General features: G+C 39.7%; 13 protein-coding genes across 21 annotated transcripts; 5 read left to right on the forward strand and 8 right to left on the reverse strand.

Moving 5' to 3' along the window:
- The first annotated feature begins 15,176 nt into the window (after nucleotides 1-15,176).
- LOC113161692 (sphingosine kinase 1) lies at nucleotides 15,177-41,979 on the forward strand. The gene is made up of 5 exons (XM_026359466.1): nucleotides 15,177-16,478; nucleotides 27,085-27,234; nucleotides 33,978-34,072; nucleotides 34,837-34,952; nucleotides 38,456-41,979. Exons 1-5 carry the CDS (start codon nucleotides 16,058-16,060, stop codon nucleotides 39,342-39,344), a joined length of 1,671 nt encoding a protein of 556 aa, XP_026215251.1. The 5' UTR covers nucleotides 15,177-16,057; the 3' UTR covers nucleotides 39,345-41,979.
- A 425-nt stretch (nucleotides 41,980-42,404) lies between these two features.
- Nucleotides 42,405-76,006, reverse strand: ube2o (ubiquitin-conjugating enzyme E2O). Its single transcript, XM_026359449.1, has 23 exons — nucleotides 75,460-76,006; nucleotides 58,181-58,240; nucleotides 57,654-57,764; nucleotides 56,899-56,996; nucleotides 56,680-56,743; nucleotides 55,867-56,010; nucleotides 55,376-55,485; nucleotides 55,004-55,154; nucleotides 54,675-54,732; nucleotides 53,874-54,036; nucleotides 52,830-52,985; nucleotides 51,705-51,859; nucleotides 51,251-51,363; nucleotides 50,874-51,002; nucleotides 50,266-50,355; nucleotides 49,846-50,176; nucleotides 48,758-49,125; nucleotides 48,406-48,586; nucleotides 47,811-47,947; nucleotides 47,426-47,629; nucleotides 46,860-46,917; nucleotides 45,409-46,246; nucleotides 42,405-45,034 (listed from the first exon to the last, which is right to left on the reverse strand). The coding sequence occupies exons 1-23, from the start codon at nucleotides 75,877-75,879 to the stop codon at nucleotides 45,007-45,009; spliced, it is 4,167 nt and encodes a 1,388-aa protein (XP_026215234.1). The 5' UTR covers nucleotides 75,880-76,006; the 3' UTR covers nucleotides 42,405-45,006.
- Nucleotides 76,007-77,138: 1,132 nt separating this feature from the next.
- On the forward strand, nucleotides 77,139-78,350 carry aanat1 (arylalkylamine N-acetyltransferase 1). Its single transcript, XM_026359510.1, has 3 exons — nucleotides 77,139-77,507; nucleotides 77,748-77,902; nucleotides 78,014-78,350. The coding sequence occupies exons 1-3, from the start codon at nucleotides 77,354-77,356 to the stop codon at nucleotides 78,317-78,319; spliced, it is 615 nt and encodes a 204-aa protein (XP_026215295.1). The 5' UTR covers nucleotides 77,139-77,353; the 3' UTR covers nucleotides 78,320-78,350.
- A 1,063-nt stretch (nucleotides 78,351-79,413) lies between these two features.
- On the reverse strand, nucleotides 79,414-118,102 carry LOC113161681 (inactive rhomboid protein 2). The gene is made up of 18 exons (XM_026359452.1): nucleotides 117,955-118,102; nucleotides 104,433-104,579; nucleotides 102,911-103,062; nucleotides 102,306-102,489; nucleotides 101,843-102,064; nucleotides 90,909-91,037; nucleotides 90,445-90,554; nucleotides 89,791-90,009; nucleotides 89,471-89,582; nucleotides 89,064-89,138; nucleotides 87,779-87,940; nucleotides 87,407-87,492; nucleotides 87,187-87,250; nucleotides 86,934-87,028; nucleotides 86,737-86,812; nucleotides 86,557-86,657; nucleotides 85,752-85,905; nucleotides 79,414-81,751 (listed from the first exon to the last, which is right to left on the reverse strand). The coding sequence occupies exons 2-18, from the start codon at nucleotides 104,565-104,567 to the stop codon at nucleotides 81,320-81,322; spliced, it is 2,508 nt and encodes an 835-aa protein (XP_026215237.1). The 5' UTR covers nucleotides 104,568-104,579; nucleotides 117,955-118,102; the 3' UTR covers nucleotides 79,414-81,319.
- Nucleotides 118,103-119,465: 1,363 nt separating this feature from the next.
- acox1 (acyl-CoA oxidase 1, palmitoyl) lies at nucleotides 119,466-133,192 on the reverse strand. Of its 2 annotated transcripts, none has more exons than XM_026359459.1 (14): nucleotides 132,968-133,192; nucleotides 131,897-132,056; nucleotides 128,440-128,600; nucleotides 127,308-127,415; nucleotides 127,031-127,150; nucleotides 126,791-126,906; nucleotides 126,529-126,698; nucleotides 125,912-126,074; nucleotides 124,588-124,778; nucleotides 123,655-123,834; nucleotides 122,996-123,101; nucleotides 122,562-122,705; nucleotides 122,023-122,229; nucleotides 119,466-121,591 (listed from the first exon to the last, which is right to left on the reverse strand). In XM_026359459.1, exons 1-14 carry the CDS (start codon nucleotides 133,074-133,076, stop codon nucleotides 121,541-121,543), a joined length of 1,986 nt encoding a protein of 661 aa, XP_026215244.1. In that variant the 5' UTR covers nucleotides 133,077-133,192; the 3' UTR covers nucleotides 119,466-121,540. The 2 variants fall into 2 exon arrangements, with proteins under 2 accessions (XP_026215244.1, XP_026215245.1); XM_026359460.1 differs by lacking the exon at nucleotides 128,440-128,600 and adding an exon at nucleotides 130,453-130,613.
- Nucleotides 133,193-133,236: 44 nt separating this feature from the next.
- ten1 (TEN1 subunit of CST complex) lies at nucleotides 133,237-135,554 on the forward strand. The gene is made up of 3 exons (XM_026359513.1): nucleotides 133,237-133,406; nucleotides 134,072-134,229; nucleotides 134,628-135,554. The coding sequence occupies exons 1-3, from the start codon at nucleotides 133,318-133,320 to the stop codon at nucleotides 134,777-134,779; spliced, it is 399 nt and encodes a 132-aa protein (XP_026215298.1). The 5' UTR covers nucleotides 133,237-133,317; the 3' UTR covers nucleotides 134,780-135,554.
- Nucleotides 135,335-148,170, reverse strand: evpla (envoplakin a). Its single transcript, XM_026359441.1, has 22 exons — nucleotides 147,880-148,170; nucleotides 144,657-144,762; nucleotides 144,401-144,555; nucleotides 143,723-143,846; nucleotides 143,468-143,599; nucleotides 143,262-143,303; nucleotides 143,000-143,161; nucleotides 142,798-142,905; nucleotides 142,563-142,658; nucleotides 142,330-142,440; nucleotides 142,015-142,161; nucleotides 141,747-141,901; nucleotides 141,548-141,645; nucleotides 141,285-141,457; nucleotides 140,821-140,996; nucleotides 140,586-140,724; nucleotides 140,283-140,476; nucleotides 139,925-140,075; nucleotides 139,710-139,793; nucleotides 139,446-139,553; nucleotides 139,244-139,336; nucleotides 135,335-139,121 (listed from the first exon to the last, which is right to left on the reverse strand). Exons 1-22 carry the CDS (start codon nucleotides 147,936-147,938, stop codon nucleotides 135,735-135,737), a joined length of 6,000 nt encoding a protein of 1,999 aa, XP_026215226.1. The 5' UTR covers nucleotides 147,939-148,170; the 3' UTR covers nucleotides 135,335-135,734.
- Nucleotides 148,171-151,317: 3,147 nt separating this feature from the next.
- srp68 (signal recognition particle 68) lies at nucleotides 151,318-159,924 on the reverse strand. The gene is given in 17 exon segments (XM_026359462.1): nucleotides 151,318-152,658; nucleotides 152,660-152,743; nucleotides 153,096-153,148; nucleotides 153,439-153,514; nucleotides 153,607-153,736; nucleotides 153,994-154,088; nucleotides 154,317-154,470; nucleotides 154,753-154,817; nucleotides 154,981-155,079; nucleotides 157,189-157,329; nucleotides 157,497-157,576; nucleotides 157,688-157,797; nucleotides 157,919-158,001; nucleotides 158,266-158,461; nucleotides 158,843-158,956; nucleotides 159,277-159,343; nucleotides 159,799-159,924. Coding segments are annotated over 17 exon segments (1,779 nt in total). The 5' UTR covers nucleotides 159,887-159,924; the 3' UTR covers nucleotides 151,318-152,514.
- Nucleotides 159,925-160,258: 334 nt separating this feature from the next.
- polg2 (polymerase (DNA directed), gamma 2, accessory subunit) lies at nucleotides 160,259-164,372 on the reverse strand. Its single transcript, XM_026359475.1, has 8 exons — nucleotides 163,473-164,372; nucleotides 162,767-162,872; nucleotides 162,219-162,324; nucleotides 161,366-161,551; nucleotides 161,016-161,153; nucleotides 160,856-160,936; nucleotides 160,601-160,701; nucleotides 160,259-160,494 (listed from the first exon to the last, which is right to left on the reverse strand). Exons 1-8 carry the CDS (start codon nucleotides 163,960-163,962, stop codon nucleotides 160,329-160,331), a joined length of 1,374 nt encoding a protein of 457 aa, XP_026215260.1. The 5' UTR covers nucleotides 163,963-164,372; the 3' UTR covers nucleotides 160,259-160,328.
- Nucleotides 164,373-164,956: 584 nt separating this feature from the next.
- On the reverse strand, nucleotides 164,957-172,108 carry LOC113161687 (probable ATP-dependent RNA helicase DDX5). The gene is made up of 13 exons (XM_026359461.1): nucleotides 171,927-172,108; nucleotides 170,877-171,057; nucleotides 170,694-170,790; nucleotides 170,414-170,547; nucleotides 170,140-170,205; nucleotides 169,585-169,726; nucleotides 169,216-169,376; nucleotides 168,793-168,965; nucleotides 168,593-168,703; nucleotides 168,339-168,400; nucleotides 168,196-168,255; nucleotides 166,533-166,754; nucleotides 164,957-165,781 (listed from the first exon to the last, which is right to left on the reverse strand). Exons 1-13 carry the CDS (start codon nucleotides 171,965-171,967, stop codon nucleotides 165,324-165,326), a joined length of 1,908 nt encoding a protein of 635 aa, XP_026215246.1. The 5' UTR covers nucleotides 171,968-172,108; the 3' UTR covers nucleotides 164,957-165,323.
- A 1,508-nt stretch (nucleotides 172,109-173,616) lies between these two features.
- Nucleotides 173,617-186,191, forward strand: LOC113161689 (C-type lectin domain family 4 member M-like). Of its 2 annotated transcripts, XM_026359463.1 has the most exons (6): nucleotides 173,617-173,789; nucleotides 175,258-175,377; nucleotides 175,456-176,520; nucleotides 177,299-177,438; nucleotides 177,799-177,899; nucleotides 178,183-178,675. In XM_026359463.1, exons 1-6 carry the CDS (start codon nucleotides 173,639-173,641, stop codon nucleotides 178,316-178,318), a joined length of 1,713 nt encoding a protein of 570 aa, XP_026215248.1. In that variant the 5' UTR covers nucleotides 173,617-173,638; the 3' UTR covers nucleotides 178,319-178,675. The 2 variants fall into 2 exon arrangements, with proteins under 2 accessions (XP_026215248.1, XP_026215249.1); XM_026359464.1 differs by lacking the exons at nucleotides 177,799-177,899; nucleotides 178,183-178,675 and adding an exon at nucleotides 185,888-186,191.
- LOC113161694 (C-type lectin domain family 4 member M-like) lies at nucleotides 182,162-194,431 on the forward strand. 7 transcript variants are annotated; one of them, XM_026359474.1, is made up of 8 exons: nucleotides 182,162-182,375; nucleotides 183,947-184,066; nucleotides 184,145-184,868; nucleotides 189,635-189,650; nucleotides 192,570-192,810; nucleotides 193,161-193,300; nucleotides 193,521-193,621; nucleotides 193,893-194,431. In XM_026359474.1, exons 1-8 carry the CDS (start codon nucleotides 182,225-182,227, stop codon nucleotides 194,035-194,037), a joined length of 1,638 nt encoding a protein of 545 aa, XP_026215259.1. In that variant the 5' UTR covers nucleotides 182,162-182,224; the 3' UTR covers nucleotides 194,038-194,431. The 7 variants fall into 7 exon arrangements, 5 of the variants coding, with proteins under 5 accessions (XP_026215259.1, XP_026215256.1, XP_026215258.1 ...); XR_003298768.1 differs by lacking the exons at nucleotides 189,635-189,650; nucleotides 192,570-192,810; nucleotides 193,161-193,300; nucleotides 193,521-193,621; nucleotides 193,893-194,431 and adding exons at nucleotides 185,748-185,887; nucleotides 186,198-186,298; nucleotides 186,560-186,594; nucleotides 187,630-187,718; nucleotides 187,885-188,877 and having other exon boundaries at nucleotides 182,166-182,375; nucleotides 184,145-184,915; XR_003298769.1 differs by lacking the exons at nucleotides 189,635-189,650; nucleotides 192,570-192,810; nucleotides 193,161-193,300; nucleotides 193,521-193,621; nucleotides 193,893-194,431 and adding exons at nucleotides 185,748-185,887; nucleotides 186,198-186,298; nucleotides 186,560-186,594; nucleotides 187,645-187,718; nucleotides 187,885-188,877 and having other exon boundaries at nucleotides 182,166-182,375; nucleotides 184,145-184,915.
- Nucleotides 194,432-220,839: 26,408 nt separating this feature from the next.
- On the reverse strand, nucleotides 220,840-223,419 carry LOC113161710 (CD209 antigen-like protein C). Its single transcript, XM_026359496.1, has 6 exons — nucleotides 223,210-223,419; nucleotides 222,919-223,008; nucleotides 222,691-222,810; nucleotides 222,312-222,457; nucleotides 221,724-221,824; nucleotides 220,840-221,223 (listed from the first exon to the last, which is right to left on the reverse strand). The coding sequence occupies exons 1-6, from the start codon at nucleotides 223,361-223,363 to the stop codon at nucleotides 221,079-221,081; spliced, it is 756 nt and encodes a 251-aa protein (XP_026215281.1). The 5' UTR covers nucleotides 223,364-223,419; the 3' UTR covers nucleotides 220,840-221,078.
- Nucleotides 223,420-234,343: the final 10,924 nt, after the last annotated feature.

Raw genomic sequence — 234,343 nt, forward strand, 5'->3', positions numbered from 1 at the left:
GTTTGTAAGTTTTGCTCGTCCAGCTCAGTTCTCGTGTGTTTTGGTTGATTCTACTTCTGTTTTCACCCCATCAGCATTTCTTCCTTATCCAGATTTCCCCACATCCTCCCTTTTGCTTCTCAAACTCTCCCGCCTGCTGATATTTGTTTTGCTTACCCGCTTTCACCACCCGGCCTTCCCCCCTTCTACACCCACAATAACCTGATGGTTCAAATCAGCTTAATCACGCAGTCATCATAAAAATCAGCATCCAGCACTCGCTCCCTTTGTGAGTTGGCTCACAAACGGTACTGAGCAGTTCCTCTATGGATGAATAAAGTTCCTCTTTCCTGTTGGTTGCTGCTCTGCTTGGGTTTATCTGTCACCATGTGAAGAGACATTGCGAAGTTTGTGTTAAACTATTCTCCTGCCTCACGTACGCATGTTGTCTGAACGTGGTGACATTTACCTGGATTTATGTTGTTTTGTTGTGGTCCTGCATTTGAGTCTCCTAATCCCTCTCAGCCATTAAATTTAACTTATGCTAAACAACAGACTTGGCTGAAATGTGGTGCTTTCAATCACTTTTGTATAATAAGCACCAAATTGATAAATACTGAAGCGTGAAACCTGTGTTGAGTGGACAGTAGACAGTCCACAGATCTGTGGGCTGACTGGTGTGTGTTAGTGAGGAAATAGGATGAATGGCAAAAACATTATTTGTAATAATAACTCAAGTGGTGCTTTTAAGTCTGTAGGCAGCAGCAGTTCATTATCATGCTGCATAATCTCTATCATCATAGAGATTATGCAGCAAATACCTGAATCATACACAGTAAATGCACACACATCACAACATAGCTTAGACGTGCAGCAGTGCATGTCATCTTCTCTAATCTGGGATTGACTAATCCTCCTCTGTTCCTGATCTGGAGAGGCAGAGACAATACCTGGTCACTGACGGAGGTCTCCTCGGCTGTGGTGAGCAGATTCCCTATGGTAGGTTCACGCTGACCCTGTCTCTTTCGCTGCAGGACGCTGGGCTCTGAGGACCATGTGCACCACCATCATGTTTCTATCCACTGTTGCTCTCCTGCTGCGCCATCATCTCTTCAGCCCAGCGAAGACGTAAGTTGTTGGTTAAAACCTTTATCTGACCAGGACGGGTGTTCATGTTCGAACACTTCACTTTTAACCAAAGTTTTTCTGTATATTGTATTTTTATACATTTAATGTGACAGTTAAATTGTTTTCATGTTTTTTAATCCTACAAACAGGGAATCGTGTAGAATATATAGATGCAAACTCCTCGTTGTATGATTCTTAAAATCCACAACCTTGATGTGCAGGCACATGTTTTTCAGTTTGAAGACTTTTCTTATTTGTGTAACACAAATTCACAGTGAAACCTTTTCCATTCAGAACTTCTCTCATCCATCTGACACACAAACAAACAAACAAACAGATGCACACACGGTTATCATCACAGTTTGGCCTTTCTGTGATCCATTCCAGATTTTAATGAGCACCCTCAGGCCAGCGCTGTGTGTATATGCTCTAACTAATTAGGATGTAATGTAATACATGATTCAAATGAATGTTCTTTTATTCTGGAGTGATCAGACGGGTCTCAGGGAACAGATTTCTGATTAAATATAGACACTTTCTACAGAAAATAAAAATGTTATAGCAGAATCTCTTTAACTCTTATAGCTCTACATTCATTCTGGCCTTTGGCAGCGTAATAACTTTAAAAACATCCTTTCACCTTCAGTCTAGTCCAGTTTCAGGACTGTACAGAGGAAAGGTGAACTGGTTTCGCGTTCTTCTGGTGCTTTACATTTGCAGGGACATTCATATTTGAGAATACATTGCTTCAGAGGTCATCATCCTCAGGTCACATATATTAGTCTTTCCACATAATTATGTGTAGTGAGGCACCTCTGTTGGCGATCCGTGTCCAATGCCAGCCCATGACAAAGCAGAGATCACTACGTGAGTCATTTTCCAGGAGCACTGTCTAACTTCACAAGCTCAACCTCCAGGCAGGGTCTGTCCTTTAGCTCATTACAATGTTCGACATCTACAGACGGAGAAACCAATTACGTGGTGTGAATAACACCGTGGTTTGGGGCTTGAATTGATTCCAAGGTGACTGTGTGCTGGGAAACTAGCCCTGATTACTGTGAAATGTTTTTGTTTCTCTGTGCCTGTTTAGTCACTGAAGGGAATCTCCGAGAACTGGATGCTATTCTGAGCTGACTCCAAACTGGTAAATACCGACTGCAAATGCCAAGATGATGCTGAGAGCAGCGGTTACACTAACAGCTAAATAAAAGGCTGATGCTGGGTTAAAATGTTCTTTGTGAAGGTTGTTTTACATAAATGCAAGAACAAACACTGTGGTACAGCAGATGTTAGTGGCTATAATATCAATACTGTGGTATCAGAAAGAAAACGTCACAAATATACCACAAGACTGTGGTGCTTAATAAAGCTCAATGATACATTTAGACATCGTTTTTTTCAGGAACTCTCAGAAACTAATACTTTATTTTACAGGTAAATCTACTAATAGCTTTTCTTCTGTTTTGCCAATTAAGCAAAGAGGTAACTAAAGAGATAATTGCTGTTTATTGTTTTCAGCTACAGAAAAACAGAGAAATGGAAAAGATCCGTAAGGAAACAGATTTAATCTCTAATGGAGTCTTTACATACTCTAAACTAAAATGTAAAACTAAATTAATTGCACTTGGAGGCAGCTTCTGTACTTTGACAAATACATTTCTGTCCAGACAATTTTTCACAATAAACACCTTCAAAATGTTTGTTCCACACGGATATTCATCAGCAGCGATGACAAATCACATTGACAGATCCTGTCTCTTACACTGTTGAACCACTGTGAGATGTATTTTTGTGGTTTTGAGCTCATGTCGACTACTGAATTTCTTGCTATGAGTTTGCTACATGCTTCCCTCAGCATAGAGTTTATTACATTTATTTGTCACAGTCAATATACAAAAACATCAATGTCACAAGAAAGAGAAAAGGGATGTTGCAGATTCAGCTGTTAGCTGATTTCCATCTTCTGTCCCAGTGTAGCATCTACAACTAATTCACTCAACTGGCAACAGGTCAATACCACTTTTTTACTTGTGTTAAAGGTAAAGAAGTGGAATGAAAACATCTGTTCATCTATTAAATTGAATTATAAAAACTTTCTGTTCTGCAAAAACAGAAAGTGTTCCTTTGACTCATCTTAAGAGTTTTTTAAGAACATACTATCAAACATTTAATATAGGTTGCAGCAAAACATGAATAATTCCTCCCTTCCTGTAGTTTCTGCAGCCTTTGGAGATTACTGTATCTTCTTCAGTACATCACTCAGTGGGAAAGATGCCTTATCATTTTCTTAGAAAGTGAAGATAGATTTCCAACACAGTGATCGCTCAGGTTCTTCTGAAAACTTGTTTCCTTGCTCTGAAGACTCTCAGCCAAGCCGATGTGAGGGTGGCTCCTGCTCCAGCGCTCATCCTAAGAGCTCTCATACTCAGGAGTGTCGTGAAGTGAGACAGGAACATCGCTCTCTTCAGGGCTGCTGTCGGTTTCTTCTTTCATTTTTAATGTTTTTCCTCTTAATTTTTCATTTTTTCTTCGACTGGCTGCTTTTCAGGTGTAACAGTCAGTTTTCTTGTCCTCACAAGTTTTCACTTTGCATCCTGGGCGTCTAGGAGTTGATGTATTTCAGTTTGGAACAAAGTGGTGGATCAACCGACTGATTTACTTCTACATTATGATAACCTCAAACTTGTGTCTGCTCATAAAGTGGAAACAAAACATTCAGCAGCTTATGCAGAATAATATTTTTACATAGTTTCCTCTCTTAATGTGATTAGGACCTTATAACGAGTTCCTATTTGCTTTGTGTTCACTCAGCAATTGTACCAACTAACTACAGTTTGTTAATAACTGAAGTAACAACATGACTCTGTGTGGAAACAGTCACAATGCAGAATAAACAGCTTGTTTTGACACACGCACAGACTCCAATTCTTCTGTGTTTCGGCACGTGTGGTAATACAGGCAATAACATCAGTAACAGTGATATTGATTGCAGCATCACCCTCACCGCCGTCTCTTCCTCCTCTCAGCTTTCCAAAACACTCAAGGGAGAAGGAGGCGTCTTGTGTGCAGAGCAGCAGAGACTGTGAGAAGTGAGGCTCAGTGTGTTGTCAGACACACACCTCAGGTAAACAATGATAAATATTCTGGTTTTGTTGTCACCACTCCCTTTTTCAGATCAACCCCATAATCTGCAATTCAGATTTTTTCAGTCTCAGTCAGTCGTCTTGATTGAGCAGCGCCACAAGAATCACAAACTACAATCTTAAATTAAATTAAATGCATGAATTCCAAAAAGTTTGGTGTTTATCTACTAATAACAATGGTTTACATAGAATTATTATATAAGATACAGTGGCAAGACAAAGTATGTGATCTGATCTTCATGTAAAGACTATTAACAAATGCAATGTGCCTAAAAAAAGTATGTGAACACTTAAATAAACTGATCAACACATGTTTATAACCTGTACGTTTATTTATAAAATTTCTCTGGGTGATACAAAGATGTTTTTTATTTTAAAACTCTTTGACATGTTCAGGGATTAAACATCTAAAACACTGAGTTAATTAGGTATTTCATAAAATACTAAACCAATACTAATAAACATAACTGGTGAAATCCAGCTCATACAACACTGACGCCTCATTTAGACTAAAACATTTACTGTGTTTCTCCACAGATCCTGCAGCAGAGACGTGCAAGAGACAGATGCTCCGGAGGATGTTCAGCAGGTGAGACCTGCATCATTCTGCCCACCACATATAAACACACTTGCACACAGGTGCACGGTCAACATGGCACAAAAAAAGCTCAGTGTAATCCAGATTTTAAAGACGTGGGTTCTGACAGCTTTTATTGGACAGATAATGGAAACTGTAGCGTGGACACATCCACTCTGCTAACCTATAGTTTATCCTAACCACAAAACGACATAGTTACCACCCACAGTCCAGGGCTTTGTGTGCGAGTATCAGTTTCTAGAGTCCAGTTACACTATAGGAAACTGTGTCGGACAGCGAGGGGGCTGATGTGGTCCCAGCAGAGACCCACCACACAGTCAGAGGAGGGGACATCATGGCTAGGAGGGGAGACAGCCAGACAACTAACTCAAGTTTGCCAGAGCACTGGAGGGATATGCGAGAGTGGAGCATAGAGAAGAGACAAAGCCACAGAGTAAGATCCTCTTATCACACAGTGACCTTGATCTAGATCTAATAACTCGTACACATTTAAGTGTGGACAGACTGAACTCACAGGACTCAATAAGCTCTGATCATCAGAAGCAGCACGTGGTGCTGCAGTACAGAACATTTAATGTGTTTGCTTTACAGTATATTTATTGTATCACACTTCATATATATTCATTTAGGACTAAATGTGTTTGTCCTTCATATGAACACAATCATTAAAGACAAAAACAGTTTTAGAGGACAAGATTTTCCTGTATCTCTTTATCTCCTAAATGGCTGAAATGTGCACTAATTGATGTGTTAATTAGTTTACTTAATGAGCTCATTGTATCACAGTTATAATGAGGCAGCACTGCACCATGCTGTGCACAGTGAATATTACAAAAGGAGGATAAATTGGTTCATCAGCACACACTTGTCTCCAGCTGTGTGTAAAAATGTGTCCGTTCTATTATTATTTTTTCTGCTTTTGATAGATCTAGTTGTGGGCTGACAGTAAACACGCCGTATACCAAATTACATTAAAACACAGATTAGACATCATGACTCGTGTGAGTGTTAGAGCTGTACCCGTGAGACTCCACTGTTTAGCTTTGTTTTTAAGGATGTGAAACTTGTTGCTAAGATAATATAAACTTTTCATCACTAGTACAAAAAGCAATTCCAGTAAATTGTTGCCAAACTCTGTGGTGCGTTTAAATTCCTGACACATAACCACACAAACAAATCCAGAAATCTCTCACGTAACCTGATGAAGTTTTGTCACATTACTGGAAATAGTGTCGGGCCTCGTCACACATAGGAGCTGGCTGAGTGTTCAATCCACCTTCAGTGGATTAAACTAAACTACCTGACTGTTAGATGTAAGCGGAGGAACGTCCTGGTGCTTGTTAAATATTTGATCACCTAAAACCACACTGACTCCGCTGTGATCAAAAGCAGCATGAGCCAATTCCACTTTGCAACATCTCTCTCTAAATGATGAAATATTTCATTTGCCATTTTCCTTTTGCTCCTGTTATCTGCTGTCCGCCCTTCCTCTCTCTCCTCCACACAGATGTGGGTCTCAGATGTGAAGGCGGTTCTCAGGTCCATGGAAAGACAGCTGGTAAGTCCGGGACAGTCCTTTAGAGCTTTTTGTTGTTTGGTATTGGTAGTGGTGAAATCACCCTGTGAGGGCGGTGATGTGATAAAATACAGTCAGTTAGGTCAATCTGGGGGACAGTGCCTCTTCTGTTTATAGATGTTGTGACGTTGGAATTGAAAGGTTCTGTCTAAGGGTTTTTTAAATGCTGTATTTAAAATTAAAACTCTGCTGATCGTTATAAAGCTCTACCTTAACATTAGAACAACAAAGACAACATAAAACCAACGAGGTTTAGGCCGTGGTGTTTTTTTTTAATGCTGTTCTTCTTTTCACTAAATTTCTGGTCTCTGTCTTCTCCCAGATTTGCCTCCGCGTCTGCTTGGACAAGCTAGAGTTATCACAGTAAGAGTCCGAGCTTTGAGCGTAACCACTGTCATCATGTCTGCACAAGTACACAAGATACAGACTGAACAAACACAAAGGAGTTATCTATAAGGATCAGTAAAAGGTTTAGCAGCAAAACAACGGATTATATCTACGATTTCTAAATATTAAAACACCCAACATGTTTCTTGACATCATAATTATCATTAATTCTTCCTAACAGATGTTAGCAGGAGCAGTGTGGGTGACAGGAGCGAACTGTCTTTCTTGGATGATGACTAATGTTAAGTCAGCTTCAAGGATAAGAAATTATTTTTCAGCTGAGTCGACATCAGCGTCTGTGATAAAATCATAAGTTGTGAGGTTTCAAAACATCAGATTTTACTTTCCAGTTCCATTTGTTTTGACCGTAACACCTGACAGGACCTTATAATTCTAACCTCACAAAATGTCTGTGAATGCACTTTCTTGCTAACTGTGGGCAGTGAAGCATCAAACTCATCTTCTCTCATCCCCAGAATGCTTCTTTGGAGAAATATCCTCCCTGTGAAATTGGAAACGGACCAGACCTCCCTCGACCTTCATCATCTTTTATTCCAGCAAACAGAGATGCTACCAAAGATTAGGCGCCTCCACATAATCACAAGCATTTTTTAAATATTATGGGCAACTTGATTTTCTTCTCTTAAGCTTCTGTGTGACATTGAGTTGAGGAAAGTAATTTCACACCTGAGTGTATCATTACTCAACCTTCACATGTGGACTGAAAAGTAGTTTCATGTTGGAGGTTCCCAGGAATGACCTGCTAAATAAACAGCGATGTCCGTGGCCTTTTGTGTCTTTATTTGAAGGGAAACCCACAACACTAGCACAATACGCACACACAACAAGCTGCTGGGTTGATCTTTAGTATCATTTGACTTACATTTGGTTTACTCTGTGCATATAGATAACACAGTTTTAATAACCTTCATTTTCAAGCATGGAATGAATTGAAATAAGCAGCACGGGCATATACAGTGATAATTTAGCCCCTATGTACAGCATCTCTGCAATTCACACTGCTTTTATGGGCTGGATCATTTCCTTTGCTGACAAAATGAGATCTTGTTATTTCCTCCTTATTGCAGGATTGATTGAATCCTTGTTGATATTAAGGTTGTTTTCCTGTTTGTTGTCCCCAGGACACCAGTATGCATTACATTTATGGCCCACTGGGATCTCCAGACCACAGAGTCATTTTTGTAAAGGGACCGAAACACTGCTGTGACGGGACTATGGCCGAGTGTTGTGCATTTACTCTATTAGGAACTCTATTACAGTAAATGTTTCTGTTTGTCACAGTGACAACTGTGTATCAAATCCCTCCAGCTGTAGTACACTACTGGCAGAAACTGAGGGAACTAATGTGCCTAATATGTCCCCAGGAACATCGGGTCTGCCAAACACACACTCTGAATCTGCCTGTGTAATCAAGGCAGGACACAAATGTCTGCAGATAGTGGCGGTATCACTTCCATACAGCTCGCTGTTGCCTGCTGCCTTGATGAGCCTGTGTGACTCAAATTACAAGGTGAATGCCAGGCTTTTGTGCACTCTGTAAAGTAGAGCAGCTGGGGTAATGAGTATGGTCTTCCTGCACACTAAGGCAGAGCATGGGAGTTAATCTAATGAAGGGGAGAGAGCCATGGCTTCTAATGGGAAGGTCGGGACTGATGAAGACTAATACAGAGCCCTCGTTCTTCCCCAATCACTGGGGCAACACTTGTGCTGCAGACTTAATCATGTGTCCACTAGACTTTTTAGATTCAATATAGAGAAAAGCTGGAGTGAGGACAGGCAGCAATCAAAGGAGCAGAAAACAACCAAGTGGCTCCTGAGAGGCTGATTTTGTGTTGACTGTTGTCTGAGGTAGAAGGACACAGGACATATACTTATCAAGGCATCAGTGTGACCTGTTTTAAAGCTATCTGACAGGAATCATAGGAGCCTACAGGCCCAGTTTAATGTACTGTATGTGATCATGTTATTTAACCATAAAGCAGGGGTCATATTAGCTCGTTATCATTTGCTAATGTGGTGTCAAAGTGTTCGAACTATGTCTACACGCAGCCACGTGAGGAGGTCGATACCATCCCAGTAGATTTGGATTCACTCTCTGTGAACCATGAATGTCTCTATTAAATTTCGTTCCAGTCCATCCAGCAGTTGTTGAGCTGTCTCCGTTTAGTGGTGGACTGACTGACCAACAGAAGAATGACTCCTGGAAAATAGTTGATAGTAACCTAAAGTTCAGCTTTTCTCTAAACTTCCCTTGTCTTTGTAACACGGAAACTACATCGTGCAGTAAATAAATCATCCTGAACTGTGCAGGAGCTGTGTTTTACTCAAGGATACACAGTAATACCTGCATGTGTTTTTTTACTTGATGCGTGGGCATTCAATGTTGTACTTTTTAATATAATGTTCATGTGACACCCACATGATCACTGTGTGAACCATAATTAAGTGACTGCTAACATAAACGCACATGTATGTTAACAGTAATTTTAGTTCATCTAAAAATATTGTTAAGAAGGTTTTAATGCCCACGTAGAATTAAATCTATGCATGAGATGGTCACATGTGGGTATTTTTTCATGTTATTCTCCATGTAACACCTCTCCTGTCGTCTGTTTCTCGAAATGCCTGCAAATAAACACGATTCAAGGTAATTCACACAGCGATTAGAGCACCTCCTAATCAGCAGCAGGTTGATACACAAAGCCACAGCCTCCTGCAGCGAGAGCAGAAGTCTGATAAGATGCCACTCAAAGGCAATTAACATGCACCAGCAACAATAATGGTCCTCCAAACTCTCTAGCAACCCCCTCAGACAAACACAGTTAGAATCGCCTACGCTTTCTCTCCCTCTATTCCTCCACAGCTTTATAGGCTGTGGTTTCGTCAGGGGGCTTGAGTGGGCTGGAGAGGTTGTGAGAATAACAAGGTGTCCACTGAAGCGGCATGATATGTTTGTTCTCTTCTCTCGGCACCACCAGGCTGCCACTTCAGGAAATGAGCAGCAATATACCGAGGAGATACTTGTAATAGGTCACGTATGAGCATCATGAGAGCAGACCCTGTGGTTGACACTGTGATGGAGGAAATGAAATCATGCAGAACCACGTTAGGGAGCAGCCTGATAAATGTATGGTTGTAGTAACTGCCGCAAATAGACAAGCCTAGACAGAAAGTCTTCAATTGCTTGGCCGCAAGTATGTGGAAATGCAAATGTAAGTCAACATCCCGTTCTAAAATGATCATTTTAAAAGTGTAATTTAACATTACACTACATCCAGCGGGTGTTGGGATGGGGCTGAGGTCAGGACTGAAGGTTGGTCCATCTGGTGGTTGCAGAAATATAGGAACATGTCTGCAGGTTAACTGTCCAGATACAGTTTGATTTAATTGTGCGTTTACGTGCAGACATTTGACTGCTACCTGTCAGCCATGTCCAGCAAACATCACTACATCTCACACCCACAGTGTCAGGGAGGCCCACTGAGCACAATATCCAGTGTACTTCCAAAACATGCATTTCAAGACTTACACGAACTCCCTGTAATCGGGTCAGGCAAATTGGTTCAGTCATTTAGCAACAGAGTGCACAACACCCCCTGTGACACATATCAGTGCTCATACATCATGCTTATTCAGCTGCCTCTGTTCGAATCCCCCACAGTCAAGCTCTAACAACCAAGCCATGAGAATCGAGGTGACCCAATAAAGCACGTCCACATTTAATGAAGAGTGATTCTCCCCACTGCAGAGAGAGGGAGAGAGAGAGGTCTGGGCTTTCCCCCCGTCTGTTCCTCTTGGCTTCTCTTCAGTTCAGCGAGTGACTCAGCCCTCTGGATGCCCCATGGCTGCTGGGTGGCAGCTGAGAGACGGCTGAATTAAAGATGGCCTGGTCTGTTCTCCAAGCTGTTTCTCTTTTGGTGTTTTCAGGATGCTGGAATTTGGTGCTGGTTGTTTTGCAGGTATACGAAACCATTTAACTGTCCAATTACTGCACCGCACACTCACGCACTAATTAACACCTATGACTCACGCATTAAGGGATAAAAACATCATTGCCATAGACATATCTGGACCTGTACAGTATGATGAATTGTAAAAACTTATAATAAATAAACACCGTCATCAGGTCAAAATATGAATTTCCACTATTTAGGTTTGAGACTAACAAAATCAGCCTGAACTTTAGGCTAGACTTTCTATTTATTGCTAATTGACAAATGTTAGCAAACTAAGATGCTAAACTAATATGGTGAACATGATAAACAAACCTGTTTGCATTGCCACTGAGAGCACGTGGGCATGCTCATGTTATCTGGCTCAAAGCTCGGCTGTGTCTAATGCAGCGGCACACAGCAGTCAGCATGGCTTCAGACTTTCTAGACCAAGTCAGCCTCCACAGGACCTAATCTACAGAAGATTGAGAATGATTTTGCATGAAATTACAGAAAATCATTTGATTCTCCATGCAGCACCCTGGCAGCAACAGTGTTATTAGTTTTAAATGATAGATTTCACAGTTGAGGCTGCATATTTCAAATGTTTATCACAATTAAACCTATCATTTCACAGCTTAACATGTTTCATTGTTTGCATAACTCTTATGTAATTACGGCAACGCCTTGACAAAACCGGTGGGCATCTGAAGAATCAGAGCAGAATTAAGGGGCAACTGAAGTCGAGCCAGGCAGACAGGCGAAACCTTTCTGCAAGCTCTCAGTGCTAAGCGACCCTGACGGGGAATCTGTCATGTTGGATGCCAATGCTAACTAAATGCTGAGGTATATGACATTTCTTCCACCCACTCAGTCATCTACCAAATGTGTGTGTGTGTGTGTGTGAAGGGCGTGGGGTGGTGACAGGGCAGAGGCAGGCTCAGTGAGTTGTATGTTATATAAGCAATAATGAGGTTAATGTATCGACTGTATTGATATGCACTGAGTTGACATCTGCGCTGCATTGCTCTCACAACAAATAATGGCTGCTTATCAGTTAATGTTAATGTTGTGTCAGTGGTGTCATGTTCAGGAGATGAAACCAGATGGCAATTAGAGCAAACTGGGGCGTGTGAGCAGAAAGTACGCAGTGAAAACATGGTTGTTTTTGTTGCTCTTTTGAGATGAAACCTCTCAAAACTATACACTCAAGCACATACGGGAGTGACAGCACTGTCTCTTAAATCTGATGAAAAACACCATATGCAGGGACGGCCCTCTTCCCCCCCTTCAAGGCCAGGCAGCAATACAGATCACAGCTGGAGAACGGTGGAAGTGAGAATCTACTGTCTCCATTGATGCCTCCTCTCCCGCTCCTCAGCTGTGCCATTTTCAATCAATAGCTTTTAGGAAATCAGCATCTACCCTGCAGTTTGAAATGAAAGGGCTCCTTTGTTGTGAAGCCCATAGTGTGTATAATGATCTCACTCTGAGGAAACATGCATGTTTTTCAGAGGCATTTTCTACCATTGCAGCAAATTACATAATATGTTCATGTTCAAAGTAAAGCCTTCGCGGCTTTGAGGAAAAGCTGCATTCAGCAAAGTAGGAATTAAGGTGATGCCTACCTATCTTCTGGTGTGCAGTCGATGAAAAGCAGTGTGTTTTAGCTGCACACGACTTGCATGTGAATAAGATCAGTTTCCCCTCTGGCTCCAGGTGTTTATTGGCACTACTACATCCCATCTGCCTATACCCTTACCTCCTCCTCCTACTCCTCCCACTTCCCTTCTCCTCTCTGTGGATCATGTGCCAGGACCTGGAGCAGAACAAGAATGCAAAAATGACTTTGATTTGACTGTGGAGTAGTTAGACAACTTCTTTATTATCCCCTCAGAGCACTACACTCCTCAGATACATCACTATAGTAGTGATGGAGATCTGTTGTGTTGCCCATAATTGATGTTTTAGACAAAGCACTGCATCCCTTTGTTGTATTATACTGTGCGGAATTATGCAAAGTACACAATATAATGAAAACTGTACTTAAAACTCGTTTTAGATGAATTGTTCTGATTAACTTTCCACTGCTTTGAGTAAAAACCATTAAACTGATATTAATTTGTACACTACAGCTTAGTCTGCAGTAAGATTTTTTAAAATATCCAGATCTCAAACTGATTACATTATGGTGCGGCGTTTCACACCAGCTTTTTCTTGCATCTAACATCGCCATCTGTCTGTTGAGAAAAGCCACTGCTCCATTCATAGGCAGCAGTGTAGATGTGGAGATCTGCACAATGTTAAATATTTTAAGCAAACAGTAGTCTGTTTGCTTAAAATATTTAAATTCATATTTACATTTTTACGTTTTATTATTTATATTAACATTTTGTCCAACTAAACACAACTGTTACTTTTGTAATTAAATTTCTGAAATGAAAATAATTTTGCTTCTGCTCTTCACCAACAGAAAAAGAGAAACAGATCCTAATCTGACAGTTTAGAAATGTTTAGAAAGCACAACATAAAATTACATAAATATATATATAGTATAAAATGAAATTAAACTGCACTCGTGCTGCATTGTCACTCTTAAATAAATCCTTAATGTATTCCAGTCTACTACTAAGTGCAGGTACAGCAACAATAACACATTTTAGAGGTATACAGATACACAAATATACATTTTAAGTAAGTAACAACATGGTATTTCCTTGGAGGATAAAGTAAAACTGTAAAAGAAAACATGTACTAAGTCTGTTCAAAGTTTATTTAGCTCATCAGGATTGTTTTATCAACTGATTTTGACATAGACCTACATAAAATGAAAAATAGCTTAAATCACTTCAACTTGAAATAATTGATGTAATTCCTGTTCTCTGGGCAAAGTCACATTTTTTAAGTTGGTTCTAATCATTTTAAAAGAGTAGGTACAACACATCAACTTTTTGCTGAAGTAAATGTTTGTAAGCTGTTATTAATTAATTAGTATTTTAATTAATTTGAAAACAGAAGCCCTTCCTGACACAACCTCTGTACAATCTCACTAATTGGGGTTTTGTGGACATGCTACACCTTTATAACCACAACAACCTACAAATGCTGAATTTATATCCTTATTATCTAACATCGACTTGATCAAGACAAAAAATATTCTTCTGATCAAGGGCTGAAATCAAAAAGGTCAATTACAACAATAACTTTGTGAGCTAAAAGTGTGTGGTAGAGTTAATTCTTAAAAATAAATCCAGTGTTTTCTTTGGAAAATCTCCTTGATCCACTTTGGCTGCAAACAACGCAGTAGTCATCATCCTCGTCTGAGGGAATGAAGATGTGTTGAACTGAGATCATCTGAACTATAATTAAGTTGTGAATCTCTATAAATCATCTTCTGACAAATTAATCAACGCTGCTCCACTTGGAGGCCTCCTTATGTGAAAGTCTGTGTAGGCTGTAGATGTGTTCTGTGATGTATTCAAGGACATTAAGACAATGAAACACTCAGTCGTTTTCCCCATCAGAACTTTTAATTAACACTAATCATCGTTTTATGATTTGTATTAATGTGGGAAAACTAATTAAATGTTGAGCCACACTCTCTGCTTTTATTAATCTCCAGTCAACAATCAGTGCAGGGCAAATCCACTGTGGAACAGAGGGGGTACTGTGTTTTATTATTAGTATTATTACCTGTTCAGACAGGATTAGCTGGAAATCTTCATTATTTATTATAGTATTTGTGCTTTATTTAACATCGTAAGTGGGTTTTCTTACTTTTTACTGAATTAAACACTATGACTCAAAGAACTGACCATGTCTGAAATATGTTGGACGGTGAGTGACTTCACATTGTCACTGTGTGGGACGACGCACTGATCTTTGACACAGACAAATTGTTATGTCCGGACAACTGAGAGCAACTCAGAAGACTTTTACAGTCAATCAGCTTCTAATGCTTTGACACCAAAGGGCTCTGTGTCATCTGTGGCTTCCTGATATTAGTTTTTCTACAGTGGGATGTCTGATAATATGTTAACTTTCAAACACAAGATACTTACCGTGTGCAATACTCAAATTGGATTCTGGATCCATGTAAAACTGTATTTTCTACCATCAAAAACTGATAGGATCATAACGCCATTTGATTGTATATTATTGCCTCATTAAAATCACATAGCTGGATGAGAAATGCTCCATGTAACGTAATAGAAAAAATTGATGACGTGACTGGATTTTTGTAAATTGCAGCACTGATTTTAATCTGTTTGATCATTTACGTTGTGCTAATCTCCCCTTATGAATCAACAAAATGTAATTGGTTGCATTATTTTGAAACAGATGATACATAGGTAAAATAAGCTGAAGTACTAATAGCAGTAAATATAGATCATGAAAAATGAATATGAGACAATTTCAAAAATGTCAGTTTTTACTTTCTATTGTATACATTGACATGTTAAACAAGAGAAGACAGCACCCTGTGTATGAGATGACACAAGTTTGACGTGAGGAAAAGTGTCTCATTGTCACTGACTTGTGTTTCTTGCCTGTGAGAACGATTTTCAAAGAATAGCTAGTTAGTAACTAGGTTTTAGCTTAGTTTCCTCCTGACAGCATCACAACCCACCATTTGAACAACCTTTTATGGCTCAGTGATGAGTTATTGTTGGAAGTAATACCTGTGAACGTGTCAAAATAACAGTGTATTTAAGTAATTTCAAGGAGTTTAACTCATTACACTACAATCTCTTTGTAGTCTTTCTGTTTTTAAAATACAAGGTGTGGGTTTACAATAAGTTCTCTGGGGTGTTTGCCTTATTTTACCACAGTGGGGCAGCATGTCCCCTCTTTTGGATGAGCAGCAGGTCTGAACTGCAGCGCTGTAGAAATCAAGTGCGCCGAAGACACCCACATCATCAGCGGAAACTGAGCACCTTCAGCAATAACAGCATGAGTTGTCATTGGTGAGTTATTCTCAGTGAATTATGACAGTCCATGTTTGGGTAAAAAAAGTTGGTGACAAATGTACTTTTCAATTAAAATAGCCTTTTTTTTGTCGTCAGTAAAAAAAGAAATCGTGTTCAGGACTCTTATTTTGAAAGACGAGGCGGACGTGGTGCGTTTGATTTCGTTCCTCTTGACACCGGTCCGAGCAGCGGCGGGGTCTCAGTCGCTCTCCGCGCTTCACTTCGCTCGCATCACTCAGGCGGGTTAGCGATGTGACAGTGTGGCTGCTGCTGTGTCCCGGACCTCCCCCGTCCCGGTCTCTCTACCCCGGCGTCCGCTCAGGATGGATGAGAGGAGAGCTGAACCGGACAGTACCGGTAGGAGCCCGGTCGCGCTGTACGGGGAATTCACCCTCGCCGGGAACAGAAAAGTGAGGTGCGCCGTGAGCCTGACGGAGACGGAGCTCACCGTCCAGAGACTCACCTCCGCACCTGCCGAGCGAAACAAGGCGGTGCTCCGCCTGAGGGACTGCGTCGGCTGCCGGGCTTACCGGGAACACGCCAGCGCGGAGCCGGCAGCCTACTTGTCGGTCTACTTCTACCCGCTCAGGCGGCGCTGGGTGAGCTCCGGGGCGGCGCGGCAGCGGGTGGAGCAGAGCTTCCGGCTCACCGCGCTCCAGGACCCGGGCGCGAACCTGGAGGAGGCGGAGAAGTGGGCTCGTGCTGTCCGGGAGCGCAGCGCCCAGCAACAGTATCTTAGAGACGGTGAGTGCTCGTTAGCAACCAGAGGTCACGCTTCCGGTAAAGTTAGGGTCAGAGGTGAGGTTCAAGAACAACAGCACGGGTCATCTGACCTCTGATCGACTCCCCGTTTAAAATCAAACAATACAAGTTACAATTAGAGTTAATGGATTAATTTAAAGCTGCAGCAGTGTTTGGAAACCCACGTTTTTATTTATTAAATCAATAACAAAGACATTTCACAGTTTTCTCTCTTTCTATTACAAACAGATGTGGAAGTATAAAAACAGGACTCAGTCTCAGTGTCTAAAACAGTATCAGACCAAGATTTGATGGTTCATGTATGAAAACTCACTAGATAACTTCTACAAGATACCTCAGCATCATGCAGACAGGATGCAGGTGTTGTCTTAAAGCCTCTGTTTTCACTGTGCATAGCATTTGCACATAGAGATATTAACCCCACGATTAATTAGTGAAACTGATGATTTCAGACTAATTAGTTTTAATGTAATTTTTAATGTAGTTTTAATTAATGTTTTAATGAGCATGTTATTTTCTAAATTAATTTAATATACTGTGTACACATGTTGGTCTATAAAGTTAAAGTAGCCATAAATGTTTTTGCTTGGTTTCAGTTTTATTTACAGTGTTATGCAATTATATATCATGTATATATCATCTGTCATCCTGCCAAATCTGTTTCAGTTCAGTTGGTTCTACAGTTTTTGTAAAATGATAACTAGAGTGTATGAAATGCAGCATTTAAGATGTATATTCATATCTCTTAATGGCCCTGTCCCATCACAGGATGCTTTCATCTAATCCACGGGTTTATAAAGCAGCAGGATGGCTGTGGTACGGAGACTCACATTTCAGTAACTCCAGTCTCTAAACAAACATTTTAACATAAAAGCCACCTGAGAACCAGAAGGTAGTGTTACTGCTATTGAGTCATGTAATGACAATTACTCCAGTGGGTACCTTTCTGTAAATGAACATTTCTGAAGACATGTTATCTCCTTATGTGTCGTCCTCACCAAGCTGTACTCGCTTAATGTTCATTTTGTGCCACACAAAGCTTTTCCTCTGCACATCCTTGGTATCACTGTGACCCAGATAGCATTTCCCCATTTGCACAAACGTATTTTTAACGAGACAAAATATGCTGCAGTTCTGTACTTTCTGTCATTGTCACAAAAGAGGAGACTTTTAGTAACTCAATACTGTATCATTTGTATTGAAGCACACAGTATCCAGCTGCCTGTAGCTCAACCTGAGACTGTGACCTAACAAGTCTTCTACAGGACACCTTTCTTTCCACCTGTCTCCATGGCTTCACCTGCTCTCGAATTACCTTTACCTCCACCCAGTTTACTCAGACTTAAACCTACTTCTTTGCTTTGCTTTTCATTGGAAACTTGAGCCGGAGACAGTAGACCCTTTTGTTAAGCTCTGTCTGTTAGTTACCATTTCTGTGCGATATACTTTCTGTTCTCAGATAAAACATAAGAGGTTTCATTCAAACCTTTGAATATGACAACTAACTAATGAATTTACACATTTCTAATGAGTAATTTGTGAACAAGTGTTGGCTGGAGCAGAAAACCCTCCAGGACAGAGCTGCTAATGTTACCCTAAACTCTGATATGTTATCATCTTGTGCAGTGAAACCTGAACTAGATCTGCTGAGGAAAGTTACAGCGGGGCTCTTGAGCTTTACAATGGATGATTTCTCTGTTGTCTGGTTAATTGATAAAGTAATTGAAAGTTTATTAATAGTTTAAAAACAATAATTAGTTGCATCCCTACAGAAAACCAGTATGTAAGGTTCAAACTGTTTTTGCTGAGCAGAAATAGGGGCTGATTATTTTTATATTTCAAGTGAGCATTGATGTTAATTTCAATCCTCATTCAGGCTGCACAGGTCGGTGTTATCTCTGGAATGTAGGGGCTATGATTTCAGTCTAAAACACAGTCTACAATAAGTTATGTATTATGCCAGAGGCCTTGTGAACCGTACTAAATCATGTTCAGGAGCTTGGTATCAAAACCATTAGTCTAAATGGAGTCAGTGCTGCCTGTCTGACTTCGCCATCAATACTGGTGTCATTGGCTTGACGGCCAGTGTAGCCTCAGTGTTATTCATAAAGTGCATGGTTTCTCTAGATTTGTTTTCCTCTGACAGATAGATGCTTGCTAACTGTACTGAGCTGTATGTTCAGGTTGTCCAGTGTGGCCAAACTGTGTGATGAAGGCAGCTTTCCAGTTCATGGTCCCAATAGTCGGCATGATACTAATCATTTATAAGACTCAACAAAACCATCGCTTAGCTCTGGTTCATCACTGATCTGTTAAGAGCACGGCTGTTAGCAGTATGTAGGGAATAACTGCTGATGGTCTACACACATGTTGCATGTTCTAGATCGAGGCCTGACCAAACCAATCAAAGACCTGAACATGCTGGTGCATAGTGTGGAAACATACTACTGTACTATCAGTCTTTATTCTGAGCAGACTGTTCTCACTGATAGTGGTGTGACAACATGAGTTGATTCTTCAATGAATTACTTCTAGTCATTTCCTCTCAGAAAGAAGAAGCACAGAATAAGATGTGTGCTGTGGTCAGCGGGTTGCTAGCTGTGATGTTTGTTTGGGGCTCCAGTGCAACTTTGACAGAGGATGTAGTGACAGGAGGTTACACTTCAGTAAGTCTGTGCTGGAACCTGCTCCTGACCAGACAGTGTCTAAATATATTTCAACAGGTGAGATCATTTTGTATTTAGACTCTAGGTTCCAACAGTTTATGACAAAAAGAGTGATGAGATCAGTGGGTTAGGACGGGAGAGGTAAAAACCAGTTCCCACTTGTCACTACTACAAGTCTGCATTAGTTTGAATCTGAATTCATTTTCACAGCTGTTTGGGCATTGACTGAAGTTCCACTTTAAATGTCCTCCCTGCTCTGACGATTTCATTTGACAGTTCAGATTCATTGCAGAGTCTTTTCATAATGGTATTGATCCAAGGCTTTCAATAAATAGATTCAATCCAGCGTTGGTCACCATTATCATTATCATGAGACAGGTGACGCCGGCGGGCAGAACAGACGATTAAATCGGGCACTGTGGGTCATCATCTGGGGTGAGCCTTTGGCTGCCACTGTCCCATAATGATGAATTACATCATATCTCCATCTGATGAGAAGCGGTTAATTGGGGTTACCAAGAATAAATCTGATTAGTCACAAAACACATGATAGATACAGGCTCACTGGTAATGTGGGAAAACATCGACACTATCTGGGTCAAAGGGAATACATTCAGCCTAATTAGGTGCCGCTTTTATAGTTACAGGGTGAGAGGCTTTGCAGTCATTGAGCCGGACTGAAGTTATGGTCCTTACCAGCAGACCAAGAGCATATGGCTGATATTATTCATAGCAGAGCATCTGCTCTGGTCCTAACACTCCCTCTCTTCATATTTCTTATCATTATATTGTTGGCTCTATGTGAACAAGCCTAGCGAACAGTGCTAAATATTTTAAAGAAGATTTTTTTCTATGTTGATCTATATTACAAATGACAAGTTTGCTTTAAGGTGCTTCACAATTTGTACAGCATAGAACATCCTCTGTGCTGAGACCCTGGATTTAGATCAGGGAAAACTATTAACAGAGAGACATGGTGCAAAGGTTTCATTAATTTCCCACCGTATGTGCAGCATTAGATTTAGATTATTATTCTCTTTTAATGTTATTAGGCTGTGCCTTCGTGGTACTCATACTCATACTCTAGTTTTAATGTTTGTTCTAAATAGATCGTGAGTGATGCTAATGCTCTGTAATTGGATAAGGCTGTTAGCAAAAGTGTGAAACCTTGCAAATGACACTGATAGAAAGTCAGACAAGAAGCACCTTATTCGACGCTCTCGGGGGAGCCGGCGTTTCTCCTTTTAGCAGCGAAATCCAGGCCTCTCGCAGTCAGTCAATGCTGTTACTAGTACATCACCTCTGGCTGGGACAGAAGCTGGAACAGTAGCTTGTATGTTCTGTTAGACTCAGAGAAAGGAACATTTCAACACGTATTTAAGGTTAAATAACTTAAATAATAATAAGGTTACTAACTTTCATACCTTTTTATAGTCCCTTCACAAAGATTTAAGATATTTTAATCATTTCTTTTTAATGGTGCAAAGTAACTACCGTCAGACTCAAGATCTCGAACTAGATCACGTTATGATCTAGTCACGTGTGTCCAGTCAGACCCATCGAAGCCTGCTACTGTATGTTTGCTGCAGAAAAGCTGGAAACATCCTGGATGAAGCCCTGGTGAAATTCTTAGCTGAATGCCTGGTGGCTCTGATGCTGTTATTATGGGAAATGGTTGCTTTAGTGGAATTTGACATTTAAAAATAGTTTTCAGAGTTAGCTTGATTTATTTTAGTATCCTTTCTACTGCCCATGTAAATCGCATTAGTAATGAACATCTATTACAGGCACTGTAATAACACAGTGACATATCGCAGACGGATGACTTCATTCTTTTTGCTCATTACTTCATTTTATTTGTGTACTGGTGTACATGTCAACATGCTCACTACAGCATATTTTTTCCTACACGGTATATTTTGATAAGACACTTCAGTGAGAGGTAGCAGTGTGAAGGTGATAAGCATTTGTCTGTGTGGGTGAGTGCACACACCAAATAACGAGCTGATAATGACGATGACACATTTGAGAAGAAAAAAAAAGAACTTATAAACCATTCATCTGTTCGCGTAAAGGCTCAGGCCCATGTGATTAATTAGTCTTGAACAGACCAGAATGATGGAACTTCCTGATTCTCTTGCAAAAGAAACCACACATTTCGTTCATAGTAGATTGTTCCTCATGTTACGAGTAAAGGCAACAAAGATCACAGTTGTGTGTTCTCTCTGTGTATTAGAGGCGCATGTGTGTGTGTGTGTGTGTGTGTGTGTCTGTGTGTGTGTGTGTGTGTGTGTGTGTGTGAGACAAATAGGACTTTCCCTCAGGATTCCTCTTCATTGGCCGTACGCTGGGATAGAGCTTGACGTGCTGTCCAGACCTCTGATTCAGCCCCTCAAGCTTTCCCTGGCTCTGGGGGCTGAGAACAGCTTTGTGTCCTGTCTCTTGTCCAGTGAACATCTTTACGTTATATTGCCAAACATAAAAAGCATTCAGTGCTCACCCCGTTTTCTATTCTCAGAACTGGTCTCTCAAGTCATTCTGTGATACACCGACAACAATAATAACTACTAATTGACCGTTCAGCCTGCAGAGCAGCTGGTTAACCACAGAGCGCGTCCACACATGCCTGGTAAATGCATATGTGGTTGTGTGTTTTGTTTTTTTTTTATGGAGGGAAGTCCATTTCCTTCATGCGCTGGCCCTCTGCACATTTTTATGTACATAGCATTTTTAAACTGTTTGCTCCCATATGTGTTTTTTATTTAAAACAGACAAATAGTTACAAGAAGCAAACATGGAGTTGAACATCGTTCCCTTTGGGCTGATGTTTTTTTTGGACATTTTATTAGGAAGATTTTAAGCTGCAGTTTCTATTAAAAATACTAAACATTAAATTAGTGTATGTTAGTGGCTGACTTGCTGAAAGTTTTTGCTTTGGAGTTTGTTTTCATGCACCAACCTCACCTCCCCTCCCTAATCTGACCATGAAACCTAAAATACCCATATGGGACACACATCGTTCCACAGAGAGACAGGCGGTGGTTACATCCTCTACACTCCCTCCCCTCTCTGGTTTAGCGTGCCTTAAAGCAAAAAGCTCAGGATAACTTAGGGACAAATACATAACAAATGGTGCAGGGTGATTTTAATAAAAACCTCAATGCTGTAAACTCTCTGCCTTTCTTAATATAGGTCTACAGCAGGCTAACCACCAGCACCTCCTCCTCCTCTCCTCCTTCCACACCCTTTGTGGTTCTGGCTCACCAGAATCTGCTTGTGTGTCTGAGCAGCTTCCACGGTTTGATTTACAGACGGCTTCACGGACACGTTATCTCCTCACTGCACCTAAACGTAAATGCAGTTAGTTGGCGTGAGGCGAGATGAGGTTTTGTTAAAGTCTGTCCAGCTTTAACAAAACAGTCACACCTTTAACACAACAAGTCCCACCACCAAAAATCTAATAACAGGAGTGAATAGTAATAATATCATCATCAAAATAATTGACTTTTAAGAGAAAAGTTAATATTTTATTAAGCTAGGAAAGATTCACATAAGTAAACTAAGACAGCAAATCCAACTCTTCAATTATATTTAAATACACCTGCTAATGAAATAGTACAAAGTGGTTTAAAGCGTAACTACTATGTTAATCATAATAGTGTAAATACATAAAGTATTTATATCAAACTGATGAATGTTCTTTGAAAACAAAGTAGAGGGTAACACTTTAAATCTTCCTATACTGATGTTTTTATCTTATAGGTTTTGCTCTGTTTTAGTGCTGTAAATGTTTTTTGGGTGGGGATAAACATTAATTAAAACTACACACGCTTAAATACTGTACATACTAGGCATGTACTCACGTGTGGGCATTTCACACACTATAATACACAGTGATTTGCAGTTGGTTAAGATCTGAGCTGAGAAGCTCCAAATAAAGCTTGTGACTCTGAATGATATGACATTTCAGTGTAAGATCATCCAGAACTGAACCTCTAATCATGATGGACACACCCCAGACATTGCGTTGTGCGTCCAGATTGCTATCACGAGGTCACAGTTGGTATGTAGTTAACTACAGTATGATCACAAACCTCCACTTAGAGGCAAAACGTTCTGCTGCTGCAAATGGTAATCTCATATCTGCTAAAGGTTTAAGGAATATAGTACAGCTGGCTGAATCTAGCAGCTGGAGCTGAAAGATGCTGTGGACGCAGTGTGGGAAAACACATCAACACAGAATACATGCTTCATACATCAGATTACAGATAGTGTTACAGTTCTATAGCATTTTATCAAATCTGAATCCTTTTAAATCTCTTATTGAAACTGTTTAAGTGCTTTGTTACTGGAACTAACACCTAATTGTGTAGTCCGAGACAATTTTACACCTATTGCTTCTGTGACTTCTGCAAGCTTAGTCACACCAACAGCTTTTCATATTGCATTGTTTTCTACCTTTGAGACGCACACGTCGCTTGGAAACCCATCAATGCATCATCAGTGGTTTTGATTTGTTGATGTCTGTAGTGTCAGAGAGTCTAAAGAGACTAAACAGAGTGTGAATGAAAGATTTTCACTACACGAGACAGAGAAAATGTAAGTACCATTAATCCCATTAATGTGGAAACTGGATTCCTCGCTAATAGGTGTGTGTCAAAGCTTAGCTCCAACAACCAGCACTAATGTAAGAGCAGTATTTATCTGTCAGTGGGTGAGTGTGTGGGCTCCTGTGTCACTGTGCTAAATAGTAAACGTTTAATAACCTCAACAAAACTGACTTGAGGGAGGATAATGGTGTGAAACCACAGTATATGTGCTAAATACTGAATACATATATGGTATACAGTATATACTACATACTGTAAAAACCCAGTAGCACACACGTGTGCACAAATACCTCTGCTGACCTAAACGTATGCAGCCTGGTTGGTTTGCGCCCAATATGAAGTGAACGTTGCATAAAAGTAACATCTTTTATTAAACTGAAATGAAGCACAAAGTAAAATGTGTCCTAGTGTCGCGTTTCTGCCTTTAATTCCCTAATGACACCAAATCTGAACAGAGTGGTTCTGGTCCCGTCTGAGTTGAAAATTTATGCTGGCTGAGTGGTGTCCCCTGGCCTCAGCTAAGCGTGATGAAAGCTTTGCACTTCTGCAGTTTTTCTCAAGATTATGACTCGGTTCCTTAATCACAGATGGCAAGTGCTTTGTCATGCTTTGCTGGTGATGTGGAGCTGATATTGAAGGAAGTTGAGTGAGACACCAGAATGACAGACTCGTGTAAGGCCCAGGTCTGTCTTCACGATGACTCAGGATGAGTTGTTGAGGCGTGTTGGCGCTTTACAAAGAATGACTATGTAAGGTCATGTGATGTGTTTAAAAAATGAGGATGCAGCATGCTGAGTAACAGTTTCATTTCTAATAATTAAAGCTACTACAGCAACATAAAGAGTGTGTGTGAAGGTTACAGTTAGTCTTCAGCTGCACAGTTGTCAGACACAGCAAAGAAAGTTGTCTCGGACTATATGCACACAGATAGCTATTATAAACCAGAAAATGTGTTTTTTCCGGCTCCAGGGTTTTCCCCCCTTCATTTAGGATGTCATTTCCTATGGTGAATACCTCAGTAGTGATTATTGCATTAAGATCTGGGAGAGTTCCCATGCTCTGCAAACAAAGCAGCTGTCACAACCCAATTTGTGACTGATTAAAAAAATCCAGTGTGCAGCATGATGGAACGTCTAGTTAAAAGTAGAATAGATTGTTTCTGTTGGTTTTAGCCCCTCCTGTTAGATACTGCAGCCCAGCTAGTGATGAAGGAGGAAAAGCAGAGGACGGACAGAAGGAGATGAACAGATAGATGGTGCTCCCTGGAATGTTTTGAGAAGGGGGGCGCGGCACACAGGAAGTGGCATGTGGTTGGATTTAGCTAACAGGGTCTGTTTGTGTTGGTGTTGGGACACATGCACAGAAAGGTCAATGCCCTCAGTGCCAGCTGATTCATGAGGAGACTTCTCTATTTCCCTGAAGTTCCCAGTTCGTACCGTACAGTTTCCGCGGACACAGAATTTTCTGGTGTGGCTGTAGAATGAATAAAATTGTGTCAAATAGACAGTAGTCCCTGATGAAGCTCTGAGACGACTTGAAAAAACATTCCTAAGTGATAAACAGTAAAAAATAGACACCTTCCTAACTCGTGCCACTCAAAATTCAGAACTTTTAAGCCTTGAAAACACTGTCTGTCCACAGCACATAACCACTCAACCTCTCTTTGCTACCTCATGTAAAAGATCTGCCACATAAACGTATATGTAAATCATTCAAATCGGGCCGCTGTTGATGTCACACTGATTTCAGGATTACCGGAGAACAAAAAGCTTGAAACGACTGAAGAGTTCAGCTCAGGTCCTGCTCGAGAGGCAGACTCAGCCAGAGGTTTAGGTGCGTTGCTGTGAACATTTTTCCGACCTGATTCACTGCATTCCAGCAGTATCACTTTGACTGGAACAACAGTATCCATTAAAATGAAGCCTGCCAATTAGGTTTTGAACTACGTAGATCTCTGGAGCATTTACGCTTCAGTTGTTCCCACCTGTCATTACTCATTTACCAGCTTTCAAACTTGTTTGGATGGTTCAGACTGTAGCACTGAATAAGATCACTCTCCAGAAGGAAATATCGCTGCAGGGTTTTGGTCTTTCAGGATGAAACAACTAGCTGTGTGTGTGTGTGTGTGTGTGTGTGTGTGTGTGTGTGTGTGTGTGTGTGTGTGTGTGTGTGTGTGTGTGTGTGTGTGTGTGTAATGACAAGGCATGTCATAGAAGATGATCTTACTGCTTGAACAGCACAGACTTTGTGTACCTACCTGTAAAATCATCCCTCAGCTGCAGTGTGTCACATTTTGTTTTTCTTTTTGATTTGACTTTTTCCCACTTGAGCTGCTAGAAAAACATTTTTTTTACGAAAGAGGAAAAAGATATTTTGCTCCAATTTCTCTCTCCAACATGTGAGAAATCCTCCCCTTCAGAACTGTGAGTTTGCCCATTACAGCAGAAGGATGCTCTGACTTCATATATATATCACATACAGTATATCTATATTTCTATTTAGTTGCTCTGTCTCATTTCAGATCTGCATTAATAATCTAATATTGTAGCAAAACATGTTCTCGCACTTGCTGTTTCTCATTAATGTACGAGAGACGCTGTGAGACGCTTCCTCTCTTCTTTGGCTCTGTGTAGCGCTTCTGAGAGGCCGTAATCTTCAGAGTGTTTTAAAAAGATTTGTTTGATCCCCAAAATATTTGGACTATCATTTTTAGTTAAAAATTACCAGAGACACTACTGCTCTACTGCTCTGCTCATCTATCTTTAGATTCAAGCAGGAGAATTAGTTTAGCGTGTGATGGGTGATGTACAGGCCTAACTGATGATTGACCTTTGTTTCTGCTTGTATCCACAAATCTGTCGATTCCATGCACAAAGACAGAAAGGATTTTCAAAATCCATACAGTACTGCAGATATTGGCTGAAATGGAAATGCAGGTGGTTTCCTGCAACAGCAAATACGTTTATAACAATAACAGAAGATTGTGCAACATATCATTTAATGCATTTACGACAAAACATCATATGTAATGAAAAAATCAATGAACACAGCATGAAATGCTATTTTATATACATAATTTAACTGGTTGTCATTGTCTTTCCTGCCCAGTCTCTCTCTTATTCACAGCAAATGTTGTGTTAAACTAATATGGTTCATGTGTCAGGCAGAAGCGACATTTTTAACCAGCTGCATGTATAATTTGGGTTTTAACAAACATAAAACATACAGGATGTTAGATATGACTGCTCTGGTGTATGAGAATATATTAAGGTGACTCCGCCTCTCATGTTTTGTCCCTGTTCTCCTCTGTAGGGTTGTTGATGAGTGAATTGTGTCGTCCTTTCCGGATGATGCTGCTGGTGAATCCACAGAGCGGTAAAGGACAGGCGCTCGCCCTGTACAACAACCACATTCAACGGATGCTCAATGAGGCCGGTGTCCCGCATACGCTGGTTATCACCGGTAAGTCAAGAGCACAACTACACCACAGGTGTTTCCCACCTGTAATGTCTTAGGCAGCGAATGATCACACGCAGCCTAGCACACCGGCACCCGGCCACAGTAACAACAACATTAACACCTCCCTTCATGTTGCTACTTGTCTCTCTCTCCTCTCATTTAAATCCTCTTCGTGTTTTCATGCTGTCGCCATCATTACCCTGATCCACTGCCTCTGACCCATATGCCTGCAGAGCTCTTACATAATAAATATGTGCACAGTCACACGTACACGCATGCAGATAAAGACATTTCCATGATGAACACACACTCCCACAAAATCCTCTTTTGCCGTAATTTGTTTTGATATAATCTTGCAGGGTCACATATTGATGTAGACGTCAGGACAGATAGGTTTAATGTGTTTTAGGTTTACAGTAGTGAAGATTTGCATATTTACTGAAACTATTTTACTCCTACCGCAGCATGCAGTGATTATTTTCACTTTATGTAAAATAACAGGTTCAGCTTTTAGTTTTAAAACATCACTCGTGTGTTTAAAGGAATCTGTGGCTGACGTTATCTCTTCTCTCTGTACCGGCCTTCAGGATCCTCTCACCCTGATCTTATCGGTTTCCTTCTTGTGTTCTGAGTTCGACACTTTGTCTGGGTTTGTTCACAAATCAGTTTTTGTGTCATCGCAGTGAGAAGTGCACAGAGACCGAGAACAGAGAGCAGACTGAGGGCCTCACAGTGAGGAAGACAGGCAGAGACGCAGGAGAAATCCTCTTACTGGCACTGTGCCTAAAATGTTTCTGTGATTTCTGACATGTACTTTTTGACGAGTTAATCCTGGAGGATATATAAGAATAGATTAAATCCCTAAATCTACGTCTATGAAAGAACATGATCATTGAAAAGCAAATCTGGATGACACAGCAAGAGACAATATCACTGACTGATAAACTTCTTCTGTTTTAAGCCCTGAATGAAGCCTCGGTAGAGGAGTATTCAACATTTTTGGTTTTAAGGAAGCTTAGTAATTCCTCCACAGTTTTGTGAAACTATGTATCTCAAGAAAACTCCCTGTTTCCAGCAAAGAGCTGCTACCTAGTCTTAGTCCTAAACATTTTAATAACAAAGACAGCGGCGGATATGCTAACTCGCTTAGGATCAGACCTGTAGGTTTTTCAGGAGGAATTTTAGCCCATTCTTCCTGCAGAACTGTTTTAGCTCTGTCATGTTCTTTGGACGTCTCTTGAGTGGCTTTCTTCAAGTCGTTCCATAGCATCTTTATTGGGTTGAGTTCTGTGCTCTGATTTGGCCACCCCAAAAGACAGATTGTATTCTTCTGAGGCCCAATCACTGCAAACTGCCCAGGCCCTGTTGTAGCAAAGCAGGCCCAAATCATGATGTTTCCTCCACTATGCAAATGCACTATGCCCACAATACTAGCCGTCAGTGTTCTCTTCGGCAAACTTCAGGCGTTCAGCATTGTTTCCTCCTTCCATAGACACCCTGCTAGTTCAATGTTTTTGACCTACTGTTGACTCATGAACACAGATGTTAGCCAGTTCCAATTATGCCTTCAAATCTTCACTCAGGGTTGTTTCTTTACCTCATTGATGAATGTTTGTTGTGCTCTTGGCCGCCCACTTCTTGGTAGAGTAGCCACAGTCCCAAAGTGTCTCCATTTTGTAGATTGTTTTCCAACTGTAGGCTCGTGAATTTCTAAAGTCTTTGACATCACTTTGTAAACCTTACTGCTTTATGTAAATCAACATTTAGAAAGACCATAAAAAATCTAAACAACCTTCTTCTTCGTCTTTGGCTACAGAGAATTTCTCATTTTCTAAGCTATGATATTTGACAGTAGCTGTTTGGGGGTTTTAGCCAACAGTCTGCTGGGACTCGCTCAACATTACAAGTGAAAAATGTGTTTTGTAATTACACCGTATGTCTGACTATTACGCTTACTAAACAGCATGTTTAGCTGTACTTGTGTATCATTGGCATCTGTGCCAGGCGTACAGGCTGGAAGTCTCTTGCATGCAGATGCTAACAGAAGTGGACAGACTCATTATTGGATCCTGGGCTGTGTGGCAGCTGTGGGCACTGCCAGGGGTGGAGATGGATGAACGATGACTGCACTGCTGAGGGCGCCCGATGCAGAGAGTGTGTTTGTCTCAGTGTGTCTTTTGGGTTTTTCTATGTGTCAGCAAACATGGCACGCTGATTCCTCCCAGGCAGTCTCCCTCGCTGCTCAGGCATCCTAAGATGTCTGTCAGATGGCATTAATCAAATGACATCAACATGCTCGTCTTCCTCTTGTGCTCGGACTCATCTGCTCAATACAAATTACAAATATTTACAAAAAGAGACATGATAAAATTCTCTCCAGTCATTTCTGAGATACAGCAGTGACGTTGAGGGGTCAAAACTCAAGGTCACAGTGACCTTTTTTTGATCACCAAAATTTACTTTACCAAGTTGATCTTTGTGCCAGTTTCCTGAGATATTGTATTTACCAGACAGATGGACAAACCAGAAACATTATGCCTCGGGCACGGGTCATTTAACAAAGTACACACTGTGCTGGAGCTCCTCTCGTGTTATGGCTCGTGAGGATGTTAAGACAACTATAAGTCCAGAGAGCAAGAATCCTACAAAAAGGAAAAGGAGCCAGTTATAAATTGACCGAAGCTTCCTGTTAAAGAAGGAAATCTCCCTGGAGCAGTGCAGTAAAGCAGCGTAAGACTACAGACAACATGCCGACTGCTGCACACAACTTTGCCGAGTGGTGTTGTAAAACAACACAGCATCACACTCAGGCGCAAACATGGCTGCCTTTGCTCATCACAGTGTTGATACGATGACCTGATCCTGTGGTTATGGAGGTTGAAAGATGTGGCCATTAACCAGGCTGTAAGAGTCCAAGAAAATCTGTTTGCATTAAGGAAATTTCAGGTTCAAAGTTTTCGGTGTTTTGCTCAAAAGGCTCAAACGTTTTTCACAGTATGATCTCTTCAAACAATATTTCCACGATGCTTGTTTATGTGGTTGTTACTGCTTCCTATAATTGCTTGTTGTAAATAAACGTTGTGATGTTGCGTCTCGATTGGGTCACTCACTTTTTCCACTGGAAAACCACAAACCTTTAAAAAGACGTTTAAACTCTTGTTGTGATTCTTCCACAGTTCAGGCTGCCCTCAGTTTTGGCAGAACAGGATGTGTCCATCAGCTCCCGTAGCCCTGCACACAACCCATTTGAGCCTCTCTGGGCCTGTGATGGGGCGTATTTCTCCTTTGGTGGTGATTTTTACAGTGTGCTGACAATTTAGACATAATAAAACTGCATTTGTGTGCTGTCATGCAGATATGACCAGCTGGTGCACACCGCAGCCGCGAACGACACAGACGACACTTTGTTTTGCTGAAAACAGGTTGAAGACACCGGATGTTCACTTTAAATGTCTCTAGAATAATTTCAACTCTGGGAAGTCTCTAGCTGTAGACTACAGCTAGAGGTGGAGGTACACAGCAGGGGAAAGTAGAGTCACAAATCAAGTACATGGTGTGTGTGTGTGTGTGTGTGTGTGTGTGTGTGTGTGTGTGTGTGTGTGTGTGTGTGTGTGTGTGTGTGTGTGTGTGGGCTACTCTGTCGCAGTGTTGATGGTGTTTCCTACACACTCAAAAGCCTCTGCTGTTCAAGTGTCCACACCTGCTGTGTGACGTCTGCAGCTATTAGACGGTGCTGCAGTCAGGATGTGTGTGACAGCAGGGTGGAGATTCACCTGTGGCACAAGGACAGAGCTTGTTACCTTGAATGCACTTGAACCGTTATGATGCAAGCAAGTGAAATCTGAAGATGTAACTCAGTAGAAACAAGTAAAGGGTTTAATGTGTTTTAGGTTTACAGTAGTGAAGATTTGCATATTTACTGAAACTATTTTACTCCTACCTCAACCTGCAGTGATTATTTTCACTGTATGTGAAATAACAGGTTCAGCTTTTAGTTTTAAAACACCACTCGTGTGTTTAAAGGAATCTGTGGCTGACGTTATCTCTTCTCTCTGTACCGGCCTTCAGGATCCTTTATGAATTTCTTTCTTTGTGTTGCCATCTCTCCACTGTGGCTCAGGAATAACGAATAATAATCAACATCCTCAATATGCAAATAAACACATGAGCAGTGGTGCTAGGATCAGGAGGAAACGTGTGGTGAACATCAGACTGAACAAACAGGGAAATGGGGAAAGAGGCTGTGCAGGGCTGCAACAATGATTATTTTCATTATTGGACAGACCGCCTTACTATTTTATCCTTATTGTTTGCTTATTAAATATAAAGTATAATTTCTCACAAACCAAGTTGACATTGTGGTTTATCAGAAATTAGAGAAGAAAATTTAACTTTACCATCAACTATTGATGTATTTGATCATTTTATTATAACAGTAACTGTCAATAAAATCGCTGTCGATTGATAAACGACCTGTTGTTGTTGCTGCTATAAATAAGAGCAGCAGCTAATGATTTGTTATGTTTCTTGTATTTTTTCCAGGCCCAAGTTAAGATTGAGATACAAGTTTGGATCATTTCTATTGTTGCACTTCCCAAAATCAGAAGATTCTTAACAAAATAGTGAAAATGACTTTTACAGTTTTTGTCAGAGCCAGTTAAAACTATTCTGCAACAGTCTGGGTGAATGTTGCAAAACACAGTCATTGAAGACGTTACCGTGGCCAATTTAAAACATTTAATAAATTAATCGAGAAAATCATTGGCAGATTAATCAGTAATAATAATAATTGATGCTGCAGCTCAGACTGACTTGTTTTGAACCAGTTTCTTCTGCTGTAAATTCAACATTAACAAAACACTGTAAAAAGAAAAAGAAATAAATCAGCAAAACACCGTCTTTACTGTTTTACTTATTATTTGTTGGAAGTTTCATTTTGCATCCTTCTGGGGACATTTTGACTACTAGCCTAATAAAACCACTCTCAGCTCTCCTCCCGCACTGCTGCAGCGTTCCTGCTTTGTTTCTGATCGGGGTTCTTTTATTGTAGAGCCTCTGCATAGATAAGGAAATGTGATGTGACTGGACTGATAAGTAGGAATCGATTTATTTTGGGAAGGTAAGGGGAGAGGCTGAGGAATCAGATCCCTCTCCAGGGGACTATGTCTTTTTGTGTGTGTGTGTGTGTGTGTGTGAATTGCCGTTCTTCTTCTGTTTGGTTGAGACGTTCACACAATGGTGACATTTAAGCACAAAAGCAGAACTTTTGTATCCCCAGAGGTTTTTTAATAAACAACAAAAATATATTAGTTGTCGGCTAAGGTATAAAATTAATTTACATTTAGTCATTTGTCAAACGACTGGGGTTCGTTCGAGGCTACAAATTCAAGTGTGGAATAAGAAATAAAGTTTCTAAAGGTTTGAAATGGACATTTATCCTCAACAGGTTTAATTTTACTCATTCCTTACAAATTAAATAAGACACACCTGTAAATTAGTGAGATTACAATTGTTTAGGTTTGGACTTTGTCACCTCTCAACAGACTCAGGCAAAGACAGAGTTGTCCACCGCCTCTAAACTATCTGGCTGCTGGTCGTAGGTTTATATTTGGTGTGTACAGAAACAGAAGCGGCCTCAACCTTCTGATCTAACGCTTGCCAAGAAAGTGAAGAAGGGTATTTTCCAAACTGTTCCTTTAATTAATCTGCAGAAGTAGTGACAGTGTGTTGCACTTCAGAGCACCTTTCACTTTCAGACTGAGGACACAGAAACTGAGAAAGAGACAAAAAATAGAATAGAAATACAGCACGTCCCTCTATGAACAAACTGAACAGACAAAAAAAAAACATGTTTGAATTATGATAAGTTGTTACGGCTCACTTCAAAACATCAAATGGAGGAAGACGTTACACAGATAACTGTCTAGATACTGAAGTACAAACACACAGCTGCAGTCTCATATTAGATTCATGTGTGTTCAGCTGCTGCTTCCAACTAGAAGACTCCAAGGTTTCATATACACTTAATTAGAATTTATTAATTAAAGTGCCTCTGATTTAATTTAAGTTATTTCCAGGAAACATATGAAATTAGACAGCTAATAAAGTAGCCATGATGAAATCCAGTCCTGGGACTGCAGCTTTGTTTTCTTCTACTTTCATATTTACTTTAATTTATTGCCTTTTATTTTCCATATTTAATTAATTTAACTGCCGTCCCTGTGCTCACCGAGCGCGATACGATCAGCACTGACTCTAAAAGTTTCTCTTGTGGTTCTGTCCCCAACTACGTACTTGAGATTCATTTGACGAAGTGCTGCTGGCTAATTCAGCTGCCCTGATTTAATTGGCTGTGTGGCTCACGCTTCATTTAAGACCAGATATCAACTTTCCCTCCCGTGGTGATACTTTAATTTGGGAACTTAAGAGGAAAAGAGAAAGAAAATTAAAAGTGAGGGCGACTAAGAAACTACTGTTACCTGAGATTATAGTGTCTCTGTTTTCATCAACGTATTCGAGTCATGTGTCAGCTCTGCGATATGTGACCGTGACCTCTGACCTCTCCGAGCAGGAAGGAAGCTGACAGGACAGATTTCACTGTCAGGTCAGTTCGAGACAGGAAAGACACACCTGCAGAGACACTTAATATTCCTCTGTGTGTGTGTGTGTGTGTGTGTGTGTGTGTGTGTGTGTGTGTGTGTGTGTGTGTGTGTGTGTGTGTGTGTGTGTGTGTGTGTGTTTTGCAGAGCGACAGAACCACGCCCGAGAGCTGGTGAGAGAGGCCGACCTGTCGCAGTGGGACGCGTTAGTCATCATGTCGGGAGATGGACTTCTATATGAGGTAGATATTACAGATATTACAGACGCCGTAAACGTAAAACGCTTCCAAATAAAGACCAGAGACTAATTCACCTCATGAATTCTCATCATCCGAGATTCATTTAAAATTCTTAAATAAACAGTAAACAGTAAAACACAGTACATGTACTGTGTTGTACTGTGATGTACATGTACTGTGATGTACAGCACATAACTACGTGTGTCTTTTATTAGCAAATCTGGTCAGATACAGCTGTTTTTTTAAGCCTAGTATTTATTAACCAGCCGTTAATATGAGGTGTTGTTTGCTAAAGCTGTATTACCCAACAGTGTGAGGTGCATTCATAATGTGTGCCTTTGTGTACCTGTCATTAAGGTGTGGTTTGATTTACACTAGTGCGACTCCACACCTCATGTGATATCTAAATATGAGAAATTCTATGTGGTTCAGACATTTTAGCTGGTCCTTGTGAGTCCAAAGAGCATTTTTGGTGTCAAGACAAGTCTCGGGGTTAAGGTTAGAATTTGGGTGAGGATACATTTTATGGTGAGGATATTTGGGTTAGTTAATTCTGGTCCTTGCTGGTTTCTGATTGGCTGAACACACCTGGTGACGTGTGTTTTAATACAAAAACATTTTTAATGTTGTGTAAAGATAAACAGCAACAAAAACAGAAATAAACAAATGAAATACTAATAATCTCATCAAAATGATTATTTCTCTTTCTTCAGTCTAACTAGTTCACAAATGTTTCTGAGTTGAAGCTGTATTTCTGTGTCTGTCAGGTGATCAATGGTCTGCTGGAGAGACCAGACTGGGAGGACGCCATCCGGACCCCACTGGGCGTCCTTCCTGGTGGATCGGGCAATGCCCTGGCTGCATCCATACATCACTACTCAGGGTGAGAACCGTCAGCAGTCGAGTTGATCTGCCAGACGCTGTAGCGACACTTCACGCTGAGCTTCACCCTCATCTTTGAGTTTAGTGTTTATTTCCTAAACTCTAAACTACGTACGTCGTGCCTGTAAACACGAGGGGTGACCTCAGCTCTGCTATGACAAACAGTTGATTTACTGCAGTGAAGCTTCAGTCATTTATCAATTAATTGATTAGTTGATCACAGAAAACTACAACTTCAGTATTTTGTGGACGTCTCGTTGTGCTGCAGACCTGATGATGAACAGGATCAGTTAAGAAAATAATCTGCAGTGAAAATAATCAGTAGTTGCTGTTGATAAGAACTCATTATGTTTATGTATTTATTGGACAGTCTCCACATCATTACAGCTGTTACGTAATGACTAAGCCTCTTTGTACAGCTCCACAGAAACCAGTCAAACCAGCTGGACGACATACTCACTCATTCCAGCCTCAGTGCTGTGACTCATTTATTTGCGTGTGTAAAGTTTTTACATACTCCAGTTGAAATGGGTTTAAATCTGATTATGCCGAGATTCAGTCACGCGACAGTCAAAAAAAAAAAAAAAAAAAAGGCAGAATAAGTCAGAAAAAGCTGTCATGTGCAATAAGACTATGTTGTCCATGGTTTACATATACACTACTGTACATATACAGTACATGTACAATATGTAATGGCTGTAATCCCCTGAGGCCTGCTCGTGTCTCCAAGTGTCTGTTCCTGTAAAATGCACTCATCTCATTTGAATTAATTATTAATGATTTGCTCATTTGAGTGATTGTTTGTAGTTAATTCAGAGCTGAGAGGAGAAACTGAAGGACAGACAGGAAAGATGGAATAATGGATGAACTACGATATCACAACAATATGACGATAGAGAGGTGGAGATACTGTGGTGACTTAAAATACTGACTGAACTATGAACTAATATTAGCTAACACCACATGAGCTGCTGCGTTGAAGAGAAGCTCCAGGTGCCGACCACATAGGACAACGATGTCACAAATATCAATATCACTGTCCAGTAAAGACCAGGACTAAACCAGTTAAAGCTTCTGACGGTGTATTTGGGCTCCTGAATCTTTGTGCTGCAGTTTTTGTATTTGTTGGTTCTCACTGGGACTCCCAATAAATAAAAAGCTAAATTAAAGTAACAAAGAGACAGTAGCTAAAACACCTCACGTTGATGCTTGTGTCTTCTCCAAAGAGCCACATTCATTGATCCCAGATCATCAAACAATGGTCCTTCAGCCAGAGCAGCAGCAACAATGAGAGGAAGGGACCAGACTCTGCATTGTTTGCTCTCCTCATCCAGAAAACATCTCTCTCTTTCTCTCTGCTTGCTGCCGGCCGTCCTGCAGTGGCCCTGGCCAGAGTTTATATGGTATTATTCCCAGCTGAATGTAGGGTTCACCGAGGCTGCGTGGATCAAACGAGCCAACGCTAGAATGTATCTGGTATTATGCGATGCAGTGAACAGGTTCGCTGAGTGAGGGTTTAATACACAAACATAATGACCACGAGCTGGAACGTCATCGGTGAGGCCGAACGCTGACGGTTCCTGAAGGGTCAGGTGGGACCCTTTGATGTGAGGGAGAGTCTCCCTCCCCTGGTGGTTCACAGACACTGCATAAAAGGTTCAAATACACTCACAGGAGATATGGAGATGAATGGAGCCTGGGAGCAAAATAGTTGCTATACATTACATTTTCAATTTCTTTCTTTTTCAGTGCCTCTAAATATTTCACTGACTGATTGATAAAAGTACCAATACGACAGTGAGTCCTGCGTTTAAAAGCCTAAATAAGTAAAAGTCTAGAAGCAGAAATCAGTAGTGTGAACTTAAAGTAGTAAAAGTATTGGTTCTGCAGGAACATCTCCTGTGTGAATGAATTATCTGACATCTCACTACTGTAATATACAGTGTCTGTATCACATATCTGCAGGTTGATGCACAGATAGTTTTCTGGTTCAGAGTCTGAGCTGAACACAAACTGTGGAGCAAAAAGAGGGAACATATACTACACTCCAACACTGTAATTAAGCTCAGTAACTGCAGAAATATACTTTACTTTCCACCAGTAAACCTCAGCTGCAGTAAAAAGGGACGAAACTGTGCGAATCCCTTTTATTGCTCGACCTTCGGAGAAGGCGGCGATTACAAAGGAACAGAGCTGTTGAAATGTAGATGAGGTTATTTTCATATTCAGGATGGTGAGTGTGGAGATATCTGCAGGGCCACAGCCTGTGAACTCCTCTGAGACGTCCAGTCATCGCTGTAATTGACTGTGGTTGGTGACAGAAGGCAAATCTGTGTGTGTGTATGTGTGTGTGTGTGCGCTGTCCTGACCTTCCACCCTGGCTTCGTTCTCCCAGATGGGGTTGTCTTTGTTGTCGCACTGCTCTGTCATGTCTGAAGAGCCCATGAGCTGATTCTGTCCCACCTCTAGATTGGTCCCCGAGTCTCCTGGTTTACTGAACCCCCACCCCCGACTCACCCGCCCCTCTCCCTGCGTCCTTCATGGCTCCACGGAGCTCCACCCTGCTCGTCTACCTCCTCTCTCCTGACTGTGTTTTCCCATCACACAGTAAGGTCACAGTTATCCTGGTGTTGTGTAACACTCCTCTTTTAACTCACTCCCCAAAAATATTAAGTGCCCCTTCCTGTTCCTTATTTTGAGTCTGGATCTTACTTCTGAAGCAGCAATTTTAAACTCTCACCTCTTGAAGAACTGTTGTACAGCTCAAATCTTCAGTTAATTGTTTTTAAAGAAAGATTTTTATCTATAAAAATATAAAGCGAACGCTTATTTAAAGGTGTCACTGTTTTCTCTACATTTTTATTTATGCTTAAGTCTATTTTGAATCTAATTCAAAATAAAATCAAGCATTCGTTTCAGCCTTTTGCGGCTTTTTATCTAGAGTGGAGCTGCGATACTGAGAATAGAGGCTGTAAACGCGACCTGTTACAGAGTCCACTGCATTTGGTTGGAAACATTCACTAAGTGGACCGTGATGAAGCCGGTAGTATTTTATAGGGGTAGTATTTTAAAAATAAAGCTTCGTGTACAGAATAAACACAAGCGTGTTGACTAGAGAAACAAGAAAATAATCTCAGCACAAGGTTCAATCGGGACACATTGAACGTTTCTGATCACAGCTAACTCCATTTGCTGATGAAGTGATATCGACCTCTCCACAGCAGCTGATTTTCTATTTATCAAAATCAAAGCACTCGAGCATCAGTGTTGTAAGATGAAGTCTCTAAATATAAAATACAACATTTGATAAATAGATTGAATTAAAAGATTAACTTTGATTAATGATTCACTTTATTCAAATCCCCTTTACATGGAATTTATCTGAGCACAACCTCTAGTAACAATATTTCACATAGCACTTGAAGGCACCATAAGATTCTGAGGGGCCTTCAGGACGCTCAGTTTTGTCTGTTGTGACCGACTCTTGTGTCCTCTCGTCTTCAGAGCTTCTCCGGTCTCCGGTGAGGAGCTCCTGGTCAGCTGTGGTTTCCTGCTCTGCAAAGGACTGGTCTCCCGTATGGACCTGGTCTCCATCCATCTGTCCTCCAGCCCTCGCCTCTTCTCCTTCCTGTCGCTGGCCTGGGGTTTCATAGCGGACGTCGACATAGAGAGTGAGAAGTACCGTCACATCGGCGCTGTCCGGTTCACCATCGGGACACTGGTGAGACTGGCTTCTCTGCGCGTCTACAGGGGCAAGCTGTCCTACCTACCCGCTGCAGAGGACAGCACCAACAAGGGGGATCTGAGAAACAACATGATGCTGCGCTGCAACAATCAGGCGTCCCCCTCGGGTCCGGCCTCTCTGCCATGCCGCCCGTCCAGAGACTTTTCCCACCAGAACACCTCCTACAACTCCTGCCACTCTAACAACTCCCTCAATGTGAGGAGGACGGAGTGCACGTCCTCCAGAAGCGCCACCAATGCTCTGCCTGGCCCAACCGACTCCCTGCTGCTGCCGCTGGACCAGCCGCTGCCCAGTGACTGGGTGGTGGGACAGGAGGAGGACTTTGTCCTCATGCTGGCCATGTACCAGTCCCACCTGGCAGAGGACCTGCTGGCAGCGCCGGACGCCACCTTGGACGACGGCATCATCCACCTTTTCTACATCAAAGCTGGGATATCACGCATCGCGCTGCTCAGGCTGTTGCTAGCTATGGAGAAAGGGGCACATCTGGCCACTAACTGTCAACATCTGGTGCACACGAAGGTGCGGGCTCTCAGGCTGGAGCCGTGTTCACCCAAAGGGATCATAACAGTAGACGGAGAAGTGGTGCAATACGGGCCGGTGCAGGCAGAGGTGCACAGAGGTCTGGCGAGATTAATAAGTGGATGAACCGAACAGACAACACCTGCGTTCACCTCTGCTGGTGTTTAGTAAACAAAACTCTAGAATCTCAAATCACAAATGTAATGGATGTAAGACAAAGTGCCATGTACAGAGTGTTCAAAATTAAATAAATACATAAGAGTTACTTAAATAAGTACCGGCAGAACAGTTGAACTTTCACAATAAGAGCGTGTATTGCACACAACTGAAATAAACTAATCACTGACTTATATAAAATATATTTAACTAATAAAACTGGAGGAAAAGTAGAAATGACCTGCAGTCGACTCAACAGTGAGCAGTGACTCTGCCTCTCTTTATTTAATATTGAACACTCTGAGGTCTCCATCGAATGCTTCGCCATCGTTAGCGTCCAGTATCTCATCCCGTTTATCGAAGAGGGCGTTTCTCTCTCTGTGCTGAAGCTGACATGTCAGCCTGAGTTACGACAGCTTACGCAACAGACAAGTATTTATGCCTTTGCAGCTCCTCTGCAGCACGATGGAGCCAGAGTGAGTGTGTGTGTGTGTGTGTGTGTGTGTGTAGTGAATGTGAGGTAGTGGGGATGGCATGGTGGAGCTGCTCCAGATTGAATGACGATGATCAGGCGTCATTTATTACACCCAGAAAACCTTAAAGCACTTGATGGGGCAGTAAATTGAGTCGGGGACGTTTCTTATTGCACACCTGCTTTCTGATCAGAACCTGTGCTGTTGTTTCACACTGAGGTAGCAGGGACGTCACTGTGGAACCAACCAACAGATTCATGTCCGTTTCTGTCTTCTATCTTTTATAATTGGATTCTATTCTCAACATCCTATTGTACTGTAGCTGGCACAAATCTTATTAGGTTTAAATTTGCAATAATAAACAACAGTAACAAAAACTTTTTTAACAATTTTATCAATTTAAACATTTTCCCTGTTTTTGTGAGCTGTCATTTGGGCGAACTGACCCTTTAATATAGCTAATCATCACACCCGAGGACAGTGAACACAGCAGAAAAGTTAATAACATGATCAAACTTAAATAATAAAACAACAATCAGGAGCGTGACCGTGTTGATCTGCTCGGTGCTGCACGGCAACACACTTCCTCCTCTCCTGCCTTCATCCATCTGCTGCTTTATGTACTGCAGTGCTCTGCAGAGCAGTCCCAGACCTGTGCGTCTCTGGCCACAGCTGCTTTTCTCACACACACACAGAATTTCCCTGTGGGAGATTTATAAATGATCATCACCTAGTGTCCTTACCATTGAGCTTTAACTCACACAGAGGAAATAATGACCAGATTTTGAAATGTTGAGATAAAGGAGGACCGTTTTTATTCAATCCACAAAAAGAATCAGCTTTTCTGTGTGAAACCAGCCCGAGTCAATGTGAAACGAACACTGAGCAGCCTTAAACTGTGGGTTTTGGGGGTTGACTCTGGTTAAAACTGCACATTTGGTGAGTGCATTGGGACCAGGAGGGGGAGGGGGAGATATCGACTTGTTAAATGCTGCATGAGGCAGGCGGCGTTGTGTTCCTGACAGGGCGCCCTCATTCTTCCTCCGCGCCACAAGAAATCATCTGGGAGCTTTAGCAAACTGTCCTGACGCTGTAAGAAAGATGCTTCAGAGCAGGTGAACACACAGTTACACAGAACCGTCGTCTGCTCGTAGTGTTGCACCAGTGTCATATTAAACCCCGGATGTGTCTTCGAATCTCATTAATTTGCCACAATCACGTTTGTCACTGTAAAGAAATGAATTATTATTATTTCTTCTAAATATATTTTGATTATGTTTTTTGCACAATGCCTGTTAGAAACCTTCATGGGACACCGAGGTCAGTTTTTTTTATTATTATTATTTCGTTAGTTTAAATCATGTTTAAACATGAATGATTCTGCAACAGAGGATCAACAAGCACATGAGATGGACACAGTACTTGAAAACATGCTTGTTAAATGTTGCTTTTGTTGCTGTTTTAGGGGAAATGTGGTCTGTCCTGCAGAGAAAAAATAGTTAAGGGGCCTTAAGATCTCTGAACAGGAAAATGCATGAATTAGAAAAAGAAATAAAGTAGCACATATGCTTTTTCCTTTCAGTTGTTTTCTTCATGTTTGGAGCCACAGTTCGAACATATAAATCACAGTAAGCTGTTTTTTTATGCTACAGACCACTTTCATCTTTATTTTCTATGCAAAGTCAGACTGGTCTCATCAATGCAGCTTTTACTGTGGATGTGCCTTGATTGTGCTGCCCCCTGCTGGTCTGAACACGGTGGTTCATTCCCTCCTTTAAATCATTTCCCGCATTTTGAAAATAATTTAATTTTCACTGTTTTTCGGAACCCCATGTTTGGAAGAAGCAATACAGCTGAAGATTGTGTCAAAAGAAATAAAACATCCGTCAGAAACACGAACCCTCAGCTGATGAAGAACCTGATCTATCTGCTGCTTCTGATCTGTCGTCTTGTGTTGAAATGTTTATGGTGAAGGGAAAATACGTTATTGTTTGAATTATTGCACACTGAATGATTGATCCTTTATTCAAAGAAATCTATTTTTCCATTTAGACAAATGTCTGTAATTTTTTATGATCGAATCAGTGTGAATCGCGTGTTTTTGACTGAATAAATAAGAAAATGAAAGACGACAAGCTGTCTCTCAGTTTATGAAACAAAAAGTAAGTAAAAAAGTATTTACTATGTGATGCTGGTTCAAAACGCACCGAACTCGATCATCTTCACTGGAGGAACTCCCTGTGAGCAAACTTATTTTGCTCAAGTGCAAAAGTTAGTTTGAAGCCAATAAAAACACTAACAGAGCCCGATTTTTAAAAAATAAAGCCACCATGTTTCTGTGGTACTGCTCGCAAAGTTTAATACATCACTATACAGTTGTCTGTACGCAACAAAATGAAACCATTAAAAAATGAAATCATAAGTACAATACACATTCAGCACTTTGTACATATATGCCCCAAGCATCCACGTGACTTGTTAGAACTCAGGTTTGTGTTAAATATATCCTGTATGTAGTTATATATTTCATTATAGTCATGACAGCTGTACAGAGAGATTCAGGCTACAAATCATAACTTTATTAGTTTTTTTTTTTTTTTTAGTTTTTTTTAATATATCAATAACAGGCCACTGTGGAAATGTAGACATCGTACAGTCAAGTCTTGTGTGTCGCCCATCCAAAAGGCTTAAAGCAACATGTTACATGCTTTGGCTGTAAAACAAACATCTCGCAATAATAATAATAATAATCATGGTTTAATCTTAATAATATACACACATACACAGAAAATTGTACACAGCATCATGTGCTTGATATCCTGTCGGATTTCTGCTTCAAGATCTAGCTTCACATTTTCTGTTTCTGTGGCTGTTGATAGAAAGAATTGAAAAATGGAGCAAAAATCGTCACCTCCCGATTCCTGGCCGAGCTGTGTTCGTCGTTTTCTGAACACTGTAACCACAGCTTCTTACTTCTTATGTCTAACCACTCAACAACACTTCTCCAAGAACTGTGTCGGTGACATTTTGCAAACAGCAGCATGTGGGGAAAGGAAACAATAAAGCAAACAAAGCTGCAGCTACTGCAGCCAGTGAAGAAGACAACACATCCTCCTCAGTAGCATTAAAGGCAGCGACAAGATGATGGGGATGTAAAATCCAGGGAGAGGGGAGCTTTAGTTAGCTTTAAGATTCTTGGGGAGAAAAATAACCAAAGACAAAGCAAAACAGAAGAACCCTCATTTAGGACCTTTGCTAATCTTTAGTCTCTTTAAAATGCAGCAACTCTTGGCTCATGTTTTGAATCCTCTCCCATCACACATACGGCACAGTGTGCCCTCTCATTCAGAAACACTCGTCAGCATCGAGGCTCTTTGTTCAAGTAAAACACCAGACAGCCAACGCGCTCTTGTTCATTTCACAGATTATGGCAAGCACAGCGGGTTTGTCTGACCTGTATTATAATCATAACAATAAATACAATAAGAAATATCTGAACACTATGTTAGAGGTGCGATGGAGTTATTTTAAAAGATGTAAACAAAGACTGCTCTGATTTCCCAAGGAAGCATGATTGGACCCGAAGATGAGTTGAGTTACTTTTGCCGACTGCAAAATTGCAGCACAATCTGTGGCAAAGCAAGAGTTTTGTGTGTTAAGTCTGTAAATGAAATAAAGTGAGTAAATGCAATAAAGAGAAAAAACACAAGATCCCAGGCAAACACATGGATCAGCGTAAGTTTATCTTGATAATTTAATTTGTGTATTTTTCTCTCTCGTCTGTGGGTTCAGCAGCTGACTTTGTAGAATAAGACGCAGAAAAAACTCAAGATTCGTTATAATATGAACAAACTTTCAGCATCACTCTTACTAGTTTGTAGTTTGTAGTTTGTATTCTGATTATATTAAACTCTGCAGGTGCACTTTGGGGAGGAGTCAAAGTGTTTAAGTACTGATAAAAAGGGGTTTGAGATCTGCACTAATAGGAAGGAAACAGTGGAGCGGGGCTTTAGTGGTTTGTTCGTGTTCATGTCTAAAGCGTGACACAAGCAGCTCTGTACACGATGATGTGAGATTATTAAGAACAATTCAAGTAAGGCAACATGTTGACATGAGATGATGGAATGGATGCTGTAAGTTGGGGTTTGTTTTTACATCTATTCTTTGTGTCATTTGCAGTGATGTGAGTTCACCTCCGTCACAGAGAAGTGGAGCACTGTAGGTGAAGCTCCACCCTGAAAGCTACGCTTCAGGAGTGTAACAGCGGTTTCTATTGTAGCGATCGCCTTTGCTAAACTCTACGGAAAGTGAATGGACATTTTGTACGGAGAGGCGGCGGCAGCGTTAAACTCCCTCACATACAGCCACGTAACAGTCGCCCTGTGCCTGGCTGGCTTCTCTACACGTCAAACGCTACAGCGGTCGGACCTCAGAAGGTGATTCCTATGTAAACTTTGCCACTCGATGTTTGCTGTGTGGTTCAGTGCGAGTGATTGGCGAAGGAAAATACCAGCAAGAACAGTGGAAAAGTAGTGACGCTGTTGTGGTTGGCAGTTTTACTGACATTCAGTACGTTCTACTTTAGCATTTGTGTGTGTGTGTGTGTGTGTGTGTTTGTGTGTGTGCGCGTGTGTGTGTGTGTGCGCACTGTGTGAATAGAGAATTTGGCAGCAAGCGTACAACCAGTGAATTCTACTGTAAAAGAATCGTCCTGGTCGGTGGATTTCTTCATACGGTGTCACCTCTCACAGACCAGATTGTCCATTTGTTTGTTATAGTGCAGGATGGTACAGCGAGAATATCAGTAGTGCTACAGATAGCTGCAGTTAGTCAAACAGCCCGGAGAGCTGGTCTCTGCAGTTTTTCAGTGGAACCCAGCCGATCGCGAGTCCTTCAGGCTGATTGCTATCCGGCAAGCCCCCAGCCATATGGTGGAGGCCGCTGGAGGTTAGGTGGAAGAGGATTCATGGCACTGATTTTTCATCTCATTCAGTCGTTTTATGCATCCACACCGCCACCACTGAAGTCAAAGTCCGGCTGAGGCCAGGAGAGAAACAGCCTCAAGTAAAATCTCCATATTTTTACCTGTGTCCATGAAAAGATGAGGGTTCCTACTCGACAGGGCACCTCCCAAAGCTGTGAGCGAGGTCCACCCCTGTTTACACATCCCACTGGTGTGAAGCGACGCTGAAGGAAAACGAGGACATAGTGAAGTTGCATCGAAACAAGAACCTTCTCACTGTCCCGATCAAAGGTGCTGTTCTCCTGCAGTCATGGTTTGAGCGAGAGGAATTATGGAGAAAACAAGGCAGAGAGTTGTGGAGTTTGGGCAGCAGAAGCGGATAAGACTGAGAAATGGAGGTTAAGGACATAAATCTGGGCAGTGCTGGGGGCACAGTGCATCTCTGGACAGGGATACAGACCACTGAACATTGTAGCCCCACCAGACAAGTAACGGATCCTCCTCTACAGCTTGAGGCAGATGAACAGATAGAAGAGAAGAAGAAAGAGAGCAGGGAGCAGTGCAGAGGTGTGTCGGGGAACGGTGAGGAGGCACTTACTTGTCCTCTGTGCGCTCAGGGATGCCAGCGGTGGCCAACGCAGCTCTATACTGCAGCAGCACACCTCGGACACTCTTCACAAACCCCTTAGAGAGCGGGAACAGTGGAAAGCCGATGTCTGGGTAGCCGCTGCCCTCTGGAAGGAAACTCCGGTAGCTCTTTCTTCGTTTCTTTGGTCGCACCACTGGCTGACTTCCTGTGGAGGCCACCCCTCCTGCACTGACCACGGCAGAACCAGATTCTGACGTCCCACCGCGGCCCCCGGAGCCTGGGGCTGTTGAGCCAGCTCTGTTTTCCCCACTGTGAGACGCACCCCCCTGGGTGCTGTCGCAGTCTGAGTTCTGGCTCAGTTCCTGCTGAGGAGCTGCTGTAGTGGAGGGACTCAGCCCTGAATCCTCCAGCTCCTCCTCCATAATACTGGTAACTGCTGCTCCTGTGACCCCCTCTACCACAGGCTTGCTGGGGCTGCTGTGGGCCACAGCCACAGGTCCCGATCCCACGGATAGCTGCTCGTCCAGAGGCTCCACAGATGAGGACCGGTCTTTGGAGTGAGTGGCCCTGGAGGACATGCGCGCTGCCTGACCTCTCTCTGCAGCATCGTGCAGCTCCAGCCACACCTCCAGTCGGTGAACGAGCCGCCAGCCGTTAGAAACAAAGTGTTCCTGGATCTCCTGTTTGAAGACCTCCAAAGGATTCTGCAGAAGCTGCGTCATAGACTGGACCATCTTGATCAGGGCCATCTCATTATAACAGCGACTGTTCTCATATCCTTCCTGCAGGCCTCTGTCACTGTCGAAGCCCGCCTCGTTGTAGTAAGGCTCGTTGACGAGGATAAGGCCTGAAGCAGAAATACACATGTACATGCAACAGTTGAGAGCCAGGCTGGTAATCAGCCATCAGCGGAGGCACTATGTATAAATACTGCTGGAATTTCTAGTTGGTAAAACTGAAATACATTAAAATAAAATCTGAGAATGCAACCTTTTTTTTTTAGCTTTCAAAATGCGGGTATGGAGACAAACACATTAATAATTTGTCCCAAATATCATTGAGGGAGCTGTAGCTCATAAATTCATACTATAACATTATTAAAATCTAAATCACATCTAAAACTGTTAAAGCCACAACAATGCTACATTTTAGATATTCTGGAGATACCAAACCAAAAGAACCAAAAGATAGAAAATGTGTACTGTACATTAAAGGCACATTTTGATGTGTTAACAATGACGGTAAAAGTGAAATAAAATCTGGACTCAATTTGCCTGACGGGTCGGACTGCAGGTCAGTTTTATAGAAGTGGTATAATGTCTGTGTGTGAGGTAATAAGATTTGGTTGAACACTGTATGACACTGCACTTGGAGCCTTTCTGAGCAAATGAACAAATAAATATAACATTTCTGTGCTGCAGAAACGAGAAGGGGCATAACAACGGTGCGTACACACAAACCTTGTATGGAGATAAGAACTTGCAGCAGACTGGACTTGCTGGTCCATCTCTCAGTGCCCTGTGAATCACAACACAAAATGTAGTTTTATAAAAACGACACACTGAGAACAAAAGCTTAATTTCACTTAATTTTGACAGTATCACTGAATTGCTCACATCTACTAAACATGTTACAGACGTTGTAGGATAGTTACAGAAGAAGCAAAGAACGCTCCAGTCAAATCACATGGTCGCTTGTGCAAAATCATGACAGAGAAATGGTAACGTCAAAATACCCTGAGTGGTTTATTTATGTCCATTCACACTGTGTAACTGCAAATCTATTCAAAATCATTACTGAGGAAAAAAGGTACAGGATGGACGACACAGTTCTGAATTAGTTAGTTTTGAACTGCTGATAATGATCCCTGTCATTACTGATGAATATTGAATTTCATATTATATTTAAATGTTTATTTCATTTACCCTACTTTTGGTTATAAAATTTTATTATAAAACTTTTTTTTAAGGTGACATATTCATGACCAACACCTATCATGTCACCTGTAATTTCAAAACAGACTCACCTTGCCAATCCAGGTGCCCAGCAGACTGACGCAGACCTTGCCGTTGTCATAGAGGTTGGGATTGAGGCGGCCACTGCACTGCGACAGGTAGCGAAACAGAGGTGGCACAGCTGGGTAGATGTTGGGCAGCTGGATGTCAAACAGGAACAGACCGTCCTCATATGGGGTACGAGTTGGTCCTTTGATGAGAGCTGAGAACAAGTCCTGTGTTGGAGAAACCAAAGCAACTTTGACGCAGTTTTTGATGTGTGTCACTGAGGTTAACGTAGGACAATGTGATGAGAGAATAAACATAGAGAACAACAAAGAAGTAAAGCTGAGTTGAAGAGAGGCATGGAGGACTTTGTGCCATGTATTACAATGATATGTTTGACTAAACACCCACCATGCGATCTTCAAATGTTTTGACCATGATGCCGTCAGGCAGCGACGTCGCCAGCAGAGCCATCTCTTTCCTCACTGTGCTGAAGAACTTCTTTGCCTCCGCTGGCTGAAACTCCATTTTCTTGAATGAGTGAGTGTCTATAAAAACAGAGAGGAAGGGCAGAAGAATGGTTGAAGAGCAGCACAGAAAGAAAGCAAAAAGAAAAGAAAAAAAAAAAAGGTACAAATGCAACTTCGCTTGTGTGGGAAGAGAATTCATCAAATTAATGGATGCATGCGTCTGTGACTGAGGAGCTCGATTACAGAATGAAAATGGGAGGCAGCTGCTGTCGCTCATAATAATGAAGAAATGTACTCGCTAAGACTCCACAAAACATGAGTCTAACATGAACACTCTACAACACAGCTTTGATTCTTCCCAGCTCATACAACACACAGCAGGACATCTGGGGCCTTAACTGTATTTTTCACATGACTTCTATCCATTTTATTTTCTAGTAAAATAAAATGGATATATAGGAAAAGAGAGAAAGAGAGGAAGACAAATGACAGCAGACACGGAAAGCAGTTATATTTTAGATTTCCTCATTTCTCACCTGGTGCCCACTCCAGCACAGAGAACACCTCTCCCCTGGCACTGGTAAAGGTGACACCAGGCTTGCCGCCACTCTGTTGGCACAATACCGGTGTGTCACTGAGGAACTCACTGGGCCACTCTTGTACACCGACGGGTGTCTGAGGCTCCTGCTGAGGCTTTTCCTCTCCACTTCTCTCTGCCTGAACGTTGACACAGCAGCGGGTGAACACAACAAAACTAACCCCAGAAACTTATTTACAGCTTCTTTATTTTTATGTTATTCGACAAAATAAATAAGCTCCTAAGATGTAAATGAGAAAAGAAATTAACAGGTGTGAAAACAATTATTTGTACATGTATTGTACACTTACGTCTGTGCCTGCTCCTCCACTCCCCCCTGCCTCCACCACAGCCTCCATCTTCTCCTCCTCCACAATGGCCACGTTGTCTAGTGTCTTCCTGAGGTTCTCCTGCAGCTTCCTAATGTCATCCAGGAAGCGTTTCTCCTTGGTTGGTTTCTCGGGCGCCGCTGACGTCACCGAAGTTGCTACATTAGTTGTGGAAGTGGGCTCAGCTGATGTTGGGGAGGTTGGAGAGCCACCGGCCCACAGCTGCTCCACAGTCATGTTCTTCAGGCTTTCCAGTATCTTCAAGGCCTCTTTCAACTCCCTGAAACTCAGAGAGGCACCATCTTTACTGGGCTTCTCCGCTCCATTTACTGCTCCCCCTGGAGTGGTCCCTAAGCAGGCAGAATTAATAAATATATGTCAAATGACATTAATTAAGTAAAATTACAGACATGTGAACTGATGTTTGGACCTCACTTAACTGGTAACAGTTGGCAGTCTGACAACTGATTCATTTATTACTACCAAAGACAAAGAACCAGGTCATGAACAAGTGCAGCACAAACTATTAAAGCAACATCCACAGCCAAACATACAGTTTTGCTACAGCTTAAATGTTATCAGGTATATTTCTGACCTGCTGAGTGAACATATTCGAGTCAGACCTGTCAAGTCATTAGAGGATTTCTAGCTGCACCCAGAATAAGAATCTGGAAAATGTGCATTTTTTTTTTTTTTATTTGTCCTGCTTTCGGAAACAAACCTCCTAACGACTCAGAGACCTGTCAAATGCACATTCAAAAGAAAAATAAAAACTTTTTTTCTCCTAAAGTTACTGTATGTGACTGTTTTGGGACGTGTTCACATTTTAAAGCCCTTTTATTTTTACATTTGAATAGATTGTATTCATTCTCTTGTCCTGTGCCTTAGTTGTATTGTGTGCAGTTAAATATAAAGCATAACATAAAGTTTGTGTAAGAAATGTATTTGAAATGTACTGTATGAATGGTTCCAGTCTTACAGATGGTCCACAGTTGTATACATGGAGACCAATTCTTACTTTACACTGTGGAAGTGAAAACCAACATATATTCAGACATAAAGCTCCCCACCTCCTCCAGAAGCAGGACTGGCCACAGCCACAGATGCTTCCCCCTCCTCTCCTGGGACTCCTTTAGAGGGGCTGGTGACCCCAGCTTTGCTGCCCTCCTGTGGTGGAATGATGAATGTGGTGGAGCTAGTGGGAGTGGGTGTGGGGGTGGGGGTGGCTTTGTCTGTGGCATCTGCATTGTTGATGTGGCTGTCGTCCTCTGTGGTGAGACCATTGTCCGTCTCCCAGCTGTCGCTCTCGTCTTCCCACTCTTCAGTGGACAAGACACTGCTCGTCTCTTCCACTGAGTCATAGTCGGTCTCCTCGATCTCAGACTCCACATTATAGAGGTGCTGTGTTTGTGATTATGAGAAGACTATCAGCAACAAACATCCCACCACTAACGTCAAAATGTTCGGTTTCATTAAGCATAAACATTTACCTGGGGCAGAACGATGGTCTTTGAGTTGTCCGCCCACACCACCTCCACTTTGCTGCTCACATCCACCCTGGACACTTGGCCGACTGACGTCTGCAAGGAGGTGAATTTAGAAATAAAACCATTATTTACAGCAAACAACACACAACACAGTACAACATGAAAATAAGACAAAATGTCCTCATGAATTTGAAAAAAGTCAAATTTCTTAGAAAACAAAGACTCACTAGTGCACAGAACAGGCAGCAGTGTTTACACCAAATCTCTGAACTGTGTTACTGTTCTCTTTGATTTATGAGAACAGTCTACACCTGTGGGGACATAAATAATATCTTGCCGCAGCAGAACATTCACTGTGTCCTAATCTAAAGGGTTTTCTTCAACGTGTTCCCCATTTTACCAGATAATACATTTCCCAAACAAAGTTCTCACTCAGTTTATTAGGTACACCTAACCTAACTAAAACGTATGCACAGGACACAATTTATGATGCTCCTGAATAAAATAGATAGATGTAATATAACATCTCATTGTGCTATAATTAGGTTTTATATTTTGCCGTGCCCCTCCACATCCATGAGGACGGAACAGAGGCTTTTCCCTGTTCTCACCTCATTTTCACAGTCGTTCTGTCCGTTCTCCGAGTTCCATATCCTGATAACGATGTCGGTGGTACGAAAGTGGAAATCTGGGTGATCTGCAATGTCGTACACACTGACATCCTCCTCCACACCGATAACCTGGATTAAACAAAGATTAATTTTAGACTATAAACATGAAGAGGTGTGCGCTGCACATATATTGAGACATAACACCACCTGCTACGTTATATGAAGTTGCTATAGTAACCTGCATATTCACCCCCCTCTGCCTCACCTTACTTATCCCTCCGTCTCCCACACACTCGGACACACAAACACTAAAACATGAAGCATTCTCACCGTCTTTAAGACACAGTTCTAACGTTCGTGTGGTTCTCCTCACTGACCTCTACATCGTCACCGGTGGAGTTAAGTTTGATCCACTTCACAACACATGTTCTGCCCTTGTGATCACCAGACTGAATCACGCCGTACACTCCCGGGTCCTGCAGCGCTTGAGCTGAAGAGAGCACAAAGACAGACATCTTCAAGTTTAGAGAGCAAAACATAGTGAGCAAAATACAAACAAAAACTAGAAACTGTGTCTATAACATCGCAGCCTTTAAGTAAAATCCTGCTGTTTCAAAACAATTTCACAGACAAATTCCGCACAGTTTGACTAATGACCTACATACTGTATATGTTGTACTGTAGGTACTAGGTGGCAAGTGGCCTATATACAAAAGGTGTCACTGCAGTCCACAGGGACAGAAATGACACATTCTGGTCCAAAAGAAAAAGGACAAGACAAGAACACAACAACATAAAAAAAAAAATTCTAATCTAATTAATGATCCTTACGCCTTTTGTCTACCACAAAATCCCCAGGACAAAACTCGTGGCTATCGAGGTGCTGGATGGGAATGAGGTCATTTGATCGGATCCCCTTTTCCACACGCCCATCCTTCCACATTACATCGGCTGTGGTCTTCGTGGATACAACTTCCACTGCCACTCTGCAAACAAAAGAAAAGACATGAACGGGTCAGATTTGCATGTCTACAGTCAACAAGTTGGATCAGTTTGATTTCTAGTGTTATGAATAACAAAATGACTGACAGAATGCTTGGAGTTAAGGTAAATGTGAATTATTTAAGAACTTGTCTCTTCCCTTGTGTTATACTCTCTTGTGGTTACTTTTTAGTCATCACAAAAGGAATATTGAATTCCACACTTACGATTCAAAAACTGTGACTGAAAATACCACTATAGAGCAAAGAGGGTTCAGAAACTGAAGGGTCCTGCCCTAGACTAGAGGTCATCAAACTTAGAGACCGACACTTTTTGTTTTGAAGATCTAGAATTTCACTGGTAACTGACAAACTTCAGAAAGTCTGCAGAGTTGTGGTGGGTTTTGTAAGAATAACAGTAAGACAGAGTGTGTGTTTAGTAAGCCAGGTATCTATGCGACATTGGGTAGTTGAGGAAATGACACAATCAGTAGTCTGCACTGAAACACTTGCTATGTGTGGGCACTGCCAGGCAGACAGATCGAGACATTAGTCTTTTGACAAGCAGGAGAGAGACTGGACAGACGATCAGAGAGTGCTAGTATTATTATTATTTCCAGGAAAGGCAGTTGCTGGGTGCCTTAACAGCTGGCAACACATGTCATCAATTTTCCAATAGTGCAGCAAGAGAGGTCACTAAATGTGAGGGAAGCTCAGTCAAACCTATCGCTCCTATAGATCTGTGAAATGTCAAAACACTTAAGTCTTAAAAAAAGGTAATTGATCAATGACTGGTTACTGTTGAGAAATGCAGGCACCACTAAAACACCACTGTAGGATTGGATGGATGAGTGTACAAAAAAAAAAAAAAAAAAAAAAAAAAAAACAACAACAAAAAGTAGCACAAGTACAGTAATGGTAACAAAACAAAAGAAAGAAATATTTTGCACTTGTTTATCCCCTGCTGTTCACCCACCGATCTCCAGGCTTGAACTCGCGGGAGAACTTGGTCCTCTTCTTCTTGTGCTTCCTCTTCAGGTTGCGGATGGAGAGTGGGATGCTCTTCTTACGGTTTGTTCCCAGACCTCCGCTCTGAGAGGAGGCTGTGGAGCTTGCTGATGACGTCAGAGAGCTGAGAGGCAGTTACAGTCAGATGTTAATTTACTTTACTACACACACAGAATGATTTTGCATTTGAGTTATTTTTTTCATTATATTTACACAACAGTTATTTCCATTATTTGTAATCTGCTAAAGATTTTATTGACTAACTGTTTGCAGGTGAGTAAAAACAAACTAGGCTCAGTGTTGAGCTAGCTGAAGATCTCTTGTTCTGTTGTATATAGCACAAAATGTTGTGGCTGTTTTAGAGAAGATAATTTAACACTCCCTAAACAGTTCAGACAAACTTTTAATAATTTTCACCATACACATGATAGTGTAATTAATAACAGACCTAATTACAGTGAGTTTCTGTGTCGCATCTTCTTTTCTTTCAATCCCACACAAATAAAACAAGTATTTCATTAACAAGTGTCTCAGCTTCATTAATAATTCAAATTGAACTTAAAGCAAAATGAACAGTGAAAGATTAATGATATTAGGTCTACACTGCACATCATCAACTAAGCTGGCTAAATTACAGCACGTAGCATAACCAGCTACAACTTCTGCAGGTCCATAGGTTCGCTTGACTTTTTTCTTTCAGATGCAAAGAAATAAATCAGTGGCAAAGATTTAAATAGATAACAGACTTTGCACATTAAAAGGGCTAACGTAGATAGGCTTAAGTCACCACCCCTTGGACACGGAAACCTTAATATTTAGTCTTCACAAAGAAGGTTCTGGTTGCAGCATCATTGCATCAGATCCCATTCTTTTTTACAAAAGTTCATGTAATTGTGTCCATAGCTTTCAAGTTTTAGTGGTGGACACTGAGTGCTTATTGAGCATCTCCCCTATTTCAACAAATTCAGAGATGAAAAATTTTAAACAATGAACAAACTAAACGCCAGCAGACCTGGTGTCGTCAGTGTCTTCTGCAGCCTCATCATCAGCATCCTGCTCCCCATGTTCAGCCGAGGTGTTGTTGGTGTTTAGGGAGTCTGTGGGGTTCTGGATGGAAACCACAGGGCCGTTGTTGTTGGGATGTGATGAGTCAATCTGCTCTGACTTGTGTTCTCCTGATGACAGACAATAACAAAAGAGCAAGTATGAGAATCTATACCTGGTTGATTAAAGAAAAGAAAAGAAAAGGTAATTAAGTTGCACAAAAAAATGAGTATATTTACTGATTAAGGATGTTCATTTAGCTAAATAGTATTTTGTGAAGCACAGTCATTCATTATTCTATTTCTGTATCACTCTGTGTGGTATATTAATAAAAACAGAGAAATATGATAATCTGATTACTTCCTGTTGTTTTGTTTTACAGGAAGAATCACAGTAACTGCCTATTTTCCAGCAAAATATATTTCTCATCAGAAGTATGCTGCCCTTCAGCACATTTTCCAATTACTCTGTTCCATCATTACCAAGACCCATTTGTGAAAAAGACTTGCTGCTGTCTCTCAGGAACTTAAAATCATTTTGCATCTGCTTTGCATGGAGCTGGTTAGTTCCCAGCTACTTTAGGAAAAAAGTTGGGAAAGCATACAATAATGCTCATTTTCTAACAACTCTAACAATCACTAAGGATTAGTGAATGTGAATGTATGATAGAACATTACATATTTTATGCCCCGTTTATGTTTATCGATTCACACTTAATTTAAAACCCCAATCTGCTGCTGCGTTTTCTCTACAGGGTGTTGTTCATTACCTTGTATGTCGGCATTCTCTGTCTTCTTCCCCAAATCCTTCTTGAACATCCTTTTTAACTGCAGCAGAGACACAGATACACACACAGTCTGTAATATCAAATCTGTAACAGCAACATTCAAGGATGAGTTTCTTCAGATCTACCCAGCACCAGAACTCCTATTCATTAACGTCTTGTGCAAACTCACTGACTTATACACTTATTAATATTCTCCTGAGAAGGTAACAACCTACATTTTTCCAACAGGTAACCTTTTCTTCATTTAGTGCACAGTTAAACATACAGTATACTCTGACACACATGATTAAATAAAAGCATTTTATCTAAACCTTTCTGGCCACAGGGTCTTCAGGCAGGACTGGAGCACCCTCAGGTCCTTCACAGGTGATGCGTGTAGCGTCCCCTTTAGCAGGAAAGACGTAGAGGGCTCTTTCCCCCAGTTGCCTCTGGGTGTGGTCATAGTAGCCCAGACGTCTAACCCTAAACCCAACAGAGTAACATAAGCCCATGGGCAATAAGATGTGTTTTATAATGCTGAAGTTTAGTTCTTTGACATATCTTAACTAAAAAAAACATCTTTAGGAAGAAAAATGCAAAAATTCAACATGTCCTAATTATTTTGCAGCAGTAGGACAATAACATCATTTCTAAAGAAACATACATATCTATATGTGAGGATGTGGATGAACGTTTTGACTGACCTGCTGAGATTTTCCTGTGTGATGGTGGAAGGAGGTGGATAGACACTGTCAGAGCCTTTGGGGGAGTAGCTCTTGGTGATCCATGTCACCTTCAGTTCTACCACCTTTACCTGAAAACACAATGACACTATTTAAAGACTATTTAATATGCATAATTACACCCAATTTATTTAAGCATATGACTCCAGCCCAGTCTGTTAAAAATATAAAACGATCTTTCATAACAGGTCTTTATACACTATTTTTCCCACCAACTGACACACAAGTCATCATGACCTACAGTGTAGGTCCTTACACAGCTCTAGGTGTAAGTAGCAAGTAATACAGTCAGTCACCATAACTTATAATGAGAACATTACAGTGTTGGAGGGGATAACTTAGAATGAGCAGATGTCCTCAAATAGGGAATAAAAAAACCAATGTGCTGCTGTAGAAAGAAGACGTGTAAAGCGTGATATATGAAAAAGAAAGGACTCTCGTTCGTGTCTTACCTCTTCTACCACAACCCTGAACTTGCATTTCCTGCTAAGAACAGGTTTAACCCCTGATAGCCATTGTACATTAGAGAAGACTTTTGCCGGGCCAATTAGAACCTGGCCTGGGTAGAAACCATACGCCTCGTCAAAGAACAGACCCTAAAACAACATGGTGACAAAAAACTGTAAACATAATGGTACAGTCAGCACAACACACCATCTTATACAACCAGTTAACAATTCTCTGTCTATGTGAATTACAGTGCAGCCTATCACATGTTCTACACATTAATGTGAGAAGGGGCAAATAGATCTAATAGTTATGATAATTTAGCACTGTGGAACAGAATTATATAAAAAATGCGAAGCCTAAAATCTCTTGGTGAGGTCGACAAAACTACAAATTTACTTGTGCTGTTAATATTGCAAACTGAGCTTTAACAACCAAGGATTCTGTTCATGAATACAGAACCTAAAAAGGCAAATATACAGTCGCAAGAATTTTATGGTTTTATGCATTAATTTGTCATAAAATGTAAACTGATCTAAGGCAAAAATATTAACAAATATAATGTACCTAAAATAAAACACACACACACACACACACACACACACGGGAAAAAAAAAAAAAAAAAAAAAAGGTTGAGAAGGTTAACATACTTTTTCCACTATCACAATCAGAATTTTTTATTATTATTTAGCAAATTTGTTAATACTCTTGACGAGATCACAGTTTATGACAAATTAATGCAGAAAAAGAAAAACCAAAAGGTTCACATACTTTTTTTGACACTGTACCTGAAATGACAAAAGCTTGTGGCTACGTACCGAATCACTGACATGTGGACAGACATCGTAAAGCTTGGCACCGTCTTCCACACTCATGGAGCATCTGGAGAAGGAAAAAGCAGAGGTGACTAGTTGACGTTTGCTGAATTTGGCCCTGATGAACATGTGCCAGCATGCAGACATTTGGACTGTACTATATGTATAATCACATACTGTACTGTACACAGACAGACACAGACAGATCCACACACAGATTACCTGGCACCATTGGAAAGCTTGAGGATGATGTGATTAGTCAGGTCATACACCTTCCCCAGCCAGAAGTCATAGGCAATGTAGTCTCCATACATAAAAGACTGTGACAACAAGACAACGGTCAGTTGGACATTTTACCAAGGATCATGGTTAGTCTAACAGATCAGTAGCATGAATGTGTGTATTGATCAAGATTATGCAATTTGACCAACTTAAACATAACATTGCAATAAAACATAGTTTTTAAATTATAGTGGCCATTAGTTGCTGTACCAGAGTACATAAATAAAAAAAGAAATAATAATAATCTTATATAAAAAATATAAATATAAAATATAATATATAAACAAAAACCTTATATGAACTTAAATATAAAACAGCTGATTTTAATATTGTACTAAAGGGACACTGTAGCAATCTGCACTTTTTCCACAGGTCCATATTTTCTTATATAATTTAATTCCCAATTTTCAGAATGACTAAATAAATACAAGTGATAGAGATCTTGATAAAGAATAGGAGTTTGTTATTGAAGCAAAATGTTTGTCTCCCAAAATAATATAAATTATATCTTAAGTGTTTTTTTTTTTTTGTTTGTTTTTTTTTTTTCCATCAAGCTATTTTCAAGAAAACATCCTAAAAAAATATTAGGTAATTATTAAATAGCACTGCACTGCTATAGAATACCAGAAATTTATATGAAACCCTGCATATGATTATTAATGCATTCAGTTGCAAAGTAAAATGTGCTCTCTCACCCAAATGTGTTGCAGGTCTTTGCTGTTAACTGGATACAGAACACAGTTTGTTCCCACTAGTTTCACTGCACACTCAATGTCGATGTTGGTCACAATACCACACTGGTTGTCCTGTAATGCAACAAATCCGGGTTCAGCAAATCCATCATCACGTTATCTACAGTGCAGCATCCCGTTCACCGACAAAAACATTCAGGTGTTTCTTAGTGTCCAGGAGCATCACTGTGAATTCAAGGCCTGGCAACAAGTCAAACCTTGAATTACAATTCTACAAGAATCTTGCCAAAGATTTTATGTTGTATTTATATTCAGACTGAGTTGTTGCATTGCATTAACACAAAAAGTCTCCTTTTAGTCCTTTGTAAGTGTCAACATGCAATTATATTCCAGTCATGTCTGAAGCAGCAAATGGAACAGAGTGGTGAACAGTGACGTGACTGACAAAGAGAGAGGCAGATTGAAAGAGGTGAAGTGAAAAGGAGAAATGAAGAAGAAAAAAAAAAAGAAAAGATGCAGACTCCACTTACATTCGAATTGTTCCGTCGCACAATGTCTCTGATGACAATAGATCGATCTTCAAGTTTCAACTGGGAAAGAAAGAACACACACGTTTAGAAAAGGGCAGCCTCTAAACCAAGTCACATCATCACACACTGGATCATTGTTTTCTTACATAGCCCCTACATCAAAGGAGAACCCAGGGATAAACTATTCACACTTAATATATATATGTAATTTAACTGGTATCATTTGTCACACACTTGTCTTGCCCGTGCTCTCAGCAACATGCACAGTCAGCAGAGCTTTAACGCCCCTGAGAGCAGACAAAATTATTCTAAACAGAAACACATCCCACTGAGCTGGGCGGCATGAGCCTGTGGTTTGGGGATCCAGTGGAGTGATGACCACTAGAGGTGTCAGGAAACACATTTTAACTATCAATTATTAATCAAGATGGACATAAAAAGCATCTGGGAAAACAATATGGTTTACAACTAGAGAACACTGATGGAGTGATGAAGCCAAAACAAGTATTGATCAGGACCTACAAGCCCAGAGAGACACAGGCCAGAAAACAGAAGCTAAACTTGGCACAAGCTCAGCTCCCAGAGGGAACTCTTGTTCCTGTGAGCTAAATTTTGCTGTGTCACACTGTTAGCAAGTATTCAGAAAAAAAAACAACACACACAAACATACACATAAATGTGCAAAGCTGTTCCCTGAGCTTTGAAGGCCTACAAGATGCCAAAGAAACAGTGCACAAGAGATTATAATAGTTTCAGACAGGAGTTTACAAATTATTTCATGTCACTTATTTCATGATGTTTGCGAGGTAAATCTACCAGCAGTGTGCACTTGCATGTGTTTGATTGGCCAACAAAAGATATTGCTGGATTTGCTGCATTATGTTCTAGTAAATATTGACAATGTTTTCTGTCCGACCCCATTAACTTGTGTTGTTCAGGCAGCGCCACAGTCTGTCTGAACATGGTCTTAGGCGTCTTTAGTCAAAACCAATCAAAACAAGCACAAACAAAACCAATTTTGAATTATTGCTTTGTAGAGGCATTAAAACAACAATCACAGTTTGATAATAATAATAATAATAATAATAATAATGAGGGCATACTTTATTGATCGTTGTTGTTGTTGTTGGACAACTGCAGTAGATGTACTACTGTGGGGTTTTGGTGTCTTGTCCAATGGCACCTCGACATTTAACCAGGCGGAACCAGGAATTGAGCCACTAACCCTGGGAGTTTATAGACGACTGCTCTACCAACTGAGCTACAAGATACAGTGGGAACTTAATAACACTCAACTAAACTCAACTAATAATTAAACTTGAACCATTCAGCACTACAAAAAGTTAACTTTATGCCCTAGATGAGAATAACCCTGAGTTAATGTCCGAAACCATCAAGTGACAGTGTAAATCAGTGATTCTGCTTATCTCTGCATTTATCTGTCCTATCTCTAAACGACAGGAAGCAGTATGATGAAGTATGTCAGGAATACATTTGGCCTACTTCACTTGACCTACTTGAAGTTAAAACAGAGTGATGGGGCTGAATTTCACACCACAGCGCTGCTTCTCTGACAGTGAGTCTGAAACAAAACTGAGCTGTGGCTCCAAGCCCCTCAGATTCCATCAACCAGATCTAGGGATGTACAGTATACATATGTTATTTTTATAAAACTATTTTGGTATCTCCTTTTAAAAACAGTTTATCCACTATTCAGGACATGTAGCTGGTGCACTTTATTCATCATAGCATCACCACATTATCTACACTCGTGATCCAGAAGATAAATACGAGTGATGATCACACCAAAGAATTCACAGCTCAACACGGTGAAAAGGACCAAGTCGATGTCTCTTGGTGTAAGTACTGTGCTTTGATAAAAACTGCCAAAATGCAAGACCAAATAACGATAAAGGTAAATGATTTTATAAATATGAATTTATAATATTATATTAAGAGTCTGTGATATACATTGTGCATTATAATAGCTTCACTGTTGTATAAATGATTACACATGGTTACACATTAGCTACATCTAGTTAGCACACCTGTTAACATTCAATATACTGCTTATTGTTTATGCTAATATAAACTATAATGAAGTGAGAAATGGATACTGCAGATTTGTAGTTTCAGCTTGTCTATGCCATGCATAAATCATTGTAGAGTAACAGACATAAGCTTCCACAGGCATGTCATGAGTACCTATACTTTAGTACCAAGTGATATATCGAAATTGTGAATACGTGACTGTACTTGTTTTCCATGGTGAAAGTACTGAAAGCACCTCAGTGGCTGTCACACAGTGCGATATCTGTGGCACTGATGAGCTCAACAAATAACCCTAGTGTAGTCTGATGTTAAATGTTAAGAAAAAAAGAACATTTTAATGGTAATAACATGTGGGATGGTGCAGGGTCGTTGTAAGGGCTAGAAATTTTTTATCTATTTAGTTACGGCATAGAGGACATTATTCAGTATATTTTGAGTTAAATTGCTCAATAAACCCTGGCTTGAAATCAAAACTGCTGCCATTCATTTTCATTTATGCTGAATTAAATGGCAACTTAAACAGAAATAGTCACATGTCTGGAGATGTGTAAGCATATATAATTTATATAAATGTGTGACTGAATTAAATAAAAGAAAGAACAAACAACGACTGGAGACCAAATACAGACAACTTGAGCATCACAATCACCTAAGTTATTACATTTAATTGCTAGACAAGGAACATCCTCACTCACATGGAGCTGGTTTGGCCTTGACAAGGCGAGACAATTTTTTTTTGCAAACCAAAACCAACCGCTGCACAGAATATGAAGAATATGAAAACCGTGGACATCAGCTGTACACTTAAACCCATTGAAGTACTAGCATAAATATACATTGAGCCAACGTTAGTGGAATCATTCTGCAAAAAAACTGCCTTACAACGAGAAAAACAAAAGATGCCAAGACATAACAAATGCTGTCAGAGTCAAATGCTGAATTGTCAAAAAACCTGTTTACATTTTTTTTGTCAATATCATACACCATAGCTTCCATAGATTTGTTTATCCTTTGACTTTTTTGTAAGTATTATACTGTATGTAGTGTATGTTGTTGTAATGCTCTTTTTAAAGAAACTGTATATGACCCTTTTCAATTGTTTTTTTTATTTAATTTTTTTACTGGAAATATAGAAATATGGTTCAAAATTGTTTATTTATGTGGAGGTGATGTTAAAACTTCCAGTGATCCAAACTCTTTGAACAGCCCTGTCAGCTGAGATATTGCTTATCAATACTTTAGAGCAGGGCTCTTCTTCAAACCAAACAGAAAATGTCAACAAGTTCTGCTTGATTTGAGAGGTTGGAAGCTTCTAATCTATAGTTACTTTATTAATGAAAGTACCTGGAGCAAAAGGCAGAGTGTGACAGTGCATAGCATGTTGTAGCAGAGCACAGCAGAGCAGAGGGCATGCTGGGTGAAGCAGAGCTGATTAAATCATATCTCATGCTAGTGCTAGTTTAAGTTGTATACTGTAGTGGTACAGTTGTAGTAATGTGGTAGTAAAATTGTATTATTTGCATATGAGGAATTTTCCTTGGAAAATGTTGTTGTGGCCATTTGCTTTGCTAAGTATCTCTGAACAGGGCGTGACAAAGTAAACCCAGAGCATACCGATTTAGATTAAAGCTACTATTGCTTAACAAACCTGGAGAGTAATAAATTAAACAAGATTAAACAAGAGGGTTGGGTTACAACCACTTATAAAACCTAAGCATCCTGATGTTGCTATTCACAAGAAGTTGATGTGAACCTTGCCTGATGTAACATTGCAGTGGCCCTGAAGTTTTCACCCTGACACTCCAAAGTGCATTTTTGGGACCGTTTGCTGCTTCTGGGCCTGGACAGCTTTAAGGGGTGGTTGTAACAACGGAAATTCTGATCTTTCATGTCTTTATTGAGAACAACCATAAAAACCTCATAGTGCAAGTGGAAAAAGTATGTGAACAAGAATTGTTGATTTACATTAAACTGGAAAGGGTTACAAATTAAAGTCAAAGGCTTTGGAAATTCACCAGTCTACAGTTAAGCAAACAATCTACAAATATAGACACTTTGGGACTGTGGCTAGTCTACCAAGAAGTGGGTGGCCAGGTAAAATGACCCCAAGAACACTCATCAATTAAGTAAAGAAGCAAGAAGTGAAAACCAAAGATTTTAAGGCATCATAAGAAGAACATTGCTGCGTGCCTGAAGTTCACACAACAGAATGACTTCAGAAAAACAAAAGCCCAGACCTCAACCCAAGAGAAGGTGGCAAAAAAGACTTCTACACACACACACACACACACACACACACACACACACACACACACGCACACACACACACGCACACACACACACACACACACACACACACACACACACACACACACACACACACACACACACAAACAAACAAACAAACAGGTCGTTGGCAACATTTACAACATTTATGCTTTGTCCCCTTGTAAAACTACTCCACTGAATTCTGGGAGGTGAAAAGAGTCTGTGTTTGTGTGTATCTGCACGTTTCTGTGTGTGTTTGTGTGTGTGTGTGTGTGTGTGTGTGTGTGTGTGTGTGTGAGATCAATGGGTCGCCATGTTCCCTTGTAATCTATTAAGCAGCAGTCTGTCAGCTCCTCACGTTCCTACTGTTGGGGGGTGGAGTACACACACACACACACACACACACACACACACACACACACACACACACACACACACACACACACACACACACACACACACACACACACACAGGTGTTTGGATGAGCACACACACTCCCATTTCTTTCCTCATCTAAACCTTTTAGCTGAGAGACGATCAGACATACAAAACATTATTAGGTCATACATACGTACATACAAACACACATTCACACGTACACATACGGCATTTCTTCATTAGTATTCTTTCAGAGCATCATGCAGCAGTGCACTGCTGTGGTAACACATTTCTACACAGTTCAAAACTCTGTTTAAATCTATACCAGTTACCACACTGAAAAGAAAGAGCAGATGCAGCATTCCAGCACCTTAGATCCAACTCACAGTCAACCCCAGACCACTAAAGATCACAGCAGGGCCTTTGTTTCCATTACAAATTAAAACTGGTACATAAATCTGCTGGTCAACCAGCTGTTATGAAATAGTTTGCTGGTATAATCCACTTCATGTTAAACCAATTCAAAGATATCAAGCAAAAGTAGCACGTGAATTACACTTTGTTTTTAAGATTTTGCTACAGAGCAGCAGCTCCCTGCAGTGGGAGTGATCACTCTCCAGGGAAAGACAAGAGACGGAAGGGAAAATACTGCTATTTCACTGATCATAGTGATACGGTGCTGATAAAAGTATTTTCCACCTTCGATTTAAGGAAGGTATTTTCTTGGGACGACAGCACTGCTTAAGCAGGTGACAGATGAAACAATCCTTTATTATCCCAGCTGGGTCTTTCACTTCGATCATACTTGGGATAAAACCTTGTCATGAATATTAGAAATCAGATATTTAATTTTCATGCACTTAAACAATTTTAACCATATAGAAGTTGGGGTTCTTGTGGGTTTTCCTTTTCCTGGTAAATTGTTCTGGTATCTAAAAACTAAGTGTTATGTACATAAGTAGAATGCAGACTTCTCTGTCATCAGTAAAACCAAGGCTCAGTCACTGACACACATTGTACAATATCAAATGAACAGGGTAGCTGCAGTGATGATTTATGAATTTCCATTTGCTGAAACACAGTTGTTTTCAGACATACTGTATACAGAGAAAAGCACTCATAACAGAACTGAAACACTTCCTCTCCTTATTTGCCATGCACAAAAGAGGAGGGGAAGTGACCGCATTAATGCAAACACATTCTGAAAAATGATCAGAAAACTGGAAAGCTAAGTTACAACAAAGCAGCTGACTGTTGCTATGGCTCATGCAGTGATGATGAGAAGAGATGTGACAGTGTGGTGGTGGGTACAGAGTCCGACAACAAAAGAGGAAGACACAGGTGTGCCCATTTGCACTAATGGATATGTGTGTGTCTATTTGTGTTTGACACCTGGCTCTGAAAACGTAGACGAAGAAAACCTTAGCTGCCTCTCTATTCAGGCCAATAAGGTAGAAGGGACCAGATTGATTGCAGGAATCGATGGAGGACAGTATTTGCTTTGACTTCCTGGCCTAATTAATACAAGTCATTATCTAGGTGCTGTACAAGCAGGAGCAAGACAGAGAGAGACACTGCAGAAGACTGCAGCCTGGGGCCACGCCTGTTCCCCACTCTGACAATTTTCTACATCAGGCTTTCTCGTCCTGGTTTCAGCCCCGTCTCTACATTAATGAGCAATCTGATCCACAAACACCAGAAGCACTCAAATAAAAAACAGATTCAGTGGTAGCAGGTAACTTACTAATGCTGTTAAAATATCAATCTGATAACAAGGTACAGAGCTACATCTGCACCTCAGCCCTCACACAAATGACAGCTCTGCTACGTCACACATGAGGATGAGACCAGACTCCCCGACAAGATCAAGAGAGGCCTTCTGAATCTGTGCCCTTAGTCCTGCTGAGTCCTGTTTATTCAGTCATAGATGACAGAATCTACTAGTTGTTTATGTAGGATGTTTTAAGATTCATCTCCATACCCATTTCTGTGAGGAGCAGAAATATTATGCACAGTCCAGTTTTATTGAATTTTGATACACAAAATCCTGACACTCTCCAAATTCCAGTCAGGTCTACAGAGGGCTGGAAATGATCTCTCTGGAAATACTGAGTGTTTATATCCTTTTTTGTACTGTAACTGAATGGTGAAATCATAGATTAACAGAGACACAGGGATCCTGCTTGTCTGTTGTTAGCCATACTATCTTCCTACCCATAATACTCCATGTCAAGTCTGCTTTGTGCTACACCAAAGTAAATTTATTAAAACAAGTGAGCGACATTATTTCAGCTCTTCTTTATCAAAGCATCCAAAGAAATATAATATAGCTGCTGCAGAACTGTTTACATTTCTGCACAAATAACAAATATTTGCTGTCCATCTGTACTGTGCTGCCAATTCAGTACTCATTTACAAACCTCCCAGGCCTCGGTGCATTGGTTTGGGCATGTTAGAGTGCCCACCTCCTGCTGCTACTGCTCCATCACATCTTCTTTATTGGCTAACCTGACAATGCACTTGCTAAACAAAATGGAGCATGAAATCACCACACAAGTCTATGACTGGTAAGGGTACCTGAAAAAAAAAGACCAGCCTTATATACGTATTCTACGTTTTCATCTACATTCTCACCAAAAATAACTTTAAGGATGTGTGCTTCCCTAAGTGTGACAAAGCAAAAATAAACCCAAGTCATGGAGAGGTTCTTCATATGAGAATAAACAACTGAATCATCCATCATTCATCACATGGTGATACAGTCACTGCAGCAGGGCAGTGCTGCCTGACTGTAGGTTATTGATTGGGACACACAGGAAGGGTGCACAGCTCTAATGAAGGGAGCAGGCACAAAGCCTTTAGTCATGAAGACCACAGGGGGATGATGAGAGGACTAACGGCGCATACTATCTATTATAGAGCGGTCTACTTGCTGAGTGGTTTGGGAATATGAAATGCAAAAGGAACTAATGGAGAAAAAAAAATATAGAAATGGATGATGGTGTTAAGAACTTAATGAGAAGGGAAAAAAGTAAATATGCAGAATACGAAATGAGAGAGGAAAATGTGCAGTTACAAAGAGAGAAGGACATGAAGGATAGTATGAAGGGTCATATATGAAGAAATAGATGGAGAAAGTCAGGGGAGAAGATGGCAATGGGAGGATGCAGTGAGGAGAGGTAGAGAGGGTGTGATGGGGAGAAAATGAAGCAGTGAATGAGGCACAGAGGAGACAGCAACCAGCCCAACAAGTGGGAGATCGAGACGGATCCCAGGAGAGAAAGACAGAGAGAGTGAGGAAACAAGACAAGCAAGAGCCAGAAATAGACGTGAGTGCAGCAGATAGTGAGATCGAAAAAGGAGGGGAAGTTAGAAAAAAGAGAGAGAGAGAGAGTGCAGACAGTCACCCCACTGGGCAGGGCCTATACTGCAGAGGAAGAAGGGAGGATAAGAGAGAAAAGAGCCTGTAACAAAAAGGAGGGATGCTGGGATGGATGTAGGCTTGGTAAGTGACTTCAGAGTCGGTCTACTCCTCTGTGTGTGTCTATGCAGAGAAACAACGCTAGAGGATCAACTGAGAGCCATTATCTCAGGGCAGGAGTTGAACGACTGTCCAGTAAACACCACATTACGTCAACATTCTCCAACAGTGGTCTCCTGGGACAATGAGGGAGGAGATGGTTTACAGGATGGGTTAGCAAGGGAGGAGAGAGTTGGGGGAGGGGGAAGAAAAAGGAAGTAGGGTGAGAAACACAATAATACAGGAGAGATGGAGAAGATGAGATGAGGAACATACTGAGGAGGTAGGGGGAGCAGAGGAGGAATAAGAACAAGGGACAGAGGTTAGAGGAAGAGCATGAGGAGAGAGGAGATGATAGCCAGCATGTTATGCACCTGGGATAATAGATTTACAGTAAATACGAGCTGCTCACATCACCTAGTAATTACAAATGGGACAAGAGGGAATATATTGGCAGGCCAACGCAGGCTCACAGATGTGTATCAATCAACACGGGTCACTAACACAGCAGAAACTTCACTGTGTAGAAATCAAAAGTAGTAGAAACTGTTGTAGTTTCTTAGTAACCACCATACTGTGGACATTATTACTTTAATGACATTAACATACTGAGACTTGCAGACACTAAACTGTTTATTTAGAAAGGTCACAAGCACACTAATGTTGAAAAATGGATAGAAGTAGACAAAAGCACATGTGAAGAAGAGGGCAGGGAGGATTGCATTGCAAAGAAGGAAAATAGGATAATGGAAAAAGAGGCTCAATGAGGTGACGAGAGAGAGCACAGCACGTTCACAGCTTGTCCCATTTCACACTTACACAACAACTTAGTCTCACTCTGCTAAGTGCTGAGCCACAAGAGGGGAAACTAAAAGGGTACAACATGTTTTCTTTCTTCCCTTTCTCTTCCCTTCTAGCTCCTCTACCTGCTGAGCATCCTCATGCCCTTCTAGACGCCCTCTGTCACCCTCATCGTCTGATGACAAGGACACAATCTCAGCACCCTGAGAGGTCAGAGATTGTGTGTGTGTGTGTGTGCGTACTGAGGGATAAGACTACAGGGAATTAAACAACAAAAAAACAAAAAACAAAAAAACAAGAGTCACATTTAAATAATAAAGTCAGCTACAGAGTTTTGTCTTCACAGAGGAGCAGAGGTGGAAGTGTGTGGGCAGTTGAAATCAAAATAAAAAAAATGCTGCTTAATTTCACAAATCAAATGTAACAGGAGGTAGGCTAAAGCAAAGAATCCATTAACAAACTGCTGTTAAATATGTATGTTATTAGGACTAATTACTGATTAAGCATCAAATTAGAGCAATCAAGAATGTTTATATGCAGTTCAATATTTGTGCACTTCTGTGACATTAGTAAAGTTGTTTTTCCAGCTCCGTATTAAAATGTATGTATAGGTTTTAACCACATACTTTATATAAAGATATATTTTATATAAAGTCTATAGTTTAAACTTGTCAATTAAATACCTTACAATTCATTTTTATTTATGTCTCATGGCTCCACACCTGAAACGACTCAATTACAATCACAGACTGTAAGGATGGTGATGGTGACAGATATAAGGTGGTTAAAATCTGTTCCACATTTTAGCCAGAATTTCTGTCTTTGAGAATTTGTAAACAGAATCTGGACTATATTTCTAAATGTATGTTATCAACAGCACCCGAGTTCAAATCCACGTGTCAGCTGGGTGTCTTTCTGTGTGGAGTTTTCATGTTCCTTCCTACAGTCCAAAGACATGCTTGTTAAGTTAATTGGTGACTTTAAATTGTCCACAGGTGTAAATGATGTGTGTATGGATGTGCTTGTCTGTATTTCAGCCCTGTGATAGACGGGCGACCTGTCCAGGTGTACCCTACCTCTCCCGCATTGACAGCTGTGATAAGGCTCCATCACGCCTGTGAGTCCTAAAAGGACAAGCGTTAAGAATAATGGATTTTATGTTATTAAGAAATACAATGAAATACACCATTTTCATTCACAAGTAACATTTAATGAATGTTCTTTAAATATAGAAATTAAAGGGTACTTTAATTTGTAATGAAGTACTCAGGTGATACTGAGAGAGACCATGGGCAGGTCACAACTATCGTATGGCTATCACATACAGACACACACATATTCAGCATCGTCAATTGGTGTAACCTGCATGTTACCTAGTGTGTTGAAAAGCCCCGGCCAGCTGACAGGTTCGAACCTAGAACCTTCCCCCAGTGAAGCAGCATTGCTAAACAGCGCTTCACGGTGCTGCACCAAATATGCTAATATATACAGTGGCAAGAAAAACTTTGTGAACCTTTTAGAAATGTCATGGTTTTCTGTAGTAATTAGACATAAAATGTGCTCTGATCTTCATCTAACTCACAACAATAAAAAAAACACAGTCTGCTGAAAAGAATACTACACAAACATTATACGTTTTTCATCTTTTTATTGAACATAACATGTAAACATTCACAGTACAGGGTGGAAAAAGTATGTGAACCTTTGGACTTAATAACTGGTTGACCCTTCTTTGGCAACAATAACCTCAACCAAGCATGTGCCAGAGATTTCTGTAAGTCTTTAGCTGACACTCTAGGATTCTTCTTTACCTCATTCAGCATTCTGCGCTGTGCTCTTGCAGTCATCTTTACAGGACGACCACACCTAGAGAGAGTAGCCATAGTGCTGAACTTTCTCCATTTGTAGACAGTCTGTTTTACTGTGGACACATGAACATCAAGGCTTTTGGAGATACTTTTGTAACCCTTTCCAGCTTCATGCAAGTCAGCAATTCTTGATCACAGGTCTTCTGAGAGCTCTTCTGCGAGGCATGGTTCACATTAGGCAGTGCTTCTTGAAACAAGTAAACCCAAAACTGGTGTGTGTTTTTAAAGGGCAGGACAGCTTTCAGCAACACATCCAATATCATCACACAGATTGGACTCAAGGTTGGTTCACTCCTGGCTCCAATTAGCTCTTTGAGAAGTCATTAGGCTAGTGGTTCACATAATTTTTCCACCCTGCACTGTGAATGTTTACATGTTATGTTCAATAAAAACATGAAAACATATAATGTTTGTGTAGTATTATTTTAAGGAGACCGTGTTTTTCTATTCATGCTGACCAATTAATGCAGAAAACCATGAATTTCCAAAAGGTTCACAAAGTTTTTTTTGCCATTGTATATATACATAAATGTTTGATATGAAATAACCCACCAAACAACAACAATTGTGATGCCATTTATACTTTTTTTATGCAGATAGAACACGAAGGAGATGGACAATACCAAAAGGTGGTGAGGATCTGCTTGGTGCTTTCCGCACTGAAACGATCTACATGTCAAGTCAATAAGGGTTAACAGGTTCTCTGATCACGTCTGCTGGATGAGAACGACTGCGAACATTAGCCATAAGGGTGCTGGTAATTTATGAACTTAAAGAGTTCCATCAAACAAGAGCAAAGTGGCACTTGAGCTGCTATTCCTGTTTTTTTAAGGAAGAGTATGAGAACCTGATGCCCAGTGCCTCTCATGGGTGCACATTTGTTTGTGTGCGAGCGTGCCTGGCACCTGCTCAACACCATAACAAATGTTCTGCTCACCAAAACACTGTGGGGCGGGCCCTGGCAACAGACTTATGTCCCAAATTACACCAATTGCCGCCAGTCTATCTCAAGCACCTGCAGACAGCTCCTAAGAAAACACACTGAATGATGAATATCAGCAATGTCCTATTTACCAACTCATAATTTCTAATCAAATGTCATGTGCAATGAGGGGGTAACGCAAGCACAAACAAATTTAATATAATTATTGTAAAGAAAAGTGTGTGCAGACTGAAGTTGACAGTATGAATGGCTTGGTACTAACTTAATTCAAGAGTGCAGACTGAATAAATAGAAATCATTAATGTCATCACTTTAGTCTGCTCAGTGGGGAGCTGCTGCTAACGGCTGAATGCCACTTCAAACCAACGACTAACTGTGTTTGCTCATTTATGAGCTACTCATGATGAGAATATCCAAGTAGAGCTACACTGCTACAGGTTAATGATACAAGATTTTATTAATGAAATATGGCTTGATGCCACCAGTTTATTCATGGAAAGAAAGTTCTGACATCTGGGGACAATTCTTCAGCCTAAAGCCATTTTCAGTCCAGATACTATCTGGAGAATCAGGTCCAGATATCGTCCAGAATGCGTCTTTGATATGACACAAGAGACACACCACAGAAGTCTGAGCGGATCAGGTGAAAGGAAATGTCCACTTGCACGCTGTGAGTTCTCTGGACAATTACTGTAGCTGCTGTGTTCACATATGGCATCAATCAGACATTTGAGTTTGTACTAGGTAGGTTTATGTCTGTTACGTACTAAAGAAAACTAATAAAATAAATAATTTTGACTGTCTATCTTGAAAGGATTTAAGAAGGAAGTGGATCGCTCACGGACAGATGATATCTGAAATAAATTTTAACATAACTCAGCATCTTTTAGGATAGAGGTGTTTCTATTCTGTAGGTCAGCGGGGGTGTGACCAGGCTTCTTTAGTTGGGTGGATAGGGGCGGGGGCAGGGCCAGGCTGACAGATGGGAGTCACCCTGTGGTCATAGCATCCAGCACCTGCAGCGCTTCTCATCCTTTGTGTTTTTATGGATTTTCACGGACAACAGCAATGTGCCACAGATGAACTGTTTTCAATGTTATAACAGCAACAAAGTCACGCTGAATTGTTCTGCTTGATACAAAGAATTACATAGAGTGTAAATCAAGTGTCAGAGCGATTGATGGCTTATTTATGACATTCATGCTTCTCCATGCTAAGGTTACAGGACAGACGGTAGGGACATTACAACAATGCAAGTAACCCTTGCTGTACTGCAGCTGTGAAGGAACCTACCACCGCTGTCTATGGTCAACTCTACACCGTATAGTGTACACACATGCATGAAGCTTTTTTTTTTGTTCTACTGAGCTGCACAAAAACCTTTACTTATTGACTGAGGTTGTTTATACCCTTGCAGAGCAGGAGTAACAAAAATAGACTAGACTATCAAGACAATAACAGACAAAAATAAAGGTCATAAAACTCCAGAGGTCTCCATGCTTATTTTATAGAGCATCAATGGGCTTTACTTAAAGAAAACGACTGAGAAAACTAACTTTCAGCATTAATTGTAATAATCATCTCAAAACCTTTAAGCAGTCAATTAATATAATTTATTAAAAACAAATAAAAGTGAATGTAATATTGGCAGTCTTTAGGAAATCACGGTTTTATAATTGCTCTGCTACTAACCTGTGTTAGCAGTAACAGGGCAGAGCAGCAAAACCAGGATTTGATCGTAGGACAGCATGCCAGCAGAGTCTGAGAATTTAAAATGGATTAGTGAGCAGAAGGTGGGACCTTACCATTTCAAAGGATTTAAAGGCCAAACATTACCATAGGAGCCATCTGGTTCCAAACTGTCTTTCTGTGTCATTACCTCCTTACGGTTTGACATCTTTCATTAGTATTCACTACCTGCTTTCTCCATCTTTTCTGCCCAGTTTACAGTTGTTTCCCCCTGTCTTCACTTTTTCTGTCTCAGCAGTACAGTCAGCAGTAGCAGTCAGTCCTGCTGCACCCTTCCTGTCATCATTATTACCACAACAGCCTCCTCCACCCCGTCCACCTGCTCCACCCCCAAGTCCCAGATCTTCTGCTTGCAGCTCACTTCAACCCCTCTGCCCTGACACAGGGTGCAGCAGCAGATAAGATGCATAAGAAATTTCAATTACCCAAAACTGACAAAGCTAGGGACATGTCAAACACACACTGCACTGCTGTCCCCTTTGTGTGTCCCACAGCTACCAACCTGCTGCAGTGTACTTCTGCCCTTGGATGGAAAATTCAAGGTTGTGCTGCAGCAACAGGGCTCTTTGACTGGGGCTGAGGGAGGCTCAAAGCAGGCAGTGAAACAAGGCGTGTTGTTAAAGTCCCAATTCTGGTTTTTGATGATCTCGGGAAAAAAAGTTTTTCTTTGTCTAAATTATTACAATTACAAATGTCTAAATTATACTGCCAGTAAAATGAATGACAAAAATCACACACTTGCTGAAAAAAAAAACGTATAAACTTTAAATAATTTTAACATTTAACTCGCACACTGAGCAAAATATCTAAATATTGATTGCCATAGCAACCAAAGCTCTGATGTTGAGACATACAGAAAATCCAGAAACACTGCGGGATAAAGGGACATCTTACTACTTACACACAAATACAGGTAATAATGTCAAGACAAAGTAACATGTTCAGTTATTAAATGTCAAGTTAATGCTTATTCTCCTCTTACGTTTAGGTATTTCTATACATGCTCCAGGAAAGGAACAAGGTGTACTTAATCACAAAGACAAACACATCACAGGTTATCATTTCATGGCTTTGTCTCAGCAGAGTAGATAACAGTTTTGAGTATCCTGCAGATACTTTAAGTAGATTTAAATTTGGAGAGGAAAATGCAAATGCAAAACAAATGCATTTAATAGGACACTGAACCTGCTAATGGAGAAAGCAAAGACAGTGTCATACCAAGGCTTTTGAGATGGTCAGCCTTGGACTGTAGATCTAACACAGAGCATACTGTATTTTGCAACACTAAAAAATGAGAGACGTTGCACTGGCTCTTTTGTCAGTGTTTCCATGTCTTACACATACCATCTCCAAATGGGTAGTGTCCTGTGTTGCAGTTGTGTGTTACACTAATGTTAAGGGAGCTAAAGGGAGCCTGCAATATGCAGATAAATGTAGTTGCTGCCCATGTTTGGTGTTTTTTTTTTTTTTTTTATCTTTTTTTTCAGTTTTGCAAAAATATTAGTAGTGGTTTATGACTTGCTCAGTGTGGCATCATGCATGCTGACAAAACTTCAGTAGGCTTACATAGTGCTGGCACCTTTTTCTTTAATACATAAAATGTAGTAAGGTAAAATGTTAACAGCAAAGGAACAATTTTCCACTGTAAAAGACTAAATTTCTGTGAACATTATGAATGCATTATAATAATCACCTTGGATAATTTATAATTTGAACCTAATGGCTGCTGCTGTGTTGTGAATCTTCTGTTCTGTCCCATCACAATCCTATTTTTTTGCTATGAAAATGCTAGTTTTATTAATCTCAAGAGAAAGCCTGGCACATTTAAAGCTCCAGTTTTCCTTCCAATGATCACTCATGAGAAAAATGTGTTTTAACTGAGGTGCCGCCTGCAGAAAAAATACAAGTCAAACTTTTGTGGAAATCATTTTGAAGAGATGCAACTTAGCATACTGCAGGATGTAATCATGAATTATTGATTGAAATCTTCACCATCCTCTAGGATATATGCAACTAAGACAGAGTCTGCTTAGACAGGACATGTTGTGCACACAGATAAGCCAAAAAGAAATCATATTGTTCTACACACACAAATCACCACAACAAAACTACACAAACAACAACAGTACAGAATGAAATCCATACACATGCACACTAGTATGCACTAGATCCTTTGGGAACACAGACTAGTAATGACACAGCATGAAAATGCTACATGTTGTGCAAACATCAGTCTCATTGTTTAACTGAGCTTTTGTTGCAACAAAGGTTGAATTACACTATCACCAGAACTTTACACATTGCGGCAAAAGGACAAAGCAAGACAATAGTGGGACCTTAAATAGGCTCCTTCTGGTCAAATCCTATCACTCTAAAGTGAGCCTGTATGAGCTTGATCCAGACAAGCCCCCCTTTAAACCCTGTGACCTTTTCCACAATGCCCAGGAGAAACCTGAAGAAGCCCCAGAGAATTTGTTGCCATTTTTAGCGAATTACATTCATTATTGAGATGGTAAATTTTGACACTGGGATTTATACACACACAACACAATTATTTATGCCATTCAGATTCAATTAATTAAATACAAGCCGTCAAACTTGCAGTGGCAAAACAATGGGTGTGCGACCAAAACGAAGAAGGTTAATAAAGTTACTGTATCTACATCATCAAGTTACACCTCAAGTGGGTCTTTTTACATCCCGTCTCTCACTTTCTGTTGCAGTGTGCCAGCTATTCACACTTTACCAGCCATCCCAGCAAAGCACCCTCACCTGCAGCGGGTCACCACAGTCACATCTGGTATGAAATCGACAGTGAGTATGTTGACAACCATTTATTCATTATATGGGATGAGCATCTGTACATTTCTGTACTTAAGATATTGAGGTTGTTTCAAACAAGTCTAGGGCCATCACCGATCATACAGAAATGTTAAAAATGAAAATTAGGCAAACTCTTAATTGATATGCTGGAACCAGCAAAATACATGTAAATTAAATTCGACCTATTAATTAAGTGTTTAGTTATCTCAGCACTAATGTGAATACTGTGACAGAGGTCAGCTGTAAACACTTCCGGACATTGCTGATTAAACTGATTAAATATCACCAGTTAGAATTGAAAGCAGATGAAGTGCAGACAGGTTTCTTAAAATAGCATGTAGGTGGCTTTAATAATGCACAACTGAGACGCCAAGTCAATAATAATGGTCGTTTTATCGTGTGCTCAGTCGCAAGCCAAGTCACACCCTGCTGAGGAACTGAAGTACACCGAGTCAAACATGAGCTCAATCAATAGGTTTAAGGTTGCTAGCAGAGACCGGTGCACCTGCCAAAGCCTGTAGTGACACAATGAGTACAGAAACATACTACACTGTCAGCCAGTCAGGTATATTTAATATCAGCGGCTGGTTGGACGCAGTCAGGTGAAATAAGCCTGATTAGCCTGCCAAACACCAGCTGAGTGTCATAAAGCTATGAGCTACACTGCTAGTTAGCATGTGTGCTTGTATGCTAGCCCGTTAGCGAGCTAGGTTCTGCGTTTTTTGGATTAACGGAACCTTTTCCCAGAATGACAAGCAAGTCGACTTACAGCCTCCAAAAACCACAACAGGCGGTGAGACAGTGGAGCCCGTGTCAGGCTCGGTGACCCATCCAGTCTCAGTGTAAACAGTTAACACATTAGCCGCTATGTGGTACCTTTGTCTCCCTGATGTCCTGCTTTCCTCCTTCAGGGTACCACTGGACGCGCACAAATCCCCTTCCGAGAGGCCGGCTCGGGGTGTCCACCGCGCTCTCTGTGTCCGAGCCACACGGGACTCGCCCTCCTCCACCACCACCGCCTCCTCCGCCACCTCCACCGCTGCCTCTCCCTCCGCCATCGTCGAGGTCCGAGTCGGAGTTGAAATCCTCCTCGCCGTGAATCATCCGTACGAGACCAAACCGGACTGAGCCGCGATATCGCCCGGAGACCAGGTCGTGGGAGAAGAGAAGCCGCTGGGACCCGTCCGCCGTGGGAGAGAGAGCCATGGATGGAGGCTCCGAGCCCGGGCTGGCTGCCGGAGAGAGGCCCGGGGCTGGCGATGCTGCCGCTGCGTCCGGTGCTACGGGCTCCGCCATCGCTGCTGTTGTCAGGGAGTGATGGTGGAGCGCGAGGATGACGGTGGAATGAAAAAAAAAAAAAAACGGTAACCTGGAAGCAGCGGAGTGCACGTGCGTACGTCGTTACGGAGAGCTGCGTAACCTGCGCAGCGTGAGAACGTCACCACGCAGGACCCGGCGTGACCACTGCGCGGCAGCGTGAGCCCGATGATGAGATTAAATCTATTTGATATGTTTTTATACAGGTGGAGATTAAATAAAACAATTAATTATTACAGTTATTCAATTATTTACCTTGTTAACACGAAGACACCTCCTACAAGCTGGAAATCTATTTCAAATATCTGTACAATAAACTCTCAAGGAATTAAATGTCAAATTTAACACCGTTATAAATTACAGTGTTACGGTGTGTTATCGCAATTAACACATTTTCTTAACATCCACAGTAGCTATAATGTGTTTGACTGTGACATTTTGTAATTATGTTGAATATTCATCACTACACAGCTCAGCTAAACTGAACACTTCTCTATAAGGTCTTTCATTAAAGCACCATCCTGTAGATTTATTTGGTCTATTGTTTACGAGCATTCACAAACAGAGGGCAGTGTCAGAAAGAAGGAAGATTACTTCAAGGATGTTTGGAGAAAAAGCCTTTATCTCAAGTAAACTGTGTCATATCTAAAATGATAACTCTTTGTACCAGAAAAAGCTTTGTCCAAATAAACCTCAGTGTTTGTCTGGTGATAGAGATTATTTCCAGTCTTGTAACCCTGATAAGGCTGGAGACAAGTTCGTCTGCTCAGTTCTCTCCTAAATACAAACCGCATTTCAAAAAGTAATGAGGCCACAGAATACACTTCTATTGTGTCTGAGAGGGAGAATAGTTTAGAGAGTTCAATAACTAATCATCAAATAAAAAGGCGACTTGATTTGTTTCATGCAATTTATTTAAACGCCGATGAGGGGACAAACAAACTCCTACACGTATTGAAATCCTTTTACAGATCTGAAAAATAAAGCGCGGAAAAAATGGTGAACTCGATTTAAAGGGGCAAAAGGAAATTAGGCAGAGTTTGATCACCGTGACTGACATAATAATGATAAACCAAACACTGTCATCCACTCTGTGACGCACGGCGGGCGCTTTGATATAATAACTAATATGTTGGTATAACGGTGATAATATAACTGTTGGTGTAACAGACAAATCTCCGCCCTGATCCTGGTCACACATGTTTATTGATACTCACGGGGGATGGAGTAAGCTCGTTTCAGGATTAAAACCCAACCTCCCCCTGCGCACTGAGCGTATAAGTACTCCGGGCGCGCCGCGCTCTGGTCAGTCTTCTGGCACGGTCTTATTACGCACAGTTCAGCCTTTTAGAGGAGCACACACACTCGTGTTTAAGGGAAAACCAGCAGAAAGCCACAGAGTGAAGTCTCAGGGAAGTACCCACTGCTTTGCTCCAGCACTTTTTGGGAAACGATGACTATGTCTGTAGCGAGCGCAGTTCCGTTCATGAAGCCGCCCCACATGCGCTCTCCGGTGCCGCAGGGCCGCCGTCACACGCTGCCGGCCAGTGAGTTCCGCTCCCTGAGCCCGGAGGATGCCATCAGTGTGTTTGAGATCGAGAGAGAAGGTAAGCAGACTCTTTCTACTTCAGTAGTCTTCTTTGCTTCGGGAGCGGCATTCCTCACAGTTACTTCATGGTGGGGAATCATTCACTCATTCAGTCATTATCAACAGTTTAATATTTCACGTTAGGTGTTCATTGCAGCACCAGACATCAGGCTCACACTCTTCTCATTCAGCCTTCTTAATGTTTGATTATGACCACACTGAGTCCCCCTCCTCCTCCTCCTCCTCCTCCTCCACACAGCGTTCATCTCAGTGTCCGGTGAGTGTCCTCTCCACCTGGACGAGGTGCGTCACTTCCTCACCCTGTGTCCCGAGCTGTCTCTTGGCTGGTTCGAGGAGGGACGTCTGGTGGCTTTTATCATCGGCTCACTGTGGGACCAGGAGAGGCTTACCATGGTAAGACAGAGCAGAGGACACCTGGGCAGTGACTCGTCTCAGGCTGACTGCCACTGAAAATGCAGTTTAACATTTAAGTGCTATTTACTTAATTGTTTGTCCATCCTACAGGACGCACTGACTCTCCATAAGCCTCATGGGACCACCGTCCACATCCATGTTCTGGCTGTCCACCGGACCTTCCGCCAGCAGGGGAAAGGCTCCATCCTGATGTGGCGCTACCTGCAGTACCTCCGCTGCCTGCCCTACGTGCGCCGCGCTGTGCTCATGTGCGAAGACTTCCTGGTTCCCTTCTACCAGAAGTCGGGTTTCAAGGTGCAGGGCCCCAGTGAGATCACGGTGGGGCCCCTCACCTTCATCGAGATGCTCTACTCAGTCAGGGGCCACGCCTTCATGCGTCGTAACAGCGGTTGTTGAAGACAGAGGACGTGGCCTCTCAGAGGTGGTTTGGATCCCCCCCCCCCCCCCCCCCACTTAGAAAAAGGATGAGGGGACGTCTGTGCTGCTTTATTGTACACGAGCAATCGCAGTGATTGTGAGTCTGCACAGGGACAAGATAAGAAAAAGAAAACAGGAAAGATGGTGTGCAACAAAGAAGGTTTGAATTACAGTGCGATCAAACCATAAACAATACAGTAGAAAGAATGTAAGCACCAATTTCCAATTTCAGTTTTGCTTTTTGTATTACAACGATTTTATTTTGTTTTAATAAATGCTGGACATTTATTGTGGTTTTCAGTAGAACACAACTGCCTTGTTTCTGTCTAAGCCCTTCACTGTTACTTCATATGGATCTAAGTACCAGTTGTAGTTGATGAGAGGGATATATGCCCATTGTTAATGCAGTCTCCATCGCTCTGTATAAACAGTAACACGTTCAACTAAACTGTTCCTGTAAACAGATCTTCTCTGCCAGCAGATGGTCGATGTTGCTAAAGTCTGATGTATTTGAATGTCAGAGCAAAATATAGCCTTTATATTTAAATATCGTCAATTCTCCTCTCCCTTTCTCCCCTGTAGACAGTCATCGCCTCTGCCTCCCAAAGCCTTGAGTCAACACCTTTTCTAATGATGTTTTGTTTTAAAAAAATAAAGATTTTATTTTCTAGCATGTCTGCTTCATGGACCCCTCATTTGCAATAAACATTTTAATATTTGATGAGATCTCTGCAAGATTCATTTAGTTGGTCTACCGGAGTTTCCGGTTTCAATCATTTCACATGATCTTCATCAGCGGGTGGAATTTGCTACACTGTCGGAATAACAAACTGTTTTAATCTCCTGTTCTCCCAGAGTATTTTATCTTCCATTGATTTAAGATTTGAGAATGAAACTACTCTAGACGTTGGTGTCAGTAGTTCTGAAAACAGTCACTGCAGCTTTCTAATTATTTTGAAATTTGAATTAACACCAGTATATTCGATCCTTGGACATATATCATTTGCAGTCATTAAATCGTCTTTCAGTTTTCACTGCGGTGATTTCAAACCTCACACATAAACACAACACTATTACTAGAGTGACATTTATTTGGACATGACTGCATTGACACACACATTTTCACATATAAAACTAAAGCAAAAACAATACAGTACCTACACCATGACCTGAAATGTGTTTCAAACTTTCCCTTTTTTATTCCAATAAACAGGAAAAAGGTGAACTTATTTGGTCCCAAAGCAAACACAGCAGTGACCGCTGTCATAATTGAAGTTGTGGGTTGTTGTAGTTCACATGCTTTCTTCAGAAGGCACAGTCAAATGGTTTCCTAAAAACAGGGGGATGTCACGGTCACGTTTTGCACAACTACTTTACAAGTGTCCCATCACTTGGAACAGATGGAAACCTACACCTGCGTGATTTCAATAGCTGATGTTTTCAACACCACCAGGTGATCAGTGAGTCAGCCCCACATACTCACTCACATAATCTCATAACTCACTTAGTAACTCATAATCCGCCACACAGCAGTCATTACCGTGGCTTTCCTATCAGCTGGGGTCAACACATGCCAGATTCCTGAACAACAAACTAGATCTGAGTGAACCTCTAAAGCCTCCGGCACGAGAAATATCTCACTTCAGGTGTCAGGACTTCTCAACTCATATTGATCGACACTGTCACATTATCAGGGTCGGCAATCTACTGCAAACTACAACCCGAACAGCTGCTAGGGTAAAACAGTGTTTTACAGAGGACAAGAAATGTCTGAATGTGTCCGAATCTGTGGCTATATTACAATTAAAACTTCTAAAACTTACAGGTAGATTTTTTGTCTCAGACATGAGCTTTTGATTCTATGCCTCTTTGCTTCCTAAATAAAAGAACAGTACGTTTCTGTAGTTGTGATCTACTGTAAATGACGGTTTAGATACTTTGTGAATAAACATTATTTTCATTCATCACTTTCCAGAGTAAATGTACAAATTGTTTAGGCATCACTGTGTTATTGGATAATAATATTGAACAGAGTTTGAGAACCTGTTTCAAAACAAACAAGTGATTGTGAAAACATGCATATATGAGCAGCATGTGAAGTTGCTTTGGTTGGTTGGGGTCTGATGCGACGTTATGTTGATCGTCATCCAGTAACTTGATCACAAGCAGTATGCAAAAGTACAATGAGGCATCTTTGTAAAATAGCATAGTCTGTTTAAGGCAACTAGTGGCTTAGAAATCTTGCCTTAGTAGACCAGTGATATTTCATTGAAATGATCCAGCTGCACAGGAAATACGTGGAACACACTGTTGCAGTATATGTAGAGTCACATTTCACTGCGCCAAAGAATGTTCACATGCCAAATGCATACATACAAAGAAACGATGGAAAGATAAGTGTTCTTCTGAAAGCATTTCACAAATGTTCAAACACTGAGAAGCAGCAGTTTTCTAGTGTTAGGCCCAGTGTTATCGAAAATTTTTACTGCAAACAAGAACTACTGGTGATACCGGATTACGGAACAGGGGCATCGGTTTTCCATCTCAGCTGTTATCGTCCACACAGTTAAAGGGAGGTTGAAGGTCAGAGATGCCCAAATCTTCTTCTTCCATTTGGTTTCTTTAGATCTACAGAAAGTCTGTTCCTGTGCAGATCTTTCCCTTTAAGTTCATCCAGCTTTATGCAGTTTGCGACTCCCTGAGTGAATTTTCCTGCCCTCTGATTCCAAGGAACCACTAGTCCAGGAGGATGTTAACATGCTAGGTAGTGCCAGACCTGACAGAGGATTACAAAGATTGAGTCATGTTCCATAGAAATTAGTAAATCAGCAGGCTGCTCTATGTGATCAGGTCTTTTAATGAGTAATTAATAAAAAACATGATTGTCAGGTTCTTAAAAAGGCCAGGTCACCTGGCTAGGAGCTACTAGATTAATAGCAGGCGCTGTGATCATATTAGATGTCATGTGTAGCATTGTAGCTAGTGCACCACATCGTCAATGTCGTGGTTTATGTCATATTTTTCACAGAACTTGTTTGTGAAGGGCAGGCAGGTGAGATGCTCCAGCCAGTGCCAATTGATTGGGTAAAAATAAAACCAAACTATAAGGGAGGAGAACAGCCCAATGTAGGCCAGTATTGTGACAGCAATGAAGATTCGTTTCCGGTATGTGTCAAAAGTCCCAAAAGTGACATATGGCAGGAAAGCGAAGGAAAGCAGTAAGCCACTGAGGAAGCCAAAGATGTGGGCGATGTTATCAATCCATGGCAGGAGGCCACACAGAAAGAGGAAGAGGACGATGCCCGACAGTTTCAGAAAGGCATTCCATGGCTTCTCCAGCATCTGCCAAGCTTGGAACAGCTCAACAAAGAGGCAAGCAAGGAGTCCAAACTGAGACCCTGCTGGACCCACCTACAGCAAGAGAGTGAAAGAAAGGAAAACAGGTTACAAATGATTATCCTTTAAAAGAGTTCTGAGCATATGACACATATCATGATCTAATGTGTACCAGATGAAATGCCCACATCCTATTTACTAGTGACACAGGGCTCGACAGGGTTAACATTTGCACATATCAGCAGGTCACATTCTGAAAACAACCTCTTTTATACAGTTGATAACACAAGGTCACAGGTTATACATTTAGAGCTGACTTCCAATGAGCAAATTATGTTTGCCAACTGCCAAAGATGAAAAAACAGAGGAACAAACGTTTACATGATTTGTGTGTTGAAAAATGAAAACTAGGTGGATGCCTGGCTGTAAAGCATTCAGGAGTTGCACACATCTCCACTTTGAATGATGCTGTGAAGTGAAATGAAAGTGGAAAATTCAGTCTGATTATCAGGTTAGCGGGGGTGACTGGTGTGTTGTAACTAACAGAGACAGAGAGAGATTTAACCGGATTTCTAAATCTTGGCAACAACTTCAAAAGACAGTCTTTTAGGTAAACTATTTACACTGACTGATCGTGACAATCACTAAGAGGCCTAAACCTGACCCGAGGAAACTGTATTAACTGTTGATGCATGCACGGTAAGAAAAAAAAAAAGTCACAAATTATGTGGACTGTAAAGAAGAAGCACTGCAGTGGTGACATGTTTGAGGCCATTTTGAGCTGCTATTCACACTTACAGACGAGGCAGACTTAATGTGCAGCTAAGTGTCTTTTAGTTTTAGATGTAGTTCTGGGAAGAACTACAGTACGAGCCCTGGTTCAGGTGAGCAGATTAGAGTGACGTCAGGGCTGAGTTTGGATGCTTGGCCTGGTCAGAGGCAGATGGCTAATCTGTGAAGACATTCAATTCCTACAAACAGAAGAAGTGTGTGGAGCAGCACTCCACCCACACGCCCCAGACACATGCAGGCTGACACGTTCTTAACACATGCTTATAGACACTTGTCATCGCTGGAGACGAAAACATCAGAACAAACATTTACCGACAGGAAAGAGTGAGAAGGCATTTGACCTTCTGTTGAACATTAATTAGTGGGGATGTTAGATCAGTTCATGACGAATCATCATGTTTCCCTTAAATAACCTTTATGTGAATCTCTAGTGGTGTGTGTGCTTGCATTACTGATGGGGGGTCAAAATTGGCTGGCTGTATCTAAACTGTGTACATATTTAAACCATTAACAAAATCTTTTACGTCACATGATCTGGATTTCATTGCATTCTGAAATGTAAAAAGCACCACAACCAATCTAATTGGCAGCATAAAACAATTGTATCACGGGTTTGAGTTTTCAAAAGGTGAAGCAACAAAAATATGATGGAGCATCTCAAACATCACATTGTAAACCAAAATGTTATTAGGCAGCTCTGGCATTGTTAAGTGAGCAGATGGAAGCAAACTAAATTGAGAACAGTGGCTTGTTTCACTCCAACACAGAGACTGTAGTAATGCTAATATCACCATGAAAAGTTCACTTTAACCTTATTCAGTAAAACATTACTTTATACCTGTGTTTAGTAGAGATACATCTGAATCATTTCATCAAGAAATATTCTATTTACATACTTTTAACATTTAAGATCTAATAAAACCATTTCTGTGTAGAGTTTTAGGAATAGAAATGGGAACTGTTGTACTTTCACAGCTCCTAAGATCAGCACTAGTGTGAATTATAATTCCGGACACAGCTGTTGTTTCAGGCCTTTATGCTCTCGCCACAGGGTCTACTTAACCAGTCAGTTAAAGGATAATCCACTTAAACCACCTCTTTAAGTGGCTTGACCGCAGTGTGTTGTGCCTTGCATGTGCTTCCTCTGGTTATTCCTGTTGATTGAAGACCTGTGAGCTATTCAATGCCATGGAGAGATGGGCGGTGGGATTTCTGGCTCTCATGTCAAGCTACGTCATATTGATACTCACCTCATCTCACACCAAGGAATTATAAGGTAACAGCAATTAGTATCAATTTATGAAGAACAGAAGTGAAGACATACATACAAAAGTTAAGTGAAAACAAATCAATCAAAAATGTTAAAAAACGGTTTGTCAAAAATTTCAAATGAAATTAAATTAAATTGAAGAGGAGGTCTCAAAGATTTGTCTTATGCAGGTGAGTGGATTAGAAGCATCGCTCGACAAGTCTGGTCTTTGCAACAATTCTTTGTTAAAACCAAAAATGTAATCCATCCACTAAGTACTGTAGCAGTGGCCTTTGTTAACCCAAACAACAGTATTAGGCTAATCTTTTAAAGGGGAAAGTGGGCTTTACAGAGACACAGTCATGCTGGTAAAAGTAGGTAATCCAGACTGTGCTCTATTCCCACCTTGTCCAAGTTTTATAGATCATGTTTCTTTAAATATTACACACATAGAAAACATCCTTCTTGAAGACCAGAGCTACTCCAAAGACCTGTAGTGCTATTATACTATCAAATATTAAGTTTATCTTGCAATATTAAGTTTATCTTGCAATGTATACTTGTCGTCATACAAGTCTACTGTGAGTCACCTACAAAAGGATTAGTGTCGACTGGACAGTGTTTTAGATAAATGTACAGACATCACCTAAAATAGTAATTAACTCAGCTGCAGCTGAGTCAGCAGCCACACACACTTAATCTTGTGTGGGAAGAGGATTGCTTCAACTTTCCATCAGCACATCCGACAGGACATTGTGGAGTGGATTAACAATAGTAATGTCCAAATAAAAATGTCCTGTTTGTGTCTGTCAACATAAATTAGACATCAACAGACAAACAGACAACTGAAATTAACCAAGGTACCTTTCTGTCCTTCTTACTGTATCTTCCATCCTAACAATGGTTCATTCTGGACAGGCATGTTATATTCCCAGTGTTTCATTCATGTTTAAATCATTGTCTTTATCCATAGACTTTGAACAGAGACACATGCTGATAATTAACTGAATGTGCTGATTAATGCAGCCCTTTTTAATAACGTTTGTCTTTGTTGATAAGTGGTCATTGCTGTGGCCTTATATGAAACATTATAATTGATTGTTAATGCTGTGACATGTTACTTTGATTCTTTGCAGACCTTTAGAAAGGCTGGTATGCCACTGATGCCAATCCTGACTGTGTATAGCCAATCCTTATGTCAAGTATTCAGTTGCTATATTTATTGAGTAGGTTTAAGATACTCTTAAGCATATCCATATTGTTCAAAGATGTATCCTTGTCTTGAGTTGCCATCATGACATGCACTTAATGCCAAGTTGGACAGCACTTCACTCTTTTAATCAATAACTCAGCTACAGTAAAGTGGTCTCATAATGTGCTGTGAACCTGGGAGCAGTTTCTCCAGTCACACCACCAAGTATTTCTATTGCTCCTTCTAAACCTCTAGACGGGGCAGTCACGTTTTCTTTAATAATCCCCAGCAGGAGAAACTCTCCTCCAGTAAGTGCACTAAGCTGAGCTGAGCCACAGGGTGGAAACAGCAGAGAAACAGTGGATATGTGTAAATGGTTTAAATGTGTTTACCTTTCAATAAATGGAAAAATCTATTTTAGTGCAGGTGGTGTACAATACAGATTAAATGTGGCAACTAAGAGGTTTAAAGATAGTGGTGTCTAAATGGAGGGAATTTACAAACAGTATATAATAAGGTACAACAACTTCACAATTTAAATGTGGTGGTGCTGGGTCCTTAAGTCAATTAAAAAATGTTAAAAGATTTTGGAGAGCAGGAGCAAAGCAAAATGAGGTGAAATACATGTTGTTGTTTTTTTTGCTGGACTTGGAATTTATATTTTTATGTTAAGATATATTTTTTGTGACACTGGCCCTCCCTTTTAGAATTGTCTTTGCAGAGGAGAGTTTGCTTGGCTTGTTTAAGTACACTACTTTTATAAATGTAGGTGGAGTTGATGGTGTTGACCGTTACTGAAGTAACGTTTTTTAGTGTGTGTGTTTACATGAAGAAGAACTTACCTCTGCCCTATAGGGCAGGAACAAAGCAGAGGCAAGGTTTCCAGTGATGCCACTGAGGATGTAAATTATGGTGATGCGGAGCCAACCTGCCAACTTCTCCAAATCTCTCAGTATGGTCATCTGGAACACCACTGACACTACGCAGTGCAAGAGTCTACAACCAAACAGATACGAGGATCACACATCAGATGTGCACAACTATGCAAATATGAAATGTGTATTTATTTTTCACATGCTAAAAAAAATCTGGATTATCAATAAACTCACTTGGCCTGTTTTAAAAGTAGACCTGAAGGAGTATTAGCAGCACTAGTCAGTGAGCAGCTCACAAGAACTGGGGCCTCATTTAGAAATATTTCATTAAATTTGAATCTTAGGTATTAATTAGCAGCAAAGGACTCAGCTAATTCCATCAGGCTTCCCACTCAACCTGGAATCACCTGCCGTCTACAGGGCTGACCAGAATCCCCCTTTGTTTTGAATCACATTGACTGTTCTATTAACTACAATAGTCTGATCTCTAAAGCTGCAAATAGCACAGACAAACCGACAATGAAGTTAAATTTTAATACAGTAAGCCTGTTAAGATTTGCCACCAATTAAAAATCTAGTAAGAAATCATTGTGTTAATTCACCCGTCTGGTCTCAATGTTCCCAGATTTCCCATAACTACTAGGCACCATGACATTAAACATTTTGTCAAAGGTATTAGCAGCAGCAGTTAGGAAGCATTACTTCTGCAGAATGTACCTTCCCTGACATTTTATTTTACATTTATTAGTGTTGTGGGAAGTTCAGTGCATACCCAGCATGGAGGAAGAGAGAGAGCCAGAGACGGTAGAACTGATCTGGAACATCAGGGTTAAGGAAGGGCAGCAAGCCGCAAACGTCATCCAGACAGTGGACCTGTGAAAGAGTAGTGCATGAGGTCACAAATATGCATACACCAACAGACACACCTGTGCAAAATAAACCCATACGCTACCTGTGAGCAGAGTGTAGCTTCCTCATGGAAGTAACCATGCATGAAAGTGCAATACTCTCTGGTTGTGATTTCACAACTGTGAGAGAGAAAGAGAAACAAAATGCAATTGAAAAGTTCTCCTGATAACTTGGCAAACGATATGATTGTCTAAGGAAGAACATGATTAAAAAAGCGAGACATATTTGCGCATTTCCCACCTGCCCTTAGTTCCTATACAGCAAGGTCGTCCCTTGATGTTACAGTCCATGTGTCTGTAGCCTGTGTGGTGCCACTCTTTGGGATATGTACATACCTGGAGAATGACAAGAGAAATACCAGATACAATACATTCAATGATAATACGGTACACACCCACACAATGTTTTCTTTTGTAAGCACTCAGAACAGTATTTTATTAAAAAGTTTAATGAAACATCAAAAAAGTCCACATCTATAGCAGTATCCCCTCACCGGCCACTGGGTGATATCATCTGGCCAGGTGTGAGGCTCAGCAGAGGCAGGCTCTTCACAAACTCTGCTCCCAACATGCAACACAGCAGGACACAGAGAAAAGATAACAGAGTTTAGACAATTACACTGCATTTAAATCCCTAATGATTACTTCACTGATAATCTTTTTTACATTATAAATGTAATTAATTAATTAATCACATAGAGTAGATATCCTCACCTGGGATCTTGGTGACAGACAGCACCAGAAGACCTATTGATGTCCACATGCTCGTTGTCCCATTTAATAAAGGTGGCCAACGTCTCCTGCATTCAGTTATTTTAATATTTGATTTTAGTATTAATTTCACACAGTCACAAATGAACTGAATAGTAAACATAACTGCAAATCTAGTTTCATTTCCTTGACAAACTCAGCTCTTTGTTTACATTTGCTAGAGTGGACAGACATCAAAGTATAAATAGCTTTGATGCAAAACTGAGGGTTGAGTGTTGACAAATATAACTAATAACAGTTAGCAATATCCATGGAAAATACATGTTGTAAATAATTAGCACTAAGGATGAGATGCAGGATAAATCGATAACATACAGAGCAGTCGGAGGGGAGGGTCTGCACACATCCAGAGTTGTCATTTTGAACACAGCAGCCAGAACGCTTCTCCAGGTCTTTTGCCTTCTGGATTAGACTCACTATCTGTGAGTCCTGACGAATGCATGGTGAAAACTTGGCCCCGAGGTGGATAAGGTCCTCCTGAAAAATGGGAAAAATATCTGGGTAGAGATGGAAGCTGTGGAAGTCACTAGTTTATAACCCCATTTATGCAGTTGGAATAACTGTACACCATAGGTGCAATCACTGTTGCTGCAGTGGTCACAGGTACATATCTGAATAATTTAAGTTTCTGTGATGTTCCACAGGGCTGTACTGCAGTTACAAATGAAAGTTTAGATACACTCAACATGACTATCATCCAACAAAGGCCTTTAAATGATTTCTTTGAGCCCGAACACAGGAAGTATACACACAGGAACAAAACTATGCTTAACATTTGGTTAAATATCATTTATCGTTTTCCCTTTTGTGGATGCTTTTGGTAGCCATCAACAGGCTTCTAGCTGGATAATTGTGATACAATAATTGAAATCTCTCAGAGAAGAGTTGAGCTTGAAGGTTTAAATTTTGGAGCAGGACAGCAGCAGTCTTTTAGTCCATGGCAATGTAAAACTTGCTTCACTGCAGACAGTGAGACTGGTGTGGATGGGTTCATGGCAGACCTGTGTCATGATGGTTCCTGGGTCGTTTCTGACCATACAAAAGTTTGGCTCTTCTTCCAGAAGAATTGACTACACCCAACAATAACTTATATTTATAGAAAACCAGTTAAATGGATGATACAGGAACCTGCAGTTGTTTTGAAATAGCTCCAAGAGATATTCCTGGCTGTGTAGATCTACTATCCTCTTTCTCAGAGCTGCACTATGCTCCTTGAACTTTCCTGTTGTCCCCGGTGTTGGTCAATCCAATGAGTGCCGTCAAACAAATCCTTTTTATGCAGGCACATAGAAAATTTCACCAGTTTAATGATCAATAACAGGAAGTTAAGAGGCTTTGGGCTTGACAAATTAATAGACATTTTGGATCTTTCTCCACTACCAAACAATAATCTATATGTGCTTTTAAGCCTCAATAACCCAAATAGAACCCTGTGCAGAATATGTTGGTGCTTCCTTCGTTTCATTCAACTGTTAAAAACCTGTGCAAAACCCAAGTTGCAACTCTGTCAAATATAACAGAATATTATAGGTGTGTGTCTAGGGAGTGAAAAGCATACAGTGTAACACCGCAGCTAAACAGAGACCAGCAAAAGACTCACTGAACTCGGTCCAATCCAGAAGTTCTCTTGTTGGATATACTTGACACTTTCATAAATGCCTTTGTTCCTCAGCACCTACAGAGGGCGACAGAGTGACACAGTTGCAATGTAGCTGCTAAATGTCTAGAAAAGGACAAAAGTATGTTTTAAAATTTAGTGTAATTATTATTTTTTTATTACTGAATGCAGATTAATTTAAAATATTAATCATCTTAAAATTGATCTTTTTTTGATGCACTGTGTTTGCTTGGACAAAAAACTATCACTTAATAATCATTTAATTGAATATCCATTTCTCTTAGCTATGTACTAACAACAGATTTAAGTGCATTATTGTAATGACATGTTTTACAAAATGATCTTGGACACTAGTTATTTTGTGACTAAAAGCTTAGAGCCTAACTCACCAGTTCAGATGTAGAATGTTGTGAAAACCCCACAGGGGCAAAACCATATGTACAGCAGGCCAGCAAAGTGATCACTATATGGACGAACGTGATCCAGTAGGTAAAGTATGGCCTTAAAAACACAAAGCAGAGAACTTCACTGTAAATCAAGTACAACAGGTATAAATCATGGCTAGCCAATAGGAGCTGTCAGTGATGTTGACCAGAGGTTTCAGGTTAAACTTTGCTGAAAGCTGATTTCCCTGGTTATTTTTTGCACTTTGACTTAGGGCCACATGTTAGTAAATTCAAATAAGAGTAACTATGTACTCATTCCCAACCTGTGGCTGTGGAAGTCATCCAGTTGCTTCTGAATGTTGCTGCTAAGGCTGCGTCGGTACTGGCGGTCCAGCCATTTTCCGACAACACCCATGCCATACTCCCGCTTTTGTTTGTCAAATGCAAAGTGCTTTACTTGTGATGCGATGCGATTCCCCCGGCGAGTATGAATCTTTTCAAGTGCTACTGTTGGTGTCTTGGGTGTCCGAGATACGTCCTTACTGGAATTAGAATGAGAATGAGAGAGAGAAATTGAAAATAAGCATGTGACATGAGTTGTGGAGAGAGCAGAGAGGCGGGGAGCTGCAGGAAAAAAGAATTTACGTGAACAAATTAAATGCATGATTATGACATTCTACAAACAGGAGAAAATTTGAAAATAAAGTCATAAAAATATTAAACTAACAACTCATTTGTTGTGTTACAATCATTCTGAGGTTTCAGTGACTTCTTCCAGCCAAATCTTTTTGGCAAATTTTCATTAACAGCTTTCTATTAAAAACATCTGATTCTCCGATTTTTACAGTTTTATGCAGATTAAGCACAGTTTTTAGGTGTAAAAAAGGCTTCCTGAAAATGGGTTCTGAGAATCAATGGAGCGTTCAGTGTTAGTCTTAAGAGACTACAACAAATCTTTTAGGCAAACCTTTACTCACAGGCTTGGAAATCTCTGTTCAGTTGGCTCGCTAGGAGCAAATGATGCTGACATGGGAGGGGACTCAAATACGTCATCAGCCATAGAGTATAATTCACCATGGGCATCAACCTATGCAAGAGAGGTAACACAAGGAAGTAGGGCAGTAAACAAAAAGAGAGTAATAAGTGCGGAGCAAGTTAGGCATCATACTTTACATTTAGACAAAGTCTTCTTAATGCAGACACGTGTAACAGAGATTTACAGTGGCAAGAAACAGTATGTGAACCTGTGTGTGAGTTACAGTAGTGTCTGTGTGTTAATGTGATTCAGAGCAACAATCAAAACAGCTAAGCAGTAAAAGTGGTCAGAACTGTGACTGCTGACATACTCAGGAAAGGGAAGGAAATGTAATGAAGGAAATAACAAAGAAAGTTGAAGCAAATAGAGAAACTGCTGCCTAGGTTCAAACAGGGGGCTGCTGACCTTGCTGAAGAAGAGCGACTCAGATGTGTCTGCAGAGTCCACAGTGTCCTCATCCATCCAGCTGGGCCTGGCAAAGCTCCTCCTGGGGAAACTGCGACCTGTCTGGGAGCCTGCCAACCCACTACGACCCTAGACAACACACACACACAAAACTATTTCTTAGATCCATTCTGCACTACTTAGAAATAGTATTAAGTATTAAACTTATAGCCTAGCTGTGACTTTGAATAAAATGTCAGCAAACAACACTATGTTCCTCATCTTGTCTGAATATGGTTCAGATCTCAAGATAAATTAATTAAGACTCTTAACTAAGATTTCTGAAGGATAAAAACAGAAATACTTGTTGATAGTGAAATTAAAGATTTTGTTGCTGATGATAAAATACAAACCTGCAAATAAAATAATTTTCCCTTCTATATTTTGAATATATCCTAACACACACACAGACAAACACACAGACACACACACACACACACACACACACACACACACACACACACACACACACACATACGGGTTTTCATGCTTTTAGGGGACGAACTTTTTAACCATGACTTGTGGGGACTACCCTTTCTAAAAGAGCTGGAGGTCTGAAAAAAATCAGGTAAATTTGCCTTTACACAGAGAGCTCATACACGCCTTCGAATACTCACAATTCTAAACTTTTGTGATGACAGATGTTCTAAACATGTTTTCTGGGGACATCCGGAAAACACTGAATTTGCATAATCGGGAACCTATTTTACATATAATTTGCATAGTTCACACAATTCTTAATTTGACTTCTGGGGACCTAATAAGTATTAGTGCTCAGATTATTGCACTGACCACTTACTTATGCTTTAAAAGGTTTCAAAACATTTTAAACAAGAATAGGTGAAAACATGTGACCTAAACATGCACAGTAGGTTTGTGTAGGGTGGGTCATTTCATTAAATGGATGTGTAGACAGTTGTGTGCACGTGTTATTTTAGAAAGCATAACATTAAAGTTACCTTCATATTTACAAATTTCTCCTCTTAAATTAAATGTTTTCAATAACCAAGAAATCAAACCGAATTGCTCACTGAACATTTTAATCGAGCCACTGCTAATGAAATTGCTACAATAACAGTAGACCAGACCCAAATTGTGCAAAATTGTTTTTTTGAAACAAACCTACACATCCAGTCTATATATTTAATATTTAGACAACACTTTTTTTTGTAGGCTGTTGTGAACATAAAATGTCACATTCTGCCAGGTTCGGTTCTTGAGAGCCTCTGGATCAGACCTTAGGCACCTCTCACAATCTGTCTTGGCAGGCACAATGCAAGAGTGCATGAACTGCATCAGCTTCAACCTCTGATTGCTGCCATGGTGTTCTTCTAACCTTACCTGTTACAAATGAAAAGAAAAATGAATCAATCAAGGCTATGAACAAGTCCAAGTACAAATATGTTATCATGGATTCATTTAAATAACAAACATTTCTTTTACATAGCAAGTAAATCCTTCTTACTCAGGATCACAATGTCTCCTCTGTCAACTTCTGAGATCATTAGTGGTGAAAGCACACACTTTTGTAAGTGTTTAGCTGAGTTTTATGAATTTAATACTTAAATAATTAACCTTTTCAAGTGGCCTTAACAGAACAGACTTGGTCAATGGCCTCTCCACAATCTGTAGATTGTGACCTGGATTTCTTTTGTTTTGGAATGATTTCCTCATCTTCACTAGATGAAACAGTGTTCTCTACTAGTTGTGCTATATATAAAATCATAACTAAAACTATTCTATTCAGTCTCACAAGGATTCAGGTCAACATTTTAAGCACATGCCAGATAGGCAATGCCCCAATGTAGCTATAGATTAAAGAGAGGAGGGAAGACAAAACTAGGTGCCTGGTCCTAAGAACCTACCTCTAGAAGAAGGTGTAATGGAAAAGAAGCCAGAAGATTCCCCAAGCACTGCTGGCTATTCTGACTGAAAATAGATTACAACTAAATATATGCTAACTCCATTTATTAACCTACTTCAAATGAAACACTGTAGTACTGTGTCAAGTACTGAATAGAATCATACCTCTTGTGGACTGCTGGGTGCACATGCAGGCTCAACTATTTCTACTTCTGAGGTTGAAGCAGCATAGGATATTTCTGAAGGCTGCACAACCTCCTTACTTGGACATATCTGCAAAAATGTCAAAATCAAACATTTCAACAAACTTATACTTTGATAAAGGCTTCAATCAAAAACACAAATATTCAAAATGGAAACAAATATCTTCAAAATTCATCAAATTCTGTATCAGCATATCTTGTGTTCCCACACACTAGTGCAAACATGCTTACTGGGGACACTTCACACACTTGATGTGGGCCCTTATGGGGACTTCATCTGTGATTCTTTGCCTTGGGCTTCACACAAAAATTGGACAATACAGTATTAAAGTGCATTGTGGGGACATCGTAAATGTCCAATAATTCAGTGGAATTCTGCCAAAATTAAACTCAAAACTGAGCTTCTAATGTGTTGCCTGTGATCCATGATGATTAGCGTTCAAGACACATCACCTCTAAATGTCTAGCTATTCTGACTGAAACTAGAATACAACTAAATATCTGCTATGAAACACACAGTATCAGTACTGTGTCAAGTGCTGTTTACAAGCATACCTCTTTTGGACTGCGGAGTGCACATTCAGGCTCAACCATTTCTACTTCTGGGGTTGAAGCAGCATGGGACACTTCTGCTGGCTGCACACCCTCCTTACTTGGACATATCTGCAAAGATGTCAAAATCAAACAGTTCAACAAACTTATACTTTGATAAAGGCTCCAATCAAAAACACAAATATTCAAAATGGAAACAAATATCTTCAAAATTCATCAAATTCTGTATCAGCATATCTTGTGTTCCCACACACTAGTGCAAACATGCTTACTGGGGACACTTCACACACTTGATGTGGGCCCTTATGGGGACTTCATCTGTGATTCTTTTACTTGGACTTCACACTAAAATTGGATTATACAGTATTAAAGTGCATTGTGGGGACATCGTAAATGTCCAATAATTCAGTGGAATTCTGCCAAAATTAAAATCAAAACTGAGCTTCTAATGTGTTGCCTGTGATCCATGATGATTAGCGTTCAAGACACATCACTTCTAAATGTCTAGCTATTCTGACTGAAACTAGAATACAACTAAATATCTGCTAACTCCATTTATTAACCTACTTCAAAACTATGAAACACAAAGTATCAGTACTGTGTCAAGTGCTGTTTACAAGCATACCTCTTTTGGACTGCTGAGTGCACAATGAGGCTCAACCATTTCTACTTCTGGGGTTGAAGCAGCATGGGAAACTTCTGCTGGCTGCACACCCTCCTTACTTGGACATATCTGCAAAGATGTCAAAATCAAACAGTTCAAGAAAACTTATACTTTGATAAAGGCTTCAATCAAAAACACAAATATTCAAAATGGAAACAAATATCTTCAAAATTCATCAAATTCTGTATCAGCATATCTTGTGTTCCCACACACTAGTGCAAACATGCTTACTGGGGACACTTCACACACTTGATGTGGGCCCTTATGGGGACTTCATCTGTGATTCTTTTACTTGGACTTCAAACTAAAATTGGATTATACAGTATTAAAGTGCATTGTGGGGACATCGTAAATGTCCAATAATTCAGTGGAATTCTGCCAAAATTAAACTCAAAACTGAGCTTCTAATGTGTTGCCTGTGATCCATGATGATTAGCGTTCAAGACACATCACCTCTAAATGTCTAGCTATTCTGACTGAAACTAGAATACAACTAAGTATCTGCTATGAAACACACAGTATCAGTACTGTGTCAAGTGCTGTTTACAAGCATACCTCTTTTGGACTGCTGAGTGCACAATGAGGCTCAACCATTTCTACTTCTGGGGTTGAAGCAGCATGGGACACTTCTGCTGGCTGCACACCCTCCTTACTTGGACATATCTGCAAAGATGTCAAAATCAAACAGTTCAACAAACTTATACTTTGATAAAGGCTCCAATCAAAAACACAAATATTCAAAATGGAAACAAATATCTTCAAAATTCATCAAATTCTGTATCAGCATATCTTGTGTTCCCACACACTAGTGCAAACATGCTTACTGGGGACACTTCACACACTTGATGTGGGCCCTTATGGGGACTTCATCTGTGATTCTTTTACTTGGACTTCACACTAAAATTGGATTATACAGTATTAAAGTGCATTGTGGGGACATCGTAAATGTCCAATAATTCAGTGGAATTCTGCCAAAATTAAACTCAAAACTGAGCTTCTAATGTGTTGCCTGTGATCCATGATGATTAGCGTTCAAGACACATCACCTCTAAATGTCTAGCTATTCTGACTGAAACTAGAATACAACTAAATATCTGCTATGAAACACACAGTATCAGTACTGTGTCAAGTACTGTTTACAAGCATACCTCTTTTGGACTGCTGAGTGCACATTCAGGCTCAACCATTTCTACTTCTGGGGTTGAAGCAGCATGGGATACTTCTGCTGGCTGCACACCCTCCTTACTTGGACATATCTGCAAAGATGTCAAAATCAAACAGTTCAACAAACTTATACTTTGATAAAGGCTCCAATCAAAAACACAAATATTCAAAATGGAAACAAATATCTTCAAAATTCATCAAATTCTGTATCAGCATATCTTGTGTACCCACACACTAGTGCAAACATGCTTACTGGGGACACTTCACACACTTGATGTGGGCCCTTATGGGGACTTCATCTGTGATTCTTTTACTTGGACTTCACACTAAAATTGGATTATACAGTATTAAAGTGCATTGTGGGGACATCGTAAATGTCCAATAATTCAGTGGAATTCTGCCAAAATTAAACTCAAAACTGAGCTTCTAATGTGTTGCCTGTGATCCATGATGATTAGCGTTCAAGACACATCACCTCTAAATGTCTAGCTATTCTGACTGAAACTAGAATACAACTAAATATCTGCTAACTCCATTTATTAACATACTTCAAAACTATGAAACACACAGTATCAGTACTGTGTCAAGTGCTGTTTACAAACATACCTCTTTTGGACTGCTGAGTGCACATTCAGGCTCAACCATTTCTACTTCTGGGGTTGAAGCAGCATGGGAAACTTCTGCTGGCTGCACACCCTCCTTACTTGGACATATCTGCAAAGATGTCAAAATCAAACAGTTCAACAAACTTATACTTTGATAAAGGCTCCAATCAAAAACACAAATATTCAAAATGGAAACAAATATCTTCAAAATTCATCAAATTCTGTATCAGCATATCTTGTGTACCCACACACTAGTGCAAACATGCTTACTGGGGACACTTCACACACTTGATGTGGGCCCTTATGGGGACTTCATCTGTGATTCTTTTACTTGGACTTCACACTAAAATTGGATTATACAGTATTAAAGTGCATTGTGGGGACATCGTAAATGTCCAATAATTCAGTGGAATTCTGCCAAAATTAAAATCAAAACTGAGCTTCTAATGTGTTGCCTGTGATCCATGATGATTAGCGTTCAAGACACATCACTTCTAAATGTCTAGCTATTCTGACTGAAACTAGAATACAACTAAATATCTGCTAACTCCATTTATTAACCTACTTCAAAACTATGAAACACAAAGTATCAGTACTGTGTCAAGTGCTGTTTACAAGCATACCTCTTTTGGACTGCTGAGTGCACAATGAGGCTCAACCATTTCTACTTCTGGGGTTGAAGCAGCATGGGAAACTTCTGCTGGCTGCACACCCTCCTTACTTGGACATATCTGCAAAGATGTCAAAATCAAACAGTTCAAGAAAACTTATACTTTGATAAAGGCTTCAATCAAAAACACAAATATTCAAAATGGAAACAAATATCTTCAAAATGCATCAAATTCTGTATCAGCATATCTTGTGTTCCCACACACTAGTGCAAACATGCTTACTGGGGACACTTCACACACTTGATGTGGGCCCTTATGGGGACTTCATCTGTGATTCTTTTACTTGGACTTCACACTAAAATTGGATTATACAGTATTAAAGTGCATTGTGGGGACATCGTAAATGTCCAATAATTCAGTGGAATTCTGCCAAAATTAAACTCAAAACTGAGCTTCTAATGTGTTGCCTGTGATCCATGATGATTAGCGTTCAAGACACATCACCTCTAAATGTCTAGCTATTCTGACTGAAACTAGAATACAACTAAATATCTGCTATGAAACACACAGTATCAGTACTGTGTCAAGTGCTGTTTACAAGCATACCTCTTTTGGACTGCTGAGTGCACAATGAGGCTCAACCATTTCTACTTCTGGGGTTGAAGCAGCATGGGAAACTTTCTGCTGGCTGCACACCCTCCTTACTTGGACATATCTGCAAAGATGTCAAAATCAAACATTTCAACAAACTTATACTTTGATAAAGGCTTCAATCAAAAACACAAATATTCAAAATGGAAACAAATATCTTCAAAATTCATCAAATTCTGTATCAGCATATCTTGTGTACCCACACACTAGTGCAAACATGCTTACTGGGGACACTTCACACACTTGATGTGGGCCCTTATGGGGACTTCATCTGTGATTCTTTTACTTGGACTTCACACTAAAATTGGATAATACAGTATTAAAGTGCATTGTGGGGACATCGTAAATGTCCAATAATTCAGTGGAATTCTGCCAAAATTGAAATCAAAACTGAGCTTCTAATGTGTTGCCTGTGATCCATGATGATTAGCGTTCAAGACACATCACTTCTAAATGTCTAGCTATTCTGACTGAAACTAGAATACAACTAAATATCTGCTAACTCCATTTATTAACATACTTCAAAACTATGAAACACACAGTATCAGTACTGTGTCAAGTGCTGTTTACAAACATACCTCTTTTGGACTGCTGAGTGCACATTCAGGCTCAACCATTTCTACTTCTGGGGTTGAAGCAGCATGGGAAACTTCTGCTGGCTGCACACCCTCCTTACTTGGACATATCTGCAAAGATGTCAAAATCAAACAGTTCAACAAACTTATACTTTGATAAAGGCTCCAATCAAAAACACAAATATTCAAAATGGAAACAAATATCTTCAAAATTCATCAAATTCTGTATCAGCATATCTTGTGTACCCACACACTAGTGCAAACATGCTTACTGGGGACACTTCACACACTTGATGTGGGCCCTTATGGGGACTTCATCTGTGATTCTTTTACTTGGACTTCACACTAAAATTGGATTATACAGTATTAAAGTGCATTGTGGGGACATCGTAAATGTCCAATAATTCAGTGGAATTCTGCCAAAATTAAAATCAAAACTGAGCTTCTAATGTGTTGCCTGTGATCCATGATGATTAGCGTTCAAGACACATCACTTCTAAATGTCTAGCTATTCTGACTGAAACTAGAATACAACTAAATATCTGCTAACTCCATTTATTAACCTACTTCAAAACTATGAAACACAAAGTATCAGTACTGTGTCAAGTGCTGTTTACAAGCATACCTCTTTTGGACTGCTGAGTGCACAATGAGGCTCAACCATTTCTACTTCTGGGGTTGAAGCAGCATGGGAAACTTCTGCTGGCTGCACACCCTCCTTACTTGGACATATCTGCAAAGATGTCAAAATCAAACAGTTCAAGAAAACTTATACTTTGATAAAGGCTTCAATCAAAAACACAAATATTCAAAATGGAAACAAATATCTTCAAAATTCATCAAATTCTGTATCAGCATATCTTGTGTTCCCACACACTAGTGCAAACATGCTTACTGGGGACACTTCACACACTTGATGTGGGCCCTTATGGGGACTTCATCTGTGATTCTTTTACTTGGACTTCACACTAAAATTGGATTATACAGTATTAAAGTGCATTGTGGGGACATCGTAAATGTCCAATAATTCAGTGGAATTCTGCCAAAATTAAACTCAAAACTGAGCTTCTAATGTGTTGCCTGTGATCCATGATGATTAGCGTTCAAGACACATCACCTCTAAATGTCTAGCTATTCTGACTGAAACTAGAATACAACTAAATATCTGCTATGAAACACACAGTATCAGTACTGTGTCAAGTGCTGTTTACAAGCATACCTCTTTTGGACTGCTGAGTGCACAATGAGGCTCAACCATTTCTACTTCTGGGGTTGAAGCAGCATGGGAAACTTCTGCTGGCTGCACACCCTCCTTACTTGGACATATCTGCAAAGATGTCAAAATCAAACATTTCAACAAACTTATACTTTGATAAAGGCTTCAATCAAAAACACAAATATTCAAAATGGAAACAAATATCTTCAAAATTCATCAAATTCTGTATCAGCATATCTTGTGTACCCACACACTAGTGCAAACATGCTTACTGGGGACACTTCACACACTTGATGTGGGCCCTTATGGGGACTTCATCTGTGATTCTTTTACTTGGACTTCACACTAAAATTGGATAATACAGTATTAAAGTGCATTGTGGGGACATCGTAAATGTCCAATAATTCAGTGGAATTCTGCCAAAATTGAAATCAAAACTGAGCTTCTAATGTGTTGCCTGTGATCCATGATGATTAGCGTTCAAGACACATCACTTCTAAATGTCTAGCTATTCTGACTGAAACTAGAATACAACTAAATATCTGCTAACTCCATTTATTAACCTACTTCAAAACTATGAAACACACAGTATCAGTACTGTGTCAAGTGCTGTTTACAATCATACCTCTTTTGGACTGCTGAGTGCACATTCAGGCTCAACCATTTCTACTTCTGAGGTTGAAGCAGCATGGGACACTTCTGAAGGCTGCACACCCTCCCTACTTGGATATATCTGCAAAGATGTCAAAATCAAACATTTAAACATAATTATATTTTGATAAAGACTTTACTCTTTCAAAACGGAAACAAATACTCGTTATCAGCACTTCTTTTGTCCACAATGCATACAACATACCAATCAGCCCAATCAGACTCATTAAGTGCCTCATGACTGAGGTTTTTTTTTCACATTTATCACATATAGAAAACAAACATAATAAAAACTAGGTGATAGCTGATGTCTGCAAGATTGTTTTTTCTCCTGTAAGCCTCTCTTCTGTAAAGACATCATTGTTTATATCAGATAAGCTACATGTGTTGCCCAGTAAGCCAAAACAAGTTAGAAGCTGAGAAACAAGGAATAAGAGCTGCACAGACATCAAGACCAGTGTTTTTCAAACTAGTATTAGTAACACAGCTTACACACAGTATAACCTGTGTCATAACAGACAGACACATATCAAAAAATGCCACTAATTAACCATCTTAGACAGTTTAAGCTTGTTACACACTCTCCAGACTGCACCACTATCATAACCATAACCATTTTGTATGATTGTTTAGCCTTCTTTGCAAAGGATAGACCTGATGAATGCTTTGATGTTTTTTTCTCCTTGACTTAGATTTAGTTTGCTTGCCTTGTTCCTTACTTGTAAGTTGCTTTGGATAAAAGCGTCTGCCAAATGACTAAATGTAAATGTAAATGTAAACGTAAAAAAATATGAATCTATTTCCCTGGGTTTTCTTTTTTTTTTTTCAATAACAATACAGCCAAATTGACAGAGCCCTCAATGGTTATCAGTTATTAAGATAATCTTTAAGCTGGTAGTATCTACAGTATATTCTATATGCACCTTCAAGACAGTATGCAAAACATATGTCTAGCAAAATATTGCTAGATTTGCTAACTTAGCTTCCAGTCATTTTAATGCCTAGAGGATGCTAATTAAGGATTGCTAACACGCTAGGATGGCCTACCCTACCACAGCTAGCACATACTTTAGAGCTGCTAAAGCATTGAGCATTGGCTATGCACTTATAAATATGAAAAACCCTTTAGAATTTGGGTTTAGTTTGCTGCTTCCTAATGTGCATTTTCTAGGCAGTATGACTAATGGTTAGCAAAACATAATTATTTTCCTAACTTAGCCTCTAGTCATTATAATGCATAGAGGATGCTAATTAAGGATTGCTAACACGCTAGGATGGCCTACCCTACCACAGCTAGCACATACTTTAGAGCTGCTAAAGCATTGAGCATTGGCTATGCACTTATAAATATGAAAAACCCTTTAGAATTTGGGTTTAGTTTGCTGCTTCCTAATGTGCATTTTCTAGGCAGTATGAATAATGGTTAGCAAAACATAATTATTTTCCTAGTTTAGCTACCCGTCATTGTAATGCATAAAGATTGCTAATAAAGCAATGCTAATATGCTAGCTTTGCCTATCCTACCACACCTAATAAATATCTTAGAGCTACTAAAGCATTGAGCACTGGCTATGTACTTGTATAGTAATGTATAGTAATATAAGAAAAAGTCAATTAAAATCGCTTACCTTTGAGTTTAGTTTGCTGTTAGCCCATACTTGATTAGCTTCCATCCACACCTTGCCACGACGGTGGTTACACTCCAATTAAAATGGTCGCCATTGAAAACATTCCTAATGGGGACCTGAGTAGGTGGGTGGGACTGACCATATTTGGAAGTAGAGTGTGTGTACAGGAGGTAGTGCAATAGCAGTCACAAAGGTTAAGGTGGCGCTAGTGGACACACACACTACACACGCATTTTGGAAAAAAGGTAACTTTTGGGCCAACCTTAAAAATCATGTTGGCACATATCAGCATGGCTCCAGCATTAAGTTGACAGCGTTTTCCTTTTGGGGACGTCATTTTTTGTCCCCACAACGTTTTCTGTCCCCACACCGTGAGTGAAAAAACAATTTTTTGTCCCCACAATACATGAAAACCAGTACACACACACACACACACACACACACACACACACACACACACACACACACACACACACACACACACACAAAGGATTTCTGGCACCACTACACACCCTCAGGAGGTTGGATGCAGCTCGGATGCTCATGCGGGCGACAGACTCCCTCTTGCGTCTTGGGAAGCGGTTATACCCGGAGCGCTGGCTAGTGAAGGAGCTGAGTGAAGTGACACCTGGGGTGACAGGGACACCCTGAGTAGCATGAGGTGTCCTGGGGGAGTGACTATCCACCTCATCTGGGCAACGAAAAGCTCGCCCCCGTGCTAAGGGATCCACAATCTAGCAAGAACAAAGATTAGGAGACATGAAGAGTGCATGAGAACAGCTGTCAGACAAGGAAAACATTCTGAGCTAAGATCATCTGCATGTCACCAAAGAGCACTTTCTTGAAGCCAAACATGTTTTACCTTTCTGTCTCTTCCTACTCTCACCATTTAATTTTGCTCCAATCTTTCTAGAGAGTCTCACAGAGTCATAATGTTGAACCATAAAGATTAGAGTGTGCCTGTGCTGACAGTACCTTGGGCATCTTGAGCGTGGCTGGTGAGTCCAGGCTCTGGTCGATGCTGGTGGCTGTCTCAGACTCCCTATACTGGGCCTTCAGCTTGCCGTAGCGCTGACTGCAATGGCGCAGACTCTTCCTGTGCCATACCTGCTGCTTGGTCTCACAGTCTTCCCCCACTCCAAACCATTGGGCGGTATTCCTACAGATAAAGAATTACTCAGAATAACTTAATACAGAGTCAAACAGCAAGGAAAGATGATGCTGAAGTAACATTTTTAAATATTTACACTAAGAAACTGTGACAAAGAGCTGAACAAAAGCATAGCAAGTTGCAGTACAGCTTTGAGATGGTCCTAAAATTAGTAAACAGTATTTGTTTATAAGTATCTCCTTTGTATAAAGCCTCATAAATAAGCAAAAGTAAACTGATTAGGAACTTTGTACCATATACAGACGTGGAAAAATATTTGGTACCATCCCATTAAAAAAAAAAACAAACACAAACACACAAGGTAAATATAATAACATTAAACTTACAAACTTACAAAAGAAATAATGAATAAAAATCTAGCAATATAAAAAGGAAGAAGAAAAAACAAACTGCAAATTCTCCCTTTTACCTTCGGATGCTTTGAGAGAGTGACGTTTGTCTACCGAGTTTTGACCTTCGGTCTCTGGTTAAGAAGCCTCCTTCTCCAGCTCCACTTAAGCTCTCGGACATAGAACTGGTTGCTTGACCGCTCTCACTTTTTTTCAAATATGGCCGCAGTGGCTGAGCAGAGGAAAGAAGAAGTACTGGTGTATAGTATTTGCTGTTACTGTACAATAAACAACATTAGTGCCTACACAGAGTGGAATTCAAGATAATTACCAGCATTTAAGTACAACTGTACTAATTTTAAAATAAACTAAATACAGCAAGGTAAAGGAGATCGTTTGTAAGACTACACACAGACCTGTATAATAAATAAATAGAATAAAACACATTTAATTCCTGCAGGACCCTCAGGAACTAAAACACTATTTTTTAATGGTAGATATTGCTAAAAAGGCCAGAAGTGCTGTAATTCTTCTGAGAATCCACTATCTTAATGTGCAGTGACTCTGCAGTCCAAAATAGCAGATCCACAGTGTGATATACTAAAAGTGACAGAAGAATTTAAATATTTTAATTTATTGTAATAATTGTAATTACTTTTTAGACAATAATACTTTGTTAACATATATTTGCTTTGTAAAAATACAAACACTGTTGGATGCTGAGTGCAAGTAAACTTATTTAGTGTAGTTGCAGCTTACTTTATTTCAGTATTAACTATTTGATGTAGTAAAGCATTTTCACATTTAGCATATCTGTTTTAATGCTGGTGTCTATTTCTTCTTGTGCTGTATCTTTGTAAAAAGCACAGTACAATACAAACCTGACTTCACACTGTATTTGGATGTTTAAAAAACTAGCTGCAGCATGCTCCATTAAACTGTGACTACCTTTTTTGTAGCTTAAATAACAACATGTGTTCTAAGCATGGGGGCACACAAGGGGAAAAAGTATGACACTGTGCCCGTACACTGCAAGACAGCTGTTCCAAATGCCTTCCACCTAGACAAAGGGCAAATTCAGAGGAATAGGATACCATGCTATGCCATTAGTTTAATTTTTACGGTCAGAATTTTTAAAAATAGTTTCAGTTAATTAGAATAAAATAAATTTCAACAAATCAAGTTTGAGCCACTAACAATCTGGTTTATAATTTATGTTTTTATACCGCTCTAAATACTACATAATAAAACATACATGCATTTTTTTTATGATACAAATTACAACATGCTTTGCTCGATCTTTACTCTTTAACACAATACCATATTAAGATGACTGTGAATGTACTTTCTTAGAATAATGAGTATTTAATTACGTATATGGGCTCAATTTTACATTTCTGTTATGATAAGCCATTGAGCCCATCTAGTCTGGAACAGTACAATATTTCTACCTAACAGGAAAAAGCCTAAGGGTTGCAAATAAAGACATTTATAAATAAAGACAGGTTGAAATCATTTCTTTTAACTACCTTTAAGCAAGTGACAATGTGCCCCAGAAGTCATGTAGTGAAGGACAGGGTCAGGTCAAAATGATTATCCTACCTGTTTTGCAAGGTCGTGAGACATCGCCTCAGGTGGAGGGATGGCTATTACAAGGCTGGGTGGCTTCTTGCTCTTTAAACGGCTATCTGATGGGCGACTGGTTAGAGGAGGCTCCTCTCCCTCCTGCGATGCCATCCTGTCAGAGTGCTGTAAATGACAAAGACATAAACATTTATAGAAGATATTTATTAATATACAGTGTTAAGACAAAGTAGACATTTTACATGCTTCTTCAAAAATCAAATTTACATGATCACATCACGTGGTCTATAAGTACTATTACTGAGCATTACAGTTTATCTTCTACCACTCTTTAAATTGAAAGGAGCTCCTGAGCCATGTTCTATGTCCATGCTCATATTAATCCATCCATTCAGTCATTATGGATTAACCGCTTTCACCGTTAATGAACAGAAAGGCCAACCAGTGAATTCAGTGAAGTGTGGAATATAGTGTAACATTGAGCACATTCAATACCTAGTGGTTAAGCTGCAACAAAAAATGCAGAATATTTGGGTATGTATATAGTAACTTAAATGTATTAATAGGTTTAAGCCTATAATTTGTTGTAACCTATGACTTCTAAACAAGATTATTGCAATTTCATAAACACATAGTATTCATAGGTAACCACTTTCTCAAAGACTAAACTAAAACTAAAGTATGCTTAACTTTTTCTACATTTTGTTATTTGGCCTTATTCCAAAATGTATTAAATTCAATATTTTCTTCAAAATGTTACAAAAAAATTACCCCATAATGTCAAAGTGAAAGAAGTTTGTTTGAAATCTTTGCAAATGTATTAAAAATAAATAACAAAAAAATTAAAATAAATAAATCACATGTACAAGAGTATTCACAGTCTTTGCCTTGACACTAAAAAATTGAGCTCCGGTGCATCCTGTTTCCATTAATCCTCCTTAAAACGTTTCGTTAACTTGATTGGAGTCCATCTGTAGGACATTTAGTTGTTTGGACATGATTTTGAAAGACATACACCTGTCTATATAACATCCCATAGTTAACAGTGCATTTCAGAGCACAAACCAAACCATGATAGTCCAAGAATTGTCTGTAGACCTCTGGGACAAGATTGAGGCACAGATCTGGGAAAGGGTACATAAAAATTTCTGCAGCATTGAATGTTCCAATGAGCACTGTCGTCCCCATTTTCCGTAAATAGACTCTACCTAGAGTCCTGGTGGCTGGTTAGTGTAGTGGTAACATCACCACCCCCCCATGTGGGAGCCTGGGGTTCAAACCCGTGGCCTACCTCCAGTAGGAAGGGGTAGGGGTCCTTAGGCAAGACCTCATCACGCTTACCCTGCCTTCCCTTGTACCGACTCAGTAAAAGCGTCTGCTAAATGACTAAATGTAAATAGTAGCTCTAAAAGAGCTTCAGCATTTCTCTGTAGAGAGAGGAGAACCTTCTAGAAGAACAACCATCTCTGTAGCATTTCACCAATGATGATGTATGATATGATGCAGTGGCCAGACAGACTCTTCCAAAATGCACCTGAAGGACTCTCAGGCAATGAGAAATAAGATTCTCTAGTCTTATGAAACAAAGATTGAACTTTTTGGCCTGTCATGTCTGGAGGAACCCAGGAACTGCTCAGCACCTGGCCAATACCATCCCTAAAGTGAAGCATGGTGATGGTAACATCATGATGATTTTAGCAGCAGGAATTAGAAGACCGCTTAGAATTGAGGGAAAGACTAATGTACAAAGACATCCTTGAAACCTCGGGAATGTTCTGGACCTCAGATTGGGGAGATAGTTCATCTTTCAACAGGATAACAACCCTACACACACAGCCGAAAAAACAAAGGATTGGCAACGGGACACCTTTGAATGTCCTTTAGTGGGCTAGCATCTCTTGAGAGATCTGAAAACAACCTGATGGAGTTTGAGAGTTACTGCAAAGAAGAATATGAGAAACTGCCAAAAAATAGGTGTAATTAGCATCATACTCAAAAAGACTTGAGGCTGTAATTGGTGCTAAAGGTGGTTTAACAAAGTATTGGGAAAAAAAAATTAAGACTGTGAGATTTTTTCATTATTTTTATTTATTTATTTCACTTCAACGTTCTGGGGTATTTTTTTTAGGATTTTGCAGAAAATAATTAATTTAATCAATTTTGGAATAGGGTTGTAACGTAACAAAATGTGGAAAAGTTAAGCGCTGTGAATACTTGGATGCGCTGTATTTCTGCAAAGAAATGTAAAACTAACAATGAAATTAACAGCACTGTTTAAACACAAAATAAAAATAGCTTTTATTTATCAGTAAATGAATGTCGATACTGTACAATTAATGTGTTTGTCCATATATGGACTGGGTCACTGGGGCTGGATAAAACAAAAACAAACTAAAAAAAAAAAAAATATCTCGACTTTAGAAACTTTCAGTATCTAATATATATATATTCGGTAATTCTCTCCTGTCTTAAGAGAGATGTGTGGATCAGCCCCTTTGCTTCAGTACAATAACTCTTCTACAATACAATCTTTACCAGCAGCTGGCCACAAAATGATGCCAACTTCCCTTGCCTTTTGATTATCTTAACAGGCAATTTCTTAAGCAATGCCTAAAAGCCTCTTTGTCAATTTCCAGCAGATAAGAAATTATGTTACGGGTATATTAAGCAACCTTGTCTTGCAACGCAAGCTTGTCTTGCTACATAATATTTAGATAATTTATTTAGACTAATGTAATTACAAAGGAAGGGGGGGAAGGAATGGGAATATAATGACGCTTTCAGAGTTTTGCACTGTGAACACGTTACGAAAATATGAACAGACAAACAAATACACATAATAAAACAAAATTACATTTTTCTTATTGCCAACAATTCTGATAATGAAGTGAAACTTCAGATATTTATTTAATAGATTAAATAGAAATACATTCAATACACTTCACACTATTTTATAACTTATGTTATTTCACTACCTGTGACAACAAGAGGGCAATACATCTATCTATGTCTATGGCATTTGTATTATTATAACAGCTGTAAGGTCATTATAATATAGCACATTTTCAGGAAAGATATTTGGGAATATTGTTGTTGACAAAAACAATGTCACTGAATTTTTCCCTCAAATTAATGTAAACATACGTGCATTAATAATACTATAAATACAATGATTCAACAACACTGGTTAGCCAACTAACACTCAACAATTGATTCTGCAGCACCTAATACTTTGCCCACTAATGAAAAAGCAACTGATACACCAGCTGTTAAGCTGTTGGCAGTGACTCCCAGTGACATCAGATGACAGAGATCAATAGTGCTTTCCAATCATCATGCATCGTCAAGGTGGACAGAAATCCATATCCACATTTGTTAAAAATAGTCCAATATTCCTTTTTATTGATTGCATATAATAATGGTTGAGACTTGCTCTGAAGTAGCTATTGTATAAAACACAATGTACACTCAACTATTTAAAATGTACTCAGAGTAGCAGTAGGATGACGCCCATCACCATCACTGTTTCTCAGTGACTGTTCACAAACCACATGATATTTAATGAACTACATCAACACGTGCACATAGTGGTACATTTTAACCACAAGAAGAACATGTCTGTATTTTAATTGAGTTGATGTTATAAGACTCATTAACAATCTCTTTGTCTGCTCAGAGACGGTATAATATTGTGAGACTTACTTATCTATGTTTTGCAGTCGTTACCAATCACAGTCAGCAGCAGAGCAACCTGCCAGTCTATTTATGGAGCGCCGAATGTCCCTTAGCATGACATCAAGTATTTCCAGAAAAATCAAAGGCACTGCAGACATGAACCTGTAATGTCACAAGTTTTGGCCAACATATCCATTATGTTGTTATGGTCTTGAAAGCCTTGGAGCTGGCCTGGAATTGTGGTTCATAAAATCAATGCGAGACTATGGGTGTCTGCGGAAGGAATGGCAGTAAAAGAGAAATCTGACACTAGCCCAGTCATTAGCCTAGTTTCCACTCCACAGCCAACACACAGACAGGGCTCTGCATATTGTTTGAGTCACTTACTTTACCCCAACCCCCAAAAAACACAATTTCTTTAATACCTTTATGCTAATAGTGGTGTACATTTCAATTCTGCCAATAGCGTTTTCAGTTAAGTGTGTTACATATTTCAAGCTTGGGCAGAAAGCCTGATTCAGTCCTCCTGAGACAGAGGGGAGACGCTCTGCTTGTGGTTTATGGGAGTAGTGGGTAGAGGCTGGGACCCACCCACTTAGATAATGAAATAGCTAGGAGTTTGGCAAATGAACAGATTGCTGAAGTGGCAGTGAGAATGCTGCTGACAATAGTCCATCAATGTAGGAGGCACTTTTTAGGATCTACAAAGGAAAACATTTTTTAATTTGAGATCAAAACATTTCCTAGCAATGTTGCAAAATCAAAGTATTAAATTATACTTTTTAATTCACATTTTTGTGTAAGTAGCATCTAATTGCGCTATTTCAAATATCAACAGTTTAACTAAAACCACCAGTGCTCATAATTACTGTACACATACAGCATCTAAATATAAAGTCTCTCACTGTAGACTTTATAGAAAGTAAGAGCTATAGCACAGAGTTTCAGGACAGGTGAAAAGGGAAAGATTTTTTTTATGTAAATAGATGTGACTGAAGAAAGCTGTCGTTCTTCAGGAAGATGATCTTTAATTGCTTTATTCTACAGAACATTAGGGCGATAAGCTACTATAAATGTGGAAGAAGAAGAGGAGTGGCAGTGATGCTCAGCTTCAGAGTGTATAAAAAAAAACTGTAATGTATTAAAGAAAAAAACAGGACAGTGTTCAAGTCGTTACTCTAGGAAATCAGATTACTATGGAGCTTGAGACCCCTGGTGTAAACATGGAGATGAATTCAATAAAAAGAAACATAAAGCGACTGGATCATACATATAAATAGTATCTACTCTTTTATGGCACCAATCTAATAGATAATGTAATGATTTTTCCCAGCTGTGTCTAAAAGTAAAGTTATCATAACTATGGATGGAATTACAAGAAATCAAAATGCAAATTAGGTCAAGCTGGAATTTCCTAATAAGACTTGGAAACACTACAGAAAAAAAAACATGTACTGAAAATAGAGGAAACCACTGAAGAGAAAATTCCCTGACAGATGCATTAGATGTGGGCAGTGAACTTTTTGACTCCCTTGTTACTCAGATAAAGGAAAAGCCCTGTCTACTATGATGTCATCCATAGCTAAAGGCATAATGACAGGGAAAATACCATTGCAAAAAAAGTGCCTCTACATGTCTACACCTATACTGTGCTCTGTTAGTCTCTGAAAGGCTGTCAGGGAGATATTATGTTTCATTTTACATCATATTCACTCTACTTGGCAGCTGAATGATTCGTTGCATCACATCTGTGGAGATGTGGACTCTACATTGTATCCTACACCAGACTGATGTGCAACTCTCTAGAAATGTAGCTGCATGTTGTGGTGTTGCAGAACTGTATTTTGTTGTACAGACCATGGCCTCAGACATGTTCTCTCTTTTCTGCACTGCAGCTATTAAGTAACTGCAGCTCTCTCTTCAATCCAACATGATCTGCTCTGTTCCAGTCGCTATTGTTTGCAGTACCGTGTAAAATGATCCCCATGAGATGGAAATTCATTGTTTTAGCAAATGCTCAACTCAATAGTGTAGGCTCTGCATTGACTGATTGCAAAGCAATGTATGAAGCTTTAGGTGACTTTGGTTAACGGTAGGTGGTACTAGACAAACATGTAAAACAATGCTTTGTCAGGCTATGTGTAAACATAAACAAAAATATAAATGGATCTTGTGACAAAGTTGTTGCTGTCAGACATTTTATTTTAAGAGCTAAAACAACACGTTGAAATAATCTGACTAGGCAAACAAGTCAGTTTTCGTGTAATGTATAAATGTGTCAATGCGTCACAGTGTTTACGTGTTTACGCAGCTCACACTACCTAGCATGCTGAAGACGTTTCTTTATCCCCAACACTGCAGTACAGTATCATTAAAAGCATAGGGCTCTTTAAACAGAGACCTGGTAAAGTAGTGCTCTGTGCTTGGCCTAACATTACCACAACATCAAAACTGCTACAGTATGCACAATAATTGAGAAGTAAGCATCTGTCTGATTGTTAGCTGGTATCAGTGACTGAAAGTAGCTCAAAAGAAGATTCCCTAAAGCAGATGCTAAGAGCCAAAAAGGGCACATTTTACCACTTTTCAAATCTCTATAATTGGCTTTCTTAGCTGCCCCTATTAGGGTCAAAGCCCTGACCCCTGCTTACACAAATTGTTCAACTCAAGAGCACTGAGCTACCTGAACTCCTTCATCCTGGTCTACAATCCCCCTCGCTCACTGCGCTCTGCAAGCAAACAACATCACCCCTCCATTCTTGCAAAGTGCAAACATTCTTGCACTTATATGAAACTGAAACAGCTCTTTATAGAGCACTTTACTTTGTCTCCTTGGTTTGGATATTTGCTTGTAAGTCACTATGGATAAAACCGTCTGCCAAATAACAAAATGTAAGCTGCCAACAGCGGTTTCCAGCACATTTGCAAGTTGTAAGCAGTTTGTTTTTGTACATATTGGTCTATAGAAGTCAACAAGTTTGTTCCCATTAATATCATGCTGTACAACTGTGTAAGGAACATTTTACAGAGGTTTTCTGATTTACAGAGATTAAATATTCATTAATCAACTAAAACATATGTATAGACTAATCAATAATAAAAAGAAAAATCATTAGTTGTTGCTTTAATTTAACCTTTATCATCATATGAGCTGTAGCTAGAGCTATCCTCATGCCTTCTGTATGTCCTACAAACAACCAAACTCTTTCATTTGCTGTGTATTTCTGGCATTGTTCTCACATCAGAGCCAGGGGAATGGTTGAGAAACTACACTATGTGCCTCCAAGCAGTAAAACACTTGTTTCTGCTCTTTGTGTGGAGAAAAGAGTGAGCCTTGCGGAACCAAAGTGTTGTGGGTGCCAAGCTCAATCTTTGTTCTATTTTTCCATTTTAAGCATTTACATGCCAGAGCAACTTGCAGTAGTCAAGTAAAGCAAACCTACCTACTTCAATGGTGAAAGCAACCAGTATTAACAACTGATAACTTTAAATAAACGTTTGCAACACACACACACACACACACACACACACACACACACACACACACACACACACACACACACACACACACACACACACACACAGTGTAACCACACAACCGGCAAATAAGGGAGAAATTCAAGTTTAGCTGGTAAATGTGAAGATTTCTTTGTAATTCTGCTGACTGAGTTCCCGACTGCAAAGTGAGAACTGAAAGTAACTAATATTCATAATCAACATTTAGACCTACTGAGCAAGGTTTAATCTATCATTTCACTCAATAGTACTCTCTTTAGTCTAGCCTTATGATTTATTAGTTGGCATCTTAATGTATTAAGCATGTTCATAGTTTTTCAACTACAGTACAGTACTAATATTTACCTCAAGATGACTGTGTCCTGTACAGTTCAACACTGAATGAGTCTATTAGAGATTAAAATAATTTCTATCATACGTGCAGCTGTTATAATCAGTACTGTGTTTGGATTCTGAAAGTCTTGAAACTCTCTAAATGAAGAACTGAACTTTGGATAAATGTCTCATTATGTCCTCTCCTCAACACCCATCTTCCTTTGTAGATCCTGAAGACATATGCAAAACATGTGTAACTCTAACAACTACCACAAGTCCACATGAGTACCCTAGACGTACAGTTGTCGTATACACTTTGTAAATTAGATGAGTATTGTTAAGGTTTAAGATAAAAAAACTCTCCTCAATATAACAAAAACACAAAATAGTTACATGCAAGCACTCAGTAAACCTAAAACTTATTAAAGATAAATTCACACAAGCAATTAATCATAGGCTTACAGAACAAGTGCGATTAACATTATGAAGAGTTGTAGTATCGAGGATTGTGGGGCTGATGTTAGGAACTGTGATAATTTCATTTTCAAGACTAAAGACAGTGACTTAGCACAAGTGATGATGTTCAGAGACACAGACTTTGTGTTTCACACTGTGTGGACATTTATCTAAGTGTGAAACTGTATGCAGGATTTGCCCACACACAATAGTGTGAACTAGAATAGTAACATGAGGAGATGTTGTACATTTACTCCGGCAGTCAAACCTGAACATCTTTTGGGTTCTGTTAGTTAGACCTCTACTACTGCATGCCACCAAACAAACAAAAAAAATTAAAAGGAAATCATAACATACAAGTCATTCAACTGACAAGGGCATGACAAGATCATTTTCGACAGCCCCTGGCCAGTCTTTCAACGCTACTGTCATTTTTCAGTTGATCAACATCCACTGAGAATTAATTATAACGTTTTGTTGACTCACTGACGTGTAACTTGGCAAAGATATAACATTAATGTTTAATATCAAAATTATAGTGACCAAATTGGGGTAAATGTGCAAGACAGGACTGAATGTTTGTGTATGTATAGTCATCATTATCATAATCATCGTCATCATTTTCTGATCTCACTCACCCACAAACACAATCACAATTTAATGGTATTGGTATTTAATGGCCATGGCAATAAGCAGCCAGCCACAAACCACAAGGTCAGTGGTGGATTACTACTTCTTGTTGGCTCCATGTTGAAACGTCCTCAAGAAAGACACTGAATCCCATGTTTCATGTTTGTGTAACTTGGATGTCCAGTGTTTTCCACACCATTTTATGGATGGTTGACAAAGAGTTGTTAAATTTATATTGATAACATGTCATTAAAATGTTCATATCTTGGAATGATACTGCAGCACCTGTTGGACCAAAAATCTACACGCGTCTACACAGACCAACGTTAGCTTGTTTAGACTAACAAAGTGAACGCTATTATCATGAACTGAGTGCTGCTGCCAATGCTACTATGTAAACAAAGTTACCGTTCAGCTGTGTGTAACTTTCCGTCATTGTGTTGACAATTTCGTTTTAAATACAGTTTTCATGGTAACATTTTAGCTGGAGCTCACAACTTCAAAGAGCATTTAAAGGGTTTTGACAAAGTTCTAGGGTTAGAGTTAGAATTGGGTTTTGTTTGGAATGGATTATGTCTATGAGTGTCCTCAAGTATAGTAAGACATGACTGTGTGTGTGTGTGTGTGTGTGTGTGTGTGTGTGTGTGTGTTAGAAAGAGTCTTACAGTAAATGGGCCAGCAGCCATATGGCAGAATGCCTTCATAATGAAGAGGAGTGTGCTGCTTTAACGCAACCTTTTTAAGACAATCATCAAGCCTTTATGGTAGCAAGGAAATGAAGTAGTTTTAATACACTTAATACACATAAAAAGATGGACAACATGTTAATTTGCTCCGTTTGTACTATTGTTATTTGTGTAGAGTACAAACTGATCATCGCTGAGCAGACTCATTATGCTAACATGAGCTTAATCAGCTGACTGAAGGCGTGGGTGAGTGTGTGAGTTTTAGTGGTGTCTGTGTGCTTGTGTAATTCAGAGCAACAATCGAAACTGCCCCCTCATTCTTCACTTCCAACCACAACCTCTAATCAAAATTACATACAGTGGCATAAAAACGTATGTGAAATTTCTTGGTTTTCTGCATTCATTCGTGATAAAATGTGATATGATCTTGATTTAAGTCAAGAGTAGTAACAAATATAATGCGCCTAAAATAAAAACACAAAACAAATTCTGATCTTTCCTGTATGTCTTTTTTGAGAACAACTATAAAGGGTAATGCAAATGAAAGATCTTTTTTTGTGTGTGTGTGTGCATGTTATAATTTTAGGCACATTATATTTGTTAATCCCCTCGACTTAAAGATCAGATCAGATTGCCACTGAACATATCCTATTACCCTTCTTTGACTGATAATAGCACTTGGGTACCTCAAATAGATCAATAGTTCCATTGCAATGCTATTAGACAACAGTAATTCACTATTGAGTTATCTTGTTTGAGAAGGACCTCGTCTTCAACCTAGCAATTCCAGAAGCAAGTTTAGTTGTTGCACCCTTTTCCAAGAGCTTGCAAGCCCAAACCTGCATGAAAGAGTTGCTGTTGCAAATTCCAGCTTTGTTACCAGTCCAAAAGATCCTCACTACCCACAAGACATGACCTAAACACAAGGTATTGCTACCCTGTTGCATTTTCTCTCTGTCACTGGTACAACAGTACACGTCAGTGTGTTGTAACATGCCACCTAAAACAGCTAACTGCTGAGGGTTTTGTCTGAGACATTATTGTCAACAACCAGCTTGGCTGTTAAAACTGAGACAAAGTAGTGTACAGTTCTGTCACAAACTAACTGCAGTGCCAGACAAAGCTTGAATAAAGACATTTTGTCCAGTCCTGGATGTAAACAGCAATTCTTGTAAGGTTTAGAAATCTTTGGGTTTGAATGAATTTCCACAGTACCCCATATATGAAATAATGAATCAAACACTGGGGAATAACAGTTGGAATACAACTGCAGGAAAACATTTCAGAAGCCTAGACAGCTGCTTGATGCTCCTGATAGTGTAGTGGGCTCTGATGATACAAGGAGAAAGGCCCAATTTTTATCTGGCATGTTACAGCATAGCAGCTGAAAACAGATACCACCATGGAAGGAAGGCCCAAGTGGGAAGTGATAAACGGATCTGATTGTGACAGACTGGAAGAGACTACTTGAGCAATTCCCTGCTATGGTTTAAAACCAAACTTAACAAGAAAAACAAGTCATCATTTCTGGAAACGACAAGATGTCTAATTTGACTTGTACTCGATTGTACTATATAGAGAGTTTTGTTAAACTCATGTTTCCCTAAACTAACAAAGTAAACATTTTGAGTAGGACTTGATCACAGTTTTCCTTTATACAGTCTGTTAACTCATTGACAGGTGCACAACTGGTGCAAACAGCACACCACTTCAACCATGCAGACACAGCTGTCAGGTCGTTGCTTGTATTACAACACACACCCTGCTTTTCATATTTCCTCTTTCCTCTTCTGGGCTGCATTCACAGCTGCGTAAAGTTAGCATGACATGCTTATGCATAGTGTAATGGAAAACACAACGCAATAACAACCTATTACTTATAAGTACATGTAGTAGCTCATGGAGTTAATTTTAGCTGGGCACTGTATAAAGGATGAGGTTATTAGGTTTTGAATAAATTTAAACCTGCCCAATGTTCTTGCTGCTTGTTATTGTCTTTATTGCCTGCTGTTCTTTTCTCTCTTCTCTTTCCACTCACCCCAACCGGTCGAGGCAGATGGCCGCCCACTATGAGCCTGGTTCTGCTGGAGGTTTCTTCCTCTAAAGGGAGTTTTTCCTCTCCACTGTTGCTTAAAGCTTGCTCAAATGGGATTGTTGGGTTTTCTCTATAATTTTTTGCATAAATATTGTCTGTAAGGTCTTAAACCTTACACTGTAAAGTGCCTTGAGATAACTTCTGTTGTAAATTGGCACTATACAAATAAAACTGAATTTAATTTAATTGAATTGATTTAAAGATGTCATAATACCTCCGATTCATTTGATTGTATTCAGGGGCAACGTGTTACTAGCATTTTAGCCTTTTTGAAGGAAACACCATTCTTCCACATACTGTTCTGAAACAGACTTAAAAACAAAAAGGTAAAAAACTAAATGTGTTGAACTGGATTTTGCATATCTGTAATGTGACAACAGACAAACAGTGGTAAATATAGCAATGACAAATGCTGTCATAGTGATAATTTCTGCAATAGGTTTTTAGCACCTCCACCTCCACATGATGGATTAATGGATGGATAATGTTGTCCATGCAGCTCACCATTATGAGTTGTCCAGTGTACTCAGTACATAATTTAAATGTTGATAATATTTTGATGGAGAACCTGTATTAGAGCTGTGCAATATATACATATTAGATCATGAACAAATTAATCCCTCCACAAGCTGATTGTCAGTAATGTGCTACCATGCACATCATCTATCAGCTGCAGTTCTATGGCCTATATGGAGCACATGGAGCAACTACAAGACCAGAACAAACAACTCTAGTGAAGGCACAATGACGGGACAAGGATAATAACTAGAGATTTTTTCAAACACATCCATTCCACTGCTGTAGTTGAAATGTGACACAATTCAACACACAATTCAAAAGGTCGTTTGTTTTTTGACAGCTGATTTATGGTCTAGCCACAGCTTGCCTGTTATTCTTTTTCTTTTAGATTTTGTTACCTTGTAGGGTTTTTTTTTTTTTTTTAAACATGACAACATAACAAGACTTAAGCCTCAGTTTAAAGATTAAATGATTATTCTACTGGGAGGGGTTGTGACAACACGTCTACTCCTACACACATTTCTGTTTGAGACCAGTGAGAAACTTCTGCGTTATCTTCATCTATGTAAAGAAGAACTGAGACACAATTTATGTAACACTACACAGGAGGCAGCTGTAAACACACAAGAGACCCATGTATGAACACAGACACATGTATGAACACAGACACATGTATGAACACAGACCCATGTATGAACACAGACACATGTATGAACACACACACACATGTATGAACACACACACACACATGTATGAACACACACACACACATGTATGAACACACACACATGTATGAACACACACACATGTATGAACACAGACACATGTATGAACACAGACACATGTATGAACACACACACATGTATGAACACACACACATGTATGAACACACACACATGTATGAACACAGACACATGTATGAACACACACACATGTATGAACACACACACATGTATGAACACAGACACATGTATGAACACAGACACATGTATGAACACACACACATGTATGAACACAGACACATGTATGAACACAGACACATGTATGAACACACACACATGTATGAACACAGAGACATGTATGAACACAGAGACATGTATGAACACACACAGACACATGTATGAACACAGAAGCAAAGAGAAGCTACAACACAATGCAAACTTCACTTTGTGTCCGTCAACTCGGGCCATTTGTCAGCTGTTTAAAAATGCAAATGAAGGTGTGATACAGCAAACTCATTTGGAGGCGCCTGTACACGGTGACTACAACTTACTTTATACTGATAACAGAAGGAAACCTGAGATGAATAATGGGATTTGTCCGGGCGGGCAGAGCAACAAAGGGCCTGTCTCAGCCCGTCTCAGCACGCCTCCAGCGGCCGTTGAAGCTAACACCGTAACTGTCATCTAGCTAGCTCGGTCTTCCTTAAAAAACAAAAACTCAGCTGGCTTCACAGCTAATATTAAAACGTCCTCCATCGTTACACGGAGCCCTTACACACGGTGATGTTAACATATGGGAAAGGTGTTTTTATTTTTAAAACTCAGTAGTAGCCGCTGACTCAATTAATTTGACTTCTCCTTAACTTTTATCGGCTTCAACACAGAGAAAACCAACGCGGGGTCCGAGGAGTTTTCAATACACTCACCTCCGAGAAGAAATACGTTGTTTTTTATTCATTAGAAGAGGATAAAAGTCCGAAATGCTACCGATACTGAAGGCTACTGTCCTCCGGTGTGCCACTACTTCCCTCTTTCTCTCTTCCAACATCCTTGACTGGGGCTCCTCGGAAGAGCGTGGGGCGGAGTTACGACTTGTCTTATCCACAGAGGAGACGAGCTGGGCCGGATCCAGCCCCTCCAGCAACGAGCGGTGTCTGCACGGCAACACTGTGGACTTCAAATAGTGCAAATCTTTACTACATTAACATTAAACAGCCTGAATAACTGTACACAGCCACTTTAATAGCTGCAGTGTTTGCGTTTGTGCAGGATAATACTGACAAAAGCTCAAATGAAGATTTGAAATTGACCACTGGTACACACAGGGGGGTTTTATGTAAAGCCACAGTATGGAACTGTTTTCAATATTTTGAGGAAATATTATTGTTTGCCTGGGTGTACAAACCTGCTTTTGTACGTCCCGTTGTCATGAAATAGTTATCCCATGAATGCCTTGAGGGGATTTCTTCAAATGTCTTAAAAATGTCCACTGGGACTGAATAATGAAGTGATTAGCTTTTGGTGGTCAAAGGTCAAGGTCACTGTGCCCTCATGTCATGTCTGTTGCGTTCTCATCAATGTTATATTTCACAAATAACCTGTAGGTTTCATTAGGTGTTGCACAAATGTGCACATGGACAGACATGCATATCTGTTGTATTCTCTAAAACATGTTAACCCTTGGTCCCCATGTGAACACAGGAAGAGGTGCTATACTACATCTCAATAGTGTCTTTAACTACAGAGGTAGTAGAAGCACACAAACTTAGTATAGTACTTATGTAGTAGTACATATAGTTGTCTAAAAACCCAATCCAGAAGTACCACTTTATATTCTCTCAAGTTTAAGTATTAAGTATAAACTCTAAAATGTACCTGAAGTGAAAAAGTACAAGTACTCCACTAAGAAAACATTGTATTTTAGATAATTTGTGTTTAATTTGTGTTATATGTTTTTATTGATGATCAACATTTACACAATGTAACCGGTAACAAAAACGTAAAATTATGCAGTAGTAAAAGTAAAATTTTTCCAATTGTAATAGAGAGAAATGAATATAACTTGGAACTGAATATAACTTGTACATGACGAAATGTGCATGGCTTTTTACTACTACCTCTGATTTTCTGTTTTAAGAACTTCAGCCCGTGTCTTTTGTCCACATGCAGACCCCTAGTTGTTAATAGTGTCTCTTTTAAAAGCTGAGGTCCAGTCACAGTACAAGTGGTGGCAAGTGGTTTTATATTATATTATGTTGCTGCTACTTTTCACTTAGAATATATGAGATTGTAAAGTTCCTTCAGCACATTTCTTTAAAAGCGATGGGGCATGATAATAATACTAAAGCACTGTTGACCAAAGTGGGCTTCTTCAGCTGGCTTAAAAATCATTTCCAGCTGGATAACTACAGACTTAAGACAGATACAACACAACAAATACTGATTATTTGTTTTTTATTAATAGTCCTCACAAGTCAAATGATTTACTTTATAATGTAAAAAGATTGAAACCAATGTTATTTAATTAAACATGTTGACAAATGATAACACAAATTAACAAACAGCTTTGTGGTTACACATTATCTATCATGCTCTTACAGCAAAAATCAACTGATTGCTCGTTCGTAAACACAGTAATGAAATACTATAAGCTTTATAAGAACATTCTCAAGTAGTTAGATTAGGAAAGACAACTTCCTCAGGCACGTAATTATCCCACATATCATCTTTACAGTTCACAGTAAGGCTGTACATCAAACCTCTTCCTTCTCGTTGTGTCATTACAGTCGCAAAATGTGAATCTGAATGTTACTAGGTCTGCTGCTACCTTTATTTCATAAGCCTCAGTACCGTTTAAAGACTACAGCAGATTAAATAAATCAAATGCAATTATCCACCAATTCTGTGAAATCGTCTAGATTTGCCTGCTAAATCAAATGATGACAGAATTTTTTAGAACTTTTTTTTGATACTGTAATAACACAAAACAGTGAAGCGCTAATCTAGAAAAAGTCTGCATGTTTCAGTCTAATTTGAATATCAGTTTTGCATATTGCAGCATATGAATAATAGAATAATTGAATATTTAAAAAGTGTTTTATTAAAAGAATCATCCTAGTTGGCTTAGGTGTGACCCTTCTTAATAATAAATCAACCCCACACAGCAGGGAGGGAGAATACTAATGCACATATACAACGTACTGCATACTAGGCCTCATTAAAAACTTTCAGACATGTCCTCACACATGATTTTCTCACATTTGACATTCTTCACCTCACAAAGTTATCTGCTCAAAGCTTTTTATCACACAGTCACATTCAAAAGCATGTGGACATACAGAATGGCGTAAGCATGACAGAACAGAAAACCGCAACATACGCTGAGAAATTCTGAGAATCAGCAAATTTTCTCAGAAACTGGGCAATTTTGAACATAACACTCGACAGTGCTGAAGTATTTGAACACATCTACATCCATCAATGACACAAATATTCTTTACACAGCAACATACAGCATGTACCAATTGCAAAAAGGCAAATTAATGATTTTATGACTAAGAGTTTAGGCCTTGGTAGACTGTTGTGACAAACATGTCACCTTTCTTGCCTGCTGGAGGCAAGTATTTGACAAACAATTCACATTTAAACTTAAAATAATATGCAGATATTTTATGTAGTGGAAGTTTCATAATGGTATTATCACAAAATCTTATAGGGTAAAATTTCGGCAGCTTGTTTATATATTGCAAACTTCAGCACAATTGTCATTTAACTCATAATATCAGACCATAAATAACAGCTATTGGAGGGTAGGTCACATCAACCTTGTGCAATTTCTTCTTAAGGACTACAGCAACTAAATGACAAATAAATGCCTGTTTTTATGACAATTATAACAAACAGCAAAGTGCCCTTTTTAAATAAGCTGGTCCTTGTATTAATGGGAAACAACTAACTTCGATGTTGGCTTGTTCACTCTAAAATTATGCAACATTCATTATAACATTCTGTTCTTGTTAGAAAAAAAATGAGATGACAAGTCCATCTTGACTGGCTCACAGCGAGGAGCCATCAGGCACGCAGCAGACGAATAGAAAAGAAAAGGAAACATGAAATGCTAAGAAACTTTCCAGTGGATTTTCTCTTCAGAAAAGATAGCAACCTAAAGCTTTTTTAGTTAGTGGGGATGAAAATATTTCCTTAGGAGATTTCTAGATATTTTTTGAATTCCTTGCTTTATTTCTATTCCTCATTCTAATCTTGTTGCAGGCTGTAAAGACCGTTTGAAACCATTTCGTTATATAGTGTGATTTTCTCAATCACCCAAGACCAGTTTGTTGTCAGTATACCACAGGCCTTAGAGAGGCTGATTATAAAGGTAGCGTCATCACAAAGAGTAGAAGACACTACATTCCTTCAGACTGGTCAGCACTAGCTGATTTTTGATTGAAGATCATGATGTGGTTGATATGATGGATATGCAGAGTTGAAGGATCAAAGCCAGGAATCACCTTACAGTTTGGACCGCAGGGGCTTCAGGTACTTGTGGAAGGATTCATGGACCTGTGGAAGAAAGAAGGACTTTCATATTGCTATCTACACTTATATGAATAGAACTCTTTTTTTCCAAATCTACCGCGACCCGGCCCTTGACATGCTGAAGAAGTTGTATATATGTTTTTTTATCCATACCAAATAAAAATTATCATATTCAGCCAATACTCCTGCCATATTGAAATGCTTCTCTTGCCATATAACACAAATACACACATATTGAAAAGCTTTACCACCATTATCATGGTCACATGCGACTCGTTGCCAAGCTTATATATGTTCCAATGATGCATGCTTTATTTTAGCATATGTTGTAGTCAGCTAGTATAGCTGTGGGGCTCTGTGGTAAATTAAATGTCTCTGACCTAACAATAAAATATTTTATGAGGGCTACTTGCACGTGATCATCTTATTTTATGATTGTAATGACGCTGACTGACCTCAGTGGAGTTTAAGGGTGAGCGGCGAGCCCATTCGAACATGTGCTCATAGACGTTTCCGTCGTATCGTCCCAGGACTGAATTCAGCTTCTTGTCATGAAAGTCAAAGGCATCTACCAGTGCCACAGCGTTGGGTCTCAGCTGAGAGAGCAGCTCCTTGATACGAACAGAAATCTGCAGCACCTGGGGTACACTCAGCAGTCCAGCCTAAATGAATAAATGAATAAGTTAATGTGATATGAATGAAAAAAATGCTGCACGTAAACTGGTTACTGCAAATCTACCTATACAATAAATGCACACCAGTAATCAGATTTCTCCTCTATCATGGACTTACTTTGCAAGCATTACTCACAGATTGTAACTGCACTGTGAAAGAAGACACGGCTTTTCTTTTTGCACAGGAAACACATACATATCAGATATAAAGTACATTTTCTAACTTCAGAGCTTACATGATGTCTTACATGTTATGTTCCATTTAAAGCTCAAGTGAATATGGTGATCAAATTTCTTGTATATGTTATGATTTTCCTGACCTGTAGGAAGTCCCCAGAGTTCTGGGTGATGCCTTGCAGGGCGTAGAGCAGAGCCAGAGCTGACAGCACTGAGTGTACTGCTGTGTCACCGATCTCTCCCAGCTTGTCAGTAAAGAGCTTCACTACAACATAGTGACAGTGGGCCTGCAGACAAAATCCAGGACAATGTATAGATGGATCAAATAAGCTGCAGAGATTACAACAACATGCAATGTCTAAAATACCATAAAATGGATTGATGTCAAAACTACCACGGGCTGGTTTTTATATAGAAAGATAACAGCTTAGTTTAAATTCTCTTTACGCTTTTTCAATATTTAGGACAAAAAAGCAAGCAAATGTGCAGATGTTTTAGTGCGCCAATTCCTGGTCTAAAGTTAGGCATTCACAGCTCATTTAAAGTTCAGCGCACACACGCACACACAGGAACTTACATCTGAGGCTCTGACCAGATCGATCGCACTGTTGTTCCAGGCATCCTCCTCACTCTTCCTGCGCTGCAGCTCTTGCTGGATGCTCTTAGCCGCCAGCTCTACAAGACTTAAAAAAAAAAAAAAAAAAAAAAAAAAAACACCATCTACATCAACCAAATTATTTAAAAACATTAAAAATATAACCACACTTTATACCACCTAGCTTTACCAACATGCCACAGGACTGTCACAAATTTACAACCGTCAGACAAATCGGTCTTTTATATAGGAAGAAATAGGAGAAAACCACTTAGGGACTCATATCAGAAGATAATAGCTGCCCACACACGATCTTTTGCTTTTTATGCCTCTAATATCTCCACTGGCAGGGCACATTCTGTCACCCTCCACCAGACTGCTTAGCCACTGTTGGTGCTCCTCACACAGCTGACACTGACTGCCAAATGAATTTAGACGTGACTAAGGCTGACAGCATGAAGGAATATGGTTGGGGTAACATATCACATCGGATAGAGAAACGACAAATGCAGAAACATGGATGACAGGAGAGAACAGCAGATTTAGACAGACATGGAAAAGTTAACCAGAAATTAGAACACAGACCCCAGTTGATGGTGTCGCTTTATTTTTTTTTCATCTGTTGTTCTTGTATCTCTTACATGGCAGCTCGCAGTTTGTAGACCTCCACCAGACTGCTGAGGTCATTAATGTCGACCACGGTGGGTCTGGAAGCAACAGGCTGGGGCTGGACCCTCTGGTGTTGTGCTTCATTCAGGTACGACACAATCCCACTCAGCTGCTGGCCATTCTTAACCTGGCGATAGCTCTTGACCAGGTATCTGCATAAACAAGGTTAAAATATTAAGCACAGGAGCATGAGCTATTTATGCGATTACCACCACTAAAATCAGTCGCACCCAAATGCAATTAATCTTTGTGGCTGTGTTCAGAAAATATTCTTTATTTTTTATCTATTCTACATGGTAATCTCGTTTTGTTAACGCCACATGAACGCCTGGTTTTGTTTATCAACTTATTCATTCATTCTCAACACTGTTGGGTTTTCTGTGTGAACATAATTAGAAACAAGCCCTTTGTAAAACTGAACATGTCACGAACTGTTCACACAATATCAGTTCGCCTGAGAAAACAATATCTCCACAAAAGGACAAGACAAGTTTCTGAAACTAAAACACTGACTTTTACAGTACTTGTGAAACTAAAGCCATCACAACTATTATTTAGGGCGTGAAATGTGACCCGTGTTTGTTTTTGCTGTGGGAGGACTGTGGGTGTCTTGCCTGCATTTGCAGTCCGTTACGGCTGCTGTGTGGGAGCATGTTTATGTCTGTATGCGTCTCACTCCAAGTCTCATTCTCTTTGAGTGTGGGATAAAGACCATGGGTTGAAAAGCTAATTCTTCCATGTGTACTTTGTGTGAGCACTGCTACTTGAGTATGTATAAGTACTGTGACAATAAAAACAAATTAAGAAGCTTTTTTTTCCTGTTTGTGTCAGAAGTGGGTTGAGAGCTTGGTAAGTCCGGGTTAGGTGTCACATTTGTGGTCATACATTTCTGAGTGGTGAGTTACCTCGCAGTCTGCAGCATCATGACTGTGTTCTCTCCCTCGTAGGTGCAAGTGGGGGTGAACTCGACATAAAGATCTGGCAAGGCACTGCTGCGAGAGTAGCCGTGGCCACCACAAGACATGCGACACACCTCAATGGCAGAGTTAGTTGCCCATGTGGTGAATGCCTTCAGACCTGCAGACAGGGCATGAAGCTGCACAGGAAGAGCAGAGGGAGAAAACACAAATTTTAAAGATTACCAAGCAAAGATTTAAAACAAAGAATGAGTCATGGATGGCTTTTTTTTTTATTTCCACTATACGAAGTACTATTTCAATAAGCAAGTATAAAGATTACTTTGTAATACTGTTTAGAGCACCATTACCCTTAACTATGAAACTACAACACTCCTACAACATATTGTGTAACTGGTATAACAGTTTAACACCTGTGTAAGAGTGACAAAACTAAACATTATAAGAAAACGAAAGTAGACTATATGGCACAGTGGCTATAGTAACAACTGTGTAAACTAATAAGATTTATTAAATGACTAAATAGTATTGACAGCAATAATGTAAATATTATACCAAACTCTTTGTTCAGCACACCACGATGAATATAGACTAAATCACTAGCATATTTTTGGCAGATAATGTTGATCACGGTTGAATGCACTGAAGGTTGTTATGTTTATCATCTCCATATGTCCATTTAAATGTCTAAATTCTTTCTGTGTCCACATGCCTTACTCATTTTTTGCATGGATCTGCACCAACATTTATCCCCCACGACTTATACACATAGCCTATGCTTACTTTAATTGAAGTTATACACGAGTATCAGCCACCATATTAATACTGTCAGTTTTTATTTTGGGGTTACTGTTGTCCGGATGAGCGCTCTGACAGGTGTGCAGATAGACAGCGCTATATACTGTACAGCAGCTGTTATGCTGTGTGTTGTTGACACCTAAAATTAAACCACAAGATGAAACATCATGTTACCATTTTGGCTGATTGGCTGATCACTTTAAAACTCATCCAGGCTGCAGTTGTTTATACTGTAACTTGCAGAATGACTTGTCTGATGATGCTGTCCCACTCAGATGTGCAAAACACTAATGCAGTCAGCTCCAGTTGCAAAGTGACACAAAGAATTGATTTTTAGCAAATGATCTGTCATTTTGCTGTCTGCCAGCTGCATTCTCAGTTACAGGAAGATAATCAAATGTTAAAAATTAATTTAAAAATTAGCATTTAGTCATTTTATGCCAGTACTTGCATATTAAAAATGAACAGCACAGAGTTCATAACAGCATTATCCGAGTGTATTTCTGGTCAGTACCTCTGGCAGTTCACTGAAGTCCCCCTGGTTGATGTCTCCAGTGATGCGGTGATATGTCTGCTTCATATACTGGCCGACAAAAGCGAAAGCATAAGACATAGCCAGCAGGGGGAAAAGCTTGTACTGCTGTGTTTGGTAGTCGAGGATCTGGGGCTCTGGCTCGCTGCAACACGTAAATACACAGGTAAGAACCAGCTCAATGCATGGAGATTTGGTAAGAGAGCAAATGACTACAAGATAAATACTTCCTCTACTTGTTGTGGCTTTGTCTAAATATATGACACTGACAAGTGTGCGTGGAATATATTTCATGTTCTGTCATAGATCATGTTTCAAGGCGAGGTAAATATTTCAACTCTTCATATCACAAACATTACCACATGTTTACTGTATAACTTTCCATGTTTTTAAGGAAGAAGTTTGACTAAGTAAACAGACTGTACTTTGATGCACAAGATATAAGCCATTCAGTTAATCTGCCATCTTAGACTTTTGCTCAGATAGATGTGGTTTTTACTCTGTTTAAAAAAACAAAAACAAAAAACAACAATTTCCAAATCTTGTAAACTGCTAGTGTTATGCACCGTTTGTGTAGCCATTTTTATTTATTGACTGACCCAGGGCGCATTTCAGACTGGTGACGAACAGCACTGTAACGTATTGCGATGGTGCAGGACTTGGCGAGGGCCCGAGCTGACTCGCCTACAATCATGGAGCGGATGAAGACCATGGTGCCATAGGTCAGTTTAGAGCTTGGTGGTTTTACGTAAGTCCCATCTGGCTCCACCTGGTGGAGAAACATACTCATTCTAACTCTTGACAATTCAGGTGCAAATGAAAAGCTGTTTTACGGCATCAACTCAAATCATTTTACATCACCTTGGCATACTTCATCAGCATGTTCTCTCTTGGGATTCGTACATTTTCTAGTTTCAGGAAGCCATTGTCAACTTCATTAAAGCCAAACTTGGGGCCGATATCCCCAACAACAATACCTTAGACAGACAGGAAAAAAAAACATTACGCAGACAGAAGAAGCAAGGGAGAGACAGGAAAGCAAACAAGCTCTTAGTTTACCACAAACACCACATCCTCAGAGAAAAAATAGATGGTGGTTACCTGGCAGGGGTTTATGAGTGTTCATGTCGCGGATGGGTACGATGAAAGCATGAAGACCATGACAATTTCCCTGAGTATATAGCTGGGCTAGAACTATGGCGTGGTTTGAGGTTTTCCCAACTGTAAAGACAGAGAGTGAATGTGTTAAAACGGGTTCGTTTTGAATCATTCAATTCCTTATTTCTGCTCACAGGAACTGTGATATTAGGCAAGTTCCAGGCTTCAAAATGACAAACAACACGTTTGTCTGCTCACATAACAGTGTCAATGTACTTACGTCCCCCAGGCCACCACTTGATAGAGCTGATTGTAGGACAGTTCAAGACAAACTCCTGTGTGGATGGGTCATAAGTGGCGGTAGTCTCCAGCCCTCTGAGGTGTGTGCCTAGAGAAGGACAACATTTTCATTAAAGCAGAATGTACACACAGGCAGTGCAGACTGCTTCAAAAAGCAAATAATGATTATGCAGCAATGTCGGTGAGATATTAAGGCATGAGTCTGTCAAGCATGCTTACTACTAGATTTATTAATGACAAAAATGACTGCTAAGACTAAATTAACACGAAGAGCATGAAGATTAACCGATTATCAAACAATTGTACAAACTATAACAATAAGCAAATAATCTAAATCAAAACATAAAATAGTAGAATAAACAGAAAACATGCAGAACATGTAAAACAAGTAAAATATGTAAAATCGGTTTTTAAAATAAAATGAATGAAGGCACTTTAAAGAATTTCAACACAAAGCAGCAAAGTGAATTGTGAATGTGTTTGACAGATCTTAAAAAACATGTAGTGTGTTATAAGTATGGATGGCCTTTTCACGTGTGTTGCTACACTAGTTTCCAGTCAAAGATAGATCCCAGCTGGTGCAAAAAAACATAATACAATCTAAGATGGTTAGTAAAGGTAAAATCTGAAACAACTAATCAGACTGTTAAAAGGAAAAGGACAAGGACAGGCTTCTCTAAGGGTTATAAAGGCTATTTGATGCACGCTGGTGATCAGTTACTATATATTTTCTGCAAAGAGCCTTCCCACTCATGGGGGAATCTTTCCCCAAATTAATCCACTTGTATCTTATGTTATGAAGGGCAAAATGAAGAAGTGCTAAAAACATACCTTCAACATCAGACAAACAACCTTTCTCAGGTAATTACTAATTCAAGATAAACTAGAGATAACTATGTCAGCTTCTACCACAATCCTACACGCACAAGTCTGCGTTTGCAGACATCAAACATCATTCAAACGTTATCATTACTGCACTATTTTTAGGTAAAGTTTTTGGCAGTAGAAATGATAAAGCAACTACATAATCCCTGTTTTGTGACCGTCCCACCTACAGTTAAACACTCCTCAGGCAAAACCGGCCTGGTATTTTGGGCTGCTTGTTTTTTTACCGTGACCCATCTCAGTCTGAGCGTAGGTGCCGATGATCTCTAGGTTCCAAGCAGGCATGAAGAACTTGTCCATTTGCTCTGGGGTGGCCTGGTTGAGCAGTGTGGGCAGGAACATCCCCAGATGGAGATCCAGAGGCTCTGGCCTGTCAGGGTGCACACAGCTAGGCCACGCAGGACAGGGGCACACGGAAAAGAAAAGGTGGTGATGCAGAATGATGGGAATTTGATGGAAAGTTCAGATGGGTGAGGAAAGATTGTTGGAAAAAGTATTAATAAAAACCCACAGGAGGGATTGAAAGGAAAGAATTGATGGGAGGTGATAAAGAATGTTAAAGTAAGCAGTAAAGATGGATGTGACAAAGACAAATTACAACAGCTTGTGAGCATGTCATGCATATTGGTACGATTGATTTGATCATATGGTCATAATTTGGCTTAACACTCATCTGAATGTATTGTTTGACTGCCACGTGTGAGTTTAAACACCTCAGTTTTGTATAGTACTTCAGTCTTAGTCAGTTTTTAGTTTAGGCTGTTCAGGTGGTGTTAGCTCCTTCTGACCATCAGCTGATCAAATCAAAGCATAACGTTGTGAATTAAACCTTGCTTTGCTACCTTTTACACATCTTTGCACCGAGTGGTCACATGTAACTTCTTGGCCATCACTACCTGGACCAAAAACGTTTGGTGAGATTCAGCGATTAAAAACATAATGGGTATGTTCACTTTATGTGCTGCTGTCTTACGTTTAAAGAGCTGGAGATTAATGGTTTTAAAGTAATGCCCAGATTAATCAGTAATTAAAATGTTCGTTAGCTGCAGCCATAATAAAGTGGCTGAGGGCATACTAGGTGATGACATGAATGATACTGAAGACCTTTGGCCCATTGTAGATCCAAACTTGCCACAACACAGACGAACAAAATGTTCACCTGTATTGTGGCAAGTTTGGCAGGTTTGGCAGGGCCTTCAGCTCCAGACCTTCAGTGTTGCTTTGCACAGATGAAATACAAATTCATAATAATATCTTGGCTTTGCTACAGAAAGGCAACAAACAATAGCTGGTTTGTCCTACATTCTCTCTCACAACAGATTTGTCAGCCTCTCAGATTACAAAGAGACATTCAGAAGCTAGAGCTCAGCCTTGTTATAATGTCCCAACATATCTCTGCAGAACATAATGTGGCTTCTCTTGCTTTTGATGTAACATTGTTGCATAAAAATCACCAAAACTTGCTGTGACTAACTTTAGGTTCAAGTCTGCACTAACTACTAGTTCAACCAATTAGGTTCTCCACCATTTCTGGTAATTTTAGATGTCAAAAGCCAAACCAACGACAGACTAGGAAAGAAAGACTAAATTACTGATTAGATTTAATTATCATGCATTTGAAAAAACATGGAAATTAATCACGACTCAGCAATCAAAATGCACTCAAGCTTTATCATTGAATCAAGAGGGAATGAGAGGGTGTGAGAAGGAGAACAGTCTAACTAAATGGGACTAAGCTTAAGACACACCAAAATGAATTTAATTGCAACATACTACTAAGCCAAAAAAATGCAGGTGACAACCACTAGTAAAGTGATGTTAATGTGCTACATATACTACACGTCGTAACAGGGCAGACATTGCCATCTTTCGTTAAAGTACAATGTAATGTATGTACACAACCGCTGGGACACACATGCAACTACTTTGCATTTTCTACATGATCTTGATCTGTCAAACACATACAACAAATCACCAGAACTACTCTTGGTACTGCAGTTTTCCAAACTGGCGGAAATGGGCCTTTTTTTCCTGCACCATGTATAATTTTTTGCAAAACATTAAAAACACAGAAGCTAATTTGTGCCCACTGTGCTACAATTAAACAATATATGCCCTCATCCATGGTTCAAGGCACTACAGGCCATTTTGTGCCATTTTATAGCAGCACAACAGAGTGGCGTCTGAGGGCCTTAAACAACAATCAAGTTAATAAACTTAGGGCTAAGTTCAGGACTGACCGTGACCCAGCTCAGTCTGAGCATACGTGCCCACAACCTGGTAGGAGTTTGCCAGAGGTAACCATTTCCTGGACTGCTGAGGGTCACACTGGCTGTACAGGGTTGGGGTGAACATGGCAAAGTGTAGCCCCATGGCCTCTTGATTGTTTCCTTTAACCAAACTGGGCAATGGGAAGGTAAATGATACACAGCTGAAGTTCAGACTCAATGTTACGCAAAAGTTGTATAATATTATATTATATAACATAATATATTTACTAACTCACAATTTGATAGAGGACCTGAAAGACAACGTGGGTTTATGGCTAAGGTTCAAGTTTGTTTCCTGCATACCGTACCTTCACATGACATAAAAAGTCAACAAGAAGTTGAGGTAAAGTACTTCATCATTAGGACTCAGTGAACTGGCAGCATATGTTTTATTTACATTTCCTTGTCCGGCCTCTTTCTGAGAAGTCATGTGATCCACATCTAAGCTTTGTTTAAGCAGATACTAATTCAAATTGTAACCGTGAAATGGGCCAACAGAAAACTTGGGAGTGAGAAAACAAAGGACACTGAAAGTTTGATGAAAATCTCAAATTGCATTCAGTTCTGCAGTTTCATATCTAACTTGTGAAAGCACTTCAGGACTACATGTTGCCATAGCTACCAAAGTGACAAACTGTAATGTGCATTTATGCAGTTCATACTGGGTGGCATTTCTTAAAAGGTTTATCTATTATATTGCACAATTGGTGAAAGTATAGCTGTGCCTACCCTTTGACACAGTTGCAATCTTATGATGAACTTTGCACTACCTGAATTTGTTTGCGTCAAGGCTGAAGGTGGCTACACAGATTGTTGATCAAGTTACAGTTTATATTATGCATTTCCCTCAAAGTCACATTTAAATGACTTTTTTCTAAAACAACCATTGTAAAGTTGTTAACACAGTTACCCGTGCTTCCTTTTTTCTCCCTTTTCATCAAGTGCACTGTTAATAGCTGAGCTCATATCATGGTTCCTAATCTATGACACCATGACAACCTTTGATATTTTAGTCCAATATAGGTAAAATAATTCAGTATACTGTATGTCAGTTGAAGAAAAATCCAGGTACGTTTACTTCTACAAAGGAGAATCAGGGTATAAAATCATAACCTGTACCAGATACAGTTTGTGTAATTTATGAATGACACACCCTTAATTCTGACTGTACTATATGTGACAAAGGTTATTTGAGTTGGTTTATATTAAAACACTTTATAACACTTAATGTAGTCACTGAGGAAAACAGTAAAAACACTATTACATGATACTTTTACATGCATGCAAAATTGTAAATGACTCGTCTTACTCTTCTCTTACTATTTTATTCTTGTGTGCTTGCTTGTGTGCTACATTTTTACCATCCAGAAACATGTGACAGTGTGTCACATATGGCAAATATTTTACCACATACTTCTTGTAGCAGTAGATCTCATCTGGGTCTGCGATGCCATACTCTCTGAGCTTCAGGATCATTTGGGCACTTTTTCTAACAGCCTGGTCATAGCGCTCACTGCGGGACAAGAAGTTCGGGTCCTCCTCCTTAAAGTCTGGGTCATTGAGAACCAGTGACTCTGCAGTGGATAGTAGAAATTAAAACAGAGATGTTTTTGTTAATGAAGTCAGAAACTATATATTACAATGATCGAACAGGATATTTTACAAAAGTTCATTCAAATTTGTGAACACATATGAAAAAATGTAAAAAAGTTGTTAGCATGTTAGCATCAAGATTCAAAAATGTGTAAGAAGAAATGTTTACATATCTTGTTTTTATAATGCCAGTGACTTGTAGATCAGCATCTGCTAACGTATCTAGACTGACCTTAACTCTGAGTAGCAATAAAACCATTGAAACCAATTTAAAACCAACAATCTCAAATGATGTCCTGCATGCCGATTTAAGGATTATACACAGACACAGATTAAGTGGCATACTGTGTGTAGTAAGATACATATAACATGTTTCCAAGACTGTAATAATGGGGTACAGTGTGATGTATAACGTGTGTCGCAGTGTAAAGACAGTGATATAATCAATACAACACAACAGTCTGAGAAAAGCTGAAACAGACATTACAGGTATTGAAACAATAACAATAACAGTAACAGTAACAGTACAAACTACAAGGATGTTTGCTAAATGACAAGAACGCCGAATTTAGCTCTGGATCATGCAAAAGCATCTTAACAATTTTAACTTTAGAAATAATACCATAAATTGAACACTGTGTGAGTTTTTCTTTTAAATACCGTGTTATTTTCATGCAATGGAGGACAAACATAAAGTTAGCTACCTAGCGGCCGTAGAAAAGACAGCTGCTAGCAACACCACAGCTAACAGTCATAAAACATTGTTTAATTAGCTCAATTTTCTCCCGTTTGTTGGCAAAGATTTTTACATTCATCACATTAAGTTTTATGTGTCAACAATAACAAGTACAACACAACCACTCAGCTACGGGGGAACACATTACAAACTCACCAATTTCTCGTCTTCTCTTGGTCTTTTGTGGACTTCCGTCCAAAACGTTGGTCAATTTCTCAACATCAAAAGTGGCATTTTCTCGCTCTTTCTTAATATCAGGATTCATGGCTCCGTGTCAGGCTGAAAACGGTTTTTCGTGTGGAAAAGAGTAATCAGGGCTGTGTTGTATAACCTCCTTCTAACCTGAAGGTTGGTCCTCAAGCGGCCTCCCCACTCCTGGCGCAGGCGCAGAGAGGCGGGGCCTGGCAGGCCATGTGACGGGCCACCCGGAAGTACCAGGTCGTCTACGATACTCCGGTCACGTTGCTTGTGTCCTGCTTTTAGGTTGTTTCTTAGTTTAGTCCAAGATGCTCCCTGCAGCTGCGGTTTTTCATTTCCCCTGGGAAATAAACTCTGGAGTCGTGCAGGATGGAGCATCAGTGAGAACGTTTGGCAGGTGGGTTGCACATTTGTAAAGTGTAGTTTCATTGGTGTGTGGCTCCAAACATTTGCTTTTCATAGATATTAACTAAACTACATTTCTGAAAAGAAGGGAATGAAATAAATGAAAGTTTGATGATTTTTAAAGTAAATGAAATGACGTCCTCTCCGTGAACCCGACCTTAAATTAAGCTTAATTAAACTCTATATACACGTAGAACAAATCTGGACCAGACTTGTACATGTTATTAACAGCTCCAGGTTCAATATTGTCTAAATTATTTTTTATAGATAACTGTGTTGCATCAATGCATAAAGAGAAATGCCATTTTTAGTTGAGTACTTTTTAGATGAATTGATTGTGTTACAGATCTGAAACTGCACATTTGACAAATACCTTGATCTACACCTGGTCTTACTTCATCTGAGAGCGAAATGTCCTGCCTTCAAAACATAATGAAAAGTAAAAGTGTTAAAGTAAAGTGAAAAGTGCTGTTTATGCAGGAATACAGACCCTTTCAGTATTGTATTATTGATTATTATTTAAAACAATTATTTATGAACTGTTCAGAGTACCCTGCCTCTCGTCCAATGCAGTATTTTGTGAGACACCTTAAGAGAGGAGAAAAGCTGAAATTCTACACTTACCAATGACCTTAAAAATATTTTTTTATTTTCCAGACTTGTCTCCTATCAGCCAGAGGAGTCCAGGGCTACACTGTCTGCTCAGCATGCTTCAAAAGAGCACAATGTGATCATCCGCACAATGTTTGTGGAACCCTTTAACCCAATAATCGGAGCCCAGTACATTGTTCTGGGGGAGACAGAAAATGCTGAGGGTAAGAAAAGATTTTCTTTTTTGACTGGAAAATATTCAGGATTTTCTTGGATCCACATAGCAAAACAAGATATTGATTGGAGATTAAAAAGGTATTGAAAAATGTACAAATGTATATAAATTAGGTACATAAGTATATTAGCTGCTTCAGTTGAAGCAGTTGGGCTGGAAAAAAAAGACTTATGGGGTTACTAAATTCAGAGAGCATGACTCACCCTTTCAGCATTCTGTGTAAAGATATTAAACAGTCTAATATTCATTAAATATTGTAGCTGTCTGGTTATTCATCTGAATTTCACTGAAATTCACTGATAATAGTCATTTAATGCTTTGTTTTCTTATTCTTCTCTTCTCATTGCCTTGAACACCTGCCTGTATCCTTCTCTTTTTCTCCTGCAGAGGTTGGTGTGATGGTTCTGGCTCGTGTGCTGAACTGTGTAGATGGTGTTAACATTGCTCTTCTACAGAAAGCCATCAATGAGCAAAGGAGTTTCTTCAAGGAGAGGGAATGCAAACAGGGCGATGTTGCATGGCCTGAAAGTGCAACCTGATCCGTGTCTTCATTCATTAAGTGGCCTATCATGACTGTCAGAGGCAGCACTGGCTCCTAAGCTGTTTTCCAAAGTACACCGAAGTGTTGTTCTGAGATCAAGTGAATAAGACTGTTTTTGAAAAAGACATTTACTTCCATAAGTATTTCTATTTTCCCTTTGACTCTGCACTTTATACATTATTGCTGTAATTTTTATGCAAAAGCAAAATGCGTAAAATGTATATTTTCTTATTATGATGTTTAAAGATTAGGTCATGATGTTAAACATTCTTTAAAGTAAAGACAGAAAATGGTGCTGCTTTTCTTTAACGGAATATCACTGTTTTGAAGGATCGATGTCTCTTTTGAACATACCTGCGACTCAATATTCATATACAGTGGCCAGAGATGAGCCTTTGGTTTGTCATTCAATATCATGCAAGGCACACACCCACTTCCTCTTGACACACTTGGTGGTGAAAATCATTCATACTTTATGTTTCAGCTTTTCAACAGTGAAAAACTATCTGTACCTGTGTTAATTTAAAAGACTACTAAAAAGAGAGGCACTCCATTCTTTATAACCAGTATAATTTAAGTTTATTGATATTTGTTTTTTCAAAAGTATCAAACAAGTCTGAAGTGAACAATGTCAAGGATAACCCATGAGTAGTAGTACAGAATCAAATCAATCTTAGTAAATAGCATTGCACCATGTCCCAGTATCCCTAATAACACAATGATATAAATGATGGATTGCATTCATACTCTGTATTTAAAAAAAAAAAAAAAAAGATCTTGATTCTGCCCACATCAGCAAAGGCAGCAGCAATCATTTTGGCTAAAAAAAGAAAGTTTTTCCTGAGTCAAAATGTACATTGTAATTAATGCATGGATTTCATATAGATTTGCCATTTCTTATAGCACATTTTTAGCACATCAGATTGATAACTCCAAGAATGTTGTAAACATATCTAGAATCTTGCATATTTGGTTGAGTTGTATGTGTAACCTGAATCTTTGGAGGAGGCAGGCAGCATTGGTAAACCTGTTCCCGGGTCTTTCCTACAGCGGTCTAGAGCTTGTTTGTAGTTAATTTTCTCCTTTGTGATTGGGTCTAGAATATCCTTGATGTAGGTTGACTCTGACTGCAGCTCCCTCGATATGGTGCTGTCAATCATTTTGGATCCAATAGCATCCAAGATGTTTACCCTGCGGCCGGTTTTGGGATCCACCAGTCCTCCTGTCACATGCTGTGCCTCCATGTAGCGAATGCCAGTGTCCTTTGGCATCCAGCCTTTCTGAATAGCCTCTCCCACCGACAAACACTCTCTGGTCACGGGGTCCTCAACACCAATAAAAGCCTTTTGAGCATTGACCAGCCTCTGCTGTTGAGTGGTCTCAATGAGGCCTCTGGCTGCTGCCTTGTTAAGTGGGTATCTCTCTTTGTTGCTGATATCTATGATGCCACCTGTTGCTGCCTGAGCCTCCAGAAGCCTTTGAGCAGTGACGGTGTCAATCAGTTTATTCATCGATGCATTACGTATTGTATAGCAGGTGTCAGTGTTTGTATCGATTACTCCAGCAATTGGGTAGGTTCCTTTAGCAGTGGAGACATTTGCTGATTGTACTGTTGTGCTGGTCTTTGGGATGATTGAGTTGAACTCGGGCTGCTTCTTATTTTCACCCGCGACCAGCAAGGCAAATTCTGAGATGGGAATCTTGCCTCGTTTATACTGTTGTAGATCATACTCAGTCAGTCTGCCTTCCTTCAGGGCATTTTTGATGGAGTACTGCTTGCCACTTTTGCGATCCTGTAGTAAAGATGTCTCTCCATCAGGTCCCAGGGATGTAATCTCCTCCCAGTCACACTCCAGCTCCTCCAAATGAATGTACTGTGTACGATCAATTAGGCCCTGCAGGTAAGCATCATAAGGAGACATGTCTTTTCCTGTCTCTGGATCCAAAATGGTGATTTTGGTGGAGACATTGGTCTCTTTCGTCCTTGTCTCTGCTTGCTCCTCTTTCTGCACATTCAACAGGAGCTCTCGGATGATGCTGTCTCGCTGATGGATCTTATCTTTTTCATCCAGGATTTCTCTCTCCAGACGCTGGATGTCAGATTCCATTTTAATGCTTTTTTGCCTGCTCATCTGCGTCCTCTCACTCATTAGTCTGCTCTGTTGATGAAAGGAAAGACTGATGTCGTGTCTTGAGACCTCAAGTGTCTTAAGCTCCCGAGTGAGGTCGTCCCTTTCCCTCTGTAGGGCATCTCTCTTCAAAGTCAGGGTAGTCTCCTCTCTTGAAGTGTTGGACTTGTTGCTCATCATAAGGTTTATTTTATCATTGATACGTCTGAGTTCATTCTCCAGGTCCTGTCTGGCATATTTATGCTGAGTCACCTGTTCCCTTAGGCGATCTCTCTCGGCTTCGACAGCCTGATCTTTTTCAACACGAACGACCTCTTTGTACACTGTCTTCTCAACAGACTTCTCCCTCTGCAGCACCTCAATCCTTAGAGTGATGCTACGGATCTCTCTCTGGAGACGCAGGACATCTCTTGTTTCCTTGTCCATGTCTGACCGAAGATCATTAGTCATCCTGTCCAGTTTTGGGTCTCTCTCAACCTTCAGTACCTCTTCAACAACAATACTTTCCTCAACAGGAGGTGGAGCATTTTCCAGCTGTGTGATGCGGAGTCGGAGCTCTCTGACTTCAGCTTCGGCTTGAATTCTTCTTTGGTTCTCATCACTCTCTCTGAGGATCCTCTCTTTTTCTTCCACCTTTGTTCTCAGCTGCTGCATCTCTAGCTCTAGCTGACGCCTAGCCATTACTTCATCATCCAGGGTCCTGCTCAGTCGCTCATGATCAACTATCTGCCTTGGGTCCTTCTGTAAACGTAAAACCTCCTGCACAACAACTTTCTCCTCTGGCTTCTGTCTCTCCAAAAGGATGTATTTGTTTTGCAGGTCAAACACCATTTCTTCAATGGAGCGACGCAGCTGTGCTTCCTCCCGAACATTTTTTCTCAAGCGGTCAGCTTCTTTCTCCAACAGTGGATCAGGTTCGTACTTGATGACTTCTCGGGTGACAAGTTTGGTCTCTATCTTGGACTTTTCAGCCTTCCATTCATCTCTTTCTTTCCTGAGTAATCTCACACGTTCCTCAAGTGAGTTGTAAGAGTTGTGTAAGACATTCACCTGCTCATTTAACCTCTGAATCTCTCTCTCGTTCTCGGGGCTTCTCTCCTCCTTAACCACCTCTTGAAGAACTTCTTTCAGCTCCACCTTGGGCTTTTGGGAACGAAGGATATTCAGCTCTGATGTGACCTGGGTTAACTCTCTGTCCACATCAGTGCGCTGCCTGTTGGAGTCCTGTATTTCTTTTCTGAGCCGAACTATCTCTACTTCTGTGTTGGGGTCTATCCGGTAGATCTCATTAACAAGTTCCTTCACTTCAATTTTTGGTTTCCATTCGTGAACTTCTCTGTAGCGGCTGTGGAGCTCTGTCAACTCTTTGTATATCAAGTTGTTTTCAATCTTCTCTTCCTCCAGGCTTGTTCGGAGCTTTGTAGATTCAGTAATGAGGTCTGGGTCTTGTTCAATCTTTTTAACTTCTTTAGTGATGATCTTTGGCTGGATGTTAGGAATCAGTCTCTCCAGTGCATTAATCTGACTTCTTGTCTGGAAGATGTTATCATTTAGGAGCTTAATCTTGTTGTCCTCATCGGAAATTCCTACCTCCAACGTTCGCACTGCTCTCAACATCTCTGGGTCTTTTTCCACTCTCACCACCTCCTTCTTGACCACCCTCTCTTTGATGGTTGGTCTCTTCTGCTGAAGAATGGTGACCTCTGTCCTCATCTGAATATGCTCCCCATCTCTCACTCGAATTTCATCTCTCATCTTTGCTAGTTCATCTCTCAGTTTAGCTGCCTCTACATCCAGCTGAGGATCTCTCTCGAACTCTGTCACCTCTTTGGTCACCAGTTTTGGCAGAGTGTTTTTGAGTGTGTCCTCCAGGATGATGATTTTCTTGTTAAACACCTCAACCTCGGTATGAATGCTGGTACGTCTCAGGGTCTCTTCATGCAGGCTCTTCTGCAGACTAGCTAAGTCACTTTCCAGTTTTGGGTCACGGTAGTACTGCAGTACTTCTTTCTCCTCTACACGCTCTACTCCTCTGCGACTCTTGAGTGACACCATCCTGTCTTTAAAGGTTCTCAGGTTAGCCTCAGCATGAACTGTCCTATCCTTCTCTTCCTGCAACTCTTTTAAGAGACTGTCTAGCTCAAAAGAACTCTTTTGCTGGTTTTCAAGATGCACTTGCTGCTGTGCCACCACTTGAACTTTCTCTTCATTCTGCAGCAGGAAAACATCAAATTATTGAATGTTAACAAGTTATGACGTGATCAGTTTTGTATTTTGTAATTGTAAAGATTCTACAATTTCCAAGACCAAATATCCCTGCGTTGTTTTCTTACTTGTAAAGCTAAATTTTTGGCCAGTCCCATCTGTTTTTGGCGCTGGGTGTTTTCAGCTGCTGTTTTAGCATAGCGGTTTACAAGATTCTTTTCCTGTAAAAAAAAAAAAAAAAAACAAAAAAAAAGGCGAACCATCAGCCATCATTATCTTTTGGTACATGCTTTTATCACAGTTGAAAATACTTAGTAGTCTAAATCTTACCTCCTTCTGAATAGCATCAGAAAGTGTTGGCATTTGAGGTTTCTTTGACACGCTGATGCCTGAATTCACGCGTGTACTGTTGTATTTATTAACATTGGTGTCGTACTCCTGCACAGAAGTGAATAATTAGGTTAGGCATTTCCCATTATTTAAATGTGCCTGCACTGAATTTGAATTCCTATTTACAGATATTTTTTTAATATAACAAGCAGTTAAATTTAAGTAAATAAAACACGATTGTATTATAATCAATTTCAGTCTTACACTGAGTAGATTCTGCAGGTCTAGAGACAGATCTGACACTCTGTCTATGTCATTTCCCTTTCTCTTCAGGTCATCCATCACCCTCTGAAGTGAAATATTTAATTAGCAGAAGTTAATTACTGACAGTTTTTAATAATATATTCCATCATTTTACTTTAATAGCAGATAAAGTATTCTGCACATGATAGTTTTGCATAATCAGGTGATAGTTGTACCTCTTGGGAGCTCTGCTTAGCAGCGATCTGTGACAGATCATCATTGTTGTTTATTTGGTTTGTTGGCAGGTTGTCCAGGAAGGAGTTCAGGGACTTGCATGTGCTCTGGAACTCCTGATTCTTGTTTGCAGTTTCTTGTAAGATGTTTTCTCTGTAGGAGATATTATGGTGCATTTTGAAAGTTGCCATTGTAAAAGTATGTACGCTGAGGCTTATGATGTTTTGTCCCTACTTTTATAGAAAAGTATCCCTAAAATTATCCGTAACTAACTAATTAATTAACTAATGCTCTCTTTTGTTTAATTCAAATTTCTAAAATAAAGTTACTGAAGAGATTTGTCTGCACTTTGAGTCTCACCTCTCCTGTAGCTGGTTTACTACATTTGTGTAGCGGGTCTGCAGCTGCTTGACCTCTGTTTTCTGGCGCTGGATGTCAGGGCAGTACTCCTGGTATCCCTGCTGCAGAGAGCTGCACAGCTGCTCTGTGGCCTCCAGATCCTGACTCAGCTTCTTCATGTCTTCCTGAGCCGCTGCCACAGACTTACGCTGGTTCTGAATACAATGAAGGTGACACACAATTTTGATATCTGTCAGTTCTGAGTTGAATCTATAAGTGAGAGTTAAAATCTTTAGAAGAATGTGGCAATTCACATTTCCTCACCTGAATTTCGTCAGCACGTGCTTGAATTACATTTGGCACATCAGGGATTGGACCATCTTTGCTCAGGTTGTTCTCAAACCCCGAAACAAGGCCATCCACCTTCTTAATCTGGCGCTCCAGTTGGAGAGATGAGTTTGCTCTGAAAGTAAAATGCAGTAAAGGCCAGCACATTTAGATGATTTAGTTCACTATACCACTGCATATATGCAACTTCCCAAACAAAACATCTGCTTACTTCTTGGCGTAGAGGTCTGCGAGGGCAGTGATGCTGTCGTATTTATTGTTGGCAGCACTCAGTTTGAGTGGCAGACCAGAGGAGGTACCACTGGGATCTTTAGAAAGCAAGGGCTGCATATTGGCCTGAGCTGTCTGCTTCTGCTGCTCCAGAGCCTTAAGTGCCTTAGCCGCTTGCTATAAGGAACAAATCAAACATCAGAGCATGGAATCAATCACGAAACAAGTGTTTCTTCAGGAGCTTTTCCAGTTTCTACAATACTGCCATCTCCCATCAAAGATTTCACAAACACACCTTTAATTTCTGCCCACTTGTTCATCTTAACAAGCAACCAGTATGTTATGATGGACGTGACCATTATGACACCTGTAAATTAGTGGTTCTACATTTAACCCAAATCTAAAGACCTGCTACAAACAACATCTGGTGAAAACATGTTAACAAATGCTGTTGATAGGTCTCACCTCCTGTTCCTTCAGCCTGTTGGCCAGATCCCCGGCTGGGTCAGTGCGGCTCAGTGGGGCTCGCAGGCGGTTCAGCATGCTCTGCTCAGCACTGGCCAGGTCACTGTCCAGCTTGTCCAGCTGCTGCGCTACAGCTGTTACTTTTGGGTCCAGAGGGGCGGAAGACACCGGGGCTGAAGAAAGAACCAGAAAAGTTGATTTATGACTGTATCATGAAGACAGATATTGTAAATGAACTGACAGTTTATTTCATAGCCAGCGACCTGATTGTTGAGACTTAATAGTGTCTGGTTTGTTATTCTTCATAGAAGCTGCCAGAGCAGCTCTTCTCTTCTTGATGTCTGCCAGTTCACCACCCAAACTGATGAATTACGAACACACAGAGTGAGATAGAAAATATTATTGACATATTCCTGCATTGTTGATTGTAACTGTGTCTTAACACAGATTTGCAGTACTCACAGATCCACTTTGTCAATGGCCTCTGGGTCTGGTGGTGGGATCTGGAAGCAAACTCCAGGGAAGGTATTTGTTACGCCATCAGGAGAGATAACGCTCCAGTTCTCGTTGTCTGAGTTTGATTTCAGGGTGAACTTCTCCCCTCTTGACAAAGACGCCTGCACAATAACAACAAATACAACTCCCAAAGGTTAAGACACAGCAGTGTGTGTATGAATGAGAACATTTAGCTGTGCCCTCTCTGAATGTCTGACAGAAACGTAGGCTTCACCTTGTCTCCCTCCCAGTCACACAGGGACTCCACCGTGATGGGTCTGTTGGGGTTGCTGCGCCGTAGCTTCAGAGGAGCGATGGAGGTGCTGCGCCTCCTCAGGTCGGCCAATAGCTGTTCACTGTTCTGTACAGTCTTCTCCTCCACCTGGTGGAAACAGCCACAGGTAAAAAAAAAAAAAAAAACTCTCATTTTATATATTATCCCAGACATAAAAACAAGTTTTACGCTTGAAGCATCCAAACAATCAGCGCCCACTAAAATATCCTATCCTTTTATCCCTTTATGTCTTTGTAATAATGGCTGTAAAGGCACCTCGAGCTGCATCAGCATCTCTGAGTTGCTCTTCTTGCTGACGATCTTTGGGTCCAGGTTGTTGTTGAGTTTGGTCAGTGTCTCTGAGAGTTGATCCGTGTCCATTTGGTACTGGAAAAAGCACAAAAACAGAATCTCTAGATGAAATAAAGGTGTAAAAGGAGACAATGAGCAGATCTTATTACTCATAATTCAAAAACTAATTTTGAAAGTGGTGTTACACTCATATTTACCTTTTTGAACTCCTCTACATTGTCCAGATGTGTCTCTTGACAGATGCAGAGATTGAGGAATTTCTGCCACTCGTTGCGTACAGTATCTCTCTGAGCCTGGAAATAAAATTCAACATTTTCAGTTGATCTATCCTGATTTTAAATGTCATTCAAAATACAACTTTAAAGTGTAAACAGTGAAGAAAGTGTTTTATGGTAAGTTACAGAGTTTTGACTTGTGGGTAATGACATGTACCTGTATTGTGGCACTGGCAGGATGCTTCAGTTCAACAAGTCTGTCGCCTTCATCCTGGAGTTTGTTCACCTCGCTCTCGTGGGACAGCAGACTGTTGTTCTTGAAGTTCTTAATGAAGTCAAATTAGAGTGGGGTTATTTACGCTTTGTCGACCTAGAACAGTTGCCGGTTGGGTTGATTTATCTCAGTGTTAAATTCTAACCTCATACTGTCTGCGGACATCAGGCGGGTCCACCATGCGGTCACTCCAGTCCCGCTTCTTGATCTTTTGCTGTTCCTCTCCCAGGAAAGCCATTTCCTTGTTGCAGCTCTGCATATATTCGTACAGACTGTTCAGGTAATGCCGGCGCCACTTGGAGTTGTCCTGGAGAAAAAAGGCAAAAAACAAATGTGAGAAGTTTTGAACCCTCAAAGAGTAAAGATGAAGAAAGAAAATTAATACATGAGAAAAAAACTCTGCTCACCAATATGTTGTTGTACTGTTTCTTCAGTTCTGTATATTTCTCCTAAAAAAACAAAAAGCAACATGTCTTATAGGCTGCCAGGAATCTTATTTTCATTGAGAACAAAATGAGCAATGAAGGCAAACAGTTGATTATGACGCTGTGTGGTCAGGACAGACACCCAGAATGTGATGTGAACGGGCTTTTGTGTAAACACGTGTGTCCACCTTGCTGCCAGCAGAGCTAACGGTGAGCTGTGCACTGTAGGCCTCAATTTCCTTGTGCAGGAGGTTGTGAGCAGCGATCTGCTTCTCCAGATCGGCCCTGGTGGGGCCGTACTCCTCCGTGTTCAGTTGTTTCTGTAAGCAAACCAGAAAAAGACAGTTAGTGGTATAAAGACAGAAATAGCAGGTGTGGACTGTGTCTGGTCTTCCTTTAACTAAGGTTTGACCCAAATGTTCAGACAGCGCTGTTATATTTACCTGTTTCTGGCTGAAAACAGGCCCCCAGTCGATTCGGGGCATTAGCGACACGTCATCAAGCTGCTCGTAGATGTCTCGGTAGAAGGTGCAGTCTTTGAGCCAGCGCTCGTGGAGAAGAATCACACTGGAGCCGCAAACACGAAACTCAGATTAATATTCATGACCCAGCGTGTTCAGTGTGAAATATTAATGTCAATACATGCATAAATAACACACTGTATATATGGTGTTGTGAAATGATCAAATAATGATTTAGAAATCTGAATCTTTTCACAATATTAGAGTTTATTGCAGGTTATTTTAACTATTTCATTGAAAACTGTTCGTTATGAGACAATGAATTATGAAATAAAATAAGTGCTGCATTGTAAAACAACTAAACTGTACACAGGGCGTCTAGAAAGGTTTGCATTAGCTTTAGGGTGGGCAAATAACTAGAACTGTGTGTGTGTTGAAAATATATGGAAAGGATTGTGAAAGAAAACCTCCTCTGGTTTAATTTGGAGTAATTGGTGTTTAATGGTGAACTCTGCTGTATTGTGCCACAGTTCTTCTCAATATAATCTCTTATTAAACCTTCAACAGGACTTATGGAGACTCCAGCTCTCTGCACTGGGCAGCTATGCTGTTTTTCCTGAGTCTTGTATTTATTTATTTATTTATCCAGTAACAACTCACTCGCTCTCTATCTCTGAAGCTTGTGGGTGTTTGAGCTTCTTGGCCTTATCCACATCCAGGAACAGGTCCTTCAGCAGACCCTCAGCCCGGCCCAGCTTGTCTGAGATCTCACTCTGATGCTGGAAGGGAAGCTCCTTTCTCTCATTTTCACCATCCTGGTGGACGTACACGCAACGGATCAGGTTATATGTCCAGTGACGGCTGCCAATAAGAGCAATTATATCATTGGTGCATTAATGTGTGTTTGTGTTCTTACTATGGCCAGCAGTTCTTCTGCACGAAGGATGTCTTTCTCCACCTGGTCAGCATTCTTTTGCATCTGGGCAATCAGCAGAGCCAGGTTGTTGGTGGGCTGCTGGGTCCTGCAGGGTGCAGAGAAGGAGACACTGATTAAACCATAATCACTGATTGTTAGTTCAGTGTGGCCCCCTCATGCTCCATGCTCCACACTAATAGAGGAGGATTAGCTTTGACTTGTAGTTCGACATTTAGGGTAAAGTCAGCAGCTTTAAAGATTCACAGCAAAACAGATGTATATGGGATTGTGTCGGATCCAAGAGGAGATCTAGTTTCAGGGTTCGAGCCTCGTCTGAAACGGTAAATTCCACTACGACTGACTGTGACGGTCACTCCCTCTGAAAATGTAAAGCAATACCTGAAACAGACAATGGGAGGAGGAGATCCCACTTGCTGGCATTGTGTAATGAACTACACCCATAAAACAAAAGTCAACAAAACAAAGTCAAAAATCAAAAGATTCGGAGTCATTTGGCTGAAGATCACTCACCATCCAACGAGAAGAGCTTTATTTGGGAAAGAGGCTTTGTGGTAACTAAATCTAGTGGGTTTGAATAAAAGGCGAGTGAGAGCTTAATTACTGTGGTTGTAAATGAAATCAGTGTTCAAACACGTCAGGAGGTGTGTGTTTAAACAATAAGGGAACTTTGCATTTGATTGTGGTAAATTGGCAGGTACACACGAAGCAGTGCGCTTTTCTCTGTCTGCCCATTCAGTTCTGTTCAACAGGTGCAGAGCAGCATCATCAACTGTATTTGAGTGTGGCGTTGTACATCTCAAACTCATTTGTGCTTCTCCTTGACAGTTTATACCAAGATGCTGATTGTACAATTTCAGTCACGTATGTCTGGAAAATGCCCGACATCAAACTGAAGGATGCTGAAAGTCATGTCTCCCTAGGGAGAAAACAAGCAAGTGTCACCCGAGGTAAATTTACTACGACTTAATGACAAGTTACATGACAGGAATGCAAAGATGTGTAACACTGGGAGGCTCAGCGCACCTCCACACGGACTCTACGAGCTGCAAGCTGATCTGGTTCTGCAGCTACTCTGACAATGGCCTACCTATTCCTGTTCACTCAGCAGGAGAGACAGGTACGGGTTGCACACATACACACACACACACACACACACACACAAATGCGCGAGCGTCACATGAACAAGCACAACTTTCGACTCTTCCCGGTTTCAGTGAAGTGAAAGTCGCCAGGTTGAAGCATGAAGGGAAACTAATCAGTGAGTGATGCTGTGTGAGGAGAGGAGAAAACAGTGACGACAAGGACACAGATCAGTGAAACAATATGATAATGTGATCTAGATGCTTTCACCAGCGGCCCCTTTATGTCTTTTTGTCTCCTATAAGATCCTTTTTTCTTAGTTATTTGTTTTCCATGACAAAAGCTGAAATGCTGTATTGTTATTATATTAGAATGCTGTCAATAGACCAAATGATGGAAACTCATTTCACCTTTTCAAATTGTTGCTGGTTGAGGTATTAACTGTGACATAAAGACGACTTCATTTAAAGTAAAGTTGTCCAAAATGAATGAAGCGAGTGACAGACAGTTACGTCACGCTCCTGTGATGAAGCTGAATGACAAGACACACCCACACATCAAGGTGGAAAGTAAGTGTGCGTAAATGGAAGTCCATTTACTCAAGGGCTGCACTTAAGTCCAATTCTGAGGTGTGTTACTTTAGTAAAGTCAAGTTTCAGGCTTTTTCTAACAGTAGCAGTAGTGAGTGTGTGTTTCACAGACAGTTTGAGTCTTTGTCAAACACAGTAGAGCTTTGTTGAGTTAAAGCCTTAAACCCTCTCTCTTTGAGGGGTGTGTCATTTTTCTCTGTTTAGAGAGTTAACTGACAAATTTCATTTAACTCAAAAGATGCTAAAACAATAAAAAAACAATTAGTAATAAAATAAAGCTAAATCTAAATAATAGTGAGTATTTAGTTATTTTACTGAATGATCATAACAGGACAGTTAAACAGCGAGCACCAGCTGATCTGACTCAAACGCAGGACGACTTGCCAACCCACATTATTCTGAAGGGCTTGTCTGCAATTTTTAGTTTGCTCCTAAATCACAGAGCCCACTGATGATAGTAGACTTTTTGAAATTCAATTTCTTGTTCACTTCACTCAATCAGGAGACGAAAAAGACGCTGGTCTTGAGGGTTTACACTCTGTGTCATTATTAAAGCATCGTGTCAACCCACAGATTTACACCTGCAGAACAAGATGACGCCCTCGGGCGATGAACGCGTTAGTGCTGAAAGAATTAGTCTCTCAATTCACCTGTCACTTATCAACTCGAAATGTTCCGGCTTTTTACAAGATAAAGAAATACACAGAACAAAAAACTTCAGAGAATGGGGAAACGATGGGTTTGTTAATAATACTTTCTATTAATATTTAAATTGATGTGTGATGGAAATTTCTGCCCGGTATCACAACATTATGCAATGAAACCAACGCCCACAGAGGAGACAGAAACCTGCTGAGTGGTGTGGACTGAACATCAAACCTCAGCAGACAGACAGGGACGACAAGGTGAAGCTGACTGTCAGATCAGCAGCTCACTTGATTTGTCTTCAAAGCCATTATTTCAATAAATCATCTTCACGACACAGGCCACGAGGGTTCGACTTGTCATCACACCTCTCTCACCTCTTTACACATTCACTTCATTTATAGAGCTCACTCTAAATGAACTCTAAGCTGCACGTGATGGTGCAACATATCTAACAAAATCTAGCTTTGGCTTAAATGTGGTGAATGAAGTCTCACTTTTGGGTTGGGATGCCTGAGAAGCAGTCTGACAAGAGCTGATGGGATTTCAACGCACCGCACGTTGTCACTGCTCACTGTGTTTACCCAGCAAACCTGCGAACAGGCTGGCAAACATCCCCACTTTCACTATGACCGCGGAGCAGTGCAGGCAAAACACCAAACGCTTGGAGTCAGTTCGTGAAATTCCCTGAGTAAACGTGGATTGAATGACCCTATTAATCATGATATAACGGGATGGGAACCGCTGCACACGAGAAAACAGAAGACACAGGAAACACGACACAGTTCTCGGCTCTGGGAAGAACAGGAGGAGGTGGAACATGACCGAGATACAGTGTCAGCGCACACGCTCGCATGCATTCATAAAGTCATCAGGGATAGACTCACTTGCTGGTTTTGCCCGAGCCCTTGAGCGTGCTGTCCTTGGTCTCCTTCTTCTTAAACATCCTGGAGGTCGTAGGGGGGTCGAGGACAGATCCCACAGAATAGTCTCCGTCTCTCTGTCTCTGTCTGTCTCCGTCTGTCTCTTACTCCGTCTTTGTCTCTGTCTTCCTCACCCTGTGGCTCCCACTCTTCTTTCCTCTCAAGCACATTCAAAACCTACACACTCACACACACACACACACACACACACGTCAGCACAGTGTTGAGCACAGGGCAGCTCCTCCCAGGCATGTTAACAGGTGTGACACCGCCCAGACATCCAGCCTGCAGAGGAATACTGGACTGACCTGTTCCCCCATGCTCTCTCTTTCCTCCCACCTTTGGTCCTGCCCTCCCTTTTCATTGGGTCCCTGACACACTCTCAAAGCCCTCACAGGGAGCAGAGGTCCATTCATTACCAGTGGTGTACAGCTCAGAGGGCGGGAGGGACACTGAACCCCTGAAGTGACTAATGAAACAAAACCATTTGTATTACGACTAAAGTTTGCTGAAAACCAGAAATACCCAAATTTACACAATATACAGTTTGAAGGTGTCGTCAGTTTTTACTTTAGTAATATAATGTGCAGCGCGTACAGTTCTTCACCAACATCACCACATCTTCTAAACCCTCACAGTTTCCTATTGTTGTTTCTCTGAGTTCAGGATGGAGTTAACCTGCTCAACAGCTTGACGTCCATCCATTTCCATCCTTAGCTTTTTCTAACTTGGATGTTTGGACGTTTGCATGATAGCAGTGGGATGGTGAGGTGGAGATTTTTCTTCTTCTGTCTTCATGGGTGAAGGGTTAACACCATCAGCTGGGGCTGACACGCTTGTTGCTGCAAACACAGCCACACAGGGTGTACAGTCAACAACGGAAAAGTGCACCAGAAATAAAGTCTGCATAGTCATGTCTGTAGCATCTACAGACAGCGGAGCCATTCAGGATCAGGGCGTCTCTCTGCAAAACATCAACAATAGGAAAATCATGTGGAGGAATGCAGCTGGGCCTCTTTCTTTGCAGCAACGTGGGGACGAGCACAGAGAGCGCACATTTTTGATGCATCCTGTCACAGTCTCTCTCTCTGGGTGCGTCCTCCTGTCTGGAAAAGCAGATACTTTCTATGTTGCTTAGAGATATGCTGTATTGTTGTTGTACTTTCATCTCCCAAGTGCGATGCAGACGGCAAATTCACGACCCTGACCCTAAACTTGAGAATCCCAGATCTGTAATGATGAACATAAAAAGTCCTTTTCATCACTGATGGAGCCACGTGGATGAAGAAGAAGCTGTGAATGGAGGCCGTTTTATTATTTATCTGTATTCAAATAGTTTCACTGATCTCGCCACAAATTAAGTTGGTTTTAATCACTTCACACGAGGTAAAATATCTTATAAAAAGCTTCTGAACAGCTACTAAATGGACCTCGTGACTGTTTTGTCAACTCCTGTTTCTACCCACAATATTAGTAATTTATACTTTATCAATAGCCTTGGGAAGATGTTTGTGGCCCAGCCGCTGCATTGAAGGCATCATATATATGGATTGAGTGTGTCAGATCGAGGGGCAACAGCCTCAAATGACCAGGAATCATGGTAGGAAGTGGGGATGAGTGCTGCTTCACACTTCAGTTACCATCATAGGCACACGTGGGCCAATTACATATTGAGTTTTGAAGTAAAAATCCTTGTGATGACTTTCAACAACTTTGACCTCCCCTAAGCATCTGACTGAGGTCCTGGGAATGAAGCTAGTTGGTGTCTACAACGGAGGACACACTAAAAACATTTCCAGTTTAAGGGACTGTGGAATTCAAGAAAACCTTCAGATTAAACTACATGTCTGTTTGGTAGAAAGGTGAAGCACAACCCAGCTGCAGGACGGTTTCTCCGACACGACAGTGGCAGTGCAACGTCCCAATGTGCAGCTTTGATGCAGAAGAGGCATCAGAAGGAACCTCACACAGCCCTCGTTACAAAAGTCGACGTGAAGTCTGCAAAGCAAAACTCTGGATAAAATACAGTCATCTTAAAAACAAGCTGGACACTGAGCTTTACACACAATCATGCCAAAGCATTAAAAAAACCCTCAGCTGTCAAACCAATGAACCATGAATATATCCAAGAATATCAACTTCAGCAGTTGCAAACATGCAGAGGTAGAGAGAGGGTGTGTGTGACAAAGGTCCCTAAAAGGACTCAATACTGACACATTATGCTACCACTGAGCTACGTGCTGCTTCTTTCCACACCGTGCAATTCATCTTTTTAAACCAATTCAAAAGAAATGTGAAAACACTGAGCAGAGCGTAGATGTTTGCTTTCTTTCTGCAGATAAACATTTATCTCTGCCTGATCAATGCACAGATACCTGCAGCCCATCCAGGCAGAGCACATTTCTGAGTGTCTGAGTAACAAAGGTATGTATCTGGAGGCAGGTACCAGATAAGAAATCAGGTAGATATCATGTGTAGGGAAGTAAGGGATTCCTCTTTTATTTCACTAAGTGTGTGTGTGTGTGTGTTTTCATTTGATGTATAAATGCAGGAAAACCTCATTTACATGTCGGCTTATGATGATGAAAACACACCTGTTTTAATTCTCTTATTAAAATGCACATACACAAAGTAAATCCACAGTCACTCCCTGCGAAGGCATCCTACGCACTTAGTATCACACCTACACCCAAAACAGAGGTGAACCGTCTCTCTCTCTCTCTCTCACACAGAAATGTACTCTTTACCTTACTGACATTAATATTAAAAGTTATTCTAATAAGTTATTTTCCTCCTTTTTCTAAAGAAATTGAAGAAGAACACAAATAAATCAGCATTTGGTGCAAATATATTTTAATTATAGGTCTGTAAACTAAATCAAATCATATGTTCTCATTTTTCATTTCTCTTTGCACTTAATGTTTCTAACAATGATCAATCTAGGCTGTTTTCCAGGCTGTTCGAGGTACAATGCTCAAACTATTCCAGCACACCCATCTTTAAATCTTGAAAATAAAAGACTAAAGGGGAGGGAAAAAAAAAAATTAAAATAAAAACAAGACATTGATAAAAACCAGTATGCAAAATAGTCCAATGTGCGAGTGGCTGAGTTACATGGACACTGTCCTCTGGCTCGTGTTTTGCCAGGTGTCACAGGCAGATGAGGTACTTTAAGGATGAGAGAAAATGAGACTCAGGTGCAGGAAGAAGAGGGGAATCCAAGACCAGCAAGCATTGGACAACAAGAGTTTTCTTTAATTTATCTACAGACATGTAAGTGGTGATCAAAGTAATTTAGTCCGACTGGTGAGTGAAGTGATAAAAGAAACCGGGCTTAGAAACTACTGCAGTTCTACAACTCTGACTTTTTTTCTGAAAGTTAAATAAAAATGTCAAAATACAAACTTTACAGAAACGATTTACAGTCTGATGAGCTGCGATTAGTTCCACTTCTGCAGGACCATGGTCATCAGGCAGCAGGCGAGATACTGAGGGCATTAAAATGTGAATTCTGCTCACTCGTATGTCAGGACGAGTTCAACAGTTGGACCCTTGTAGCTCTGTACCAAATGAACTCCAACATACAATGTGACGTGTATCTGATGCCGACTAATAAAACGTCATCCAGCTCTTTTCTCATGAAGGCATTTTGGACTTTAAAGTCAAGGCTCTGCCTTTTAACAGTTAAATCCAACTCTTCTGTTCTACACTCAGTCTTCTTTACATTTCTGAAAACTGTCCTGTACACATCAAGAGCCTTGTAAAAAGAGAGACAACAAAAGAGCTGAGATACATTTCTTCTTGTGCTTCTTAGCAGCTTTTCATCATATCCAGTTTAATGTCACATTACCACCCTGTAATCCAAACTGCCTGCAACATGGTAAAACAAACCCAAACATAAAAAACACTGGGGTGGGCTGACGTGTTAGTGTTGGGAGCTGAGTTGTAATCACACACTGATGTTTTATTGTACATCAAAAGGAGCAGCGCTAAAGGAAAGAAACCAGACGCGGCTCATGTCTCCTGAAACTATTACGATTGATAAAATACATCAGCATCAGTGTGTCAAGGTTTACATGAGCATTACAGGTGCTGAGACAGGACTGCACTCTGAAAGGTTTAGGTTTAGGAATAAATGCTGGAACACAGAAAAAAACAAAAAACAAAAACATGAGAAGATTAAATGAAGGCGCTTATGTAACACTGAGAAAAAAAAAATTACCAATGATGCCAAAGTGGTTTGGTTTTCTGTGGCAGGGTATGCATCAACACGATAGCATGGTAACCTGTAAAACTTGAAAGTCACCAGACGCCTCCATAGCTCAAATAAAGGAGGAAGCCCATGTTCAAGGAACTCATGCTGCAGCCTGGTGTTTTTAGCAAAGGTATCGGTTTGACTTGGATCATATTGCTACTTGAAATTGATTCAATTACTTTTCCATATTCTTGGAACCACAAACACCACTCATCCAGCACTTAGGCAGTAAAAACCAAACATTAAAAGTAAGTGAAATTATTCTAATTCACAACTGAACCAAGTCTTGACTGTTGGTGGTAAACCTGGAGCCTTGTGGATCTTACCATAGCCCCCAGTTTGATTTAGCTACCAAAACCAAAGATTCCCTTGATGTAGCCGGTCAGACCGCCCTTGCCCTTCTGCTCCACCTTATCATCCAGCGGCGGGAAGGCCACGTGGTTGAGAGCAAGGTCAAAAAACAGGGGCTTGCAGGGGATTGGCTGGAAAATCAGGGGGGAACTGAACCAGATTAGGCTGCTTTCCAACCAGGGTGGGGTCAAGATGGAAGGCCTCCAGGTGGTCGCAGAGGGGCTGCAAGGTGGAACAGTGACAATGAGTGTATGAACTAAACATTTATGTAAATGTGAATATGTCCAAATGTGAGATGATAGTTGAAATGGTTCAAAGCATTAACACGCAGCTTTATGGTTAATGTAACTGAAGACGTGCTGGTTAGTGATCTAGTTATATGTGTTTCCTCATATTGTACATAGTTATTGTTAAATCTGATCATTATTTCTAACAAACAGTTCAATATTTTGGGAAACGTTTAAATCACTGAGCGTCAGATGACAAGTTTGTTGATGTAAAGACCGGAAACAAGTGTCTCCTTGAAGGACAACATTTATCAGACCGTCGGTGTCTCTTGTTTTTGGCCACTTACCTTGTTGTCCTTCACCTGCTGCTGAGCAGGAACTTCAGCGGTCTCATCAGTGTCTGAAACGTAAACAGATTTCCTCAGTGAAAAGCATCACTGTGTCTCTCAAACTAGTTGCTAGCAGGTGATTTCTGTTGTTATAATGAGATGTTAGTTCACTTCCTGGAGGAGCCTCATACACACACTCACCAGGTAAACCACTGTCTATTGACCCCAGCTGTCTTTTGGTGATATTTATGTCTTCGTTTTAGCACCAGTTGTCCCTTTTGTTCTCTTTTATATAAAGCGCTGGTCAAGTGATTTATGTTCTTATTGGTAACAAATAAATTTGCTCAAAAACTGCTCTCACCTAAAATGGCAGCAGCTTGAAGGGAGTATTTTTCAGCATTGACCTCAGCAATGAGATCCTGAATGTCAGGGAGATCCTGCAGAAATTCACAATGAATATTAATGATCATGCTACAGCGACAGTTCACATGGTTGACAATGCTACTGTTTCCATGTGTGTATTACTAACCCTAAAGCTGTTGTTGAGGCTCTTGGCTTTAGACTGGACTTCCTTGGCATATTTAAGCACCCTCTCATACAGTACCAGTGCCTCACTCCACTTCTTCACCAGCACATAAGACTGAGCTATGAAGAAGCACCTTGAGGAGAAAAGAGAGGACAAGCACAACATCAGCAACTGAGGTGTAAGTACTTATGCATTTAAAAGTTATGTACAGATTTTATTAGGAGACCAAAAGAAGAAACACAAAAAGAAGTATTCTGCTTAAAGGAGCTTAAGAACCAGACAACAAGAGCACATCAACTAATACATGTTAAGGGTTCAATAACTTGGAGGCATTACTAGGTATTTAAAGACGCAGCTAAAAGATTTAAAACTAAAATGTCCTGTCCTGACCTGTAGGCCTTGTACACCAATGTCTTGAGGGACACTTCCTTTTGGAAGGTGTGGTCATCCTCCAGACCCTGCAGGGTGGAAAGCTCAGCCAGACTCTAGAGAGAACAGACAGGAGGATAAAGTTGCTGAAAGTGTCTAACACACATCCATTTGTTGCAGACAACACGAATGAAACATCAGCTAATCACACTTGACAAAGAGGAGCCATTTTTAAAATGTATTAATTACACTACTGAAGTACAGTTGGGTTTTAAACAGGTGTCATCCATATAGGCAGAACATTACAATTAAAAAGATGAAATATTTATTGTCCAGACATTTACCTGCAGAATGATGTCATAGAGTCGGATGAGGTCTTGTGGACGAGGTCCCCTCTTGTTCTCATCAGATTCTGGTTCCTTCAGCTTCGCCTGCAGAGTATGAGCCATGCTCTCATTCCTCTTCACCAGTGTACACAGTTTGATGTAGCTCAGGTAACTGGGAGAGGAGACATTTATTTAAACATATTAAAACAGATAAATCTCAGTGAGGAATCAAAGATGGAAAAGAGGCAGTACAGTAAATAGCTTTTCAAATCAATTGCTAGTGTGTTGGCAGGAGTAAACATGGAACCTGAAGAGGCCAAGTGAGACTCTTAAAATTCACATTTAAACAATTGCAGGACAGTGATGACGAAGTTTGTGTGTCAACTGTGAAGTCTGATCCAGGTACAAAACAAACACAAATACACATCTTGACTGAAGTCTCAGTTTCTTGTACCTGTGCAGAAACTGCAGGTTGGACACCTTTCCACTGTCAGCGTCAGAGCTCCTCTCTCTCTGCTTCTAAAAATACAAGCAACAATATTTAAAAAGCAAACAAATAAACAAAAAGAACATTTTCTACATTCCTGATTGAATGTGACACATCCTAACTGCTGGAAACATGTACATCTGACTATGACCTCACATCCCTCTCCTTCAACTTCTTTCCTGTGGTGTATCTTACCGCCTCAGTCTTCAGTTCCTCTCTCACAGCCTGGATGGTGTCTCTGCACTCGGCCAGCAGGGTCTCATACAGATGCTCTTTGGTCTCCTCATTAGCTGCCTGCACAACAGGAGCACCCATTACAATCAGTGTATAGTGTAAAAGAAAGAGTGGTTTACTGGTTTTGACTGTCTAAATACTACTAATCCTCTTTTACGTAACACCAGCCCTTATTTTCTGAGCTGTTCTCATTTCTCAAGCTTTGTATTGGTTTCAAAACAAACTTTGAACAAAAAGTGCAAAGTTTAAAATACATTCATTTTATTGTTTTTATACGAGGTACTATAATTATTGCTAGAAAGTTTATCTACTAACATAAGAGTTCCAAGGCTGAGACAAACCAAAGAACTTGTCCTAATGTGGATCAGTCGGTCACGTTTGGCTGATGAATAGATTAGAAAACTCTGTTAAAGGGTTTTACAGTGAGTTGGATTTGGAAGAGGAAGACTGAAGATCAAAGAGTTCTCTGTCAATTGACATGGACAGGCACATTTGCCTTTATACAAAACTGTCTCACCTGTCCACATCCACCTTGCATCTGAAAGCTGCACTTACTCTACAAGAACATTAATCATACAAACAAATATTTCATGCATTTAGAAGTTGTAGTAGTTTGATACAATCGAGAAAGCTGAAATGTGACTGTGCCAAACAAGGAGAGAGGTATGCTGCCCAGCAAGCTGCTGGTACACCTGTGCATTGATTCGTCAGCAGCGAGACACAAAGTTTCAAGGCTCAGATCTTGTGAATGACAGGACTGTTCTTCACCTCGCCTATCTTTCATCGACACACTGATGCACACACACTCGTACAAAAGGCGTACTCGACAATATTCTTAGCTCAGACATCAGCAGTATGTATTCTGCTTGTGTTAAAAAGAAGGTATGTGGGTTTAGTTAAAATGGGGGGCGGGGGATCACCTAATTACAGTAAAGTACTCTTTTAAAGACAGTTTTCTGTGAATGACATTACTGTCACACCACTGAGGAAGCAACACAAAAGAGGAAAGTTACGAGACAATAACTCAACGTGATAACAAATCACTGTAGACTATCGCTACACATGTCAAAAGGTAGCTTTCACTTACATAGAGGGCTTATGTTATTTATTACCACACATTTACACCAACACCATGGTAACGCCTGCACAACCAGCTCAACTTGTTGAGCATCTTCTGTTATTCTGAACGGATAAACCAATTAGACGGAAGGAGGCGTTGATAAAACTCTACAACAAAGACCGATGGCACAATGTGACACTTCCTGTCCCCAGATATCCAGAGCTGAGGATCAGGTGCAACACACTGGAAGCATAAGGTGTTGGTGTGACGCACAAGTAATTTAGGTGGCACCCAGGACTGCTCCTATAACAATAGTGAACCTGAATTGGTTGTTGAAGTGTTATTTTATAGCATGCGTCAGAAATCATCTGTAATAATTGTTGGTAGCTTCAAAGAGTCTTTCCACTCCTTCTGTCACAGCCTCTGTCACCTGACCTGTAACACTAAAGTTTAGTCCCAGAAGCGCCCATTGAAACAAAATGTGCCGAGAGATGATGGTACTAATCTGACCACAGAGGCCTGCTGGGTGTGGGCCTGTATTTGTGTGTGTGGTGAAATGCACAGAATGCAGTCGTGCAATGAGAACGACTGCATGCCAGAGACCTGAGTGGCTGTGGGTGTGACAGGTGTGCCAGGTGTGTCTACGGGTTGTGTTAAGCCAAGGAAGGAGGAATGAGCTGTGGTGACCCTAAGAGGGGCTGTGAATAGGAGATTGCCACCTACTGGACATTTAAATAACTGCTTTACCTGTTACAACTGTTTTTTTTATCTCTGTCTCACACAGTAGTACTGAGCTGTGCCAGGTTTCTGTTTATATTGAAAGTCAGCTGTTATTATCCCAGTGATTTGTTGCTGTAAAGCCTGATTTATACATCTGCGTCACATCTATGCCGCAGGTATATCGTAGGTGCAGACCCTAGTCCAAAGCCTTCATTGTAGCCTGACATGCATCTCCGGAGAAATGTAACTATGCGTCACAACGGCACAGACCATAAGAACTGTGGCAGGATTGCAATGGTTGTTCAACCATGTCCACTAATGTCTTCTTTCTTTTCTGCTACAAAGTGATTTGGTATGCTTTTGAACCCCACAAAGCACAAACTACTTGCCTGAGCAATAGCAGCCTCATTGTCTGCCAGACCCAACAGGAAAATGCGGGCCTTGTCGATCTTGACAGGCACTGTTCGACCTCTCCACTCCACTTCACTCATGGTGGCTGCCTGCTTGGTTCTTGCCTGAGTGATCAAAGACTGAGAGAACAACAAACAAACATTTTCTCACCAACAAGAGCCAAAAGTTTTTACTGAGACCAAATATGAGGACCGTTAGCATGTCCCATCATATTACACATCAACAATATACGAAAGTTAATACATAAAACAAGCATGGTAACGTATAGTGCCCAGCTGCTTTTCACCTCTAGTTTCTCAGCCATCATTCCTCCTCCTCCACCAGTTAGTCTCATCTGCATCAAGTCCTTAATAGCATTTGGATCATCTGCAACGAGACAGAAAAAAAAAAAGCCAGTTACACAGTGTGTGGAGGACAGATGTCCAAGTCCAAGATAGGCTTACGATTATGTTGCATTTGTGAGTGTGTGTTATTCACCAATGTTGTAAGCACAGTAGCGGATGTTGGGGGATATCTCATCCACACGCTGACGGTACAAAACTGCCAGTTCCTCGGTAAATGCACTGGCTAGTTTCTCATAGATGGTTCTGACAAGACAAAAAAGTGGGGGTGTTTCATATTTCTTTAAGGGTCATAAAAAATAAACGACAAACACACATCCACTTATTCTGCCAAAGTATTACATATGTATTGACATTAAACTCTTACTTGCATTTGTTGAAGGCCTCCATGGCACGTTTCCACTCCTGCAGTTCAAACTCCACCATGCCAGTCAGATACGCAGTGTAGGCCTGAAATTAAATACATTAGCCTTTCTTAGAGGCAGCTGTAAGAAAATTCAGATTTTGTTCCACTGAGATGTCTTTATATAATTATGTATTTACAAATGTAATTTTTTTATACAATATAACAAGCATCCATCATGGACAGTGTGTCAAAGGTCAAGATGCCAGTAAACACTTTGGCTTTGAGACCTCAATCTCAAACTAAATGTATACACCTGTATTCTGACACAGCAACATAAAAGGGAGACTGAAGGCAACTCTCTTGTTTACCTGTGCCTCTAGTTTGGTCTTGGCATCAACCCGGGGGCTCTCGCAGAGCTTCTCCAGCTTCTCACTGTGCTTGGCAGCCTTGCGTAGCCTTGCCAGCAGGTGGAAGCGCTTACGTGGCTCTGTATTGGCCTCCTGCTTTAGCTGCATGGCGTAGCTCCACGCACGCTCCGCCTCCATCAACACCAGCAACAGATACCTGGAGGTGGAAGATTGAGTTGAATCAGTTGTTTGGTAGCATCAACAACAGCAACACTTGACATTTTTGAACGACTGTTCAGAAAATGAAAAGCAGCACAAAAGCAGTGATGAAGTCAACAGATCAGAGGAACACATCAATGTATATGACATGTTATATATATATATATATATATATATATATATATATATTGATATATATATATACCTCAAACGTTCGTTGTTTTGTTGCTAGGTGAATTTAGTGATACGAAATGACTGCTCATGTAAAACTCATGTAAACATATCATCAGAAAAATTATGTGTGACACCTTAGAATCAACAGGTTAAGGGTTAGCATATGTCTGCACCACTGTCTACTTCAGTCTACCAGCTACATTACCTGTTGTCAGAAAGCATTTCAACAGTCACTTTTTTCCCAATGTACTTGTGTCGGTTTCCCATCTTGAAGCCAAGAGTCTTGCGCAGGCGACGCAGCCTGCGGGAACAGTAGCCCCTGAAAACAGCAACACAAAGATATTTATATTACAGAACAATATATTTATATGCATACAGTAGCTAGTGACTGTACATCACAGTCTTTTACCCTAAAAGGTCCAATGAGCTAATCCTACATCAGCAGTGGCATATGAACCATATGGTGGCTGAGGTTTCCATGCATTTAGCTTATTCTCAATTAAAAAAGGAGCTTGGCCCACAGAATAAATACTCTATATAGTACTACTATATATACTCTAATAGAAACAGGAATTAAACAAGATAGAGCTAAAGTCACTGATAAAAGCTGCTTGTTATTTCAGTCTCAGCTTAGGTCACCTGTATCTCTGGTAGTCTCCATGCCTGAGCCCATGCTGCTGCTGAGACTCCTTGATGATTTGCAGGACTGTAATTCACTGTTAAGGAACAACACAATCTACACACCATCACATGCAAAGGTCTCCACTGGAATACTTGTCATTTAATATATATCGTATTAACACGTCCGTCATGTGAGTGTATGGAGCCAGACTCTGAATGTATTGTTAATGCTGTCATAACGTTATGTTTCAGTAAGCGATAATGTGGCTGCTAACGACAGTAATTCACATAAACGACTCTCTAATAAGACACAGTAGCTTTTATTTAAATTAGCTGAATATACCTATGTGACAGTGTAGGTACATTTCTTTCATATGTGCCAGTGATAGCCTGCTTCAGTGACACGTAGCCTATCAACCCTCGCTAACGTTATCCTCTAACCCAGCTAGCTAGCAGGCTAACGTTAGCTACCCAGTCTGACACAGATTCACTGGAAAAAAGACAAAACTATCGCTACGCATATGTTGCTGTGAAGGATACTTTCCAGTCCGAGTCCTCCATCCTGTAAATTTTCTTTATTTTCATCCAAGAGGGAAACTTTAGCTTCGTTTTGCTTCTCTGCGGCCATCTCTACGTGCTAACAGCTAAGCAGCGCGCACACATGCTCAGTAGACGTAGAGCCAGCGACCAATCACCGCACAGGACGTTCAACAGCGACAAGTGAAAACTCGCGAGATTTCAAAGAAAAATTATCGCGTCCACTCAGCTGTTTCAAAGAGTGACACCCCCTGATGTGGCCCCTCGAAATTATGAAAGTCAAATTAAAGAACAGCACAGGACTAAATCTGTGGAGAAAGCTGCATATAACAAGGCTACAAGAAGCATAAGTCTGATCTGAAACACCAATCTATCCCAGTGATCCACCATCCTTGCTTCAGTCACACAGACAGGACAGGCTAGAGTCCTCGATTTAGACTTAAAAAGAACCAGGGGCACATAATCCATTAAGAAAAAGATTGATTTATTTTAAAATATTAAGTTACATCAAACTGTCCAGTATCCACGTTCATTCAGATGTTGGAGGCAGCAGAAATGTATCTGGAGAGAAAGTTCTTGATCTCAGAGATGTGCATGGTCTCTCTGATGGTGGTGTCTCTGCTGCGGACTTGAAGGAGGCCGCTCTCCAGCGTGTTTTCACTGATCACCACAGTGAAAAGTACTCCCATCTCATCATACCTACAATGAATTGATGCAGACACACATACACCCACATTAAGAAAACACCACTAATGTGCTCCACATGGAAGTTATATAAAGTTTTTTTTAGTAATTAACCCTTTACTTTGCATTCAGCTGCTCCATTGATGTTGACATGGTTGTAAGATACCCAGGCCATGCAGAGATCTTAGCCTCCATAAACTCCTGCATCAGACCTTCACAAACCTGAAAAACAACAAACAAAAGAAAACATATGTACATTTTGCAATTTCCCTTTGATTCAAAGATTTTTATATCTGTATTCAAACAGATTAATTCAACATCTATATTATAAAAAAGACATTAATCTACTAACAACTGTTAATAAATGTTTACTTACTTGTCTCAGCTCCATAGTGGCTCCTCTGCTAATGTCTAAAGCCACTTTGACTGGAGCCAACACTGGATGCAGCTTCAGAACCTGAAAACAACAGAAACGAGTGAGTCATAATGTTCCTTTTTTCCCTTTTGAATGTGGCTCTGCTCTTGAGCATCATCACCTTTCTGTGCTGCAGCCTCTGCTTGCCGTCTTCTCTCTTCTGCTGCTGCAGTGAGTTGGACAGGAAGGCCATCAAACCACGGTCCATGTTCCCAGTTACAGAGACAACGTGAGGAATGGACTTGCGTCCATCTCGACACTGAAACATATTTAAGTGAACAAAAAGGGCAACAACAATGTTGAATAGCTGGAAGTAGTTTTAACATCCTGACAAGACGTCTAATCAAAAACAGTCCGAGCTGTGTCCATTAAAATAAAAAACTAAGTTTAGTTAAAGCCGAACCAAGTATAATAAGTTTCAACAAATCACACAAAACACTGGTGTCCACATTAAAACTCTAGAAGACTGACTTGTAGTTTGGAACGGGCTCCTTTGTGCATTAGCAGCAGTTCAGCATCTCCTCGGCTCCACAGCGTCTCTAAGGGCTCCTGTCCCCATGGGAAGTTGTAGACGATTCTCACACCACGAGACGCCACCTCTATACGTTCCTGCTCTGGGACATCGCTGCTGCTAAACGCGGATGGAGACAGAGCAAACTGGACAAGGACAGATTGGAAAAATAAGAGAACAATAGGACAATGATGGAAGTTGACAATATTTTAAATCATCAATGGAGAATTTAAGATGCAGTCATTCTGATAAATGAGTGAATATTTAATATTCATATATATAAAAACTTTTCTAGGTAACACATTTTTTTTTTATTAGAATGAGATGAAGGATGGTAAAGTATGTTTAATTAAAATATCCAACAGACATTTATGTGGAAAGACCATGTTGATCATTTGATTCTGCTCATTTACTGAGAGAAACCAATAAAACTCTAGCTGGCACTGTTCAATAACTATTTATCGTGAACTTACCTTGAAATCTCAGTAAGAACTACAATATATGTTTTTATGTGCTATTTCAACATTTGAATAATGTGTGGAGGGGTAATGCTGAATATTTGTTCAGCGGTTGAGACGTGGGCTGTGTCATTACAGAAATTCTACTGCAGTCTATGATTAAATACTTTTACAGAGAACAACAAAAAAAAAAGTCAGTCAGTTTGCTCTCTCTCATGACGTAGTTATTTTTGCAGTGTTAGTTCATTTTAAATTAAACCCAATTTGGACTCCTAATCAAACAAAACAGACTTTTATGTCAGTGTTGCTGCTTCTCCACTGTAAAGATATATATCATACTCTATAGTGTACTCACTTTCCTCCACCACTTCAGCCTCTGTTGTGTCCAGTGATCCAACCACTGGGAAGATGTGCGATGAGAACAGAACCACACCAAAGATGTCTGGGTGACCTCAGCTGTGCTGGTGGAAGAAAGAGTCGTATATATTTAACTAGGACATCCATCTACTTATTCTACTTTTAATGGTCTACTAGCTTGTATCTATCTTAGCCTTTACACTACATTGTTCTGACCTAAGTCATGTTTGAGATTTGTGAAATAGTTGCTGCTGAAATCCTGAAATTTCAGTTGGGTTTCATTAAGTATCAGTGTTTCTTTTTATTCATAATGATTTACTAAATGCAACTCAATTCTGAGAAGTCGTCTGACATACAGAGAAAACGCATACAGGTGGACTTTGGATGACTTTCAAGACAGTAGCTAGTTAAAGAAAAAGAAAATGTACTGCAAATACTCAAAATCATCATGAGACTCTGTAGTAAGAAAGAAGTTTCACGCACAGCGTTTGTCACAAGCACTTGTCCACACAGAGACAAAAAGACAGACAGTTGATGAGGCCTCACCAACCAGAGCCATCTGAGGGCTGGAAACAGAGACCGGCCTCAGCTAGGCCATAAGGCAGCTTCCTGTTCACCAGCTCCAACGAGGGGACAAACTGCTCCAAGGCTCCTGGAAACAAAAGAGAGTAGCCATCAGAAAGATGTTGGATCAAACATACTGTGGCACGTGTGAATGAATGACATAATGGCTGCTGGTTCACCTCATCTAATTTCATCTAATCAAAGGGAGCACCTAATCGTCCCAGTATAAGACCAAGCTGGTTAAACCGCAGGGATACCAGTCTGTCCATTTAGGGGAAGCACAAACGACTCTCGCTGACCGGTCCCCATGAAAGATTTTGAACGTAAATAATTTGTTCATCAAGATCCAATGTGTGATGTAAGTGCTCCTTTAATTCAGAGCAGAGTAAGCTGCTGTTGAGCCACCCAGTGGAGAGGACTGTCATGTCTTGAGTTAAAGGTTTTTATGGATAACTTCCTGTGAGGATGCAAACAAATCCTAACTTTGTTGCAAACCAGTCCTAAAACTAAACATAAGATTTTATTGGTGCAGCTCAACCAAAGTCAAGATAGTTACTTAAAACTGTCTAAAACTTGCCATCATGTTAGAATAAAGACGAAATACATGCTACCATAATGATTAAAGAACAAATACAAGCTTGACTATTACTTTAAAATCAGGGGGAGAACATGTTGTGCAGCGATTTACCTTGAAGTAAGTTGGTTCTCACAGATGGTGACCTCTGAAGGAACATGTGTAGCTTCTGGATAAGCTGCTCCTTGCTCAGCTCTTGCTGTTCAAGTATTTGTTTTAAAAGTCCAGATTCAACAATCCTCAGCTCTCCATCGGTTTCTCCGTTTTTGTTGCTGCTCAGAGAGTTTATCCCAAACACTTGAGCTCTGGAGCTGGTCACAGAGTGCCACCACTGGTCCAGCAGGTTCCTCCTCAGCTCCATGCCCAGAGGTCCATAACTACAGCTCATCCCCCGCTGAAACTGCTCTGTGTTAACCTGACCAGGTGAGATATAATATCTGTCCACACAAAGCTGCCACAAAGTCCTGACCTGATCTGCATCCTCACTCGCTGATGTGCTGCAGAGTCCTCTGTTGTGTTGTAGAGCAGGCACTGTACTGCACTGTGGAGTTTTTAATATGGACACATGCCTCGACAGGACGTTTTTCACACAGCGAGGTAACATGACGAGAAACTTGATGGGAGTGACAGACTGGTGCAAATGACCGAAGATTGTCTATTGTACAGTTGAATCCTCATGAGGAAAAATATGTCCGCTCAAAACAAACCACAAATGCCAATTTAAACACTAAAAATAAATGCAAGCTAGGACTCAAATTAGCTAGAAAACCTTTTAAATCAAAGTTGAGGGTTGCTCTTTAGGTTTAACACAAAAGAATAGCCGCTCATTGTAGTTGGTGCTCCAGTTTATAGCATGTTTTAGCTATTTTAGCTAACAGTAAGCATACCGCAAGTTGTACAGCCTTTCGGTATTTAAAACTGGACTGGCCTGAAAGCTGCCCTCCACTACTGCCAGACTGCCACAAAGTTCATGTTCAGTGATCATCACTAGATGTTTCTGTCACAGGAGACACACGTGACACTTATCCCGGAAATTGGACTTCTACATCCGGGTCACACAACGCGTCATCAGCATTTATTGACCAGGTGTAAAACATTTATACATATTTTAACAATTGAATAATCAAATGTTTTAGCATCATTATTTATTTTTATACTCATAATAAACACTCTTTTAATGGTTTTAGTCACCAACATGATTTACATATCATTCGATGCTTTGTGTGTAAAATATTTACTAGTTTTAGTCAAATTTAAACTACTATAGAAAATGTCCAAAATCACCCTAAATACATATGAGGTGAGTTTTATGTGCAAGATATAAACTCCACATATCAGCAGCCTAAATGTTGCTACAACCCTGAACAAGTGTATTTTTGTTCAACATGCACACACGTTTAAAAAGGCTAAATCAGTTTCTGACTGTGAGAGCATTGCAAACGTAGGACACTTCACTGTAAGGGCACAGCTCCTGTACAGCACTGATTCATGTTATCTGTCTTCTCTCTAATGTTCAACATATGTTCTGGATCGCACTAAAATTTGTTCTTATAATTTGTCCAAGTCAAACACACACATACACAAAACATAGCTTCCATTTTCTTTAATTTTTATTTAAAAGGGCCACACACCCTTTTTATATGATTTTCATTAACATCACTTTAAACATACCACAAACTGAAAACACTGCATTACCTAGTAAAAATAAATTACTGAGGAATGTAACAAAAAATAGTCAAGGAAAAGTGCAACAAATATAGTTGCACTATAGGAGACTTGTCTATGACTCCATTTAATGCTCGGGGTTTACTGAGTAATTCCAACCCTGCTGTAAGCAAAACAAGTTAAACAGTACAAATAAAAATAGTAATAATAATAATAATAATAATAATCATACTGTAAGATTCAAGATGTCAAGACTTAACAAAAATCATGTTGGTTCCATATATTGTGCGTATATCATAGCTACTGCGGGAAGGGTGGTGGCATGGGGTAGGGCACCATCGGTGGTGGAGGTGGTGGCTGCTGGGCCTGTGGTGGAGGTGGCTGTGAGTTGAAAGGGAACGGTGGGTGGTTCATGCCATTCTGAGTGGCCCTCTGCATGGCCCCAAACTGAGGGGGACCCTGGAAGCTTTGGTTACCAAAGGCACCCACCTGGTTTGCTGGAGTACCAAAATTACCCTGTCCATTGCTGTTGCTGTAACTGTTGTTACCATAGCTACCACTAGAGCTACCACTATTGCCACCATAGCTGCCACCATTTTGTGCCTTATTGCCACCAAAGGCACTCTTTGGCCCGTTACCAAACCCTCTGTCACTGTCCCTGTCCCTGTAGCTACTACCGCCAAAGTTGCTCCTCCCACCCCCGGAATACCTATCCCGACGGTCGTCCTTGTAGCCACCTCGACCCCCCCTTCCACGACCTGAATGAGTCAAACATAGAAGAGGGACAAAAGGAAAAAGAGGTGAGTGTTCACAAAAAGGCAGTAAAACCAATTCAACATCGTCTGCCTAGAGACGTAAAGGCTGGATGTCAGGAGTGTGTATGAAACAAAACAGAAGATGTCAATGGTAAAAAGCTACAGTTATTAGTTAATACGCAATATCATTACATCACAATATGGGAGGGGCCACAGGTTTCAACTTAACATTTTTAAATCTGGGCTAAAAAAGGCTAAATTTTTAACAGGTGTGTTGTGTCTCTTTAAAACCTAATATTGATGCTAAAGACTTCATTAACTATTAAACATTATTGGTTAACATTTACCCCCACCTCTCTGTGACCTCTCATGCATTTCTTAATTTATTAGATTACATTTATTTTATTTGATATATTGACTTGGACAAGCATGGAATGATAGGTTACTGAGTTAGGACTCTAGTTTACTTCTTATTTGTTCACATGTGAGGAAATGTTATCAGGTCAAACTTGGTAAGATTCCAGTGAGTGACATTCAGGCCTGAGACCAACATATAAAACTCCCATCAGACTGTGTGACAAGATGTTTGAAAGAGGCTTTTCAGGCAATGACAAGTCAGTGATATATGTAATCAAGTCATCTAGAACATGTGACATGATCCAGTCACATGAACAGACAAAAATAATCAGTGAAGGGGCTTGACCTGTTCATGAACTGGAGCCCAAGAACAACAAAAACATGTATCAGATTTTACCTCCTCTGTCCTCTGCCATTTGGATCAGCTTGGGGTTTATGGCCTGGTTGGCCTCGCGGAGCACAGAGATCAGGTCACTGGCTTGTTTCATGTTATTGGGTGTGAAGAACGTGTAGGCAGTGCCCGTTTTTTGACTTCGGGCTGTGCGTCCAATTCGGTGGATATAATCCTCGGAGGAGTTAGGGTAGTCATAATTGATGACAAATTTCACATCCTCCACATCTGTGAAAGTGTTGCAGTGTGGCAAAACAAAACATGGAGGCCACACAAAATTTTGCACACCACAACAGCCAGACCAAAGGAAAAAGTTAGCAACTGTGAAGGCTGGAGGAAGACAGTGGTCATTAGGCTGTGGAAGGAAATATGTTAATAATAAACAACATAATATTGTGAACACAACTAATCCATGGGAATACTACTGTGGGAAGAGAGAAACGATGCACACTCCAATTGCTTACCATAATCAAAAAGATCCAAAACAGATTCACTCTCCCTTTTCTTACCAAGGGAGAAAACATGGATTTAAGTCTTACCATAAAGGAGTATGCATTCACTAGTCCTTTCCCAATGCAGCGAAATCCCCCACAAATTGTCAAGTGACATCCAGGAGCTTCTACGCAGTTGGGCCACGATATGCACTGGGGCCTCCTCATGTGCCAATATAGGACCATTGAGTGGTACATTTTTGCAGGTCTGTTTTTCCCAGTACACTCTCAAAGGAAGCATGATATTAAAGGCCACACTGCACGTCTTGCCAAGACAAAATAGACCAAGTATTACTTTAAACAGGGGCCCCTTCAAAAAAGGTGAAAAAGGCCCAAGCACTGAACCCTGTGGGACCCCTCAGCAAGCACAGAGCAATTCCCCCCACCCACTTCATCAGTCTCATCAAGGCAAGATCTTCCAAGAAGCCAGTGTTCACTTGAGAAAATGTCTCTCGTTGGCAGGTCTCGACATGACTATAAAACGCAGGCGAGGGAGGAACTTTGGTTTGAGCTTTCTCACTCTCTCCTCTCACTAGAGGTTCCCACTACCCCCTACACACATGTGCCAGGTCTCATCAATTTTCAGAGACAAAATATTTCAAACTGCTCTCTCCATTTAAAAAAATCCAGCACTTTGACGGGAAAAGAAATCAACTGAAAGCTTAAACAGGCTCACAAGCACCCATGCTATGTGATACAAGCTCCGAAAGGTAACAATTGTTCCAAATCTCAAACAAGTGACTTGCAATACAGCGCTCTCTAACACAACAGCATGCAAGGCAAAAGTCACAGCATCAAGCATCTTTTTTACGTTTGAGTTGGAAACAGCTGGATGGCATCTGTCAGGTGAAATCCATGGACAGAGAACAGATGTGTGTGTATTTCAACAACATATCAGAGACAAAGGCTTAGCCACACAGCCTTTTGAAGATCACTGGCACACAAGAGCTTTCACCTCTCTAGGCCCACTGGGTGGCAAGCCAGTTGAGCACTTCCAATATGTCATCCTTCTCCCTCTCGAGGCCTGGGACTGTCATGCCTAGCGCCTGCCACAAAGACTCCACCTTAAGGTGAGAAAAACTCAGAAAATGCATAGAAAAGTTAAAGAAAGCAAACCACTTTCTTTAAAATAAGTGTAACACTGATAGGAAAGTGGTGCTGCACAATGGAATACTCACCTAAGCCACGGGAAGCAACATCTGTGGCAATGAGGATTGGAGCCTTGCCATATCTGAACTCTAAAGAGAATCAGTATTTCATTTTATTAATAGACAGCAGTGAACAATGATTAAAAATTGTGATGTATTTTATTTTATCTTACCATTAAGGACCCAGTCCCGCTCCTGCTGGCTCTTATCACCATGAATTCCCATTGCTGGCCACCTATGACAGAGAACTAAACTTTTAGAGTCCATCTAAATGAATAAAATTCTTTGTTTTTTTCTAAAGCATCTGTCAAGGGAGCAAAGTTTAATTTTGGCATAGTACAAATGTTAAACTTAGAGTTGAACAGAAGATTTCATACAAGGAAAAAACATGGAAGAAACATCAAAGACAAAACAACAAGATCCTCACCCATCTCGTCTCATCCTCCTGGTAAGCTCATCACAACGCCTTTTGGTCTCTACAAAAATAATCGTCTTGTTCTCCTTTTCGCTCATTATCTCCTCCAGCAAACGGATCAATCTGAAGAACAGAAGACAGAAGACAATTGAGACAAAACTCTTATCACACGTTTGACTATTCCAGAAAAAATATGAAACGCATCTTCTTACTTGTCCTCCTTCTCCATGTCATTGCAAACATCAACTATCTGCAGGATGTTGTGATTGGCACTGAGCTGCAGTGCCCCAATGTTGATCTGAACATAGTCTTTTAGGAAATCCTCAGCCAGCTGGCGAACTTCTTTAGGCCAGGTGGCACTCCACATGAGGGTCTGACGGTCTGGCTGGAAATGAGAAGAGCAAACACTTGTAATACTGTTTGACGGATTCAAAGTAAGTTTCACAACTGTAAAACAGGACTGTGAAAATTTGAATATCAAGCATCAATAACAGGTAATTTGACTGGCACTGGTAGGGGGTTGGTGCACTTCTACTCACAAAAAAGTTCGGTAGTGGTCATATTGTTTTATGGTCATTTTTACATTACCTTGATAATGTCAATTGTCTGCCAAGTGAAAAGAAATAACAACATACCCGAATTTGTTCAACTATCTTGCGGATTTGTGGTTCAAAACCCATGTCCAGCATGCGGTCAGCTTCATCCAGCACCAGATAGGTGCAACGACGCAAATTGGTCTTTCCACACTCCAGGAAGTCAATGAGACGACCTGGGGTTGCGATGCAAATCTCAACACCTGAAACAAATGCAAACAAACCAAAAACAGTAGGTATTACGTATTAAACACTCTGAACAACAATTTTCTTATAACAGCTCAAAAACTAAATACAAACATTTATAAAAACAGAAAAAATGACAAACTGTTCCAAATAAATAAAATTGTGTTTAAGTGTGAAATTAACATTACAGTAGCATGCACTTGATGAATATTAAAATAAGCACACCTCTCTCAAGGTCCCTGATTTGAGGTCCTTTGGGTGCACCACCGTAGATGCAGGTGCTCTTGAGGCGGGAGGCCCTGCCATATTCTGCAGCTACTTGTTGCACCTGCTGAGCCAGCTCACGAGTTGGCGCCAGCACCAAGCACTAAAGGACGACACATACAATTATTTTTAAATAAATTAAATATATCCAACACACATATTGGGCATTCATTCATTAACACATGCTGAATAATTGATATGCACAGTCAAATAACTTAAGCACTGCTTAAGAAAAATTATGCCTGCAGATCTGTGGCATGCCATGCAGTGATAAGAAATCTAAGAGCCTCCCTTCCTGAAAGGGGATAACTCCTGATTATAAAAAATATTATAGTATTGCCAATAAACCACACACAAGATCATACACAAACAACAGCAGCTTTTTTGCAGCTTCTGATTTGTTCATCCTATATGTCACAATTCTCAGTAAAAAAAATTATATCCGTAAATATTATCACATGCTATTAGAGACAATAGAATGACAAACTACAACAGAAATTTGTGACAGGTACTTACAATAGGTCCATCTCCATGCTCCAAGAATGGCTGATGTTGGATGTGCACAATTGCAGGCAGAAGATACTTAAAAAAAAAAAGAAGAAGAAGAAGAAGAAGAACAACAAAAAGGATTGAGTTTTACATGTTACATTAACACATAATCCATTACGAGTTAATGCATTTTGCAAAAATGGTATTGTGCCTTAATGACTTTGGGAGGTAAGGTTTACCACAGACTTTGTTTATGTGTGCTAGGTAGTAAGGGTTTGAAAATCGGTAACACTTTACTTACTGCAAGGGTTTTGCCAGACCCAGTTTGAGCAATGCCAACCATGTCTTTGCCACTAAGGGCAACTGGCCACCCCTGAGACTGAATTGGAGTTGGTTCAGTCCAGTTCTGTTTTACTATAACATCCATAACATAGCCTGAAAAAATATATGAGATGAATGTTGAATTGCTGGAAGTCAATGATATATTTTGACAATGATACAATGTGAAATGTTTTAAATATTTCAAAAGAAAAGCAGGGGAACAAAATGAAGCAGGTGGTAGAGCATAGAGACCTACTCACTTGGAAATGCAGCTTCGTGGAATTTTACAATTGGTTTGGGGCAATCTCTGCCTTTAACCGTAACTTCTTTGCTTCTTCGATACTGCTCAACCTCTTGCTGGAATTGGAAGAGGAAATAAAAAATGAACAAAGAAAGAAAAATACGTAGAGTATTAGAAAAGAGAAACCACTAAACAGCCTTACAAGGGGTCTGCGGGTCGCATCTGGGTGTTCCTGGTAGAAGTTCTTTTGAAACTTTGGAAGCTCGTCAAGGTTCCAGTGCTTCTTCCTCAGCCTCTCACCTGGGTTGCCAAACTTTCCTACAGGAGGCCCACCCCTATTGCCTCCTCCACCACCACCAAAACGAGGGGGCCCTCCGCCATACCTATTGCAAAAGAGAGAGACACATAACATTAAAAACACGGAAGGATGTGTTTTAATAGAGAGGAGAAACAATCCATTATATAACGATACATTATGAGAGGTGTTGGGTTTAATGTTTTTGGAGTTTGACTTGTATTACAAATTAAAAGGATATCACAGCCCCTGTACACTGACTACTGACCTGTCTCTCTCTTGAGAAACCCCCAGCTTTAGGGACATGCAAAACTAAACTCCCATACACACCTTCCTCTTCCCTGTTTTCTAGCACCACATAAACAAATCTGAGTGATGGCAGCTTTAAATGACAGTGTAATCAGCCTTTGATGCGACACTACCGACTACAGTCATTTCAACTACAGCGATTTTTCATAACAATTTAATGTTCATAGTTTCCCATACATGATTCATGTTTCAGGTTAATGAGTTGAGTTTGACGTTCGTCTTGACCCACTTCACATACTGGGCGCAGTTTAGCCTCCGATGCTGCGAAGCCGTATTCTTACAGGAGACTTTTGTAAATGGACATTGAGATAAGAAGACACTACTGCGTCAGAGCGTGTTGAACAGCGAGCTAACGTCAGACTTCCATGAACAGCGCTCGGCCACCGACCGACACACAGCCGCTAGCTGCCATTTTACTTCTAATGGCCAGAGAATTAGATAACATTACACATATGCCAATGCAGGGGCCGCTCACAGCACGAACTGTTTTTCATATTTTATTACACGAATGAAGCAACGTAGCACCTACGGACAACTAGAGGAGCCCTGTTTGTTTTGACAGCTCAGCTGTGACACCGTTCCCGTCTGCTAAGCTAGGCTGTTCATCTCGGCTAACGTTTAGAGACCGACAGCTGACACTTAACTTACCCTCTATCTCTGCCGCGATCTCTGTCAGAAAACCCAGGCATTGTGTAGCGCACGACTGTGGAAAACACAGACTTCGTCTGAATCCTTTAGCCGGTAAATAAAACAACAGCTGAATCTAGGAGCTAAAGGCGGCACAAGGAAAATAAAAAGAAAATGCCGGCTGACGAAGTCTGTCTTGAGAAGCGGAAGTGACGCAATACGAGGCGGCTCACATGGTATCAATGCGCATCACGCCGCGGCACCCTGCGTGGCACTATTTGATGGCAGATGAAATTGATTACTGTTTTGGAAGATGTTGTTTGTGACGTTGTATACAATATTTAGTTAGATAGAAAGTGGATCTGTTAGTTAGCCCACCCTCATTGATATAAATTAGGTGGACACAATAATAGATACACCTATTATTCCAGTTCAGGTAAACTGCAAAATCTCAACTGCAAATTGATCATACAGTTATTAAAGCAGATTGTGATAATGTTAGGTTCAAACATATGACCTAGAAAAGTACCTACGTTACATGATCTGCTCATTGTAACTCATCTGCAACAGTTTTTCTCTTTACTCACGATTTTACAATTGGTCTGCAACAGCACCACCTTAACTTTTAATATCACCTCTGGGAACCTCAGATCATCAGCATGTATACATGGTGCTGAGAGGATAAGCCTAAAGATAACTAATATTTTATTTTCCAGAGCTGAAAAACAAAAAACAAAACAAGATTAAGTCATTACAGTGGTTCATTGAAATTCAAGTCTATGTAAAATTTCACACCTCCACCTTCAGCCATCCTAACATAATTTCATAGCAAAAACTATCCTGGAGTGCACATTTCTATTTGAGACAACCAAATACATTGGAAAAAGGGGGCATATGCTGCCAAATGATTTGGTCCAAGAGGAGCATATAATAAGTAATGGGCCGAAAACAGGCCTGTGTCCATGTTGAGTATGAGTGAAAAGCTTAACGTGTACTGAGTGTTTTGTTTTCTTTATTGCTAGTTCGTTCCTCCTAACTTCTGTAGTGTGTATTTAGTTTTCTATTCTATTTCTAGTTTCCTTTGCCTGCCTGCTGTAATTTTGTGTATTGATTGTTTTTATAATAAATATTCTTCTGCACTGCCTGTCCTGTAACAGCTCTTGCTCTTGGCTCCCTGTGTGTGTGTGTTGGGAACTCACATAATGAATGATGAGACAGAAGCGTAAGAATAAAATGATTAACATTGTTTTCACATTATATTGATGACTGTTTCTCTGTCAACCTGGAACGATGAATCATGTCACCTCGAAAGATTCTGGATCTGTGAAAAGCTTCTTTTCTGCTCTCACTGAATGATTGGAGTAAATATAAAAATAATGTGGCCAATTTTTTACACTGTTGGACAATTAAAATGATTGAACAATGAACAATTAGCCAGCAAGTGTCTGTAAATCAATTTATAGAAGATTAGCTGTCTTTCCATTTACAGTAGTTCTAAAGATGTTGTATAATAAAGGACAGTACTGTGATGTCATGGCATGTATTCATTTATTTTACAGGGCTACTGTAAATGTTTAAAACATTTACCAGCAGTGATTTAACCTTACTAACCCCAGTTTCCTCTTAAGAGTCACGTGAATGCATACTTTGCTTACTCTTCTATAATAACGCCCTGTTTTCATTACAGAAAGTCAAAAAGAAGGAACAAACTTAGCAGTCGGGACAAGGTCATCATGAGTGTACTGGATGTCTTTGTCAGTGTAGAGGAACCATCGGAGTCTTGCATCTATTGGAAAAGGAAGACGAACAGTTCAGAAATCATTAATCAAAATGAAGATAAATGTCACACTGTGGAGCCAAACAGACTTGCATCTGCACTCTCAGGTAATATATATATGCAAACATGCACAAATGTATTTTACACACAGCCCAACAAGATGTTGACTGGTTCATGCAAATATGTGGAGATTCTTATCAGTACTTTTAGTTGTTTTGAAGTAAAAGTGCTCTCACCCACTTTTACCTCAACTTAATAACTAAGATTAGTTGTGTGGAGGAAGACAAATATATTAAATGATTTATGTGAAAAGAATGTCTATATATATGTTACAAATATATAATATTTGGATTATGAAGATAATTTTAGGTTTTCAATGGTAAAATTTTCAATGTCATCACTGAGCCCTGTTAGCATAGGCTTTAGTATTTTGCTTACTGTTGTCTCCATGTGTAACAATATAGAAATATATTTTATACAACAGTATAAAAATCCTTTTTTATTACTGTGTACTATATAACAACAGTACACTAATATAAATTTCCATATCATAAGATGATAAACCACAAGGATCTTTTCCCCCAAAGATTTAAGTTTTCTTTTTTGTTTCTATGGTACTTCCTCATTTTTGAATAGGTTTGTGTACTGGGACATTTTTTCTCTACATAGATGTATTTTATGAGAAAGGGGAACAAACTGCATCCCAAACAAAAACCTGTCAAGATTGTTAATTTTTTTGTAGTGCAGTAGTTGATCTGGTAAGTGTGTTGGTCCAGGAATTAATTTACTGAGTGTAGTCTGGCTTCCAAACTCCAGGACCCACAAATTAATATCCATTAATCCACATCCACAGTCCAATGTCCAGAGAAGTACAGAGTGGGCTCTTCTGAATCTTCCTGCATCTTCTGAAAGATGCTTGGGCAGAGGGGGGGATCTCCCAATACATCATTGACAAAGTTGTGAAACACAGCAGGTGGCTCTCAAAGTGGCCTACTGGGTCTTCCACTAATTGCCCTCACAGATTCTAGTATGCATTTTTGAGATCGAGTTTAGAGAATAGTTGCAGGATGACAGATGAGATGAGGAGCAGTGGGTACTGGTTTATGATGGTGATTTGGAGTAGGCCAAAGAAATCTATGCAGGAATGAAGCACAACATGCTTCTTCCTCAAAAAGACAAAGTGGGATCTACTGGTGATAAAGATGGGTGGATCAAATTCAATTGGTACCTTAAAAAGGCCTGGGATAATTGCCTTCTTGTCACTAGATGGATCTGCAGAGAGAGAGGCAGCAGCACAGAGACAAGTAGTAGACAGTAGACAGTTTACCCCCCCAATAGGTTGGGCTGCATGTTTTCTAGACTGAAAGTCCCTATTAGTCTTGTAAGTGGGGGGAGAGTGCTGACTATCAGAAGTTCTGAGCACATTGGATCCTTCTCTGATTCTCTCTGTAATGTGAATCTGTGTAAAGTTAAAACGATAAGTTTTCAGCTTAGTATTTCTATTGTGAGTTATGCAAAAAACAAAAAAACATTACAAATATCAATCCATCCATTCTGTCACCCACTTTTTTTAAGGGTTGCAGAGTCCTGGCTGGAGTGAAACAGTGAAGAAGAGTTCCTGGAGAGTTGCTACAGTGGTTCTAGGTCTGCTGTGTCTCCTCCTCCTCATTGGACTCATAACTCTGGTTTCTCTATGTAAGTACTTTGTTGCATCCTAATAAAAGACAGTGGGTGATGCTGGTTAACAGTGTTTGTTGTTTGTGTGTCACACAGACATTAAAGGCAGCTCAAAATGGGAGATGGAGATGGTCCAGTTACAAACCAGTCACAAGAACCTGACTAAAGAACAAGACCAGTTACAGACCAGTTACAATAACCTGACTAAAGAAAAAGACCAGTTACAGACCAGTTACAATAACCTGACCACAGAAAAAGACCAGTTACAGACCAGTTACAATAACCTGACCAAAGAAAAAGACCAGTTACAGACAAGTTACAATAACCTGACGAAAGAAAAAGACCAGTTACAGACCAGTTACAATAACCTGACCACAGAAAAAGACCAGTTACAGACCAGTTACAATAACCTGACCACAGAAAAAGACCAGTTACAGACCAGTTACGAGAACCTGACCAAAGAAAAAGACCAGTTACAGACCAGTAACGAGAACCTGACCAAAGAAAAAGACCAGTTACAGACCAGTTACAATAACCTGACTAAAGAAAAAGACCAGTTACAGACCAGTTACGAGAACCTGACTAAAGAAAAAGACCAGTTACAGACCAGTTACGAGAACCTGACTAAAGAAAAAGACCAGTTACAGACAAGTTACAATAACCTGACCACAGAAAAAGACCAGTTACAGACAAGTTACAATAATCTGACTAAAGAAAAAGACCAGTTACAGACCAGTCACATAAACCTGACCAAAGAAAAAGATCAGTTACAGACCAGTAACGAGAACCTGACCAAAGAAAAAGACCAGTTACAGACCAGTTACAATAACCTGACCAAAGAAAAAGACCAGTTACAGACCAGTTACGAGAACCTGACCAAAGAAAAAGACCAGTTACAGACCAGTTACGAGAACCTGACCAAAGAAAAAGACCAGTTACAGACCAGTTACGAGAACCTGACCAAAGAAAAAGACCAGTTACAAACCAGTTACGAGAACCTGACCAAAGAAAAAGACCAGTTACAGACTAGTTACAATAACCTCACTAAAGAAAAAGACCAGTTACAGACCAGTTACAGGAAACTGACTGAAGAACAAGATCAGCCCCAAAAAAGGTTCGAGGACACAACCAACGAGAGAAATTATCTGGAGAGAAGAGATGGTAAATATTATTTTATTCTTGTTAACATAAATACTCGACTTGTGTGTTTTTGACAAACCTCTGTTCAGATTCAGGTCTCACTGGGAGTTTAACTAGTTACGGCTAGGTTTGATATATTTATAATATTATATTTGTCTTGTTAGTCATTGGAACGGTCTGAAGGGATTAGATTTAGATTTTTGATTTGATTGATTTTAAACATAAGTATGACCTCTTATTTCTACTCCAGTAACTTTTCTATAGTCTCTAAACTCTCTGAACAAAATAAAACTTAAGACAATATCATTTGCAGGGATGCAAAACCAAATAGAATACTATTACAATTAACAATTATATTGATGGATAAATATTTTTCATTATTTCTGATAATTAATCTACAAATTTAAACAGTTCACTCATTGTACAAACATTTATCATATTTCTCATGGTAACAATGAAATAAATGGGTGTTGAAGAACCTGAATGGAGAGACAGCTGTACAAGTTTGAATATGTTTATGGAAAGTTAAGATAGATAACGCATAAGTGAACAGTCCCAGTTTGGGTTGACAGTACATCTACTCCAGTTGCCGAATAGGGCAGCGCTATTACCGGTACAGCCGGAACAGGCCCCATCAGTTGATGTTGCCCCCGAGTCTGCCTCCCTGGTCTTCACTGACACGGCAACTCCTGCCTGCACATGAATCCAGTCCAGCACAAATCAGCCTCTGACAGTTCTGTCAGACACTGAGGTGTGTTATATAAGCAAGATATTAAGTTGTCTTTTCTCTTTCAAACAGCTCTGTTTTCCCAGGGATGGGTGAGTTTCAGAAATCATTTCTATTACATTTCTTCAGGCAAGAAATCCTGGCAACAAAGTAGAGCTGACTGCCTGCAGAAAGGTGCAGACCTGGTGATTATCAACAGCCACGAAGAGCAGGTCTGTGTCTATGTTGAGTACGAGTGAAAAGCTTAACGTGTACTGATTGTTTTGTTTCTTTATTGCTAGTTCATTCCTCCGACCTTGTGTGGTGTGTATTTAGTTTTCTATGTTAGTTATTCCTCCCACCCTTTGGCAGTGAGCATTTCCTGTTTATTTTTTTTTTGCCTGCCTGCTGTAAGTTTGTGTATTGATTGTTTTTATAATAAATATTCTTCTCCTGTCCTGTATCAGCTCTCGCTCTTGACTCCCTGTGTGTGTGTTGGGAACTCACATAATGAATGATGTGACATAATCATAAGAATAAAATGATTAACATTGTTTTCACATTATGTTGATGACTGTTTCTCTGTCAACAAGGAATTCACAAGAAAGTTCAAAAAAGGCGTCTGGATCGGACTGACTGACATGGAGAGAGATGGAACATGGAAATGGGTGGATGGGACTCCACTCACCACAAGGTGCACACAGATATTTGTTTGTTCATGGTTCATTGAACAGTGTTATGAGTCATATAGGATCCAGATTTGATGTTTCTCCACACAGTACTTTTGCATTTCACAGAGACAGATCTTACTACTTCAAGCGTCTTTCAGTTAAATTACACACATAAAATGATTTGAATCATTTTTAAGCAAAACATTTTGGTTTTGAGTTGGAAAATATTTTATTTACCTGTCATCATGTCAATCTTTAAGATGCTTTTTGGTAATAGCAGTAATTTTGTTTTGTTCTTGTTTTCAGCTACTGGTCCAGTAATGAGCCACGTGGTAGAAATGAACACTGTGTAGAAATAAAAAAATATGATTCGGAAAGAAGCTGGAACAATGAATCATGTAACTCTAAAAGATTCTGGATCTGTGAAAAGATCCTGTCTTAATGCACCAATGAATGCACCAGCATTTTTCCAAAGTTGTTACAATTTAGGAGGTTTCATGCTTGTGAATGACCTGAAATGGAAGAAAGTTAATCGTTAAACTGCTAGAGAGTTTGATCACACAAACTGGAAACAATTAAAGAGCTTTCCTACAGTTTCTAGGCTTCATTTTTAGCAGAGTTGGGACAATGAAACATTAAACTACTCATTTAGTAATAAAACTAGAATAATTTGAGTTGCTCTAAAACTTTTGACTGGTAGTGTAACACTGGCTGCACAGTTTATTATTCATTATAATTGAGTTTAAATTAAATTACTCTGCAAATCAAAGAACGTGTGACTTTCATGAGACAGACTGAAACTGTGTCCTTTCTTTTGAGTCTTTGAAAATAAAAAACTAAATAAAAAAACAGGGTCCGGGTTCTTCTGCTTCTTTTCTGCTCTCGCTGAACTATCACATTACACTGTAAAAAAATCTGTGTAATTAATGGTGAAATACCAGCAGCTGGGGTTGCCAGAATTCACCGCAAAAAATAGGGTGAAAATGTATGACACATTATTACAAAGATTAAAAGTTGTGGTAAAATACCAGCAGCTGGGGTTGCCAGAATTTTACTGTAAAAAATACGGTAAATCAAATAAGGCATTACAGCTGATTGGCATAGATTTTACAGTCAACAATTACTTATAATAAATTCCAAAATAAACACATAGATACATTGTAAAACAACAAACTATAATCATTAAATGTAAAGGTTGTGCCTTTAAGCATTCTGTGTTGATCTCATCCAGTAAACTGCCAATTTAACTCACAAAGTAGTTTTAAGAGCTTGAAAAACAAAACGTATTTTTAGGTCAATGTACAGTGAAATTAACAATATAAACATCATAAGAAAATGTGGCCACTTGCCCAGGATGAGTAATAGGTCAGACATGACTGAAGATGGTGCTCAACATGGTTTAGAGACCCTCATGAAGGTGATATTCCATAAACTAGAACCTAAGATGTATGTTGTCATCATTTCTTCTAGAAGATTCCCAAGATGTCCATAAGGTTCACATTGTGGACTGGCAGGTTTTTCTCTGCAGCCAGAAAACAGAAACAAAGCAAAATTAAATTGATTAAATTGGTGATGAGCATTATACCCACACACATATATACGGCCTTACATACATAGTTCCAATGAATTTTACGTGATAGAAAGTTGAAGTATAGTTTTGCAGAGCATGTTATGAAAAATATAGAGTCTGACATATTAATCACCAAGCAATCAACAGCATTACCAGCCTAAATACTCAGATATCTCCACTTAGGCAGTCAGACAATTCACAACTATACTTTAGAGTTCTGGTTTCTTCTATGTATAATGAAGAAAGATCACGTTGAGTCAAGTTTAAATTTTGATTGCATCTTTCTATTTTTTATTACACTAACGTGAATGATAATAATACAGCTTATCTCTAATTTGTCTTGCGGTGTTTAAGTTATAATGTTCACACTTGAATAAAGTCTGAAGTCCTCTACAGATGTGGAATGATGTTCAGGAACTGGAACTTTGAACAGGTCTTGTCATCATTCGCGTTCGTCAAGTATGACGTGGACTGTCACGATCCTCTCTGCAGCCAGAAAACAGAAGCAAATGTTACACTGATGCAGCGTTTAAACATAATGCCTAAACACAGATATCTGATATATAGTTTTACTGGTCATATGTTTATCAACAGTATCAGTGTGAAACACAGACACTAACATCTTTGTCACTAAGACATCAACAGCTGCCTGAATACAATGATACATTCACTGAAGCAGTCAGAAAATCCACAGTCACATTTCAGACTGCTCGTTTCTTCTGTGTACGATGAGGCTGTTTTCTTTAAGAACATAAACTGTGTGAAATTGAAATTGTGCTTGCATCTACATATTGTTTGCTAAACTATGCCACAGCTTACCTCTAATTTGCCTTGACACCTCTGGGGTTGACATGATGGAAGAAAAGACATGGAACGATGTTCTGAAACTGGAACAATGAGCAGATGTTGGCACCAGACTCAAGTTGCCCATCATGTTTACGTCCTGGACTGTCACGATCCTCTCTACAGCCAGAAAACAACTTGTTAGACAAGGTACTGAGTAAAGATAACTAAGACTCAACTAAACAAATTTAAAACATATAAAAATATAAATGCAGTTTATTTACCTTAAAAGAGATTGCTAGAGAAATCTCTATGTGCTCGTGACATGTGGCCAGTAGAGGAAGATCTGACCTTGAAAACATTCGTACATCCTGTTACTGGACAGTTCACTGCGCCCCAACAGTAACGCTAACATTAACACGAGCAGATACATTGTGCCTCCACTAAATATGAGCTTTAAAAGCTCTATATCTACAAAATGTCTGTCTGGTCGACACTTAAATAAGCAATGTGGTTCATTATGATGAAGTCTGCTGTGAAGGACTTAAACTTACTTAAGGTACTTCAATGTTGTAAGCAACTTGCCACAGAAATGACAACTACACATTTTGCTGTATACTTAGCCAGCTAAACACATTACTGTTTAACACAAATATATCGAAGACAGTTAGATGTAAGACAAATGTTAGCTAGCAAGTTAAATAACGTTATCTAAATAACGTTTTAGGGAACACGGTATTTTCCCATTAATTTTAGCTAAATGTTATGTTTTAACAGTAAAACTGTGTGTTTTCTACATACTATCACAGTAAAAAGTAAAGTTATGTACTGTTTCTTGATTAACAGTAATAAAGTGTATCCATTACGGTGATATATTGTTTTGCATTTAACGGCAATATACTGTTGCTATTTAACAGTTTTTTACCGTAATTTCTACAAACATTTCTTACAGTCTAGATATAATCATACAACTCTTCATGAAACTGAATATAACATTAAAGACGTCATACATAAAAATGAACTGTCCCATTCCAGCTCTATGTGGTTGAACTATTTTCCTAGTTTCCTTTTAACCCTTGTTTTATTGAAATTGAAATTGCAAATTTAAGACACTAGGTGGTGAACACAGCTGAGCATTAAGCAGCCACATTCTTCAGTCAGACAGAGACCAAAAACACAGAGAAAAGTGAAGGGATATTTAAATAAAAAAATTTTGTAATTTGTTAGTTCAGTACAATGTTAGGTCCCATTTATCATCATTACATCTGCCAATTAAATGATAAACAATTCTAAATGAAGAATATTATATGAATGATCCACTGCACTGAGTTTTTTTTTTTTTACTACATCTTACTCAGTTTTCTGGGACAGTTTCCCTTAGGAATTACATTTTTTTTTCTCATTTCTTTAATTTTTTTGTTTTTTCTGCATAAAAATAGACAGCGGGTACAAAATTAGATCTCCAGTTTCCTCTCCTGAACTAGTGGAACTAGTGAATCCCAGAAACTAGTCTCTATTGTTGTGTGGGTTCCTAAACCTACTATGTGCCTCTGTTACCTTCTGACAACTAGACTTCTATGTCAGTATTAGTGGGACTGGTCATCCAGCCAGTCCACATATATTACATCAATATTACAAACTATCTCTGACTAGTTTGTAATATTGTTAATTCATCACTTACAGTTGGTACTGCCCCCACTAATTTTAAAATTACAGTTACAAAATTATTAAAACAACAGCATGTTAGCCAGGAAACTAATTTTATAGCAAATTAGTTGCCTTTTCAAGAAGACTCATTTTATATATGTAACAAAATAATCCATCAGTACTTACAAAATGTGCAAGTACTGCGTCAGAACAACCTTACAAACCTCAGTTTCCTCTTAAGAGTCACATGAATGCATATTTTGCTTATTCTTCTATAATAACGCCCTGTTTTCATTAAAGAAAGTCAAACAGAAGGAACAAACTGAGCAGTCGGGACAACTGGTCATCATGGATGCACTGGATCTGTTTGTCAATGTAGAGGAACCATCAGAATCTGGCATCTATTGGAAAAGGAAGACGGACAGTTCAGAAATCCTTTATCAAAACGAAGATAAATGTCACACTGTGAAGCCAAACAGAATTACATCTGCACTCTCAGGTAATGTACATATGCAAACAGGCACAAATGTATTTTACACACAGTACAACAGGAGGTTGAGTGGTTCATACAAATATGTGGAGATTCTTATCAGTACTTTCAGTTGTTTTGTCAACTTAAATAACTAAGATTAGTTAGGAAGAAAATTACTTAAAATAATTTATGTAAAAAAGAATGTACACATCCACAGTCCAATATCCATAATATAAGAATAAGCTCTGAAAAGCATATATCTATATTTATGTATATATATATATATATATATATATATATATATATATATATATATATATATAGTATGCCACTTGGACTGATTGTGTCTGGAAAAAAACTACAGTATAGTGACAGGTTTCTGTCTGGGTTGCAGTTTGTTCCCCTTTCACATAAAATACATCTATGTAGAGAAAAAATGCCACAATACACAAACCGTTTCAAAAATGAGGAAGTACCATAGAAACGAAAAAGAAAACTTGAATCTTGGGGAAAAAGATCCTAGTGGTTTATCATCTTAATGGGTTTGTAGTCCACTGGTTGATCTGGTAAATGTGTTAGTCCAGGAATTAATTTACTGAGTGTAGTTCACCTTCCACACTCCAGGACCCACATATTAATATCCATGAATCAACATCCACAGTCCAATTTCCATAATCTAAGAATAATCTCCGAAAAGCAGAGCAACAACATCAGGGCACAGAGAGACAGACTGTCACTAGTCAAGGTTCTGCTATAGGTTAGGTCTGAGGTCAGTCAATCAGGTCTGATACAGGGTTCAGGAGATCTGGAGAACAAAAGGCTGGCGCGTGGCTTCAGACAAACCGACAGGGGAATGAGCAATGCAGACCTACCTAAAAGGAAAACACAGGTGAAACTGATACAGTTTTAATTAGCTGAGTGAGACAAGGAGAGAGGGCGGCCTGACAGAGAAGAGGTAGTTAAACCGAATATGGTCATGACAGAAAGCTGAGCTGAAAAACCATGACTAAAACTATGGCTTTAGTTTGGAGACATTGGAAAGTTGGATGGATACACAGTAGTCTGGGGAGACAGAAATGGGTCACCACAGACTTCGGTAATGGAAAAGGGTCAATTAATCTGGGTGAGAGTTTCCGCAGTCAACATGGCGGGAATGTCGGAGGAGGAGAACCACACTCTCTGACCAGGGTGATGGACCTCTGCAACCAAATAGTTTTTTTGCCCACTTTTATTGGAAGAAACAATCTTGAGAAGTGCAGAGTGGGCTCTTCTGAATCTTCCTGCATCTTCTGAAAGATGCTTTGGCAAAGGGGGGTCTCCTAATACATCATTGAAACACAGCAGGTGGCTCTCAAAGTGGCCTACTGGGTCTTCCACTAATTGCCCTCACAGATTGTAGTATGCATTTTTGAGATGAGATCGAGAATAGTTGCAGGATGACAGATGAGATGTGGAGCTGTGGGTACCGGTTTATGATGGCGATTTGGAGCAGGCCAAAGAAATCTATGCAGGAATGAAGCACAACATGCTTCTTCCTCAAAATATTTCTATTGTGAGTTATGCAAAAAACATCCATTATGTCACCCACTTTTCTTAAGGCTTGCAGAGTCTTGGCTGGAGTGAAACAGTGAAGAAGAGTTCCTGGAGAGCTGCTGCAGTGGTTCTGGGTCTGCTGTGTCTCCTCCTCCTCATTGGACTCATAACTCTGGCTTCTCTATGTAAGTACTTTGTTACATCCTAATAAAAGACAGTAGGTGATGCTGGTTAACAGTGTTTGTTGTTTGTGTGTCACACAGACATTAAAGGCAGCTCAAAATGGGAGATGGAGATGGTCCAGTTACAAACCAGTTACAAGAACCTGACTAAAGAGAAAGACCAGTTACAGACCAGTTACAATAACCTGACTAAAGAGAAAGACCAGTTACAGACCAGTTACAATAACCTGACTAAAGAGAAAGACCAGTTACAGACCAGTTACAATAACCTGACTAAAGAGAAAGACCAGTTACAGACCAGTCACATAAACCTGACTAAAGAAAAAGACCAGTTACAGACCAGTTACGAGAACCTGACCAAAGAAAAAGACCAGTTACAGACCAGTTACAATAACCTGACCAAAGAGAAAGACCAGTTACAGACCAGTTACAAAAACCTGACTAAAGAAAAAGACCAGTTACAGACCAGTTACGAGAACCTGACCAAAGAAAAAGACCAGTTACAGACCAGTTACAATAACCTGACCAAAGAACAAGACCAGTTACAGACCAGTTACAATAACCTGACCAAAGAAAAAGACCAGTTACAGACCAGTTACAATAACCTGACCAAAGAACAAGACCAGTTACAGACCAGTTACAATAACCTGACCAAAGAACAAGACCAGTTACAGACCAGTTACAATAACCTGACTAAAGAAAAAGACCAGTTACAGACCAGTAACGAGAACCTGACCAAAGAAAAAGACCAGTTACAGACCAGTTACAGGAACCTGACTGAAGAACGAGATCAGCTCCAAAAAAGGTTCGAGGACATCACCAACGAGAGAAATTATCTGGAGAGAAGAGATGGTAAATATTATTTTATTCTTGTTAACTTAAATACTCGACTTGTGTGTTTTTTACAAACCTCTGTTCAGATTCAGTTCTCATTGGGAGTTTAACTGGTCACGACCAAGTTTGACTTTTCATCCTATGGATAAATTCAAGACATTTGGAGATACTGGGGAGATAATATTATATTTGTCTTGTTAGTCATTGCAAAAGTCTGAAGGGAATCAGATTTAGATTTTTGATTTGATTGATTTAAAACATAAGTATGACCTCTTATTTCTACTCCAGTAACTTTTCTATAGTCTCTAAACTCTCTGAACAAAATGAAAACTTAAGACAACATCAGTGATAAAAATTTGCAGGGATGCAAAACCAAATAGAATACTATTACAATTAACAATTATATTGATGGATAAATATTTTTCATTATTTCTGATAATTGATCTACTAATTTAAACAGTTCACTCATTGTGTACAAACATTTATCATATTTCTCATGGTAACAATGAAATAAATGGGTGTTGAAGAACCTGAATGGAGAGACAGCTGTACAAGTTTGAATATGTTTATGGAAAGTTAAGATAGATAACGCATAAGTGAACAGTCCCAGTTTGGGTTGACAGTACATCTACTCCAGTTGCCGAATAGGGCAGCGCTATTACCGGTACAGCCGGAACAGGCCCCATCAGTTGATGTTGCCCCCGAGTCTGCCTCCCTGGTCTTCACTGACACGGCAACTCCTGCCTGCACATGAATCCAGTCCAGCACAAATCAGCCTCTGACAGTTTTGTCAGACACTGAGGTGTGTTATATAAGCAAGATATTAAGTTGTCTTTTCTCTTTGAAACAGCTCTGTTTTCCCAGGGATGGGTGAGTTTCAGAAATCATTTCTATTACATTTCTTCAGGCAAGAAATCGTGGCAACAAAGTAGAGCTGACTGCCTGCAGAAAGGTGCAGACCTGGTGATTATCAACAGCCACGAAGAGCAGGTCTGTATCTATGTTTCTTTATTGCTAGTCCGTTCCTCCTACCTTCTGTAGTGTGTATTTAGTTTTCTATGTTAGTTATTACTCCGCTCGTTTCCTGTTTAGTTTCCTTTGCCTGCCTGCTGTAAGTTTGTGTATGGATTGTTTTGATAATAAATATTCTTCTGCACTGCCTGTCCTGTAACAGCTCTCACTTTTGACTCCCTGTGTGTGTGTTGTGAACTCACATAATGAATGATGAGACAGAAGCGTAAGAATAAAATGATTAACATTGTTTTCACATTATGTTGATGACTGTTTCTCTGTCAACAAGGAATTCACAAAAACATTTAAAAAAGTCATCTGGATCGGACTGACTGACATGGAGACAGAGAGAAAATGGAAATGGGTGGATGGGACTCCGCTCACCACAAGGTGCACACACATATTTGTTTGTTCATGGTGCTGTTATGAGTCATATAGGATCCAGATTTGATGTTTCTCCACACAGCACTTTCACATTTCACAGATACAGACCTTACTACCTAAAGGTTCTTTCAGTTAAATTACATACATAAAATGATTTGAATTATTTTTAAGCAAAACATTTTGGTTTTGAGTTGATCCTGGAAAATATTGTATTTACCTGTCACCATCAAAATGCTTTTTGGTGATAGTTTGCTTTTTTGTTTTCAGCTACTGGTCCAGTCATGAGCCAAATGGTGTTCCAGGTAGAGATGAAGACTGTGCAGAAATAAAAAATTATGATTTGGAAGAAAGCTGGAACGATGAATCATGTCACCTTGAAAGATTCTGGATCTGTGAAAAGATCCTGTCTTAATGCACCAATGAATGCACCAGCATTTTTCCAAAGTTGTTATGATTTAGGTGGTTTAATGCCTGTGAATGACCTGAAATTTAGGAAAGCTAATCGTTAACCTGCTAGAGAGTTTGTTCACACAAACTGGAAACAATTAAAGAGCTTTCCTACAGTTTCTATGCTTCATTTTCAGCACACTGGGGACAATGAAACATTAAACTACTCATATTGTAATAAAACTAGACTAATTTGAGGTGCTCTAAAACATTTGACTGATAGTGTAACACAAGTTGCATTTCCCAGTGTCAGCTAAACTTGTCAATCCAGCACTAACACAACGCTAAGCAAAGTACAGTGTAGCTTATTAACATATGCAAACATAATCTTTTGCAACGTCTTCTGCATTCATGGAAATCTGGCTGTACATTTTATTATTCATTATAATTGAGTTTAAATTAAATGACCCTGCAAATCAAAGAATGCGTTACTTTCATGAGACAGACTGAAACTGTGTCCTTTTTTTTTGAGTCTTTGAAAATAAAAAAACTAAATTAAAAAAACAGGGTCTGAATATAACATTAAAGACGTAATACATAAAAATGAACTGTCCCATTCCAGCTCTATGTGGTTTAACTATTTTCCTAGTTTCCTTTTAACCCTTGTTTTATTGAAATTGAAATTGCAAATTTAAGACACTAGGTGTTGAACATAGCTGAGCATTAAGCAGCCACATTCTTCAGTCAGACAGAGACCAAAAACACAGAGAAAAGTGAAGGGCTGTTTACATTAAAACATTTTGTAATTTGTTAGTTCAGTACAATGTTAGGTCCCATTTATCATCATTACATCTGCCAATTAAATGATAAACAATTCTAAATGAAGAATATTATATGAATGATCCACTGCACTGAGTTTTTTTTTTTTTCTGTTACTACATCTTACTCAGTTTTTTGGGATTTAGAAATCCATTGTTAACATGACCAACAAGATCAGCTTCAGGAAGAAATAAACATCCAGGCATGCTGCCTTAAGAAGGTAGGCTATTATCTATACATTATGGTTGTACTGTGAGGAGTAATGTTTTTCATGTTGTTAGATCACATTTTGTGGTTATTTTATTATTTCTTTTAATACATTTTTTCATGTAGAGTCGAGTATTTGCATTTTGCATTTTGACTGGTTGATGTTTTCCTTGTCCTAGTTACTCCTTGCGGCTTGATAGTCTGTTCTGGGTCCAGGGTAGGCAACTCTGGTCTGGTCTGGTAACCACAAAGTACCTGGAGAGAACCCACACAGACATGAGAAGTGGACTTGAACCAGGGTCCACCTTGCTGTGGGGCAACAGTTTTTATCTTGCTTAATTAGTGAGAGTAAATATCCTGTATTTCTTTTGTCACCCTAAACAAACAGCGGGTACAAAATTAGATCTCCAGTTTCCTCTCCTGAACTAGTGGAACTAGTGAATCTCAGAAACTAGTCTCTATCGTTGTGTTGGTCTAAAACCTACTATGTGCCTCTGTTAGATAGTTGGTAATATTAATGTAATATATATATATTACATCAATATTACAAACTATCTCTGGCTAGTTTGTAATATTGATAATTCATCACTTACAGTTGGTACTGCCCCCACTAATTTTAAAATTACACTGTTAGAAAATTATTAAAACAACAGGATGTTGCTGGCAACAATTAGCCAGGAAACTAATTTTATAGCAAATTAGTTGCCTTTTCAAGAAGACTCATTTTACATATGTAACAAAATAATCCATCAGTACTTAGAAAATGTGCAAGTACTGTGTCAGTATGTCATAATGTGTGCCTATCCATTAATGCGATTGCAAGTACCCCAGACCTGCCAAGATGTTTAGATTAGTGGAAAAGTGCACTTGTATGAAATGAGCTTATGTTCCTATGGTAAAGAAATAACATTCAGTCTCACTAAATGTACAAAAGAAGCATGTGCATATAAACAAACTAAGAGTTTTTTCTCAGAATAAAAGCCTAATTGAAATGTTGGGAGTTAGCACAATGATGTTTGAAGCATTTACCAGCAGTGATTTAACCTTACAAACCTCAGTTTCCTCTTAAGAGTCACATGAATACATATTTTGCTTATTCTTTTATATTAACGCCCTGTTTTCATTAAAGAAAGTCAAACAGAAGGAACAAACTGAGCAGTCGGGACAACTGGTCATCATGGATGCACTGGATCTGTTTGTCAATGTAGAGGAACCATCAGAATCTTGCATTTATTGGACAAGGAAGATGAACGGTTCAGAAATCCTTTATCAAAACGAAGATAAATGTCACACTGTGGAGCCAAACAGAATTACATCTGCACTCTCAGGTAATGTACATATGCAAACAGGCACAAATGTATTTTACACACAGTACAACAAGATGTTGACTGGTTCATGCAAATATGTGGAGATTCTTATCAGTACACACACACACACACACACACACACACACACACACACACACACACACATAGAAATATATATGTCACAAAGAAATTATATATATATATATATATATATATATATATATATATATATATATATATATATATATATATATATATATATATATATATGTGTGTGTGTATTTTACAAATATAATATTTGGTTGTCATCACTGAGCCCTGTTACCAGTAGTATTTTGCTTACTGTTGTCTCCACGTGTAACAATATAGAAATCCTTTTTTATTACTGTGTCCTATATAACGACTGTACACTATTATACATTTCCATATCACAAGATGATAAACCACTAGGATCTTTTTCCCAAAGATTTACGTTTTCTTTTTCATTTCTATGGTACTTCCTCATTTTTGAAACGGTTTGTGTATTGTGGCATTTTTTCTCTACATAGATGTATTTTATGTGAAAGGGGAACAAACTGCAACCCAGACAGAAACCTGTCACTATACTGTAGTTTTTTTCCAGACACAATCATTTGACTGTAGAGGATTGCTGACTTTACTGTTCGTTGATTGTTAATGGGTTTGTAGTCCACTGGTTGATCTGGTAAATGTGTTAGTCCAGGAATTAATTTACCGAGTGTAGTCTGACTTCCACACTCCAGGACCCACATATTAATATCCATGAATCAACATCCACAGTCCAAGTTCCATAATCTAAGAATAATCTCCGTAAAGCAGAGCAACAACACAGAGCACAGAGGGACAGACTGCCACTAGTCAAGGTTCTGCTATAGGTTAGGTCTGAGGTCAGTCAATCAGGTCTGATACAGGGTTCAGGAGATCTGGAGAACAAAAGGCTGGCGCGTGGCTTCAGACAAACCGACAGGGGAGTGAGCAATGCAGACCTACCTAAAAGGCAAAACACAGGTGAAACTGATACAGTTTTAATTAGCTGAGTGAGACAAGGAGAGAGGGCGGCCTGACAGAGAAGAGGTAGTTAAACCGAATATGGTCATGACAGAAAGCTGAGCTGAAAAACCATGACTAAAACTATGGCTTTAGTTTGGAGACATTGGAAAGTTGGATGGATACACAGTAGTCTGGGGAGACAGAAATGGGCCACCACAGACTTCGGTAATGGAAAAGGGTCAATTAATCTGGGCGAGAGTTTCCGCAGTCAACATGGCGGGAATGTCGGAGGAGGAGAGCCACACTCTCTGACCAGGGTGATGGACCTCTGCAACCAAATAGTTTTTTTGCCCACTTTTATTGGAAGAAACAATCTTGAGATGTGCAGAGTGGGCTCTTCTGAATCTTCCTGCATCTTCTGAAAGATGCTTGGGCAGAGGGGGGTCTCCTAATACATCATTGAAACACAGCAGGTGGCTCTCAAAGTGGCCTACTGGGTCTTCCACTAATTGCCCTCACAGATTGTAGTATGCATTTTTGAGATTGAGTTTAGAGAATAGTTGCAGGATGACAGATGAGATGTGGAGCTGTGGGTACCGGTTTATGATGGCGATTTGGAGTAGGCCAAAGAAATCTATGCAGGAATGAAGCACAACATGCTTCTTCCTCAAAAAGAAAAAGTGGGATCTTCTCGTGATAAAGATGGGTGGATCAAATTCAATTGGTACCTTAAAAAGGCCTGGGATAATCTCCTCCTTCTTATCACTAGATGGATCTGCAGAGAGAGAGGCAGCAGCACAGAGACAAGTAGTAAGACAGTTTACCCTCCAGCCCAAGATTTGATCTCTTCCCCACTCAGTGTAGGGGTTATGTTTCCTCAACCACGTGGTGTCAAGAACAGCTGGAAGCTGAGGGGAATTATTAGCATGGAAAGACAGAATCTCATAGTGGTTGTCTATTGACATCTTAACTTGGGGAAAACACTTGTCACAAGCTTGAGGAAGGACTCCATGGCTGGAGATTACACAGGACGGGACTGAGTTGTCAATCTTTATTTATAACAGAACAACCGTAAATCTATAAATTCAACAGTCACTAGATGGAGATAAAATAGGGCGAGTATGGTGGTCTGGGTGGAAACTGGAAGTGACGTCACAACCAAGATGGCTGACCAACAGGGAGCACATGGAACAAATGGAGGACAATGGAGATGGTGAATGGTAGGAGTGGCGACTGACAAAAGGTGGAGATTGGAGTGTAACCAGAATATCACAGAAGTACAATGAACAAACAGTCACAGAATGTGACAAAATCCAATGTCCAAAAGACAGTGTGGGAAAACAGTCTGGGGTTATGTACACAGGCAGTCCAAACAATAAATCCAACAGGCTAATATCTGAGGTCGAGGGTAATCCAGGTCATACACAGTTAGGCAGTTCAGAGATAAGTCCGGCAGGCAAAATCCACAACAGAAAGACAATCCAGGTCAAAACACTAAAGAGGTCCAAACAGTCTGAGCAGGGAAGGGAACAAGGAGGGAGAAAACAGATCAGAGGGAAAACACTTAAAGAACCAGAGGTGTAGATGGGAAGCAGGGTCAGGTCAGGCTGGTCCAGTGAGGGGGAATCCGATAGAGACAGGAAAGAAGGGGTGCAGGTCCGGGAAGGGGAATCGGGCAGATACAGGTCCAGGTCTGGCACTGTGAGCAGGGGGAATAAGCAGAACTCACAGCACCAGCGGGGTCAGGCAAGAGAAGGGGTCCAGGGCAGGCAGAGTCTGAAAAATCCAACAGAAGTCAGTCCAAAAGAAACGCTGGATAGTGTTCAGGAGCTGAGAACAGACTATCTGGCAGGGCAGACAGGTGAGCAGGCCAGTATAAGTAGTGTGGGGGAAACCAGGTGCAATCAATTAGGTGAGTGAAGGTAATCAGACTGGGAGGAGGAAACAGGAAGTTGTCAAAATAAGGGCATGCGGGAAATACAGGCAGCAACGAGGCTGGAACCATGACGAAACTTGGAACAAAGATTCAGGAGAGAACTGTCTGGGAGCAGTTGCTGATCTGGAAGGTTCTGTGTTGCTCTGAAAACGGGTGGGGCTGCATGATTTCTAGACTATAAGTCATTATTACAATAGGTCTTGTAAGTAGGGGGAGAGTGCTGATTGCCTGAGTTCTGAGCACGTTGGATCCTTCTTTGATTTTCTCTGTAATGTGAATCTGTGTAAAGTTAAAAAGATAAAAAAGTTATGAAAAACAAACAACAACAACAACAACAAAAAATTTTACAAATATCAATCAATCCATTTTTTCACCCACTTTTCTTAAGGCTTGCAGAGTCTTGGCTGGAGTGAAACATTAAAGAAGAGTTCCTGGAGAGCTGCTGCAGTGGTTCTAGGTCTGCTGTGTCTCCTCCTCCTCATTGGACTCATAACTCTGGCTTCTCTATGTAAGTACTTTGTTTACATCCTAATAAAAGACAGTGGGTGATGCTGGTTAATAGTGTTTGTTGTTTGTGTGTCACACAGACAATAAAGACAGCTCAAAATGGGAGATGGAGATGGTCCAGTTACAAACCAGTTACAAGAACCTGACTAAAGAGAAAGACCAGTTACAGACCAGTTACAATAACCTGACTAAAGAGAAAGACCAGTTACAGACCAGTTACAATAATCTGACTAAAGAACAAGACCAGTTACAGACCAGTTACAGGAACCTGACTGAAGAACAAGATCAGCTCCAAAAAAGGTTCGAGGACACAACCAACGAGAGAAATGATCTGAAGAGAAGAGATGGTAAATATTATTTTATTCTTGTTAACTTAAATACTCGACTTGTGTGTTTTTTTACAAACATCTGTTCAGATTCAGTTCTCATTGGGAGTTTAACTGGTCACGACTAGGTTTGACTTTTCATCCTATGGTTAAATTCAACACATTTGAGATACTGGGGAGATAATATTATATTTGTCTTGTTAGTCATTGCAAAGGTCTGAAGGGAATCAGATTTAGATTTTTGCAGATTTAAAGCCCCTATTTCTACTCCAGTAACTTTTGTATAGTCAGTTGTAACTCTCTAAACTCAGCCTCTGACAGTTTTGTCAGACACTGAGGTGTGTTATATAAGTCTTTTCTCTTTCAAACAGCTCTGTTTTCCCAGGGATGGGTGAGTTTCAGAAATCATTTCTATTACATTTCTTCAGGCAAGAAATCCTGGCAACAAAGTAGAAATGACTGCCTGCAGAAAGGTGCAGACCTGGTGATTATCAACAGCCACGAAGAGCAGGTCTGTGTCTATATTGAGAAAGAGTGATAAGTTTAAAGTGTACTGAGTGTTTCGTTTTCTTTATTGCTAGTCTGTTCCTCCTACCTTGTGTAGTGTTATTTAGTTTTTCTATGTCAGTTATTACTCTCGCCTTTGGCAGTGAGCATTTCCTGTTTTCCTGTTAATAAAATGATTAACATTGTTTTCACATTATGTTGATGACTGTTTCTCTGTCAACAAGGAATTCACAAGAACATTTAAACAACTAATCTGGATCGGACTGACTGACATGGAGAGAGAGGGAAAATGGAAATGGGTGGATGGGACTCCGCTCACCACAAGGTGCACACACACATTTGTTTTTCATGGTGCACTGAGTGGTGTTATGAGTCATATAGGATCCAGATTTAATCTTTCTCCACACAGCACTTCTGCATTTCACAGATACAGATCTTACTACTTCAAACTTCTTTTAGTTAAATTACACACATTAAATGATTTGAATCATTTTAAGCAAAACATTTTGGTTTTGAGTTATAAAATATTGTATTTACCTGTCATTATTTTAATCTTTAAAATGCTTTTTGGTGATAGTTTGCTGTTTTGTTTTCAGCTACTGGTCCAGTCATGAGCCAAATGGTGTTCCAGGTAGAGATGAAGACTGTGCAGAAATAAAAAATTATGATTTGGAGAAAAGCTGGAACGATGAATCATGTCACCTTGAAAGATTCTGGATCTGTGAAAAGATCCTGTCTTAATGCACCAATGGGCAAAAGTTTTACACCAGCATTTTTCCAAAGTTGTTATAATTTAGGTAGTTTAATGCCCGTGAATGATCTGAAATAGAAGAAAGTTAATCCTTAAACTGCTAGAGAGTTTGTTCACACCAACTGAAATCAATCAAGTGAAAAAAAAAAACTAGAATAATTTGAGGTGCTCTAAAACCTTTCACTGGTAGTGTAACACAAGTTGCATTTCCCAGTGTCAGCTAAACTTGTCAATCCAGCACTAACACAATGCTGAGCAAAGCACAGTATAGTAGCTTATTAACATATGCAAACATAATCTTTTGCAACTTCTTTTGTATTCATGGCAATCTGGCTGCACAGTTTATTATTGAGTTCAAATTAAATTATTCTGCAATTCAAAGAGTGTGTGTAAATACAAGAGTAATTTACCAATTTTTTAAATTGCCAATTTATTGCTTACACTTGGAACTTGTGGAAAAATGTAAAACTACACTGTTGGGCAATTGTTAAAATGACTGAACAATGAACAGTTAGCCAGCAAGTATCTGTAAATCACTTTATAGAAGATTAGATTCTTTCCTTACAGTAGTTCTAAAGATGTTGTATAATGAAGGACAGTACAGTGATGTTCATGCCCGCTACTGTAACCTTCACAGTATTTTATTTTACAGGGCTACTGTAAATGTAATTATATTTCTTTATTACATCCTTACTGTAACAAATCAAAGATGAGGACATTGAGCTGTTCAATAAATACATATATAATACAAAGATGTTACACAATGATAATGTCAAGCCTTTTCATTACTAATTACTTTTCTGCTGTCATGTAATAGTTGTACTGTGAGCAGTAATGTTCATGTTTTTAGATCATGTTTTGTGGCTGTATATTTTTTTTGTAAATACATTTTTTTTTTCATGTAGAATCAAGTATTAGCATTTTGCGTCTAGCTAGAGTGGTTGATGTTTTCCTTGTCCTAGTTACTCCTAGTGGCTTGATAGTCTGTTCTTGGTCCGGGGTAGGCAACTCTGGTCCTAGAGAGCCAAAGGTCTGTGGCTCTCTGTGACCAGGGTTGCTTATATCCTTGGTTCCGGGTTTACACATCAGTAAACAGATACAATACACGTGTGGAATTACTATGACACAGTTCATTGTGTGTCAAAAACACCCTGAGAAAAGCTGACAAGCTGATATGTGTTGGTATGATGTTTTGTTGTGTCAGCCCACACTTAATCAAGGCCTTTTTACTTCTGAACATCTACTTGCCTTTATCTCAGAGATTTTGAGAGGAAAACAGGAAACATGGGAGAAGCCCTCTGAAAACATATTGTATGTAATCTTAATAGACTTAAGCGTCTTTGACCTTGAATGAATTTTACCATCTTGGATGTGTGGTCATTAGAGGATGGGCGGGACGAGTGGCAGACAGCTTTCATTACACCCACCCATGAACATTTTGAATATTTTTTGTTGAACTAATGCCCCTACTGTCTTACTGGAAGCAATGACCCACTCCTGACTCATGACAGCAACTCCAAAGATTTTTGTATTTTCCTACAACCTCCAATAAAATGCAGTTCAGAAGTTGAGTATGTCCAGTAGACACTCTAAGTTCAGCTTTGTGAAGTAACCAAGTTCATATACTAAGTAACTCAGTACAAAACGTATGAGTACTTCATATTGTGCCAATTCAGGTATATTTGTCTCATTATGCGAAACAGATACACATGCAGTGCTGTCTTGTATCATTTATAGTAGAAAGTATGTGATAAGATTTTCTAGACATACAGCAGTTAAGTGATTTGGAGACTCATTTTACATATCTAACAAAATAACCCGTGAGTACTTTTCTTAATCTAATTAAGTAATCTTGTGCATGCTAATCTATTTCGACGTGTGCTGTGCTGAATGTGATACAATAGGTCAGACGCTTTACAGAAAAACGAGGGTGCTCCACATTCTAAATGTAGTAAAGCAGCGAGGGTTTTCTTTTAGAATAAGAGTGAAAATAATTTTATATTTTACCTGCAAGTACAACAAAATAGCTGAAACTGTGTTTACGAAGGGAAAATGTAAGGCAGCAATAGGAGCTGTCAAAAATGACAGAACCCAGGCGCATCTGGTTCCCGCCTTGGTAGATAACATGTTCTATAACATAAGAGGAAATGTAACTGAGTACAGCCAATGAGAAAGAGTTGTAGGTTGGGATGCTGCTGAACTATATGAAGGGGAATATATGTGACCATTAACCTCAGAACTACACTGACAGTGCTTTGTGTGCTGTTCATGTACTTCTATCTTGGCCAAGATTAAAACCATAAAAAGACAGATTGTTTTGCTACTCTTTATTGATGCACTGCAGAATTTGCCATAACAATTTGGTGTCAGAAGAGGGGTGCACTGATGGTCGTAAGAATATTCAGCCTCAACCTCCTCTACAAAAATCGAGTTAAGACAGAGGACCAAAAGCATTTCCACTGTTGCATCCAAAGGAACTAGGAAAGGCACTGTAGGGGGTGAGTCAATGAAGAAACTGTTTGGGTTATAGTCACCTGTGTGTATGTGTTGTCCTCAGGAAATACAGAGGGACAAGGGTTCTTTATCAATTTGTGGAAACTGATCTTTCGTCAGAGAGGTAAAATATTAGGATAGTTTTAGTAGGTGGAAACTTAAGAGCACCAAAACCAACCGTTTCAACGAATGTTTCAGTTGTGGTCAGGCTGGACATCCACAGAATCAGTGTGCTTTGTCAGTTGCTCTGACAGCTACTCAAGAGCGAGTATTCAATGTGTCTAAGTCTGCTCCACATATTTCTTTGAAGATTTTGCTGAGTAGCGGCAGCAACTCTGCCCTGATCTCACAGTCTTGTTCGTACTAAAAATGAATGTGTACAGGACAGCTTTCATATCTGTATGTTTGTGCTGTTACAGTTGCTGATAAAGTAGTCGTGTCCTCCAGAGACATTGTGGGGTATTCTGACCTCACTCGCTTGTTCCCAATTCTGTTTCACTTTTTTTGCTGGAACAAAAAGCCTCAGATCTCTCCACAACCCGATGGTTAAGATATCGTACAGTGTTACTGGAAATGGGAAATATCACTGTGCTACATATGTACTACACAGAAAGACAGATTGGGTTTGTGACTCTTTATTGATGTATTGCAGAATGTGCAGTAACAGTTTATTTATAAATGACTTGTCATGTGTAATTGTGTACACACTCACTTAATAAGTAACCATTGATTACTTATAATATGAGTGAGATTAAAGATGTCTTTAGCAGCCGTGCTTTGACCTACAGAAGGAATGGATATTTTCTCATCTTCAATCCACCAGTCCTCAGGTTCCTGTTAATCGTTACCTAATATTTCTCGTACTCCTTTATAACACCGCCCCGTTTTCATCACAGAAATTTAAACAGAAAGAACGAATTGGGCAGTCAGTGCAGCTGAACATCATGGATCAACTGAATATCTATGTTAATGTAGAGGAACCATCAGGATCTCACATCAAGGGGAAAGGTTCAGAAATGATTTATCAAAACGAAGATACATGTCACACTGTGGAGCCAAACAGAATCGGACCTGCACTTTCAGGTAAAGTAGAAATATGCAAACAGGCACAAAGGTAGTGTACTCACAGTATAAATGGACGTTGACTGGTTCAAGCAAACAGGGACATTTTCAGTAAAACAAAACCTTTTTCTCAAGTAAATTGTTTTAGTCTTTGTTTTAGTCATGTTTGGTTTCCTGGACACTATAAGAACAAAATACATTATACATTATTTGCTGCTGATAATACATTTATGATGGAGCATTAGGGACATGAAGATGTTATCATGTTGAGATTAAAGCATAAACTTTGAGACAAAGTTGAAATGTTGAGAATAAATCAACTTTAACACAGTGTCGTCAAAATACCTTGTGTAAACACAGTGTGGTTATAAGAATTAAGACTTTAAATTGTCCTCATTATGGCCATAATGCTTTTTCGTGTCGTTTAAATAATATTTGGTTGATGAAGATGATTTTGTCCTGTTTCCAATATACTGTACATTACACTGGCCACTTACTGAATGTCTCATTAAATGTCCATCTAATGTGATTTTAGACTACTACTGGTCTGTCAGGGGATTTTTTTCCTGACATGAAGGATTTTGTTTTCTTTTACATTTCCATTATCCGTCCTAATTTTAACAAAAAGTGTTTGTGTATTGTGTTTTGTTTTTTCTTCAGTGGGGTATTTAATGTCAAAGGGGAACTTAAACTTATGAACCACACAACCAGAAACCTGTGAATGTTTTACTTACTTAGTACTATTTTACTTTTTATCAGACATAAGACTTGAATATTTTATTTCACTTTTTGATGAATTGTACTTTGTCAGTTTTGCAAAAATGTGACTGCATTAAAACAGAAGAAAGTAAATTATACAAATGAATAAGTCAATTAATCAATGCACCCTGTTGTTGTGTTGTAGGACATTGGCCACTGTGACCACTTTAGGACTCACAAGGAGTAAAAATATTTGCTGACTGTAACAGCATTGTCCCAGACATAAAATATTGATGAAACAATACTGTAAACTCTGGGATTTCCATATTGTCTACCCTGCTGTCCAGTGAGCGCCGAACAATTCCGCACAATCCAGAGATTCTACTCTAGATTTCACATCAGTGAAATAATGAGTACACTAAGAGAAGAGTAGAATCAATGTAAATGTTCAGCTTATTTACTTAAAGTCAAACAAAATTAAGAGGCTTGATTCACTCTTCAAGCTACTTTATTTTATTATTTATAGCCTATTTAACAATATATCTATCATGGGTTTTGAAAAAAATAAATTATGCTTACCACTTTTCCTTTTCACACTGTTCACTTAACAGTGAAGAAGAGCTCCTACAAAGTTGCTGCAGTGGTTCTGGGTCTGCTGTGTCTCCTCCTCCTCATTGGACTCATAACTCTGCTGTCTCTATGTAAGTACTTTGTTTACATCCTAATAAAATCCAGTGGGTGATACAGGCTAACAGTGTTTTCTTTTTTTTGTTGTCTGTGCTTCACACAGACACCAAAGGCCGCTCGAAAAGGGAGATGGAGATGGTCCAGTTAGAAACCAGTTACAGGAACCTGACCAAAGAAAAAGACCAGTTACAGACCAGGTACAATAACCTGACTGAAGAACGAGATCAGCTCCAAAAAAGATTCGATGACATAAACAACGAGATAAATTATCTGAAGAGAAGAGATGGTAACATTTTTATTTTTTATTTTTGTTAACTTAAATGCTTGACCTCTGGTTTTACAAACCTATGTGCAGATTTACTTGTCATTGTGAGTTTAACTGGAGCTTGTCATGACTAGGTTTGAGTTTTGGTTAAATTCAACACTTCATGTATTAGTTTGAAATATTGGTGAGAGGGTATTACATTTGTCTCTGCTAGGAGGAATAGAGGAGGTTGGTAACCATAGATATTTTTAGCCAATGAAACAGGATCTTGGGAGTAGAGCAGGTGAGGTTGGGTCTAGAGTTGCTGATACTAGCCATTGGTCAGTGAGGGGAAACCAGACAAGAGGCTGACGGGGTGAAGTCAGGAGCCGCCTCACACTCAGGTTTGTCAGAATGTCTAGACTGGGCATCTGCATTTCCAGGTCATAAAAAAAAACAAAAAAAAAAACAGAATTAAGCCAAACTGAGCAAAGAAGAGGGCACAGCAAGCCTTAAAAATGTTTGGGACTTCCAGGTCTCTGTTGTTAAATAGCTGAATGTAACAGGAGCTGACCTGAGAAAAAGAAAAAAACAGAGACAAGCACAGACAATGTGGCATGTTGAGTATGAGTGAGATGCTGCTTAAATAGTGCGAGCGACAGGTGAAAGCAATCTGACTTATTAGGTTGTCAAATGACAGAAATGAGGCAGTGACCAAACCAGAAGTGGAGGTCTATTTCAAAATAGAACAGGAAATGAATAGTGATCCTGACAAGTCTCATGAGAATGAGGTTCAGGTTATACATGTAACCAACATAAGGGTCACCCCTTCTTTCCACCACAATTAGATTGATAGACGATTCCTTGTCACCATTTGTGATAATAATGATTCATTCTTTGTCTATAAATATTAAACATTTTGTCTATGGTGGTAATGAATCAAAGAGGGTTTTCAAGAATCTGCATGAAGAGACAGATAAGTGATGTTGAGGAAGACACGCAAATTGTCATGATCCTGGCCCCACTTCCTGTCCTGCTTTTATTATGGTTCACTTCCTGTTCTCTACTGTGTTTTTGGTTCCCAGGCCACTAATCACAAGACTATTTTCCCCCGGTGTCTCATTATCTCCCTTCATAAGGACCACCAGTTTCACCTTTATTTTGCCTGATTGTCGGTTTCTATACTGCTGTATCTTGCCTTGGTTCCATGTCTTTTTCCCTTGCATAATTTCTGCCTTGAATATTCCTGCTGTGTGCCTTGCACCTTGATCTTTGCCGTTTTGGATCCTTGATCTCATTTGGACTAGCCCTTGGATTACGGACATTGTATCTTTGCCCTTGTAAATGTTAGCAGGGTTTTTGACTCCCTTGTTTTATTTGTTACTTTGAGCTTGCCACATATTCTTCCCTGTTTCTGTTGCCTTGCTTGTTTGTGTTTCATGGGTTTTTGTTGCTACTTTATATTTGAGAGTTTTGCCTTGTGTTGAATTCTTAAAAACCACAATATAGCCAACATGGACACAGCCAGCACAAATAGGAAAGCCAAAGGCTCCATCATGGCAGGTGTGTGTCCTAGTTTCTGGGTACTTGTTCTGAAGGGACGACCCAGAAAACGCCATATCAGTGGACTGCTCTTGCTGGGCACGATACTCTAGTTTGTCAAAACCCTTTAGAAAAAAAACATGCCTACTAGTCCCAGCTTGACTCAGGCTCTCCTTTTCACCCCTGTATTCTGTTCTAGCTTTGCTAGCTGCCCTCCTTCTACCGGCTCCGCCCTTCGTGCTTTTGGTCGTCCACTCAGCCCCGTATCAGCCAACCGCTCCTTGTGCCCTCAGTCTTCCTCCCACAGAACAACCACAGACAATGAGACATCCATCACGCTGACCCCAGATGAGACACCCAGTCCTGTTGTCTAAAGCTCCTGGCCACAAGAGCAGCAGAGGACTCTACAAACCCCCAGCACTCACCTTACCTAGGGACCTGCCTTGACCTGTGAGTGGAAATCCTCGAGGGAAAGTAGCACAAGCAAACACAGATGAACCCGTCGGAGATGGAAGGCTCCCCATATGTTGGAGCCTGCAGCCTCCACGCCAGCCCCAGAACCAGGAGCTCCATTCACTACTGCAGCTCCTCCTGCTCCACGGCTGCCCATTCCAGCCTCACTCCAGCCTCACCTCCAGAGAAGATCGGCCTCTAGCCTGGGTCAGCCTGAGCCTCACTCCCTACCACCCTGGTCTGCTGCCTCCATGCCACCTACCCTGAGCTCACCAGCACCTTGGTCTGCTGCTGCCTGGCAACTCATCTGAAACTCATTTGGGCCTTCCTCCGGACCCCTCCGCCCATCCTCGTTATGCTGCTATTAACTAAAGCTGATTACAGACATGCACTAGGACCCTGAACATATCTAGACATTTCTCAGGTGAGCTGCATGTGACAACACAAATGTCCAAGTTAGATGGCCTGGAAATTATCAGGACTTTATCTTGAGGGCCCCCTAGTAAAAAGTCGGATTGTGATCTCCACTGTGTCACGTCATGTCTTCTGCATGCCTCCCACAACTTTAGTTGTGCTTTCTGCTCTGACTCCTTCTCTACCCTTCTGCAGTTATCCCCAACATCGGAGCTGTAGGTTTCCAATTTGCAGGTACTGGCCTAAACTGCTTGCCAGGTGTTTTGTCTGTTGCTTCTTGTGGCCTTTTTCTTTCTTCCCCCTCTGCTCTTTATTCATTCTAACTGGTCGAAGCAGACGGCCACCCACCCTTAGGCTGCCTCTGTTGGAGGCTTCTTACATTAAAGAGAGTTTTTTTCTGCACAGTTGCCTAGTGCTGAGCAACAGAGATTTGCTGGGCCTTTCTCTAAATCTTCCTATAAAAAAAAGTGTCTTCAGATTGTTGTAATTTGATGCTATGTAAAAAAATTCAGTTGAACTGAATGGAATTGTTGGTCACTACATGAGACGGCATGACTGTGAAAGTAGCAAGATAGTAAGTTGTCTTTTCTCTTTAAAACAGCTCTGTTTTCCCAAGGATGGGTGATTTTCAGGAGTAATTTCTATTACATTTCTGCAGTGGAGAAATCCTGGCAAGAAAGTAGAAATGACTGCCTGGAGAAAGGTGCAGACCTGGTGATTATCAACAACCGTGAAGAGCAGGTCTGTGTCTTTGTTGAGAGTGAAAAACTTGATGAATCATGTGACAGAAGTGTAGGAATAAAATTATTAACATTGTTTTCACATTATGTTGATGACAAGGAATTCACAAGAACATTCAAAAAAGCCGTCTGGATCGGACTGACTGACATGGAGAGAGAGGGAAAATGGAAATGGGTGGATGGGACTCCGCTCACCACAAGGTGCACACACACATTTGTTTGTTCATGGTTCATTGAACAGTGTTATGAGTCATATAGGATCCAGATTTAATCTTTCTCCACACAACACTTTTGCATTTCACAGACAGACCTTACTACCTAAAGCTTTTTGAATTAAATTACACAAATAACAAAATCTTAATCATTTTAAGCAAAATATTTTGGTTTTGAGTTGATCCTGGTAAAATATTGTATTTGACTTTTATTATTTCAATCTTCAAAATGCTTTTTGCTGATATTTCGTATTTTTGTTTTCAGCTACTGGTCCAGTAATGAGCCAAACAGTAATCAAGGTGAAGATGAAGACTGTGCAGAAATAAGAAAATATGATTTGGAAAGAAGCTGGAACGATGAATCATGTCACCATGAAAGATTCTGGATCTGTGAAAAGGTCCTGTCTTAATGCACCAATGGGCCAATGTTTTACACCAGCATTTTTCCAAAGTTGTTACAATTTAGGTCGTTTAAAGCCCGTGAATGACCTGAAATGGGAGAAAGTTAATCGTTATACTGCTAAAAAGATTGGTCACAAAAACTGGAAAACAATGTAAGCATCAATGGTAGTAAATGAAGCCTTAAAAGTTCATATATAAATCCAGAGAGACTGGATTACTACACCCTCTGAAGTGTTATTTGGACAATACTGTAATGCAGGAAGTAGTAGTAGAGAAAAGGGCAATTAACAAAAAACAAACAAACAAATAAATGAAAAAAAAAAACACTAATTAGTGACACTAATTGTTTTATTTTCATTTTCAGCACGATGGGGACACTGAAACATTAAACTGTGTATATTGTAATAAAACTAGAATAATTTGAGGTGCTCTAAAACTTTTGACTTTTGACTACTAACTACTTTTGAATGTAACACAAGTTGCATTTCAAAGTGTCAGCCAAACTTGTCAATCCCGCACTAACACAATGCTGAGCAAGGTACAGTATAGTAGCTCATTAACATATGCAAACATAAATATCCTGCTTGATTCAGTGTTTAGAGTGCAGAAAATGAAATGCTATCCCAAAAAGGACTGGGTTCTTCTTTTCAGCTCTCGCGAAGGGACTGGAGTATGACAGCAATTAATACTGGATGAAATTTTTATTTTTGTATTAGAAAACTAAACCATGAAGTGTATGACAATCTAATAATTGTATTCTTCCATCATATGTTTGTTTTTGTTTATTTATTCTGAGCAGCAATGGCTTAAGTGTGAGATTTCACAACATACTCTGAATTAAATTATGCTGGTATATGCTAGTGTAGCCCCTAGTAGGCTTGTGCCCTACCCTGGCTATCTAAAACCTACACTTCTGAACCTGACTGAGTATCTAAGATTATCTGTTCTATGTTTCCTACTGAGTTTGGGCACAGTGTGATTCAGATCTGTCAGGTACTCAGATTTAAGGTTCTTTGTGTTCATTTATCCCTGGGTTCGGTAAGGAGACTGGCAGTAGCAACTCTACAAAGAGAGTGAAAAGACCTCCATCCCACTAGAAATTCACACATACACACTTATGAAAACAGCAAAAGGAATATATTTATAAAATGTAACAATTAGCAAAAGTAACAAAAACAAAATAACTTATTTCAGACCAATTACTAAAAAATAAGAAAACAATTAACACAACATAAATAAAGAATTATCTTCAAGTCAACCCAAATATTCAGTTATCAGTTCTTATTCTTTTCTCGAGTTCCTTGTTGAAAGATTCCTTTTTTTTCCGGTCTCCTTTAATCGGTTCCTACCCCCCTTGGAGTGATGATCTTGGAGTCCTGACGATAAGACTTCAGCTCCACGACAGCAGAAGAACTGTTCCTCAACACAAAAAAAAACCAGCCTGCACACAAGCGTGCAGAACAATTATCAAAGTGTCCAAAACCTCTTTCAGGCTCCAATAATGTTTAAATAAAATACAATACTATAAACAAAATATACATACATATACATAAAACACAGATGTCACGTTTCATTTCTTAAACAAATTTACAAAAACACATCTACTCTAATCATTTCAACATCATATATATAAATTCTAACACATAAAACATGTCACATGTCTTACCGGAGTTACCATAATTGCTAAACACGTGGCAGTCGCTTAGCTGTAGGCCTCAATTAGCTAGCAGAACCTAGCGGCTAATTAGTTAATAAACATTTCAAACACTTCGTCTAACACAACAAATTCACATATCCTGACTGGTTTTTACTTAGAAAAATATTCGAAAGAACAAAACACACATCTTAACTTTCCTACAATAAAGTTACATGGGCTAATTAGCTAGTTTGAAGCTAACTCACCAGGATAATCTGCTTAATTGAACGCCCGTCGGGATTTTCCTCTCGCTCCTTCAATTCAGCTATCTTCTCTAATTCTTTGCACTGGCAGCTCCAGCTCTATGGACTCAGCAAACGTCTAGTCAAATGTTTTTCCTAACTTATGACTTTCTACTTATGTTCTTTCCTCCTCCGCTCACACACCTGTCCTAGTTGTGCGGTCTGCCAGAGTCACAATGGGAGTGTCGAAACTTCCATGTGCGCAGTATCCCAGAAAGCATCTCGCGCTAACCTGTTCAGGATGCGTTTAGGAAGACTGTGTAAATCTGAGCTCTAAAATATAACCTGGGTTACATCCTCCCCCTCTAAACTGCATGAGTCCCTGCATGCACATCTGGACTTACAGTTTGGGAAAATGCAATTGCTAGAGTCTGGAAAAATGAGCTTATGGCCAAAACTAAAGGTTCTCCTAACTCATCATAAGTGAGTTTGCGAGGCTGACGTCTTTCCCTATTAGAACGTCTCAGCTCTGCTATCTCAGGTTCTGGCACAACACTTTCACTCTCTTTAACTACCTGCTCTGGTATCAGACTGTCTACTTCTTCCCTCACAGGTAATGTAGTTTTGTCAGTTGTTTCAGGTTCTGGGATGTCAATAACAACATAGTCTGGGGCACTATGGTTCAAAATGGGAGGTGTCTCTGCAACAACACTGTCTGGGACAACAACTGGAACTGTAGGATGCGTCTCAGAGCTTACTTGCTCAGGACAATGTACAGATCTTTTTGGCAGAACAGTTAAGTTGTCAGAGTCCATCACAGGGCAGGGTGTCTTAAACTCCATGGACTGTCCTTCTCTTTGTATAAAGGGACCTCTGATGATCATCTCTGGCACCAATGTGCTTGGATACACTTCATCCTCATCACTGTACAAATCATCCTCTTCATCATCTGGATGAACCTGTGTCTCACTGGTCTTTTTACTTCTCAGTGTCATTTTCTTCCGTGGTACAGTATGGGAATCGTGCTCACCTGTCTCTTCCACAGGTAAGAACCCACAAGGCAAAAGTAGGTCTCTGTGTAGAGTTCGATGTGGTCCTTCCCTTGTTTCTGGTTTTACCACATACACAGGGCTATCTTTGATTCTTCTGGCCACAACATAGATGTTGTGTTCCCACCTATCTGCAAGTTTGTGTTTTCCTCTGATATTCACATTTCGCACCAAAACCCTATCTCCTTCAAAAAGTTCAGCTGCTCTGACTTTTTTATCAAACCTCACTTTGTTTTTCTCTCCTAGCTTCTTTGAGTTTTCAGTGGCTAGAGAGTAGCTTTCCTTGAGGTGTTGCCGAAGGTTTTTTACATACTCAGAATGGGTTTTGTGGGTTGTCCCTTCAGGATTAATCCCAAGGATCAGATCAATTGGCAGTCTGGGCTGCCTCCCAAACATAAGTTCATAAGGCGAGTGTCCTGTAGTGTCATTTCTCGTACAGTTATATGCGTGAACCAGAGGTTTGACAAAGTCTCTCCAATGATGTTTGTCTTTCTCCTCTAAAGTACCAAGCATATCAAGAAGAGTCCGGTTAAATCGCTCCACCGGGTTTCCACGGGGATGATACGGGGTGGTACGGATTTTGTCAGCTCCTATCAGTGTACATAGCTCTCTGATGGTCTTTGATTCAAAGTCTCTGCCCTGATCGCTGAGCATACGACTGGGGAATCCATAGTGAACGATGAAATTTTCCCACAGACACTTAGCAATGGTCCGTGCTTTCTGATCTTTGGTTGGCACTGCCACAGCAAATTTTGTGAAATGGTCAGTGATCACTAAAATGTTTCTGGTGTCTCGACTGTCCGGTTCAAGGGATAGAAAATCCATGCATACAAGTTCCAGTGGGTAGGTCGCAGAAATGTGCTCCAGTGGGGCGGCCTTCTGAGGCAAAGCCTTCCTCCTGACACAACGTGCACATTTCTTACATTTCTCCTCGACAGAACTGGTCATCCTTGGCCAGTAGAACCTGGCTCGGGCAAGATGTAATGCACGTTCAGAGCCAAGGTGTCCAACTTCATCATGCACTCCCTTAAGTGCTCTTTCTCTGAACTGTTCAGGTAAAACAAGCTGGTAGATGAGGTTATCTCTGTCAATATACCTTCTGTACAGTACTCTATCTCTAATTTCAAGTTTACTCCATTCTCTGAGAAGGAGCTTGACTTCAGGAGGTTCAAGGTTCACCTCTTTGAAACTTGGCTTTGAAGCTCTCTCCAAGAAAGTTATGACACGGGAGATTGATGGGTCGTCTCGTTGAGCTTTGCTCCAGTCGGATGTTGTCATAGACGGTAAGATGTTCTCACCTAGTGGATCAGGCACTGATAAGGGATCAATGGCAAGTGATTCTGCAACAATAAAGGATTCTGGGGAGTTATACTCGCCTCTAAAAGTTGCAAGATGTCGCTGACATAAGGCAGAGAACACTTCATGTTCAACTTCATTTCCTATGCCCATAAGTCGTTTTTTCATGTCATCAATTCTCTCATTTTCTTTAATGAAAGCTTCATCCTCACAGGGTGGGCCCTGGGGTCGCCGTGACAACCCGTCTGCATCGTTGTTGGCCTGCCCTGCTCTGTACTTAATGGTGAACTGGTAAGTAGACAGGGCCGCTAACCAGCGGTGACCTGCCGCATCGAGTTTTGCAGATGTTAACACATAAGTGAGAGGGTTATTGTCTGTCAAGACTGTGAAACTGGAACCATAAAGGTAGTCGTTAAATTTCTCACAAACAGCCCACTTTAGAGCTAAAAACTCGAGCTTGTGAGTGGGGTAGTTTCTTTCGCTCTTGGAAAGCCCCCTACTGGCATAGGCAATAACTCTAAGCTTTCCCTCTTGCTCTTGATAGAGTGCGGCTCCTAACCCTTCACGACAAGCATCAGTGTGTAGAACATATGGAAGCTGTGGATTGGCAAAAGCAAGGATGGGTGCAGATGTTAATTTTGCAATCAGAGTTTTGAAGGCATGTTCGCACTCCGGTGTCCACTCATCAGCAAATGGTACGTTGGGGTTTACAGGAGGTGTAGAATGCTCTTTCTTGTACACCTTGCCTCTTTTCTTTGGTGGAAAGTAGCCTGCTGTCAGGCTGTTCAAGGGTTTGGCTATCTGTGAATACCCCTCAACAAAACGTCGATAGTATCCTGCAAAGCCTAGAAAACATTTCAGCTCCTTTCTGTTGGAAGGAGGAGGCCAGGTTGTTAGAGCTGAAATCTTGTCAGGGTCAGTATGAACTCCCTGAGCATCGACCACATGACCAAGATATTTGACAGAGGTCTGGAAAAAATGACATTTCTCTGGGGACAGCTTTAAGCCGTAATCCTTCAGACGGTTTAGCACCTTCATGAGCCTTGCTTCATGTTCCTCTAATGTGTCTGAAAACACAATCAGGTCATCAAGAAATACAAGTACCTCGTTAAGGTGCAAGTCTCCAACACACTTCTCCATGAGGCGTTGAAAGGTGCTCGGCGCATTTGTGACACCTTGTGGCATGCGATTAAACTCGTAGAAACCTAAGGGACATACAAAGGCAGTCTTAGGCTTATCCTCTTCAGCCACTTCTACCTGGTAATAACCAGACTTGAGGTCCATGACAGAAAACCACTTGGCACCGCTGAGAGCTGTGAATGTCTCCTCAATGTTTGGGAGGGCATATGCATCTTTGATGGTTCGTGCATTTAACTTCCTGTAGTCAATGCATAGCCTGATTGAGCCATTCTTTTTCCGGACCAATACTATTGGTGATGCGAAGGGGCTCTCAGATTCTCTGATAATTCCAGCATCAAGCAGTTCTTTGATATGCTGCTTCACTGCTTCTCTGTCACTGGGGTGAATAGGCCTTGGCCTTTCCTTAAAAGGGGTTTCATCATGCAGTCGGATGTGGTGTTTCACAGCTTGTGTGTGACCATATGAAAGGTCATTAGTAGCAAAAACCTCCGAAATCGACTTAAGCTTAGTGACCATGCGTTCTTTCCACTGTTCTGACATTGGTGAATCATCAAGATTAAACTTAAGATTGTCGCCATCTGCCCTGTAATTTCCAGTCACATCATGGTTAGAACTGAGTGGTTCAATGTGCTGAGCTGCGCACACTTGAGCAATAATACATTTTGGCTGCAGTGTGACATCATGGTCGCTGAGGTTACGCAGGACAACAGGAACCTTGCTGCTGGACCTGAAAGGGATGTCTACCAAAGCAGCTTCAAGAAACACACCACCAGGCAAGCGATGGTTCTCATTGGGCTCAAGCACGAAAGTCATGTTGTGATCGTTCTTCCTTAGCCTTACATTTCCTGTAACACAGCATCGTTGTTTCGGGGGAATGGTGATTGGACTTTCGCCATTTAATTTCACAGGACAAGAATGGTTGTCATTCTCTTGTGCTCTGGCTATGTGCTGGAAAACAAGAGCAAGTTTTCTAGAATGAAGCCTGCGGATAAACTCTGGGCCGTCTTGCTCAAGCAGTTCTTCATACAGTCTGTATAGCACATTCGTCCCGATCAACAGGGGGATTTTGCTGTTGAAGTGGCACTCTGGGACTACAAGTACTAAGGTGAATAGATCTTTACCAGAAATGCTCTGAGGAAAAGCAATATGGGTTTCTATGTACCCAAGATAAGGAACATGTTGTCCTCCTGCTCCCTCAATTTCAAGGAGAGCATGAATTGGTCGAATGGGGAGATGTGACAGATTGTTCTTGTAGAATGATTCAGAGATTGTTGTGACTTGTGAGCCAGTGTCCAAAAGAGACTCACACGGGAACCCTTCCAGAAGGACAGAAGCTGCACAGCGCGGACCTATCAATCCTGATGGTATGGATGATCTGTAGTCATAATCTTGACCTAAAATCTGTGACGCATCTTGAACTTCAATACTTTGGACTGAACTGTTGGGACGAAGGGGATTACAGATTTCAGCTCTTGTGTGTCCCACAACAGGAGCTGTTACAAGTTTAAAGCAAAGGGTGAAACAGCCTGCTGGGCTTTAAACTTCTCTTGTCTCTCTTTCAGCTCTGCATTCTTCTTGCGAACAAGTGTAGGGTTGGATTCATTTGAACAATGAGCAGCAATATGACTGTCCTCCCCACACCTGAAACAGAACCATGCCCTTGGCATGCCTGGGACTTTATGTGACCTTTTCAAACTACTGCCACTCGCTGCAGAATACTCCTGTTCATCAGACTTCTCACACCTTCTAGGAAGCTTCTGGCTATGACTAAGCATTAGAATTTGTTCAGTCAGCTCATTTATCTTACTTTCAAGCTCAGTTGTCTTACCCTGCTTTGATTTGGGTGTTGTAATAGGCTGATTGTCTGTGGTGTAGTCCTTTGGCCTTTGGTTTAATTTTACCACCTGCTTAGCTAATTCATCCACTTTCTTTTCAAGCTTATATGTCTCAGATTGTCTTGTGTCAGGTGATGAGACTGATTCATGGTCATAGGATGACATGTTGTAAAGAAAGTGAGCATGTGCAGCAGCTTTGGTGGACCCTAAATGTTTTTTCATGCGGTCTAACTTTGATGACCTCCGATCTTCCTCAGACCTCAGCAGGAGGAGCAGTTCAGGAAATGAAGGGGGATTGTTCTTTTTGTGCTCTAGCTGTAAACCTATAATAAGGCTCTGATCCCAGCAACCTCTGCAAAACTGTCTGAGAATCAGTTCATTTGAGTTTTCGGTTGAGGCTCCCCCTCTAGAAATTGCTCTCGTGAGGAGGGAGTGGAGTCTGTTCAAGTACGCTGAAGGCTTTTCTCCATTGTTTTGGTTGGAACTGAGAAATGCTGCAAATAACTCCTCTCCATCCTCCACAACTCCAAAAGCAGAATCAAGTTGGGTGATGTAGAGACCTGGCAGGGAATTGACTCCAAGTGGTTTCACAATATCTGCAGCTGGACTTAGCAAGCTTTCAAGGATTTTTCTCACCTTCTGTGCATTGTTTAAGGCGGGATCACAGAGGAGAAGATCTACTTGGGTGCGCCAGGTTTCATAGTCAACCTCACCATTAGGTCTTGGAGTCCGACCTGAGAAGATGCGTATCCTGATGTGTGGGGATGTTGGACTGGCTGACTCACTCCGAATTACATGCTCCACAATCACTTTCTGGACCTGAGGTGGGTTGAACATATTCTGATCAATGTGAACAGGGGTCAATGAAGGACTAACAGGTGCACTGCAGGCTTGTGCAGGCTCTGTGCTTTCAGTTGAGCTGTCATTAGACATGACATGTTCTGGCACAGGACTGTTCTGGACTGCGCTTGACTGTATATCACTAGTCTGTGAATGGTATGTAGGGGCTTGGCTCTCCTGTAACTCACTCTGGAGGACACTTAGAAAGCCTACCTTGCCACTACCTCCTACAGCCCTTAGTTCACTTAAGTACCTGTGGGCAATCTCTTTGCCTACTTCTTCTTGAACAACATCTCTTATTGTCCTCACCGACCAGACCACAGATGGATCATTGGGACTGGGTATATCACCTAAGATTTTGGGGTCAACTTTAGAGATGGACTTCTCAGATACATATTCTACCAGGGCTCTGCCCTCTGGCTGGTTTTGTTCATTTGGGATTTTAACTACTTTGGAGATATTCCCATTTATCTCAAACACATTAGCTATATCAATATCTGCATAAACTCCCTCAATACCTGTAACATACAGGGAGCGCTGACCATCAATATCAAAGCGGTTGCAAAGATCCATATCTTGTGGGTTGAAAACAAACTATAAAATGGAGTGTGTACTGTGGGATGGAAGATCAAACGGCTACTGAATGCCAATCTCCTGGCTAGCTCGCCACAATTATGTAGCCCCTAGTAGGCTTGTGCCCTACCCTGGCTATCTAAAACCTACACTTCTGAACCTGACTGAGTATCTAAGATTATCTGTTCTATGTTTCCTACTGAGTTTGGGCACAGTGTGATTCAGATCTGTCAGGTACTCAGATTTAAGGTTCTTTGTGTTCATTTATCCCTGGGTTCGGTAAGGAGACTGGCAGTAGCAACTCTACAAAGAGAGTGAAAAGACCTCCATCCCACTAGAAATTCACACATACACACTTATGAAAACAGCAAAAGGAATATATTTATAAAATGTAACAATTAGCAAAAGTAACAAAAACAAAATAACTTATTTCAGACCAATTACTAAAAAATAAGAAAACAATTAACACAACATAAATAAAGAATTATCTTCAAGTCAACCCAAATATTCAGTTATCAGTTCTTATTCTTTTCTCGAGTTCCTTGTTGAAAGATTCCTTTTTTTTCCCGGTCTCCTTTAATCGGTTCCTACCCCCCTTGGAGTGATGATCTTGGAGTCCTGACGATAAGACTTCAGCTCCACGACAGCAGAAGAACTGTTCCTCAACACAAAAAAAAAAAACCAGCCTGCACACAAGCGTGCAGAACAATTATCAAAGTGTCCAAAACCTCTTTCAGGCTCCAATAACGTTTAAATAAAATACAATACTATAAACAAAATATACATACATATACATAAAACACAGATGTCACGTTTCATTTCTTAAACAAATTTACAAAAACACATCTACTCTAATCATTTCAACATCATATATATAAATTCTAACACATAAAACATGTCACATGTCTTACCGGAGTTACCATATTTGCTAAACACGTGGCAGTCGCTTAGCTGTAGGCCTCAATTAGCTAGCAGAACCTAGCGGCTAATTAGTTAATAAACATTTCAAACACTTCGTCTAACACAACAAATTCACATATCCTGACTGGTTTTTACTTTGAAAAATATTCGAAAGAACAAAACACACATCTTAACTTTCCTACAATAAAGTTACATGGGCTAATTAGCTAGTTTGAAGCTAACTCACCAGGATAATCTGCTTAATTGAACGCCCGTCGGGATTTTCCTCTCGCTCCTTCAATTCAGTTATCTTCTCTAATTCTTTGCACTGGCAGCTCCAGCTCTATGGACTCAGCAAACGTCTAGTCAAATGTTTTTCCTAACTTTTATGACTTTCTACTTATGTTCTTTCCTCCTCCGCTCACACACCTGTCCTAGTTGTGCGGTCTGCCAGAGTCACAATGGGAGTGTCGAAACTTCCATGTGCGCAGTATCCCAGAAAGCATCTCGCGCTAACCTGTTCAGGATGCGTTTAGGAAGACTGTGTAAATCTGAGCTCTAAAATATAACCTGGGTTACACTAGTTTCATTTTACTATACTCAACTAATAAAATCTAGGAATCTAGGAAAAGTAGGGATTCTTTAACCTTTGTTAGTGATATTTTTATTTCAGACAAGACATTTCAGTTGTGACCAACTTACAAACAAGTGATTAACAAAATGCTACAAAAAGATATTTTTGTGACAAACATGACCACTGGGTGGATCATGTTCTGAGGGAACTCTACAACATTAAAGGAAGTGATACACTATATTTATGAAATGCACAATAGGTAGGTTGGTGGTGCAGGACTACAACACCAGAACCCGGAGTTTGCAGCCAGACTTGTGCTTTAAGCATCAGAAACATTCTGGTAAAGGATCAAGTTCAGTAGTTAACCTTTATTGTCACTCTGTAAACTGATGAATGATGGGCAAAAGTGTAGTCAAAACCAGTTAAGAACAATGTAGCAACCCTAGCCCTAACCCCTTACCCTTGGTGGGTTGGTGGAAAACAAACATAGCTAACATTTACATACACTGACTGTCAACATATCTGCAAATCCTAACCCAATCGGGCTTTTCTTTCTTTTTAAATGTATTTGCTGTTGTAAGTAGCACGTATCTGTTGATTTAATTTTTTTATATCATGCCACAAACACATGACAATCTTTTTCTCTACTGACCAAACAAAAGCCAAAGCCACTCTAATACTTTACATACTACACAGTACAAGTAGTACTAAAAAACAAGCCTTCATACTGCCATGGTCCACCCACATGGGAGGGTTTTCACTCATTTTGCCGCATAAGACCTTTTCTCGGATGATTATTCTCTTTGGTTGAAGAAAAAGGAAGTGAACTTTTTTCAGTTTCCTGGTTTTCTGAATAAATTGATCATGGAATGTAAACTTATCTTCACCAATTATTTTATCTCCACTGTAAGCTAGTGGTTACTTAAGAAGCCTTTGTTTGGGTTTCCATATTATTCTCTAAAAAGTCACCAAAAAGGTGGGGCGGGGCAAAATTGTCTCTGACAATCAGAGACTACAGGTACAGAGTGGATTGATAGTTATGTTGTTGGGTTGTCCATTTGTCTTTCTAGACTAGTGAATGTCATACCTCAGGAATGCCTTAAGAGAATTTCGACTGCCACAAATGTCCACCTGGACACCAAAATAAACTGATTTTCAGTGGTCATAGGTCAAAAGGTCAAGGTCAAAATGACCTCATGTCTATCTCATTCTCATCAATGCTATATCTCACAAATTTCAACTTGGTATTATGAATGAACTTATTAAAATATCTATGTATTGACAGTAGGGCTGTGCCTAAATATGTATATATACTTATAATAAACTTATAATATAATATTTATATAATATATGACCAATTTCTCTTGTTTAAATTAATGCAAACATTTATAATATCAGATCCACCTGTGACTATTTAATCACCACCCAGTTAATCTCTCCCTTGCCAGATTGTGATCTAGTCCACTCTCCAGCCATGCGTACTTTGCCTCTGAAACCTTGCCCTGTTACCGACCTGTCACCTTTGCCTTGTACTTCCACTGTCTTTCCTAGACTCGCCCTTTGTATCTCTTTGGACAACCCTGAACTCTGGACCTCAAGCCTGCTGCCTGGCTGTTTGACAGTTTTTATGTTCCTTTCTTTTTACAAATTTGTTGTTTTGTTTGTAATTTTGTTTTCATCACCTTGCTGTGTTCATTTCTGTGTTTTGTCTGGGTTTTAGCTCTAATATATCTATCAATATATCAATTAATATAATCTGTCTGACTTTTTTAACTATTTGGGCTGAGAAGCGCTAAATCAAGTAAAATGACTGAAGGAATTTAGTGCTGATGAACAGACAAACAAGGCCCTGCTGCCATCTGACTTTATTGGATTTCATTGCAAACTCAAGTATCCTGGAGACTGATCTGCTTAATTTCTCAGCTTAAAGGCACCTGTCAATTCAGTGCTGTTGTTGCTTCCCACAAACTTTGTCAGTTGTATCTAACCTCTAATTGTAAATGGGAATTTCCCCTTCTGGGAAATAATAAAGGGTTATCTTATCTTATGTATTTATAGTAAGTGTAAAATTAATACATATTAAACAAACAAACAAACCAAAACAAAAAAACAAAAAAACAAAAAATCAAAACCCATAATGAAACAACTTATTATATTATGTGCAAAAAGTTATTATCACCATTTTATTATTATTTTTTAGCTAAATTTTACATTGTCAGCTTTTATTAGATTTTTTATTACATTATCCATTTCTAAAGGTGAGTTTTCAACATTGACCTTATATGTATAGCGTAATAAGGTGCTTTGAGTGAGGTGAAGAGCACAGTTCCCAGGAATTGTGCATCAATCTATAATCTAGAGAAGTCAGTCAGAGAGGCAGGATTATGAAAAAGAGATTATTACTGTGTAGCATAATGTACTCTAGAAGAGCAAGATGGATCAATATTCCTAAGGAGAAAGACTGTCAAGTCTAAGATGAACATGACTGAGCCTAATATACTGATAACATGTAATTTAGAAATTGAGAATTTGAAGAGATACTTGAAGAGACGAGGCCTACATTTATTAAAGCCTTACAATATTTTGTATTAAGTAGCTAGTTATAAATCAATCAGGCAGCAATGCTGTTTGAAGGAACTTTATAGTGAATAAACATTTTATATGTTGAACAAAGCAGCAGTCAGACAATTGCTGAGGTAAACGATGTTTGACATTGCGGTATCTGCAGGGACAAAAAAATATGTTACGATGAGAAAAGCAAAATGCTGTTATTTCTTTCTACATCTATGGAGGCTTGTGAGAATTACATCCAGTGGTTTTACAAATGGGTAATTAATTTACTTCGTTATAAAGAAATCTGATAGAAAACTTGCAATGAGAGAGCTTCTTCTTGTGCATCTGACACAGAACCTTCATAATAACAGGCTTTTGTGTACTACTGGATTTAATACTGTGAAATTTTATCATTGCATATTCAAAATAACACTTACTGTTCTGTGGTCATTGTTGTCCCATCAGCCCATTCTCAGTTTCTTTCTTTAACAGGAATATTCAGGGGAGTTTTTACAATTCCTTTTACTATTATTCTTTTCTGTTATTTTGAAGAGAACAAGAAGACACATTTAAATAACTCTTATTTTTTGTGAACTGTTTGGGAATTAATTACTTAAATATAATAAAAAAATGCTAAACTTTAAACTTAAAATGTTGTTTTTGTTACCAAAAAATAAAACAACACAAAAAAACAAACAAACAAAAAAACCAAACTTGTATGCTTGTTTACTATTGTTAATCAGCGCAAATATATAGTAAAATATAAGTGATAATATTTTACTTACCACACAACACCTCGCACAACTTGTTTCTTTCGTTGCTGAGTTTAGTGTTATTGGCTTCTAATTCCTTTGCTGTTTTTATTAGTTCATCATTAACTGCCTCCAGCTGGTTTATCACTATGGTCTCTAAATTACAGCAAGGGGGAAATAAAAGAGCAAGCAAACATTAGGATCTGATATATCATTAGGTGTTGATGAGAAGTGAGCATCTCTTTGTGAAACTCACTGTTGACGCCGAGGCTAATGATTCCAACAAGAAGGACAAGACAAACCACACCCAGAAACACTGAATCAGTTCTGATGTGACTTCTCTTTCCAGACTTTTCACAAATCAGAGACGCTTTAAAAACAAAACGTTGGCATAATAATTATTAGAATTATTACATTTATTACAATGAATACATGCATGTACATGCACGGCATACTTCAATTAGCTGTATATGTAATGTGCAGTTTATAATACACAGCTAACTTCCCATTCAAACACCTGTTCTGTGGACGCAGCACCAAACAGCCAAAACACACAGACAACACACTAAACACAGAAAGTGAAATTTAACCACAAAAATACAAGAAATCTGCAACGCTTCTAGTACACAACACTCATGCTCATACCTGGGAACTGAGACTCTACAGATGCTGGTACAGTTGGTGACGTTCCTTCCACCCACGGGTTGTCAAACACTCTCAGGCTCTCAGCACTGACATAGATGTCCACTATACTCTCCTTGTCGTCCTGATTGTAGGGAACCTTCTCAGAGATCGTATACAGATGTGCAGACATTGTGCCTGGTTCTATTATTTTCCTTTCACAGCTGTATTACCAGTATTACAAACAGTATTTAAAAAATCTTGATACAATAGTTGTGTCTGTTTTCTATGAGAGGTTCAACGCTCGGACAAATGATGCCATAAAAAAAGGGGAAGAGCAAGAAATGGGAAGTTTTTTTTAAATGTTTGTTCCTTTTAAATCTACCTGATCATCAGTGACCTTTGAGAAACTTGGAGATTAGTCAGCAACAAAACTGTATACTTATCACAATGGCTTTTTATAACAACAATGGCTATAAAATACACAGTAAACAGGTTTATAGGTATGTGGGGTTATAGGAAATAGGAAGGAACAGACATAGCCGTACAAAATATTTTTCAAGGTTTCCTTTCAAGATGAATTTGTTAGCATGCATTGTTGTTTTCTCAGGTAGTAAAGTCGCTGAATGGGACCTCCCAACATCTCCTTCCCTCGGTGGGTTTTGTCAGGGCAGGATCAGGTGACTCTGGACCATCTCTTAGTTATACTGCTATAAATTAGTCTGCTGGGCGACCTCTACTGATACACTGAGCTCCTCTCCTCTCCTATCATCTATCCATTCAAAATCTCCCATTGCATAGAAATAAAATAAAATTGAAAAATTAAATTGAATAGATCACTCTCTGGTCTCTCATGCTGCTAACGCTGCTTGAGCACTTGGAGGAAGTCTTTCAGTATATTTTGGTGATTTTGTTTTACTATGATGTTTTGGGCACTGCTTTAATATTACTGCATCTCAAATGTAATATTGAAGTGTTTTTTTAAAGGTTTTCTCTACAGTGTAATAGTTTGCTTAGCTACTCTTAAGCGTTTATAACTGAGTGCTCAGTTTAGTGACGATGGTACATGTATACGATATTGTAGTAAAGGAAAACTCACACTTGTCTAACCAACCAAGAAACCCAGAAAAAATAGAAACCAGAGACTGCTAATGTATATCAAATTTTAATTATGACTACTGTATAAAGCTTTGCATAGATTTACAAAGGTGTCACTAAATACCAAGTAAATCAGTTTGTAGCGTTATTATTATTAATATTATCATTTTTATCATGATCATTATTAAAGATGCAAACCACGCATTAAAGTAGAGGTTCAAGATGGCTACTCCACTATTTAGAAACACAGTGGTTTGTTGTTTTAAGCACTAAATGAAGCCAACATCCATCCATCCATCCATCCATCCATCCTAACTGCTTGTCCTCTTAAGGGTTGTGGGAGTGCTACAGAGTCTACACTAGTCTGGGATTGAGGTGGATTTCCTGTTCATCTTTTTTTTGTTGTTGTTTTACCATGGAAAAAAAAGGTGTAACCCCTGCTATTACTAAGTAGCCACAAATTCCTGTGACCTGACCTGATACGGAAATTATTCTAAACAGTCCCTGCATAACAATTTCCACAGATGGTCGCTGTTGTCTCATCAGCATTTTCTTCAGAGGGGAGTATAAATGCTATGACCTTATTAGCTGAACTCTTGCAGGTATCTCTTTCCTGTGTGAATTTCCTGCATCCCACTGACATCTAACCACCCAATTCTTGAACCTCTGTAAACCTTTGGCTTCACATACTACATCATTACTCTAGGCTTTGAATATGGTTAATACTGACACCCCTTTGTGTCTGTGGCAGGTGACAGAGAGGGCAAAGCAGGAAAGGAGGGGCCAGGTGAGTGTGAAACGGGAAGCGGTACGGGAAAACAAGGCCAAGATACTATAAAGACATGACATTAGCAGAACTATTATAATAATAATAATGAATTTATTTATAGAGCACTTTTCTAAACATATGTTACAAAGTGCTTCACAAGACAGACAAGAAACACATGTAGCCCAACAAGCTCAACTTGAGCAAGCACTAGGCAAACAGTGGAGAGGAAAAACTCCCCCTAGGGGAAGAAACCTCCAGCAGAACCAGGCTCAAGTTAAACGGCCATCTGCCTCGACCGGTTCGGGAGCAGGAAACAGCTATACAAACAAAACAATAATACAAACAACTACCACATCGGTCCTTGGGGAGACCAGTTCCAACGTAAAGACACTGTAATCTAATGGAGAGTCTTCCCAAGGACAGATTTGTTTTAGCTTACAGAAGATCGCAAAAGGCTCGCCGGTAGAGGTTTGTTTTAAGGAGAGTTTTAAAAGATGTTACTGAGTCAGCTGATCTTATATGCTCGGGTAAGCTGTTCCAGAGTTTAGGGGCTCTAACTGAAAAGGCTCTGTCACCTCTAGTAGTCATTCTGACATCGGGGACATACAGAAGATTTCTACCAGAGGATCTCAGGCTACGTGCAGGCTCATAAGGCTTTAAAAGCTGGGATAAATAGCTGGGGGAAAGGCCATGCAGAGCTTTAAAAGTTATTAATAAAATCTTAAAATCAATCCTAAAAAATAATGGCAGCCAGTGTAAGGAAGCTAATACAGGAGTGATGTGATCATATTTTCTTTTTCTAGTTAAGAGTCTTGCAGCTGAGTTCTGAACAATCTGGAGTCGATTAATAGATTTCTGGCTGAGACAGGTGAACAGACTGTTGCAATAGTCAAGGCGTGAGGAAATAAATGCGTGTAAGATTACTTCAGTGTCATGAAAAGAAAGAATTGAACGTATTTTGGAGATATTTCTAAGATGATAAAAACATGCCTGGACAAGCTTTTTGACATGATGCTCGAAGTTAAGTTTACTATCAAACCAAACACCAAGACTTTTTGCAGTGGGCTTAGAATTAGCTAAGAGAGAATCTGTGCAGGGCAGAATGTGTCTGGCTACACGCTGTGGACTGATGACAACTATTTCTGTTTTGTCAGAATTCAGCTGCAGGAAATTTTGAGCCATCCAGTTTCTTATCTCATTTATACACTCATGTAAGGAACTCAGTCCCCCGTGGTCTGATATCTTAAAGGGACAGTACAGCTGAGTGTCATCAGCATAGCAATGAAAAGAAACACCATGTTTGCGAATAATATGTCCCAAAGGGAGCATATACAAAGAGAACAAGATTGGCCCCAGCACTGAACCTTGTGGGACTCCGTACTTTACAGGAGAAAAAGACGACTTGTAGTTATAAACTGTAACACAAAACGATCTGTTGGACAGGTATGAGGAGAACCAGTCCAGTGCAGTGCCTTCTATTCCAGCCCAGTGCTTTAGCCGGTCTAACACAATTTGGTGGTCTACTGTATCAAAAGCAGCACTAAGATCGAGGAGGACAAGAATAGAGCACAAACCAGCATCAGAAGCCAACAGAATGTCATTGGTTACCTTCAGTAGGGCGGTCTCTGTGCTGTGGTGTTTGCGAAAACCAGATTGCAATTCGTCAAAGATGTTATAGTTTTCTGCGGCTAGAAATAAGTGTTTAGACACGTACTTTTCTAAAATCTTTGATATGAAGGGTAGTTTGGAGATTGGTCTGTAGTTTTCGGGGGATGAGGGATCTAGACCAGGTTTTTTCAAAAAGGTTGCACAGATGCAATTTTAAAATAATCTGGCACAATCCCAGTGGACAGAGAAGTATTGAAAATATTCAGGAGAGAGGGAGCAAGCGAATCAATGATCGAGATTAAGAACTTAGTTGGGATGACATCAACTGGGCTGGAAGATGGTTTCATTTTAGAGACAGTTTGTAGTAGCTCAAATACGGACATGGGAGGAAACTGGCTTAAAGTGCATTCTCTAAAAGGGTGTGACACATGTATTGTAAAGGTGACTTTAAACAGGTTCATCCAGGCTACATGAAAAACACAACACAAAGATGCATTACTTTCACAGGAGGAGAACAATGTTTATATTTACAGTTTGTTTATGTCGTTTCACATGTGGGACATGTGGCATTAGTCCAAGAACACATGATAAACGCTTTCATTTCATTCCTATCTCACAAATAAATTTTAATTGATAAGTGCAGGGTAACACTTTCCAGTTATTTGAAGAGGGGTAGAAATTTGAAATCAGAGCACACTTTTCGGAACTTAGATAATCTTGCAGCTCTCCATTTCCCCAGTACCTAGACAGGAACAAAAAACATGCTCAACCAAAAATGTAATGTAACGTTAAATATTAGAAATCAGTAATATTGATAACTGAATTGTAATTCCTTAAAACATTTTCTTGTTTTTAGAAGGAAGGAGTACATTAGCTCTCATGCTATTGTTCTACAACATGAACTGAAGGGCTTTTTAAAATAATGGAAAAAAGTATTAAAGAAATCATAAGAAAAATGTGATTGATATTAATTCTTAAGAAGGTTAATAAATGAGGCCCAATGGTGACAACAATATGAAAGACAAAAGGAATATTATCTTTAACATTTGTGTTTTGTTTCTGCAGACTTTGTTTTCCAGAACAACATTAAGACTTTAGGTTTTAAGGCTCTTTGGACTTTACCTTAAATAAATTGAATAATGAGGTAATAACAGTTTGTTTCCGTGTTCACTTTCCATTTCTTTCACATTTTCCATATTGCACAGTGAAAGTCAATTGCAAAGAAACCGTAAAATGTCTCACATTGTGTTGACCACTGATCCATCGTCCCATTTCCAGAATGATCCTCTCTCTTGATCCTTCAAACCAATCCAGGCTTCCAAACCCAATGAGCTGATGAATTTCTAGATTTCAAAGAGGCGTTCAGGTGACTGTCAGCCAGGCAGTTATTTACCTTTTTCTTTGTTGGCTATTTTAATGAAATCATCTATACGTCATAAGAGGTAATCAATTTGATATTATCACAGGGGAAAATAAAAAAATTATGTTTGAATTGTATCTTGAAACTTGAACAGAACAGAGACATTGTTAAATTCATTAGTTAAACCGGTGATGTTCCTACCCTGAGAAGTCAAACTATCTGATGTGATAAGACTAAAGATCAATAGTCAATAGTCAATCAAAAGTGAAAATATTCACAAGTCTAAAAATCCAATGTTCCTGAATATATATATATGTACACGTGTGTGTATTTGTAATGAAATGATTAATTAAAATAATTAATTTGGATTATTTTGGGGAGAGGTGTAAGTTTTGTAATATCTTCTCATAAAAACTTAACGTGTGCACGAGTCTGTCCAGAACAAAAAGGAGCTTTTTTAGTCTACTCACTTGTTCTTCACGACTATTGATGATCACCAGATGTCCATTAAGGCTTTCACAGGACTGTTTGCCATTCTTCCAGTTTTCTGCTGTAGTGGAAATTAAATAACAACTGCTGCCATAGCTTCTCCATTCATCTGGACAGTATGCTGTCTCTATTTAACAACACAAAATCAAAATGCCTTCAGTTACAATATTGCTAAATACATTTTTTTTTATTATATAGCTTTTTCATTCACTTTAAATATGCTGTTCTGATATGTTTTTAGTTTATTGACATTGACATGACTTACATAATGCTACAGACTAAAGGCTAAGGGCTAAGCTGACTAACTAATTATTATAACTACAATTTACACCAGACAAAATTATTCACATATCCACTTACCAAGCTTCATTTGTAATTCGTCTATCTTTTGGGTCAGGTTGGCACTGAGCGTTTGCATTTCACTGTAAAGTTTCTCTTTCTCTCTGCTCAGGTTCGCATTGAGGCACTTATCCTGAATCACTGTCAAAGAAAGGGTCCAACATGGAAAGGATCAGAAATAACTTACATCACATATGTGGGTATTTTATTACAGTCTCTAGTAGGAATAGATACATTTAGAAAACTTACATAGGACCACCAGGACCATGACAGCAGCCAGGAGGAGAAAACACAGCAGCACAAGAAGCACAAGAGGCCACTTTCTTGAACTTATATTCCCTGAAAGTAAATGTATGTAAACAAGTACATTTCTTTGTTCCCCACTGTAAAAGTACCATAGACTGCTGGTGTTTTCATATCCAAAATAGCATAACAACATGTATGAATATAAATGAACATTGTACTGTATAAACATTACCCATATACAATACAGGAAACAGGCAGACATACAGATACACATACAGATACACATGCACATACCCTGCCATCGGTCTTCAGTAGTGTCCTGTAATTTCGATGGTGTACTTTCCTCTACATAGGTGTTTTCATAAATCTCGCCTGTGTTTCTGTCCTCATTCCTACCTCTCTGAAATCTAACTTTTCCAGTAAGGTCTGGTTTGGTATTCTCACACATCACTGTATAACCTTTGGTGCTGTATCACCTCAACTATTTTAAATGCTCTGTGTGGTTTAACACATCCAACTGTGTTTTAGCATTTATATAAGAACACTAAAGCCGTGCAGTGTAGGGAAGTTTAGAGGTTGTGTAAATGCTTAGATTTTAATAACAGGAAGAAAACTGAGGAACCATTTGAACTATTAACGAGGATTAGTGACTGCATCTGCACGAAGAGACGAAAGGTTTTGTGAATGTTGACCCTCTCAATATTTTTGCATGCTGGTGTACATATCCCTCTACTGGTTGTTCTACTTGAAAAGGTCGTCTGATCTAAAAGAGCTTCTACACAGGACAGATTCTGATGTCTTTAATATGAGATATCACCCCATGTGTAAAGTAACAGAAAAGTGTTTTCAAAAAATGTACTTTAAAAACACGAATCTACCTGCTCTTATGCTAAATCTATGGAACAGTGGACACGTTTGAAAAAATCTCTAAACCCATCCCTATCCCCTGATTCTCTCTCTCTAAAAAGACATCTCCCACTGGGCACCTTACAGGCCTAAACTACACTAACCGAACACTCTCTGGTTGACAACACTGCTCTTACTTTTATTCAGGTACTGAGGCCTAGCAGTGATTAACCGTAAATGTGGTTTATTTTCATTAGCCTGTTCCTATGAAGATGAAAATTACAACCAAAATCTAAAACCACCAGACACAGTTTTCACGTCCTTACAAGTTTTGGTAGTCTGTGTTCCACTCATGGGATTCTCTTTTTCTATCTTTTATTGCCTCTTCTCTCTTTTCCAATTGCTGGATATTTTTAGTATTCTGTGAATGTCAATTCTTGGTTCAGGACCACTGAGTTTTTGTTGTCTGCTTTCTCTCTGACTTTCTCCTGGTGCCATGGCTTTTACTCTGCTCCAAGCTTAAGTGCTGACATCTGGTATTGTGTGGCTACAAAGCACCAATGATAACTTACACCAAGCGAACCTCTTAAAACCTACACTCATACAAGTGCACAAAATGTTGGACTGACTTGACTTCCTTCATAAAGTATGTTGAACACTGCACTTACAGAAAGTTTTATTCAGGGATTGATCTGGTTTAAGTGCTAACTTGACTTTTTTCTCTCTGCCTATAAAGTTACACACACCTCAGGGGAATGTCACAGATCTGCCTTCAGTTCTTAAGTTTCAGGAGTATCTATTGCTGCAAAATAGGAAAATGGTAGAAGTCAGCTGGACCTTATGTGATTAAACCTGCAGAACTGTAGAGCTGTAAAGGAATGAAGTGAGTGAAACTAGAGGGATGTACCTACAATTGTCATTAACAAGAGGTGATAATGCAACACCAAAAAAGTATGGGGCAAAGGTGTGTGAATTTTTTATTCTGAATTTTTCCTGAAAGTGCCCAAATTCTGCCTCTTTTGGAAATTAAAAAAGACTGGTCTGTGAAGTCTCCAAAATGTGCCTGTACACTGTTATAATAAAAAGCTGTTTAGATGGTGAGTAGCAGGTCTGAAAATGTGCACAGACTCTCTACACTACGAGTTATAAAGAGACAACAGGAGGATCACAGAGGTTCTGTGGTGGCAGCAGACACAGTTTATATATATTATACAAAAATGATAAAGAAAACCCAACAATCCCATTTGAGCAAGCTTTGGGCAACAGTGGAGAGGAAAAACTTCCTTTAGAGGAAGAAACCTCCAGCAGAACCAGGCTCATAGTGGGCGGCCATCTGCCTTGACCGGTTGGGGTGAGTGGAAAGAGAAGAGAGAAAAGAACAGCAGGCAACAAAAACAACAACAAGCAGCAAGATCATTGGGCAGGTCAACTGGATTCTGGAGATGTACAGCTCCAGGCCGAGGATACCTGCAGAAAAGTACAGAGAGAGGGAGACAGAGAGGAGGAAACACAACCACAGGAGAGAGAAGACACAAAGTTAATTATATGCAATGGTGGACTTTGCATTGATACAGGAGAAAGGAGAGAGGAGAGGAGCTCAGTTTATCAATAGAGTTTTCCCAGCAGAGTAACCTATAGCCGCATAACTAAGAGATGGTTCAGAGTCACCTGATCCATCTCTAACTATAAGCTTTGCAACAAGGAAATGTAGAGAAGGTGTCTGCCTCCCGAACCTGAACTGGGAGCTAGTTTCACAGGAGAGGTGCATGATAGCTAAAGGCTCTGCCTCCCATTCTACATCTGGAAACTCTAGGAACCACAAGTAAACCTGCAGCCTGAAAACGAAAACCTCTGCTTGGAAGATATGGAACTATGGTCTTTAAGATAAGATGGAGCCTGATTATTAAGGGATTTATGAGTGAGGAGAAGAATTTTAAATTCAATTCTGGATTTTACAGGGAGCCAATGAAGAGAAGCTAACATTAATTCCAGTCAGGACTCTGGCTGCAGCATTTTGCTTTAACTGGAGGCTTTTTAAGTTATTTATTTATTTATTTTTAAGTTATTGGGACATCCTATCAATAATGAATTACAATAGTCCAGTCTGGAAGTAACGAATGCATGGACTACCTTTCAAAACACTCAAGGACACTGTACAATCAACAATAAATCAACAACACAGGACTAAACAGACTATACAAGCACATATGTAGATTACAGTGAGTAGGCAATCTTAAACAGGTAGGTTTTGAGTTTGGATTTGAAGATAGGAAGAGATTCAGTGTTATGGATTTCCTGTGGTAATGAATTCCAAAGAGTAGGGGCGGAACGGCTGAAACCTCTGCCCCCCATGGTGCTAAGACGGGCAGGGGGGACATTGAGGTGGATGGCGGGGAAGATCTGAGTGAGCGAGAGAAGATGGCAATGTGGAGGAGATCGGATAGATATGGTTGTGAATAGCCTTGAAGCCATATAGGAGGATTTTAAAATCAATTCTGTATTTGACGGGAAGCCAGTGAAGTTGTTGCAGGATAAGGGTGATGTGTTCGGATGTGGAGGTTTTTTAATGAGGATGGAAACGCATTCAATAAATTTGTTAGATCTCAAGAGTTAATTCCTACAAATGAAAATGTATGTGTAAGAACTCTATGTTGAACATATGAATTTATTATAACTAATAAAGAAATGAATGCCCTAAAGGCAAATGAAGACTAATTTGAATCCTTTGGCTAATTCTGTTTGACAATGGATCATTGTCACATTTCGGATTTACTGAGTCACTTGTCTTTATCAACAACTGTGAGGTTCCTACACTGACATGTCGTTTCCCTTTTGTTGATTTTTTTTCTCTGCTATACATTTCTCATATTGTGTGTTCACTTCTCTGCAGAAGTCAGAATGAGCTGTTTGATCTTCTTTTCATACATTTTAGGAACAGTGAACCTGATTTTCTATACTGATATTTAGAGACACCAAGTTCCTGTTGACAGCCACATGCACTGACCATGGCAGTTCTGTGTGCATATATTTGAAGTAGATGACATTCAAGTTCATTTAATTCTTTTTACAAGTGTACTAAAATGAGAAATATTAATAGTTATTAAACTTTCTCCTGAAAGTAGGGATATAGTTTTTATGCGAGACCATAAGTTAAAGCTGTAGGTCACACTCTGGCCTAATATGATGCTGGTGCACTGCAGTACTTCTCTCATTATCTCATAAAAAAATGAGAAAATGCATGTTAACAAGCTACAAAGCTTCTGAGAGATTGTTGTTTGGACAAATGAGACAAAACTAGAACATTTTGTCAAGTCACATCAGCTCTATGTTCACAGATGCAAAAATGTAGCAAAACAATGAACCTATTGTGAAACACGGGGAAGCTCGGTTGTGTTCTGCTGACTTGATGCATCTGACACAAGGTGTCTGAAATGTGTAATTCCCTCTTGAGTTCACTAAAGATGCTAACAAAAAAACCCTGAAGGATGCTGAGCCTCCACCAACATTTTGCTCACAACAAATGTGCAGGTACTTTAAGTGTTATTACTTTAATCTTGAGAAGCTTGTCTTTGCTCTGCTGTTAATACCAATGACAATGTTCACCTACCAGAAGCAAAAACATCAGCTGGAGACCATCTTATCAAAGACCAGAAAGAAAAAAAGTGGAGCCAAACCAAAGAGGACTGAGCTGTCCTACTGTAAGTTTTATATTGCTTTATTATTTTTTTTTTACTAACAACATCTTTGTAATTTACATGTGATATTTACTGTAGTTCTTGCACTTTGTGATACATTCAGAAGAATTAAAATAAAACAAATATAAATTAGTCAAAGAAAATGTGTAAATACTACTCTACTATTTAGTGAAGCACACAGAGAATTTAAATTCCAACCACTCATTTGTGTGATAGAGATTTTATTACAGCTAATACTAAATGTTCACCAACAGTCTGATGGACTCCTCATGTTCTATCTTTATGTCTTTATCTTTACATTTAATTAATCCTTGCAGCCACAGGAAGCCAATGCAAAGATCTGTGACATGAGACCTTTTTGGTTGATTCCTTTCAAAGAATGGTGGTGGCTCTGTCCCGTTCCTCCAACGACTAATGCAGGGGCAGATAGATGCTGCCTTAACTAAGACTGTGCACTCACAGGTCGCTGACGAGAATCAGAACCTTATGACAAAAATAATAAAACCCACATTAAATTGAGTTCTAAGTCTCCTGATACTGAAGTGAACATTTGATGATGTGTATTATGAAAACCTAACAGAGTGTTATATGCTGATAGCAATGTAAAAGTACACAGTAATATGTGATGATTTTATTGTTGATTTTCTTTTAATTTTCCTTTTCGTGTTTTATTGTCTGTTATTGAAAAGGGATCATACACTCACTTCTTTGAATTTGATAAGTTACTGTTATGATTTTTATTTCGTGTGTGATTTTTACTTTTATTTTCATTGTTAGGGTTTCCATTGTATGTAAAAGTATAAACAGTAGGGAAATGTTAGAAAAATACAGAGAGTTATCCTTTTACATTTATTTCTCTTATGAAAATGTATAGTCACACTAAACCTAAAGTGACTCTTGTGAAACTTGCCTTTGCCCTTGTGACCAAACTTTTATCTTAGGGAGTCAGATAGGATGCTCCAGCATGGATTTCAAGATGAGAACCAACTGCATTGTCACAACTGCCATGTGTTGAGTATTTAGTTAAAAACAGAAAAACATCTCCCTCCCATCTGAAATCCATAAGAAGAACTGTATGTGTTAGATTCTTGGAGTATGTTCGTATCAGTCGTGTGCTGATGTATACATGCTCCCTTACGCAAGAGACATTGAACTATTGTCTCATCTCAATCAATCATCTCAACATCTCAATCTCTAAACAAAGTTTGTTACAGAAATGTTCCTCTCACCTTGTTAATAAACCTATTGAATATCATACTGTCTAACTTGTGTCTCTGCAACTGTTTCCTCTAGTTAGCATGTTTGTAACAATATTATCTTATGTCAATAATAATCATATGCTACATCACTGAGTCATACAGTGAATAAGGTCCCATCTCAGTCAAACACATTAATTTTATGTTAGTTTTTATTTAAACAACAAATAATATAAGAATTGAACATTTAATTGAATTCACTTATATATGGAAAACACAGCACAGATACGTATTACTCTACTGTTTTGTTATTTTACATGTGTTTAAGCAAAACAGATGTGGAATCAGTCCTAGAGCATATAACAATACATTGATTTTATTTCAATACTTTCTCACAAATAAATCTCTTTAGATTCAAACAGTATGAATCATCCCAGTTAGATAGAGGAGGAAAACCAGTTGAAATCTGAGCACAATATTCAATTCCACCCCAATTATCTGGCTGGCTCGCTCTCCAGTACCTAGATAGAAAAGGGGGAAGAAACTTTGAGCATATTATGGTTTTCTGGGTGATGATTATAAATATAAACAAATACTAAAGCACATTTGTTTAGTTTGGGAATCAGACTTGATGATTGTTATGAAAACTGTTTAACTCTAGGAATAAAATTTCAGTTCAGTTCTTTTTAGTTAGTTTATTAGAGCTAATGCAAGATGTTCAACATCTGTGTTTATCTATCTGATAGACTCTATGATCTATCTTACTGATGATCTAATGTACCTGCACAGATCTGTTGCTGGTTCTAACTTATTTGAGAACAATCACTCTCTCAATCAGAGAGAGATTATGTCTATTCATGTTGTGAAGGAGGGACATGAAAACAGATAAAAGTAAATGAGGCTTTTAGACCTGTGAATATTATTACAGAGAAACTTCATTATGATATTCAACCTTCTGTTCTTTGTCACAGCAGATATTTTGAATTCTTAGGGTAGGAAAATCACAGATTTATCTAATGACTTAAACAATATATCTATTCTGTTTATCACATCTATATATTTGTTGATTCTTTACCTAAATTGTCTGTTACCCTAAATGACAAAGCATTGGCCTCAAGTAATACTATGAAGAATCTGAGTTATCTTTGACCAGGATATCTCCTGTACATGAACTGCCGTCTTCCACCTGAGGAATATTGATAAAATTAGGAGCCTCTTGTCTCAAAGTGATGGGGAAAAACTAGTCCATACGATTGTTACTACCAGACTGGACTATTGTAATTCATTATTAATATGATGTCCTAATAACCCTAAAAGCCTCCAGTTAATCCGAGATGCTGCAGCCAGAGTTCTGACTGGAATTAGCAAGAGAGATCATATTTCTCCTACACTAACTTCTCTCTGTTGTCTCCCTGTATAATCCACAATAGAGTTTAAAACACGTCTCCTGATATATAAAGCAGCAGCAAAGAGTTGTTGGGTTTTGTACATAATTCTGTATACAGTTATATTTTATAAGGTCTTAAACCTTACACAGTAAAGTGCCTTGAGATGGCTTGCTGTGACTTTGGGATTGATTTTAGGACCTGAAGCTAAAGACCTGCTGAGCAAGGTGTGGCTTAAAGGTCAATCCCATTCATTTTCTATATGAACAGAAATCACTTTGTGAGGCATTGTGACAATATGAGCAAAGAGAAACACATACTGTCTCTATTTCTCGTTTAAATTATGATAATTCATGGCCACTGTTGGCCGATTTACACGACACTGAAGATGGGAGAAATGAGAGAGGCATCATCATAGGATTTGTTGTATTCCAGTAAGGCTTCATGGTAAGACTACTGGAGGTTTTAATGTTCTCAAGGTATTACTGTTCATCAGTTAATGAAGGAGGCTCATTTGTCTCTCTGTTCTTTTGAACGTCACGCAAGTCAATAACAAAGGAACTGAAAAAGTCTTACGTTGTGTTGACCACTGTTCCATCGACCCATTTCCAGACTAGTTGTGTATTTTGATCAGTCAGACCAATCCAGACATCCAGACCCAACGAACTCAGGAATATCTAGATTACAAAAAGGCGTTCAGGAATTTAAAATATCAGCTGTGACAAAGAACAGAGGTTTAAAAATCTGAATGAACTCTCTCAGGAACAATATTCACAGGTCTGTTTTCATGTCCCTTCTTTCTTTTTTTCATATTGTTCACTTGTACAGTTTTGTGGACGGTTTGATTCTCTTTACGTATATTTGTGTTTTTATATTTCAGGAAGAATTTACCTGTTTTATTTATGCAGATCTGTGTTTTCTCTTCTGTATATTTAAAATGTTGAATGTTAAATATTCTATCACATATAAAATCACATTAAATTCATAGTTATTATTCTTAATCCATTACTGAATACATGGGTTTGATTTATAGTTATTATTTTGGTTAGTATACTATAAAATAATATTCATTATACTGTAATATATATAATATTCAAGTAATTCATTTGGGGAGTGTAGTAGGTTTTGTTCTTTAGTGCAATTTAAAGTGTAGAGTGTGCCTATAACAAACTTTTTTACTCACCTGTTCTTCTTGACTATTTATGATCACCAGCTGTGCATCAAGATTTTCACAGGAACCTTTGCTGTTGCTCCAATCTCCAATTGAGGGGGAAAGAAAGTAGCAGCTATTGCCAAACTTAATCCATTTTGTAGGACACGTCTCTGTTAAAGGACACAATACAAAATACCTTTAACCACAACAATAGTTAGCACTGTTCAAATAAATCTGAATCTATCTCCCAGCAAAGCTCACATCTTCTCTGGTTCAAGGTGTAAAAGGACATTTAGCTTAAGTTTTAAAATAATTGTATACATTCTTGGCTGTCAGCAGTAACTTTCTGGAGTTTGTGTTGGTTGCCTGGAAGATGGTCCTTTGTACATTTCTTCAATTTTAAGCTTCAGCTTTTGTACCAATTAAACAACAAGTATAAAATTATAACTTTAATTAGCTTTAACATTACGGATCTTATGAATCTTCTTGGCTAATGTTCTGAAACAAACAAACAAAAAAATACAGGTATTTTTCAAACCATTTTTTAATCAAGATTATTCACATTTTCACTGACCAAGCTTCATTTGTAATTCGTCTCTTTGTTTGGTCAGGTTGGTGTTGTTGGCCATCAAAGAGTCTCTTTCTTTCTCCAGTTGGCTTGTCTTTTGGGTCAGGTTGGTGTTGAGACTTCTCATTTCACTGTAACTTGTCTGTAGTTTCTCTTTCTCACTGCTCAGTTTCGCATTGAGGCATATATCCTGAATCACTGCCACAGCAAGGGTCCAACATGGAAAGGATCAGAAATAACTTACATCATATATGTGGGTAATTGTTTACAGTTATTATTAGGAATATATGGATTTATAAAACTTACATAGGACCACCAGGACCATGACAGCAGCCAGGAGGAGAAAACACAGCAGCACCAGAAGCACAAGAGGCCACTTTCTTGAACTACTATTCCCTGAAAGTAAATTTTTTTTGTTACCAACTGTAAAAGTACCATAGACTGCTGGTGTTTTCATATCCAAAATAGCATAACAACATGTATGAATATAAATAAAAATTGTACTGTATAAACATTACCCATATACAACATAGGAAACAGGCAGACATACACATACACATACACATACCCTGCCATCGGTCTTCAGTAGTGTCCTGTAATTCCGATGGTGTACTTTCCTCTATATAGGTGTTTTCATAAATCTCTGTGTTTTTGTTCTCATTCCTACCTCTCTGAAATCTAACTTTTCCAGTAAGGTCTGGTTTGGTATTCTCACACATCACTGTACAACCTGTGGTGCTGTATCACCTCAACTATTTCCAATGCTCTGTGTTGTTTAACACATCCAACTGTGTTTTAGCATTTATATAAGAACAGTGAAGCCATATGGTGTAGGGAAGTTTAGAGGTTGTATAAGTGCTTAGATTTTAATAACAGGAATAAAACTGAGGAACCATGTGAACCATGATGGAGGACTAGTGACCTGCAATTGCTGTAAATATGAGGTGATAATGCAACACCAAAAACGTACGTGGCAAAATTATGGACATTCATTCTTCTCAATTTTTCTTAAGTGCCTAAATTCTGCCTCTTTTGGAGATTAAAAAAACTATTCTTTGAAGTCCCCAAAATGTGCCTGTACACTATCCGTTTAGATAGTGAGCCGCAGGTCTGAAAATGTGTACAGACTCTCCAAAAGCGACTGGTTCTTTAATGAACCGTGAATCAAGGTTGAAAATAAAAAACAAAAAACAGAGACACTACAAGTTATAAAGAGACAACAGCAGGATCACAGAGATTCTGTGGTGGCACTAGACACAGCTTAGCTGCACTATATTATGACGGTGTCAGATGAACATGCCACGTTATAACCATACAATCCACCACTGCCATAAAAATAGTGGTAAAAATTCCACACAATGTCTCCAGGACGTCCTGACTGCCCCTCTGTGTAATTTGCCTGAATTTTTCTAAGTTTGAGAAAAGCTAATGTTAGTCATGTTAGTCATTTAGCATTACTTTGCAGTTAACGTGGTTACATTCAAAAAGCTAACCCAAGAAAAAAAAACAAAAAACAAGTAGTCCATCTTTGATCTTCAGTCCTGACATTTATCCAGCATCAATGAACTGGTCGGAACTTTACATACATGCTTATATATTGGACTTCTCTATCAAAAAGAAATAAATCCACAGTTTGTTCAGATCTTGAGAAGAAGAAGAGTGACTTATGAGTTTGTCCATAAATTGGAAAAACTCATTTTGCTGTTTTCAAAATATGTTTGCCGTAGCCAGGAAAATAAATGTCACATACAACTTCTCCACAAAAGCAAAAGTATAGGACAGGGTATGCAATATATTTAGATAGTAAAAATAAAAATCTAGCCAACTGAAGGACATACGTGCTAACATTATCTGTGATCCAATGTGCAAATCAGAAGATGTTTTTTACAATATAGTGAGCTGTATGTAGGACTGTGAGATATGACCAAAATAGTCTCACCATATTATATTATAAATTTGTTTATTATAATTAATGAAAAAAATGTATGGCCTTAAGGCAAATGCACACCTGTGAGGTTCCTACTCTAACATGTTGTTTCCCTTTTGTTGATTTTTTTCTCTGCTATACATACATGCTATACTATCGCATATTGTGTGTTAACTTCTCTGCAGAAGTCAGAATGAGCTGTTTGATCTCCTTTTCATACATTTTAGGAACAGTGAACCTGATTTTCTATACTGATATTTAGAGACGCCAAGTTCCTGTTGACAGCCACATGCACTGACCATGGCAGTTCTGTGTGCATATATTGAGTTCATTGACTTCTTTTATCAGGTGTAGTAAGATGAGAAATATTAATGGCTATTTAACTTTCTCCTGAAGGTAGGGATAGACTTTGTTCTATGAGAACTTGAGTTGAAGCTGCAGGTCACACTCTGGTCTCACATGATGCTGAAGCTCCTGATTTCTTGCAGTACTTCTCTCATCATCTCATAAAACAAGAAAATGTACATTAACAAGCCACAAAGCTTCTGGGAGAATGTTGCTTGGACAAATGATGGTGGTGGTGGCTCTGTCCCGTTCCTCCAACGACTAATGCAGGGGCAGATAGATGCTGCCTTAACTAAGACTGTGCACTCACAGG

This window comes from Anabas testudineus, chromosome 1 (genome assembly GCF_900324465.2).
Source record: "Anabas testudineus chromosome 1, fAnaTes1.2, whole genome shotgun sequence".
Classification (NCBI taxonomy): domain Eukaryota; kingdom Metazoa; phylum Chordata; class Actinopteri; order Anabantiformes; family Anabantidae; genus Anabas; species Anabas testudineus.

Coding starts and splice junctions, on each gene's coding strand:
- ten1 (XM_026359513.1), top strand. CDS start 133,318: ATGCTCCCTGCAGCTGCGGTTTTTCATTTCCCCTGGGAAATAAACTCT. Junction 133,407..134,071: donor TCAGTGAGAACGTTTGGCAG/GTGGGTTGCACA, acceptor TTTATTTTCCAG/ACTTGTCTCCTATCAGCCAG. Junction 134,230..134,627: donor GGAGACAGAAAATGCTGAGG/GTAAGAAAAGAT, acceptor TTTCTCCTGCAG/AGGTTGGTGTGATGGTTCTG.
- LOC113161681 (XM_026359452.1), bottom strand. CDS start 104,567: ATGGCATCGCAGGAGGGAGAGGAGCCTCCTCTAACCAGTCGCCCATCA. Junction 103,063..104,432: donor CTCACGACCTTGCAAAACAG/GTAGGATAATCA, acceptor TCCTCTGCTCAG/CCACTGCGGCCATATTTGAA. Junction 87,029..87,186: donor ATGATATCACCCAGTGGCCG/GTGAGGGGATAC, acceptor GTCATTCTCCAG/GTATGTACATATCCCAAAGA.
- LOC113161710 (XM_026359496.1), bottom strand. CDS start 223,363: ATGTGTGAGAATACCAAACCAGACCTTACTGGAAAAGTTAGATTTCAG. Junction 222,811..222,918: donor CATGGTCCTGGTGGTCCTAT/GTAAGTTTTCTA, acceptor TTTCTTTGACAG/TGATTCAGGATAAGTGCCTC. Junction 221,825..222,311: donor TCAATAGTCGTGAAGAACAA/GTGAGTAGACTA, acceptor TTTGAAATCTAG/AAATTCATCAGCTCATTGGG.
- polg2 (XM_026359475.1), bottom strand. CDS start 163,962: ATGTTACCTCGCTGTGTGAAAAACGTCCTGTCGAGGCATGTGTCCATA. Junction 162,325..162,766: donor CCCTCAGATGGCTCTGGTTG/GTGAGGCCTCAT, acceptor TTCTTCCACCAG/CACAGCTGAGGTCACCCAGA. Junction 160,495..160,600: donor ATGGAGCAGCTGAATGCAAA/GTAAAGGGTTAA, acceptor AATTCATTGTAG/GTATGATGAGATGGGAGTAC.
- LOC113161689 (XM_026359463.1), top strand. CDS start 173,639: ATGAGTGTACTGGATGTCTTTGTCAGTGTAGAGGAACCATCGGAGTCT. Junction 175,378..175,455: donor CATAACTCTGGTTTCTCTAT/GTAAGTACTTTG, acceptor TGTGTCACACAG/ACATTAAAGGCAGCTCAAAA. Junction 177,439..177,798: donor TCAACAGCCACGAAGAGCAG/GTCTGTGTCTAT, acceptor TCTGTCAACAAG/GAATTCACAAGAAAGTTCAA.
- LOC113161692 (XM_026359466.1), top strand. CDS start 16,058: ATGGATGAGAGGAGAGCTGAACCGGACAGTACCGGTAGGAGCCCGGTC. Junction 16,479..27,084: donor GCAACAGTATCTTAGAGACG/GTGAGTGCTCGT, acceptor TCTCCTCTGTAG/GGTTGTTGATGAGTGAATTG. Junction 34,953..38,455: donor TCCATACATCACTACTCAGG/GTGAGAACCGTC, acceptor TCTCGTCTTCAG/AGCTTCTCCGGTCTCCGGTG.
- LOC113161694 (XM_026359474.1), top strand. CDS start 182,225: ATGGATGCACTGGATCTGTTTGTCAATGTAGAGGAACCATCAGAATCT. Junction 182,376..183,946: donor AATTACATCTGCACTCTCAG/GTAATGTACATA, acceptor ACTTTTCTTAAG/GCTTGCAGAGTCTTGGCTGG. Junction 184,067..184,144: donor CATAACTCTGGCTTCTCTAT/GTAAGTACTTTG, acceptor TGTGTCACACAG/ACATTAAAGGCAGCTCAAAA.
- aanat1 (XM_026359510.1), top strand. CDS start 77,354: ATGACTATGTCTGTAGCGAGCGCAGTTCCGTTCATGAAGCCGCCCCAC. Junction 77,508..77,747: donor GTTTGAGATCGAGAGAGAAG/GTAAGCAGACTC, acceptor TCCTCCACACAG/CGTTCATCTCAGTGTCCGGT. Junction 77,903..78,013: donor ACCAGGAGAGGCTTACCATG/GTAAGACAGAGC, acceptor TCCATCCTACAG/GACGCACTGACTCTCCATAA.
- LOC113161687 (XM_026359461.1), bottom strand. CDS start 171,967: ATGCCTGGGTTTTCTGACAGAGATCGCGGCAGAGATAGAGG. Junction 168,704..168,792: donor GACATGGAGAAGGAGGACAA/GTAAGAAGATGC, acceptor TCTGTTCTTCAG/ATTGATCCGTTTGCTGGAGG. Junction 168,401..168,592: donor AGGAGGATGAGACGAGATGG/GTGAGGATCTTG, acceptor TCTCTGTCATAG/GTGGCCAGCAATGGGAATTC.
- acox1 (XM_026359459.1), bottom strand. CDS start 133,076: ATGAATCCTGATATTAAGAAAGAGCGAGAAAATGCCACTTTTGATGTT. Junction 126,907..127,030: donor CACTCATAAACCCCTGCCAG/GTAACCACCATC, acceptor TGTCTGTCTAAG/GTATTGTTGTTGGGGATATC. Junction 122,230..122,561: donor ACTCTGGGGACTTCCTACAG/GTCAGGAAAATC, acceptor TTATTCATTTAG/GCTGGACTGCTGAGTGTACC.
- evpla (XM_026359441.1), bottom strand. CDS start 147,938: ATGTTTAAGAAGAAGGAGACCAAGGACAGCACGCTCAAGGGCTCGGGC. Junction 140,477..140,585: donor CACGTGCTGACGAAATTCAG/GTGAGGAAATGT, acceptor CATTGTATTCAG/AACCAGCGTAAGTCTGTGGC. Junction 140,076..140,282: donor GTAAACCAGCTACAGGAGAG/GTGAGACTCAAA, acceptor TATCTCCTACAG/AGAAAACATCTTACAAGAAA.
- ube2o (XM_026359449.1), bottom strand. CDS start 75,879: ATGGCGGAGCCCGTAGCACCGGACGCAGCGGCAGCATCGCCAGCCCCG. Junction 55,155..55,375: donor ACACAGGAAAATCTCAGCAG/GTCAGTCAAAAC, acceptor TGTTGGGTTTAG/GGTTAGACGTCTGGGCTACT. Junction 51,003..51,250: donor CCACCGGTGACGATGTAGAG/GTCAGTGAGGAG, acceptor TGTTTAATCCAG/GTTATCGGTGTGGAGGAGGA.